The sequence below is a fragment of the Lipophrys pholis genome, assembly GCF_963383615.2.
Source record: "Lipophrys pholis genome assembly, chromosome: 10".
Lineage (NCBI taxonomy): Eukaryota > Metazoa > Chordata > Actinopteri > Blenniiformes > Blenniidae > Lipophrys > Lipophrys pholis.
Window position 1 is genome coordinate 10,258,726 of NC_137640.1, and position 288,358 is coordinate 10,547,083.

At 41.0% G+C, this 288,358-nt stretch overlaps 14 protein-coding genes and 1 long non-coding RNA gene across 19 annotated transcripts; 10 read left to right on the top strand and 5 right to left on the bottom strand.

Moving 5' to 3' along the window:
• Positions 1-3,928: 3,928 nt before the first annotated feature.
• On the top strand, positions 3,929-7,090 carry nr2c2ap (nuclear receptor 2C2-associated protein; the record flags this gene model as incomplete). Its single annotated transcript, XM_080473758.1, has 5 exons — positions 3,929-3,975; positions 4,059-4,149; positions 6,257-6,362; positions 6,479-6,546; positions 6,968-7,090. The coding sequence occupies exons 1-5, from the start codon at positions 3,938-3,940 to the stop codon at positions 7,088-7,090; spliced, it is 426 nt and encodes a 141-aa protein (XP_080329884.1). The 5' UTR covers positions 3,929-3,937.
• Positions 7,040-10,615, bottom strand: rfxank (regulatory factor X-associated ankyrin-containing protein). The gene is made up of 9 exons (XM_080473755.1): positions 10,361-10,615; positions 10,169-10,249; positions 9,917-10,018; positions 9,765-9,830; positions 9,559-9,659; positions 8,998-9,123; positions 8,798-8,864; positions 8,622-8,702; positions 7,040-7,723 (listed from the first exon to the last, which is right to left on the bottom strand). The coding sequence occupies exons 2-9, from the start codon at positions 10,242-10,244 to the stop codon at positions 7,671-7,673; spliced, it is 672 nt and encodes a 223-aa protein (XP_080329881.1). The 5' UTR covers positions 10,245-10,249; positions 10,361-10,615; the 3' UTR covers positions 7,040-7,670.
• Positions 10,616-10,626: 11 nt separating this feature from the next.
• Positions 10,627-16,371, top strand: borcs8 (BLOC-1 related complex subunit 8). 2 transcript variants are annotated; one of them, XM_080473760.1, is made up of 6 exons: positions 10,627-10,745; positions 10,959-11,071; positions 12,575-12,639; positions 12,722-12,829; positions 13,444-13,506; positions 14,761-16,371. In XM_080473760.1, the coding sequence occupies exons 1-5, from the start codon at positions 10,709-10,711 to the stop codon at positions 13,484-13,486; spliced, it is 366 nt and encodes a 121-aa protein (XP_080329886.1). In that variant the 5' UTR covers positions 10,627-10,708; the 3' UTR covers positions 13,487-13,506; positions 14,761-16,371. The 2 variants fall into 2 exon arrangements, with proteins under 2 accessions (XP_080329886.1, XP_080329885.1); XM_080473759.1 differs by lacking the exon at positions 13,444-13,506 and having other exon boundaries at positions 10,629-10,745.
• On the bottom strand, positions 12,431-18,454 carry tmem221 (transmembrane protein 221). The gene is made up of 3 exons (XM_080473754.1): positions 17,684-18,454; positions 16,508-16,593; positions 12,431-14,560 (listed from the first exon to the last, which is right to left on the bottom strand). The coding sequence occupies exons 1-3, from the start codon at positions 18,361-18,363 to the stop codon at positions 14,013-14,015; spliced, it is 1,314 nt and encodes a 437-aa protein (XP_080329880.1). The 5' UTR covers positions 18,364-18,454; the 3' UTR covers positions 12,431-14,012.
• A 6,954-nt stretch (positions 18,455-25,408) lies between these two features.
• mef2b (myocyte enhancer factor 2b) lies at positions 25,409-38,451 on the top strand. Of its 3 annotated transcripts, none has more exons than XM_080472752.1 (9): positions 25,409-25,606; positions 29,814-29,888; positions 32,531-32,734; positions 32,960-33,088; positions 33,216-33,384; positions 34,356-34,504; positions 34,937-35,054; positions 37,008-37,119; positions 37,479-38,451. In XM_080472752.1, the coding sequence occupies exons 2-9, from the start codon at positions 29,835-29,837 to the stop codon at positions 37,789-37,791; spliced, it is 1,248 nt and encodes a 415-aa protein (XP_080328878.1). In that variant the 5' UTR covers positions 25,409-25,606; positions 29,814-29,834; the 3' UTR covers positions 37,792-38,451. The 3 variants fall into 3 exon arrangements, with proteins under 3 accessions (XP_080328878.1, XP_080328879.1, XP_080328880.1); XM_080472753.1 differs by having other exon boundaries at positions 25,440-25,606; positions 34,940-35,054; positions 37,479-38,450; XM_080472754.1 differs by lacking the exon at positions 25,409-25,606 and adding an exon at positions 29,664-29,739 and having other exon boundaries at positions 34,940-35,054; positions 37,479-38,450.
• Positions 38,452-42,310: 3,859 nt separating this feature from the next.
• Positions 42,311-51,025, bottom strand: tmem161a (transmembrane protein 161A). The gene is made up of 11 exons (XM_080473120.1): positions 50,894-51,025; positions 50,307-50,410; positions 49,340-49,423; positions 49,026-49,117; positions 48,759-48,915; positions 48,220-48,435; positions 47,935-48,078; positions 47,724-47,837; positions 47,231-47,405; positions 47,004-47,100; positions 42,311-44,970 (listed from the first exon to the last, which is right to left on the bottom strand). The coding sequence occupies exons 1-11, from the start codon at positions 50,894-50,896 to the stop codon at positions 44,666-44,668; spliced, it is 1,491 nt and encodes a 496-aa protein (XP_080329246.1). The 5' UTR covers positions 50,897-51,025; the 3' UTR covers positions 42,311-44,665.
• Positions 51,026-61,795: 10,770 nt separating this feature from the next.
• On the top strand, positions 61,796-99,564 carry LOC308115348. Its single transcript, XR_013935684.1, has 4 exons — positions 61,796-62,952; positions 72,840-72,997; positions 85,153-86,697; positions 98,947-99,564. It is a non-coding gene; the product is annotated as an uncharacterized lncRNA (long non-coding RNA).
• An 8,308-nt stretch (positions 99,565-107,872) lies between these two features.
• LOC308115894 (mitochondrial coenzyme A transporter SLC25A42-like) lies at positions 107,873-113,621 on the bottom strand. The gene is made up of 8 exons (XM_080473750.1): positions 113,276-113,621; positions 112,715-112,869; positions 111,619-111,730; positions 111,373-111,398; positions 110,973-111,139; positions 110,762-110,878; positions 109,204-109,355; positions 107,873-109,094 (listed from the first exon to the last, which is right to left on the bottom strand). Exons 2-8 carry the CDS (start codon positions 112,799-112,801, stop codon positions 108,769-108,771), a joined length of 987 nt encoding a protein of 328 aa, XP_080329876.1. The 5' UTR covers positions 112,802-112,869; positions 113,276-113,621; the 3' UTR covers positions 107,873-108,768.
• Positions 112,995-126,163, top strand: mau2 (MAU2 sister chromatid cohesion factor). The gene is made up of 19 exons (XM_080473749.1): positions 112,995-113,005; positions 114,698-114,931; positions 115,226-115,309; positions 117,972-118,067; positions 118,308-118,402; positions 119,056-119,083; positions 120,478-120,633; positions 120,748-120,894; positions 121,599-121,689; positions 121,802-121,905; positions 122,080-122,157; positions 122,729-122,794; positions 122,899-122,982; positions 123,398-123,447; positions 123,563-123,640; positions 123,728-123,839; positions 124,538-124,628; positions 124,790-124,917; positions 125,028-126,163. Exons 2-19 carry the CDS (start codon positions 114,698-114,700, stop codon positions 125,100-125,102), a joined length of 1,797 nt encoding a protein of 598 aa, XP_080329875.1. The 5' UTR covers positions 112,995-113,005; the 3' UTR covers positions 125,103-126,163.
• A 5,923-nt stretch (positions 126,164-132,086) lies between these two features.
• gatad2ab (GATA zinc finger domain containing 2Ab) lies at positions 132,087-156,117 on the top strand (the record flags this gene model as incomplete). Its single annotated transcript, XM_080473898.1, is given in 14 exon segments — positions 132,087-132,107; positions 132,110-132,222; positions 132,224-132,237; positions 132,240-132,246; positions 148,285-148,593; positions 152,174-152,300; positions 152,405-152,536; positions 152,665-152,736; positions 153,416-153,532; positions 153,715-153,915; positions 154,051-154,300; positions 154,390-154,769; positions 154,884-155,103; positions 155,354-156,117. Coding segments are annotated over 14 exon segments (2,097 nt in total). The 3' UTR covers positions 155,488-156,117.
• A 956-nt stretch (positions 156,118-157,073) lies between these two features.
• On the top strand, positions 157,074-214,875 carry yjefn3 (YjeF N-terminal domain containing 3). The gene is made up of 7 exons (XM_080473899.1): positions 157,074-157,222; positions 162,130-162,216; positions 198,167-198,275; positions 207,282-207,392; positions 211,496-211,609; positions 213,412-213,562; positions 213,821-214,875. The coding sequence occupies exons 2-7, from the start codon at positions 162,149-162,151 to the stop codon at positions 214,015-214,017; spliced, it is 750 nt and encodes a 249-aa protein (XP_080330025.1). The 5' UTR covers positions 157,074-157,222; positions 162,130-162,148; the 3' UTR covers positions 214,018-214,875.
• Positions 214,876-218,283: 3,408 nt separating this feature from the next.
• cilp2 (cartilage intermediate layer protein 2) lies at positions 218,284-235,686 on the top strand. Its single transcript, XM_080473004.1, has 10 exons — positions 218,284-218,538; positions 224,665-224,730; positions 225,586-225,855; positions 226,077-226,259; positions 227,101-227,256; positions 227,342-227,659; positions 228,061-228,169; positions 228,876-229,033; positions 230,727-233,156; positions 233,250-235,686. The coding sequence occupies exons 1-9, from the start codon at positions 218,475-218,477 to the stop codon at positions 233,141-233,143; spliced, it is 3,741 nt and encodes a 1,246-aa protein (XP_080329130.1). The 5' UTR covers positions 218,284-218,474; the 3' UTR covers positions 233,144-233,156; positions 233,250-235,686.
• A 1,329-nt stretch (positions 235,687-237,015) lies between these two features.
• LOC308115465 (Rieske domain-containing protein) lies at positions 237,016-241,874 on the bottom strand. Its single transcript, XM_080473005.1, has 3 exons — positions 241,479-241,874; positions 240,974-241,089; positions 237,016-239,434 (listed from the first exon to the last, which is right to left on the bottom strand). Exons 1-3 carry the CDS (start codon positions 241,666-241,668, stop codon positions 239,336-239,338), a joined length of 405 nt encoding a protein of 134 aa, XP_080329131.1. The 5' UTR covers positions 241,669-241,874; the 3' UTR covers positions 237,016-239,335.
• Positions 241,875-264,841: 22,967 nt separating this feature from the next.
• LOC308115466 (granzyme B-like) lies at positions 264,842-266,612 on the top strand. The gene is made up of 5 exons (XM_080473006.1): positions 264,842-265,024; positions 265,184-265,346; positions 265,520-265,655; positions 265,907-266,131; positions 266,215-266,612. The coding sequence occupies exons 1-5, from the start codon at positions 264,970-264,972 to the stop codon at positions 266,377-266,379; spliced, it is 744 nt and encodes a 247-aa protein (XP_080329132.1). The 5' UTR covers positions 264,842-264,969; the 3' UTR covers positions 266,380-266,612.
• Positions 266,613-271,129: 4,517 nt separating this feature from the next.
• On the top strand, positions 271,130-273,696 carry LOC308115467 (duodenase-1-like). 2 transcript variants are annotated; one of them, XM_080473007.1, is made up of 5 exons: positions 271,130-271,808; positions 271,879-272,038; positions 272,235-272,367; positions 272,537-272,752; positions 272,841-273,696. In XM_080473007.1, exons 1-5 carry the CDS (start codon positions 271,745-271,747, stop codon positions 272,991-272,993), a joined length of 726 nt encoding a protein of 241 aa, XP_080329133.1. In that variant the 5' UTR covers positions 271,130-271,744; the 3' UTR covers positions 272,994-273,696. The 2 variants fall into 2 exon arrangements, with proteins under 2 accessions (XP_080329133.1, XP_080329134.1); XM_080473008.1 differs by having other exon boundaries at positions 271,574-271,699; positions 272,841-273,447.
• The last annotated feature ends 14,662 nt before the right edge of the window (positions 273,697-288,358 follow it).

Sequence of the window (288,358 nt, forward strand, 5' to 3'; positions counted from 1 at the left end):
TTTTTATGTCTTAAAATAGACTACAAAGACATAACCTAACGAAATGGCATTTAGGACGGGGGTGGGGGGGGGGGGGGGGGGGTTGTTGTCTGCAGTTTAATGTAATGGAGCTGGTGTGAGATAATCAGTAACTTTAACAGATGCTATACTAAAAGTAAAAACATCCTAAAATTGCCCATTTATTAAAAGGGATTTGTTGTCTGAATATTGCCTGTAGGCAACACTGTACCACTGTGGAATAACCCACGATTGTCCCAAGAATCTACATTTAACTCTTCTAACTTTAAATTGTGTTAATTTATTGTCACAGAAAATATCAGATGCATTTGCTGAATCCGTCACGTACGGAATAACAATCAGGGCCCAGCATAAGTTGGTGTAATTTCCCAGCAGACACAAGAATTGAAAATATTTAATTGGGGATGACAAACATAATGAAAATTGCGAAACTGTTGCAAATATGTAAGGTTGCAATGTAAAATACATTGATTTAGAAGTAATAGCTTTGCACCAAAGTTGGAAATTAAGTCCTACAACACATAAGTAAATGTAACTGCAGCTCTGTTTTTAATTAATATACAGCTTAAGTACTTTACTGGCAAAGCATCTGCCAGTAAAGGCACAGACGAAACTGACTTCAGTTTTATCGGAAACACAAAGAGTTACAACACACAGCCATGAATAAGCAGTGTGCCCATGTTTGACTGAAAGGTCTCAGAATAGCACAGTCCCCATTTGTGAGTGTTGATGTGTGAGGACTCAAGACTTTTATATACTTGGATCTGATAGCCTGCAGGTTAGGAGCACTGCAAAAGTTACCATGGTGATATGCACAGAGTGAGAAGTGACTCGCTGTGCTGGGACCACACAGCCAGCCAGGGTTAAGCCCAAAGTTAGTTTGTTAACCACTAATCCTGCCTCGTGGGGCATAACCCAGAAACAGAGGGGACAAAAACTCGGCGAGCGACAGCCACTGTGGAGAAGGAGCGGCAAAGATGGCCGGGGGAGGTAACGGAGGGTCTTAAGTCTTATCAGTGACAAGAGGTGAAGATAATCCTCCAACAACCTGAGCATGCAACAAAGGCCAGATATGTTTTATTATGTCGGGGGTGCCGGGTACCAGAAAAACTCAGAAAGAAAATGTAAACCCAGGGTGATTTTAAACAGAATAAGAAAAGTAACTACAGGCATTTTCAGAGATAATCACAACCTCAAATACGCCAACAAAAGGTCCACATTTTTGTCCAAAGTCTGAAAAGCGCCAGTGAGGAAAAAGATGAAATGCTTTGATGAAGGAGATTGATATCACTCCCATTAAATATGAATACAACCTGCAGCCACCTAGTTTAGCTGAACATAATGAAAACATGGAAGCGGGTTTGTTTGGTGGTTTCAAGAGGTTAAGACAAACACAACTACCAGCAGTTCTCTCGCTCACAAAAGCTTTTTCTTGTTACTTTAATCCGGACAATATTTGAGGCGTAAAAATGACAAGTTGTGTTTTCGTGCGAGTTAAACGCTCTGGGAGCACCAGCTTCATGTGTCCTGGCAGGTTGCCTGGCAACTTCACAGTCTGTATGTATTCCTTTAACGGACACCAAAAAAAAAAAAAAAAAAAAAAAAAGAGATTCTATGTTTTTTTTTTAGGACAATTGGCCCATTTGCAGCCCACCTTGGCATTATCAACAGCCCACATGGGCTCCCGTTTTTGGGTCCAGATGCCAGCTCACCACTCACCCATGAGAGGCCCTTCTGGGACAGTTGTCCAGGTGGATGTCCAAAACCGCTGCAGGCCAGAAAATTTGTTCTGACATGCAAATATAGGAGCATCTGGCAAATTAATTTTTGAGGCACGACTTCTGATTATAAACTTTAAAAAAAAACTCCTGAGACATGCTTCACAGTTACAATGGTTCTTTGAAGAATATAATAATGCATGGTTTTTTTTATAGCACTTTTCTGGACACTCAAAGTCGCTTTACATTGCATTATTCATTCAGTCCATACTCGGTGGTGGTGGTGGTAAACCATGTATGTAGCCACAGCTGCCCTGGGGCAGACTGACGGAAGCGAGGCTGTCAGACTGCGCCATCGGCTCCTCCGACCACCACCAACCACTCACTCTGACACTACATTCACACAGGTAGTTTGGGCTTCAGTGTCTTGCCCAAGGACACTTCGGCATGTAGGCAGGCAGAGATGGGAATTGAACCTGCAACATTCCGATTGTGAGACGAGCAACTGAGCCATGGCGCCCAGAATATGTCCCTTTGAAACGTGCTTGTCGGTGTTTGAGGTTTTTTTGCAGAAATTAAAAATAGAAAGAAATTAAAACCTGCACTAAAAGTTAAATAAAGCATTAGGACTTCAAAAATACATGGAAACAACAGTCTGAGTGAAGACCTAGATTAAGACACAAAAACTGTTAATGACCGCCTGTCTTGGGGTCCATGGAACAAGGTTGGAAACTACTGAGTGTATGAGTATCCACATATGAGAAACACTGACACAGAGCACAGCAGGAATGAAAATAAGCTGTTGAGGTCTGGGTCATTTATTAAAACTGAGCAGACTTCTCTTAACTGACCATTTCTCGAGTGACTTTGAATTTTATATAAATAATATCTTGTTAATGTAATAACTTGAGGTTTCATATAGTGACCTCCAGGATGTGCTGCAGTTTAATGTGAATATATAGAGCTCTAAAGTTGGAAACATTTCCTTTTATAAACGATATCAAGCCATATCTTGACATCAGTTTTATGAAGTGAAGAAATTTGCTCATTTCAAATAGCCCATTAGACATTTTAAGATCTTGTGTCAATAGTTAAAAAGTAAGTATTTGATGGACATGGACAGCACTCATATTTTAGGGCCATATTTAATTCCATAACTCAAACTGCAAAGAGCCAGGCTTGAGCTGGTCTTTGGGACAATACTGATAAAGGAAATCTAAAACAAATCTATCATGCTCTGGGTGAATATTGTTTCTCATGTGCCTCAGATGGCATGAAATGACTAAACTCAGCAACCTATAGCAGAATCAATGTATCGGTTTATATTTCTTTCTAAAATGCATTAGGTATGGTCCTATTTAACACACACTAGATATCACGTTACAAAATTACCCACTTCAAAAGTACCCCACTTGTGAGTTTTGAAGCTTTATGCGTTTTTAAAAGGATGCTCGCTGACATGTCATGACACTGCATGAATCAGGCCACATTTACCATCTCATCCTGTTTATGCTCTCAAACTATTGTTTAGAGAATTGTCCATCTTATCCACGACTTTACAGTATTTTCAAGATCAAGTTATAACAATAGTAACACACTTTTGGAAAGGTGTAGCTATTAGAGGAGTAGCTGTGGTGACTCAGTCACAAAACCTTAGCAAGGGTTCTCCATCTGCAACGAACCATGTGCCAAATACACACACACACACACACACACACACACTCATACTCCTGTGGTGTCAGTTCTCAGATTATGAAACACAAACGCTGGGATATGCTGCCAAATCTTATTATACGCATGCTGCTTGTGTCTTTTTTTGTTTATATCGTGTGTGTGCTTCACCTGTGGTTTGTAATAGCTCTGCTGGTTGATCCCCCCCCCCTCTAAATGATCGTGGTCCAATCTTCCTAATCGACCCCTGACCTTTCAGGCTGAGGAGCCACAGTGAGACTTCCTGGAACAAATTATTGAGTCACTGTCCACGTGCAGGAGGACTCCCCTCGTTTCAGGATCTCAGTCTTTAATCATGAGCTTTGGGGTTCTGGGGATGAAGGGGGAGAAACAGCGTTTGTATCCCCCTAAAGAATTGTGGGCTTCTCTTTAAATCTCCAGCAGGCCGCGACCGCCACCTAGTGGCCGCGTGGGCGCACAACGACGTCACCCACGTAAAGGAGCGTCACGTGACCGCAGCATTGTACAGCATGGCGTCCTCGTTGATTTGTAGTGAGACACAGAGCAGGTAAATTAGTAAACTATAGCGTTAAACGAGTGGACTCTGTGTGCGAAGACACGTGTGACTAACAGACGCGAGTGTGTTTTCAGGGTGAGCTCGGTCCTGAACCGAGACGTCAAGCAGTTTGGGAAGAAATTCATGTTCGACAGTAACGAAGAGACCTGCTGGAACTCAGACCAGGTCAGAACGGCATTGTTGTGTTTTGTTTTTTTTAACTTATTTATTCATTAAAAATTCATTGCAGGCCTTTTACACGTGTGGCCAAAGTTTTAGTTGGGAGGCTTATCGATTCTCAGAAGATGCATAAACAGCGATTTTTTTTTCTCCCACAACAGCCATAAGAGAGAGATCATCTATTATATATTCTATTAAAATAAGTTTTCCTCTCTCTGTACCATGGGTGGACGTGATTTCTTCTTAGCGTGCCTAAGGTAGAAATACGATTATAATCGATCTTTGAGCCATAAGGTCTGCTCAAACTGATATAGAATTGTGTAATAACAGCAGGTGACCAGGTCAATCATCAAATTCCATTTCTGCAAGGAAAATAATGTACTAGTAGGTGTATTAGAGTCATAGAAAAACCAACAAACCCAACAATCGTGATGTGCACGCTCTGCACTCTGAATTTAATTAAAAGATGTATGTTCCATATAAAGTAGTGTGGAGCTCAGTTAGTCAGGTCATTCATTGTGTGAGAAAGCAGGTATCGATCAGGTGGCCCTTGTTTACAGATGAAGCCAGCAATTATTGTCTGTGTATTTCTTTCTGAAAACCTCAGAAATGTGTCATTCCAGATATTGTTGACAAGGCAGTATGTTACATGGTTTTGATACGTTACTGCTCTGCATCAGTCAGGCTGACTAGTGATTCTCTTTGCGTTATTTCAATGACAAAACAAAAAACCCAGCTGCAATGGTGCCATTTTCTAAACGGTTCTAATACACACTTTAGATTGAATTTTCATTTGATTCATAACTTCTTGTTGACCCTTCTTGTAGGCCGTTCAGAGACAAACAAAGGCCTGAATGTGGTCCACTGGCCATATAATCTCCAGGTATTAAGTAGACCATCTTTGGGATTTGAGTAAATTCATTGAAATATATGACAACAGTGTAATAGTGTGAGATTACACCGATATCTTTCTGATCTAAAACCATCGCCAGACGATACCGAAATCAATTCCAATACCTGTGTGTAGTAAATCTTACCTCATGCTGCAAGGGAAATTGTGCATTTTCTGTCATATCATAGCCATTAAAAAGACTCCAATACAATCAGTGAAGTTCCTTATTCTCTAGCTCAGCTCCTAAAATGACTGTTTGTGGTCATCCTTCATCTGCAAATTATATTGAGCTCCAGCTTGTGTGGCACATTTATACAGCTGCATCGGCATCACTAATCACAGGGGAACGAGGTGGATGGAATCATGCCAACCAGAAGGAAACTTAAATATTGCAATAGCTTTTAAGCTTTAATGAGAAAACACATGTCTCTCTAAAGATAGTAACTGTAACGGGGGTCCTCGGTTCTGGGCCCCGAGGGCCGGTGTCCACGTTTTAGCTCCTTCCCAGCTTCAGCACATTTCAATCGAAGGTTGATGTCATCATCAAGCTTGTAGAAAAGCCTAATAACGAGCCTCTTATTGCATTCAGGTGTGTTGCAACTGGGGGAGACCTAAAACATGCAGGGCAACAGAAATTGAAATTGTAATGTAAATTTCAATATGTTTACGTTAGAATCAGTTCAAAAACAGACACCATTGGTATCAGAGTCGAATGGGGCACTTTGTTTTTTTTTAATTTTTCCGTTCACTATTTCAGCAACTGGGAACATAAGCGGCCGTGGATCAACTCACATAATGACTACTACTGTAAAACATTCCCAGGAAAATTGTAGGCATATTGCATGAACATTTTAAAAGAAATCATGTCAAAAGAAAAATAATAATTCTAATGGTCAGTCAGGACATGTTTGGAAAATCTGACTCTGCATGGATGAGCATTTAGGGATCGATGATCAGTTTGTCAAAGAAAGCCCGGATGGTTTGGGGGGAAAAAAAAAAAAAAAGAGGCTCAAAACAACTCTTTTATATCTGGCTTTGATTTAATTAAAATGGTATTTTCTTAATTTCACCAATGACGATTTACTGCTACTATTTTTTATAAAACTGAATGTCTGTGAAGGAAGGGAGGTGGCTTCTGTTTTTAAAATGTCTTTTTTTAGCAAAAGTCACACCCTGTGTATACTATCATGTTAATCTGGATCTAAACTGTGCATTTGGCAGGGCGAGTGCCAATGGGTGTCCTTGGATTTCCCCAAGTCGGTCCGAGTGTCTGAGTTCCAGGTCCAATTCCAGGGAGGGTTCTCAGCTAAAACCTGCAGAATAGAAGGTAAAGCTCACGGGATGGTTCATTTTTGAAATTGTTGACTGCCTCCCACTTTTAGTGTTTGTTGTTTCAGTGGCTACAAGTAAAGGTAAAATCATTTCCACTTGTGCTTTATGCAGGCTGTCCAAAGGATGGAGACTTGACAGTGCTCAGCAAGTTTTACCCAGAAGACAACAACTCACTCCAGATATCCTTCACGCTCAGTGTGTAATTAACAGGTAGAGGTTTAGGGGAATTCTTTACTATACCGAGGCAAAATTAATGATGGTTAAAAATGCATCTGCAGTTATGGAAGTTATTTTTCTGAACAATAAGGGTGTTTGTTTGTTTTTATCAAATCCTAATTCCTACAATTAGTGCTTGCTTATACATGTTACATTGCTTTATTATGTTAAATGGAATAATGATTTACATTTTTATTATATTGAATGCGCTTTTAAAGGTTTCCAGCCGACCAGTAATTTTACATTTGCTCAAGTGGTCCCTGTCCCCACTTGAATACGTGTTTCTTATTACTGTGCAACATGGTTCATAATAAGTATCAGACAATATTTTCCTAGGCATGCTGTACATTACCACGCTTATCTTGTTCTTAACTCCACACCCACAGCTTTCCCATCCAGGAGGCCCCTGCTGTGGACAAAATTAAAATAATGTTTGAGAATAGTGCTGACTTTTTTGGGAGAATTATTGTTTATTCCTTGGACATCCTGGGGGAAACAGCCTCATGACTCTCGTTTTTATTCTCTCATGGGGGGGCGGGTGACCACTGAGTGAAATACAGGATGCATGATGTTGTGGTGGCACTTGGGAAACTTCATCTGCAACGCCACCTCGCGAACTGATGTGAACATGGCCTTTTTTGGTCAAACTGCGCACGGGGTTCTGCCAGACAACCTTCATTATCCAGACACAAGGTGCAAGTTTTTATTGTAAATTTATTTGGCTTGCTCTGATTGCAACAGCACTTGGAAAAACCAATCATCCTTACAGGTATTGTGCCTTTTGGGACGAAGTGCCATTCCAGTAGAAAAATACAATTTCATTACAACTCGTATACTCTCATTTCTTTGCTGCTCTTCAGCCAAGCTGCTGCACAACTGTCACATTTTACTCTCTGTACTTTTTTTTTTTTTTACACATTGCAATGTATGTAAATGAAATAAAAGGAACTATGCAGTCTACACTGGGAATGTCTCCATGTGGTCATATCAGTTGTGAAAGATGTATCCATCATCTCGCAGGATAACAGGTCATGGATTTTTAGACCAGTCAACATCAAAATGTCCTTTGTCGTCACTTTGACTACTGTCATGTTGGTCGCTTGTAGAGTTTCAGGATATGATCCTCCAAGACTTTCTGAACTACAAAGAAAGAACAAGAAAATGTTAAATAAGCAAAACTGTACAGCCTTTCATAAAAAAAAAACTAGAGATTATTCTGTGACATGAGCATCAGATATAGAGGGTGCAAAATGTGTGGCTGCTTTAGTTTCTGAGGTATGGTCGCCTTAAATCACTGTTGATCTGCAGAAATGATAGGATGCTTGGAATTTTAAAGATTTGTATTAAATAGTAAATGTCTACAACCATGAACAATTGGCATATCCATACTAACATTTATGAGCTGACCAATTTGAATAAATCCAGTTGCGTTAAAAGGTTGCATAGAGATTCCAACGTGGCATTTTCTCAGCGGCCACTCCTAGTCTAAGGAAAATATTTTCCACAAACAAATGGATCCTCCAACAAAATCACAATAGATGTTTGACATTTTTATATGTGACACTTCTGGTATTGGATTTTAAGAGCTATTGGAGTGTGTCTGACAGAATGAAATATGATTCAATACAAATCAGGGAGAGACTCCGGCTTTAGAGAAGCCAGTTCAGGTGGTTCAGACACCTTAAGGTATCACCTTGTGTGAGTGTAAGAAGCAGGAGCACCAAGGACCTGCTGAAGAGATTGTATGTCTCAATTGGTTTCAGTTCATCTTAGTGGGGTTTCCCCCACCGGCGCTGGAGGAAGCTGTGTTGGGCTGTGATGTCTGGGCTTTTGCCTGTTTGACTAATAAGATGCATAGCATTTTGGTGCAGCCCATTTCCCTTTTAGACCAAGGCCAACTGTTTAAGCATCCATATCTCAGGAACCAAAACAAGCTTTTGCACAAATCTAGGCTGGCCAGTTGAAATTTCTTTTTTAAATCTACCCATTTGGCGTGAGATGACAATGGGAACATTTGAAATAAAAGAAAAACGCATACTTTTTTTGTGGCCCAGAGCTACAGCTAAGGCCATTGGACTGTATCCAGAATCAGACTCAATAGTCATGTCTGCTCCTTTGGCTAAAAGAAAGCACAGTAAAAGAGATTTTTTTTTTTTTTTAGAATTCATTCAGATTTTGACTGAATTCATCATGATTTCTATACATGCAATGTACCAAGTAGTGCCTCTACGCATTTGATATGGTTCCCTCGCACTGCATAGAGAAGAGGAGTACCCCCATTCTGAAAAAATAAAAGACAGTGTACGGATTAATCACAGAACACAAATGCATTTTAGAAAAATGCAAATATATCTCTAATTTGAGATATTTTAGATTTTTTAAGAGTTATGGTAAGTTATAAAAGACTATTGTACCCAGTCATAAGTGTTAATGTCCACCCCATGTTTCAGCAGTGACACCACAATGTCCACGTAACCTCCGGAGCTGGCCAGTGTCAGAGCGCTCTCTCGTCCCCGTGCAATAGTGTTGGGGTCTGCACCCTAGAATACAGTAAGCAACAACGACACTTTGCCAATTTCTTTTGATGATGTATATGGCGCATGCATAACTATAGGACAGTCGTCTTGGTTTTGCATGTGGTGGGTATGAACTTGGTACTTTGACTGGAGATCACATAGATATATGCATGCCTGAAAAATAAACAGGTGAAACACAGAGATGGTGGGGAGAAAACTAGGATGCCTAGGCTTGCGGTCGATCCTCACCAGGGTGTCATGTGACATACCATCAGTGTTGTGAGGTGCCGACTTTGCAACCCTGGCAAAACATTTGTCTAATTTGCTTTTTTGTGTTGTTTTTTTGTTTTGTGTAAGGTAATGTCATACTAAAGAATTGGCGGTTATTGCATTAAAGTATGTATGTTGTCGTTTGAGTGGATGAGGCCAATGTCAAAGTTCCATTTCGTGTGGCTTCACCTTCTCCAATAGAAAGTCCACCACTGCTTTCTCTCCAAATGCTGCTGCCCACATCAGAGGACTAAACCCTCTTTCGTCCTGTCTACTGAGGAGTGAACCGTCTGCAAGGTAAATGTGATTACAGTCCAATAGAAGACATTACAAACAGTTATATTGGTATATAAAAAAAAAACATGCTTGCTGTTATTGTGAATGTTTTCACTAACCTTTACTCAGATGTGCAGCCACTTGTGAAACCTCGCCTTGAGCTGCCAGCTGGTGTATGGACAGAGCTATTGGCGAAAGTCTAAAATAACTTCACATGGTCAAGATATTTAAAACGTGTGTACAATATCACAGCATGTTTGCTAGGTCTTACAGTCCAGTGTTGCTGGGCGAACTGTAAGCTCATTCCCTCGCTGCTTGTTGGTCAGAGTGGTGGAGTGTTTGAACAAATCATCTTCACCCAGGTCTATGTTCTCTGGAAGCAGCAGAAATCAGACAGCCAGATATAAGGGAGCAGGACAGATGTGCTTTGGTTGTTTTTAAATGATCTGTTTTGTGAGTTCAGAACTTTAATTGCCACAGTATCACGGGTAGATCCTAAATAAAATGCCTTGGGATCTCTCACCTCTTGACTCGGAGGGACACACAATGGCACTAACATGCTGGCCATCGGCAACCTCACTATCACCCCCGCTCTCCATGATCACTGCAAAGACAAAAACACACCAAAACTCAAAACTGACTAGGCTTATGGCATCAACACAAAGTTTCGAAATCATGTCCGTTTTTTTAAAACGCCAATTGCATTTGCACTCACCACATTTAGCCTCAACGTGAACCGCGCTCACTTCCTTTTGTGAAAATTGAAAGTAAATTTTCTCGGACGATACGGTGGCTCTTACTGATCTTCGAATTGCGCAGAGAGTACTTTAAATGCCGCTCATACGTCTAGGAAATATGTTCACCAAACAGGATACAATATGTTTGAATCAAGGCGTATTCTTGCATCTAGGACTCTTTGAGGGAAGAACTATAGTTTTCCACAATCTACATTTCCGCCCGGAGTTTATTCTGGTTGCACACAACAACAATAATACGGAAGCGGCTGCTGCAGTCCAGTGATCCCCCGCACAGCGACTTAGCGTCTCACGGTAAAACTTCGACTATGGATGACCAGGAGATGCAACTTAAAGTCAGACGAGGTGAGCATGAACCACACAAAGGAGTCATAAACGTACCTCATTTAAATCGCAAAGTCCTCGGTTACGTTAGCCTGGCCGCGGTGTGCTAAAGCTAACTGGTATGAAGTCTTGTTATGATATGTGTCCATGTCCCGAGTTGTTGTTTGGAACCAGCGTCCTTTCTTCCTCTGTTCCCTGCAAACTGCAAGTGAGACTTTATTGATCTCTTCACAGTGACTGACAAATTCACGGAGAGCATGTACGTCCTGGCCAACGAACCGTCGGTGGCCCTTTACAGGCTGCAGGAGCACGTCAGGAGGTCTCTGCCGGAGCTGGTCCAACACAAGGTACTCTTCACGAGACACCCTGAGGGAGAGTTTTATTTTTTATTAATTTATTTGTTTTGTTAAATAAAACACTCTTCAATTTCCTTATATTTCAATGCATGTCGACAGAGATCTTTGCATTGTGCTGATTAGATCATTTCTAAGTGCAGCTCTTAGGCTGTTCACACAGAAATGAAAATAAATAAACGGTATAGTTTCAGTGTTTATTCACATTTCTAGCACCAATATGAAAAGTGTGGTTGACACAGATAAACGATGTTCATATTGCTGGTATGGACACTAATCGATATTTACACATATAGTCAAATCTTGATGAGAAAAAGCATCTCCTATAGTTAGCTTTTATAGACAGTGGGAAATAGACATAAGCCATGAACCTGAACAATGTTTCTGTGTGTAATACAGTGCAATACATTTTTTTATACAGTTCACATGTATGAAATATATATATTTAAATATTTGTTGACTATATCAATGTCTCATTTAACAAACTAGAGACTATGTTAAAATCATTTACATCATATTAAAAAGGCACTTAAGATAAATGAAAACCATAAAACAACAATAGTCTATCAGACTGAAAAGAACACTTCAGGTTACACTCATAAAGAAGGCCAATCAAAAATATCCGAAATATGTTCTAACTATACCATAGCACCATTTAAAAAAGACACTGTGATCGTGCATATTTGCCCAAATTGAAATTGTCCCCACAGAAAGTACTTAAGCTGTTAATTCATTTTTCAACACATTTAATTGCACTTTTAACATCAACATTCCTAAATTACAATGTGGCATCTTGCCAGTTGGCTTTAAAATGTACATGTATCCCCTTGTGGTAAGGCCATAAATAATAAGTTAGACTGGTCACATTTGTTCTGTCTGTGGCTTCTACTGGGATTAACTCACAGAATCATCAAGCCCAGTTTAAGTAAAGTAGCATGACGTCTGTAATCCAATTCAATAGGCTGTTTAACAGAAGTAGGTATTTTGTTTTTTGTTATTTTTTTTCCCTAAGGAAAAACATTGCATAAGTTTTTGAGTCAATGATGCAATCAAAGTGACTGTTGGCATGTGGATGGTTAGATAGATAGATAGATAGATAATTTCTAATTCATGTTATATGTTCAATTGGGACTTGATGCTTTGATGTAAGAATAAGTATGTCAGCATTTGCAGTTTCACAAAAGAGGCTGCAAAGTATTTGCATGTGGGCAAAAATAAATCCTATATTCTGCATTCCTGCTTTGGGCCATGGAGTAATTACAAACATTTCATCTGGCGAGAGTGTTTGAAGTCACAAAGCTGTAAATCCCATGAACTCTAGGCGGTTCATGATGAATTTAGTAGAATGCGTTTCGTCCTTTCATTTCCAATTTTATTTTATTTATACAACACCCAATACAAGTCATTTCAAGGCACTTTTACAGAGAAAAACCCAGCATTATGGGACACAGTGTTCCTGTTCAAAGCTGTTTTTCTTGTGTTTTGTTTCTTTCACAGACAGATATGCAGAGCTGGGAAGAACAAAGTCAAGGAGCCATTTACACCGTAGAATATGCATGCAGGTGAGTTGATGCAGACTTAAAATCTTAATGAAAGTGAGCGTTCCCTGACTTGACACTCAAATTGATCTGTTGGTTTTCGCAGTGCCGTGAAGAGCATGTCAAACAGCAGCCTGTATTTTAAAAACATCGACGGTCTTCTCCGTCAAGCCATCAGCATGAAGGAGCAGATCAGTAGCTCTCAAGGTCGCAGGTGGGAGGCATTAGTGAATATTCACCGAGACATACTGAACTTGAAGCATGGTGTTGGGAGAAATGAGAGATGGTCTAACATGCTACATTACTCTACTTTCTTTAGGATGACATTGCAGCTTTTGAAATGTTTCATATATACTAAATCCATCTCTGCTTTGGAGAAAATATGTTCATCACAAGTGTTTTTTTTATTGTTATCTTTCCAAATTGAAACGCTTAATTGAAACAAACACCGTAATTGCTGAAAGTACCCAGACTATTACGGGATTATATGTTTTGTAATTATAACCAATCGAACGCAAGGTTGAGCAATACACCGTCAAGTCTTTGGGCTTTCACCTTATAGCTTTTCATCCTCTTTATCTATTTTTTACTCCACATTAGGCCTCGGTTCCTGATCAACTTTTATTTCTGTTTGTTGTATTTTTCATTTGTTTTCTCTTGTGTCAATTCATGTTTTACCTTGCCTCTCAGTTTACGTCTCTCCTGAGCTTTTGGTTGTTAAGCTAATTTAATGTTTCCCCATTGTATTCTTCTATAGTTTGCATATGTTTTGTTTTGTTTTCCACTGACCCCTGCATGGAGCTCACATGATGTGACTCTTTCTCCTAGCCCCCTTGTTTCCGCTCCACATGCCCCATCCACTTCCTCATGACCTCTGCACAGGTGCCAAAGGTTAGTAGTTTCCTGACATGGCACATCAATAACGAGAAATCTCTACAAAGACAGGAGTAAAACTAATCTTTTGTTTGTTTGTTTCTGCAACAGCTTAAATTTTATTAATTTATTCAAAGTTTATGTGAAATTTTGAATGACATGGCAAAACACATCTGCACTTTGTGTGTACATATTTGGCAAAAAGCTACTATATACAAGAGAATATAGTATTTACATGAAGATGATGAAAGCTATAAACTCGTCAGGTCGATACTTGTGTGGCACTGGTATGTATCGGATTCAAATCAAGTTCATCCATACGAATAAGGTCCAAGACTTTTGTAGTGAATTTACCACCAAGAGAACGTCCACAAAGATACTTGATCATATGAATGGGAGAAGTGTTGACGTAGCTCAAAACTGACAGTCCTGTGGTTTGTACAAACTAACAAGTTATACCACGGCACTGTCGTCGGCGTCTGCAGCGCATGAAGGGTATCGGCCTTCTGAAGCCGCAGCGTAGTTCACACAAGAGTTGAGTCCTTTGCAGAGATCCCTGACTTGCGCGCGAGGACACTCCTCATCTCATTATTGACCCCATTCCAGGGTTTGACCTGGGCCTGTAACAAACCAGACTCGGTAGACAGGGTCCGGTGCATTCGAGGAAAGCTCCCGCCACTGCTGTAGCCGTCTCTCTCACTCGAGTGGCCCTGTGACCCTTCAGTAGGGGAATACTGCGGCTGCTGATAGTGTTCTCGCTGCCTGGGATTGCCGCACTGTGGGTAGGACAGCTGCGGCGGAAGGTGAGACTGGCTGCGGTGAATTCGTGGCTTGTCCACGCCGATCTTCAGCTCGCAGGGCCGGGAGACAGGCGCGTTGATTCTACTGCCACCGTGGTCATTCTGAAAGAGGGTGTTGAGGTGGTCGCTGTGGTAGTGCTTGGCACTGCGGGAGGCTTTGACCAGAGAGTGTATCACAACAACCAACACAATTAGGATCCCAGAGGCGAGGACACAAGCGCTGGCGATGCCGGTCTCTATCTCAAATATTAGGAGCATGAAGATTGACATAGCTGCAAAGAAAGAAAGGAAATAGATTGTGAAATTCTGATTTTATTAAGGCAGAACTATAGATTAAATTAGATCAATCTTTAGTAGTCCCACAAGTGAGCATATGTTACAATCAAACTATGTTTTACTGTAAGGGAGCACACGAATAAAAACAAAACGCATTGAAAGATTCTGAAACAAGTTGTTCTATATTTGTCCGCAGGAAAAGGACCGTGGACTCAGGCATGCAGAAAGAGGGGGCAGAAAAGCACAGCTCTGGGATGTGACGCGACTTCCTGAATCCACGGTGTTGCCGGGGGAAATTCTCGCTCGGCTACCTATTGATAGCAGCTGAAGTCGGGGCATGAGGGCGACACCACCTCATCACAATGGAGTGACTGCTTCCAGTGACCCTCAGTACAAGCCACCCCGTGGAACAGAGCACAGCAGCGCTGCCAGGTTCAGCATTAAAAACACTTAAGTCATGGCTGCTCAAAGAATGCATTGTACTCTGGAACTCACTGGACGGATCAGAGCAGTGGGACCAGCAGTGCGGTTTTGCCTGCGCCGTTGAAAATCTTTATCTTAGAATTTTCAGCAACAGTTCCAAGGCCCCAAATATTTTAGAAAAAGAATTAGGCTATAAAATGGACTATTTTTGGTGGGAGAAAACCAATGTGATGGATACTTTCCAGTCTGCTTTTCATAAATTACACTTAAGAGAAATTGCTACTGTCAAATCACAGTATGAAATGCAGAGTAGAAACCCATTAGAACCAGAACTTTATACTCTCCCGAATCTGCTACTATCAAATGATTACCAGGCATAAGGACTTGTTTGGGATTAGTCATGTTGTTGTTTAATGGATTATGTTCTATCTGAGGGATCTCTTAGTGTTTATATAAAGGTTTCATACTGCCTTCCTGCTCTGCGGGGTACCCCAGGGATTGGTTCTGGGTCCGATTCCATTTTTGCTATACATAATCCTTTTTGGCCAAATAATGCTTTACCATATCATCTCTATGCTGACAATATCCAGAGACATTGTTCTTTTAAAGCTTTTGAATTTTTTCGATTGGCCAGTTGAAGAAATTGCCCAACAGAACTCAAGCAATGGTTAAAACAACAATTTTCCTACAGTTGAGCGATGAGAAAGCTGAAACTTTGATCATAGCGCCAGACAAGCTGATCCAGAAAGCACACTGGCTTTTTAGGTTCTTCAGATAAATAAATCCTGTCTTTAAAATGTGGCTGTCCACTTTGATAGTTTGATGTTTGTTTTAGCATCACTCCAAACAGCTGCTTAGGAATTCTTTTTACTGTTTGAGAAATATCTTACAACTCAGACTCCTGGTGACAAAAGCTGAACTTAATGATTATCCACCTTTTTATCTGTTCTCATTTGGATTATTGTCACAGTGCTTTGGACCGTCTTCCGACTTCCCAAATGCAGCAGCAGGACTTTTCAACTGGCACCAAAAGAACGTCTGGCTTTCCTCCAGTCTTGGCTTCTCTTCAGTAAATTTTTGAATTTGTGTTCAAACTTTAGTCTTAACTTTTAGGGCCCTACATGGTCAACCTGAACAATAAACCACTGACCTGCCGAAAGCTTATTGTTCTTCCCGTGCTCTGAGGTCAACAGGTGAGAAGTTGCTGTTGGTCCCACGCACTCTGTTTTAAACTTGTGGAGTTTGAGCGTTTCAGGCACCCAAACTGTGGAATTCTCTCCGGGTTGTCTCTCCGCAGCGGAGACTGCATTGCCTCTTTCAAAAAAGCTGTTGTTTCATTTTTATCTGTGAAAAGTACTATATGAATAAATAATTTTCTTTCGGACATTGATATCTGGATTTTTGTTGCCTATTCGTAAACCATTAAATGTCTAACAAGTTGCCTCTATGACAGATTGGGTTGGGTACATTTGCACACTTTTCAAAGTTTTAAAAAGTTTTGTTTTATCCAATTTTCTCACCTGCCAAATACACTGAAACCCCCATGCAGAAGAGCCCGATGGCCACATGTCGCACAGCCCTGCTGTCCAAAAGGAACCAGTCAGCTCTGTTGAAACAAAATGTCTTTATTAATATAAAAGGGACGCACACTTACAGAAAACAGTAGACTAGTTTCTTGTTTGTTCATAACTCTACTACAAAGTGTGGTCGTTTGATGTCTGTTTTCCTCTCTCACTGTGGTCTTCCTCGTCCCTCTGTAGGTTGCACACCTGACTTCAGTTTGTTTTCGGATAAAGAGACACAGAGGGAATGGGGGTATTAAGTTATGGTTCATTGTTGTATAGCATCCCATATTTGGGCCATGAAGTTTCTGATGCCGCAACATTTTGAGTTCCTATAATATTATTATTATTTTTTTTTTATTGTTTTGACCGAAGGGCTTTTCTTGTGACGCGGCTCATTATTCACTTTTCCCTTGGAATGTCCCCTCTGTCAGCCGGTAGGTCCTGGGGTATGCTGCTGGATTTTCTAAACCGACGTGGGAAAGGGCCAGCCAGAGGCCGTGTGTTGGGTGCATAATGAGAGGAGGGCCATTGTTTAGATAGGATTTGTAAGGGTTGAGAGGTGGGGGTCGACCAACAGCATTGCAGTGCGGGCCTCTGCACTCTGACACGGGAGCTGGCGTATTTCAAGCTCCAGAAGCTGTGTTCTCTTTTCAGGAGACCCAATTGTTGAATTCATTATCTGGGGTGAACCTGCAGTTTAGGAATTAGCTATTAAAGAAGATTGTGTGGGCACGAGGAGCTCACACACATACTGAAGGGATGAATGGTGTGTGACCACAACATAGGAAATCCATGTAAGAGCTGCAACACCTGATTGTTCACACAACATGCAATCTTACTCATGTTATTGTTATGATTTAGGAGCTATATGCGTGGTAGAGAGTAATAACAGGATTATAAATAGCAATAACAGTAACTAATAGCTTCAACGGATTATCCATTTTAAGATGGACTAGGATTAAAATTTAAAAAAAGAAACTTCCAGGTTTATTGTATTCCATACAGTTATTTTAATTAGTACCTGCCAGAAAGTTTCTAAATGTGACGTATGTCGTATAAACAGCAGTATAAAAATTAAACAAAACAAAAGACCGTGGCAGCGGCAGGTGTTGACCAACAGGTGGGGAATACCTGTCGGTGTCCTGCTCGCCCCTGCAGACCTCCGTGGAGAAGTAGCTGTGCAGCAGGCAGACCACCACCGAGCTGAGGTTGAGGGTGAGGGACAGCGCGGAGAGCACCGTGGACACCGGCAGCAGCACGGCCCAGACGTGCGGGGGGATGAGCGCGGAGGTGGACGGGGGGGACTCCCGCACCGCTGTCTGCTGCGACAGCAGCTGGAAGATCAGAATGACCGACAGAACGGACATGATGGCGGATAAGATCCCCAGCAGAGAGAGGACGATCAGCGACCGCTGGCTGTACTTCTGCGTCATGTTTGTCCCAGATATCCTGCGGTCGGGATGACAGAAAGTTTCCCTTCTGTGTGGAAAAAAAAGAAGAAGAAAAAGAAAAAGAAGCTCCGCGCGCGGTCCTAAAGTCCCGCAAAGTGCGCCTGCATGGCGGAGAGCGCAGGAAATGCTCCGCGTCCTGTGTGGAGGAAAAGGGCTTGTCCTCGGTGTGGACTGGAGCCTGTTGTGGTCAGAGCGCCCCGCAGCCCCGTCTGACCATGTGATGGGCTCCAAATCCCCCAGATTAAAAAGTTCGCCACAACAATGGACTTTTTCTCTCGGATGGTCGGAAACAAAACCTCGACCTGCTCGCAGACTCAACAGCGTGACCGAACAAAGGCCATCAGACGCTTGTCGACCCATGATTATCAGACAATTAGAGAAAAGAAACGCACACTGATTAAAGTTTGGACCAAGAGATTCACCCAAAATGTAAATATTTCAACACATAAACCTCGTTAAAAATCTGCTGATATTTGGCTGTACCCTCTCAGGTTGCTGGTTCGAGTCCATGTTGAACTGTACCTGTTATTCAAATATTTAACATGGTACACAATAAATTATAAAAAGCTATACATTAGACATCCGTTTTGCACCATGTATCAATAGCAATACAATACAATCAAAATCAATACAATAAATGCATGATAAAACAGATTAGGGCAACAGGCCAGTTCAAAAAGATGAGGAAGTGAGGAAACAAAATGCTCAATTGCCACAGGCTGTTTTTTTTTTTTGTTTTTTTTAAGTAAGACAGTGCCATACCCTTCAAACAATTACTCTCAGTTGTTTAAAGGAGCATATATTATGGCCGGATGGAGTGTGTTGACAATAGCCCTGGGTCCTCTTATGAGCCTGCTTCCTAAGCTGTAATGAAGACTGCTATCCTCATGAAGTGATTAAGAGATTATTGCAGCTCACTTTTCAACAGACCATGTGATAGTCTGAATAACAGGGTTGCACTCTATAAAGGAAATACAAACGTATCGGACTAATATAAACAAACAACAATACTTTAACAGTAATAACTTGCACCCAAACAGCCTGAAATTGCTCTCGCGCACAATGAGACCAAGTGTACATGGCGGTAAACTTCAGGAATGTGCAGCAGAGCAGCTACCTCAACTGACCCTCTGTGGAGTATCTCTTTCATCCAGGCTCCTCCAGTTCTCCGATTCTCATTGCATTTGTGCTTTGTTACCTTGGAAACGTGCGCAGTTTAATGGGGATGCAATTTTGGCTCTAAATCATCTGCACCAACTTTTAGGTCTTGGCCTTGGGTGTGGGGGGGCATGAATCCCAGTTGAGGGAGGGAGGGAGGGAGAGTGTGAGAGAGAGAGAGAGTGTGAGAGTGTGAGAGTGAGAGAGAGAGAGAGAGAGAGATTACATATAATCGAATAGACATTAGTATTATCATAGCATCCTCTGAGGGGCGCCAGAGAGCTTTTTTTTTTTCCTTTTCAAGGGAGCCTATTCCCACCATAATTTATTACATTTTGGAGAAGGAATCGTGATGAAAAAAGTAAATGAAAGTTTAAAAAAAATTGTTCCTTTTTTAAAGCAAGCCTGTCTAGAAGCATATTAATTATAATGGTTAAAAATGCCTCATAAAAATGATGAATGTATTACAAGCTCACCTCCATCATCCCCGATTATTCCGTTTCTATTGATCAGCAGTGCGAAGTCTGCTGACTTATTGCTGGGTAGTCCATCCAGCTGCAGTGCGAAGGACACGGTGAACCTGATGACAGTGAACTTGGTGAAGGCAGCAGGCTACGTCATAAAAAAGCCCATTACCCCTGGAGTTGACTGACTGGCCTCAAAAAAAAAAATAAAGCTGTTTTTTTAAAGGGCACTGCCTCTCCACTCTGGACAACACTTGCGTTCCCCATTTCTTTTTTGCAAATTGATATTGACAGGAATACAGATATTTCGGACTGAAAGTCTCCAATAGCATGAGAGGCCAGCAGCCATGGTCGCATGTGCATTACATGTATGCAAAGTGAAAACCAGAGGAAAAGTATGCAATCATCTACAAATTACTATTGAGATTTAGACAAAGTGTGTGCAGTTTGAGAAAACTGGGGGAAATGTAGTTCCAGCTCTGTGCATTGGTGTGTGTGTGTGTGTGTGTGTGTGTGTGTGTGTGTGTGTGTGTGTGTGTGTGTGTGTGTGTGTGTGTGTGTGTGTGTGTGTGTGTGTGTGTGTGTCTGGATACGTGTTGGGAGGGGCTCATCCTCCCACATTATGAAAACCCTTTGCTTGAGGTTATGCTTGATAAAGACAATTAGCAACTTTCTAAATATGTGAGTCTGTCTGGATCTACCTGATTCATCTGGATTCATAGGAACTATTCTTCATGTAGTTACCTTTTATCCAGTGTATGCTGCTAGAACACCCTGACATACTTAAAGATTGAGTTACAGAGGCTTAATTGTTCTGGGTCTGGTGTTTGGTGGGAAGGTAAAGGTGAAACCCTCATTCTGTTGAGACATAGATAAGACTGTAGCTATAAAGGTACTCAATGTGAACAATTGCTCTCACACATGTACACTGACCATGGAGGCTATTTCTGAATTCGACAGCCTCACCACATGCTCTAAAAGAGTCATGGCTGATCTTGTCGAAAGCAGAAGTGAGAAGTTTCAGGAAAATGAAAAAAAAAAAAAAAAAAGAAATTTGACTTCTTGCAGAAAGTTCTCAAAGGCACCTTTGTCTCTCTTCAGCTTCTCATTTATGACTCCTGCCTGGTGTCATTTATTCATCAGGGATATAATGCAGCTATATTTCTGTGATCCTGCTTTCAGCCTGTGCATAAAGGCAGCTGCCAGGTGTCAGAAAATCAATGAAGAATACACCTTATAGGTTATTAACATATTGTGTTTACAGCTGGAGACGCACACTATATATTCTCTATCGGATGTATGTGACCCAAGCAGATAAATCCAGGAGGTACAGTCTGTGGCAGTCCTCAGGGATGTTGCTAAGTATTGCATCAGACGCACGGTTCAAGCTTCCTTCTGGGATCTGGCAGTGTGTCTGTTTGTGTATGTGCAGTTCAATGTATCTATGTCTGCATGGTATGTTTTTCTCTCTTAGTCCGTGTGTGTGTGTGTGTGTGTGTGTGGAGGGAGAAAAATAGCGTTATTGTCCACACTTATTCAGACGGTGTGTGCTAATAATTTGCCACCATATTTTTAGGCGTACATTGCATCACACCCCGAAAATAGTCCATAATGCAGCGCATGCCATGATTCACTTATTACCCCAAAATATATCTATTATCTGTTTTCCATCAGCACATTTCCTTTGCTGTGCAAGTGAGTGAAAATCTCAGTTTCAGGATAAATCAAAAAGCTGTCTCAGTTGTACTTTTTTAAAATGTTGTTAACAAACTGGAGAATCAAATGACAATGGATCCTAATAGAAACATGCAAGCAAACCAACAACTACAGGATTTTTTTTAAATTATTTTTTTTACAGCTGTGAATGACAATTACTTAACATTTGCAATGGATGTTTTTCCAACTCTATACACACTCTAAACAATGCTCAGTCTATTGTTGCTCCAAGAAGAAGAAATATGCTTCACTGCTTGAAAACAACAAATCTAGTAACAACATCAGAGCTGCTGTAAGCAGAGTTGATAAAATACAGATGCATGTCACAAATAAGAATATCACTGAAATGTTGGTTCGCACTTATTGCTACACTCCTAAAATATAAACTAAGATGTTTCAAGCATTTTTGAAAATCAAATTTGTGATAAGTGTGACCTTCGCTAAAAACAAATCTGGTCTTGTAAAATATTCTAACATCTTGAGATGCTGTATTCTGATCACATTAACTATAAACTTAAAAAGATTTAAATATTTCACTTGATAGATGTAAAAAATGTAAAATATATGGATTTCATAGTTTGAATTACACTAATATATATGATATAATATGATGAACTTCCAATTTTGGTTAAATGATTTTAATACGTATAGAAACTTGCTGTATATTTGAAACATTTTTATTTTATTGCTTTAGTTCTATTAATCACATCAGGTTAGCAGTGATGCATGATTAATGTTTACCTACAGTCTATATTGTTTGTCATTTGCATCAACTGATTAAAATATTGTTGCTTGGCGATCTATCTTCTCCTGTCTGTGTGGCTGGGCCAACACAAAGATTTGCGGCTGCAACAATAATAAATGATCCCTAAAGTACAAATCATCCGGCCTGTTTGTTACTATACAATTGAAATGCTTAGCGTCCTGGTTTCAATATGCACCCTGTGTATTTTTAGACAGTACAGTGGTGTGGTGCAGTTCAGCTGGACCCTTCTGTGAGGCGTTTGCATGCCCTCCTTGTGAATGTATGTATATTTTCCAAATACTCTATTTTCCTCCCAAAGTTCAAAAACATATTTTCGGGGCTGACTGGTGACTTTTGAAATTCCCTCGGTTCTTGGCCGTTCTCTCTGTGTTTTTACCAGGTGATGGACGGGGGGGGGTCAAACATGTCCAGGGTGTGTCCTGCCTCTCCCTTACTCAGCTGGGATTGACTATAAATTTCATTCATCAAAGTTTTACCGAAGCTCTTTTGACAGCGATAGTTGTGTGGATTTTGCTCCATGGCCGGAATTCGATCCATCGCCATGCAAAAACAGAAAACATCTCATTGAGACACAGTGAGAATTCTATTACTGTTCGCCGCACAAACACAACAAACAATTAAATGACTTGGAGGTTTTAGGTGTTCTGTTTGCAGATGGACCGACTGAAAGTTTTAGATAGAGTACTTGAGAAACCCGAGTATTTTTCACACAGTTGAATCTGTTCAGGATCAACTTGAATAAACAAACAACAGATCATGACAGCAAGGCTGATCGGCCTATGGTGCCTTAAGAACACACACACACACACACACACACACACACACACACACACACACACACACACACACACACACACACACACACACACACACACACACACACACACACACACACACACACACACACACACACACACACACACACACACACACACACACACACACACACACACACACACACACACACACACACACACACACACACACACACACACACACACGATTTATTCTGGTTTCGTTCAAACTGAAGTCTTTCTTTCACTGGGCTGAAATCCTGTTGATTCAATATGTCCTTTTGTTTTAAAGGCACCTCGTTTACTTTTCAAGATACGTTTGTTCAGTGGTTAAACTTACCTTTTCAAATGCACTCAGCAGACTTCAAAAAATGTTGAGAAATGTAAAATCTCAAGGCACTTTTTTATTATGTTATACTACATCTCGATTTATTGGTGAATGTCCATAGCCCGAGGTCTGTTGTCCACTACATCCCTTTGGGTGTGTTTGCTAATATATCCTTCACATCTGTACAGCGGAAGACAAAGTCAAAGATATTGATTGCAGTTAGGTGTCACTGTGAGATTGTTTTCTACTGGTTAAATTAATTAGACTTGTACAACATGTCATAACTTCTTAATAGACTATACTTACGACAAATAACCCTGGTGTGTTTTCATTGAGATGTATAATGACATGATCAAGAATTATAAGGATCAGCTAGAAGTTTTTTTAAGTTTCACGCCTGCCCTCTACTTGTTATCTCCACAACTGCCTGACAGAGAGTTTTGATACAAGCGTCCACTCTCAGTGTGATTTCAACTCCACGGTTTAAACAACACGCAGAGTGCTTGAGTTGTTCCTTGCTGACAGCAGGAAAGAGCAGGGTCTTCTGGGGGTCACCAAACCATCACAAGGCTAACACATAAACACATAAGCACAGTCATTCACACCGCAATCATTAACTTATAACACATGATTCAGGATAAGAAAGAAAAATCCCATTATTTGTCATAATGATACACAGTGAGATGTTATCATCTGCTTTCCAAAGGAGCAGGACGCAGACGTCATTCGGCACCAGGACACAAATCGTCTCCATGTCCATGACTCAAAATCCATGCACTTACTTAACATTGCAAACTCTGGACAGACAGGCCGGCCAAGCATGGAATTGAACCCAGGGACAGTCACACTGTGAGGTGGAGAAGATAACCACTTCACCCAACTACTATTATGCGGCCGTACATGTGAGAGGTGTTCTATGAAGTAATTTGCTTCTGTTATCTCAACCCTGATATCTTCAGTTTTGTGGATGTTTGATTCATTAAAATGAACTTTTTGAATTGTGAAAATGTCTCAGATCAGTGTGAAGATGTTCTAAAATCATGCTGCACTGCCTTAGCCAAAGGTACACGAGCACAGATATGTCTTTATGAAAGTAAATGGGGCCACAATATGATTACTGAAACCCCCCCCCCTTTGCCACGTGCTGCTGCTTCTGCTGCAGTGAATCACATTGATTAACAAGAGCAATCAGAGATTTGTGACCTCCGCCAGATTGGCCTGCACTCAGGAAAAAACAACAACTTATTTCCGGATCACCTCCAAAGTTGAATGGAATCATCTATGACCTAATATCTATCTGTGGTGAAATTTAAAAAAAAAACAACCTGTACAGTAGTTTTGGCTTAATCTTGCCAACAGCCTGTTATTGGTCTGTTGTTTTTATGTCTGTTAGTAACAGACATACAAACAAACAAATGATTTTATCACATCCTTAGAGTGGATTGATAGCTTGAAATCCTCTTGTGATATTTAGTGGCCTCACCAGCAGGCTAAAAATGAAATCACAATGCGACATAAAATATATAAACATTTCCATTAGACCAGGAATGTGTAGGCCACATCCAGGCATGTTTTAAAGTTTAAAGTTTTGTTTTTCCTATTTGTGACAACACAAGCTTAAAAAGTAAGCATCAATTAGGTTCCATAACACAGCTTTTTGTTACTCGTATAAAAAACATATCGCAAGAGGAAAAACAGGGAATGTAGTGCAATCTATCAAATATTCAAACTGCCACATGTTTAGACTACAAGGAGGCTGAGCCTCGATACTTTCCTCTTTCTTTCTTTTTTAACAGTAGACATTTTACACCCAAAAAAATCTGTATGAATTCCTTTCAAAACGACGGTTTTCAGTAACTCTATCAAAATATATTGCGTGCCTCAAAGTTGCCCATCGCCTTGAGGCACCCAGAATGTCTAGAAGCGCCTCTGAAGGTGAGCAGTGTTTTTAATCAGCTCCAAAATTTTACAATTTATTTATCCATTTTTGCCAAATTTAGCCATTGTTTTATATTTTCACGCAGACACACGGAGACTATTGAGAGGCGCGTGAGATTGAAGAACATTATTTCTAAAGCTCACCACATCCAGAGCGCTGGGGAGGCGGACTGGCGCGTCCAATGGCGGCGCGCCGGAGGCGGCGTGCGGGCAGAGGGAGGCGGGGCCGCGGCAGCCAGCTGTTGTAAAGCAGCGCGCCTCAACCCATCAGCAGCTCCCGAACCCAGGTGAAGGTCTTGTACATCAGCGAAGGACCAGTCGCCCGCTGCTCATTTACTCCGTTTCTTAGCTGCAGCTTCCACCCCGTAGTTTGATCTGACTCCGTCGAGCAGGTGAAGCGCCGAAGTAAACAAGAGACAAGAAGAAGATCGAGGAACAGGTGAGACCCCAATGCGCTATTTGGGGTTTGGTTCCTCTCTCTCTTTTTAATTTTCGGTTTGAGCAAACTTTCCTGGGGTTTCCTGTGCCGGGGGTGGGGGGGTGGGTGGGGGGGGTTTCGTGACACAGTTGTCAGTAAAGTACCTGTTGCTGTGCGGCTGCTGAGCGCGCGCTGCCTATAGATGAGGTTAAATTAAACAGGGGTGCTTGGCAACTCGGGCACAGACATGCTATTCTTAAACGGACTATTTTGACTGACGTCAGCAATTTATTAGAGCTAATTATCACAAACTTTTTTATTTTTTTTTGAGCTATGTATTTTTACATTTTCTCTTTATTTTTAGCACCGAGTTGTGCGCGCTCTTTGGAGACAGACACATCCCACGTGAGTCCTTTCAGCGTGATGAGCTGGCTCGACTTTAAGATGCATCAATTTGTTCCCGATTTAATCTCTGCCATAGTCCAAGCAGAGGGGATTTCCTCCCTCTGTGCCATAACTACTACTTTATTAGGACCTGAAATTGAGCAACACCTCCATCACTCATCCAGATAGATAGATAGATAGATAGATCTAACCAGTTACAAGCTTGAGAGATGCAGTGTTTTTAATAGTTGTATCACATTTCGAATCAACCTTTAATCTGTCTCTTTGTAGCCAATATTGTTATTCTTTCAGCAGAGAATATCCAGCTCTTTACAAAACAATTGTATGTAAATGTACTGTGAGTCTATATATATATATATATATACCTTTTTGTTTGTACCAGAAATGTGACTAGAACACTGATGTTGCAAAGGCTCCATCCAAAGGTTGATAAGTAATTACAACTTGAGTAATTTGTATATATATTGTGATGCGTACAAATATATTCACTACCACCGCCATGACGCAAAGGTTTTCTAAACGCGATATCGTCTGTTCTGTTATGGAGGAAATTGTGCTTTAATCAGAGTACAGCTCAAAAAGTTATTTTTTCTGTATGTATGGCTCCGTCGACACAGGTTCTTTCAGATCAGCTGATGTCAAGCAACTTTATACAATCATTCCCCCAAAACCTTTTCATATTCATGGAGACAGCAAATGTGCAGCTCACACCTTGCGTGTACAATTGCTTCTTTGGCACAATCAAAAATATCAAGGCAATTCAATTATCTCCTGTTAAAATTAGACCAAAAATTCCTCACCATTGCCCCGTAAAGGCCCAGTGAGCACATGAACTGTCTGACCCAGAGGATGACATACACACACACACACACGCACGCACACGTACACAAATTCTGTGACCTGCTGAGTAGAATAACTCATGCTTTAGGTTGAGATGCTCGCGAGACTGCAAAGTGCGATGAATTCACACCTCCTAAAATACGTTTGTTTTGATTTGGATGAGCGATGCAGAGCCACGCACCTTTCAAAAATACAAATTTGGCCTTCACCTCATTTAACTTAGACCTGTGGGAATGTTTGGGCATTTATTTGTCTGTTTGCTAATGGAGTCATGACTGTCAGAAAAGATGGGTTTGGGGGTGATTTGGGGGCTTAAAGATCTGACTAAACCAGTGAGAAGTAACAATGCGTTCAGTTATTAAACCATTTCAGCGAACAAACTTCAATGAATTCAGTATTTTGAATGAGGTTTAGGACTTTTGTGCTAGAAAATAGTTGAATCGTTGTTAAGATAAACATTCATTGACTTATCCATACTTTTAAATCACCTGATCTGCATAGAAATTAACGATCCCACCATGCTCTCAATGAGTCACAGGAGAGAAAGCCGTTGAAGCAGAACCCCCCCTCCCCACAGTTTTTTACCAATGCACAACTTTCCCCCTCCTCACTCATGCAAACAGTTCCTGCAGCAAGAAAAAAAAAAACATTCCCTGATCTATGCAGTATTACTCTACATAAATAAATAAAAAATAATATCCTAAATTATTTCCTGAATGTTAATCATGGCCACACATAACATCGTGATAAAAAAAAACACAACATATGTAACTTTTACCTCTTCACATTACTTTTTGCATTATTGTTTTAACAGAAAAAAAACCACAAGCTTGTTAAAGACAAGCAGTAGTGCGAGGATGTAACGACAAAAAAAAACATCTAAAACATAAACCTCTATATGTTGAGCCTACATACGATCGTGCATGTACGTTGTTGTCCCAGTGACGTCCCCAGTGATCAGCCAGAAGATCCCAGGGTACGCGAAAGAGAGCGGAGCTGTTGGTGGCCTGCTATGTGTCTGTGTGCTCACTGTTTTCCATCCTCTCGCCTCTGGGAAGGCGTCTGACAAAGGTTGTGTTCTTCCCTGAAGAAGCACGAGAGCCCGGGGGAAGTGTTCATGCGTGCAATTATTGCGTGGTCATTGGACAGACTGTGATTCTGGATTGCGTTCGTGTGTTATATTGAAGCCTCTGGGACCCTTTGTTGGCAATGAAGGGGGGGAAAAAAGAACTTGTGTTTCCTTGATATGAAGCTAAAAGGTCACAGAGGAGGTAGATGCTACTTGGCTGGTTCAAACTTCGAATGGCAGTTGTGTGTGGTAAAACATCTTGAATTAGCTGTGAGACACAGCCGGGCTTTTCCTGCTCATCGGGCAATTGAGGCCTTCAACAAACCTACAAAACCACACAGGGTGGTACAGCTAATGCCACAATGTGAAGGGGGGGTCTATATTTATCCCGGCAGACATGTGTTTTAACTAGGCAGTTTGATAGTTGTCATTTTTTCGAAGAGGATAGGATTCGTCTGCAAAAACGCCGAGATAAAGATCTGTCTGCCGAGAACACACCTCTCACTTCCCCCTCGTCTCTGTGCATTAACACGCATTGATAAATAAGAGAAAAATGCTTCACTTATGGCCTAAGTGATAAAAGAAGGTGGACGAGTTCAATACTTTGTACATACGGCTATGCAGAAATGGTTGTTTGTTTCATGTAGTCTCATTTGTCGCTGTGCTCTGCCTTTGACCAGTGATGGTGACGAGCTCATCCTCAGCTGTCACTGTCGAGGTGTGTCTTGTCTCTGCAGCATGCTCAGCCCCGCAGACATCGCAGGGCTTTATAAGGTAATCATGACAGCAAAGAGGTGGATTCTTCCAAAAATGCCCGAGATGCCTGTGTGCCAAGCTTACTTTGAGGAACAGCGGGCACTTTAGGGGTCGTGGGAACACGGGCGCCATATCCGCTCAGGAGGGCCTGGCAACTAAATATAGAGAAGTCCAATACATATCCAGTATTAAGGGGGAAAACCAGTAAGAACTCCTCTGGGCTTTGGAGTAGGACTGTATAGTCAGGTCATAGGAGTCAGACCACCACTTCGCAAAGTTGTTTTACTGATAGGGGGGGGGGGGGGGGGGGGGGGGGGGGGTAATATGGGGAAAACTCGCACACAGAGAAAGTGGATTTGATTTTGGACTGTGTGGCTTTGAAGCCAATAAATGTGTTTGTTTTCTACGATGTCAGGAGCATACGTTAAGTACTCCTTTTAATTGTTTCTGTGTAGTGGTTGCTTCTATTGGGGCTTTGTGATGCAAGAACAGCAGCAGGCCTTCTAAGTGGGGGAAAAAAAACAAAAAACTCTGAAAAACAACAGGTCCGAGTTCTAAAAAATGGCCATTCTCAAGCCAAAGATGCAATCCATCCATGTCTTCGCCTTCTTCCCCTCTAATCCCAACTTTTTTTTTATTTATTTTTTTTCCTGACCTGACTGTGCATGAGAGAGGAGTGGGTGGCTTTTAGTGTCAGCCATCTTTCAAAAACACACCGTTTTCCTTCTTCTGTTTGCTTTCAGCTATTGCCTGCTGAACCTTTAAAAGGAGCCGTGGACTGTATTTTTAACCCCGTCTCTTGGGGCTGTGCGGTGCAGTCGTGCACTGTGCTCTTGGGCCTGGGGTAACCCAGACTGCGAGGGTGTCAGTCTGTGTGGACTGCTGGCCCGGCAAGAGTCACTCTAACTTTAGACCGCATCGCCTCATGGTGGTAAAAATAAACACCCAACCCCTACCGAGGGGACGGGACTTGAGTCACTTAAACCAAACAGATGACATTTTCCCACCAGAATTGAATGAGTGTAAGAAATATGATTGAACATTTGTTCTGTTGAGAGAATAGAAGACTCAGCTTAAGTATAATGTATGCCACGGTTCGCACTGATGGTGTAAATGGAAATGTTTGTTTTATTATTTTATTTCTTCTTCTTTTTTCAGAGGTACGAATAAGAAGAAAGAATGGGAAGAAAGAAGATTCAAATTTCTCGGATTCTTGACCAGAGAAACAGACAGGTGGGCTTCTAAAAAAATTATTAAATTCTATGTCAACAATTTGTTAAGGCCTATAATTTATTGTAGCTACCAGCGTGTGAATAAATTATAAGACTGAACAAATTGTTCGATGTGAACAATTTGTTCAGTCTTATAATTTATTTACATGTTGGTGGCAGGAATATTGCAATAATTAATGAATTATTTTTGGCTACAAATCTCAAATATTACCTGGTTTTGGTCTCTGCATTTTGTGAACCCATTTATTTTGACATACTTTGTTTTATTTATTTAAAAAAATGAGCCGTTAATGGCACTGAGCTCTGCACCCTGCTGCTTTTCAACCTATCTGTAGCAAAACCATGTAGCTTTTACATTGTAATGTTTAGCTAAAGAGGGGTTTTTTTTTTATTATATATTTTATTGAGAGATTTGTGGCGCAACAATATTTAAAAAAAAATAAAAAAAGATACTTTATATATATCACATTTGAGTTTTTTGGAAAGTGATTAATATTAATTTTACTCTGGCATTTCAATTAATTCTCTATGTTTCTCTGAAAGTCTAAACTAACATACAACGCAACAAGAGTTCGACGCAATGTTCATAGACTAATTCTGTCTCACTGAACATGATACCACTGTCTTTTTTTAATTTGGCGAGAAATCAGCAACACATAAATACATCGGCAGTATTTCATTGTAGTTCTTCAATTGCATACAACCAATGTGAACTTTTTAACTTTACATATTTTGTCACCCCGGACACGGTTTCTAGTTGCGAAGGTTGCAGGAGCCTGATCTAACTTTGAAAGAAGCGAGTTGGCTTTAAAAGAAAAATACTTTTTCTCATTTTTCAGTCTCAGGTTGTAACAGTAGCGACACCCCACAAGCCTTAACTTGCAGCAGGTTGAGTAAATATATCAGTTCATGCACACAATGTACTTGCTCGATGAAGCCATCCATCACAGGCAATTTGTTTGCTTCGTCAGAGCTGATGTGATTGGGACGTGAAGCCCATATAAATATAATCATGTTTTGTGATTGTCTGCTGATAAATCCACTGCGTTTCCTTTTCTCAATACAAATTCAAAATATCTATTGGCAAGTTGTCCATGCTGCGACAGTGAACTATTGCTTAACTTCATTTTTCAAATTCCAAAAATAGCATCCGGGACATTTTGAATGAGGATATATTCATGCACATTCAGAGCATTAGTGTGCCTTTAAACTCTAAGAAAGGGGAAATATAGTTGAAACCCAAATCAAAGGTGTTGCTGACAGCAGAGGAAGGTTTTAGTCTGATGGTGGTTCAATCTGATAACACACTTTAATCTTTACATCACACTGCTGCACAGAAGTTAGGGATAATGTGATTTTCTCATACGCCACAGATTGAGATAGTATGGCCACAATACTACCATGTGAGAGAAACGTTTGGATTGCTTATACAGCCTAATAAAATCTTTCTACGTTCACAAGTTACAGACCAATACGTTTAGGCATGGAGACGAAAGGGCACAAATATTATTCTGTGAGCATTTTGAAAACGCCAATCAGTCGCACAGTAGAAATTAGTTTAGACAACTTACAAAAAATGTATTCGAATGTTTTCAAAGTGTAGTTATACGCAATTTATTTCTCTTATCTGATCTCCTAGGCTGGATGTCTTGTGGCGATAAGGATTGTTTTTGTGAGACTTTCCTTATCTGTATTAAGTGTCTGAGAATAAACAGAGTTGTGAAGCCTTCTGGGATGAAATGGTGTTTAAAAGCAATAAACATAACTTTTTTGTTACGATTGGGAAGTGATTAGTTTGGATCTCTGGCTTCTGTCTTTCATAGGAAAACACAGTTGTTTTCTTAAATAGTAAAAAAAAAAAAAATCATTGTTTTAAATGTATTTGTTTTAAATGATTGTCCACTAAAAGTGTTTTGAGTCATGCTTTGATTCATGACACTGTAACTGTGTGGAACATCTCAATCATCAGTAATCGGCATCGGTGGAAGCAACCATTTTAAGTACTGTAAACTCACAGTAAAGTAGTAAAGTTGTATTTTAAGGACCTTTATAAAATTTATTTTCAAGTATGCATTCTTAGTCATAGGTAAGTTGCTACTGAGTAGGTACACGATAACCATTCATATTTAAACCTTTTTTATTTTAGCAAACATGTTTATTGAAAACTCCTGATTTATATCTACATTTTTTCACTAAGAAAATCACTATAGTATATTTTTTTTATACTCCTTTTATACTTTTTTTGCTTGTATACGAAGTGTTTAAATGTAAATATTTTGTACAGGCAAATTGATTCCAATGCCAGTTATTTACTGTGTAATTAAATATGACTACAAAGTAATTAATCTTTAGGACTTTTTAACCATATTCCTTCTTATACATAATCACTGTTTGTGCGGTATGAGGGGATCTATATAGACTGTAGCTGTAAGGTAATGGAGACATTTCTATATTTTAATAAACATTGTATATGATTAAGTTTATATAATGTAACTGTGGGGGTGGGGGGGTGGGGGGTGGGATACATGTCTGAAAGAAATTCTTTGTACTTCTACTTTGAGTAAATTGAGTGTAATGTAACCGTCATTTTTCCAGATGATAATCAGCTGAGTTTGATGTTACGCTGCAACTTTTCTGCTGTAGGTGACTTTCACTAAACGGAAGTTTGGTCTGATGAAGAAGGCTTACGAGTTGAGTGTGCTCTGTGACTGCGAGATCGCCCTCATCATCTTCAACAGCACCAACCGACTCTTCCAGTACGCCAGCACGGACATGGATAAAGTACTGCTGAAGTACACCGAGTACAACGAGCCGCATGAGAGCCGCACCAACACTGACATCCTGGAGGTACTGAAGAACCCAGTAATGAGATGGCTATTCATGCACATTCTCTGATGCATAAATAAAGTCAGTGTTGAAGTGATAACCCATCCTTATGCAATATTTTTATCGAAACCAATTACACAGCGTTGCTGTTTGAAGGAACTCGCCTCACCTGGCGTTCTTGTGGTGTCAAACCGTCGTTCTAGCAATGTGGGTAATTTTCTGTGTGCACTTTCTGTTCTGCATCAGACTCTGAGGAGGAAAGGCCTCGGCCTCGACAACTCCGAGCTCGACAGCGAGGAGAGCATGCAGGTGGTAGCCGACCAGTGTCCTCTCAGCGAGGGCATGGATCTCTCTGTGGCTCGCCAGCGCCTCTACGTTAGTGCTTCCACTTCTGCCCTCGCACGTTCAACGAAAACGCACACGCATAAAGGAAGAAAATCAAGCAAATACTACATTCTGCACCTTTTGTCCCACTATTGATAAAGCAAGTTGTATCCCTCAGGGTCCGTCTCTGCTGGCGTCAGAGGCACAGCTCCTGATGTCTGCAGGCTGTGAGAACGGTTTCTCCAACTCATCTGGATCCAATATGGTCTCCAACAGACCCCCAAACTTTAAACCTCTGAGCTCCAGACCTGGATCTGCCAGCCCTGCATTCATGTCTCCACACTCAGGTGAGCTGAATGAAACACCAATCGGAGCCATTTGTGTTAAATTAGCCTGTGTTGGTGCATGAGTGCACGCTTGTTTAGGTATTAGGTATTTGTACGTATATCCATATACATAGGACTGGTACTTTTGAGCTGTTAGAGAGCAGACATTCTCATGTGTTTATCAGTCACAAACACACAAGCTTCAATCTCACTTTTTTCTATTTGGTTACTTATTGTCATCGTGTTGACGACAGATAATATAACGGATTACTCGTCAGGTCACTCAAACAAAATATCGTGCAGGAAGCAGTGTGCTAAATAGAACCAGGTGGATGCAGCTGAAATAGTTGTGCATGTTTAAAATAAAGTAACTAAACGCAGTAACCTTTGGAAGCACTAAAATACTGCACCAAAGCAACACTGTGTCTTGCAAAAATAAATGCAAAAGTACATAAAGCCATGGACTCCCCTTGCAGCAATACTATCTTGGTATAAAACCTCCCATGTATGCTGCCAGCCACCTGTGAACTTACAGGAAGTGTGTGTTAATTCACACACCTGCAGTTGGCCTGTTTTGTGAAACCGGCCCTCCACCACTGTCAAAGCGGTCATGACCAATTCTTTGGTGTTTACACAGAAAGTATCACACCTGCTAATCATGTCAGCCACTGTGGATAGTGTTTAACTTTTAGAGTTCATTTTGATATCATTACACATTGTTTATTTATGTTGGTAGTTCTTCTAAATGCAACATTGTGAGGGTTGGGTTTTTTTGGGGGGGGGGGGTTTTGCAGATTTCATATTATTAATTACCGGTTGTTTTGTAAAGATCAAACCTTTTTCAAAACATTACACTAAAAGTTTGTTCTGATCTCACATGTAGACTGCGATGAAAAAGAGGTGAAGAGTGTATCACAGAGGATGAATAATTCCTCTGTGGGTGAAACAAGCCGGTCTCTTTTCACTTCCTGCTCCTTTCTTTCACTGGTTAGGTATCGGCTACTCTGTGTTCTCCCACAGCAACCTGAACCGTGCTCTGGACATTAAAAGCCCTCCTCTCAACCTGGGCAGTGACGGCCTGCGGGCAGAGGCTGTTAATCATGGCATGGCCGCCACACGTGTCACCAACCACAACTCTGCCGTACGTAGCTGTTATTATCTAGTTTAACCGGCACCAACATGTTTATGGGAACGTTACACATGCTGGTATTTCTTGTTTGTGTGTACCACACACCCACAACCTTCTGCTGAAGCTAGAAAAATTCAGATGACAATTTGTTCTTGACGTAGTCCAGATCAACCTGAAAAATCAACTTATAGTCAATCCTCTCTTTTGATCTCAAACAAAACGGCTGGATTTATGGCCGAGCTGTTTGCCTCTGTAACCAGCGTGTGTTTGGATTAAGTTGTTCTGTTCAAGTTTCACAATTGTTTTTAAATTCTTTTGGAAAAAGCCACTCACACTTTTTTTTTTTAAATCACAGCACTTACACAGTTCAATACATTGTGTGAACTTTTCCACTGTATTGCTGCAAACTCAATATGTTCTCTTGCTTTTGATCCTGCTGATCAGCAGAGGGGCCTCCTGTTCCAGGGTCTGCACAGCAGCAGCTCCATGGTAGCCATGGGAAAGGCAGGCCTGTTGAGTCACAGTTTGGGAGGCTACGGTCTTCCCTCTCCTGGGAATTCTGGTATGTCTGCTCTGCTTTATGTAGTATGCAAGAACATGTAAACCTGGTAAATATCTGTAGAAATCTTGCTGTAAGTTAATAGGGGCAGAAAAAAAAAAGAAAGAAAAAAAAAAGCTGAAGTGCCAGCCACACAACCATGCTTTACAGTGTTTCAGAAAAATGTGAACAGATGAATAAGTGTACATCATGCATTGCGACTTTACAGCACCTAAATTCTAAAAAAATAAAATAAAATTGACATTGTTTATTTGCTGCAAGAAGACACTGCTTCCAGCGTATGTCCCATCCTGCAAGGCCGACCTGAGATTGGTGTGAGGTGCACATGCTTACAATAATGCTAAATCACACACAGAGACACAGATTTATTATGTAGCCTGTTTAGTACCACTCTAGTCTGCTGAGTGAAGACTGGTAGTCTATCATGGAAAACGTTCAGGAAGAAACAAAGTAGAAGAAACGAGTTAAGGTGTGTGAGAGAACTTTTCAGACACAAGAAGGAATATCGTGGGATATTTTTAAAGACATCCAAATTGGACCACAAAGTGGTCCAATTTGGATGTCTTCAATGAAACACACAGGTTTAAGAGTGAATGTCTTACGTGACTACTTAGTCAAGTGACTCTATCAAGACTAGGGATGGGAATCGAAAACCGGTTCTGACTGAGAACCGGTTCCAATTGATCAATTCCACCGGAATCGTGCACCTTAAACGTGTTCTATTATTCTTAACGATTCATTTCCCAGCACGACGTCAAGTCGCAAGTTGCATGACGTCACACTCTGCGACGCAGAGCTCCTTCAACCAGGAGAAAACATGGAGAGGAAGAAGGTCTGAAGTGGGAGACGATAAACGACTAATTAATAGGATACAGTAATACATGTTCCACTCACCACGTCCTGAATCCACAGAGTCCACAGCCTCTCGCCTCACAGCCACAAGGTCCCAGTTTAAAAAAAAAAAGGTCTCGGTTCAAATCCCGGCAGGAGCCTTTCTGTGTGGAGTTTTCATGTTCTCTCCGTGTGCGGGTTCTCCTCCGGTACTCCAGGTTAACTCCGTTAGTCAAAACAACCTGCACCATGACTCCCTGAGCTCCACCCCCGGCCTCCATCACCTCCCCAGGGCGCTGCGCTGTGTGGCTGCTGAAGACGGTCCGTTTGGTGAAGAAATGTCCTGTCTGAGGACTAATGAGGGACTTTTAATAAATTAACTCTGCCGTCAATCTGTCCGGTGTCGTGAACGTCTGCTCCCACGAGCCGACAGCGTAGACATATGCTAGTAGAACTTCACTATCTGTGTGAGCCTCTAGTATGTCACTTCCACATTCCTCTCCAGTCTCCGACCTCCCAGAGAGGGTTAACTTGTCAACAGCGCAAAATTTGAAAAATTGTAAATTCCAGGGGGCCTCCAATGAAGGCAAATATACATTTGACTGTTCTTTTTTAAGGGAAAAATTCAAATTCAAGTTTCATGTTTAGAAAAAATAAAATTGTTCGTTTTGGTGCAGGAGACTATGTAAAACAATATTTTCCCCTCAAAAAAATACTCAGGAATCGTTAGGAGAATTTATAAAATCTTTATAAAATCTTATAAATTCTCACCCCTTGCAATCTACCTGTTAATTCTTTTTTTTTTTTTTTTTTAATTATTAAAAAAATATTTTTTTTTTAAATCGATAAGAGAATCGGTAAAGAATCGAATCGTAAAACAGAATTGAAAATGGAATCGGAAAAATCGTATCAATTCCCATCCCTAATCAAGACTAACTTAAATGATATTGTAATTTTTCTATGGGAAATCACATTTACTTAATCGACATGAGCAGTGAGAATACCACATTTGTTTTGTAGTAAATCTAATCTTTTTGTAATGTCGGCTGTATTATTATAAATCTGTATTTATGTCATATTTTTCATAGTTTTTGATTAATGTACTGCACATTGCTTTCCTTGCAGAGTATAGCCAGCCTGGTTTTTATCACTCTGTTAGTTTACAACGAGGATCAATGAACCCCTGGCAAGCAGCACAGACGCCCCAGGAACCCCACGGGCATCATAACAGTGCAGGGTAAGTATATTTTATATAAGGGTAGATATGTTCACTGTTGATAAAGAACAGAATCATTAATCGGAAACTTGTACAATTTGAAACTGTAAACTGGGTCAGTGGGTTTTTTTTTGTTTACCTAATACAACCCCCAAACTCTATAAATATCTAAGTTACATATATTGAAATGGAGGTGACAGGAAGCCGAAGACTACATTGTTGCCTACCAACGCAATAAAGTCACCAACTTCACAATGATGCATTCATAATATCCTGTTTTCAGTGTTGTGAACGTTGTCAGTTCTAATAAATTGTGCCAGAGTTGCTTCTGAAGTCCTTTTCGACTGACCTGATGTTTTCTTGCTTGTTGCTGTTTCAAGGATGTCCAGTGGAGGGTGCTCTTTCCCCTCTCAGTCTTGCTCTTCAAGCTCTCCACATCTGCCCCCCCTCACCCTCAGCATCAAATCAGAGCAAAGCTCTCCCGAACATATGCCCTCACCCACCTCCCCACCGCTGCACCACCTCAGGCGACATTCCCCAATGAGCAACCCGGATTCGACTCGCCATACCCCTCCGGAAACCCGCCAGGCCAATGGGAGGAAGGAGTTTCCCAAAGCTGGGTACCCACAAGACGAAGAGGAGGGAGGGCAGCCTCTCAGGCAGTTGGAGATTAGTGACGGCTGGCAGAGATAGCCGCCTGCGGCAGTCTGCCGCCATCTCCTGTTTGGCAGCGATTTGCCAACAGAACCAGACGGGCTCGTTCTGTCCCTGTCATCCCGGAGAGGAAGGCCTCTCTTTGTTGCCTTGTACAGAGCTGGTCTCTCCTGGGCAGTGGAGGATTCTTCACAGCATCATTTGCTTGACCTCATAAGGAGAATATGCCTACACACATGTGCTTTTCGTTTGCTTAGGTTTAGTTTTCTGTGTTCAGGTCTTTTTAAAGAAAAACGTGTCCCATTTTCTTTGCCCCCTTTGTTGAAGTTTGCTTCACCAGCACAGCGGGACCAGCCGAATCGCTCCAGTCTCCCCAAACCCCGTCCACATATGTAACGGCTCTAACAGCAGGAAACCTTCTGATTGGTGGTTCAATGTTTGTGCAACTTGAATAGATTTTTTTTTTTTTAGTCAAACTAATGAAAGTCTGGCTTTTTTATAATTTTTTTTCCAAAAAGGAAATGTCCCTGTGAACCAGACACTTTTTAAATTTTCACACTTTTTCAAGTTCCCTGTTATTTTTAAATGGATTCAGTTTTATTTCTTTACAGCGATATATATATATATAATATATCCCCATTCTGGCACTTTGTATTCAACTTTTGAAAAACGTAGCCACTTAAAAACAGCTGCAACATAAGATGTGTTTGTCATTTTTAATGGAATATTACTTTTTGCCTCAACACAACTCCCAGGCTTTGTTGAGCGTTTTGTCCAGTCGAGAACAGTCTTCACTTTAATTTGATCAACTATCTTCCAAATATGGCAATTGTTCAATATACTAAAGGTTTCATATCTTCTCGAATTGGAGAAATGAAAGATTCTGCAACTTCTAAAATAAAGTAGTTGACCCACTCGTGCATATCAGACAATGAATAGCTTTATGAAAAAAATGTAAAAAGAACATATTTCATTCTTTGGATTTCTAAAAATTACAATAGCTCATTTAAACATAGCAAGTCATGAAAAACAAAGTGTAATCAGAATTTTTGAAGCTATAAGGCTACGCAAAAGACCAAGAATCACTGCAGATTCATTTTTAATTATGCATTTTGCTCGTGTATGACAACTCATAGATTGAAAACAACATTTCCATTGAAACAACATCGAATTCAGGTGGTCCGATCACTTCTATGGCCACAGGTGTATAAAATCAAGCACCTCGACATGCAGACATGGGGTTTGTGGTGGACTAGTTATTCAGGACTTGAACTTGGCCCCTCAGTTCCGGAGAGAGAAACTCTCCCAAACATTCGGACAATTCCATGCTCCCAGTTTTTGTGGGAACGGCTTGGAGACGGTCCCTTCCTGTTCCAACATGGCTGCACACCAGCGCACAGAGCAAGGCCCGTACAAACGAGGATGATCGAGTGACCTCAACGCGTCAGAACACCTTTGGGATGATTCAGAGCGGAGACTGCGAGCCAGGCCTTCTCCTCCCACATCAGTCTGAGAATTAGCCATGAACACACTCTTAAACCTTGTGGAAAGCCTTCCTCGGAGAGTTGAAGCTGTCATCGCTGGAAAAGGGTGGAACCAACATCATATTATCTTCTGTGGTTAAAAAAGCCCGATGTCGTTCAAGTTCACGTGCGTGTGAAGGCAGGTGAGCGAATACTTTTGGCGATCTAGCATACATTAAATAGAACATGAAAACTGGGTTTTTTTACCTTTTTGAAATGCAAAAATGTATTATGTACACAAAGAGTTCTAGAATATGCACATGTGGGTCAACAGTTTTAGATGTTATTTGCCCGTCAGTTAGTCAGCAACAATCTCTGAACTTTACGTTTTATAGTCCTGACATTTCATAAAGTCGAGCAGCTAAACTCTTGGTGTTTCGTACAATTATGGAAATCTGCAATATTATTTCTCACATCTGCCCATTTGGCCTGTGGTTATCCCCACGTGTTCTTTTCAGAGTAACATCAGGAGGATATTGGTGAATAAAGTATCTTTACAGGTGACATTTGACATGGCCAAAGCCACCGGTTTGTCTTCATCCACTGTTATGGACGATGATCAGAGTCTGCACTCTTATCTATGTTAAGTGACGATCACTTCGGGAACCAACAAAATACAAAAAAAAAAATTGTTTATTTGAAAATACTTTGATTCTTTTTCAGTTGATTGTAGAAATATGTTCTATCTGGTTTTATTCCGTTGTATTGTTCCTCCAAATCATAGCAAATTTATATTTTTTGCATCATTAGGAAAACCTATTGTAGCCTAATTCAAAAAAAAGACCAAAGTGTTTGAAGTAATCCCTCCATGCATTGCAATAGAATACAACAGCCAAAGAGACATGTATCTGTCAAACTAAAAAAATATATTTTCGGTCAAATAACAATATAACTTTTTTTGATTGGGCTTCATTTATTCAGCGAATATTGTGGATATTACAGAGCTTATATGTATTTTTAATATGCGAGAAGTGTGTGAAAAATGGATCTACTGTTTGAATGTGTCATTGAATAGACACTTTTATGTGGTTTTCATTAAATCTGCTTGTGATTTTGTATTCTGGACGTTTGCGTGTGTATTTTAGTATCAACCAGTTGGATACTGCTCTGCGGATGACTGCAATTTCAGTCAAATTCAGGTTATTTCTTCAAATTGTCCACCAGGGGTCGTTTGATCTTGTCTCACACCAACACCAGTAATGGAGATTGTAGAAAGTGCAGAGCAGCAGCTTTTACTATCAGAGGGTTTGTCTGGGTGTCCATGTCGAGGCACATGTTTAGCGGTTCAGTGGGATGATGGTTAGATAATCCCTGTGGAGAGTTAGTGAAACTAGTGGATGTATTTATGTATCTATTCTAAACTCCACTTTTTGTTTTATTCTGTTATTAAATGTTACGGTTGATAAGTTTTCAGTATTCTGAAGTTTTAGATTTATATTTCTTTGCACGCAAAAATACTTTTTCTTTGACATTTGTTGCGATGCCTTTTAATAAAAACTGTTTAATTTGTATGTTCGTTCCAGCTGTTTGTTTGTTTGTTTGTTTTTCCAACGGAGAAGCATTCAATTCATTTATTTATCAATTTTAACTTTACTCCAATGTGATTCTGAGGCTGCGGTTTTTTTTATCAGGTACGCTCGGTGTGAAAGCAGATGAAATACTCGTGCGACGTGTAGCTTTCATGTATCCATTTATTTTGTCTCATTCAACTACGTTTCATCTTTTGAACGCTCACACACACGCGCACACACACACACACACACACACACACACACACCTTCATTATCATGTCAGGTTCCTGTCAGGCAGCCACCAAATGAGAGGAAGGGGAATGGGCCGTTCAAACGCCTGACATGAAAACAAAGAGAGGGAAAAGAGTGCAAAGAGGCTCATTTCCACAGCTGGTTGTCTTATGTTAACTGTGCCAAAGCTTCTTCTTGAGCCCCCCCACCCCCCCATAGGGAGTGTTTGACTTCCCTTCCATTTCAACTAAAATCCAAAAGGGTGGAAGGCGGAGCCGCCGCGTTTGGGTCCATCTCTGTCATTTCTCCTCCCTAAATGAAAAGAGACTCTCGCAGGGGTCATGTCTGGTCTCTTCCCTGGAGACCTGACTGGGCCCCGTCTGCAGGGCATGTCTGGGTCCTCTCACTCACACACACACACACGTTTTAGTCTCTATAGTAACCACAGCCAGCAATGGCTGCCTTGGTTTGCAGCAAAAAGGGCCCGGAGGCCTCCTGCACCCAAGTAATGTGATTACATAAATATGGTGGACGAGTTGTCCTCCAATCATAAATACGTCAGCTCAGTCGCCTCTCGGTTTGTTAACTTTGACTCACTCATAAACGGCCAGCAGGAAACCAAGACTGATCCATTTTCCACATTTTGCTAACTTCTCTGTGGCTTTGTGATTGTTGATATCCTCCAATTAACTATTTAATAGTACACACATTAAAAAAAAAAAAAAAAAAGAGTGGCTGCCTCTCTAAACGGATATACTAGAGACCTGTTGTGAGCTTTGAATGGACACGCAATTGAAACGATATCACCAATAAATCCTGCCCGCTTTCAGACTCAGTCTGGTAAAATATTATTTTCCTTAACTTGCATATATCAACAAATGATAGTAAATTAAAAAAATTACACTGATGAGAGTAACTTTGGAAAATTCAATCAGAATTTTGGGCAATAACACTACGTACTGTCCAGTGTGCAGGACGTGGTGCAGTTTTACAGCCACGTCAAGCAGCTGCCCGTGTCTTCTCAGACTCCGACAGTGCATCGGGTTCATAGTAATTATCAGTGATTAAATCATGATCTTCTCATGAGGCTGAGGTCAGAGATCAGGACCCCGCTCAGCAGCTAGACACCCCATTGTCATGCATGGAGTCTTTTGTCAACCGGAGCACAAGTGCTTAAAAGGAAATGTTTTATCTGCGATACCTCCCATGCTGCTCAAATTAGGGCAGAGTTAAATAAAAGCACTAAAATGATGCACGAATAGTAAATGTTTTACATTCCTTTTTTTTTTTATTAAGTTTCACACTCACAAAAAGCATATTCAAGTTACAGGCACAAAAAAACAAACAAAAAAAAACCATGCATTCAGAAAAATCTCAAAAAGCAATATTTTCATATGGACTTCAATTTTAATCTATCGAAAAAACTATAAAAAAAAAAAAACATGCCTCAACAAAACAAAAAATTCAGAGCTACAGAATCGTATTATGGCTAAATAAATTTCATCTGAGGCACAAAGAATAAATAAATTTAAAAAAAACAACTGACAAAGACAACTTTGATTATTCTCACATATAAAATGCTGATTGGCTATAAAACAGCAGAGACGGTGGACTGATGGCGCTAATTAAGACAGATTAAACGTTGCCGTGTATAAAACAACAGATAAAATCAGAAATGTGCCTGGAGTGTTACTTCAAACGTCTTAACTATCTATCTACTCGTTCTAAATATGCGAGAGCCGCGAGCAGGGAGACTCAAATGTCTCCAAAACCCCCGAGTTCCCAGGCACTTCGGATAAAAAGCAAAAAAAAAAAAAAAACACCATCAGTGTTTGGTTCAGACTCGATACGACGCAACCCAGAAAGAGTGTGGACTCGACACTCCATCAACTCCGACACACTTGGCGGGCCGCATCTGAACTTTTACATCATCGAAGAAAAACAGCAGAAAAAGACCACAAACAACACACATTTAGCACTCGTGAATCGGTTCTTTGAGGGGAAACTAGAAAGTCCCTCCTCACAAAAATAAATCTTACTTCTCAGGGTATCCAGTACTCACACCGGCCCCGGTACCATTAAATATCTTTAAATGCAGCATTTATTAGTGTTCTACTGAGAACAACTCGGGTAACACTGGCATAAATACAAGTGAAAAGTTGCAGAATGAAACGTTCTGCCGAAAGCAGCTGGAAGGTGACAGATGGAGGGCCTGAATCACAAAGACATACCGGTGAGTTTTATAGCTGCTCTACAGTTTACCCCCGACACCGGCTCAACTTCTTTCAACATTAGCCGAGTGGCTGACCTGCGTCAAACAGCTCAAAACATACCAGGCAGTTAAATGGGATATTGAACTTTATCTGTGTCACAGTTTTTTTTTGGAGTCTGAGATGAAGACTTTTTTTTTTTTAAGAAACATCTGGACTCGGAGAAGAACAAATCGGTGAAAAACCAGAAAATAAATTTGAACACTGAAGGAAGGGCCGGTTCTGCTGCAAGTAACAAGAGGCCACTGCTGTGAGCATTGATTATGATACTGTTAAAAAAAAATTTATAAAATAAAATCCTAATTTGAGCAAAATTTTATTAGCTTTGCAACTACTGCCGAGGGTGAAAATCTTTCGTACGCATTTGCAATCTTTCGACATTAAGTGCATTACTGCTGCAGACTGGAGGTTAATTCCACATTATTTATTTGACATGTCGTCTCATTCGGCCTGATCGGATTCGTCTCACAAAATGCTCATATTTTAGAGAGAAATAACAACAGACCACACAAATTCGTTCCTTGATTCTTTTTTGAAGACTATCTTATGATGCAGCATTGCAGTGGCACATAAGCAGAAGTCCTGTGTGGACCGAGACCGGGTCAGAGGGAACATTATCTGTTGCTCCATCTGAGGACAAAGTTATGACGGCTGCTGTTATCTTTCCACAGATTTAGCCTCAATGATCCAATTTCAAAATAACAGTAAAGAAGAGTGTGTTATGATTTATGTATTACGCAGTGTCACTTTTATAATATTGGTAACATAAGACAATATGAAACGGGCCTCAGTAGATAATGCAGCAGCCCAACACACTCGCTATTTGATATGTCGCATTTGTTATTTTATTGTATCGAGGTAATTATTTTAAGACGGTTAAACATCCCACCTACTGGTGCACCAGCACTTCTTGACAGGTTGTTCTTAAAATGTATGGATGATTCTGTGTGTAGCTGCCTATTTCTATTTGGTGATTAGGTTTGTTTGTGATCGCAATATCTTTTTTGATGTACTTCATATCAAATTCTCCAGTCACGGTTGATCAGATGTTAATTGGTAACAGGAATATGCTTTGATCAATATTAATGACAGCCGGGTGATCACAAGCTTTATGATGCAGTGGAGATCTACATGCTTCTTTGTGATAAAGGCCCCAGGTTTTTCTCTGTATAGTTAAGCAAATGTTTTCAATAGCCTGCTGCTCCTAAAAAGCTGCAGAGACAGCGACACCGCAACAGATAAGTGTTCAATCTCCACCTGAAAATCTGTCGCAGCCAAAAAGCAGGATGCTTCTTTATATATCCTTTTCTTGCCAGCAGCGATCCCTCTGCAGCATTAGCCGAGGTCTGAATTGTTTGTACAAATGCTCGGCGCTCCGTCAGTTCTGCATGAGATACTGGTGGAAGTAGATGCCGAACAGAGAGCTGATGACCTGGCAGGCAGCCACCCACCAGGTGAGGAAGGCAAAGAAGCCTCGGAAGAAGAGTGGCGTGAGAACGGAGCGTAGCGCCGTGAAGGCCTCCGTCAGGCGAGCCACCGTGGCCTGGATGTCTTCCTCCATGTCCTCCATCCCATCCTCGTCCTCATCCATCTCCCCGGGCAGGACGGGTGCTGCTGTGGGCATTACCAGAGCCGGCGTCACTCCGGGAGCCTCTTCAACGCCGATGCACCAGGAGAAGTTGCCTGCAAGGAAACAAAACTTGTCCCATCACACACTCCGTTTTACCCTCTACGACTTTCACGTTGGCAATAGTATCAAGCATATCTGAAACTTATAAAGAATTCCCTATAAAAGTGTTTATTATGAATATAAATCCACAGACAGTTGACAGCTTCACGTGTATAAACTATTAGTGGACAGAATTGTGCAGAACACCATTTCGGTTTTATAGAGTGGGTCCTGATAAAAAATAAGATCTGGTCTATGGCTGCTAAAAAAATAAAGACATTCTATAAACTCTGGTAGGAACATCAAATAAAGAACAACTTCCTTTTACAGGCTCAACATTTACAGTCAGTACCAACTAAAGGCTTTGTTACACTGACCTGCAAATGTTCTTACTTGCTGTGTGCAAGGTTAGGGTAAATGTGCTTAATCAGCATGAGGAGCGAGGTCTGCCTGCCCGTCGGTCTTACAGGGTGGGACTCTACTGCACATGCTGCTGATGAACATGTTGAGGTTCAATCACGTCGTCAAAACCTTGTCACTGTGATGCATGTAGTGAATAGAAACATGGCCAATACTCAGGATCAAGTAGATTGTGCTGGAAGTCAGGACGACGCTATATTTAACATGTGACAATGTTGAATATAGTCATATTGATGGGAATGTGAATTGTAGAAATAAACACTTGCTTTGTATGATGTGGGTGGATGTGTTAGTGTTGTTACTTTCTTACTACATGAGCATTTCAGAAGCAAAATAGATTCAGATTTTTTTTTTTTGCCTTTATGACCAGGTATGAAATAATGTTCAAATAATGAAAATGAAATATGATGCATTGCCTACACAATGGAATGCATTAGGGCACAATCACATTGGACAACTATATTCACATGCAAAGCATGAATGCACAGTGCATGGAGATGTTAGTTGGTTTGTTTTTGTTTTTAAAATATGTTTATTGTGAATGTTGACATTAAGAATCAGCAAAGTGGTGATGAACGTAAAAGACGCCGATATGAAGCAGTTTCTGCTGATCAGAGGGAGAGCAGAACATTTGTCTGCAAGTTACATGGAATGGAGGAATGAAATCAGCTCACCTCTCGTGATTAGAACTAAATCTGCTGATGCGTCAAACAAGTTTCAAAAATCTGCTGAGCAGGTCAGTATGAGTGAAGATTGTAAAAAAACTGTTAGTGACCCTGTAACTACACAGACTATAGCAGCAATACATGGGTAATATAAGTTATATATTATTTTCTTTCTGCTTTGTATTGTCAAATATTTTTGAAAAAACTAATTTCTATATATATACACAGATAGACACACAGACACTAAAATCACCTGTGTTTTTGTAAAAAAAACTTTCACAAACGAGATGAACCTTTCTCCCTCCACACACTAAATCATTATTTTTGGCTCATTACCATCGTGACTGTATACACACGTTTGAAGAAAGTACCACCGAAGGGGACTAAGTAAATGATGTCAATCAGCAAAAAAACATGGCACATCTTCTGTTGATCACCTCATCTTTCATTTGCAACTTCAAGTAGTGAAACTTGATATATTAGAGGAGTGCAGCATATGCAGTTTTTCATCAACTAAAGCTCATCAAAAATCCAAAGCCAGATGTTTGATTTAGTTTAGTGTCTATAGCATACCATTATTGCAAATGTTAGAGACAGGTGGTAGCGTTTAAAACTGAAATCAAATGAAAGAAAAATGCTTCTGAGGCACAAATCCTTCATTTCATTTGTGCTAAAACATCAAGTTGCAGTTTTATGTCGATGTCTGCACTTCCTGCATTTTTGATCTGTACTGGTAGTTGCGTTACCCTTTTCAGACATTGCACTACTCCAGGCTGTCCTCTCTATGGAGCTTCATATTTAACTGACATGACAGCGGTATCAATCGTGGCCTCGAAGTCAAGGTGAGAAGGTGAATCAGCTGAATTCCTACAATGTCAAAATACTCCTTTAAGTCTAGATTTGGAGGTCTAAGGGGAAAAGGTCAAGTGTGTTTGGCAGCTGAGTCGCATTATTTTACTCACCAAGTGCTTTGAGTGACAGCGTGGAGAAAAGGATGAGCAGAATGGGAATCAGGTACTGAAGTGTAACCACCGACAGGTAACAAAACACACGTGTAACCTGAAACAGAGCCAAATCGCTTCATTCGTATCACAGTCACACATTTTAAAACCAACAGAAGTGGAGTTGTGAAATATGAAAGGAATGACAGAGGAAATCACAGGACAGAAATCTAAGAAACATGTCCCACCTTCCTCTGAATGTCAACAGCAGCAATACGTCCGGCCTCCTTCTTCATCTGTTCCACCCACTTCTGGGCCAGGTTGAGGTAAGCCTGCAGGTGGTAGCGGGTCAGTCCCAGCCGCAGTACGCACAACGCCACAACGATCCACAGACGAACGCTGTCGAAGGCTGCGCTGGGTATGCTGAAAAAAGACAATGGCAAACACACGTCAGGTTTGTTTTTGTATAGCGAGCTATAAACTCAGTTTTTCCCTTAAATATTACATTTCACATAGGGTAGTAGTTCTCCTGGAGGGCTACTAGTAGCCACGTTTTAGATGTTACTCCGCTTCAACACATACGATGGTAATGATCAGTTTGCTACCAGGCTTTCTGCAGAGATGAAAGACGACACTTCGTACGGTTCCAGCAATGTCGGAGCAAGTAGGCGCCTCAAATTTGCAGGAGATGTAATGCAGAAATAGTCGCATCAAAAGGAGAAAATATTTGCGTTCACTCACATTGTCACAGACGTCTTTCCCATTGGTGCACTGGCGAGGAAGTCTCTTGCAATGGGTTTCACCCAGAGGACCACCACAATAACAGGAGACATAAAACTCATGTGCAGCAAAATCCTGTTAAAAACATTACAAACCGAGTCAGGAAAGTCAGCTCCTGCGCCGTTAACATAACAAATAAAATATATTTATTCATTCGTGCAGCAATCCCTACTGAATGAGTGGGCGGTCCGAGTTCATCTGCACAGCATCGAGATGAGTCTGTGCCAGCCGCAGTCCAGGGAAGGCCAGCAGAGCGCCGATGTAAGCGCAGAGAGCAGCTAAACCAAACTTCACGGTGAGCTTGGTCACAGGGATTCTCAGATCAGAACGACAAACAGTAATCAACATGGCTGCAAAGGAACTGGTTTCCTTATATACTGCACTAAACAAGAGCATGAACCACGCAACAAATCAAGAGTTGTAGCTTTGCGTCGTCTTCATGTGGACCGATACTTACGACCACTCAGCGTAGCCTTGTTGTCTGGCAAAGACTTCCAAATTGTCAAACAGGTTGGAAAATCCCGACTCCAGGCCAAACTCCAGGTAGTCCTCTCTGACCACCAGTACCAGCATGGCCACCAGCAGAGACAGAAAGCCAAAGGAGAGACACACTGACCGTTCGCCACCCTCCTCAGAGCGGAAGTAGTGGCTCATCAGTGTGTGAAGCGTCTTTCTGAAGGTTTTAGGTTAAATGAAAGCAAGCGAGAGATAAAAGTGGTCTCCTTTAACCCCGTTTGTAGTTCACTGTGTATACCTTTTGGGCTTATTACATAGATCAACTAGTTTTAAATACAAGATATGATTACATATAAATACGCATAAATATTACAAAAATAATTATCTTAAAGTACAAGATATTTCAATGTTGTAAAACATGATTAAGAGCTAAATGTTGATTGCCGTCTTTCAAGGACATATTTAGGTTTTGTGAAGTCGCTCGGTTATTAGACATTCAAATTATATTTTTTGTAGTTTCCATCTAAAATCAAAGGATACAGACTGAAGAGAACTGTGAGGACACACCAGATGGCTCCAATGTTGACCTCTTTGCTGGCGTCTACGATACTGTAGTAACACTCAGTGAACAGGAAGATGCCTGCTGAGTAGACTGCGAAGTCTACGAGCCACTGGTACTCCAGGAAGAACCGCAGCACTGAGATGGGACACACAAGAAAAGAATGAACCTGTAAGCTCATCTTTGTGGACTCTTTGCACATGAATGTTGTCACTGTAATGCAGAGAGAGAGGAGTGTATCGTTTTACCAAGAGCATCCATCACATTCACTGGAGCTTTTTCCAGGTGAAGGTCGATGTCTTTGGGCACAGTGAGAGGCTTGCTCTCTCCATTCTGTCTCCTACAAACAAATACAGGGCAAGGAAAACAAATAATTTAGCTGCAAGACTTCTTTTTTTTTTTTTTTTTTAATGATTAAGAGTAAACCACACTCAAACTCTGTCTCTGGTTCACATTTTGCTCACAAACAAATCTGCACAGAAAAGGCAACATACAACATCACAAGACTCATGAACTTAAAACCATAACAAGCACAAGCATCACGATCTCTCACGACTCCTACCTGTCTCTTTTGGTTTGTTTGGGAATTTGCTTTCCAGCCAATGCACACAGTTCTCCTTCCGAAGGGTGTTTGAATCTGTTCAAGCTGAAAAACATAAAAGAGAGACAACCTTTTTAACCTAACTTTTAAAATACAGGCCCTGGGAGATGGATGATGTAGATCAAGAGTTCAAACCTTAAAATAATCAAGGCAGAGTTTATGAATGATTAGCATTGCATCAACACTATACAGGTCTGCTTTTTTATTCATTCCTTTAGAATCTCTCTCAGTCAAGGTGACAATTCTCCCTGAGATTAAGTACAATTATTACACGGTGCTCATAGAAGGCAAACAAAACAGATGGCATAACTGACTAGTGCAGTGATATTTAATTCAAATTATTTTCTTTCTTTTGCCAACATATTTTACACCAAACCTTCTACAGCCACCTAACAGGGAGTTAATCCAAAACATCCTGCAGCATCAGACATAATGTCTTTGTGCAATCAATGTGAGACCTGATTTCCAGTGTTGTATGAAGTGGAAAATGAAACTGTTCTGCACAGTGCATTGGTTCTAGGTCAAGATAGTGTAGGATTTAAGCAGGAAGCATGTGTTGTACCCTTAGTTTCTACCAATATCAAGAAAGGCTTCACCCACAGATTAATTGGTGAATCTAACAGAGGTGCTAAATCCTCATTATGAAAAGCCAAATTCCAACATGATAGTACTTGATTGTAATGATTGGATATTGTAGGTTCTGCAGAGTTGGAGCAGACACTGAACACATGCAGGACCTCCAGGACCAGGGGAGCCCACGTTTGCTGTCAAAAACGTTAAGTATGATGGACATGTGGGTGGATCTCTGTTTTTATGTGATGACCTTGTGATGGAAAAGTGTGCATCCTACTCTTTGCCCCATGCTGCCCCAGCTCTAATGGTGACAAGAGCCTAGATCCTATAGAGGATGGATCTAAATATAAAATACCTGCCACTGCATAGGAGCCAGCGTGCAAATGAACAGTGGGGGGCCATCCTCTGCATGATGCTGGCAGCCAGCAGGCTGACCACCAGCTGGATCCCCATCAGCGCCTGTCAGAAGAGAGTTTAGTTTAGTTATGGGGGCTGCAGCTTTCACATGCAGCACAAAGCAGACATCTTTTATACAAACCACCAGAACACCATTTAGAGGAAGGCTCCACGTGCAGGACACAACCTTAAAGCAAACTGCAAAACTCGTTGGACCAAAGGTTAAGCTTGCCAAAAAACAAACACAAGACTGTAGCGGTAGCCACGTCGCGAAACGTACAGACAAAAAGAAAACGTAACACCAGCAAGAAAGTACAGCTGCACGACCTCAAACACGTGTGGCTGTGGAAGCTAAATGAATGAGACTTAGCAAAATGCTGCTCTGCTAAATTTAGCTGGACTCCTGCAGCACCTGTCAGCCTGCAGCGAGCACGTTAGCATTAGCACGCTCAGCTGCCAGAGCCCGGCGCGCGCGACGATACGCGCGGCCGACAGTTCGCGACAGGTAAATTATAAGCTTCTCTGCCGGAGTGTGACCAAAGTTACCATCGCGTCTCCCCAGAGGTGTAGTTAAAGGCAGAGACGCCGCTTGGAGCTTCTTCCCGGACTGACAGCAGAACCACGGAGGAGGAACATGTGAAAGTGCCTCAAGTCCCGGATGTTGTCGTCAAGTCTCGTGACGCCTTCAGGTGCTCCTCTGAAGCTCGGGAAATTCTAACATCAACGGCAGCTGAAACCACATCTGAGTTTGGGTAATTTAAGATTTTACAGCGTTGGTATGTGACAAATCCTCCCCTCAATCTGGGTTTGATTCTAATTTGCTTACTCTCCAATTTGTGGGAAAGCCAAATTATTTAAAAATATATGTTTGTTTTGTTTTTAACACTGAAAACGCAGTGTTAAATAGTGGGAAGTTGTGAAACAATGAAAAAAATGGCAAAAATGTTGTTCTACTTTAATCAACTACAGAAAAGTATTTTAATTGTAAAACTGTGAAATTGCCTTACTCCTCTGTGCCTTCCACACTTAATTCTTTCTTCTCACATCACGTGCACACTGTTTTTGACAGACATCTGCAAGGTTTTTGTTCGAAAAGTCTTAGCGAATGGACCACAGACCTGCATATAGCTATCCATACATCCATCTTTTATACTACTTAATCCTGAGCAGGATCCTGGGACAATGGAGCAAATCCCATATAACTATAGACAATGGCAGACTACACCACCTCACCAGCCCATCACAGGGCAAACACACAGAGACAGACAACCACACACACTCACATTCACAATTAATCTCACAGGCACGTTTATGGACTGTCGGAGGAAACGCACACCTCCAGAATTTGTGGGTCTCCACACAGAAAGGAAGAACCTGTATTGGAACCAAGAAATTCTCACTTCGCGGCGAGAGTACGAACCACTGCACCACCTTGCAGTCTGGATGGAGCTCCACTGTAATGGAATCCTTCTGCCTCTGTATGGGCCACATTATCACTACCTGGACCGGCTTTTTTTGCTCAAGAAAGAATGTTAAGCCTATCAGAGGAATTTATGAATTTCATCACACGCTTATTGACACCTGCCTATGGTTTTAAGTAGTACGTTTTTCCAATTAGAAAAACTAGCAGGATTGATATACAACCCAAGTTTCATACCAGTCCTGTACTTCAGCTAATCCCTTATTTTCTGTCACGATTGCATTCAGAAATCTCACATGTTATTCTTTGGATCATATTGCAATCATTTTTAATTGAAAAACAAAAACAAATAAAAAACAATAATGCAACTGTTGGAAAGTGGCCAGAGCTCAACAACCTTTCTGAAATTATTCAAAAAGGAATGCGTTACATCAAGCAAAGCTTACATGCAAGTCAAAACTCCAATCAGTCAATAATACAACTTTAACCATTTTAAAAATGCGCACAGAACTGCTTGAAAATTGAACAATTAAACCTGTTATTGTGGAATATTTTAGGTTACTTTTTAAAGTCACTGAAAATAAAAGCAATTAGATGTCATTTGCATGTAATTAAAAAGTTGAATGAAATCAAAATGAGTTTTATTATATTATATATAAAAAAAAACAAGTTCCTAAATGGAAAACATTCTCTTTAAGGTAATACATCATTGAGTGCTCAGCATGAGCATTTATAACTAGAACAGGCATTCAGTGGCGTGGATACCTTCGCCAGCGCCACATTTGTTTGGGGAACCGAGTTAACATCGCGAGCATGATAGCCGTTAGCTCATATCGATGCTACGAGCTAGATCAGGAAGCTACATCACTGTGGGAAACGTAACTTGTACTTACAGAAAAAGCTTGGCAACCAGGTTACAGAGAGGCTGCAAGGCGTTCTGGGAGATGTATTCGTGCTCTTAGTACTAGAGGATTTCTAAGGAAATTTAGTGTGATGAGCTGAAAGGAGATGAATAGGACATTTTTTCACAGTTTCGCAGTTTTTCGGGATTCATTCGGAGATTATTTGTTATAAATGTCCCAAAATCTACTCAGTTGGTCCTTGAATGATGACAAATCACCCCAGAAAATTTCATGCAATTTGGGTGAGTAGTTTTTGAGAAAAGTTGGTAACATACATACATACATACATACATACATACATACATACATACATACATACATACATACATACATACATACATACATACTTATTGGCCATATAATGGCACCAGTTTTATTTCTCTCAACACATAACATAAAATATTTTATCAAAAAAAGTTATTTATGTTATTATTAGAATTGTGAAGAAGAATTCTCATACTTGTTTATTATTGTCAACAAAATTATGAAAACCACACAAGCTCCATTTATCTCAAAATCCAGGACCATTTAGATTTATGTAGGAATGTTAGTTTTACAGTTATGAGGAAATGTGGAAGTTACAAAGTTACAAGTTGTTGTTTTTTTTACCATAGTGTACCACAGCTGAGAGGTAGAGATGATGCTACCAAACTGACTGAAGTTGAAGGTTTTCTGCAATAAATACTGACTCAAACCTTGCTCTACTAGCTGTCTGTGCCATACTGGGTAATAGGTTTAATGTTTGTATTTGCAGAGTGTGTATTATCAAGAAACTGAAAACAATAAAACACATGTTCACAATATGTTGAAAATGAATCTACAAATTTTAGATAAAAAAAACCCAAACAAACTTGGCAGACATGTATATGTACCACGGAGCTGTCTTGTTATATGTGAAGCATGGAAATAATTATAGAAATTAAACCTGTGAAGCATTTTTGATTTGCCAAATTGCTCCCACTCTTCTAATTAAAATGTAAAATGTTATATCCATCTTAGTTCCTCGTTCATCCTCAGTACCCGCGAGTGCTTCTGTTGATCCTCTAAATGATAATCTCCAGGTTTCATGCTCCCTCCACCATGTTTCTTAACATTTCATTGGAAGAAAACAAGCATTATGCAAATTGTGGCGCTTAAAGTCTCAGATGTGCTGTTCCTGCTCTTTGCTTTGGCATTAAACCAGCCAACGCTAGGGAGGGGTAAAGAAACAAGAGTGCACATATTTGACTGTAATCATGTATTAAAGCATTACTTTTCCATTTAGGGGGATAAAAACAAGGAACAGTGTATAACAGCAGCGTGGCTGTCTTCACACCCATAGACAAAGTTTATAACTTTGTAATTTCTTAATGTGTTAATGCGATTGCTGCGCCTTGGATTAGAGTGAGCCATGAGGTGGTTGGGGAATGATGCAGTCCGAGGACGGCAGCTCCGCGTGCAGCGATGCATCCTTCATGAGTGGCATGCTTGGTTACTCAGCGCGTGAGTCATTGTCCACACACACACACACACACACACACACACACACACACACACACACACACACACACACACACACACACACACACACACACACACACACACACACACACACACACACACACACACACACACACACACACACACACACGCACACACACACACCCTGTGGCGGCCTGTACATGCATTATAATGTCAGCTCATCTCGGTGAGGCAGAGGCCTCTGCGCCTCCAGCAGTGCTTCCAGCAGCACGCCTGCGAACAGATCTTTCACCAAAACCTTTCACCGCATTCAAATCTGTCTTTAGCATGTGTGTGCATGTTATTTGGGTGGTCTTCTGAAGTTGGCTGAATTCCTGTTTTCTTGCTAATTGGTGGCTCCCCTTCTGCTGCAGATGTGTCTGATCCTTTGCCCGGTGAATCTGAGCACAAGAGCATGCATGACCTCTCAATGAGAGCGTCAAACTAAGCTTTGTGTAAGCAGCATCTGTGGTGGACACCATGTGAAAGCATATGTAAAAATGAATCACATGCAATCAGTTGTATAGCTTGATATATAAGTCAACGCATTTGATCTCTGTGAGGCCGTTATCTATAGCCACCCTTGTCCTTATTTTGTGTGATGGAGCACTTATGCTATATTTTTAACATTTGCATGTCAACTATTAGGAATTATAGGTATGGCCATGTGTTGGTGCTGTTAGATAAAGAATGGCGGCACAATATGTTGGCGCTCGCAAATCAAAGTGGACCATTAAACCACCACCGTCACAGTCAGAGATATAACATTATCCTATTCTTGTGTAACGTGTCTTTTTTATAATTCCAGCATTTGCCACACACAAAAGCATCCTGGAATGACGTAAAGAGTCTTTTCCCAACATTTCAGACATTAGAATGTCAGTCACACTGAGAGAAGAAATGTCTCTGTCTGGGTGGAAAAACACTTCCATCATTATCATCTTTGACACAAATGCTAATCCCTCTGCCATGTTAGCCATCTGTGGTTGAAGTGCCGGGGCAGAAATTACCGAGAAAAATGGACACAAATAAAATGCTAATTCACGTGGGGCTACAAGTGGCTTCCTTCCCTCTGCTCAGCACGGGGGGCCTCTTGGTTCCCACACCACATCCCTGTATTTCTCCCAGGGAGCTGCTGGGATACCGACGGCTGCTTCTGAGCCCGCAGCGGGGACGCTGCCCTCCCATTGGCTTGTCTTTTTGTTCACTCCTCCTCTCCCCGTGAGCACTATTCATTGTCAGATTTGAATATATGCAAATGTTGCAATAGTGCCCTATGAAAGGAAAATCCCCACCACCTTCCCCGCTTGTCTCCCTTCGCTTTGCCCGCTCTTTTCTATTTTGTCTCGTTACTAACTGCTGCGCTCTGGGAACCAAGGATGGATGGCCCGATCTGCTTTGTCACAGGGATTCATCTAAAAGAGGAGTGAGACTGTTAATGAAGGTGATTCAAAAGTTAGGAATTACCTTTTCATCAGATCCCTGATAATTGTTCATTATAATCACATGCCTTTCTTCCCAAACAGAAAAACAGGCTATTTTTTTTTTATCATGCACCAGTTGCTGATCACGTTTCACAAATAACATGTTAACAAGTTTCTTCTTTAAAAAGGCCAGACTTGCAATATCAACAGTCATTCTTTTACCTCACACCGCGTCTAACAGTATCCTCAATTATGTGCAATTCTGTTATCTTTTATTCACATTAATCACAACACACACTTGGACTTGTCAACATGGTGAAGCATGGCCCCTTTTCTCATTCTGCCCAATGCCAGGACCCTGCAACTGGAGCAGCTCCAGTTGATTTAGCCATTATTCAACCTGTAATTCCCACCTGCGGCATGTCAGGGTGTGTTTTATGAAAGAGGCAGAATAGAGCCGACAAACAGAAGGATAAAATAGTTACTCTTTCAAAAAAACAAAGACCCAACCATTTAAAGAGCACATTTAATTTGACTTGATAAAATAAAAAAAATAAAAAAAGTCTACCTCTGTAGATTCACACATTTTTCTGTGGGACGAGAACACTCGTGTACTATATTTCTGCCATTTGGTAGTTGATAATGCACACATCTACACTGTCTGGCTGACAAATGAAGCCTTTAAATTCAGATCAAGTGGCCTCATCTGTGCACTGACTGGATCTGCTCGTTTCACATTTAGAGAGACTAACACAAGAGATTTAGCACATCCTGAATCTGTTGTGATGGGTTAAGCTCTTACTCCAGCCCGTCCTCACACACTTTGTGGATTTGGATGACATGAATGATCGCACTCTTAGAGTGTAATTACGCAAATGTACAGTGTTAATTCTGCCTCCCTAAGTGTGTGTGTGTGTGTGTGTGTGTGTGTGTGTGTGTGTGTGTGTGTGTGTGTGGGGTGTGTGTGTGTGTGTGTGTGTGTGTGTGTGTGTGTGTGTGTGTGTGTGTGTGTGTGTGTGTGTGTGTGTGTGTGTGTGTGTGTGTGTGTGTGTGTGTGTGTGTTCCTGGTGGCTGGATGAGTCACACTGTGTGTTTCAGAGGATGTTTCACACTGCCACCTTTGACCTATCTGGGCCCAAGGGCAGAAATTCAATGACATTGTTAGGGGGACATGCAATGAAGACTGCTGGAGACCTGATCCCCATAATTTCACATTATAGTCATTAATGTATTTTTTTGAGGGAGTGCTATCCAGACCCCTCTGCCTCCTTCCATCAATGCCATGATGTTTTCCCATGTCAGTGCCAATAATGGCATAAAATGTAATAAATGAAATTAGACTTCCTTCTTGAACTGGTTTGCAGACTTGCTTATTTGAGGTTTCGTGATTCATCTCAGGTCCTCAATCCCGTCTGCTTCATTTTCAGATGGCTTATAAAGGGAAAGAAAACTGAACTTGCCTCATCTTCATAAAGCACATCACCCCCATCCTGAAACCCTTTCACCGGCTCCCTGTCCCACTCACAATTAAGTACGATGGTCTCCCTCCGCATCCACGGTCATACTCCCCCTTAGCTTCAGGAACTTTTCACGCCCCAGAACCCTGCCCGTACCCTCCAAGACCCCAGAACCAGCCACCTCTCAATGTGTGTTGGGGCCTTCTCATCTGATCACCTGAGGGCCCCACAGGCCATTAATGCTTTTAAAAGAAACCTGAAAACTTTCCTTTTTTCAAAAAACATTTCCTTGAATGTCTTTTTATGGTTTCCCTTTTTGAACTTTTTTTTTTTTTACTCTTTTTTTTTTACATTTTTTTTACATTTTACTTGTTTTATGTAGCACTTTAAGATTGTTCAAATGTATAAAATATTTACAAATTAAAAACTATTATTGTTATTGTTATATTGTAATAAACACTACAGGTGGGAAATGCAAAACTGTATCTTATATCTTTCCACATCAATCTTAATAGAATATTGTGATTGTTAATGTCATTATGGGTACACACACACACACACACACACACACACACACACACACACACACACAGATATTTGAATGATAATCGCCACAGACTTGAACTTGACCGAAGGAATTGCCTGGGAAAGGAGGCGCGACTTTGGCCCTTTGCTCCCCTCCTTTATGGAGTGGAGGCTGCTGGGACTGATGTCAGCGCTCATTAGCATACATTTCAGTCTGTTCCCAATTAAACCGGGGAAGCAGGAGAGACCGACTCTCTGTTTTCACCTGGCAGGGAATGAATCAACATCTCCCGATCAAGTCTGCAGGCCGAAGGAAGCTGCTGCAAAAGTAAGTGGACGGACTTTTAAAAAAAAAAAGCATTTTGTGTCTTTGTGATTGAAACTCCATTGTGTAGACAAAGCTCGGGGTTTGGTGGTTTTCTATTTTTTTTTCCTGAATATGTCATGTTCATGTATGAATGAGGCTTGTTGATGAGATACTGTTGACAGAGACATAACATCTGCAGGGTGCCTCTGAGCACATGCTCTGAATGATCTGTTAGGAATTCTCTTCATTGATTTACAGGTGTTTGCTTTTTTATCTAGATTTGCTTATTGAAACATAGATTTTCTATTCCATTGACAGACTTTGCATTGCATCCTTTCCTCATGATATCTGAAGTTCACTCACAGTGCATGAACATGTGAACAACTGGATACTGCACGAGTCTCCTGCCTGAATGCTCACCTCTGATTTCCAGTATCTTCCAGGCAATTTGTATATTGTAATCCGTAAAATATTTCTTACTAGCATCACAAACTTTTCAAAAGATGGCATGTCAATGACAAAGACGATTTGGCAAGACATAGAAATGAAAGATCATTCAGACGCTTTATTTTGTGTTTTGACTATTAGGTTTAGGCTTTAGACTTCTACATTGAACTGTATTTAATGCATTTTGTTGTCCTGCAAAATAGTGTACAATAATCACTAAATAATAAGAAATACAAAACCGTCTATTGACTGAATATGTAAGGTACATAAGTTCAATCTCAGTTACATAAAACCAACATAATAGAGACTGGATGTGTTTAAAATCTTCATGCTCCCTTCAAAATCAAGGGAATGTCTGTGATATTGAATCTTACCAGCAACTAAGCCACATGTTGTCTGTTGGTGAGACTGTGTGCAATGATTTGATAATAAAAATTAACTGAACTGTCTTATTAACATATTAACAAATGTGCCAAGCAGGAGGAAATTGCATCATTTCCCTCCCATTCAGGGAGTTGCAGCAGAACCTGAAGCTTTTGTTCTTGCTCTGCAAATTGTACATGTGGTTATTTAGGAAATAACTGATGTTGAACATTAGGCAGAAAAGCATTGGTATAATAAACTAAGCTACAAAGGCCAACTTAATCCACAGTCTCAATTGAGGTATTGGTTTTAAAATTCTGTTGGGTTTTTTTCCTCTCTTTTTTTCTTGTGGGGTGAAACATTTTTGTTTAAGTATATGATTATATCACACCCAGTGTTTTAGGATTAACTCGGTGCTAATTTGGGGCATGACGGGCTGAAGGACAAACACTGGCTATTGGTGTCGATGTGTGATCTTTGACACGTTTATGTCTTTGTGTCAGACCTATGCTCTTTGAACAGCAGACATTACAATTCCCAGAAGTGGCTACTTGAATTGGTCAGTTACTGACAATTGAACGTGACAGGAGTCAGTGTGGTCATTGAAGAGGACACAAGAGCCACGCAAATCAGAACAGGAATACATTATGGTCTAGGGAGATGCTGGGAGGTGCCTTTTGATTCAGGCGCGGTGAGATTTACCTTTTTGGTTATGTTAGAGTGTTAATCTGTGTACACACGGATTATGTGTGAGGAGAAAAAAAAGCTTTATCATAGGGTATTTTCAATGAGCACATGCTATAAATTGTTTTCAGCAATTTAGGAGAAACCTAAAAAAAATGACTGTACAGTAAATTCATTGAGAAAACATTTTAAGTGTCTTTGAATTCACTCACCAACACGAATTCTTTTGGAGATATTTAATCCTTCGTTCATGTTTAAATGTGAATGGATGCGGAAGGAATTTTGTTAACTTTGCCATTTAAAGCAAAATCCAAATGACTCAATTAAAAAACGTTTTTAATCGACAGAGTTGCGCGTGTTTTAGTTTTTTTAACAGACAATTGCAATTATGACACGATTTTCCTTGAAATCTGTACATTTCATTGTTACTACAGACCAACACATTCTAAACCTTCTGATAAGTTTTGTATTAGAGAATACCTCTTAAATAGCTGTCGTTTCACTGAACGTTTTGCCGAACTTTCAAAATGATCAGAAAGCTCGTTAAATTTCATTGTTATGCTAAATAAATGATAACACCGTTGCAGTGCAAATCTAGCTTTGCCAAGCAAAGACAGTGTTGTAAATTGTCTAAACGTGGAAGATAATAATATAGAATATAGGAGGAGTAAAACCACGAGAAATTACAATAATGAAAAGAGGGTATTTGAGGAACAATATAATATTCCAGGTCATATCATCGAAGTGTCCATCGTAAAATATAATAATAATAAAAAAAAAATGAAATCTAAAATCCTCTGATACGTTTGATTTCAGGCTTATGAACATAAAATGAAACATTCAAAGTCCTGGGGAATAATGGTCTGTTTCTGAGTTATTGTCACATTCGCCCCCGCAATAATAAAATGCAGAAACACAGATGCAACGTACAACAGGTCTTATTATTCTATAGATATATTTTTTATTTATTTAATTATCTGAGACCTGTAAGCTCCATGAAGATTCATGTTGTCATCGTCACAACTCAAATAGGATAATCTATGACTTTAAAGGTGGGTTAAAGATTGTGTTGATTAAAACCACAGCGTGTTGCTAAAAGATTACACTGAGCAGTATTATATATATATATATATATATATATATATATATATATATATATATATATATATATATATATATATATATATATATATATATATATATATATATATATGAAGGCAAAGCTTGTTTTATTTTATCCAAAGCAAAGAAACTGTATCAACGGTAATACCACTTTAATAAACAAATCAACGAACGTGACTATTTATGCCATAATACCTCATCCATAGTGATGCACCTGTATTACTGTCTATGACTTTTCACATGTTATACTGCTTTTATTGACATGTATATTGATAATATCGTTTTTGGGAGGGTTGTCTTTTTCGTTAGCAACGCGCTCAGGATTTAGGCCGTACAGGCCGAAGAGGCAGTGGCGCTTTCCTGCCGATGGATGGCGCTGCTTAGCTCAGTTGAGCTTCCTCTCAGTGTGGTCAGGACCGAGGCCTTGTCGAGGCCCGCTGTCTGATGCAAATGATGCTCTATAGTGAATGAAAATACAGCAACACTTTGTCAATGTCGTCACACCTCAACACAGGAGGCATTTATTGTTGATTCAAACACATAACACATAAATAAAAATCACAATTACTGATTTATGATCACTTTATATCACTGTGTTTTTCAAGTTGGCTTTATTTCTAATTCAGATTTCACACACATAGTTCATGTTTTTGCCTTATTTCTATAAGAAAATGTGTGCTTTTACAGCTTCACACCACTTGCTACAACTTGCTTCCATGGCAGCTCTGTGTTTTAAGTATATAAAGAATATGTTATCATCGTGTTCACTGTTCTCAAATCATCCTTGGTATATGTTGAATCTGAAAACACTGACAGGTTTTATACACACTATAACCTCTTTTTCTTAGGACATCGGAGATGAATTAGAATTCATTCACATAACATATGTGAGTATTTTATGCATTAAATGCAGACAGAAATAATTCATTTTTTGTGTAACACAACAACTTCTGCTTTAGCCGAGCTAGAGATGGTGGTTTTTTTTTCCTTACAGACCAGTGTGAATCTCTTGAACAGACTTGTCTTGGTTCCAACATTTGGAACAATATGCCCACGTCTGACGTCAGCACGCAAACATTCACGTTTGTATCAATGGCTCCTTTTCGGCCAGGTCTACTCTCCCCTATGAAGCATCGACACACACTGCACTGCTGCTTTTGAGAGCTGAATCCAGTCGGTTGCATTTTGGCTGCTTCAAAGTGAACGTTTTGGCACATTAGTATCCTCGGTGCGCTCCGTTACGCAGTGCGAGGAAGGAGACGTCGAAGCACGTAATGCAACGGGGGGAGGGGGGGTGGGGGGATGGGGGTGGTGGGTCCGTTTCTCCTCCTGGCACTGCTGAGGCTGCGGCAACACCTCCACACTCCGCTGCTGCGTGCTTCTGCGCCTCCTGCTCATCGTCTCTGCCTCCTGCAAACCAGGTCGGCTCAAAGCGTTTCGCCCGGACTCGACTCACACCACGCGTAAAAACAGAATTTCCATCTGTAGCCGCTTCTGCAGGTTCACGGTCCCGGTGTGGCTCGTTTTTTTCCTTCTTCTTCTTTTTTCCCCCGCAAGATAATGTCACAGGTGCTTCAGTCCAGCACGGTGCAGGTGTGGAGATCACTGCACCCATCGTGGTACATTTGCCGGCTTCACAAGCCCAATGGTTTTCTGTCCACTGCCATCGGGGCATCTCTCCGCTGCGGACTATGCGGGAAACACGGGACGACCGGGGTAAGAGAGGGACACCGAGGGGAGTGTTGGCATCGTTTATGCCTTCACATCTCTCAGCTAAGCAGGAGGGTGTCATAATTTTTTTTTCCGTGCAGGGCAACGTGCCCCCCGCCCAGTAAACCAAAGTTTTGGGTCCGCTGCGTCCGTGGATCATGCGTCGTCCTCGGCGATGCGCGCTGTCCCACCACGCAGTCACAGGGCCAACTCGTGCCTCACAGCGTCTATCAAACAAACGTTGCATGCAACTAAAGAGAAAGGAGAGAGAGCCGTCATTCATGCTGAACAATGGAGTTCACAGTGGTCACCGGAGAGTGTTTGGGTTTCTGTACACGTTGTGCAGAGCAGCCGGCGTGCAGCGTGACTGTGGGAGACAGAGGCAGAGAGAGGGGACGCAGCAGCCCCTCTCTCACTGTCATCCCAGGCTTTCGAGAAGGGGAGCTGGATCCTTCTGGCACCAGCATAACCACGGCCTCAGCTGTATCTGGTCGTTGAAGCAAAAGTAGAACCAATATTTTTGGCGTATTTTTATTTTTATTTTTTTTATTTTTTTACATCGCTTCTCGGATCAAACGCAGGTTTCCTTTAATCTCAGCCTGCCACTCACGACTTGTTCAATTTGGCTTTTTTTGTCACTGGACTCTGGAGCTTTTACAGTTTGGTTACATTTGAGAAACTTGCAGTGAAATACAGAACGGACTTGAAGCGGAGATGAAGGATTTACTCAAAACTTTATGACTTGTAAGTATTTTTATTTTTTTTTTTTTTGCATGATTTTTGTCAGATGAGCTGATTTGTGACTTTGTGACTTGAGGAAAGGGTATATTTAACAACGATTCTCACAACTGCACGAAGCAACAACAGCAATAATAATAATAATAATATTAATAATAATAATGAGAATAATAATAGTAATAGTAATAATAGAAAGTGAATAAAAACTGTTACATTAATTAAGAAAAATAAAGTGCAGTTTTATATGGAGCTGGCTTATTGGTAGAAGTGAAACACAAACAATTAGCACTGTCAATTATGTGGAGGCCAAACGTGCTGAGTGGCAGCCGGCTGGAGCAGGGGCGGTGATGAGGCGGGCCGAGTGGCCCCAGCGCTGGCGTTTATAAAGCAAACAGTTGTGTGATTGTTAGCAGAGCCTGGGAAAATGTCCCCTTGGCTGGGAGGTGGAGGGACTTGACGCCAGTGCCTCTTGTTAAGAAGACTTGTGTGCTCCCAGACAGCATTGTGATGTTAATGAGCACCAGCACGTTGTTGAACTTGATGTTGACTTTTTTTCTTTCTTTTCTTTGGGTGATCCCCCCCTCTTTTCTTTTCTTTTCTTTTCTTTTCTTTTCTTTTCTTTTCTTTTCTTTTTCTGTCCGCAGACACTTGTTTATGGGAAATTCTGCTGCGGAGCTACAATGTGAAATTAATTAATCAGGCCATTACTGTTCACTACAACAAATATTCTACTAATTAGTGGAAATTTGCCGCGTTATCTTATTCGGGTTTATTGGGAGAGAAAACAAGCTGGTCGTAAAAATGTGAACAGTGGCCACTAATATGTGTAACTTACACTTGAAAAGACAGGGTTTTAATGAGTTAAGTCAGATTACATTACATTTAACAAACAGATCATTTTGTATAGTTTAAAAAGACTCAATGGTTGTAATTGTACAAATGTCAGTATTCAACTTCAAAATAAAAAAATCACGATTATGTATATATTTATACATTTGAAAATATAGTCAGAACTTCTTTCTTTCTTTCTTTCTTTCTTTCTTTCTTTCTTTCTTTCTTTCTTTCTTTCTTTCTTTCATTGCAACAGGTGTAGACCCACTGTAAATCGCGTTCCCCCCTGAAATATCTATCGGTCCTCATTTATATATACAGTACAACACACATATATTTTACTGACACCAGTTTTTTTAATGTCACATAAAATCACACCGTTTTACCTTTTTTGATGCTATAAATCCTATGACGAGATTTATTTATTTGATACTGAATGCACAGTTTGAATATAAATATAGCATGACTGTATATTTAGACAGAATGTCATTGTATTGTATTAATAATTAACTTCAAGTATAAAATGTGTTTAATAAATTGTCAAAAAAATGTTTAGATAAAACTTTTGTGCAAAATTTTAAATACTTTTGGAAGTTCAGAGCACGTAAAAATGTCAGCGTTGTCGCATTTCTTAAAGTTCATCTCGAGGTTTTACAAAAGTTTTTTTTGGAAACTTGTTTAGTCAGAATCTGAATGCGTATTTGGTTAACTTCTGCCACTTCTCGATTGGCTCGATTCTGAAAATGATTTCCTCCCCATCTTTCCATGTATGGTGGATTTGCAATGGATAAATACTTCTGTACATTTTACTGAAGATCTCTAGGATTTAGAGACGCTTGAAGAATAAACGCAGAGCGATTCGTTTTTGGTGCGTTTCAGCACCAAGGACAGAGACCGAATGCTTGTTACACGTGCTGAGGCTGGCGCTCATTTGAATGTTCATAAATTGAGGCATTTTAATTTGTAGACATGCTGCAGCCATGGAAAGTTCCTCTTTTGTCATTTTTCTATTATAGTTAGCCGTTTTGCATGCACTGACAGAAATAAAATAAGGAGCATTTGCCCCGTCTTCTACATACATATAATTACACATGTGATCCTAAGTGAACCCACATCACCTAAAACATAAGCATGAAGTAGCAGACTGTTCAATATTCCTTTTTTTTTTAAATTTCTAATAATTGTTAAATTATGAGCCACAAAGAAAAGCATTAATCACTACCTTTATAGAGGATTGCCATGTATTCGAATAGAATACAATAGAGTTGTAATAAGATGCTTTTGTAAATGTAAGGGGCTGAGCTAGTTATCCCCCACCTTAATGTACTGTATGTTTGACAGGACGTGACGTAGGCAGGGGCGTGTTCAGGTGATCAACGTGAGGCTGCTGAGACGAGGGGCTGACAGTCACTCAGTATTAATATACAGTACCATCATTCACTCACACACACACACACACACACACACACACACACACACACACACACACACACACACACACACACACACACACACACACACACTTGCTTTTGACCTTACTCTGATTTACAAGACTGAATCCTGCATATAAATATATATATATATTTTTTTTAAAACATTTAGATTTTTTTGTTAAACTAAAACTACATTAAAATGAACGTGCTCCAACATATATTATGTTTTAAAGTCATGATTGCTCACAGAACAAGTCAACCAGTGCAAAGGCATTTTTTCATTTTTTCTGGGTTGTGACCTTCATTTGAAGTAAATGCTCTATTATGACAATATTGGAATATTGAAAAATAAAAACAATTTGTTCAATCTTTGTCTCCTAAATGTGGCTATAAGATGATCAATTTGTGTAGGACCAGATTTAAATTGTTTGAATATTTCCTAAATTGTAATAGAAATACAAGATCATTTTTCCTCTCTGAAATAACGTGTATAAAACACGGTACTCTCCATACAAAACCGTATAAAGGGGATAAGTAATATAAATTCAAATAAAAACGATTATATAACAATAACAATTCATAGTTTTGCACACATACACACAAAGAGGAATTTACGATTGTATTTGCTACCACGGTAAAAGTATGAGCCAAAAAGGTGGTTATTTTGTATGCATTTTATAGGACATCAGAGCGTGTGCATGGTATTACTGTCTCTTTCGCCTGATGTGTGAAGCCATAACTGATGAGCTGCCATAGGCGTCTGCTGAAATAGTAACTCACGGTTAATATAGGCCACGTGTTTTTATTTCTAGGTTTTTATAGTCTCGATGCATTTTGTAAATTAGAACATGGTGTGGCATTTTCTTTTTAAATGTTAATTGCCTTGTTCGGTCCGTTTTTGAAGAAATATATAAAAATAATCAGGCCTGTGAAACATAAAATGATGAATACGGGTTTCAAAGATGCAAAGATGATCGGGGTAGTTCATTTCAATATGTATAACATGCTGTGAACTCCTGATGGCTCGTTATTGTCCCTTAACAACACAAATGTGGTTACCTTAGTTCTGCACGAGTCGCTGCTTGTTTAATGTTTCCTCATAGGAACAAACTTATTGTTTGGTCATTTATTGCCCAAACAATACGTGGCTGAATGACAGATAGTTTGTTGTAAACAAATCCTGAAACATAGCCAATTGTGTGATCTGTGCAGTCAAGTAATTGTGCTCCTGTTACACACTGTTGCGCGTTCTAGCTGGAATTGAATGCAAAGCTATTGTTGATGTTGAGATTATGAATAATGTGGCCGAAGCAAAGTGCATATTACGCGACTTGATGTCTTCTTATCATCCACAGTTAATGTAATCTTTTCTCACTTGATGGCTGAGGTCTGCATTGCGTTTTAGTGATTTTGAAGCACCGTGTCAATTGTGTGTGTGTGTGTGTGTGTGTGTGTGTGTGTGTGTGTGTGTGTGTGTGTGTGTGTGTGTGTGTGTGTGTGTGTGTGTGTGCGTGTGATACAGTGGATATTGTGCGCTCTGACCCCGCTCGGCCCTCCGCCTCCTGCGCCTCATCTGACACCTCCACATCGCGCCTCTTTCTCCTCACTCATTTTCTCTTCCTCCGGGCTTTGATGCGGTGGTTTTGACAGCTCGCTGTAGACTCTATAACGTCCGTATACCTCCAGGAAAAAGGGCCGGACACGTGTACTGACAATGTCCGGGAAGCGTGCCTAAAATGGGCTTTGTCTTTGCTGTGAGCCGGTGTCCCACGTGGTTGAAGACAGACAGCGTGACCGGTGGAGAGAGCCGGGGAGAGGGGCTCCCGTCCCGGGCTGAGGATTAGAGGTCATCCCGGCATCACAGACACGGATGGATTTAAAATCATATCGCATTAACGAAATACTGTCCAATTAAGGAAATCGGGCGTAAAATATCCAGAATTTGTGAGTATGCGTTTATTCTCAACTTAAGTTCTTGTCTCCTGGACAATTGTTATCACAATGAAGTGTCATTTCAGCGATATACATATATAGATAGATAGATATTTAGCACTTTATTGAAGCACATGTGTGCTTATTAACACACTTATATTAGACACGTTCAGAAAGATATGCAATGACTTGAAATTTGATCCTGCCATCAAGGTATGTTTGTTCAGGATGTATTTTGCACGAGACATTTGTATTAAAAGGTTTGTAGCACTTTCTCGGCTCCATTGTGACAGGGGCCAGTTTGTCCTGCTGGCATGTCACTAATCCTAAGTATAGGCTGCGATGACATCCAGTGAGGCAAGGGCTTGTTCCTCTGGATCATGTTGTTGACATTTAGCTGTGAGCCCTTTTACAGTAGGTTATATGGGCCTTCAGTAGTTTGTCATGCTTTCAAACAATTCATGGATTAATACACTCAATGCGGAAACTATGGTCTATGGTCTGAAATGGGTCGATGTGAGCTGGCATTTAAAACAAACAATAAGCTGGTTGTTTGTGGGGGGGGTCTGTGGTGTTTTCTGCCGAGAAAACAGCGGAAGTAACATTGTCTCTTATCTCTGCTTATAGGAGTCGAGTTATCGCTTTGAGAGCTCAAGCTGGGCTTCATATGCTGTTATTAATAGGATAAATGCATGCTACATGAAGGTTATGAGGGGCATGGATCCCAGTTTGTCCAGTAACGGCTGTTCATGGATGACAAGTGGATGTGTCATCCTCCTCCCCCTGCAGCTGGATGACTTCACGCTGCAGATGCTCACCGGGACTTTTGGTGGGAGGAAGTTCACTCGTGTTTTGGAAAAATGGGGATGATGGATAGTGCTCAGACATGCTTGCAAGCAAAGGGATATGCTCAATTGACATAATAAAGATTCACTATATGTCGTGCTATTGCAGGAATGCCGTCGTTGGATGTGTTAAGATGATGTTTGTGTATGTGAATGTCCCCCCCCCCCCCCCCCCCCCCCCCACACACACACACACACACACACACACACTCACTCTCTCAGGTCACGTAATTCCGGTCATAGCCAAGGCATTATGATCATACGCATGTGGTATATGTGCTTTGTGCTGGTGGTGAAACAGTGTGCGTAAAGACAACCATAACATACAGTGTTACCTTGACTTCAACGTGCTTGGTGCATGCGCATGGTTAAGTGTGTATATTAGAGATAGAGAGACAGGGGGACAGGGGAAGCAAGCAGGAAGGAGAGAGAGGGCGAGAGGCGTGCGCATGCAAGCGGGATGCAATGGCTCCATGTGACCACAACACACGCAGCTCCGGCGGCGGCCCCTTTAAGAGACGTGGGTTAGTTTTTCTCTTTGGTTATCTAGCTGTATGAGTTTATGTAATATCATAAAGCTAGAGAACCGAATGTATGAACTAATCCTGATGTCGTCACGGCGGAGCGAAACGGAACCGGACCCGTGATGATGGTGGCAGCGGCGGTGATGATGAGAGGGGTGGGGGGGCCAGCTGCCGGAGCGGATGGATGGATGCAGCCTGCACGGAGGACTGTAAGCCCCCGGCAGCGTCCGTGCATCGCACGCATAAACGCCTCCTGCTTGCTTGGACGTTTGCACGGTTGAGGGACGCCGACGCAGAAAAGCGGATTCGTGGCTGTGGGTTTCGTTCAGGAGTGCTGCGTGGAGTGACAGTGGTTAGCAACCGGAGACACGCTCCATTCATAGAGTGGTGATGAAGATGAGGAGGAGGGGGGGGGGAGGAGGAGGGGGAGGAGGGAGACTCGAAAGTGATGCTTCCACTTGTATCTCTGATTAGGATAGTATTTGCATTTGAGTCCCTTCGACTGGTTGTTTAGAATGTTCTTGCATGACTTGGATACCTTTAAACCAGATAAATGAGGTGAGCTGAACACGAGCTGAGCTCCTGATTGGCGGACTACCAGGTGTGACGTGTTCCACAGTACTAGCCTCATATCTCCTATCTCCTATGTGTATCTATATGTAGTGATATGAGACATGTTTCTGTTTTATCAGTCATGGGGAGTGTACCTATACAGTTGTTGGCATCTGCTGTACAATTTGGGTTTTATTTGCAGGAGCTTTATCAGCACACTGAGATGTTTTTTGACCGAGCAGCCTGTGCCCCTGTAACCTGTGATGGCATATATTCCTACTCTCCAGGTAGTTCCCATGCAGAGCTTACGACATAGGATGCAGAGGGGTAGCAAACAGGAGCGTGTCAGGCAAGACTCCACGGTAATGTGTCACAGCTTATGAAGTGCAGAATAAGACTGTTATGATTCAGTAGCTCAGGCGTTTGTCAAAGGAGTCATTTTATATCCCTGGATTTAGCTTGATTGATGCTCTTATTAACAGCCCAAGTAAGTGAGGACTCAAAAAACTAGCTCACAGTGCCCTGGAAGAGGTTCGTGGGACGTCAGGGAATAAGTGCATGCTGTACATTTGTGTACTCGTTTGACACAAAGGTATTTGCAGCTTTTGCTGATGAGCAGTTTTCACAGGTGCAGTTTATTCTTACAGCTCACTGCAAGAAAACAAGTTGGCTGCAGTAGCTTCATAGTTTACTCTCTCAATGAAAGACACCCATAACTAGAGAACTGCCATGTCAACACACACACACACACACACACACACAAACACACACACACACACACACGACCCAAATACACAGAAGACCTCAGTCTGCTTCCATGGTGCATGTAAAGCAGCGGAGGCAGTATCAGGGGTAAAGTCAGGGTCAGTCAAGTCGTGCAGAGCTCCTCATGATTTTTCAGGCCTGTTCCATAAAGCTGTTTGTGCTGCACATCATCTGTTCTTTGCCCACTTCATCCGAGCCAGAGAGGAGCTGCTGTGAGTGAGACGTTGTAGCCCGTCGTGGAGCCTGTTGAATTTTAAACAAGCCCGTTCTGTGCTGGCTGCTAAAGCTGTAGCTGCCTGGTTAATCTGTGCTGTGCAGAGCATGTGAGCCCGGAGCTGCTGCCAGTAGGCCCTGGCTTACACTGCGTCACAGAGCGGGGCAGGTGCTAGAGACGGACCGAGCACAAAAATATCTGTGCTTCCTCAGCAAGCTGTGCCTTTGTGGTGTCATACTGCCACGACTGAGTTCAGCTGTGTGTGTGTTTGTGTGTGTGTGTGTGTGTGTGTGTGTGTGTGTGTGTGTGTGTGTGTGTGTGTGTGTGTGTGTGTGTGGGAGAGTGTACATATTTTGCCCTATTATCCATCACTTGATGTGCACAATTGTAATTTTAATAATACAGCTTATAATTGCAGGCTATTAGTAAGCCGAGTAAGGTATAATTTTTTCAAATGAATATAGCGTGACAATACACACCAAGTATTAGAATATCCATATCTTGTTTTAAATGTAACAACAACCGACGAGTGAGTTAATTTCTAATCTGTAAAGCACTCAATCAAAAAAATCTAAAATGATCCTCATATCACTGGCATTTTTAGATTTTTTTTCTTATTTCTGAAGCATCTTCCTTTAACACATATTGTGCAACATCAAACCTACGCGTTGAGAAAAAACAGTTTGATCTGTCTGCTGCATTTGTAGTATTCCAACAGCATTAAAATCTCAGCCTTTCACCCAGATATTAATGCATTGCTGAGAGGTAATAAATAGAGGATATGGGGGAGCCCTTTGAGATTGAAATGCAGTCTGGTGAGTGACTGAGAGGCAGGCTAGACGTCGATGTTCCCACATTAATATGTGTCTGTCTGGGCCCTCTCTACCATCAGGAGGAGGCCCTCCTCACCAGATGGAGCCCAGTCTTGTCGAGGTCTAGCTCATAAGCACCTGCCATAAGGCTGCATTAAACATGCTGTTTTCTCTATTTGTTTCACAACCTGAATGTATTTATTTTTATTTTTTTATATCATCAGTCGTAGTTTTTATGCTACATGTATTATGACTGCAACATGAATAAACCAGATGACACAAAGCAATGGCAGGGCTGAGGGAAATAAGACTGAAGATGAAGTAAAAACAATGAGTTGAAGAGACTAGACACTAAGATGTGTTTATACATGCACGCCGTGCATTTCTCATCAATCTGTCAGGGCTAGCCTTTCCTGCAGAAGCAAAAATATATTTCCCCCCATCACTGTGTATGTCCCTGCACCTGCCCAGTATGCAACATATTTTCATTTTTTTGGTATCGGGTGTTGCATAAGAGGCAAATTTCCTTGTTGACATGGGTGTTTGGACAAAGCAGCCATCCTATTCTTTGTCTTATACACAACAGAACCATTATTTTAGGTTTGCGGCCACGCTGCACTTCCAAGCCACCATCCTATAGATGTTATCTTGTTTGTGTCGCACACAGGATTGCAGAGCTGTGTGTATGAATGTGTGTGCACATGTTCCTCTACATTTGTACATGTGCTCGCCCGTATGTGTTTATGTGTGCTGCTGTACATTGCTACTGCACTCTCAGTGCCTCATTTTCTGCCTCTGTAGAGTTCAATAAACATGGCAAGATACTGTGGATTACAGAATAGCTGTCTTTTGCAATGTGGGACTGAACTATCAAGCTTTTACATTTTTTTCCCTCTGCTTTCAGGAGGGAGTGTGGCTTGTATGTAAAAGTGGCATCATGCTATGTTTGTATTTGTATGCAAAATCCTAGAATATTAGTTTCCTCCTAGAAAATTAGATGCGTTTCAAAGGTGTATAGTATGGTAGGCATAATTATAAAAGTTTTTTTTTTTTTTTTTTTAGATTGATATTATTATTATTATTATTATCAATAATAATAATAAGAATAATAATAATAATAATACCAATTTATATTATTGGCAGTAGTAGCATTATCATTGCACATTTTCTTTGAAATGTGAAATTTATACTGTTTCTAGTCCATTTGATTCCATATCATTGAAATCCATATTCAAGCATTGTCCATTTTCTATTATCGTTTTGAATTGCAGCGGCCTATATAAACCTTTTCTCTGAAGTTATGAATTCTGGGTTTGGTAGCCTAGCAACAGCCTCTGACCCATGCACAGGAAAGAGGAAAAAAAAAATTGAAAGGCTGACATACAGGCTTTAAACCTACGAAGGACGTCAGATTTCAGTGGATGTAATCTTTCAGTATTTTGTGTAATCGCCTGTGAATTGTGTTTGTTTGTGTGTGTGTGTTAGTGTGTGTGTGTGCGCGCGTGTGTGTGTGTGTGTGTGTGTGTGTGTGTGTGTGTGTGTGTGTGTGTGTGTGTGTGTGTGTGTGTGTGTGTGTGTGTGTGTGTGTGTGTGTGTGTGTGTGTGTGTGTGTGTGTTTTGAAGGTTTGGCATGGATTTAGCACTGACAGCTGAATGAAATAGAAACTTTAAGGAACTTTCCCAAGAAATAAAGTGAAGTGATTTAAATATATATATATATATATATATATATATTATTATTATTTTATTTTTTTTTCCCCCCTTATTGTTGTAAAGTCAAATGTCCTGAAATCATGTTTGGTGTATTTCTAACATCACTATATTTACAAAATGTATATTTTTAAAAATGTGAACATGCAGCTATAAATGTACAATTTGAAATTGAACTGATTGCTTTGTGTGTGACTGACCGCTGAGATGTCTTCTTTTCACGGGCCGTCTCTTAATTTTATTCTCTTAATTTTACTTTACATTTGTTTTTGCAGGGCACTGCTCTCCCTCACACAGACACACGCACACACACACACACACGTCCCATTTGCAAGTGGACAACGAGGCCAGAGGAGAGACACTCCACCTCCTGCTCTTGGAGCAGAGGTCAGCGGCTGGGTCACAGCGGGGCCTCGTTGATTCAGAGTCACAGGTGAGACACACAAAGCCACGCCAGTGATCCCCCTGAAAACACGCTTGAACTTGAACTCACTTCACTGCCATCAAACTTGAATTTGAAGATTGCGTTAAATTAATTCATCACTCCATCCACCTTTTGTCTTTTAACGTTTAATCCTGACTGGTTATGATATTTATTTTTTTGTTACTTTTTCTCTTCTCATTCACTCCTCTGTCACTTTGTACAATACAATGCAGTTTGTTGGATTCTTTTTATTTGGCAGGTAGCAGCAGTGGGTCATTCCTATAATCTAGATTTCAGTTCATGGTTTTCATCACTTTACAGAAGCATGGTTGCAGGGGGCCTCGGCCTGTTGTGTGTACAAGCTGAGCTCATGTGGAAAGGCTGCCAGGGTGGCTAAGTCCCTCACTTCACTAATTCCCCATTTCTAACACCCCACTCTCCCAGCTGCTCCTTAATTTCCCATCCTCTGTCTGTGACTTCTACCCAAACGCTAACACAGAAAAAAATTCCTTTTTCTTTTTTTTTTCTTTTTTTAAATTTCCACTTCTAGTTAATCTCTTGGCTTTCTTTTTCACTTTAGTGTTGAAAAAAGTTTCTAGAAGCACTTCAGTATCTTCCTCGGTGCATATGCAGTCATCCAACACACACACACACACACACACACACACACACACACACACACACACACACACACACACACAGAAAAAATCCAAACGTCTCACACACTTTAAAGGCTCACTGTTCATTTTCATCCAAATGTTTCTGAAAAGAAAAGGACATTTTATTGTTGGAAAGCAGTAAATCTCTGGTTGCTGTTTACTGTAGCACACATGCGGCAACTTATCACAGCGTGCATGCTGAGTCTCGGCTTCAGCCACCAGCTCCTCTGCAAAAGCTGTGTGTTTTTAACAACAGCGTATAATGCTGAAGATGATGGAAGGCTGAAACTAGAAGCAGGTGGCTCGCTCACTTCCCCCTCAGCTTCCTTTTCAGAGTTGAGTGACATGACTAAAGATTACCTTTACTATCCTAACAGCTGCAATAGCAGGCCATCAAGGCAGAGAACGCCGCTCGGCTCCTGCATGTTCAACCTCCTGCGGAGAACAAGGTAGACAGAGCGATGGAGGCAGTGCTGGTGAGGGGAGGTGAGAGAGACTCAGCCCCATCCGCAGAGATTGAGCGCCGTCATTGGGGAGAAACAGTAGAAGCATTTTTTTTTTTTTTTTAATTTCCCTTCAGGGTTAAAGAAGCGTTCTGTGACATTGGCCCACTTCTATATCAGCATGCACACCCCCAGAGGAGAGGTTGTGTTTGAGAATCAGACAAGAGAAGATCAGAGGAGATTTCACAGCCTGTGGCTATCCTCCTCCGTAGCGTTCGAAGACCTCTTAAACCTACTTCACTTTGCTCCAACTCAATGAGGTCTGCCGGTCTACTTAGTCAATATCATATCCACAAACTAGATAAATCGATGCAAACAAGCTTGGTGCTGGACATGGGCTTCAGAAGTGCAGGCATAGCTACAGGCGAGATTTGATGCAGACATGCATCAATCCAGAAGTGACACTCCTCACATCCACTTTGTATTCATAACAGCAATTAAGAGCTCTCACGCACAGGTTTGCATCGGTGCTGCGTTCCCCTTACAGGACCCGAGTACAGTTTGTGCATATGTTACAATTGTTTCTATAGGAACTGCAGGCTGGCGAGTGTGATTTCACACACAGTGGCGTTGCTTCCACAGCTGAGCACTCTCATGTATATGGAAAGACTCGTCGAGAGAGAACCACTAAAGCAGTAATCCGCTCATTTACAGTACCTCAGATTCAGTCTACCCCCCCCCCCCCCCCCCCTCCTACTTTTACCCTCAAACACACGAGCACGCAAACACACACACCTCAATGTACCATATCTCCTCCCTCTTCTAAGAACCCCCACCTCATGTCTTCCATCCCCATTCGGGCTCATCTCACCATCGCCTCTCCAGCTCCGCCACCCCAGAGAAACCAATTCAGACTCCGGCTCCACACCGTCATGGCATGTTGGCCAAGGGAGATGGAGTCCTTTCAGGTTCTAGGCTACAACCTCCCACACTCGCTCCCACCCTTCCTCCCCTGTTGCTGCCCCTTCGCTGCCTCTCAACATTTCCTCAACACGCTTGGTGTAGCAGCGGGGTTGCTCGACAGCACGTTAGGATTGCTCCTGTGAATCTAGTTGGAGTTATTCCACACATTATGTGACCTTTTAAAGTTCCTACAGACTTGCATGTGGGTGTGTGTTTTTGCATTTTCTTCTGAGCCCAGCATTGCATGGTTATATTCTCAGATTAGCGTGAGTTTATGAAACAAATAGAGGTAGCGTTATGTGTTTAAACAGAAAGGTTGTGAGGGTTACCAGTAATAGGTTATCTTTAATGGCAAAACCACCTACCGCCCACTCGTGGCTTCTTGAAGTTGCCAATCTGCTTTAACAGCCTGCTGTTTCCTGTTTTTTTTTTGTTTTTGTTTTTTTCTAAATGAGGCTTTCCAGATTTGTATGCATAAACTGTGCTGCTTGGCTGTTCTTAAAAGTGTATTTAAATTATACCCTCTGCATTATGCAGCTTGATAAGAAATAAATCTCTTCCAATGAATACAGAAGATGGAGCGAGGCGGTGAATGGGGCAGAGTGTGTGCATGGCTGTGTGTGTCCGTAGGCACACCGGAGCAGAGTCGTGGCGTATGTTAACATAAATTCAAGTCTATGTGCAGAGGGGCTTGGCATTTTTTAAGAGAATTTGAGATTGAGAAAAATAAACCGCAAAAGAAGTAAATACAAAAGAAAAATCCACCACAAGCTAATTCAGCTGCTGTGGTTAACCAGGATGTGAGAGAAATCAAAGATATGTTCAGATTTTAGGTGCGATATGATGAACTTTAGTGCATGTGGTCGATGTGCCACACACTGATCACCACATAGGTTACTCACTTTTATTTGTTTTTCTTTACCTCCATAAAGCAGAGAGGCCTCTGGTATCTCAATGCTTTCAGGCTGAATGGTGGCTGTATTAAAGATTGGTGGTGGCTGTGATGTGGGGTGCAGTGGGGTGACGAACAGAGCGCATGAGGGAGGGACAGGGGTCCGCTGAAAGGCAGCAGGCTGCAGCGTGAATAGGAATGGGGAAGGGAGAGGGAGGGGGCATTAGCGGTGGAGACAGGTTGGGGGTGGCGGGGCTACAGCGGGGCCTCCATTGGTTCAATGCAACGGCCAAAGCATCTGTGAAAAGGGGTCTCCCCTTTTTCCCACGCCCAGTGCGATGCAGAAACCCTGCTTCAGTCAGCCAGGGTCAAGTCACATTTCTAATATATACACCGGGCCTGTGGACTCTCACAATACATGCACACAGCTCATTTATTTTATGTATGCACACAGTCAGGCACACACTTGTATGCACCCAGCGAGTAGACAACCTCTCAGACGGAAACTTGGGGGGCTGCTGCAGAGAGCAAAGAATATTATGACACTCATTTCTGTCCCATTGGCACAATTGTTTCATCTTGGATCTTGCAAATTAACCGCCTGCACAGAAATATGCAGATTCTCCATTTCCGCTCACTGAAGTTTGTAATTTTGGTTTGTCAGTCACCAGAGATCTGCAAAATGAGGGGAAGATTGAAATATTTGGAGATTTATCTATTTTTTGTCACGTTATCTTCCTGATACTCGTTTAATACGTCAAGCTGTCATATCACATATTTATCAAAATTGATAAAGCACTATGGTCACTGGAGTCTTCACTGTACACACTCTCAACTGTGTCATTTGCCCGTCCACCGTCAAATTGCAGCCCCTTTCTTCTTCTCACACATTTATGTCTCAGCCGGCATTTACAAACTATAATCATATTCCAGGGAGGGGGATGTAAATGCTTTGTCCTGATACCCCCCCCCCCGAAAACACTATACCCCACCACCAACAACACCCCAGTGCCAGATGCCCTGCTGTATTGTGTGGGTGCTTGGGGCAGACAGGCCAGCAAGTAGACCCTCCCTCACTCTCTCTCTCTCTCTCTCTCTCTCTCTCTCTCTCTCTCTCTCTCTCTCTCTCTCTCTCTCTCTCAATGCACCATGATGTCACCCTACTTGTCTGTCTGTCAGGACCTGAACAGGGACTTAAGCGTGGGAAGGGAAAGCATTCATGATTGCAAGGGGGTGGTAGGAGAGGTTCAAGGAGAGGTTCAGGGTTGGGAGGGGATTTTTTATTTATTTTTTTGTGGAAGGTGGGTCGAGAGTTTAAGAGTTTGTCGTGTTAAGAAGACCCTGTCTGGCCTGAGGGGTCAGTGAGTGGACTTGAGCATGGACAGCGTGCGTGCGTGTGCTTGTGCGCGTGAGCGCGCGCGTGTGATTGAGGTCGAATTGGGGTGGGGTATTCTCCTCGCAACTCGAGAACGAAGTAGAATTTAGATGAGTCTGTCAGTCTGTGTGTTTCAGTAATGCAGCCTGAGGTTGAAACTCTCACAAAGAGCCTTTAAACAGTGAGGATATAAAGAAGAAGAATTCTTCCAAATCAAATCTATCAAGAACATTCGCAGCTGTGCGCAGACGTAACAAAGCCAAGGCAAAGTTACAGTTTAAGAATAGAGCATGTATTGAAATTAGTAAATGTCCAGGATATTCCACATAAGAATGGATTTCTTTGCCTTCACTGAATAAATGTCCTTGTGAAGCAATTTATTTTTTCAAACATGTGAGGACAAACACTGATTCTCACTCCTGGATGTGTTTCAGCATTACCAACATCAGTGGGCTATAACGGGAGTGAGCTCAGGCTTCAGCTACCTACCGTGCTGACCTGTCTAAACTGTAGCTTGTCATTTGCCCGGTCTCATCTGGGATTGACTCTGGCACCATGTGATTCTGCACAGGATAAAACAGCCATAGGTGATGGAAGGCTGGTGCAAAGCCAGGCCAAAATCGGGCTCGTAAAATCCAAATGATATAGATATTTTTTTAAACCATACATGCTCTATAGGAATTTGCTAATCTACCGATTGGCCTCACGCAGTTTTGAGTTTTACTCAGATGTTATATGTGCCTGAGGACGTTTCCCTCATGTTTCAGATTTCCACATCCCTCTTGTGTGTGTTCGCTTCAGTGACAAGACCAACTAACAAAACCGGGTTGTACATAGAGGCACTGAGGTTTAAGGGAAGCACAAAAGAAAATCTTTCCTCCTTCAGACTGGTTTTGAAGAGTCACACCGTGCACATACATCATCCTGCATGGTGAAGGTGAAACAGCCAAGTGAAGTCATGTCTCTGAGTGAAGCCGAACTTTAGATATTTCTACGCTGTAGTTTTATGCTGTTGTTTGTTCAGTCTAAGCAAATACTTTTAGCTCAATCACAGCAAGCAGTCATACATGCAGATGGATGTGCTTCATTTAGAATAAAATGTTGATTCTTCAATTCAACTTATTTATTTTCTAAATGTCTTTATCCAACTGAGGGTTGCGGGTGGATCCGACGCGATTACGTCCACATTTATGGTCAATTTGGAGTCGCCAATCTTCCTGAAAAACGTGTTTTTGAACTGTGGAAACCTGAGCACATGGAGAAAACCCTATACATCCATAGGTAGCCCATGTAAACTCCACACAGAAAGACCCCAAGCCAGGACTCAAATTGGAGACATTGTTGTTGTGAGCCAAGAGTGCTAACCATTGCACAGCGGTGCGGACATAAATCCTACAAATGTTACAGTGCTAGAAATGCAAAACCGTGAATACATGTCTCGGTTGACTTTATGGATGATGAGTTTTATCTGACAGCATGTAATGTGCTGTTTACAGCACCACCAGCAAACACAGACAACAGGAACCTTTTTCAACTGGTAAACATTTACTAGGGCACAGACACATGCCTTTGCCATTCACCCTCACTGTTTTTAGACTTTTGTATTTGCTTCACCCCTCTTCTCTTTCCATCTCTTGCTCTAATATGTTCTCCCCCTGTGTCCTTCTCTCTCTCTCTCTCTCTCTCTCTCTCTCTCTCTCTCTCTCTCTCTCTCTCTCTCTCTCCTCTCTCATTCTCTTTCTGGCTTTGTGAAAAGGTGATAGTATAGTGAGACAATGGGGAAGACTCACTTAATTAGCTGGACGAGAAGATGCATTGTGGCAATTACTGTGCACAAAGGGAGGGGAAGGTATGGCTCTGTAATGTGCTGCCTTGTGTATTTGCCTGGCTGTTATAGCCTGGAGTGCAGGCAGGCCTTTATAAGAGAGAGTGAAGGCAGTAACAATGGAAGACAGGATGTACTCCACATGTAGAGCCATTTCCAGTCCTTTTACAAGTCGGGACAATAGAAGCTACAGTCTTTTAAAAGCTGGAAATGTAGAAACTGTATCCCCACGGATGAATTATGGGGCTTTAAATGCACACTGGCTTTGTGAAAATTAACTTCCCAGATGTACTTTTTTTGCTTTTTGTTATCTCTTTTTAATAAGGTAGCAGCTTTTTATAGGTTTTATTTTTTTCAGTTCGTGTATTATAAATAATTTGGGAAACTGATGCTTCAAAGATAATTGGAAAAAAAAAAGCTGAGCTGACCTGATTATTTTTTGTCAAGCAATATCTGATCAGTTTATAGAAACAGTAACTTATTAGGATAAACTCTAATAAAATATAGAATGTATATATATTTTTAAAATCATCTGCTTATGGAATCTTGCCACCAAACACTCATACCAGATATCTCTGACAACCTATACTGTGCATACACTGAAGCAAAGTGCACAGATGTATGTGCCTGTATTTGTTGTGTTTTCATCTTATGTGTTTTTATGGAGCTCAATGTGCCTTTAGAAAAAATAAAGTGAATCGATTTCAAAATATTTCATGTTCACCAATTTTGAACAGTAATTTAATTAGTTTTTGGGTGTAAAACTAATTTCTTCATGGTTTCATTCAACATATAAGCCTAGTTTGTCACATTTTGCTATTTCGCCCCAGTTAATGATATCTGTTATTCATTCTGCTTCAGTTGAAAAAAAAGAAAAGAGAGAGAGAGAGAGACTGTTTACAAGCAACATGTCAACGCTGGTAAATAATATCTGACAGGGGAACTGCTTTTATTTGTGTCTCAACAAGATTTGGCAAAAATAGCTAACAACACAAATAGTTATGAATAATTTATTTAAGCTTTTGATTCGTCACTAAACATATTTTGATCATTTCTTTGCATCAGTTTTGCCAATTTGGAAAATTTGTGAAAATAATCACCCCCTAAATTAGTGAGCGAAATCAGCCATCAGGCTGCCTCACCTCATAAACAGCGATTTTATGGTTTTAATCACTGTTCGATTTAACAATGGTTTGCAATGTTTTAGAACTTTTGAGAATATTTCTTATCAAGCATTGGCAACTCTCCCGGTGTCACACAGGAATCAGGAATATGTTTGAGACTTGAAATGTTGTCATGCATTTTTATCTCTCTTTCCCAAAACGATCTCTCAAGAACACGGCAGCATTCCTTTCTCTCTCTCTCTCTCTCTCTCTCTCTCTCTCTCTCTCTCTCTCTCTCTCTCTCTCTCTCTCTCTCTCTCTCTCTCTCTCTCTCTCTCGCTCTCTTTTTAAAGGCCAATGCTTTGAGTCAAAGCTATTAAAATCAAACAAACAGTGCCTTCGAAGAACGTGGAACTGGAAAGAGCTTGTTTCAATAAGACACAATGTTGATTTAATTATGTTGTTCAATTTATTTTATTGTGAAATGAGGTGCGTACAAAACTAGACATCCTACTTTCTATTTCTGACAGCCTATGAGTCGGCCACTGCTTGGTCCCACTTTGTATGTTGCGTGTGCGTGTGTGTGCGTGTGTGTGTGTGTGTGCAGAGTTGGGTCCAGCAAAGAGCATCCTCCTCTCGTGGAGTGGCCTGAGGGGATTTCTTTCATGAAGTCAGATAACATCCAGGCGACCCCCTCTTCCCTTTTTTATAAGAGTTCTTTAACCTTGATAAATGAAGTAGAGGCGAGAAGGGAGTGAGGGAGGCTGGGAGGAAAAAGTTGTGGGCTGTGTTCGGGGATGAGACCGTGATGGAGGGAGGGAGAGAGAGAGAGAGAGAGAGAGAGAGAGAGAGAGAGAGAGAGAGAGAGAGAGAGAGAGAGAGACACCAACTCCCTGGCTGGCTTGCTCTCAGGATCAATAACGTTCGGAGAGCTGCTGAGCACTCCTGTCTGGCAGCTTTACCATAGGGGATGGAAGGAAAAGAGGGAGGGAGAGAAGGAAACCAAGAAAAGAAGCGCTGCAAAAGCCTCTCTATCTCTATCTTGTCACCCTTTTTTTTTTTTTTTTTTTTGCAAAGAGGGAGAATTGAAGTGGACGGCACTGAAAAGAATGAAAGAAACATAGACGCGAGGGTGGAGTGGTGGGAAGCTGACACCGACACACCTACCCAACAGAACCGTGCCACCCACCAGCCTGCCCGCCTGCCCGCCAGCAAATTGCACTCTCTTGCACGCACACACTCGCGCACACTCTGAGGTCTCCTTTTACGGAGCCACAAGGTTACAGAGTGTCGATACAAACGCGCACAGCCCTCCGACAAATGGGATTTGACATGTTCAATCAACAGTGCTGCCAAATCCCTGTTGTTAAGTGTTGCAGAGCCATATCTGTCTGCAGTGGGCCTGAGCTATGCTACCTGGGCCCGCTAACTGTCCCCTAAATATCCTCTATTAAAGTCCTCAGTAATAGAATTATCTCCTGCATTTGTCATTGGGCTTGCATAGGCAGTGTGTGCTGTGGCATAAATAGCGAAGTGAGTTGTCACATTGTGCACCTGTTAAAAGAAGAAACCTTCAGTGACTTCTTTACAGTGCCTCGAGGTCATGGACATGGGAGCTCTCTTCCTCTTTTCTTTTGCCCTCTTTCACTTGATTTTCTTGCTTGGAGTTTAAGTCGTGGGTTTCCCTCCTCTGGCCATCTCTCCTGGATTTTTTTCTCCCCCTTTCTTAGACCTGATCCTTTCATCTTCTCCCCCCTAATCCTGTGCTGGAGAAGCCATCTCCTCTCCCCTCCTCGACTTCCCATTGCTCTCTTTTTAACTCCATGCCTTTTCTTATTTTAGCGTGTCCCTGTATTTCTTGTGCCTTAATCTTCTTCTTCTTCTTCTTCTTCTTCTTCTTGTTCTGCTTCTTCTACTTCTTCTTTTTTCTCCTCTTCTTCCTTTTCCTCCCCTTTTTCTTCTTCTTCTTCTCCGTCTTGCTTTCGTCTGTCCTTAATAAAGTTAGTGATCAGTTGACTGCTCCTATCATTGGTAGAGAGCAGGTTGGTCCTCCCATCCCAAGAGGGGGGTACATTGTCTGTGTTGGTTGACCAGTGTAATCCCCCACAGGGACAAAGAGCAGTATCCTCACTACCTTAGTCTCCCCTGAAGGGCATTAGCCCCCTGACGAGAGCCATGCCCTGGTCTGCTTCTGCCTGCCTGACGGCCCAGCATCATACCGCTGACTCTCAGCTTATCTCAGGAAACCACGGCTCAGAATGAATGCAGATTACTTTGACAAGTGGAGCATGTGTATGAATTTATGGTCATATCTATAGTTGAGTGTTTCAAAGGCTATTTCCAAACAGTAGGCAAAGAATTTTCCTGGTCCTTCATGCATCGCACACACACACGCACGCACGCACGCACGCACACACGCACGCACATGTACGCATGCACACACAGAGGCACATCTGTTGGATTAAGATCATGGAGTCCTACTCTAAACCTCCACACAGCCCCTCATACCCCTGCCCCCCCCCCCCCCTCTCTTTGCTGTTTCACACACACATTCACACGGGGAGCGAGTTGGTAAGGTTGCTATGGGAACAGTGGTCAGAGTTTACCAGAGGGGAGACAAACAAAGTACTGTTCATGAGACCAGGTTGTTCTGTGTAGATGGAGCCATGATACCCTGAGTGTGTGCAAATGTCAACTGTTCCTCCTCTCTGGTGATTAGATACTGTATGTGTGCGCGCGTGATTTTCCTTCTTCTATCTCCATTAAATATTTTAATGACTTAATGAACGATGTGTGTCTGCAGCTTCCAAACAAATCTCAATGAGTTATAACTTTATATAAGTTGCTAAACAATTTTTTCGTGTTTAACCTTTTGTCTATCACATGGTTTTAGGGCTGCAACTGCTAATTATTTTATTGTCCATGGAATCATTTCTTGATTGTTTGTTCAATCATAAAATAGTTGAAGGTAAGCATCACAATTTTATCTGGTACACTTTCCTCCGAAATTATGACATCTTGGATGGCTTTGAACGTTGAGTAATTGATTATTAGATACTTATGAAGGTGAGACTGTAAATTTTTCTTTGACATTACAGTTGATTAAATAAAAACATCTCCTCTCCTCTCCTCTCCTCTCCTCTCCTCTCCTCTCCTCTCCTCTCCTCTCTTTGAGAAAGTAGGTCTGGAGGTAGTTTGATGTCCAGCAGCAGTTTCCAATTTTATTTCCCCTAGTTTGTCTTTCAACCTCTTGGTGTGTGAACAAAATATACCCTCATTTTAAAGCAGTATTAAAACAAATTGTACTGTTTCTCATTAAAAAGAAAAGAAACCATGCCTTTCTCTTTCCATCATCTGTGAGCCCTCCTCCTCCTCCTAATTCATCCTTATCCCTCCACTTGGCTGTTTCACTAATATTTATTGCACCCTCTCTTAGCCTCAGTCTCTCCCTCTATTTTCCCCTCTGAAACAAGTAAGTCCAACGCTGTGAGAGGAAAACACCCCCAATGCCACCACCTCTGCCGACCCTGCCCACCTCCTCCACCCTCCCTGCTCACTCTGCCCTCTCTCCTTCAGCACTGACAGATAGACAGACGTACTGTTCTCTCTTTCTTTGCCTTTCACCTCTCAAACCTCGCTCCATCCATCCTTCCTGGATGGGTACAATGCAGGCGCTCTATCCTGCGGCAGGGAGAATGCAGCCCTGAGCTAACAATATCACCAAGGCTGCCTGAATGCCGCCGAGCCCTATTGTGCTCTGTCAGAGGGGAGTTAACACCCATGTCTGAGCCCAATGAATAGTATTATTGTGTCTGAGACGTACACCGCACCCCGGGTCCCCATCCATGTCCCCCTAACTCAACTCACCCCCCTCTTACAAACTTGTGTCTCTTGTCCCAACAGTGTAAACCCCCACACCACCTCTGCCCCCCCTTCATTCCTTCCTTCTAACTTCCAAAGCCTTTTGCTGGCCCACCGACTCTAACCCTCTGCACTTTACTTCTCTATTCCCCTGGCAGTCAGCCCATGGGTTTTAGTCTGGGTTTTTTTAGGCCTGCAAAGGGGCGGACAGAGAAGGTGTTCTGTAGTGAAGCAGTGTAGTGTACTCTGGCAAGGAATATTTTGCCCGATTGTGTGGTTGGGGTATGCCGTGCTGCAAAGTGAAACGGTGGGGGTTGAATTTGGCCATGGCTCTTTCTCTGCTGAGGAGCACAATAGGACCATGAGTCCTCAAAGAAATGTCCCCCCAACTGCTATTATCATAAGAAGAGGGCTGCTGAACCCATCTGAATAATTCTAGATAATACAAAAGCTGAGATGTTTTCTTTGACAAAGTTTCTATGGAGCACAACCGGCCTGGCCAAAACATTTCCATTCCTTCACACTCGCTCTGCCACAAACAGAGATGCGTGAGCTCGAGGAAGTTTGAAGTACCCAGCCTATTTAAATGTAACTTTTGGCATTTTAGCCATTATGCTCCAGTAAACATAAAACCTTGTAGGCTTGTGCTGCTAAGGGAGAGCTGGTTAGGGTGGTTGTTGAAGAAAAACATTTCCTGGAAATATTTTAGTGTCTATTGACACAGTGGTGATTTTTATAATGGACCCACTCTCACTATATTTTGCTATCTGAGGCACATCACATTCTAATAGCTTTGAGTACCTTTGGCAGGCAGTATCTCACTGCCTGACACACTTAGCGCTCAGGCCTCCAATTGCTGCAGTTTCTGCTCTCTAAGGTTAGCAGGTTCATATTACCAGCTGAGAGAGGATGCCAGAATGTTCACCCCCGACTTCTTGCTGATCAAAGCCCAGGATTGACATTCAGAGTGGGTAAAATGCTGAAAGTTAAGATTAACTTGTTGTTTTTTCTCTCCATCTCCTTCTCTGGTTGTTTGTGTACAGGAGGAAGAAGAGGATGAGGAGGAGGCAGTGGAGAATGAGAAAGAGAAGAAGAGTGGGTGGAAGAATGGAAGAAGAGATAGATTGAAGCAGTTCGACGAGGTGGTTCGAAGCGAGTGAACCCAGAGCAGGTGAACACAGCTGTGGATTGCCATGGGCTCTCTGGCTGCCTTCCTCCTGTGGCCCCTGTGCTGCATGCAGGGGTCCCAAGGAGCCAGGAAGAGCCAGCCAAAGCTGCGGCAGAGTGGGCAGGCTGGGCCAGCCAAGCCAGGAGAGAGGCAGGTGAGGCGGGTGAGCCGAGCGCTCATTCCCGCCGGCAAGGAGCCTCCTCAGCAGAGTGGAGCAGCGCGGAGCAGCAGAAATCAATACAGAGGAGCGAAGCTAGCAGAGGTTGCCCAGCACTGCCTGCAGGCCTCAGCACCCAGGGACCAACCACCACCACTGCTCCCAGCTCCTCTCTCCATCTCTCTTTCTATCTTTCTCCAGCAGTCCCAGCACCAGCCGGGGCCACGGCCCTAACCTCTCAGGCGCCCCACACGCAGTGTGTGCGTGTGTGTCAGCAAGCGCACTTGTGTGTGTGTGTGTGTGAAACAGAGAAAAAGGTAGAGAGAAGAGAGAGACACAATCTTTGTGTGTGGTTCTGCCGGAGGGTTTTTTCTTGTGTCCAACACCACTTGATGAAACTTTGTCAGAAAGACACGGAGACAACAGGGGAGGGCCAGAAATGGTTGAAGAATGAGACAGGACGTCGAAGATGTCTTTTCTTTTCAGCTCCCTCCCTCTCATTCCACCGTAACATTTGGAATAAGGATCCATCTGTGATGGCCCACCGGACCGTTTTTATTCAGTCCCCCTCCCGTGTGAGCACATAACGCACAATATTCCTAAGATCTCATGAGCCTGGATGAAAGGACAATTTGAACTTTTTCTCTCATCTCATGTCAAATACAACCTGTCTTTTTGCCTTAGATTTTCTTACCCTCACTACAGCAGCTCCCATCAGAGGGTATGGCAGTGCAGTATTGATCTATAAGGTGGAAGAGAGGAAGGCGGGCTGGGGCTTTCATACCTCTCTTTCAGTATGTGTGAGGGAAATAGCACCTGAAGTCCACTTACTGCTGTGCAGCAAGGATCCCATGGCAGCACAAGTGAATGACTGCTAATTGAATGAGAGATGAAAAGGACAGTAGTTTTACCTGCGCCGTTCCCCACATCCCTCCTGTCTGATGACGACAAGGTTTTTTCATCTGTTTTCCTCCCATACACAAAAATCCTGCACACAAAGAGACTCATTCTTCAGATGTTTTAGCTAAAGAACTGGGCACTGAGGAGTCTTGGCATAACAATGAGGACTGAAACCACCCGGTTTCACATCAGTGTACATGTCAATAATTTCTAAAAGAACAGAAAGAAGGACAAGTGTATGACTTTTAGCATCGTTTGAACCATGCTAGTGAAACCACAGCTCTGAGAAGACTCCAGATATCAAAGATGAGGACGACAGGCTCTGAACATTCAGAGAATACCATGGGATTTTACTTTTACTTGGTGAGTACTTGGTGATACTGATGCTGAAATGAGCCAATGAAAAATGTTCCTCTCCTTGTAATGCTGTCATGATAAGATACCATCTCTGCTCAGAGACCTGTGCATGTTTTTAGACGTGTTGTCGTTGATCTCCTCCGTCAGCGCTGGGCTGTGATCGCCCTGTCGCTGACTATGTGAGGAGCTCGTTCTCCTTGCCTGTACCAGGAAGGGTATTAAAGCGCATTTCCCCCCTGCCTGCCAATCTCCTGGCACACAGGGAGACCGGCACCTCTTTACGCCTCAGCCTGGCAGCGACCCATTCTTACAAAATGGCTGCATCTTGTCTGCCAGCTGTCTCCTTCTGCCAAGATGGCGCTTGGTCTCTTTTTAGTGCCCGCCGTTTGCCATCTGCTCTTTAATTGTTAACGGCTATGCAAATATCTTGTAATTGCCTTTGCACGTGCTTGATACTTAACCCCTCCCCTTCGGTTGTAAATAATAGCACGATCTTAAAAATGAATAAAAAGAAACGTAACCCTGCGCGCTTGCTGATTGAATACACAGCAGGAACAATTAGCAAATGAACGTTGCCCGTTGTCACTGTGCTCGTCACTTCTCTTTAAGCTCACCTTGTTCTGTCTGTAAGTCACTGATACAGTGTCCTAGCTTTCAATGATAGCTGGAAAATAGAGCGGCGCCTCATCTTTCTCTCACTGGCTCATTCAGAGACGCCTGTGTGTCTTCTCATTGTGCCATATGTGACATCTGTGGTTGGCTGCCTTACCAGGGTACCCTGCCTACTCTGACAAGCAAAGCCCCACACTGTAAAGGAGAGCAGGAGCGAGGGAGAGGCATAACATAATGACCTCATTAGCATGCTCAGCACTCCCTACTATAGGCCCCGGTGCGCTGCTGCGCCGTGGGACCCACCGGTGTACGCCCTTCTCACAGCACTCAGCATGCAACATTGTGTTCTCCCCACACAATGCAGCGCTTCATACAGGCTTTATTACGCCTTGTCAAAGCACAGGGGGATCAGGGGTATCAGTGCAGAAGCAGCAGGATACGCGCTGTGTACGTGGAACAGGAGATGTATTGGTGCTTTATGGTCTTAATGTGGTTTTAGCTGTGCCGATGGATCCTCTGTTGCCGCTTTTGAGCATTGACATGTGCGTGTTTGTGTTTGTGTGTGACTTCATGCCTCACAGTTGTGTGCATTTGTGCAATTGTCCGTTTCATTGTCGGCTCCCATGGCATTCGCGCTTGTTTTCAACTGTCAGTGTTAATTAAGATTAGGAGTGATTTCGGTGAATTGTCTTGCGCTCTAGAAGTGGACCATCAACCCATCTGAAGACCTGCTGCATGACATCTGGGGTCAGTCTGCGGTGGTATAGCCTTGAACTTTACAGTGAGGACTGGAGGATGATGCAGCCACACATGGCCTCCCGCAGGAGTATGAGTACATGACAGATGATATCAAAACATGGGTTGACCTTTTTTTTTTGAAAAGATGTGGGTTTTAGTTATCACTGAAACAAAATTATATTACTTTCTTAAGCTCAAATTCATTTTTTCCTGTAAGTGGCAATCTCTCTCTCTCTCTCTCTCTCTCTCTCTCTCTCTCTCTCTCTCTCTCTCTCTCTATCTATCTCTCTCTCTCTCTTTCTCTCTGTCTCTCTCGCTCTCTTTCCATTTTTCTCCTTGTATATTATATTTCTGGGAAAGCAATTTGTGTTTATTGTGTGAGACATAAAGAGAAAATATTGAGAGCAGAAAGTACAATCCTTAACAAGTATTTAAAAGCAATTTGTAAAAAAAAAAAAAAAAACCTGAACTCCTTGCCGGTAATGACTGCACCAGCATCTTTTACTCGTTTTTTGTTTTTTCAGAACTGAGGTTATTCACAACACAAATCACACAGAAATTACAACCAGCATCTTCCCCTTGAATACTATTAGTGCTGGAAATTAGCTTTGAAGTCCTCTGTTAACCAGTGCTGTCATTTACCCATCTAGAAAGACCTGCGCTATTCCTGTTATCATCTCCTCCATCGGACTGAGGCAGTTTTAATCAAGCCACTCTGTCTAATCAGCTCCACAGTGACACTGATCAGGCTGAGGTATTCCTAGGCAGGTTAGTGTACACACTCCATACTGGTTGTAGTTAGCCCACAGGGACTGCAGCGAACTGTATTTATCCCAGGGCAAAGATGGCAGTCAAGAAGACTGGCAGTCTCAAATCAACTCTCGGTGTATGACATGCCATCAAGGAAACAGCCTTGACAGGTTTAATTTCACTTGAAAAAATAAATATATCTTGTATTGCTTTACCTCAGATAAACAGTGAGAATAACAGTAGAGAGAGAGAGAGAAAGAGAGAGAATGAAACGGTAAGATAAGAGGAAAATCAGTGGACAATATTGTAAACGTGTCATACATGTTCACTGGCATCTGATCAGAACATTGACATTGCCTATGTGTATATTAACAAATACAAAGCCGCTGCTCAGCTGAACGCACACACACACACACACACACACACACACACACACACACACACACACACACACACACACACACACACACACACACACACACACACACACACACACACACACACTTGCACATGTCCATTTCCACTTACTGGGAAAAAAGGACTCCCCAACACCATCTCCTGCAGAAAGCTTTTATGCTAATCAGGATTATGGTCATACATGTTCCAACGGTGCTGCGGTTATGCATAATTCAAAATGCAGACAACATGCTGGCCGTTACTGTAGACCTTGGTTTTGGTGAATATATATATATATATATGTATATATATATATATATATATATACATATATACTGAACTGGAACTTTATTCACATAACCTAAGTGTCGTAATAAAATAAGAACCATTCAAACATGTAAACCATTAATAAATAGGACAATGTCAATTTGGAGGAAACGTTTTAATACAATACACTTTTTAAAGTGTATTTTCTGATAACCTTCATGATCTCAATTGAATGTGGACTGTTCATTTGTGAGTGATTGTCGCCCAGTCCACTGCAGCTTTTCTCATTCTGACTGCCCACTGCTTTTTATTTGCTCAGGTATTGATTGAATGTGGTCCACCCTCTGAAGTAATAGTTACTGAAAGCATTTGCAGCCATCACTCAATTCATCCTGGCCTGTTTCACGTGTCATTTCTTTTTTCCTTCCTAGTGTGACCAAACAAATAAGTGATTGGATTTGTCGGCAAGTAGCCCATTGTTGATAATATGAATATTTGAATCTGCATGTTTTTTAATATATATAAATCAGCCTTTTCATATTGATTTAGACCTTTTATCGACTTAGTGCATTTGTAGATAGTGTAAGTGCACCTTTATTTGTAAAGTACCCTGATTGTTGGCCTTCTAGTTTAATATTACAGCAACTGTCACTATTAAAATTCAATTTGAAGAAATGTAAAATCCCACTGTTGAATGACAATTAGTTATTCTGAATATTCAAAATAGAACTTTTTGAACTTGAACATCTTTACTCACGGACTTTAATAAAAACACATTAATGTAATTTGCCAAGATGGTAGATCAAACTCGATTCATTTTGTTGATACTCAAACAAATTTCTAGTGTAAAACTACCCTTCTGAAGAAGTAATTCCTTAGTCAAGTGTTGCTCCTGCGGTTTCCTCGGAGCTGCAACACTGAGCCCCGAGCCTGATTATAGACTCAGGGAAAAACAGTTAGGCATTTATCCAAGTCACTGATTATGTCATTTCAACAGGCTGCAAACACTCAGACAGGCTAGACAGCTCTGAGGGGAGAATTATGAAGCCAGAGTGGAATGGAGGCTGTATGAAAAGGAAATGAAAATGGAGTAGTGCTGTATGTGTGATTAAACTGCCTGCTCGCCAGCAAAAGGCCACGCTGGTGTAACACAGGCCTGAGATTCGGCCATAATGAAAATGTGAAGGTGGTGGGGTTTGAACCCCCTGAATGACGTCTTTGAGCACATACACACGCGCATAGACATTCACATAGGAGCACACGCCATTGCACATACAGCCTACATTATAGAGTATGTATGTGTCCGGGCTGAATGGTTTATACGAGGCGCCATTGAGAGAGACCGCAGAAGTGATTTGAGACGTGGAACTGAGAGGAATAAAGCTGTGTTCAAACAAGAAACACGTAAACATACAATATATATTATGCATCTTGTCATAGCAATTTAACACTGGTATGGACTTCCAATTTACTACACCCCTTTTATAGAGAACTTGTGTCCAAAACACTTCGATATATTTCAAACCTATTTTGTAATGTGTGGTGTGGTGGACCTTTATATATCTATGAAAACATATCTAGTTTTGAAAGAAAAAGTTGGAGTTTTGAGTCATTTCATTTATGGTTGCGATCAGAGGCACTAAGGTTGATAAAATATCATATATCTTATGGAAGGTAGTCTGAACATATCAACGTTCAGAAAAGATACTGTGCTCAACCTACTTTAATGTGTGTTGATGCAAACGATCACACTTTAAATTTCAAGAAAACACACACATACATTTATTCGTGTCATTGTTTGGTACTTCTGTGGATGAAAACCAAAGTTACAATAAGTTTACTGTCTTAACTCATATCGACTTGAAGATGGCAAAAACGCATAATCAGAAAATAACAAATAGCAAATTACACAAAATCCAAGAAATGAGTTTGTCCAGAGAGTGAAAGAGACGGACATCACCATGCTGCCCACATACAACTGAAAATAAAATATTGAAGTGCAGAGACAGCAACCCAGTGAACAAGCGTGGGAACAGGCTAAATGATTAGGGGACGAGGGTCCATGCGTTGGGAGGGGGTTGTAGTTAGTTCACGGCCAGACACTCCAGCTGCACTGACTTCCATTCAGAAACAGGTTAAGAAGGACCTCAGGGGTCAAGGTTAGAGGGTGCTGGAGGGAAGGGGTCATCGATGCAACGTAGCGAAGCCTCTGTGTGTGCGTGCGTGCGTACGTGCACGCTTCATTCGTCCATCCGGCCAGCTGATTTGTCGGTAAGCTGCTCTGTGTTTGCTTATTTTATAAGCTGCGTCTTATTGCTTAGCTCCAGGGACAACTTGAGCTGTGAAGCAGGGGAACCCAACCCCCCCTTTGTCAGGCTCTGGCCAGTCTCCAGCCGGCCCTGAGCCAAATCGAGCCAGAAATCAGTCCTACAGCCCAGTCAACCTCCTGGTCAAACAACCCCCAGCCTAACAGATTCAAACCCAGTCAGACACTTTGACGGCCCCCCTTGTCTGTCTCAGTCGGCTGCTTCCTGTAATTTAACATGTCGGCACAGGGTTCATCAAATGTGCATGCCTCAATCAGAAATGTGTGGGGCATATTCTTATTTATTTTTTATTATTATTCTTTGGTTTACTTTGACGGAGATCATTCAAAATCCTACACATTTTAGGCAGGACATTATGCCCGTTTATGTTTGAAATAAACAGCGTAAGCCCTTTAAGAGGAGGGACTACATCACACGAGAAAAGGAGGACGAGGAAAGGGAGAGGACAGGAAGAGAGGACAGACATGGAATGGAGCGGAGGCACAAGCAAACCCACCCTGCGGTTGCCTGCTTCCATTCTTCATCAGGGACTTATGCTTCATTAGACTGTCTGAAAGAAAGACCCGCTTTCCCTCATCACCTCAATAGACTAGTCTCCCTTCTCTTCCATAGCCTGGAGGGTTCTCCTACAAAAAAAAAAAAAAATACACGCCTCCCTCACCCCCGTTTTCCTCCTCATTTCTGCCTTCGTCTCCTAATCGTCTCAACTCACGCTGAAATCAAGCTTAGTAGCAGCAGGTTTGTGAGCCCCTCTGGTCCAACGCCTCCTCCCCCTTCCCTCCACCTCCCATCATCCTCCGATCCCCACCAGTTCCCCTTTTCTGCTCATTCACTCACCTTGGTCAGACACACCACCCACCCACTGCTTAAATCCCTATCAGCATGTCAAGTAAATGTCTGCCCAGCTGGGGTTAACACACACACACACACACACACACACACACACACACACACACACACACACACACACACACACACACACACACACACACACACACACACACACACACACACACACACACACACACACACACACACACACACACACACACACACACTCATGCTGAAATATAAATGCACTACACACACAATCTTCTGCTTGCTTCTGGGGTTTAGCCTTCCTCCCTGCTGACCCTTTTCACCCCTGTTTTGCTCTCTTCCCCTTCTCACCGCGTCTCTTTCCCCCTCTGCCTCTCCTCAGGCACTGATCTGACAGGATGGTTTGGCTCGCTGACTATATCTGCAAGAGGTTTATCACAGAGCCTCAGTGCACTCCCACTGTTCCCTCCCTGTTTTTACCTTGAAAATGACTGGCTCTTTCTCCATCAAAAATCTGCTCCACACCCCGGGCCACCTCTACATCCCATCTATGTGATTAAAAGGTTAGAGGAATCCTATCCTCCAAATTTGTTACAGCAAAATCCAGTGCGTTTATCTTCTAATACAATCTGCAGCTGGAATATCTGCAGCTTGTGTTGAGAAATCTTCATGTTTGCCATATTTTAAAATCACTCTGCTATAAAATATACTATTTTTTTTTTGTATAGGAGATTAAAAACGACCAGGAATGTACATTATTTGAGCACTTTTTCTATTTTCCATTGTAGATTCTCTTTAGACTTTGCTTTGTTTTACAACACGAGCCCACGTTAAATCAACTTTAGACAAAATAGTGTTTCACAGAGATGTCATCACTGAGATTAATATGATAGGTAAAGATCGGATTTGCTGAAAGATCTTGTCTTGTTTGTACAAACCTCTGTGTTCAGATCCGTTAATTTTTCACATTAATCTATCTTGCTGTGAGCTCCTGCTGGTGGAGGTGAAAATTATTTCTGTAAATTGTGTTTATTTTCTCTTAGGGCGACATTATACCGTCATGTGTCTGTAACTAATGTGTGCTGCCGATGTCATTAACATAAAGCTACACAGTCAACACTCCAGTTCACAGCACACTTAGGCTTCCCTCTTTCTTCTTTCAACAAAGTGGCCGTTTCACATTTTAAGCTTCCACCTCTTTGTACTAGATTTCAATCATTACTCCAATATTTGGTGATACTGAGGAGCACAGCGCATTCCCAGTAGTGCCTCTGTCAACATGCCGCCATCTTTATGTAAATGTATTCAGATGCATTCTCAGCCCCGTAGACCACCACCTCTGCTTGGTGATGGCGGTGGAAAGCTGTTCAGTCACATTTCCTGCTGTAAGCAGGCGAGCAGGCTGATGATGCACGCGGTGAGGCGGACCCCTGCCAACACGCCTGAGAAACCCCTATTAAACCCTATGTTTATATCGGGGCTGTGATTTACAAATGTGCGTTTTCTTGCCTTTAGGCATGTGCACCTCCTATGTCGTTTTGCTTTTTCATCAGGCGCACAGCAGACAGCAATAGAATAGCGAGGACGGGGTCCTTGCTGCATGTGAGCGGCGAGATGGGAAGGGGAGGGGGCGCGAGAGCGAGAGATGAGGAGAGGCGTGTGCAATTTCATCATAGTGGGTGCTGTTTTCTGGAGCCTGGCGCTCTGCTCATATTGAGATATTTCCTGAGTGGGTTGACACAATTATGCACACACTCAGCGTTGTGTAGGACTGGCTCTCCTCAGCTCCGGTTCATCTCTAATGTTCTGAACTTGACTCTCAGCAAGTTTATTGTTATTCATTTCACTGTCATCCCGGGTTCCCTGAGAGACTCAGGAAGTCTCCAGCACAGGTCTTCCAACCAGGACGGTGTTTGTCACGCACGCACGCACGCACACACGCGCGCGCACACACACACACACACACACACACACACACACACACACACACACACACACACACACACACACACACACACACACACACACACACACACACACACACACACACACACACACACACACACACACCTATTGTTAAAGCAGTAGCAGGATGGCTGTGGTCCTCTGGGTAAAGGTGTATGCTGACTGTATCAGGGAACACAGCAAGACATTGCAGTTTGTCAATGACCTGGTTTTGCGGCATTCAACTGCAGCAAATTTTAGTACGATGCAACGAGAGGAGATATACAAAGTCCTCCACGTAGGATGACATTGTCTTGATCTCAACGAGACAGAAAGGCTGAGAGATTTAACTGTGATTCTAGTTTTGACTCCAAATCCGCAGTTTATTTCATGTAAAACCACATTAAAACGGTATCTTTTGGCAACCTTTTTAGGGTCATTTTTGATGTTAATTTAAAGTTAAAGCTTCTTTCTTCTTTTAATATTCTTGCCCCTACCTGCCTTGCGCTGTCTCTCTTTTTCTTCTTTTTTTTACTTTCCCCTTCTGTCACAAGAAAACCAGGGACTGCAGTTTGCTTAGCTGAGTCCATAAAGAGGCGTTTTAAAAAGCTGTGTTAACAGACCAACAAAGCTTTAAATGTGCCCCCCTCTGTGAAGGGGTGGTTCCCATAGGGATGTGGCGTGGCGGTCCATTGGTAGGCCTCTATCCAGGCCTCTCATTCAGACCAACGCTCAGTCACGGTCACTTATGGTAGGAGGGAAAATCACACAATTCAGCCTAGGCCTGATCCAATGACATGTTTTTTTAATGAGGTGGCTCTATGTCTTTGTTTGGGACCCAAATTCAAGTCCAGACCTGAGCAAGTCCATCTGAATAAGATGCAAGGCCACGGCCAGGCACAACTTGGCACACAAAAAGCACAAAGAACCCAGCTTCTGTTGAGGCAGTGAATGGCTCTCTACTTTTTCTATTGCTCTTCAGTACAACTCAGGAAAACCAAAATGCAGACAATTTTAATTTGGCATTGCTAATGACAGAATTTGCAGTTCTTGTTGTCCTCTGTCCGTTGAAGGACAACCTGAATACTCTTTATTTTATTAAGAGAATATGGGACCGCTCAAGGGCCCGCAAGCCATTCCAGGCGCCCCTCAAGTTATTTTTTCCAGGGTCATACACAGAAAGATTTGTTTCTGTTTCATTTTCACTGGCCCTGGTGTCTTTTTCAGAAAACGCCACACCATATATCACACGTATATGTGCATGTGTCATACGGGGTGTGTACATCTGTGATTGTGCCAGGTCCTCACTGGTTTGTATGTTCTGGGGTGAGGACTGTCATTAAACTGTCTGCCTGCATCACCAGACTCAACCATCACCCTGCCCCGCTGTCCATTTTGCTTCGCACTGGGTCCTCAAACACACACACACACACACACACACACACACACACACACACACACACACACACACACACACACACACACACACACACACACACACACACACACACACACATTTACACAAAGCGTACAGTGCATCGACTCAGGTCTGACATTAAAACTGATTAAAAAATAAATAAATACAAATTTAAAAAAAGCTTTCCATCTCCATACAAATGCTACTGATGACTAATACTTTACAATTTATGCAAAAAAAAAAAAAAAAACATGACTATACAGAGCCAACAAAATCATTTTCTTTCCAGAAAATGTCTTTGAAATAGTAGTTTTGATCTGATTCCTCATTTATTCAGATTATGCCCTCCATTAAGTCATGTCTGTTTGTGTGCTCTTGTATCAGGAATTTTCACTGAAAAAGGACTTGAATGACAGAGTTGATAGAAATATGTTATCCTCTCATATCCATTTATTCACTGTCTTTTTTTTTTAGAGAAATTGAAACTCTCTAGTCTTGAATGGTGGATTAATCAGTTCATAAGGCAAGGTTGCTACTTTCAGTTGCTAAATTTAGTCTTTATATTTTAATACTAATCCAAATGAATAATGTAACATACAATTGTATAGGATAGGCAGAGAAGAAATAAAATAAAAAAAAGATTTTCACTTTTGACAAAAACAATGTAAAATGAACTGGCTCTACAATAAACCATAGACTGCCCACTGGACACGTCTGCTAAAGCACTCTTAAACCCTCTCGGAGAGCCAGCCCATCAGCCGGGCTACTTGTCTCTGATTTAGTCCGACTCTGTTCTTCACTCACGTTCAAGGCTGTGGTAATGTGGAATTAGTATGCAGAGAAGCAGACAGGCAGTCCTGTGGATCTAATAGGTAGCCAGACTGGAGAGGTAGGCTGGAGTGGGGGGAAAGAGCATCTCGTTCACTTCTCCTCCTCCTCCTCCTCTCCTCCCGGCTCTCCTTCTCTCTCTTCCCATTGCTCCCTTGTTCCCCATGCCCTGTCCCAAACCCTAATGGGATGTCAGACGGGCAGCCTAGCCTGAATTGAGCAGGGAAAACAGCTTGTTGTCTCTCAGAAAAAAAAGACCCCCCCCTTCCCCTTTTCCCCTCTGCCTCCTTTTGCTTCTGCATAGCCAGCACGCAAAGCTTCTCCCCTCAGTTTCCAGGGTATTGAAGGAGTCCCAGACACCCTCCGCTCTTCAGCCCCTCAGCCCAACTGCATAAATTAGGCACGTCTCCCTGGTGCCTCAGCCGGTTGAGGCACGCCAGACCGCGGGTCTGCGCCGTCTCCCAATCTGCTGCTCCTCCCCTTGTTCTGTCACCTTCTGTCTCATCCAGAACCCCCCCCCCCCACACACACACACACACACACACACAAACCGCCCTATGCCCATCTACTGTATCTTATCTTTAATCTGGTAACCTGTCCTAGTTTTTAAATCTATCTAATCTATCTATCTATCTATCTATCTATCTATCTATCTATCTATCTATCTATCTATCTATCTATCTATCTATCTATCTATCTATCTATCTATCTATCCATCCATCCATCCATCCATCCATCCATCCATCCATCCATCCATCCATCCATCCATCGTCTCCTTTTCAGGCTGGATATTGTTTACATCTGTCTCTGTAATCACTAGCAGAGCCTCTCTAGACCTCACAGATGTTGCAATAATACGGGGGATTAGCTGGCTTAACACTCGCTCTTATTTAGGGAGTTTTCCCGATGGCCTGGTAGTGAAGCTCACCAGCTCCTCTGAATTTGACCTTTTTTTCTGTTTTCGCTCTGCTGAGATCCTGCAATCTTGCTTCCCTTTGATTTTTCTTTTTTTTTTTTAAACAAGTGTCTGGCATGTTGATGCCTTTTTATCCAGTTTGGTACTCTAGGCTCTCACGTCCTGCAGCTACATCAGTGTTTGGGTTAAATTACAGAGTTAAAGCACAGGACAGAGTGTATACAGCTTTAGCTATTCTGGCGGTTCGTTTAACTGGTGTAACATCCCTCCAATTAAAAAGAAAGAATATTCAACTGATTTGCATAATATAGTCGAGCACAGGCTAGCTGTAGCTAGCAGCGTGTTGTCATTACTCTGATGACGCCTGAACGACACCAGTCTGCCCTGCCCTCCTCTTCAACTCAGAAAGATAATTGGATGGCCTCCTCAGACTCAGCATCTCTGCAGCTTCCGTCTGCCTCATGCTGCACAGCCGAGTCCCGTTTTATGACCAAGCAGATCCAGCTTTGGTGATTCTGTGTGTGTGTGTGTGTGTGTGTGTGTGTGTGTGTGTTGTGTGTGTGTGTGTGTGTGTGTGTGTGTGTGTGTGTGTGTGTGTGTGTGTGTGTGTGTGTGTGTGTGTGTGTGTGTGTGTGTGTGTGTGTGTGTGTGTGAGGTCAATGTATGTCTGTCTGGATCCTAATCCCAACGGTGATATTAGTCTGGAAGAGGGTGACCCATCCCCCCCCCCCCCTCACATGTGTGTATGTGTGTGTTTGTGCTGCAGGCGTTGGGGTCAGCCAGGAAGCCCAGACAGGCTCTACCTTGAACTTTGACCCATGACTGTCTGCCAGCTCTGGGGTCATGCACACCATTGATGCAGACAGCTGATAGACGCTCCAACAAATGCACACACACACACACACACACACACACACACACACACACACACACACACACACACACACACACACGGACATACGTACGGACCCTTCCAGTGGCGTGAACACGTGTCGGGGGCTGATGATGACACAGGCAATGTCATCCTTGCTAAAATGCATACAGCATGTGATGCAGACAAAACCAGCGCACCTCAGCGTCAACACTCCCGATTTTCCTTGCAGTATGTTTAGTTACTTCAGCACAATGACAAATGACAACACAATCAGCATCAGAGAATATCATTATCCTTTCTGCTTAGTTTTTAAGTTCTTCTCCTAACGTTCTCTTTGTTTTTTTTGTTTTTTTTCATATCTTCACAGGTGCAGTAAAACAGAGCACTGTGGGGATGAAAAGCAGAGAGTGAACTTCCACCATCAGGCCTGATTAACCAGAGCACACATGCTGTCCGTAACCAGTTTCTCTGAACAAGTTTATACAGTACTTGGAAACAGGCTCCTGCACACCTGCAGGAACAGTCACTGAGACACACGCCATAAGTCCGACTATCAGCTGTCTCGTCTGCCCTCTTTGTGAGTGTACACAGGTAAGTCAGAGGCACTTCTTAAAGGTAAGTTTAGAGAGTAAATCAATTTATAAGCTTTCTAAAGTGTAAAATGAGGCTGCCTCGTAATATTTTCCAAATTTTCTTTCATCAGATATATGAATTACTATGTCTGAGACCAATTTTAGGTCAGAGATTGGTTGAGGCCCCAGGGGGCCTTCTTCGTTTTACTCTGTAATTTACATTGACGTTTTTGACTGTAAAATGTTTCAACAAGTTTTGTGATGATGCAATCAGTTTTCCTCTTTTCTGTTTGACATCATGTGCATTCATATTCACAATCTTTCCTGAGTGTAATGGACATATTTGAAAGATAGTGTATGAAATTACAGTACATGTTTTGATAATAACTTTGAATAAAGTTGATGGATCTGTGAAAAACAAATGTCTCAGGGTGGGTTTTTTTTATTGCACTCGTCTGGATTCTTTCTATTCTAATAATGTTTGTTTTTAATTGCTCAAGTAGGAGTTTGTGATATGAATTTACACTTTAAATAGGATTTATACTCACTATGTTCGTTTTTCAAACAAATTAGTAATGTGATCTTACTTTCCTGTATGTGCAAATGTTAACATATGCATTTTGTCCATGATCCTGCTGCTCAGTAAAATGCAATTTTGCTATAAACAATGACCTTCACAAATAGTTCAAATGGACATCGTCTTGCCAATCCCGCATGTTTTACAGTTGTGTGTTTGTTTGTAGGTGATAATTATTTGATTAAATATTATTCTTACTGCAGTGAAGTTGAGGTGTAAAGCTGTAGCTGATTAGTTTGTTGAAATAAAATCATATATTTGTGACCTTGTTCTAATAATCTGGCTCGATCTATGGGCTCATTACGCATTCGGAGTTTGACAGTACAGCCAATGGTGAAATCATTAGCACACTGTTTTGTACAAACCAAGCTTAGAGAATAAAGACTGTAACACAGAGAGTACATCAGACACAGTTATCAATACTCCTCTGTAACACTTTGTAGTTCACTCTTTAACACCGATGTTCCGTGTGTCTATCTGAATCAACAAAATGGTCTAATTTAAATTTATTCTATAAATATTTTGGATTCTGTTCCTAGACCACCTGAAGGTGATAGATATTAACATTGTTTGTTTTTTTCTGAAAATAGTTTCCTTGTGTTTGATGTTGTTAAATGGGATTTCTTAACATTCTCGAAAATACAGCAAAGTACAATTCTAGTCCTTCAGAGAGTGATGCTCTTTATACAAGTGGTGGCAGCGATGTAGGAGAAGAAGCTATAGGAGCCTGTTCACTTTAGATGTCTGATTATTCCCACACTGGCTGCAGGGTTGGAAGAAGAACAGTTAAACCTGGTGGTCTAAATCTGTAGTGTCAATTAGGTGCCTTTGTGTGCGAGCAGCAGGGGTGTTGAAACGAGTTGCTGGAGCTGAAGGAAACTCTGAACAATGAAACACATTCATAACCATACACACCCGCAAACACAGGACCTTTTTTTTTTTTTTTTGTGGGGATCACACCTCCTTTTGTTTTCCCCAACAGCCAGTAAAGGTGATGCCCCAGTGGCCCCAGTGTGCTCCAGTGCTCCGGTTGAAATGGGCTCCAAGCTTCCCTCTCGCCCCCTGCTTCCTCCATCTCACAACACCACTGCCCCTCACTCACTCCAGGCTCCCCCTGACTGGTCCTGACCTGAAATTAGGACCAGGCAAGCCTACATGGCCACGCCAGCATAAAAGAAGACGTGTGTGTGTGTGTGTGTGTGTGTGTGTGTGTGTGTGTGTGTGTGTGTGTGTGTGTGTGTGTGTGTGTGTGCGCGCACCATGGCCCTGAAAGAAAGTAGGAGATTATCCCATTCTGTGTGTCCAGTCACCAGTGCAGTATTGACCATGGTGGGCCACCCAGGGAGCGTCCAGCCAGCCGTGAGATGGCCTGATATACATGCTTACTGGCCATGCTAGATTCCCTCACTCTCACCAGGAGGAAGACCAAGCCCTACAGGCTGGACACTTTCTCGAGAGACACTGTATGCCAAGTGACCAGCCCTTTGTGCGCACACACACACACACACACACACACACACACACACACACACACACACACACACACACACACACACACACACACACACACACACACACACACACACACACACACACACACACACACCTGCATGTTTCAGCATGCCCTCTCTGTACAGTGAAAGACATTGCCATTAGGTCATTTTCTGTGTCCTGTGAGGCGAGGCGGAGGTCATTGGGAAGGTGGAAAACCTCTTTAATGGTGGGAATGATACCATAACACCTATAGATGGAGTTACGGCTCATGTCACATAAAGTCTGTATACAGTGTACAACTTTGACAGCAAGGCCCCAAAATGTGAAGACAAGCGTAAAACGAAAAAAAGCTCATGTTGAAAGAGTTATTTGTTTTTGTTTTACCGGTGACTATCATTTATTTATTTATTATACGTGCTTTGTTGTTTTATATGCACTTCCATCTCGTGCAAATTTAACTGCAGTAAATTTACTCTGGCTGTAATTTGATATTTTCAAAAGGAAAGTAATTGTCTCTTTTAGAACAAAAATGCACTAAATTCAACATTATTGGTAGGATGCTATTTGTGAATTGACCATAAGAATTATGCCACACGTAAACACTGATCGCTATTCAAATAAGTATATTTAAAGTCCTGATATGTCCAGCTGACTGATTTCTGAAGGATCCCTGACTTGTGAGTGCAGCTCTTTATTAACCATGATGAGCCCCCCGGGGGTTGGGTAATTGTCTCCTAATTGTCAGACTGTTTGTTTGTCGAAGGAGAGTCCCTGACATCCCACTCCGTTAACAGCACAAAGGCCTGTAAAGACCCAGACTGAGCTCCACAAAGCTCAGAGGCTGTAAAGAACAAATGGGTCTACTTAAAGAATCTTGTTTATTGCATAGAAATTGTGAATAAGAAGCGCTGGTGTCACGGGAAAATGGACTTGTTAATTTGTTGTTGGAATCAATGACAAATCAGCAATTATGTAAAGAGAGAAAAAAAGGTCAAATAAAAACCGACGTGCCATTTAAAATAAACAAATTGTGTGTTGTAATCGGGCTTATAAAACAAATATATGTTTGCAAATGGTTGTGTCAATTCACCCAAAAAAAATGTTTTACCATACAGGAAGATTTTGAGCATCATTTTTCCCTGTTTAAACTCATACAGTCACTGATTGGCCACACTGAGGGGAATTTCATAAACACAACTGGGAGATATAATTAATTCCAACGACGAGAAAGAAAGGGGGGAAAAAAACAATAAACAAATGAGCACATTAAATTAATAACATACATTTTTAAAAAGAAAAACTCTGCCTAGATTGCCTTTGTTTTAGTGACAATAACAAGGACCATATTTTTATGATTTGCTTGATTCGGGTTTTCATCATGTTTATTTCCTCCCAGATTTCAGAAATAATGCCATTATCCTAGTTTTACTCCACTCCATTTGAATATTGTTGCATCTTTTCATGGAACTCAAATGAACTCCAAATTAGAGGGTGATTCAATTTGACAAAATTGGCCTCAATAAATTGCATCTTTAATCATCCTTTGTACGAAAACATGACGGTGGAGTGTATTCAGGCCCCCTGGAAGTGATGGGTGTTTTACACTGAGGCCATTTCCCACAACTACAACCAGGTTTGAGCAAATTTCTGTATAACAAGAGCACGTCAAATCCCACCTTTTTAAAGTCCTATTCACATTATACAGTCCTGTTATATTTATGTTTAGCTGATGCCAACTCACAACAAAATCCATTAGTACAATAAGGTCAAATGACCGACTGACATTTCAATCAAGCAAAATGATTGCAGCCTGGGGACACAAGAAAAGAAATGCCTCAATTAAAAGAATAAATGACAAGAGTTTGTTGACTGCAGACATTACAAACATTACATGTGATATTGATTCATCCCCCCCCCCCCCCCCCCCCCCCCCCCCCCCTGTTTTATACCGGATGCAAAAGAATTCAAAAAATTTGGGTCCAGGTAGTTCAGTTTTGGCCTATTTTGGAGCCAACCCAGCAGCTCACATACAAAATTAAACTCTTATGTAAGTGCTCCGATTTCAGACTATTCTCACACTCAAGTGTAAAGGAAGGCTGACTTAGGCAATGTGTTGCTGTGATTTTAGATTGAATAGAAGAGTGAAAAAAATGAAAGAATACAAGAATCGACCTGAATTGTTATAAAACACTGAATTAATTCTTCCTGTTTTATTGTTCTGTTTGCAATTATGCTTGTTGTTTTCATTTCCATACATTTAAGATGCATAAATAATTTCAAATAAAAGCCCATGTGAGTTAATGTAAAGCGTTTTCTTATCATTAGTGTGTGTGGATGTGTGTGTAGTGTGTGCAGGGTGGTCTCACTGGCTCCCCCAAACTTTTGTATCCCTAAACCAACGGTCAGACTCCTCATCAATGTGTATTCTCGGCCTACATCGCTCAAAGAGAAACAAGTTGAGGGTAAGGCGGTTTGTCATAGAATAAGGCCAGAGATGGGTGGAGTTAATAGCTGCTGGTGAGGAGTCGGGGGAGGTTGGGGGATAAAAAGTCAGAGAACTTGGAGCTTAGTTTGTCATTCTAACTGCAGCGATGTCTTTGAATGTTGACGCAGAGAGCAGAAGGTTCACAGGACCCTGGCTATTATCATGCAAAGTCTGAGAGCGCTTCCCTTTCGTCCATCTACCCACCATCCACCCCCCCACACCCCCCCCCAACTTCTTCTCATGCAGAGAAAATACATACATGTTTATAAATGTGAACATAAAGTAACTGAGGACCCAAAAGCAGAGAAGGATGCTCCTTTTTTTTTGCACAGAATTGAAAAAAACATGCATCATTTCCAAAATTAGGATCTATAAATACACGAGAATCTATAAATAGTTGTCGTCTGGCAATGCCTTTTGTGCTTTAAAATAAAAAATTAATTTAAAAAAAGAACAGAAAGAAAGCACAGAAAATAAAGGCAGGTGCAGTTTTTTTTTGGGGGGGGGGGGGGTACGATAAATGATCTCTACATTTTCCTTTCAGCATTATGTTGCTCCGTCTGCATTCACCATCATTACCTTCCTCTGACCTTGACACTACCTTGACAGGCAGGAGCAGAAAATTGGCCTCAGTGCAAGAATGACTGTGAGAAATAATTTAGTCACAGCATGTTCCAAGGGGTGCAAACTTCTATTTAAAAATTCCTATTTTAACATCTGCACCCAATCAGCCGAGCGTCCTGCTTCTTATTTGTGCCTTCTGCTGTCGGCTGTACCTGTCTTCTATTTCACCGGATCCCGAGATTGGAAGAAGCTACAACTCATTTGGTGTTTGAATACGTTTAAATGCCAAGTGGGTGGAAATGTCAGCCGCGGTACAAGCACGGTACACCTATACATTTACTTCTTTTTAAAGGCAAACACGCCATGCAAATGAATGCGTTAACTGCCCCAAGGCTTGAAAAAGTGAGTAGAGGTAACAAGTACACTGCTTTGCTTGCGTGAATCCATTTATAAACTCAGATTTATGTGCACCACATTTTTATTGAGGGAGTTTGTGTGCACGTCTGTGGAATGTGTGTGTGTGTGTGTGTGTGTGTGTGTGTGTGTGTGTGTGTGTGTGTGTGTGTGTGTGCGTCTGCGCGGGTGTGTGTGTGCTCATGTATAAATATGTGTGTTTGCACCCCTTCATCTGCACTTGGAGCTGCTGTTTGGAGCTTGCATTTGATTGAGTGAAGGCCAACACTGCCTGAACACTCCCTCTAATGGAAGAGCGGAGCCCAGCAGCTCAGTAATGCACTGACCCCAGAGCTTTTACAACGCTGCCAGCCGATAAGTGGCAGTATGCTGGATCTTATAAAATTAACAAGACTGAGCGATGGGGAGAGGGAGCGCAGAGGGTGGCAGCAAAAGAGGATGACAACCCTAAAGGACTTGTAAATTTGAGCATGCATGCATGAAGGGAGTGTAGCTTTTCTTTACTGAGGTTTACAGACGAGGTGTTTTGATTAGCAGGTGTTTTTCATCTGAGCCTTTCCTTCTTTTTTGGGGGGGGGGGGGAGGGGGGGAGTAGTGAAAGTTTACGGGCAATCATTTACAGTCCAGTTTATGTTGGATAAAATATCCCTCAAGGCATTTTAATGCTGGTGAATTTATGAAAGCTGCCTCAGAGTGAGATGCTTGGAAAGGGAATGCAGTATGGGCCCTTCAAAGTGATGGCACCTGGATCCCAGCCAGCTTCTAAAAGGACGCCGGGAGGAGGGAACGTGAACATGCATGTTTGCATTTAACGTACACTCACTGCTAAGCCTGTGCAGTGTCATGAACAGTGTTATCTCAAAGTCACACAGCCCCTTATGTCTCTGCGCACACAGCAACTCCTGTGATTTGGAAGAAGCAGGCCCCGTCCGACCCAAGCTGTATGTTTTTAATGCATGGGGAACGATATTTCAGCCTCTACACATCCAAATCTGATTCAGCCCAGAGCTTCATTCCGGTGTGCATCCCAGTGTAACGTCCTCACCTTTTTTCACACCCAGCGAGTCCGGGTATGTGTGCACAGACGGCCCGTATTTGTAAGCATTTCTCGCCCTATGCAGTGGATTTATGTGTGTGCGTTTGTGCTCCAGCAGGGGCTTCAAAGTGAATTATTCATGCGAGATTTGAATACATGCAAATGGTTCACTCCCCTCTCTTGGCACACATCCAGGTTACCTATAGCAACGGCGCCTTCAAGAAGCCGCTTCCATGCTTCCTCCTCCTCCTCCTCCTCCTCCTCCTCCTCCTCCTTCTCATGCTTCTCTCGGGCACCCATCCTCCTCTCCGTTATCCACCCAGTCGTATTGTTTCGACTGTTGCAATGCCAGGCTGGGTTGCTGCACACTGTAGGGTAGCGGGATATCCCATAATTCACAGTCAAGGTCATATAAGCAGGAGGGATGTAAGATGGAGGGGTGGGCAGATTGACGGAGGGCAGTATCCTTCCATCCAGCTGCTCGGATAGAAAGTTCAGGAGGCAACACCAAGCCACCAGCGGAGGAAAAACAAACGATTTTTGGGTGGCGAATAATGGTGCCACACACAATTCAGATTTACTTGTGTGCTAGTGGCTTGTGTGCATTAGCCAGTAAAACAGGATGAGCTGAGCAGCTCACAATTTTCACGAAGCCTGTTTAATGTAATTCATACAAATACGTCACTAGACAATAACAAATCATGCATGAAAGAATATAAAACAAATGATAGTGAATGTGTAAGATATAAAATTGGTCATTTAAACTGTTTTATCAAAAATGCATTTATTTTGATATTGATATATGTTGAAAAATGTACTGTAGTGGTGAGCACTCTTGCGTCATCATGAGACGGTTGTAGGTTTGAGTCCAGACAAAGCCTTTCTGAGTAGAGTTTGCATGTTCTCGGTCAGGTTTGTCCAAACTCGGTCCTCGAGGGCCCCTGTCCTGCATGTTTTAGCTCATGGGACTAAATGTTTGTGTGTGTGTGTAATTGTTTGATTCTCTGAATGTACCATGTGATGGACGGGTGATCCGCCCTAAATGAAAGACAAACGTATATGTACAGAATAGCCTAATATGTTTAAAATGTTCCTGAAAATATGCTGCTTTTCAAAACTGTTGTTAGTTTATATTTATGTATTTATTGTTTATTTAGTGTGCATACGCACACACACACACACACACACACACACACACACACACACACACACACACACACACACACACACACACTTCTATAATCCTGTCATTTACACAGTAAAGTAGCAACACATAAGCATTAAAAATGCACTATAAATGATAAGAGTTTAATAATAATCACCCATTGTGTATATTTTTATAACAACGATTCAATATTTGCAGATAGACTAATTATCATTGGATGGTTATTATAGAGGGTGAATTTGCTATAAATAATTGCAACAGTACAAACAAATAAGTAGAGAAATACCTTCAGGTTGGTCTGATTGAGCAGGACAGGTCAAGTTCAGGCCATGTGGTGGTTCGAACCTAAATATCCTCCATTATGGAGCTCAGTGCTCAGAGGAGCGGCTCAATGCTGCCATCTACAGGCTGGGAGGGGTGTAGTTATTTTGATAGTTTTTAAGGGCATGGCATTGTTTCAGGTTCATTTTCCCGAATTTACTTGACTCAATCCCAACTTTAAAACCAACAGTACTGCTATTCAATAATGATTTTTTTTTTCGCTGATCAAAAAGGTGTAGAAGATGTGTGGAATCATTTCCACCTCGTTTCAGAAACTCAGCATTTCAATGTAATTTGCCAGTTGTGCAGTCAGCTTGGATCAACCATGGCACCCTATAAATTAAAGAAAGCAGGTAGGCTACGGAACATGTTTCATATGGTTCTTCTGGAAAATACTTGAATATTTTAAACACATGGAAATGTTCAGTGTTGGTCCCAAACAGTGATTCACAATGTGGGTCACTAACAGATATTTTTTGGTTCGTTAGCTGGGAGAGTAAATGTAATACTTTTATAGATAAAGTTAACAAGATAAAATATAATTACCTCTTTTTCATTGCATGACGTTAGGCTCAGATGTGGCTCAATGTAAAAATGGGCACACCATAAGACCTTCTGGGGGAGCAGCCACCCCTAGTGGACAAAATAAGTCACTACTTACTCTTGTGTTCAAACACTTTATTGCAAGGTCAGCTGTGATTCAGAAAAGAAAAAACCCAGCAAATATAAGTCTTTAGATACACTGTATATAAACACTGTAAGCTTGAAATGTTTTAAACATAAAACAAATGGATGGGTTAACAGTGCTTTGATTGGATTAGACTATGCTTTCGAAATAAAAGCATTTATGTAAACTGCACAACAATGTGAGCACAGTACAAAAGGTGCAACCGCAATAATATGCACATAAGTCAATTTGTAATATATTCTTAGATATTTGTACATAGATTTATTGATCATGTTTGATTACCATCGATGAGCATCACGACTCCACAGCTCTGTGCAGAACAAGACATTGGACGTGTGCAGTCCTGCTGACATCCCCACCATCCTCCGTTCATTCACTCCATTAATATACATTCATTCCAACATCGGCACCGTCACAGAGTGCTCGATTAAAACGACACAGCAACACTTTAGCTACAAACAATCGCCTGAGGTGTCATAGTTTCAGGATCAAAAACAATACCAAAAAAAGGAGGATTTCCTGCAAATAAACTGAATTAATTAGATCTCTGTATTTTCTTAGTCTGATAAGGTGCAAAGATTAGCATAAAAACACAAGGTTGTCCATGTGAATTGGTTTCCTCATATCCCCATTTTAGCTACGATGACAACAATTTCACAACAGAGTTTCCGTGGTGTGAACCACTTTTCATTTTTCTCCATGAGTGTCTTCCTTCGTGCGGCTAACAGATCTCCTGTCTACTCATCCACTCCTGTGCTGTCCTGCATATCTGAACCAAAACGGTGCAGGACGCCCGTCTGCCCAAAGCAGAGATTTGCCATTAAAACGCATCAAGACGACCTCCCTCTTAACTTTGCGTCGCTCCCGTGTGATTCAGTGGATGAAGAAGCTCGTCTGATGCAATCTGAACAGGAGGTTGTGTGTGATGTCAAACGTGGTCAAGCTGATTCCCACTGCAATGGGGCCTTTAACCCAGTTCATGCTCAGGCCTTTGTACAGTCCGCGTACGACTCCCTCCTGGGTTACGATCTCGCGCATGGTCCCCATGATCGTGCGGCAGGACGAGCCAGTGACGCCGGCTGTCTGCATGCGTCGCCGCACCACGTCCAGAGGATATGAAGCCGACTGTCCAATGAGCCCTGCACAAGCGCCGAAGGCGAGGCGCTCATAAGGGTAAGGCTGAGACCGCTTTGTTTTCTCTACAGGGAAATTCAAAAAAAAAAAATTTAATCAATTAAAAATGAACATTTTCAAGAAACACTTTGAATGTATTTAACTGCAGTAAATGAACATTAAAGGTAAAACTACCTGCATGTAATTTTTTCAGCGTTTCATAAGTGAAGAAGGTGATTCCTGCGTACGGGATGACCCCCAGGATAGTGGGAGTGAAGCCTCGGTAAAGCGTCTTCAGTCCTTCTTCTTGGGAGATCCGTAGAAAAACATGCATAATGTTACTGTACCTGTTGGGGAAGAGAAGAGTAGTTGAACTAAACTGTGCAGAGGCACTTAGAATTGTCTGTTGAAGAAAGGAATAAAGTGCAAATGTGCAGAGTTCTCAGGGATTAGTGTTCAACTTTAACCGTTTAGTCGTTCTGACTATGTGGTAACAAAAATGTCTGCATGTAGAACTTGCATCTTAGAAGTTTATTTTACAACCCGGTTCCAAAACAGATGGTATTGTGTTAAATGTGATTCAAAACGTAATATAATGATTTGCAAATGTCATGAATCCATCTTATAATCCCCCACACAGCACATTGAGACATGGATTTTCTCATTTCATGGAAATTTGTGAGTTTTGAAATTTACGGCTACAACCCATCTCAAAAAAGTTGAAAAAGAGGCGACAAAAAAAAATAAAAAATTTGGGCAACAGGACAGCAACATCTGCAACACAATGCACCTTAAAATGAATGCACAATTTCAGAAAGATGTTCAACAAAAAAGACGTTGAAAATCCCACTATCAGTATAATATCTGAAAACGATTATGAGAAACATTATCATTCTCTATGTATACTCCCAGAAATCAGTGTCTGTGGACACAATTCACTGTGTAATCCACTAATGAAACCGGAAACTTTCATGCAAATGAAAAGCCATACGTGAAGCAGATCCAAAACACTGAATCTTCTATGAGCCGGACTCATTGAAAAGTCCGCAAATTGGAAATCTGTTCTGAGGTCAGATGAGTCAAAACTCAATTATATATATATATATATATATATATATATATATATATATATATATATATAAAAAATTGAAAACCATGGGCATCATGTCCTACGGACTCAAGAGGAGACATGCAGCGTTCCTCATTTTAAAGAATTTCCCTCTGGGATTTATAAAGTATTTTCTAGTCTATCATTTTTCTATCTTCCACTGTATGGGGTTTCAAACGAATAATTCAGCAAGGCAGACCCATGATTGTAGAGCAGCTGGAATCCTGCATCACTCACCTCCTAGAGATTCATTGACGAGTCTTAAGAGAAGAGGGAGTGTTGCATAATGGAAAACACGGCCTTGTGTGTTTTCCTTCACCACGCTTGAGTTTAAGCCACTTGCACTGACAGACACCCCCCCCCCACCACCACCACCACCACCACCACCACATAGTCTAAAGAGGCATTTCAAGTGCCAGTGAATGTCAGTCCTCATCTATCTCTCTCTGTGTTTATGTGATGGACTGGTGACCTGTCCAGGTTGTACCCTGCCTTTAACCAAGAGTCAGCTGAAATCGGTTGCAGCTCTGCACTTACACTTGCGTCAATTACAAAATTAACCGAAACGTATGATGATTAAGCCAAACAAAGGTTGTCAGGTTGGACCATGTTGTTGTCGCAAAACAATACATCGCAGGTGCTCACATTTCTTTAGCTGTGACGGCCATCCTGGCTCTGACCATGTCCAGTGGGTAGGTGAGCATGGTGGCGGTGGTGCCCGCCAGGGACCCCGCCAACAGACGAGGGAAAGGAGGGAGCGCTCTAAAACAAAGAAGGAAACAAAAGGCCGGTTAAGTAAACAAGTCGCCATCAGCTACAAACTGCACCAAAGGAATAATGAAATACTTTTACTCACTTTCCCTGGAAGCCGTAGTAATTCCCCAACAGTTTTTTGTACTTCTCGTGTGAGCAGAACTGAATGGCAGCGTAGGGCATGACTCTCACCATAGTGGCAGAGTTGCCCCTCCAGAGGCTAAGCATCCCATCCTTCATGTAGGTGCAGTAAATGAGCCTGAAGGCCTCCTGTGGATAAAAAGGGGGGGGGGGGGGGGGGGGGGTTATATAAATATCATTTCAATTAAGCAGTTACAAATAAAAACAATCATTTCTCGGTGTAAGAACTGTTTTTACTTGAGTGAATAACTGTTGTTCATTGCCCGGCTTACAGCAGTCGCCACAAGTTATAATGTGTAACTCTAAATAATCATGAAGCAATCACTCTATGATTCATTACGGCTATAGACAGCTCAACTCACCTTGGCAGAAAATCTTTTTGAAGACACTGTGAAAGGAAAAACACAGTCAACGTCAGAGTAAAACAACAGTCTCCTGTGCAGGCTAAACACTCCTCTAAGAGGATTAACTATCAGTTATAGCAAACCAGAAAACTCTGGAACAACGGGTAAACCGTCGCATTCCGGAGGAGTGAAGTATACATAACAGGTTATGTCACAATGTTTATATGTGGAGAGAAGGTATTAATGGGCTGTTGTTGTTCTTGCCTTGAAAAATGATCTTGGTACGGTCTAAAGGTGCAATGACTGTTTTGGCCACAGCTCCAGCAAAGGCGCCGCACAGCAGGGAGTCCAGCGTGGTCCATCTGGATCTCAGGTCCTGTTTGAAAACATTCAGTCATATAATTGAAAAGTGTATCATAACTGGAAGGGGGGGGGGGGGGGGGGTTGTTATCGTTGTTTAGAACAATGTGACGCAAAAGATGGACTTTCATCAGAACAAGTGTGCAAATGGCTAATCCTCCAGGACACATAGGGCAACAGACGAGCCGAAATCTGCACGTGAAGCCAATGTGGGTCAACCGATGTGCGGAAAAGCAACAGATAACGCCAACAAATACTGCACTGAAGTCGAACTGTTTGTGTGCTCGCAAAGATAGGCATTCCCTTTAGTGGAACAGTTGAACCCAATAAACAATCCCACATAGTGATAAGAAGAGCACTTAAAGCAAACATGTCTCACCTAAACCCAAACTAGAACGCGTCGGATTTGAAGTTGGATTTCTTTCATTTGCCAATTTAAATCACTCCATAAGATTTCAGTATATGTTGTGAAAATCGATTTTTCTGACTCATTTGTGCTGCTTGTTATCAACAGCCTAAATATGAAGTGTTGTTAATGTTTGCTCTTGATGTGAAAAAAAAAAAAATCCAAAATATATGAACTTTTGAATGACAGTTGTCCTCATTGAGTATTCCTAACTGCTCTATAAACAGAGGCTATAGCTTTGGATTATCTGGCACCTCACTGCTAAATACAGCCATGTACTAGTTGAGGCATGTCCTTCGTGGCACATTTAGCTGCCACCGCATGCCACAATTACAACAACCACCATAACAATGACTGGGATACCTTGAGACAAAAGTGTGTGTGTGTGTGTGTGTGTTTAAGCAGTGTTAAATACATAGTTATTACACGTTGTTGGTTAAAGAGTTAACAGTCTAATGGCTGAGAGGCAAGACAGGGTTGGACCACATTTCCCCCAGCGGATTATTTTGTAGTTGAGATACCTGAACAAGTTTAAACAACCACCGTGAACAAAGCAGTCCAAATGAGGACTCATTTGTGTGTGGACATGTTCACCTTTGTTTGGCTGGATGGTGGCAGAGTCAACACGGTGGCCTGGGCCACGGGCAGGTGGCTCTGGTGGTCGCTGACTTGGTGGGCCATGTGTGCCCTTCACAGATCACAGACACTGTCCGTCACTTGATCACTCATTCAAGGAAAAACGACACCCTCTGTGGAAATAAGTGAGAATATGTTGTAAATCCAACCACACTCTGACTCACGTGTCTCAGTTCCTTTATATATATATATATATATATATCCTAACACGGGTGGATTGGGGAGAGGGGGGGTCCTACTGTTCCCGTGGTAAGCTTGTAAACAAGGGTATTGTATTACAGAGGCTCGATACACTGTTTGTTTTTTTTTTTTTTTGCAAAATTTTAGCAAATACGCTGTCAAATATGAACAACTATACTGCTCCTACTGTCGATTACTTATAAGTAGGGCAGGCAACTTAGCGACCACACCTCGCATCAATAGTCATACCTACATACATAAACATTGGATTAACACGCTTGTGCATAACTATTCGCGTCTATATGCAGTTGCATCGCGACTAAATGTCATATTTGTTACCTTGCTCTGCGTTTCGAGGACAGGAAATCTTCGACGCGTCGTCTCAGTCAGTGCTGCAGCTTGTTGTAAACATTAGTTTGCTGGCTGGCTGGAGGCTCGTCCGTCGACTCAACGCGCAGCGGGGCTCGTCTGCACGGTCCGCACGTCCCCTCGCTGTTGTTGTTGTTGACGTCTCTGAAGATGAGCCTAAATGACAGCTGGCGAGCCTCGGTGCAGCGTGCAGGCTGTTTATAGGCGCGGCCGACGAGGAAATCCAGCACAGGCCTGCGCGCAAGATTGTTTATCTGCGCTATCTTAAGGAAACTGGGACGAGTGTGTGTGTGCGTGTGTGTCTATTTTGGACTACAAGAACCGAGAGCTAATCCCGTTTTGATATAGCGAAAGTCTCGCGAGAGTTCAAGCGACATTGGGTTGCCAGAATCTTCAAACAATCATTTTAAGGTCTCTTTTTTTGCATGTTTACGTTGTCTTTGTTTTCAACTTAGAGTGCTTAAATGTCGGCGTGAATACATGCAACTTTGACATAAATTTTGTTTGTCCTTATTTAAGAACAATGATAAAATGTTCAGCAGTTCAAGTACGCCCAAACAGGGCAGCCTTCCACAATAAGTCAAGCTGCTTTAATTGCACTGTGGTTTATAGATGTCCATTGGTACAAACCTGTTTTATAGATATTGAGTCATTTTGGATACACCCCTCTTCAACTGAACTTATCATCCAGTGGTTCATTCATGAATATATACAGAGCAGCTAAACATGCAAACTTCCATAATAATTGAATCCTAAATTGTTTTTAATGCAGGTGATGCACAGTGGATCGACTATAGAATTCAGTGGATGGGAATGAGTACTTTGAGATGAAGCCCTGAAAATGTGTTAAATTGGCGAGATCCATTTGGGTTTCTAGAACCAAGCAGTACGTTTATTGCTGCCAGATTCCACCTTCAAGACTTTTTTTCTCTCCAATATTTGAGAAAATGAAACCATAATAATCTTCACTGACTTAAAGTCTTATGTAAGAATCACTAAAAGTGAGAGAGAAGCCTCAGTGGATGTTAAGTAGGCTTTATTAAGGATATTTTCTAATAGTACAGAGGCTGATTTTGAGCTAACTTTATGTCGAAGGGCTATTAATGAATGAATGAATTACTTAAAAATAGAAGAACAATTATTGTAAATCGATAAAGCAAAGAGGTTATAGCATGCTTGGCAAACTTGACAAAATGTGAACTTTCTTTTGTATATCTCTTCAATTAAATAGTTGTTCGCAATGTGATAAAAAAAAAAAAAAAGTCAACAAAAACAACAAGCGACAGAGTAAGAATTTGACCTCTTGGCCATGGATTGTATATGACAGACCTGGCAACCCATGAGTCCGTCCATAGTGCTCTCAGCGCTGAAAAACTTGTTGTTGTCTGAAAGATGGCGTCTAATGTGGAGGCCCCGGAGCGCTGGTACCTCGCCCTTCTCGGCTTTGCGGAACATTTCCGAACCTCCAGTCCTCCCAAAATACGACTCTGCGTGCACTGCCTCCAGGCCGTGTTCCAATTCAAGCCCCCGCAGAGGATCGAGGCTCGGACGCATCTTCAGCTGGGCTCGGTCCTCTACCACCACACCAAGAACAGCGAGCTGGCCCGCAGCCACTTGGAGAAAGCGGTGAGCGGGCGCTCGGTCGAGGAAAGAGCGGGGATGCTGCGTAGAAGCAGTCCAGTGTAGGCCGCAGCCGGAGAACGCTGAGACCTATGGGACACTTTAGATTACTCATCATTCAAGTAGCTGCAGCGTAAACCGAAACAAACATTTAAGGCTTAATCGTGTATTATTAGCGGAAGTTTTGTTACATATTCGTCCTCAGTCGGTGGCGTTCGGCTTTCTCTTGTGTTAGCTATTGTGTTGGTGTTATTGCTGCTTGTCTTGCGCTGATATTGAACATTTGTTTTTCTGTTGCAGTGGTACATTTCTCAACAAGTTCCTCAGTTTGAAGATGTCAAGTTTGAAGCTGCCAGCATTTTGTCTGAACTCTTCTGCCAACAGGTAAATCATTTTCATTAACGCCATCGATGTACAGTACAGTAGGCGAGATGTAGTGAAACGCGCGTAACGTTATTTTTCTATGAAAAACAAACTGGACAGAGTGTAACGTGTATGATTTAATATTTGTAAGTCACATTGTGATATAGGGTACATGACAGCACGATCTTTTCAACTGAAGAGGGTTTTTTATTTTTTTTTGTACCAGAGCTGGTCAAATCATCAATTGCTGTCCTGGGTAAATATAATAAGGGGAAAGAATTAAAGGCAATAATTTACATGTTGTACTTGTATGTTCCCATTTACTAAGAAGTGGGATAGTTTTACAAGGATTTTTTTATTTTATTTTATTTTTTTTAAGTTGGGGTTGTTGTAAACATTGACGGAAATAAGAAAGGTTTACCTATTTAAAGACCGAAGCCTAAACAATTACCTCTGAAATCACAATAGCAACACACTAAATAACAATTTGTGTATTTAATTGCATGCGGTTTCCTACAGGTGTGTGCAATAATTTGGTCAGAGTTAATTATAAACGTGAAAAGCATTTCAAACCAGTGAAACATTACTCTAAACTAGTCATTTCAAACATACATCTTTCATATTCCACATCAACTTCATACATATCCTGTGTCTGGTCAAGTGACTAACAAAATTAGTCAGTGGAATCAGCATGGTGGATCCGTTTTTGCTCGGTAACCTCATTTTTTTTTTCAGTTTGAGGCCTGAAATAGTCTCTGTGAATCTTCAGGCAAATGTGATAACTGAGAAAATTTATCACAGATGACGTGTGACCCAAAATTTGCTCCGTTTCCTTACTATAGCCGAGTTCACTGACTTTACTTCTGGAAAATGTGGTTGCTTTTATCAGTTTTCTCACAGTTTTCTTAACTTCCAAAGCCCTTTACTTTGTTAGTCATGTTCACCCATTCACAGACACAGTCATGCACCAGTTTTATTTGCTGCCATGCACGGTGCTCAGTCCATCCATTGGGAGCAGTTTGGGATTCCGTGTCTTGCTCAAGGACACTTCAACATCTGAGCGATCAAACTTGGAAACGTAGAGACAGCCCGCTCTATGAATCAAGCCACTGCTGCACCCAGTTGAATGTCAAGCAGTCAGAAAAATAATCTTTGCATCTCAGTCGTCACCCTCATCAAATTTATGACCTAGAAGTTGAAAGTTTTTCTTCTACGGATGATGATCTATCCTTTTTAGTTTTCCTTGTGCTGACCTGCGTTATTTATCCTGTGTGCTGACTTCTGCACTTTTCTGATACGCAACTTGCATCTTGTAAATCTTCCTCGTCCCTGCTTAATGAATGTTCCTTAGTACACATTCAGTAGGAGTGTATTCCTCATCTTCACTCAGTGACTGTAACTGCTCCATGTCACGTCACATTCTATCCATCATCATCTTCGGCATCTTTTTACGGCTCCCCGCTGAAGTTGCCGCAGTGAGCCGTCATCCGTACATTTGACAAGTTTTAAGTTGGATGCAGTTTCTAAATCAACTGTGGAAATTGTACTTGAACCTCCTAGTTGCCAGCTTGTAGAAATCATTGGACAAAAAGACGACTATCGATGAAGAACCTAGCAACACTCACCTGGATATGAATCATCATCATAGCTCATTTTGCATAAATAAAAGGTTAGAAATTATTGTACGTATTATATATTGTATGCATAATGAATGCCATGCAATATATTGACAATTTCTAGTTTTGCAAATGAATGAATGTACATACCTGATTTTTAAAGTTGTTTTTTTTTCAAAGTGGTTTTTACTATAAATTGCACTTTGAATTATTGAAAAATTTAGAATTGATTAATTCTATCAATCGTTGAAGTTGTGTTTCCGTTAGCTTCTACCTATTCTCAATAGCAAAATTTTCCTTAAAAACCACTTTTGGGTCACTGAGAGATGGCAGCTCTAACAGAAGTCTTAAGTTGTGCTGTGGTGCTGGAATTACTCTCTGGCGGTTGATCTGTACGCTACCTGTGTGGCTGCATACACCAAGCTTTGCAAGAACAAAACTATCGTCGGTCAGTCGCGTCTCAAAAACTCGTGTATCAAAAAGGATTTCATTTTTAATGTTGCTAACAGACTCCAAAGGCAAATCTGTGGTCACTAATACAATTAAACAGAATAAAATGTAGTTGTTGTCTTTGTATTTGTAGCATAGGTACAAATTGAGGTGCAACTCTTGTTGGGAATTTAGACCGCTCATGTTAGATTTAAATATTGCTTTAATTTCAGTATTAGTGTACTACTGAATTTAGTTACGCTTATTGGTATTTTCACAAAATTCTTAAAACCATTGTATAGGTTGATGAATACAGTGTGCTGTTGATATTCTCCAGATCATTTCTCGGTCCATCCATATTCTATACTGCTTCATCCAATTCAGCTTATTCCTGCTAACAATGGGACTGAGCGAGGAAATTGAAATGCTTAGAGAAAAACCACACATGCACGGGGGAGAACATGCAGACTCTACAGGAATGCCTGGCCTTGACTAAAAACTCGCCAAAAAAAAAAAAGTTTTTAAGGCAAGAGTACTAATCACTACTGTGGTGTGAAATACCACTTGGTGTTAAAGCTGAAAGTTTAGAATAAGTGAATTGATAGTTATGTATCTTTTGTTTTTTTGTCTTTTTATAGAATTTGGTGGACTCTGCAAAGCCTCTGCTGCGTAAAGCCATCCAGATCTCACAGCAAACACCATACTGGCACTGCAGATTGTTGTTCCAGTTGGCGGTATGTATTTCTTCATGTATTTTCTTTATTTGTTGTTTAAGATGCAGCTCCCCCCCAAAAAAAATTTTTTTTCATGCGAATAGATTTGACTATAAACTTTGGGTGTTAGTGTGAGTACTGCTTTCTCTCAGATTGACTTCTATTGTTTCTCTATGGTAGGTCTTATTGGATTGGAGTGTGTGTGTTTGTTCAATGACAGGCGGCGGGTGCACACTAACTTTTTCTTTCTGTGACTTTCAGCAACTTCATACACTGGAGAAAGACCTGGTGTCAGCATGTGACCTTTTGGGAGTTGGAGCCGAGTATGCCAGAGTGGTGGGCTCAGAATATACGAGGTAAAGGTCACCCTCTCCTCTGCTGCGTGCACGTTTAGAGTTTTTTGTGTGGAGGTTTCTCACACCTCAATCAACCGTGTTCATGAATCTGTAGTGTGGAAAAACAAAAAAAACACTCTGAGCTCGAACAGGAAGACTGAGTAATTAATGATAATCCGTCCAGTCTTCACACCCCAGTTAATCACTCTGCGGCGGTTTGTTTTCTGTCCTCGATTATTCCATTTCAATTAAAGGGAAGTGAATTCTGAACATCCGGACACCTACTTCTCAGTACCACCATCCTGTTACCCAAGTGTTGCGAAACACACTTGTGTTCATCAAATTATAAAACATTGATAGAAGTACAACTTTAACCTCTTGATAAAGTGACTATTTTCATGCACATGCTGCTCCCACACAGGATTAAATTATGTCCTCTAGATTAAAAGAAATAAAATCAATATGGCCCCATTGCGTTTGAGAAAAAGAAATTGTTTGTCTTTACATATTTACATGTTAACGTTGCCTTTTATAAATGCATAGAGTTCACATTTCTGAGTACAATTCTTTTTTTTTCAATATTGTCTCAACTTTGCTACAATTTTAAGCATTCACTGAGCTGGGTACAATTATTTAGAAAAACTAATTTGTTTTTTGTTTTGTTTTTTCCCCAGAGCATTGTTTCTTCTCAGTAAAGGCATGGTGAGTCTTCTGCCAACCTTTTATTTTTTTTGTGCCATATCTATTACGTTTCTGCTATGAAAAGCGTTAACATAACAGCTCCATACGCTACCAGTTAAAAGTATGGACACACCACCGGTTTAGAGTCTCACTCGAAGCATCAAAATTATGAATGAACACATTTGGAGTTTTTTAGTAAACAAAAGGTGGGAAATGACTCAGAACTTGTTTTAGATTTTCGATTTCTCAAAGTAGCCACCCTTTGCTTTGACTACTGTTCTGCACACACTTGGCATTCTCCCAATGAGCTTCACGATGTCGTCACCTGAAATGGCTTTCCAACAGTCTTGAAGGAGTTCTTAAGAGAGCCGGAGTACTTTTTGGGGGGGGGGGGGGGTTTGCTTTCACTCTGCCGTCCATCTCACCCCAAACATCTGGATTGGGTTTAAGTCAGGTGACTGTGGCGGCCAGGTCATCTGGAGCAGCACTCCATCACTCTCCTTCGTGGTCAAATAGCCCTCACACAGTCTGGGGGTGCGTTTGTGGCCATTGTCCTGTTGAAGAGTAAATGATGGTCCAACTAAACGCAAACCAGATGGGATGGCATGTCGTTGCAGGATGCTTGTTGTGCTTGTGATGTGCTTGTTGCTTTTCCTTGGTGGTGGTTTCCTAGCAGGTATTTGACCATCAAGTCTCCTCTGAATGGTTGATGTAGAGATTGTCTGGCATTGATCTGGGTTCTACTCGTGAGGTGCTGTATGACTTATGAGGCTTGTGACCCGGATGGACTTACCCTCAGCAGCAGAGGTGACTCTTGGTCTTCCTTTCCTGGAGCGGTGTGAGTTTCAGCGCAGAGCTTGATGGTTTTTGCGGCTGCACTTGGGGACGCATTAAAAGTTTTTGCTATTTTCCGGACCGTCTGACCTTCGGTTCTTTTAAAGTAATGATTGACTGCGCTTTCTCTTTACTCAGCTGATTGGTTCATGCCAATAATATGAATTCTAACAGTTGTCAATATGGCTGACGTCTGCACAACAAAACTGATGGTCCAAACCCCATTAAGAAGGCAATATAATTCCACAAATGAACCCTGACAAGGCGCGACTGTGAAGGGAAAAACCATTTCAGGTGACGACCTCGTGAAGCTCATTGAGAGGCCGAGGCTTTGCAGCGCTGTCAACAAAGTAACGGGTAGCTACTTTGAGGACTCTCAAATATAAAACATTTTGAGGTATTTTAGACATTTTTGTTTACTACATAATTCCATATGTGTTTATCTATAGTTTTGATGTCTTCATTGAGAATCAAGATGTGTCAAGGTTTTGACTGGTCGTGTATATGGCAGTGATAGTTGTGCGAGATGAAAATAAACATAAATTAATGGATTAGTATTCTTTATTTCTTTTACATTCTAGTTGCTGCTAATGGAGAGAAAGCTTGGAGAAGTGCATCCTCTTCTCACACTATGTGGGACTATAGTGGAAAACTGGCAGGGGAACCCGATCCAGAAGGAGTCCCTGCGGGTCTTTTTCCTGGTGCTGCAGGTCACACACTACCTGGATGCTGGACAGGTAGGATACGCTTGTCTCCCGGGGCGAGAATGTCGTGAGGCAGCGCGTGTATTCGATAGTGATCCTTGTGCAAAACGGAGGTTCCGACTGATTATGAACGGCTTGTTTCTTTAGGTGAAGAGCGTGAAGCCGTGTCTGAAGCAGCTGCAACAGTGCATCCAGACCATCTCCACACTCCATGATGATGAGATCCTGCCCAGCAACCCGGCCGACCTCTTCCACTGGCTGCCCAAGGAACACATGTGTGTCCTTGTATATTTGGTAATGCAGCTTCTTTCTCCCCCCCCCCCCCCCCCCCCCCCCCACTTAAAATCTCCTAAAAGTTTAAACCTCTTGAAACGGCAGTGTCGCGGTCACATCTTCGTTTCTGCCTCGCAGCAGGGGTTTTTCATCCAACCATCAACCGATATCAAAACCATTCAGTGTTTTTCCTGGGGTTGAGCAAGTTAATGTGTAGTTATTGAGTAAAGCCAACAATCGCTTGGCATTACATTATAAATGAATAATTATGTCATAAGCAACCAACCAAGTCATACAGTCGATCATTGGACTTGATGGTATGACGTTTGACCAGCTCACCCGGGTGAACTCCAATCACATGTTCCTCTCGTTTCTGAAGCCATATTACTGTTATTCAGAACTCGACACAACTCGGAGAACTGAATATTAAGACAATTTTATAGTCACCTGGTGTCCCTCTATTGTGAACCCCGCTTAGTGGGGATGTGAACAGTGGGCTCTTATGATTCTACAGTCTCAGGCAATTTTTTTCTTTTTCTTTTATGTAACAAATTACTGACCGCGGCAAACAACTTTGGTTTTATTTGTCATTTTCAATTTCAAGTTGAGATTTCTCAGAACTGTTTTAGCTGCCACTGTACAACGAAATGCGGCTGTTTAAAAGTTAGATGTGCATTTTGTGTAGAATTGTCGTGGAGTTCATCATTCTTTTCTGACTTTTGCAGGTGACGGTGATGCACTCCATGCAAGCAGGCTATCTGGAGAAAGCTCAGAAGTACACAGACAAGGCTCTGATGCAACTAGAGAAGCTAAAAAGTAAATATGAAATTCATGTTTAGCCTTTTTTTAATATACAAATGTTTTTCAAATGAAGAAAAGGAAAAACAATTTGTCATTTGTATTGTTTTTTTTCTTTTTTACATTTAAGTGTTGGACTGCAGCCCCATCCTCTCGACCTTTCAAGTCATTTTACTGGAGCACATCATCATGTGCCGACTTGTCACAGGACACAAGGCCACTGCCTTGCAAGAGGTATTCTCACTCTCCCGTTTTTCTGTTTTTTGATATCTCTTTTTTTTTGCAACACGTGCAACCATCAACGTTTAATCGTTAGACTATGTAAAACTGCCCTGAACGCTTCGTATTCTCCCATATTACAAAACCGGATGAGCGTGTGGAAGTGAACACCCTGTGTGCTATGTCCAGATCTCACAGGTGTGTCAGCTGTGCCAACAGTCCCCCAGGCTCTTCACAAACCACGCCGCTCAGCTTCACACGCTATTAGTAAGTACTTTCAATTGAAGTCCTCATTTTTTTTTAAAAAGCGAAAGAAATGTGCTTGTTTCAACATGAATGTTTGCATCGTCAAGAATTGTGCTGTTCAACTTTTTCATGCGTTTTACACTTTTGACTGTTTTATTCAAAAAAAAGGATTTATTGTTGTAGAATATCCTCGCCGACTCTAACTTGCTGTCAGTGCTATATAGAAAACCATAAATGTTGATTTATTTTATTTTGAAACAGACAACAAGAGGATCATTACATGCATCAACGGGAATGTTTTAACGTGACCAAATTAGTTTGGAAATTATGCTTTGCCTTTTTCCGGAATGCTTTGCATTCATAGGAAGACATTGTTGGGTTAAGAGTACAAGATGACATACAAACCAAGAACACATTAAAATGTATTGAAACATAAAGGTTGTGGTTAAAAAAAACCTGAATGAAACTCGTCTAATACTTGAAAATGCTTAAAGAACAGAATAGTTTGTTTTTTGTTTTTTTTAAATGTAGTCACTGAGTAAATTTACATTACATCCTCCCTTTTTTTTTTCTTGTACCTTTCATCCTGCAGGGTCTGTACTGCATCTCGGTGAACTGTATGGACAATGCAGAGGCACAGTTTACTACAGCCTTGAGGGTGAGCGCTCGACTGTACTTTCTCGGACGCAGCGACCATTCTCACTTCTCCTCTGCGTTGGCTACATTCCTCACCAACATGTCCATTTCCTGTTTCCCTTTCAGCTCACCGCACACCAGGAACTGTGGACGTACATTGTAACCAACTTGGCCAGCGTGTACATAAGGGAAGGAAACCGACACCAGGAGGTCAGTTAACTATTAATGGGTCACCTCTGTATGTCTTCACAGTGGAATGCAGAAAGCCACATCCAACGCACGTGTTTGTTTATGCTTTTTCTTTTCTTTTCTTTTTTTATGGTTGTGGTATCATTTCTGTGTCAGTAAACCCGCCGGGCCAGTGGCTTATCACATATATTGTTTTTTTTATGGGAGAAATGTTCTGTTGGCTGATACACAATATGTCCACCAGAGGTCACTAAGACGTTTACGTGGTAGACGCGAAACGTCTCACTTGGTCTTATCATGCTTATGTGTTCCTTATTTTGGGTTTGAGATCATTATCAGGACATTGAGGTTACTTTGAATGGAATCTGCTGTGAAGAAAACAAGAAAATATTCCCAGTGTTGCCTCATTTAACCTCTGTGTTCATCCTCTCCGTAGCTGTACAGCCTCCTGGAGAGAATAAACCCAGACCATAACTTCCCAGTAAGGTAAGTGGCAAAGGACTTGTACAGTTCGTACAAGGCGATATAATATGTTGCACCGAAGCAAAGCATTTTGTTGAAACTGTTAAATATCGAGCCCCTGGCTTTATTTTCGTTTCAGCTCCCACTGCCTCCGTGCGGCAGCCTTCTACATCAGGGGACTCCTGTCCTTCTTTCAAGGACGCTACAATGAGGCAAAGTATGACAAATCTTAACTGGTTTGATGGAGAACCCGCCAACTGATTTGTCCTGCCTGGGTAGATAATTACATTTCAATGTGCTGCAGACGCTTCCTGCGGGAGACCCTGAAGATGTCCAACGCCGAGGATCTGAACAGGCTGACTGCCTGCTCCCTGGTTCTGCTGGGCCACATTTTCTATGTGCTGGGCAACCACAGAGTAAGACTTGATAGTTGATTAAAGGCTGCTGCTCACACAGAAGGTTTAATTTTAAATTAAAAAAGAAAAAAGCTGACTTTTTGCTTAAATCAGGGCCTGAAGAACAAGGTCACCAGAACATTTTCTCTTGTCCATTTTGAGCGAAACAGAGACAATATAGCTTTTTTTTTTTGCTTTTTTTAATGCATCTGCCTAAAGAAGGAAGGCAGACCTGTAGACGTGCCCATGGAACTATTCACTACTATCAACCTATTATCAGGAACCAGTAGAGTAATGTCCTGTCATCCGGCCTGTTAGCTGAAGTTGAAACAAAGCACAAAGACTTAAAAGAGAAAGACAGAGAGAGAATCTATGACTATTGTAAAATACTGAATAAATGATCCAGCCCTTTGTTGGGCATCTCTACACTAAACACATTTCTAAGCTGGCTCCTCTCAGTGATCTATGATGATCCCTTAAACTTTGGTTTGTGCCTCATTTATATGAGGAAGCTAGTCTTTAGTGTTGAGGACTTTCAATTTGGGCAAATTATTTGAAGAGAAAATGATTGTGCATCTGGAAGAGCTGAATTGAATCTGTGAGACTTCCAAAAAAAAAAAACATCTTAAATGACTGTATTTAGTTTTTTGTTTTTTTCAATGAGAGGATTTTGATGGCTGTTGGCAGTGTCTTAAAATTATATATCTTTTTCTGTCCAGGAGAGTAACAACATGGTCGTACCTGCAATGCAGCTGGCCAGCAAGATCCCCGACATGTCTGTCCAGCTCTGGTCTTCAGCTCTGCTGAAAGGTACTCAATCGGCCATTTCTACTCGCCTCCATGTACAGTAGAGTAGAGGAGAAGCTGTGAGAATGAAGGGCTTTGCTTTTCCAGATTTTAGCTGCACGTTTCTCAAAATAATCAGCTATGTTTAAACCTCTCAAATCATTTTGTTTGTACTGTTCTTGCAGACCTGAACAAAGCACTTGGGAACACTATGGATGCCCACGAAGCTGCCCAGATGCATCAGAACTTCTCCCAGCAGCTCCTGCAGGATCATATCGCAGCTTGCAGCCTCCCTGAGCATAACCTCATCAGTGTATGTGAAACAACTTAGTTTGGCATTCTTTTCTTTTTTTTCGCCCTAATGTTTCAGCTCTTCGCTCGGAGAATTACTAATGTCTCAAAATGTTTGTTTTTGTCCTGCAGTGGACCGATGGCCCACCTCCTGTCCAGATCCAGGCGCAGAATGGCCCGACCACCAGCCTCGCCAGCCTGCTATGAGCAGGCTCGCGTACGACTGCAGCTGGTATTTAATCACAGGCAGCAAACGGATGCCTATTAACCCGCTATCCAGACCACTGTAGCTTGACTGGTTTTCAGCATTTGATCGTCTGGACTTTTCACCTTTTTGTATACTCAAGGTTTCTTCCTCAATAAAGATTTGTTCAATGTCATTCAACAGCAACTGCTGATGTACATGTTTCATCATCTTTGTTGGCATGGACGCTTACGGGGCACAAAGGCAGGACTTGTTTTGGTCTGCCAGGATTTATTTCCATTTGTTGGAAAATGTGGGTTAGATAAAGGGGGCAATGCAGAAAATGTAGGAGAAATTAATTTATTCTTGTCACTTTTAAACTCATGGTAAATATTTTACTTTTGGCATTTCTGGTATGAAGGGTGTCTTTCCGTGCATGGTAGTTACTGATGCAGAATCCCCACAATCGGATCCTCAACAATTTTTTTTCTTTTTCTTTTTTTGCACAGAATTTACAATAGGAAAAAAAATATATAAACCTCTTGTGATTTTTTTTTTCTTTTTTTTTTTTTTTTTTCTTTTTTCACAAAATGTCGATTTGAAATGTGTCATTTTGCAAAAGTGCAGTTATTTTGAGGCAATGCGGTGCGGAAAGTGACTCTTTTAGGTCTGCTGTTTTAAACTACATGATGTACCTGAATGATTGGTCTGATAAAGCATTTACCTGATTTATTTTTCCAAGTTCCATAATATATGAAACAATTTTGATGTGAGTTTTAGAGATATCAAAATGTTTTTTATTTTGTTATATATTGTATTGATAGTTTGACTACATGTTTTTCCTCACATTGTCGGTTTAGATTTGCCACTCATTGAACCTTTTACTGTACAATAACATTTTATAAAGTCCCTAGTAAGGTGTGATTTTATTTTAGTTATACTATGTAGGCATTTTGTTGCTTGGTATTTAAAGCACTCTGTAAGGACACAGTTGAAGCTTAAGTACTTGCCATATTCTATCTAAATCCTATGTTTTTAACTTGTATTTGCTTTTTAATAATTCTTCAATAAATATATGACTCATTTTGTGACTTGCATGATCATTTGTAAACATAGGACTTCATTGTGATTGATTTTCTAAGAAGATATATGCTGACTGGACCTAAAAATACAAAGAGGACCTGATACCGTTTAATAAGTACAGAAAGGATCAGGGTTCATACTTGGGTTACCAGTGGCAGTCGGACAGAAATACTGTATTCCAGTAAGTGAGAATTAGTTTTAAGCCAACTTGTAGTTGATGTAGGTTTCCAGTCGTACAGTATATGCATATATTTGGATGTGTAATGGTCTAAATGTGTGTCATAATCACTTTTAAACTTATTATGGGGAACTTCAGAAAGCTTGTAAATTGCGTTTATGAACCTGTAGGAAGTTCTATAAGACGTTTGAGAGTTTTTTTCTATAGGCTTATTGAAGGTGTTGCAAGTTAAAAACAACTTTAATCATGATTGTATAATATAGTGTTTCAAGCTACAGTTCTATTTCTTACTGGATTTCCATGAAGGCTTCTAGTCCTACTCTCACTACATCCACTGTCAATGATTGCATACCTTTTTGTCCTTTGTATCTTCCAGATCATCTAAAGATTGGGGGACTTCAACACTCTTCTAATTGAAAGCTATGAGTAGTGTCACTAATCCTTGAGTAGATTGTAGAAAGTGACTTATGGATTTCTTTAACATGTGCACATTGAAAGTTGACCAGCTAAGAGCAGACAAAGCTTCGCCCCCCCCAACCCCCCACTCCTGTAAAACTCCTGACGTCTAGCCAAGATGGAAGGGGACCTTGATCCCAGGTTTGAAACCGCTGCCGTGCAATATTGAGTACTGCGGTCAGACGAGGCTATTTGTTATTGATGGAGAAAGTCGGCTAAATATTACTAGACACTTTGAAAGTTACTGCTTCGTGGATTAATTTTATGTGCACCGTTAATTAAATATTTTGTGACATTTTTATATAACTTTAAATTTTGAAATAATAAAGCAATGCTATCTAAAAGCAAAATGCATTGCTATTCTTTGCTGGATTGTTTGTGTGAAATACCAGCGGCATCATGTTTTTTCAAAAGCTTCATAAAGTCTACAGACTCTGCACAGGTTTTACCTATGTCAATGTGATTAGTACAACTATTTTGCTATGTAATCTCTGACTTTCATCAACTCAACATTTCTAGCTGGTAAGGATTCTGAGGAATGTACGGAATAACGCCACTCGCCTGATAATAGGTTAAGGCTTCATGGCGATGTCGGCTAACTTTTGTGTTTACTGTAAAAAGAAACCCATGTCTATCTCTGGAAATGGGATGTCTGGATGTATAGCTGATGTCTTACCTTTTTTCACTGAGGGCACAAAAGAATAATAATATTGTTCTTTTCACAAAAGAAAACTATATGAGACAGTGGGCTCCTCACGAGAGGTGTAGTATATCACTTTACCACAAGTGAATAAATGAAGCACTATCAATCAAATGTATATAAATTATGCTTGATAGATTTTTAAATCCTGGGGACAATGAAAAATAGATCATGACCTGCAGTACCTCTGATTTATGAAGCATATGGAAGCAAATGGTCCGATTCAATGTAGATTTCAGTCATTTTAATTGGCCGTGTGATGCCTTTGAAAAGAGATTTGTAGCTCAGTAATCATTACATGGCAGATTCTTACTTGTAACTGCATTAAGAGTGTTTCTAATGTTTCATTCATTATGACTTTCAGTGTGATATACAGGTCTGTCAAATAAAAAAAAAAGCTTTAAATGAGGATACAGAGCCTGAAATGTAGTAGATTATTGAGTTGGTATGTGAGTTGCATAAAATCCACTTCTTTCAAACAAGCTGCTGGTTTCACTGTAAATGGGAATTGGATTTCACTTATATAGCGCTTTTCCACCGCGTAAGCAGTCCCCAAAGCGCTTTACATTGTTAATCACGTTCACCCATTCACACACACATTCACACACCAATGGAGGCGGCTGCCATGCAGGGCACTCACGCCATCCACTGGGAGCAGTTTGGGGTTCAGTGTCCCGCCCTGTCCCTACCTGATGAGCTTTAAATCAGCTTTTTGTGTTATCATATGTCAGGATGTAGGTGTGTGTTTCCCCCCACAAGATGTGAGTTCATTCATCCCTTGAGTGATACACATCAGCCTGGATAAGTAGTCTGATGGAACTTCTGATATCTGTTGAATTCTTGGCTGCCCAGTGCTCGGTGTTAGATTGCTGTTGTTGGTTTGTCATTCCCACGGTGACCTGGATGGTCTCCTCAGCAACAAACTATAAACAAATCCAAACTGCCTCTGAGATTAGCTATACAGGCAATAGGATAGTGAGCAATACCAGGACAGGCAATGCCACCCAGTTGGTACCACTAGGTCTTTTTCTGGGTGAAGTTTTCTAGTTCTCCCTGTGTGTGTTTGCGGGTTTCCTCCTGGTACTCCGGTTTCCTCCCACAGTCCAAAAATAATGCATGTGAGCTTAATTCGTGACCCTAAATTGCCCATAGGTGTGAATGTGAGTGTGTGTGTTTGTCTGTCCATGTGTTTGCCCTGTGATGATCTGACGACCTGTCCAGGATGTATCCTGTCCCCATCCATAGTTAGCTGGGATTGGCTCCAGCGCCCCGTGACCCTGCACAGGATGAAGTAGTACACGGAATGGATGGATAGGATTTAGAGAGGAATACCTGTGAATTTAGAAAAAAAGAAGTAGAACATGTTACTGGGACCCAGTATACAGTTATATGAAAAAGAAAAAAACATTTGCACCTGCAGAAATGATCAAACGTCGTCTCATCAATGATTTAACATAGAAAGGTGACAAAATACCAAAAGGCTTCTAGCTCTTCCTTACTGCGTGGTGCCGATCATGAAGATATGCTGGAATAGAAGTGCTTTACACACTACAGCAGTTGCAACAGATGGCCTGCACCACTATCTTCCTCTGCCAGGTTTGTCTGTGGGTGGTGACTGAAATTCAGATGTGATCATTATCAAGAGAATCAAAACAACAGAAAAACGCAATAACATGGACAATAACCCCCAGAATTCCCACAACATCACCACAAACTGTTGCAAGTGATGCGGCCTTGGTGCTTTAGCAGTGTCCCACGATGCGGGCGTCTCCGGGTGTACTTCAGGAACTGGCCGACGCATCCTACCATCAGGACAAAATGTTCCTTGGAAATATACAGAAGCTCTAAGGAGGGCAGCAGTGGTTACCTGGGGCAGCGAGGACACTGAGAGCACACAGAGAGTTTGGCTCTGGTAGTCTCCACTGATGTCTTCGCTGCTATGATAAATGGAGCCAAAATTACGAAAGGTCAATTTCTTTGCTCTGGCACAGTATGAAACTTGATACCTACTCTCTGCAAACAAGGCAAGGCAAAGCAACTTTATTTAGATAAAACATTTCAGCAACAAGACAATTCAAAGTGCTTCACATCAACAAATGTGAAAACCAAAACATATTAAAATATTTAATACATCTAATATTTCTTTTTTCTCTGAATGTATTTCTTCATGTAGATTTGCTCTCCTCTTGTATACTGTGTTAAAATGGGGAAAGAAAAACGGTGTATGGATCTTTGAATTTTTTGATGTGTGTTTTGCTCTGAACAATAAAAATAGTCATTGTTTGAAATGTTCATTTTATATTTTCGATGTGCCATACTTTCAATAAAGACATTCATTAAAAAATGGAACACAATAGTAACAGTCATTAAGAAAGACATTGTTTGTGCCATTATGAAAACGAGCATACAAAAACAAATCACTTTAGAAGATATGAAGTAGTATACAATCATACAAAAAGCTAAATGTATGGTGAATTGATTAAATAGATACCAAAGGGATCAAATGCACAGCATATAAAGCAGTTACAAACTATGTAAATACTGACAAAAATGTTAAGAAAACAAGAAGATCAGGTAATAAAATAAAGTCTTTCTGTTTGTTGCGTTGCAGTGTTAGATTAAATTCTGTAATTGGTATGGTGTAATCAACCCATATAAGGTTACTCTTGGCCCCAGGGTAATAATTCAACTCATAAATGAAAGAAATTATTGTCTTGATCTTGACCTAATATGATTATGCGACTAGGGTGAAAGACCTCGTGATCAGATCAGTATGGTTTCAGTTTCTGGAAGAAGTTGTCCTCCACAGACTTTTACAAAAAGAAGTGACTACCTTTATTTACAGATTGAAGTCAGACAGCCAATGAATTCAAAAGACACGCAGGTAATGAATAGATGGATCAAATCGCAAGAAAACAATTACATGAAAGGGTTGCATAGTCAAAGAAAAGTGTTTCCCTAAATCTCACATCGGACCTCACATGGATAAAAAACTTGAATACTGAAGAACATGTAATGTAAGCATTTCTATAAAACTCAAAACAAATAATTAGTTCACGCAACTTTACGTTGGCATCATCTAGCGAGGCGTGCATGATTGACAAATCTCACAGTTCCCTTTCTTCTACCTCTTCCCAAAAGTGAAAACGGTACACAACATGAGTCAAACAAATTGTTCCTTAAAAAAAGTTTTTATGATTCATGGACTTTTTTTTCCCACCTCAGTAGGTCTCCTGGATGCATCAAAACAGCCAATACACCTCCATCATATCAAACAACTTACAATCGCAATGTGCATTATACATGTACAATATGACCCCCAGCATATTGTCAACATCAGAGCTGTCTGTCCTCCAGTATCCAATTTTATATATTTGATTGTGGTCTTACAACTGTATGTAACATTGATGAATTATGTTTATGATGGGGCCACACGATGGAAGAGTGGACAGTGCTCCTGCCTCACAGTGAGAATGCTGTGGGTTAATTTACTGGCTGGGCCTTGCTGTGTGTCATTTGCATGTTCTCCCAGTGTGTGCATGGTTTCCTCTGGGTACTCCGGTTTCCCCCCACATGTCCAAAGACTGTGAGGTTAATTGGTGACCCTAAAACTCATAGTTAGCTGGTAATGTCTCCAGCGCTCTGCAACCCTGCACAGAATGGAACAGTATAGAAGATGGTTGTATGGATATATGTTTATAATGGAAACCAATTGTGTTAACAATGCAATGACAATCAAGGCATTTTAAATTACATTTTTGACTTAATGTTGTTAGAAAAAACTAAAGTGAAAATACAAATTACTTGTCGCTGAAACTAAAGTATTGTGTACTGTTGAACTGTTTGTATGAAACTTCTGAAGTCAAAAACAATGTATATAAAATCATATGACATGGTCATTTTTTTTGGTAAACAGGTAAGTGTAAAAGTAACGTATATTGTACTAAAGTCGGAGTAAAATACATACATGAAAAGTATCATATTCCAATTAACCTAATTGAATGTAAATGACTTCTTTCATAGCTTTTTGTTTCTTCTGTCTAAACTTTGTGCCGTACTGCTGCCATCAAGTTCAGACATACTGTACTTTACACAATAACATGTCTAACACGTCTGTGTTGCCTATAAAAACATGGGCTTATTAGAATGGCTAACATTGCATTTTCTTTTTGTTTATATTTCAGTCATTATGCTTAACAAATTTGAGTTTCACATGAAAATAAATGTAGACCTGTTTGATCTATGTCTCTGTTACTTTCTGACAGATTTTTGAGACTGACCAATGGACTCTTTAAACTTCTTTAAAACGTTGCGATTCTGTTGATGTGGTGTTTTTTTTTACATTCTCTCACCTTTTGGGGGCATTATTGTTGTAACAAAGATTATCTATCTATCTATCTATCTATCTATCTATCTATCTATCTATCTATCTATCTATCTATCTATCTATCTATCTATCTATCTATCTATCTATCTATCTATCTATCTATCTATCTATCTATCTATCTATCTATCGCGCAGACGTAAACGCATCATTTTCCGTCTATCTATTGGGAAACGTAACATTTCCGAGGTGTATGTGAACGCAGCATGACGCCGCCTGTGGTGGCTCATTACATTATCTGGCAGCCGGAGTGGCAGCGGACAGAAGAGAGGGGATCCCCGGGATTTTTACACCGAAGCCAGCGAGATACTTACGCCTAACGACTGAACATCGCGGGGGGACCCCACCAAGCTCCTCCTGAACCCTGTAAGTTCAACAAACCACTCTTTCCCGGGGCCATCGGATCACACCTAAGTGTTTTAATCCTCAATTGAAATATGACGACGACGGAAGTTTATCTGTCGGCGTCAGGTCGGCTAAGTTAGGCTAACTAGCGTAGCTCGAGCCCGGCTAATGTTGTAAGGTAACAGTTGTGTGTCCCTCCGCTTCACACGCACTCACACTCTCACACACACATCGTGTACGAGCTTCAAGCGCAATATCAGGACTACGGCGATAATCCTAAACTTACCCGGCAAAAAAAAAACAAAAAAACAAAAACTTGTATCCGCGTGCATCACCATTTGGGATAAAACGTAAGTTGTTCCTTTTATGTACTTACAACGAAGGTACAACACCCCGGGGCCGAGCGGCGATTCGTTATAAACGTGTAATGAACGCTGTATTACTAGTGAACACATTTAGCCACTGTCTTGCCCGTGACCGGGGAGTTAGCGCTAGCAGGCTAACTTAGCTCGATAGCTGCCGACTGAGACGGGGTCGGTTTCATTGTCTGTCGTGTATCGCTATTTGGAGGCGTTCAGACATCCTGGCCAAACGCGACAATGCACACAATAATCTTCATTTGAAACACTTTCCCGAAGTGTTCCCCTTCGGCCCGGCGATCTTGGTCGACGGTTACGGTCACAATGGGGACGTTAGCTGGCGTTGGGTTAGCCGCTGGGTTTGTAGCCGGACAGATGGACAGGTTGTTGTTTGCAAGCCAAGTTAACGTTAGCATGCGATAGCTTGTTGTTGTTGATGGGTGAGTTGAAATAAGGAGCAATTCTCCCAGGAAAAAAAAAAAAAAAGTTGGATGACTGAAGTTTATGAATATCACAAGATGCATCCCTGCCGGGTTTCGCTGAGCCCGGTGCCCGTCTGAGCAGCGGATGGCTCCGGTTATGGCTTTATGAGCCATTGATCCCACAACTTTGTCAGATTAGCTCAACCGTGAAAAGCCTTTTTATGGAGGCGTAATGGTGGACGGTGAGCCTTCGTCGGGGTGTGTGTCTGTGTCCACGACAGCTTAGCAGCGATCACCCACACCGCCACATCTGAACCAAGGCTTTGTCTTTGCTTCAGAATACCTGTAACTAAGACCAAATTTAATACTTATTTTAAGTGATGAGGGGTTTACTGTCAAGTCTGTGGGCACGCTGCACAATTAACCATTTATTACCTATTCAAGCAAATCCAATGAAGGCATTTTGCCTTTTAGCTGATGTTATTGCTGAGGGGTTTTCTAATAATTATTTTGCTTTATATGGACCCATCGGGTCTCAGTGTTTGAGGATTTATTTTACACTGTCACCTTGTGTGTAGTCGACTGTGAACTATGGGTCATGTTATCTGAGTGGACAATTTTTGTCTTCCCTTGACTTTGAGGTGTGTCTAGCATACCTCTGCGAAGCAGTGCCCTTGTTATAGAGCAACCAGAGAGTTGGCACCCTTGGCCAGTGATGGGGGACACATGTCGCTTTGCATTTTATGATGGACCTTGGATTTGCCTGAGGAGGGGTGCCTCTTATTTAAAAAAAAAAAAAAAACCCTCATGAGAATGATGTAACTAGACAGGCATGATAAGAGATCCTCTTTATTCTGCTGCATCAGGATGTGAAATCATTATTTCCCATCACTTTTTTTTATTTGGCCTTTGTCATTTTCAAGAATCAAGGATATGTTGATCACAATTGTCATTCCTGGGTTTATTATGATCTTCAGCGCAAATCTTTGCGCCTGGAATTTGATCTGATTGTTTTTTCCATACAATAGAGTTTGAAATTGTTCATTTCAATGCTGAGCATTTGGCATGAAAGTGAAACCTCTATAACTCCGCATACACCTTATAGATATACCTTTTTAACATTTCTGGACTTAACTTTTAAATGTGGTGTATTACATATAACCGATTTATATCACACAAATGTTTAATCTGACATCATACCCGTTTCTCACAATCTGGATTGAAAATTGGAGATTTCACATGAGACGTTGGCTAAACTGGGAGATGTGGCTCCGTCTACATCAGCATCAAATATTGTTTTATTATATATTCACTCCTGTACAAGGTGACGTTTAAGTGTCATGCAGCTGCCCGTCGCTAGTCAGAGCTACAGAGCAGTCCGACTGCAGTACACCTCATCGCAACTGCAAAGACTGCAACAACGACCTCGAAAATATATACTGTACCCCCCTTTGAATTATTTGTAGGTAATCATAATTCAAGACCAGTTATTTAATATGTTCTTTAAAAATACAGATTTATTGTTGTAACAACACATTGAAATAGCCTGTGTTAAATATATTGATCTGTTAACATCAACAGCAGTTGTATGCAATCTACAGAAAGAAATATACCTTTGTTTAGGTTCTGCTGAAAGTGTGAAGGCAAAATTATGTTTTTTGGGTGATGTGCTCAAATACCTTGTTACAATTGAAATATGAATAAAGTATTTATCGAATGGTTGAGACTATTGTTTTTGCCAAAATATTCTGTGTGGCAATGTTGCTATAGGGGGCCTATCACTAACCCATAGAGAGCAACAACGATGACTGGGTTAGCAGGAAAAGCTGGTAAAACCATTTCCTGGTGGTAAAACCAAAAATATTACCCTTGTTGTTTTTTGCCAAGAGATTTAATTGTTTATCAAATATGGTACAAAATGTTCCATTAAAGGAACATGAACTTCTTGCCCCATTGGAATAGTTTGCTTTGTGTTCTTTCTTTTGTGTATGTGTATTTTAATTTGTATTTTTTTTTAATGGATAACATGCCATGCTTGCTACAGTTAGCTTGTTTAACTTCATAATAACTGCCAAACCACTAAGTTTTCCCTGAGTAAGTAATGGGCTTCCCTGCTTCCTTGTGTTGCCTTGGTTGTCATCTTGTAGTGTTTCACCTGAGCAGATTCTTTTTTTTTTTTTTAATGAGCTAATGTTTTCACATCCTCTCAGTGCCTGGTTTCGTCAGGCGCTTGAAGAAAAACGTAGACATATTGTCCATAGGTCCCCGCATAAAGGCCTTGGGCAATACTTGAAGCATGAGTAGAGGAATCCAACACCGGTTGAACTATTTCTTGTTTACCCAGTTGGACTTCATTAAGCATGCGTGCTTACAATATGACTATCCCTTCTTTAACTGTTAAAAACAATATGTGGAATGTTATCTTTTGTGTTTTCTGTTAATCTGTCGAAACCTTGGACTGTAAATGAAATGAGTGAAATACTGCCCTCTGTTTAAGCTCATACTGATTTTGGCTTTCTTAAGTAAACGGACAAAAAAACATTAGCTATATTGGTACCCAACATTTCTACAGAATTGTGTAGGTAATAAGATTTGTCAGAAACCATTAATCTCATTTGGTTTTATTAAATGTTTTCATCCAAGATGTGGATTTTTGTGCTGAATTGCTCATCGTCTACCTTAACTTACCTTCCATTTTTACTTTCATTTGAAAGAAAACTGTCATTGATAAAATATTTTAAGATGTTACCTGGCACTGCCTGTATTAGATCTTCTTTTTCTTGGAGTGTTGGCTATAGAATAGAATCGAAGTACTTTAACCCTTGGGGGAAATTCTTAAACCAATGGGACATGGCTGCCACATTTACAGTGCGCTATCATCCACTGGTCAGCAGTTTGAGGTTCAGTGTTTTTCTCAGGGACAATTCGACATATGAATCTTGGTGATTGGGAATCGAACTCAAAACATTCTGATGAAAGGACAAACCACTCTGTTATCGGAGCTATAGCTGCCAAACCAAGCCAAAGCTATAGCTGCTATAAGCTGACCCAAAGGGTTCTCAGTAGTCGTGAGGCAGTCTGTGCAATGAGCGTAAGGAAAGCTTTCTCGATTGTTATTTCATTGTCGTTATCTTATCAATATATAAAATGTACAAGACAAAGCAAAGCTGCAGGGAGCACAAGCATCACCATGGTAGCTAGTAGTGGTGTTTTGGAAGGTATTGTGGAAGGCATTAAAATATTCAAATCCTTGCTGTGGTAAAGTATCCAGTTATGCTTTGTGTGACAATTCAGTGCTGCTCCATACAGTCATATGCATACACTGGAGCTTTGCTGCCAACAGGGCTCTGTTCATTTCTACAATTGAACCCATATCACTGGTCACTGGTTTTTGCTGCCAACGTAGATCCTAGCTTTACTGCTACATTTGGTAGCTTGATGGCCTCAAAGACCCTGAGATACATTTTCATAGCAATCCTGTGTTTCTTTGCTTTCGGTTACATTTTTTCAAGTGACATCCTGACCTTCGCTGCCTGAAGGGGTTGTCTCATCCTATATAAGTTAAGTTTCATTTGCTCTCACATTACAGGTTATTGAATACACATTTCTAATGTTGTTTTTCAATCTGCCTCCAACAAATGCGTCTACTGTGTGGCCAGTGCTGACATAGCAACTTTCTAACTCTCAGTGCAGCAAAGAGGCAGAGCAGCAACTTGGATATATGTAACATCAAGCCATGTATGCAAGAGGGGACAAAGTGTCCTGGCTGACTCTCAGCTACATGGCTTATATGTGCTAGTTGTGTATACATGCTGCATTTCATCTCTGCCCTGCCATACATAGCAGATAAGTTATTAAAAGGATTTGCTATACCTCTCAATAAGTTTGAGCTCACTTATCCCCTTAATTCTGAATTGACTTTTGATTCTTCAACTTTCTGCCATGGAAATTTTACAAGAGTAGACACAGGATGGGTTTGTCAGATTACAGCTGCCGATGAGGGATAGGAAAAGAACAGACTGAAAAATGAGCAGACAATATTTGTGACGTCTACTAATTTTGTTTGTATTATCATCGTTATAATCATGTATTCAATGATCAATACAAAAATGGTACCTAAATTCATGTTCTTTGTGGCAGAGTGCAATGAGTAAAGTGTATATCTTACCTTTTATATATCCTGTGGCTCTGAAAGAAAAATATTCCAGAATTTAACACTCTCTGAAATCTCACACACAAGCACCCTTTGAGTTTCTTCTATTACATTTTTAGACAAAATTCTAGGCCCATGTTGTAGGTCCTGTCTTTAATGTACTTGGAGAAGAAATTCAAAGTATGGGTCTAAAGTGATACTCTACTCTAAAGTATGAAAGTATGACAGGTATCTATCTGTAGACTTTTGTACATTCTTTGCTACTGCTCGAGTTTTTTAACAGTAGACTCCCAGGAAGATGACACAAATTTTTTTTTGCTCTATTGCTTCATGGTGGATAAACGAACATGCACAGTATCTGTTATAATTTCTTTAATAAAAACTTTATTAAAAATAATATTGGAGGGCAAGACAGAGGTTTCCTTGCATTGCAGTTTTTCTTGTGAAACTGCTATAAAATCTGGTATATAATGTAACAAAAAAATTTGACTAATTTGGAAAAGAGGCACAGAAAACAAAGACCTCAAACTATGACTGACTGTAAAAACACAACAAAAACATTGCAACACAAGTGTAGGATAAACTTTTTGGTTAGTATATTTTAGCATTTTAGTAAAACTTGTTAAGGTTAGACTTTGGTAAGTATGCAGTATTTGCTGCCTTCTCGTCATCTGATACCAGAAAGCTACAGGGAACATCATCAAATAAAGAAACTGGCTATAATATGATCAATTCGGCTTCAAGCTCCTTTTAAAGTGGTCAGCCCACAACTAGTGAGCTTTAGGGCTTATTAAGAGGACCCAGGTGAAACACAAAGTGCTACTATGAAACAAGAGTTATGTACTTTAGCATGAGTGGGGAGCAGCTTGTCTGGAACAGCATTAAGAAAAAAAGGAGAAGGCTGCAATTAGTTCAGAATGTTTTTTGTTCAGAGCCCTGTCACACGGAGTAGGTGTTCGATACTTCAGAGACAACGTTTTGGCTGAGTGTCATTGAAAATGGCACGTTTTATTTATCAACATGTGCATGCTGGTTTTAGGCAGAAATTAATGTTTTTGGTGCCCATCCAAAAATTATGTGTGTCCAAAATTCATTTAGTCGGTGGAAGGGGCGTCCTTTTCTCATTTCATTTTGAAAGTGAAAAATTAGATAGATCATAGGTCCATATAATTGATACCACCCATATGGATCATGCAGATATGATTCCTCAGCATCTTAGAAAGGAAAATCCTCCTCTCTGCTTTAGCGTTTGAATGCACCAAGATGAGTTATAGAATTACGACCCAATCAGAAGCCGCCTTTCAAAAGGTATCGACCACATGGTATCAATTGACCAATCACGTTGCTCATTACTGGGCGTAATACAAACCGGAAGTCAGTTGTAGTTGCGCACTCAAGCCGATAATTCGCTATATTTCGGCGAAAAAAGATCAATTCAGGCAAAATTAGACAGTGACAAATAGTGATGGGAATTATACACGTATTGTAGAGGCTTTGAGAAACACGTCCACTATTTTTTCGTCCGTGTATTCTGAAAATTGATCATCCAAATGACAGCTGGACTACCCGCTGCCTAAAACCATGATGGGAAATGAAAACAAATCTGAAATATACTGATGCAGAAGAAGATACTGAGTTTAGGGCACACATGTCAGATTAGTTAAATTTTTAGACTGTGAATGCCATGGTTCAGTATAAAATTCCATCATATCCTCATGACTAAAACACAGCGCCTCATAACAACATGGACAGCCATACCAACCTCCTCTGCCACGTTCTACTTTTCACCTCCACAAACTGATAAAGGCATAAGTAAGCAACAATCTCACCAAATATTTTGCGCCAGCATGATTTTGAAACGATATGCTTGAAGCTTGAAGGTGATAAGGGTCAGCACTGACTCATGATATAGAAGTGCTCAATAATAATTTGCTTGTTGGGTGTGGTCATGATAATTAAAACCCTTATCTTTTGATTTGAAATGCGGGTGTAACCTAGTCTTGGTCTTTCCTTGTTGTAGTTTTTTTTTTCTAGAGGCTTTAATAGCTAGACCAGGACCCAGCCAATACAGTTTTTTTTTAAAGCCGATTCTGATATTAAGGAATATAAAATTTTGATAACCGATAAATCGGCCTATCAAATTCTTTAGTGCTGACGTGACTCGTCAACGTCAATACAACAATTAGCAATGATTTCCGTTGCTGCGTCACTTCAAAGATGGCGACGTGCGGTCAATGTCGCAGCAACGATTAAAGCATGGGCAGAGAATGGGGCTAACATGTCTGTCAAGCGTGAATGACACAACGAGGCATGTCATTGCAAATGGGAAACTTAATTGAGTTTTTTTATTTCACAAACTAAAGAATTTGCTATTGAGGTAAACTGCTTGGTTCAGTTAAATATTGTGGACTCGTCAAGAGTGATGATCGTCATGTCCAATCAGCAGATGGCTGTGTCGTAGCTCCTCCTTATGGAACCCGTTCCAATGTGCGAGGTAACTCATCAGAGGGGTTACAAAAAAATGGTAACGGTTGGATACAGTACTATCTACAACTTTTGTCAGTGGAAACACACGAAAACCCGTGGCATACTGGTACATACTGCACAAACAATGGTTTTTGAATGTGTTCATGACAGCCACGAAGGAGGGCTTTATTAATAAAGAGATGACTTCTAGTTGGTTGCTAAAAAGGCTTACTTAGATTTATGTACTCACTGGTCCCTTGCATTCTTGTTTACAAAGCATCCTGAAGTATCAGGAACAAGAGACTGGCCTTCCGATCATCTCTTTTTATATCGGTTGCCCTAAATGATGCTAACAAGTTATGTTATTCCTTTCACCATGAAGGACATCTTTTTGGTGTGATTCAGTTGGGGTGGAGGTGTACAGCATAGACAAAAAAGAGCCCACTGGATTTTGAAGCAGATTTAACTCAAAGGGAGTAATTTGACAAGTTAAGCCCCTGTTTTACTGGGCTGTGACAGATTGTGAACAGGTTTTGCAAAATGTATCCCAAAATATGTGCAGCAGATCGCAATATTTCTTACATGAGTTCCAGGGCCTCACAACCATGTCACCTGTACAACATAATTGGGCAATTCTACCTGGAGTATTTGCAACAGTCATGCGGCTTTTGTGTTACATTTTCAAAGTACTAATTCATTGTAATTCCAAAGTCAAATTTGCCAATAATTTACATATTCTCTTGCAGGGAGTCACCAGTCATGATCCATAAAACGCAAAACACCAAATTGAATTCAAATCATGCAACGTCTTTATCTCACAGTCTATGCATACAGTTACCAAAAAAGTCCTGTGAGACATAAATGCATTTAAAAAAAATATTAATTCAATTTTAATTTCTTTGATTTGTAGACACAGACCCAGTAGTTTGTGCTACAAATTTACAGATTGTTGAAGATCGTAAATAAGGACTTCTAGATTGAATTTGAATGGTCTGTTTTCTCCCAGTATAATAGTTTGAAGTTGAAAATAAAGTTAATCTTCATTGGATGTCCAATAGTTGAGCAACGTCATAGGAATAATTCATAGTACTGATGTTTGGAACCAGCTAAAATGTTATTGTCACCAGTATAAATCTATCTAGTGTAAAGTTCTGGATGGACATGCTCATTCCTTATTGTTTCATTTACTTGGCTCTAATCTAATTTTACTTGAAAATTCCTGTTTGTCATCCCGTTTTATCCACATGAGACCATATTACATCCAGTTGCATTTTAAACTGTGAACAGTGATAATTTGGATAGCCTGGAGATGTGACATTTGATATGCTCAACTTTATTGCACCCTTTCAGCCCTGTTTTGCTCTCCCTCTACTGCGGTCACTTCCTGCTACTGTTCATTTCTAAGAAATGTAATGTGATAGCCGTCTGCGTGTGTCCTGGCACTCCAGTCCATATGTGGGTATGTGCTTCTGGTTTTACAGGATTATTGAGGAACCATTTGGAAGCAATTTGGGTGAAATTGGAGATTATCCCTGTTGAGTATTTTTTTTAACATTCAGCTTTTCCTTTTTATTATAGCTTGTAAACACTAGTCGTTGAGAATGTATCCAGTCATTTTATGATTAAAGGCTCAGAAATGCTACTGACGCTTGACCCAAGGTGCTGGGGTGAATGAGCTTTCACAATCTGGAAATCACTTGTGTTAGTATTAATTGGTCAAATTATTGACTCCAAGTAGATAGCACTAACATTTTTATTGTACATGTGTCTTTGTATGCTCATCGATATTCTGATAAGATTTATACTATGAGATGTGGTATTTTAATAATTCTTTTTTTATTAAACTGTATGTGATGAGGATACATTGTCAATTGTCCGTGTCCTGAACAGCCCTATGTTTAATGGAACCTAATGGAGGTGCACATTTTTGTGTGATTATGGTTAAGTCTGTTTTCACTTCTGGACTCACTACTGTTGTCGTCGTAACGTTGCCGAGGGAGAATCCAGGTGGAGACGGGCACATGCACTTTGTTTGCCTGTGGCTCACACACACACACACACACACACACACACACACACACACACACACACACACACACACACACACACACACACACACACACACACACACACACACACACACACACACACACACACACACACACACACACACGCAATCTGGCAGAATCAGGGTTAAAGGCTTCCATTTTGTTAGGTAACACCCTAATGGTCTGATCTGTCAGTGGCATTAAAATGGCAGGGGCTTAACCCTTAATGTTCGGGACGCAACCAGTATGGGAAGACACACACGCACACACACAGACAAACAGACAGACACATACTTCTTGGCTGACCACAGAACAAGTGTGCGTCTGTGTGCGTCTGCGTGCGTCTGTATGCGCGTGTGTGTGTGCGTGCGTGCGTGTGTGTGTGCGTGCGTGCGTGTGCGTGTGTGTGTGTGTGCGCGCGCGCGCATCAGGGAGGGGTAGAGGGAAGGACAGAAAGAGAGCAAGTGAGAGAAAGAAGACAAGTAAGAATATTTTTCACTTGGGTACAGTGAGATTATGGCTCAGCTAACCACATGCGCTCTGCACCCTGCACCCTCCCCCAACCATGGCACCATCTCAGCTGGATCCCTGCCCCCACTCTTAGCCTGGTGCACAGATTAATATAGGTAGTCTAATCTTTTCTTAATACTGTTAAGATGATTTATCCAAGCAAAGAAAAGTCTGCTGTGGATGTTTGTGCTGAAGCAAAATGTTTTCTAAGTTCAACACGACATTCAGCCGGCAGCAGAAGTCATTTCTTTTTGAGGGCAGCAGTAGTGAGTAATCATGTTATATTTAAGATGATCATGAGATCATCACCTGATCATGTCTGCCAGTAAAATAATTGGTGCTTTGAGTGATTAAATCAATATTACAAGGGCCAAGGCCCCTTAGCTGCACAAGACAAAGAGATGTCCCTTTATTGTATTTTATTGGGCAGTAATAATCCATACTTGTATTGCTTTTATTGGACACTATAATTGTTGTTTTCCCTGTATATTGAACCCTAAGGACACAGTTAAAAAGGCTCAGTTTTTTGAAAAAAATGGCTGTTAATGTGTTGGCTGGCTGGGTCCCATCCCAGTGGGGAGATCATTACAGTGCTAGAGATGAGAGGCTAGCATGCTACCTGAGGGGATGAGACTTTGCCATTGATCTGGTCTCTATGAACTACTGGACACAATAGGAGACAGAGTGAGAATAAAGCTTGCAGTGTCAGTCCAGGTCACAAGATTACCATTTTCTTTCAAGCATGCATATCTCATCCTGCCGCATTGAACAGCCAGATGAGAGATTTACCGTTGATCTATACAACCCCAACAAAGAAATGCGTGTTTATTAACAGTATTGATTGAAGTAAGTCTTTTTCAGTTTACTCCAAACCTTTTTATACATTATATGCGTTTTAGATTAAATTGAACTGGTAGTAGAGATATCCAGTCTCTCACAGCCCCCATCACCATAATCCTTTTCTTTTTCTGTCTTAAGATCTGCTCTGCCCTCTGGCCTTATTATTCTGGGGGAAACGAGGAAGACATGCATCTACTCCTCCTCCTCAGTCTCCTGAGAGAACCAGGCACAGATAACTAATCATTGGCGGGTCCTCTTCTTCCCTCTCTTTCTCATCCTCTCATTCTGTGTCGCTGTTGTTGGTAGATCATTGGTACATTGATGAGATGAATCCCTCTTCCTGGAATACAAAGATGGGTTTCTGTCATCAGGATTTGATCAAAATCACAACTCTAGTGATACTTAGCTGTTTTCTTATTACATTTTGTTCCTTGATTTAATTGAATTAATATGTATAACTAATATCACCCGTGCTTAATGTGCTCTACATTCAGTTATTAATTCTTAATGTGGTCATCATTCATTGTAGGAATACTTGCAAAATGATCATGCCCACTTGTTAAATGCTGTTCATTCTTCGGGATGATAACAGTTTATTAGTTAATATGTGAAATATATAAATGACCACATTGGGTCCTTTGTGAAAAGCGAGTAGGAAGAGATGCACGTAACACATGAGATATAAGAAAGCATTTTAAGTATGTCATGTATTTCAGAGCGGAAAGTTGCTGACCTTTTAGACATGTTAAAGCTACTACTGCATGAGTTTGTCTGTTGGAACTTGAACTTGTACTGTAACTCCATGAGTCTGTTCCTTCTGATAGTGAAACTTTCTTCCATGGTGTTGCATGGGTTGTACAATTGAAAACTTATAGAACTATCTTGACGCAAAACAAATAATGGAGAGCTTGTTTCAGAAGTGGGAAGTCAGGATAGGGCAGGATACACCCTGAACATGCTGCCAGTCCATCACAGGACAAACAGAGAAATAGACAACCGCACACGCAGATTCACTCCTAAGGGCAATTTAGGGCCTGTCCACACAAGAACGCTGTTTCACATAAACATACCGTTTTTGGCCGATCATCCACATGGGCGCGGCGTTTTAGGAGCCCCCAATTATTATTACTTTTAAACACGGTCCCAGAGTGGGGCAATTTTACAATCCTAAGCTTGACTGTGAGGTGTGGACGGGCAAGACGCATATCTGTGGATAACGATGATGTCATCACCCCCATCTCCCCTCACCGCGATCCACGATGTCCTCTAATAACCACAACAATCGCATCTAATCAAGTGATATGTTGAATTTCTCAAGCATCAGGAAAAGCGGGAGCATAGACCTATATAACTTGAACCGTGTTCGTGGTGACTTCTGGACAAAATTTTCTTTTAGAACACCGGCGGGAAAAAAAAGATAGTTTTGGCTCGTGTGGACAGGACTTTAGAGTCACCAGTTTACCTAACTTTCATGCATGTTTTTGGACTGTGGGAGGAAACCCATACACACATGGGGAGAACTTGCAAACTTGTCCCCTTCATCACAATGCTCAAATCCAACATCACTGACAGTCTGAGATTGATAGGGATCTATGGTTTTGATGGTTTTGAGTTGTGAAAGGCAGAACTCTTGTCTTTAGTAGGATGGCCTCGCAGGGCTTGTTATGTCCCACACATTGCTGTTTGGGGTACTGGTTCCCTCCAGGCATCTGTCAAAGCACCAGTCAGACCTGTTGGTGAGCTTTGTGTATCAGGTTAGTTTTACATGTTCAGTTGATAGTGTGAGGAGCTTTACCTCGGAAATCCTGTCACTTCATGCAGTGTTCGACACAGTTGATTACTTGACCATGAAGTTTAACAAAAATCCGGATGTTAAAGCCAAAATAATCTGAAAAGATGTTCAGTTGTATCTGGGTATACCTGGAATAAGGAAGAAGTTATTAAAACTTTTGTCTCCCTCATAACATGTTATCACTGAGGTACTGGCACCTATAATTTCTCTTGTCGAACTGCTTGAAGACATTGCTTGTTTTTTCCTGCTACTAAACAGATGTCTATTTGGCAGTGATAGAAAAACTGTTTCCTGATGGTGGTGGTAGTGATGAGATGAGGTAGGACAGACGTCGCGTGTTTGCTGACATAAATGTATCACAGTCAGCATATTTTTTCAAATTATACATTGCTCACTCTTTCAGTTAAATGATCTCATGAGGACAACATGAGTTTGATGAAATATTGGCTTTAAAATTAAATATTGTTTCATTCCAAATTAACATGTCTCATCAAATTGATCGAAACTGAACTACTCCTCACTTGACTAAATGACACAAAGGTCACAGTTGGCTTCATGTATCATGTATTCATTAAAGAAAAATACTTTTTGTTTTATAGTTGCATTTACTGCAAGGTTGACAAAACCTTGTTCATTTTCCATGGTATCAAATGAGAGGTGAACAAATAATGATGTTAGAAATAATAACAAACAGTTGTATTGCACGATATTTTAATGACTATGAAAAGATTGTGGATGTTTTTCTTGTCTAAGTCAGTCAGTGAGTGATGGTGGGAGCGAGTGTGATGCAAGTACACACATTCCTCTCAGCCAGCCTCAAGTGCATTTGGGACACATCACAAAGTATGTATGGACAACAATTTTCTTTGCCACCCCTCCGTTGCTTAGCATCAACGCATCCACTGCATTAAGCACTGGCTTCATGATGCCATCCGCATCCTCTGGGACAAAGGTAGACACGTGTCTGCAGACCTGAAACAAGAAGCCACGACGTAACTGCTCTCCGTCCCAAAGGTTTACAGTCATTTTCTACCTGACAAGCTTCACAACCACACCGTTACAGCAGGAGCAGTGCATAACCACTTTTTTTTTTTTTATAGCCTTTCTGTGAAAAACTATGTCTGACATTGATTGCGCGTGTGCGTGTAGTATACGGGCATGCACATGTAAACGCCTCCATGAAAGCTGTCATGACTGTCAAATAGATGGCCTTTGTTTCCAGGGATCATACAGAGATCATACAGGGGCACATCTGTCCTTGCTGTTTATCAGAGCAGGGAGCATTTCAGGCTCTGCATTTGCTCGTAGACCTGAATGTTAAGCTGTGTCGTTGATGCGTTGCTTATAACCAAAGCTCAGCATTTTCCCTCCGAGTGTCAAAGATTGCTGTGTGCTTACTTCACTTAAAGTCAAATAAAATGTGACTCATCAGACCAAACTGCAACAATACTGCATGTAGCAATTCACAAAAATAAAAAAATGCTGAAATGCAGCTTCACTATCTCACCTAACATTGCAGGTCTTTTCAGCGTGCTGTTTCACAGGGAAAATCGTAGCAGTATTTGTGTCTAGTGAATTATCACCTTCCAGTCTTCAAGGCCTCTTCCTTCGATCGCAGACTAAACATTTCTAGATGTTTTAGAGGTTTATAGTGTCCATTAATACATGCAAACTTTTTTGTGTTTAGAGTCATATCTGAAACGGTCACTGACAGGCATTTTGTGTTATGTGTCATATCAGTCTACCCCGTTCTTGTCTGCTCGTCGTGTTTTTGGTACGTCCAAAGACAACATTTTCTCCTCCTCCCTCCTGCCTTGCCTCCAATGTTGAACGTGACTGTGGCCTCTCTGTCTTGTTCCCCTCCCTTTGCCACTCTGACTTTCCACAGGTTAAACTGACGCCTTCTTTCAATAGCAAACCAGATTGAACTGGTTTTCAGGAAAGCCATTCTTGTGTCTCGTAAAACCTCAGGAATATGCGCGTGAGCTGAGATGCATTCACAGTCTCAATAGATCTTGAGCCAGATTCCTGAGACTGCATATAATTGCATGTAACTTTTCAGACAGTCCTGCGGTCATTTAGACTTTTGTATCACACTTTATAAGGACTTTGATGACGTGAGCAGTTCATTTGGTCACCATTGTACAAAACGTTCAAATGTTTGTATGCGTGACATATTGTCTTTTACATGAGTTATGTTACAAATATATCTCAGAGTATCACTTTATAATCGTACATGGCCTATATTAGTGCACTTGTGTAATGTGAATGTTATACAATAACTTGTTTGTTTGTTCCTTTGTTTATTTGTTTGCGTTGTGTATATATATACTGTTTAATGGGGCAGTAACAGAAGGACATGTAATGCTTGGCTGCCTTTACCCATTAAATACAACTAAAAATATCAGCTAAGCCGAGCAATATTTCACAATTTTGTCAATGTATTATTAGAATAGATAAATAAGTATTTCTTACAACATGGAGGTCAAATCTAAAAGAGTTTAGCCTTGTAAAGGTGAGGATTCCGTGTTGTCCACAGAATTCTTTGAGCGAAAGGTAAAGTACAATCTCGCTCAAGCTTTTTCTTTCCAGGAAATCCCATTACAGGGTTTTATCATTGTATTTTAGTTTATCTGAAATTCCTTTAAGGTAGTTATGTTGTTATTGGTGCTAATCAACTCAAACTGAATTGTTCAAAATATTCCGATGTTGTATGATAATAAGTATTTAATTTTTGTTTCCCAAAATGATTTTGTTTAAGATGAGATAAGACGAGATCAGATGAGGTGAGGTGAGATGCGATGCGATGCGATGCGATGCGATAAATTAAGGAACATCTGCTATATGAACTTATAATTTGGCACCTATACAATGGATTTACTTTAGTTGATTGGATTCAGTGTCTTCAGTCACTCTATTGGCACTGCTGCCTCTCAAACAAAGGCAGACTGAGGTCAGTTATCACTGTAAAGCTTAGACTTGGCACTGCTGTTTTCCAATTTCATTGTCTCACTTTTAGAGTAGCTGATTGTACCCAAGCCAACGTAACCTGACCAACGATGTTTTAGGCCTTCCTGCAGGGCTTGCACTTGCCCTTAATGGTTCCAAATCAGTTTTCAGACAATCTGCACTTGATAACATGTTAAAGTGTGTCTCATTTGCTGTGCTCAAAATCAGGTTTCGCACAGTGTTCAAATATTGTGGTTTTTTGGTTTTGGTGTACGGTTTTATTGTGATTGTATTGTGGAGAATCACTTTGAGAGTTGGTCTTGGTATATCGTTCAAGTGTAATTGGCCTGTAGAAAATAATGCTACCCTACGGTTAGAAACCATCCTGGCATTTATTTCAACAACGAAAGCTGGACCCTGAAGAAATCTTTTATTACAATCAAACTCTTCTTGCCTGTTATTGTGTTTGGTTTGTAAATACATTTAAGACTGAGTGTAATTATGTGTCCCTTCTCTCCAGGGTGAGAGCAGCCATGTCAGAGGAGGCAGTGCGTCAAACACGCAGCCAGAAGCGGGCTCTGGAGAAGGATCACACAACCAGTCCTGGTACCCCCGGGGATACGGACAGTAAAAGGGTTAAACTGGAGAAGAGTGATGCAGCTGGGAGCCCACTGCCCCTGGTGGGACATGGCGGCGATGGCGTCAAGCTGAAGAGCGAGCAGGCTGCTAAGGTGGCAGCCAGCATCCTCAAGACTGGGGAAGTAAAGGCCACCATCAAGGTTGAGGTGCAGACTGGAGATGAGCCTGTCGACATGAGCACATCCAAAAGGTGAGAATTTCATTCAAGTCATGGAAATTCTGTGTTTTGAACCTTTAAAGTAATTATAGCAGGCACTGCAATCAGACATGCGATACTGTTTGGTGGATAAGAGTCTCTTTATATGGTATTCAAAATAAAAGTGCAAAGTGCCATTAGCATCAAAGCTATACTATGGGACTGAAAATGCAAAGAAATAATTCTCCCTATAAAAGCAGAATTTTTTTGGAGGTGTCAACAATCAAGATGCTGAAATGGTCAGTGTGAATGAGCAGATTGGACAAAATTAAAGGAACAGATCAGAGAGAAAGCTTTTGGACATGCTGTTGACAAATACTGGATATATTGGACAAATCATGTTGTAGATGGAGCACCAGGCATGATACAAGAGGAAAAACACTTCAGAAAAGATTCAGGGATGTTGTGAATGGGGACATGGAGGTGCTTAGTTGACTCAATAGCTCTGCTGTGGACCCTTGAAGGGAGCAGCCGAAAGAGGAAGTGTTCATACAAAAAACTCTGGCAGATAGAATTCCTAATCTTTAAGCAAATCTGTCAAATAAAGTTCAAATAGTTTGCTGCATATTTGCATGCATTGAAAATTAATTTGACACCTCTGGTTTAGACAAAGCTATAGCCTGTGATCAATATTCAGAAATATTTAACACAACTATAATCCTCGATGAAGTTTGTCACTGGCCACCATTTTGGGGAAAAAAACCCACATAAATCATTAACAAACTTGTCTGCTTCTGAGTTTAAGATCCAGATAGCAACATTTCCTTTGTATTTGTGTTATGTGGGATGGCCACCACAGTCAAAAAGAGAACTGAAGCCCACCAACTGTCTGCATTTTTGTGTGCAAGTTTGTTATAAAATCTCTGGGGGATTATTTATGCACTGTAAGCCTCAGGGGATCAAGTGTAAATGTACAGTGCAAGAGATGAGTCTACCAGAGTTTCAGGTTTCTTTCTTTGCACCAGCTGGTGGTCTGACCGGAGTCGCACAGGAAGTTGCTGTGCGGCTCTCGACAACCTGCCCCCATTTTGGAAAGTTTTGAGGCTCTCGGGGCCTGAGCTCCGTTTTTTCCTCAGAACCACCTGAACTCTGCCTGACATGTCTCACAAAATGAAGCCTATGTGTCACAAACTGGTTCAAACTGGTCGTTGCCATGGTTTCCACATTGGAAGGAGCAGCGGCAGGAAGGAGGGGCCTTCAGGGGTGGTGGGTATGTCACATGACCATGCAGAGAAATGCCTGATGTCATGTGACCTGTGGTAGAGCGATAAACACACACACACACACACACACACACACACACACACACACACACACACACACACACACACACACACACACACTGTGATGGCAGTTAAAGTAGAACAGAGCCGTGATTCAGCTGAACGTGTGTCGGCTGCAAAATAATTACATACAAGTGTCACCTTTGGCCCAGCTTTAACCCTCAACATGTGTTTGTGGACTTACTCAGGGCACGGCTGTTCATTTACGGCTTTATGCAAAGTCCGTGGCAAATAACTTTGGAAAACTATTAATGAAACAAAATGTAGTTTGGCGTAAAGATGTGATTACAGAGATGATAGAATTCCCCCACATCTTGATAAGTAGGCCACTTGGAGTTTGCTTTGCCTGCATCATAACAATATGTCAATATTTGAGCACGTCTTTACTCAGCCTATCACCTGTATGTGCAGCTCTGCTATCTCATTAACTCAAAGAGCCTTACGTGGCTTAAAATGGCACTCGGCGGTGTTGCGTTGCATTCTGAATGGAGAATCCTCACTGCATCTCATAACCACTGATTCAGCAATCCTATAGCGGGGTCAGCGTGAAGCCATGATTGGGGGAAGCCAAGGCCTGCTGAAGCAGTGGACCTTGCATAACCAAGCTAGCGTGTTGTGATGCTTGTGTAAGCTGCTCTCAATAGTTAGCAACAAACCATCGCAGGCTAGTCCTGACATTTCATCAAGAAGGCATAGCATAGTAATTCAAAACAAGGTCATAATGAAGCTCTCAATGATGGTTTTGGGACGTTTGGGTACTTTTCATATTGTGTGTACTGAATGTAAACAGCATTGGCTGACACACTGCTGTCAGTCCAGGCTTCAGCTGAGCTTAAGGAGTGTAATCTTTCTCAGAATAGCAGTTCTGAAAGCACCAAGTTGTCTTTTTAGTTTTTAATGGAACATATCAGAAGTACTTTCCAGGGATTGTCTGTGCACTAACAGGGTCTGATTGTGTTCTCAACAGCAGCCTTGAGAAGTTTTATTATGACTCTTAATGATCGTTAGCAGTCATGTTGTGATTGCTGCTCGGTCTTTCATCTCATAATGTAGATATAAGCACCTTGGTTCATGGTCGTATGGGTGACCTTATTGAGCTGAGCATGCAGCCTGTATGTTGAGGGGAGCTGTTGAGACGTCTGTTGTGAAGAAGAGAGAGACGATAACTACGAAGTGTGTCTGGAGACAGGAGTGCACAAAGGGAAGGGAAAATGTGAAGAACTGAGTCAGTGGGTTGGAATATAAAAGATGAACAAGTAAGTGAGAGTGGGGGAGGGGTGTGTGAAGTAGTGACTGCGAGTGACTGAGTGAGAGAGGGAGAGTGTACACAATAGGTTGGCTCCTGGCCATGCATTCCCTTCCCCCCCCTCACTGTCACCACCTCCAGTGTCTCCAGCGGACCTCTGCTCTGCTCAACTTGTGACTCAGCTGGGAGGGAGGGCAGAGCCGAGGTCCAGGCTGTGCCGAAACGGCTAGGCCATAGGCCTCACCGCGGAGGTAGGGGAGGGGTGAGGCCCTGTCTGGGTGGTAAACTGGGTCTGAGTCTGAAACCCCGAAGCGCCTCGTTCGACGGCTACTGAACGATTATATAACTTCGCTGCATGTTTGCATGCATAGCTCCACAGAATGACACAAACCCCTTACATAGCGCCATAGTGTATATCACAACCTCGAGCATATTTAATCTTCCACTAGCTTTCTTTGACCGTCAGACTTTGGGGACCTCGCAGGATCCTCATTATGATAGAAACATACTTATTCCTCTGCAATGATCCATGCAGTGTATTTGCGGTACCCCCCCCCCCCCCCCCCCCCCCCCCCCACACACACACACACACACACACACAATTTCCCCCCGAGTCGTCTTTGTTCTCTTCCGTCCTCAGGAAATGCCACTTAACATTTTATTAAAAGTCTTCGGTATTCCATAGGTACATAAGAATTCAGTTAATTCGGCCTTTTGTCTGGATGGTGTTTGTGAATGATTTTTGCCATTAGAATCGAGACAGCAGGAGGTTTCATCGACGCCACCTTTTGGATGAGATAATGGGCTGCTGCGTTCTTCCCCTGCCGCCATTACTCCATTATTGATCTCTTGGTTCTTGCCTTTTTGTGTGTCCTAGCACACAGTCACACAACTCAGGTGCTAGAATTATAACTGTATGCTGCCATCTTCTGGTTGGAAGAAAAAAATACAAATCAATTGAAATTCCAGACAAAAAGAATAATTAATAAATGTTGGATTTTTGTTAAGTAATTAACCTTTTTTTTTTTTTTTTTTGTCCCCACAGTGACATCAAGAAAGAGCGGCAGCCACCATCACCATCAGATGATGTGATCGTGTTATCAGACAATGAGCCATCCAGTCCTGTCATGAATGGTCACTGCTTCACGAAGACAGACACTGATAAACTCATGGTAGTAAAACAATTTTTATTCATTTAAATTTATTTATTTTGAGTCATGTTTTCGTCAAACTGTCAGTTTCCTCTGAGCTGTCATACCTGTCATCGCGTTTACAGAAGAGTTCACCAGAGGAGCGAGAGCGCATCATCAAACAGCTGAAGGAAGAGCTGAGACTTCAGGAGGCAAAACTGGTGCTGCTTAAAAAGCTACGACAGAGTCAGATCCAGAAGGAGAGCAATGTACAGAAGGTGTGTGTTGTTGGAGCCGTCAGGTGCAAGGGCTATTTATCAGAAGAGCCTTACTTCCCTTAAACGTTTCCTTTATGAGACCGTTTTACGTACTAATGAAAAACATTTCCTCTTTTATTAATGTTCAGGCGACTGGCTCCGTGGCTACTCCTCCTCCTCTGGTGAGAGGGAGCATGACATCAAGCAAAGGACCCCTTCAGGTAGTCGCTCATCCACAAGCTTTTACTTTCTACTGTTGAGCCATAGTGGGCAAATACTAATCCTTCGGTGGTGGTCCAAGTCAAAAGATGTTAGTTCTACAAACTATTCACATTTCTTTATCTAAATTTCAATAGGTGACTAACAATTTTCTTTATCAGTTAAGTTCTTGTACTTCTTCGTGGTTATGTCTGGTAATGCTACACATAGATACTTCTTAAGTGCAGCATTTTGTTCTTCACAAAAAAAAGCTCACTGTTTTACCTTGAGCTTCAGTAAATAAGAACTTGCATGTTAACATCTTGGTAAAATGTTAAATTTTCTGTCAGTATGTTGTTGTTTTTTTTCCACTATAAGAGATGAATGGTTACAAATGTTTGCTGTGATGTCCGGCACATTTAAGACGTGTCAAAAAATGTATGTAGGAAACTATGTGCTCTCATTTAAACAAGGGCTGTAGCATTTTAAACAATAATTCCATTTGGCTGATACTACAATATTTTCATAAATCTTACATGGATGAGTCAGAAACACACACAGGTCTTACAATGCTCAGGTCTGCTATAGAGTTTAAAGTATATTAATGCTTGGACAACTCTTCTGTTTTACAGCGATGGCTCCTACCACGATCAATGTGCACATTGCCATTTGTCTTTGCTTACACTGTTGCTGTGTTTACAGGGGACTGGTCGCAGCTCAGGCACAGTGATCCCCCCTCCCTTGGTGCGGGGTGGACAACACATCCCATCCAAACACAACTCTCAGACTGTCATGCCTCCCTTGGTCAGAGGAGCCCAGGTTAGTGTGTGGGTGAGGGAAATGTAGTCATTCAATCCCAGTTGCTCTTATAAGATACTGCTTAGTTGTCTTTAGTTGAAGGACTTTGAATTTTATTTATATTCACTTTGTCTGTTTTCTGTCCTCCATCCATGTGCATTGTTGTCTTCTGTATCGGCTGTATCTGTGTGTGGGATTATCAGCCTATTGCTGTGACTCCCCAGCAGATAGCCAGTCTACGTCAGCAGCAGCAGCAGCATAGTGGTTCAGGGCCCCCTCCACTCCTTCTGGCTCCCAGGGCCTCTGTGCCCAATGTCCAGGTCCAGGGCCAGAGGATCATTCAACAGGGACTCATTCGGGTGGCTAACGTGGCAAACAGTAATGTCATGGTCAACATCCCTCAGGTGAAGTAGACATAGTCCAGTTATCGCACACTTTCTCACAAAGAAACATTTAAATTGAAGATCTTTCCCTTTGGTTTTCTCGTCTACCCTTTCCATTGCCGTCCTGCTGAACCCTGGTGTGTCTTTCGTTTTCAGGCTTCTCCAACTGGCCTCAAAGGCTCTTCAGTGTCGCCCAACTCAAGCATCAATGACTCCCCAGCCAGCCGACAGGCAGCTGCTAAACTGGCACTGCGCAAACAGCTGGAGAAGACGCTGCTGGAGATCCCTCCACCCAAACCGCCTGCTCCTGAGTTCAACTTTCTTCCTTCTGCAGCAAACAATGAGTTCATCTACTTGTTGGGTTTGGAAGAAGTGGTACAGAAACTCCTGGAGATGCATGGCAGAGGTGGGTAAACTTCTGAAGCTTGTTGAACAGTAGAGTGTAAAAATGAAAAGCCCATTATATTTACTGTGGGTTGCTCATGTGTTACATAGGTAATCTTGGCCCAGCTGCTGCGATGGCCAGCATTACTCCCAAAGAGCCGTACACCTGTGCCCAGTGCAAGACGGACTTCACCTCCCGCTGGAGAAAGGAGAAGGTTGGGACCATCCTGTGTGACCAGTGCATGTCGTCCAATCAGAAGAAGGCCCTGAAGGCCGAGCACACCAGTCGGCTTAAGGCAGCCTTTGTTAAGGCACTCCAACAGGAGCAGGAGATTGAGCAGCGTATTCTCCAGCAGGCTGCCTCCTCCATCTCTAAAAGCTCCTCGTCCTCTCCCTCACTGTCCAAAAGTGATATACTGGTGTCCCATCAGTACAAGCAGGTCAGGGCTGCCATGCAGCACAGATCTGTGGGCCATCACTCCATCAAGCAGGTTAGTGTGACAATCATTCAGGCACTGTACTTTCAAAGCTTATTATCCCACATCAGTCATTTATGATAATCATGTAAATGTAACCTTCAGTAATATCCCTCTGTCTCTCTGCAGAGTCAGCTGTCACACAGCCTCCAGTCTGTAGGAGCTCATGGCATGGCCCACTCCTTCACCTCCTCCCAGCTGCAGAATGCCGTCACAGCAGCGGCGCTGGGTGGTAGGCCAGATAAGCATGTCGCAGCACGGACGTTGCACCAGGGGGCAAAGGTCAGCGCCGGCAGCAGTAACCAGAGCAACATGGCAGCCTGGAGGAAGCAGGGTGGCGGCAACGCAGGTATGTGTTATTGAAAGTGGAGCGTGCATCAGTCATGATCTACCATTTCTCACTGACGGTCCCTGCTTAGCGTGATTCTTCTCTCCTTCGGTGGATATCTTTAGTGATGAAAGCTTTTAGTCTTTGCATCTTTCTTTGTTCCGAGTCTGTTTATCAAAATACTGCAGTTTTAGCTTAAAAATCAATGTAACATGGTTTGGTGTCAATAATAGCCCGTGAGCTGACTTCTTGTGTGTATCTCTCCTGACAGGCGTCACCATGGCCTACGTGAACCCCAGCCTGTCTGCTCATAAGAGCAGCTCTGCTGTGGAGCGTCAGCGAGAATACCTGCTGGACATGATACCCTCTCGTTCTATCTCCCAAGCAGCAAACACATGGAAATAATACAATCTTACTCCCTGCTGACACCATTACTATTATCCCTCTTAATATCAATAACAGCCATGGTCATTATTGTTCTAATCCTTTCTATGGACTCATGTTGAAATGGAAAAGAGGAGATTCAACCTCTCTTCTTGTTGGATGAACATATTCTTACATCTTTCTCCATCTTCTACTGCTACCTTTTTCCTGATCTGAATCCTTCCCAAACTGCTGTTGTGCTGAGACAGCTTTCGGGATGCAAGGATTGTGTCACATTGGATTGTGAGTTACTTTTGGGAGGGAAGGGGTCGGCACGGGGTGTGTACAATTTTGCGAATTTTTCCTGTGATGTCGCCTCTTCCTTCCTGTATATTGGTAGAGTATCCCAGTCGCAACAGGAGGAAGCTGCCACAAAATCCCCGAGCTCTCCCCTGCCTCTGGATGAGGAGAGGCATAGTAATAATCATTTATTGTATACGATAAGATATTCGCCTTATGTCCTAACCCTCTCCAGTCTGATTCATGTTGGGCTGAATTTAACCGAAGACCTTGTCACGGGGATTGTTGTCGAGCTTTGAGGACCATCCACAAATTAACTGCTTCAGCTTTGCAAAAACTATTAAAATGGAAGAAAAGAAAAAAGAACTGTTTAAAAAAAAAACAAAAAAAACAACTTAAATAAAAGTAAAAAAAAAAAAAAAAGATCTCTATCTGCACACAGACTGCCTCTTCTCTCTAACCCACAGCGTGTTCAGTAGAGAAGTTGATGTGTGTTGGATTATTTTGTATGGCTGAATGTTAGGATTTTTGTTTTTTTCTTCTGTAAGTCATATACTGTGTTTGGAATATTGTGCTCCCTGATACTTTGGAAGTGGCCTCTTATGAAGGTCTGAATTTACAGGCTAATGTTACTGTTGAGGTGGTTTTACATCTGCTGGGTTCCATGTTGTGGCCTAATATTAAATCCTTTTTTTTTTTTTTCTTTTTTTCTAAGATAAACTAGAAACTATTCTTATTGAATATTGTAAAATAAGCCTTCCAAAGAAATAGTGGAGCCCAAATGGAATCCCTTCTGCTAGAAGGTTTCTAGTTTATTTGAACCCTCTCTGGATATAAACATGTATTCATGCTAAACTGAGGGGGTGTAAGGAATGTCATATTTTTGACATGGTTTTGCTTTTAGTCATAGGTTGTGGTGCATTATTATTTTCCTTCTATAGACAAACTGTCTAAATTTATTTATAGGGTCATGTTAGTCGGGACATATCCGTATGCCCCACGTTTGAATGGATCTCCACTTTACAATTGTTTTCTCTTGTGTGTCAAGTGGCGCCCCACGCACCCCACGATTGGTCCTGAGAGAAGAAGCTGGACAGCTTTCAGAATGTAGTTATGCAAAAACCCCTATAGCAACAAAACAAACCTGAACGTGTTAGTCTTTGACATTGAGGTGTGTATGATTATTGTCCGATCATTGAATTGAACTAACCCTGCCTTTCACAAGAGCTATAGTGCATTTCGATCAGGTCGCAGCAGCACAGGATAAGCTAGTAAAGTATGTTCCCACCTCAGACCGGATTAATCCAGTTTGCTCAGCAAATTCTTTCATCTCAGTCACTGAGGTTTTACTGTTATATGTCGGCTTCTCCACTCATTTCTGTATTCTTGTAGAACTCTGTCAAATTCAAGGCAAAAACGAATTCATTACGCATGCCACTGAGAAGAAATCGACCAACCAGCAGTTTGAGCTTTTCAGGTATCGTTTCTCTCCTTTGAAATTCTTCATATTCGTTCAGAATCTATTGTTCATTTTTGTCTTCACTGATTCTTAAGTTGGCTTCTTTGTTCTCGATTATTACCTCACTCCAGATTTTATCAAAACACCCACGATTTGATTTTATACAAGACTAGTTATGTCCTGTCCGAGGGCACTCTTCAGCTCACAGAGGGACACATCAGGTTTAATGGGCAGCAGTTGTTTTTCTTTTATGCTCGGTTTGACATCGCTGTACAACCCAGGATTATGTTTATGATATTGCTTTGACACGATATGCACACTGCAGATGGAAATACAAGGTTTGAGATTGTCGTGTTTCTGTCTCCAAGTAGCATCGGAAGTGTTCCCGGTTGTCTTGTCTATGCCGAACAGGCAGAAGGGAGCAACCGGTGACTTGTTGATGCAAAATAAGCAATCTGGATTGAGCCCATCACTTTTGTGACCTGAGAGGTGTCACCCTGTGCTGTCCTGACTACTGCCTGCTGCTGCTGCTGTTGCTGCTGTATTTCTGAATACAGATTCACCATTCCGTTTGGTTGGGGGAGGGGGGGTTGATGTGTTGTTAAATGCAGGGCAGCCCAGTTGGGAGGGGGAGGGAGGGGGGGAGGGGGGGGGGGGGGGGGCGTATGAGAAATGTTTGGTTTTTTTGGGGTTTTTTCTGCTCTATCAAATAATAATAAAACTAATTTTAACCCCTCCGTCATGACTGGGTGACATTTATTCACTGTGGTTCAGCCCCGTTGAGCTGCAGGGAGATGTTTTGAAGTTTCTGAACTTTTCGCCCACTTTAACTCGGGTAATCCTGCACACAGCAAGTCAAGCATTCCTTTACCTGCCGGGGCCTTTCTGTGTGGACTTTGCATGTTCTCTCTGTGTGCTTGTGGGTTTTTTCCGGATACTCCAGCTTCTCTCAATTTAAGTTTGTGTGTTTGCTTTATGACCGACTGGTGGCGTGTCCGACGTGCACGCTGCCTGAATCGACTCCAACCCTAAACTGTACAAAGCGCCATGGAAATAACGCAGACTGAAAATGCACTATTATCACAATTAATGGCAAATCAGTTTCTCAAGCAGTATCAAAAGCAGACCCGATGCCTGTTCTTAACTTGGTATGCACATGGTCTAAAATAGCCAATTAAAGTTTGTATTCATCGTTTCCTGTTTTTATGTTCTGTTATAAAAACCAGAATCAATGAAAAAATTCTGCAAATCTCCAAATATATTCTACACAATAAAAATGCAGAAACAGTTGTGGAGTTAAACTCGACGAGGGAGAGCGGAGAAGATGGTAAAAAGATTTGTTTGAACGAGTGAAACATGTTTATACTAGAGATCTCAAATTCTGACGTGGTACCCATATTTATCTGTTATATATGACATACACTTAGACTTTGACTACACCTTTTATGTAAATGAATGTCAAATACAAAGACGTATGTTGTTACAACCTACCTCAGTACCGGGGTGAGCTGGAGCATTCCTTGATGATGGATGCAAAAATTTAATTATGCTTAAAAAAAGACCCACATTAATATGTGTGTGCATGCAGGCACTTCAGTGAGACTATAAAATAAACAAAAAAAGTATAGGTAAAATACAATAAAAGTAAATATAATAAATATAGATAACATAAAATAAAAAATAAAGTACGAACTGGTGTGTGATGTGTGTGTCTTCTCAATCAACAAACTACTGAACAGCTGCACTGAGTACTTGGTAAGTACTAAAAGGCATTTAAAAAGTTGACCTGTCTATTGAGCAATAAACAAAACACTTTTAAACTATCTTTTTAAGGTGCGGAAGTACTTAGGCAATTTGCGTAGTTACTTACTAAGGCATAAAACACGATTAATTAGATAGGTACTTGTAGCAAATGTAGTTTTTTTTTTTTTTTAAGCGTTTAGCTTCACAGCTGGCACAGATGCAACCCATCAAATAAACTCCAGAAACTACTACTTGAGGTTGTGTAAGTGACACAATTATATCTACAACACAATGTTTCGCACTATTCAAAAATAGTACGCCCCAAAAAATTGTTTTACGGGCTCCAGAACAATTTTCAACTCATTAGTGGGCAAGGACTGTATTGAGGACACGGCCACAGCTAGTTTCTGAATAGTCAATTTCGAAGAGTGTTACAACCTGATTTACAATCATCCCTGGTCTCCTCTAAAGTCTGAAACTTTGTGTATATTTGATTGAATTAAAACAACAACAAACAGGATCCGTAATGAGATTCAGGCTGACAAGGAACAATAGGAAGTGCTTCTGTTAATCCAATCAGGAGGAACTCTTACCAAGGACACTACCACCACTGGAAATAATGGATCCATCAAAAAAATAAATAAAAATGCTTGCAAAAGCTGTCAGAGATAACTCAAGAGATAAATCAAGTAAAATGATCTTTACTGAAATATTGTATGGACAAATGAAATTAAAGTAACCTGTAGTTATTTGAGAATAGTGGAAAAACAAAGTGCGTAGCTGCTTGTTTTACTGGATGAACTGGATAAAACAAAGGGACAAGTGAAACCCGAAGTCAGATGAAGAATTAAAAAAGAAAAATCAAGTCGTAGGCACACATTCAGCGGGGACAGGCCTGCTTTAAAAATACTGACTCAACGACTTTGGAATCGTGTCAGAATTTTGATGAGCAGAGAAGAACTGAGTCTAGACCACAGATGAAAAGTGGACTTCATAACAGGATAATGATGGTAGTAATGAGCACAGGCCTACCACAGAGCAGCACGAAAAAAAAACCAAAAAAAAACCGATGAATGGATAATGCAAATAGACTTTCCTTTTCCCTAAAAATGTTGCCATTAAATGTTGATGATTGGTCAACATTAACTCCTTAGGCCACGGCCAGACTTTGTCATCCAAATAGCATCTTTGATTAGATAGATAGATAGATAGATAGATAGATAGATGAAACCAGATAAACGTATTTTAGTATTTACCCTGATAGATTGTAACCAAGAGAATAAAACATTTGTTTCTCCAAATATTCTCCAACGTATGGCTGCAGGGGGTTGGAATTTATAACTGATAACTATGAGCACAACGTTGCCCGTCCGTAACACAGAAACACCAATTCACTTTATACACATGTCTTTGTTCAGTGGGACAAAATCTCAGTACAAAACTGCCGATAAAGTCACTCAAGAAAAGGTAGGAACGTATTTGCAGTGCAACGGTCACTTTTCAAACCCTTTTGAATTGCCATGGTGCTCACACTTGTTTGCAGTCAATCTTTTATAGGAATCAAGTCATACATTTGTTGAATTTTGCCTGGACTGGTGACTCCTGTGCCATTTTAGTCCATTGTGTGCAAGGCAAGCCAAGGCAAGGCAAATTTATTTCTAAAGCACCACTCAAACACAGGGCGATTCACAGTGCTTTACAAAGAAATACCGGAAAGTACAGAAATACAGAAAAGCTTTACAAAGAAATAAAAAAAAAAAAAATTAATAAAAGAAATACACTAAAACAAATAATGAAGAATCTTAGTGCTGTGCAGTTCAACAGCCTTCATTCGATATAAGCATAACAGTTTTTGTTTTATTCCACACTTTTAAAAATTAAGAATATAATTTGAAATTATAGGTTTTGGAGTCGTTTTGAATTTTTCTTTAAAGGGTTATCATATATAAGTTATACAGTTAGTTCTTGGATTAAAACGCTTGTATATGTTAGAAATGCTCAGACACAGCTTGGCCGTCAGATTATGAAGATTATGTATTTTGTGGCCCTATTCACTGTGTTTAAAGTTGCCCGTTCTTGCTGACGTCGATATTCAATTCATTACTTTCCCCAGGTCTTTGCTGCTTCTCCTGCAGTTCTATATTTCAACCCATAGGGGGCAGACGACCACAACATTCACGGCACCTGTCCGCCTTCGTTTTCTTCCATTGATAAACAAACAGTTACTCCTGAGGGCTGCTTTCATCCTGATCAGAGGACTTTCTGTGTGAGCAGAGGTGTGATGGCTTTGCCATGAAGTCAGGGCGAACTGGAGAGAGAAAAACAAAGTCATTATCTTTTAAAAACCTCACCAATGAGCTTCAGGATCTCATTATGAAAAACGCTCACAAGCGTGCGTGTACTGCATGCTTACATATTTACGTCTCTCTGAGTGTTTCTTCTTCAGTTGCCCTAAAATCCATATGACGCTCATTTGCAACCCCTTCTGGTTTTCAGGCCCTGCTCGTCACACCTTTGGGGGTCTCTGGGTTGTTATTATAGTTTTGTCATCATGTGGAAGCTGTTTGTGATTCCCTTGAGTGTTTCCTCTCTCTGCTCCTCGATCTGGATTCTACATCAAGGGATCTGTGTGTGTGTGTGTGTGTGTGTGTGTGTGTGTGTGTGTGTGTGTGTGTGTGTGTGTGTGTGTGTGTGTGTGTGTGTGTGTGTGTGTGTGTGTGCGTGTGCGTGTGTGTGCGTGCGTGCGCGCGCGCGCGCGCCCATGAGCCTGGCAGCCTGAGCCAATCAGCCTGCGAGCACCGCGCCTCCCGATTGTTAATTGGCTGGATTTCCCAGCGAGCGCAGCTGATCCACAGAGCCAGCTGGTTTTATCAGAGGAACGAGCCGGAGCCACAGTTGGGGGGGCGACAAGAGGCAGAACGGAGAGGAAAAGGAGAGGAGACAGAGGCTGTGTGAGACACAGGCGAGGTTCAGAGTGTGTAGTAGCCAGTAATTACCTTCCCTGCGCCTGAGCCAATCCGGAGCAGCAGAGGGAGCGATCCAGAGAAGAGGAGGCACATTTCTATTCTCCCGTCTTCTTTCCCAGGCAGACCGCGTGTTTACCGAGTCAGAGCCGGGCAGAAGGAAGCTCAGAGGTATTTGTTGGACTGACACAGCCTGTCCCTCTCTCACATTTTGCAAAGGTGCGCTGGGTGAAAACAGATGGAGAAGATGAACCACAGCTCGGCCGAGGCGGAGGCTGAAACCATAGAACCACTGCGTTTCCTCAGGTGAGCCCCCCTAAAGCACTCCCGTTGTGTTGTCTGCTCTCCTCTTCTGAAGTGTTCCTTCTTTGCCAGACTCCATCACAGTTGCCAGTTCTCATGGCAGCTCTAAAATCAATGTTCATGTGAGAAAGTAATAAAAAAAAAAAAGATTTAGAGTGAAAGAGCCAGAAATCTTAACAGAAACCTTCTGGTTCACATTTAGAATTTGAAATGTGAAACTTAATAATGACATCAGGGGTTTATGATGAGAGAAATCAATTATTTTAAAGACTACTAGTGATGATGATAGTGATAGTTGTGGGCTTACTGGTTACCTGCAGAAACAACTCCATCTGCCCCAGGTAACTGGCGCTCTGATGTGTCAGTCTTGAATTTCCCTCATTACTTTGTTCCACTCCACTGAAGCCTCAAATTGAATTACAAATACGGGCTATTATTGAGATTAGGCGGCCTGTGTTTAATTTGGCATTATCAGGATATATATTAGCTGAGCATCTTATGATTCAGTGTCTTTGAGGATGAGATGTCTAATCGTTTCATTATGCAGTCAAGTATTATTGTGGCTCTGGAGCCCCACTTTGACTTCCTGAGTGACACAATAATTGGAGATGGGGGGGGAAAGAGATGCGTTTATGTGTGATGTCATCTGCTTATACGTGACACGAGCACAAAACAAATATAAAGAGGTTTTCCATACCCTAAACACAAGACACTGAAATGCGCAGGTATGGATTACTGTGTGGGTGAACTTCAGATTGACAATCTTTGGGTCTTCAGGGCAAATGAGTCTTAATTTGTGTGTGTGTGTGTGTGATCAAACTTGTGACTCATGCACACACACAAAGCAAGCATCTCATATATGAACCTTCCCTCCGAGAACAACCTCTGAAGTTTAATTAGATTCGCAGATCACAACAACTTTAGTGGGAGTAAGAAACGACCTAATTTGATGTTTCAATCTTGTTAACAGCTGCATGAGGGATAGATGGCTCATTTAATACAGAAACTGCAAGTTGTATAGCTTACTATAATCAAATTACAGCTGAACCAGCTTCACAGTGAAAATTGTACTTTACAACTACACGAATAACAATAAGTTGTTCTTCATCGACTTCTCTAAGTTGAGGCTCCACAGAGTTCAACACTGTTATCTGGTTAACTGCTGAATTGTTTGCTCTTTTTACAATGTGAACACAGCGCAGCACATTTCCATATGGGCCTGATTGTGCAGCCTCGAACTGCAATCTGTGGCTAAAATTATGGGACGGCAGAGCGAGTAAATAACACACACATGCATGCCCAGTCACACATCACGGTGCATATCGGACCCCTTTGACAGACTCAAAATGGTGTTAAATTCTACAGTGCGGTGACAGGATTAGTATGTGAATGCATGAATGCTTTCTGGCCTCGCTGTATTTGTCTCTTTGCTAATCTACTATAAATGGGCCGTGTTGTTGCTCAGGAGGAAACACTTCCATGCTCAACCTCTCATTCCATGCATTTCATATAGGATTATGCGCTCAGCCGAGCCTAGACAGATGGCCTCTTCCTTTTCTCTTGATCATTCATAAATATAAATCATTTTGTGGGTCTCAGCTGGCGTGTGCACGCAGATTCAGTAGAAATGTTCATATTTTACCTCTATTGTACCTCTAACGTAATACTCACAGTCACATTCATGAACTTATCTGCACAAATCTTCTGACCATAGGTATTTTTTTCACTGTTGACGTTAAATACCAAGTTGCATTTAATAGGCCTATTCTGAGAGCCCTGTTTTGCCGTCCTAAATAACGCATGTAATTGCACTCTGCATTTGCATTCTCCTCCTTGTGTGTTGACATCCCAGCTGCTGAAGCTGGCAGATTAACTATCACCCAAGAGGCTTCATCCCAGTCGTCAACCTCTCTGATCTCTGCTGCTTGACAGAAGCTGGCTGGTTGTCAATTAAAGCTCCCATGTACTATTGTGGGAGTAACTGATTACACAGCCACTATCATAATTGGGGTGTGTATATATATTCATTGCGTACACGTACTGTACGGGTGGACTTATGTGGCCTTCATGCTTGTAATTTGACTCCCTTTCTGAATTACACCAGTGGGTCACAATTCACCCTCATTTATATCGTTACTAATCAAGTAAATAGCTGACAAGCAGCTGGTACAGCGAGTCATTAAAACAGAAGCTCGGAGAGGATTTTGTGAACAAACCGTGGTTGGATGGAGATAATTGGTATTTGGCACCGTAAGCTTCGTGACTCAGAGGCTCCCAGGACAGTCGTGTGATAGAGCTCCTCCAAGAGCTGATATAATTAAATAGAAAATTTAAGTAAGGCACTGTGCCAGAAGCAGATATGAGGCCATTAAGCCCATGCATCATATTGTCAATATGTGACTGTCCTGCTGTTTTTAGGGTAAAAATGGGTGCAACTGGCAGACGATCACAATTGACTCCGAGCGGGACTCATTTTACACACAGCTACTTTCTCAGATTTTCAAATTAAAGAAACTAAACGCATAAAGGCATTGCAGCCACATGACATGCATCACTGATTCTTAAAACGAGCTTCTCTGTTTCATTCACTTCTTGTAAAGTAACAAATGGCACCACGTTCTTGTGAATAAATGTCTCCTGACGTTAAAGCAGCGCTACCTCTTTTTGCAGTGCCGCCTGAGGCGTCTGATAACCCGCAAATGTTGGCAGTGGTTCTGAGCTTGGCGAGGTCTTGGTCTTGGATCTGGCGCAGTTGTTTGTTTGTTTGTTACCTTGTGTTCCTTCTGAAAGTTCAGACGAGTGAATGCAGAGGGCAAACATTTTCCCTCTATGTTTGTTTTATTCGGGCAGAGGGTGTCTCATGAGCAGGTATCGCAGCAAGGGTGAGAGCTGAAAATACTTTTGTACAAAAGCCTGAATGTTTCCCAAGCTACCGTGGATCTGGCTGCTGTATTAAGTGGCCATTTCTTTCTTTCTCTCTCGGTGAAAAGAGGGGTGAAAAAAAATGTCTCGGTGACGAGCAATATCGGTGTGTAAAATATCTCAATTGGCTTAATTGATTTCGTCATTACTAAGCTGACATTAATGGACTATTTTCTTCGATGTATTTATTGTCTTTCTGCCCAACCCCATCTAAAGCCTGCAGTCACACGGCAAACTGTCTGACTATCCTGAGATGCATTTCTGTCTGTTCATTCGCTTCCTCTGCCTACCTACTGTATCTTCCAGAGCTTCTGCTGGTATGTCAAGCTGTCTGAATATAACGGCTTCGTAACAATGAACATCGGGCTCATTGTCATTCCTTTGGCTTCCTTGTCAGGTTTCACTTCCCTGTCATTAATTCCCATGTTGGAGACTTCATTTGTCTGTGTGACAGCTCGGGGCATTTATCAATGGGTCAAATGTAATGATTGGATCCAGAGAGGTGAAGGGACGACGCGTTGTGTGGCGATCATCCTTCCTTGCGTTTGAGCCTGATCAGCTGTAAGAGTCCTCCATTTGACCTCCGCCTGAAAAAGCCGACATGCAGGAGGAAAAGTCGGGCTGAGAGGTGAAGTACGATCCGTGCTCGTGCACGATTTTCAGCCACTTATTAGATCCACAGTAATCTTTGCTTCGTAAGTGATGTTGCACTGGGGGAAGTGTGAGCGAAAGGAATTACAGAAGTAACCGGAGTGCTGTGAAAGTGCGTTCACCAAATGGATTTTATTGCCTTGAGCTCATAGTTTGAAGTGCAGGTTGTATTGGATTACTTTTAGGTGTGATGTGTTTATATTGAGCAAACTTTACGTATTTATTTTTTAATTAAGACAAATCTATATCTGATAATCAGGGCTAAGTCGCTGTTTTTCACAAGTGCTAATCAGTCACACAATCATAGAACTTAATTTATTGCAAACAGAACCTAGAACACCATTCGATGCTCATAAAGCATAGAGAGGTTATGATGTTATTGTGAAATCATGTCAGCCAAACCATCTCCCTTCCATCAGGGTTGTACGAGTGATCTTTATCCATGGAGCACTTTTCACAAATCGAAATGAAGAACAAAGTGCTTTACAGGTTAGAAACGCTTCCTTCTACCACCGACATGTTGCCTTGTCCCTCCACCCTTCACATTCCTCCCATCTTCTACAAATCCCTCAGTATGATTAAAGAATCATTTTCAAAAAATCTTTTACTTCAGTGATTTTCCCAGTGAGGCGGCCATCGAGCAGCCATAACGACAAGATGATAAAAAAAATGAGAATATGAGGTGATGAGAAAACTCCTGCTTGTACCTTCTGAGCTTCTTAGCTTTCCACTAATCTTTTTTGCAGGTCAGACTAGCAATCTTAGCGGCTATCAATCGACTCACTTCAAAATAGATTAAAACATGAGCTATATTTGCTTATTTAAAAAAAAATGAGGCCTGTTATGCAGTTAGTGGACTGTGCGTGTGTTTTTTAAAAAAACATTTTTTATTCAGACATGGAGAACTAAATCTTTTCTGTCTAAGGCCCCGTTTACACGACAACGAATACGAGTGTATCCGCAAAACTTTCTTCACTTTTGGGGGGTCCGTTTACACGACACGTGTGTGCAGATCCATTGTATCTGCAAAGTTTTTATACCGGCTCCCAAGGTGGAAAGATTCACGGTCTCAGTAGTTTAATCTTTGAGACTCTCCCCCGATAGCATCCGATGCGTCATCAGTCCATATGGATGTCGGATTCTCTCCATTTTCTTCACGTTCATAGTGTATTGTTCTCTGCACACGTCTGTGTGGTTTCATTTCAAAATCAAGCAACAGCGCCCCCCCCGTGGCCCGGCATACTAACTACATCCTTGTCAGTGTGTCCGCTGCTGCAGGGTAAACGCGCTCCCTTTGTTTTTAACAGATTAGGTGTTGTCAGGTGAAGCGTTGTCGAGTAAACGGGGCCTAAGCTGCGAAAACCTTACAGGAGCCTCGCACATCGGGGGACAGTGATGAGCTGAGTGGTATCGCTCATCCACACAAGCTGTGAGTCAGTGTTTGAAGGGGACTGCCGCCTCTCATAGGCAGGGGGCTTCAGGTGGAAAGAAACACTGTGAGCCATTCTGCTAAATTGAACATGGGCTGAGGCTGATGGCAGAGTTTGCAGTTTCACGTGTACTGAGCCACAAACCAATGATTTGGACAAATTGTGTAAGATGTATCATCACTTATTAGCTGTAAGAGTCAGAATATGATTCAAAACAATTTTAGGCACGTTAAAAAAAAAAAAAGTTTGAGATTTGTGTTTGTGGTAGTTTGACGTGCTCGTTTGGCCTCAGCTCAGCACACTGCAGATTCAGGTTTGAATTAGTCTCCCTGCAGCAGGCTTTTGTTAATGAACACAGGAGAGCCAAAATGGCACCCTGCTCATTATGTTCACATTGAAAATCATTTAAGGACTTCAGATGTTAAGGCATGTTGGAGAGAATTACTCTTCCCAAGGTGCTAATTTATGTTTTTATGAAACGTACTCCCTAGAAGGGTTTACATAAAAGGGAAGTATAAAATGTAATCTTGCTTCTTTCGCCATTTGATTTCAGGAGAGACGTGAGCAGAGTGAAAAGTTAAACACTTACCGCGGACCCAAATGATAGGGTGAGGGCAGTTTGCTTATCCTTACTCGGAGTGATAAGGCAAATACAATAAATTACTATGCAAACAGCAGCAGTTGCACCTGGATGCACAAACACACAAACGAGAGAGACACGGCACCCATAATTCGAAGACGGTCCATATGCAGTATATTGCTTTAAGGGTCAAACCATTTGAGCTCTATTTTAGCAAGCCTATTATCACTTTTCCTCCTTTATGTCACCAGCGTGAGTTTGACATTTTTTGCACGTGTCAATCTGTATTCTTGTGATAGGAAACGGCCTGCATGTGGGAGCACAGCAGCGTACTTTGACGTTCCACCTCAACTATAATCACTTTCCTATCTTTTCCTCACGTCTGATAACTGTATGATACAGTAAGAGGCCGAGTAGTGTGTGTGTGTGTGTGTGTGTGTGTGTGTGTGTGTGTGTGTGTGTGTGTGTGTGTGTGTGTGTGTGTGTGTGTGTGTGTGTGTGTGTGTGTGTGTGTGTGTGTGTGTGTGTGTGTGTGTGTGTGTGTGTGTGTGTGTGTGTGTGTGTGTGTGTGTGTGTGTGTGTGTGTGTGTGTGTGTGTGTGTGTGTGTGTGTGTGTGTGTGTGTGTGTGTGTGTGTGTGTGTGTGTGTGTGTGTGTGTGTGTGTGTGTGTGTGTGTGTGTGTGTGTGTGTGTGTGTGTGTGTGTGTGTGTGTGTGTGTGTGTGTGTGTGTGTGTTCGGGCGCCAGAGAGCAAATTTTAATGGTGAGCTTCTCTCCTGCTCTTTATTAAATGAGAAGCAGCTCTGAACATCTTGTCCTTCAAAATGTCCCTTCATTTGCTTGTGCCCCTCGGTTCTCCTCCTCTTCCACTCTGAAACACCGGGCCCTGATGAGAACTCACCAGAATTGGAGCTGGTTATGGAGGAGGAATGCCGTGTGGGGGTCGGTCCTTTTGAGGTGTCGCAGTCCAACAGAAACGGAGGTCATTTAATATTCTTCCTTCACTTCTCAAGGATGCTCATGCGAGTGTGTGTGATTGTGTGTTTGTGTATGTTTATTCCGGAATATGTTTTCAGATTAGTTTCACAGGATTTAGTGTCTCTTAGGTGGCAGAAAACTGTACTCGAGCGTGGCATCTGCTCTGAACTTTTTGAGATGCTGCCGGCTGGCTCACTGCTAAATTCTCATTAAAAACTTACACCTACATATGGAGACCTGAAAGAAGAAGAAACCTATTTCTGCCTGCAAGGCGAGGGAGGCATCTTTGTCCATATGTAAATAATTTACACTCTGTTAATAACAATAAGGGTTTTTTGTTTCTCTGACACATAGTCGATGTGCTGCCTATTTGTGTCTTAAAAAGGTTCTTCAATTTCTAGGCTTAGTGGAGTTTCAAATCATGGACATTCTCTTTAACGTGCTTCAAAGCATTTGTGCCAAGTGTGTGGTTACACTGAATACTAGACTAGTGACTATCACCTGAGGAATATCAGATTGAAGACATGCTAGACTTCCTTAAAAGCTCTTATAATGCTAGTTACAGGCTTTCATTTGAAATATGTAAGGGTCTGCACATCTGCAACTGTAAAGTGTCATGCCAGAGCTCATTTTAACCATTTTACTTGCATTTTTAGCACTTATTTGTTGTAAGTTGCACCAAACAAGTGATAAAAATTTACCAGCTTTAACCTCTACTTATATTGAACCTCTGTTGTCCTGATTTGGCGCCAGTGCTTACAAGTGCAGCGCTTGTTTTATCAGGCTGTAAAAAAAATAAATAAAAAATCACCCATTATTATTTTCGAGGAGGTGTGAAAACAGTGTCACAAACTCCAAAAAGATGATTGAAAAAAACAGCAATTTGCCAAATCCTATTTAGGAGATGTTTATAACTAGTTTTTTTTCTTTTTTTCCTTCAACTGACAGCGTTCATGAGATTTTGGCTGATTGGTGCAATTATAAATATTGCAATGCTGTTAATGTACGTTAGTGCCTGTTTTGTGTGTGCACACAATAACCCTATGAGACTCTAAACAGCTCCTTAATAGTGGCCAACTTTACCCCCCCCCCCCCCCCAAGACCAAATTCAAGTCTAGTATCTACTCATAGGAGTCTGATCGTTGCCTGCTAATTTCAGGCGTCTAATCAAAAACCTATTCAACAAACCCAGGGACTCCTTGATGAGGCAGCGAGGAGTGCAAAAATATTTTGGGGTTTTGTGACTCAGTCTGCAGCTTCCGTTCAATCTCCGCTCCACGTGTTACAGCTTCTAATTGGCACTGGGGTTTTCAAGAATGAGGTGAGAGGCCCACCTAAAGTATATAAATATCTCAGGATAAAGTTTGAATGTACATACAGCCTTCTAGTTTTTAGAGAATAAAACCAATAACGGAAGAGTAAGAGTAACCTTCTAACGAGATTGAACGATAGCACTTCGTTTTAAAAACCAGAACACACTCATGATTATTTCAAAAACTAACTCACTCATGTTTTTGCTCAGATTATTCAGTATTGAGGTAACAAAAGTTGACGCCACGTATCTTCAGCTGTATGTCAGTTCTAACTACAGTGGAACATGGGCCACGCGCATATTGTTGGTTTCACAATCACTGATCTCAATGTTTTATGCATATAGCTTTTCATGATTCATGGCATTTCTACAAGTTACTCTAATTTTACTCCATGTAACAGATTAACTTTTGTTTACTTTCTATCCACTTTGCCTTTCATTTGGTGTGAAAGTAGTCATGACGGCTTTTATTTGACTCGGCAAAACAAAGAACCAGGCGTCTACTCGAGGGCGACCATCATTTCATTTGACTACTCACTGTGTCTCAATTATCTGCTGTTCATCACTGTGTTCAGCTAAATCCTATCATCTTTTAGTATTTTTACCAAGCTTGCATTCAACGCGTTCCTTTTTTATGTTCCCTGCACATTTCAATTTTTGGTCTCCATGTTCAGTCCTGCGTTGACGCCTCATGTTTTGACGCCCTGTTATCAATCCGCCTGATCAGCGAAGGCTCCCGTTTCCTGCCTTTGATGCTGTTTGTTCTCCAGATCTCAACAATGCAATTAGTGAAGAAAATGTCGTGATGAACGATGGAAATCCCGGCCTTATATATATATATATATATATATATATATATAGCTTCAGATTAAAGGAGAAAAACAAAAGTTTTCCCTGGAGCGTCCCTCTAGATGCCGAACTTTTCATTTTAATATGATTACCGCACGGATCCCATTTTAATAGTGTAGACACAAACACCATCAGGTTTGAAGTCTATCTTATACACGGCAGGATTTTCGTTGCTCGGATTGCCACAGCTTTAGGTAGACTGTTGAGAAAGATAGGTGATGAATCAGAACTGTGTACGTGTGAGCTTTTAGTCAATGTGCGAGGTGAGTGTTTGTTTATATGCAGAGATGATATTCATATTGTCTTTAATGTGTGTGGACAGGGTGTATTATCATTGAGTGCGAGCTTGCGCTGAATATTTTGTTTACCAAGCTACATTTCGAGAGCTGATAGGCATGAAAGAAAAACAACAAAAGGTAAGGATTATGGGATTGTGTGTCCGTGCATATGTGTGTGTTAATGGTGGTGAAAGGTAAACACGGTTATGACAAAATGTTTTTTTTTTTCCTTTGTGTCACCGGGCTCTTCTGTTTCAATAAGGGTCGGATTTTAACGAGAACACTTGAGCTGGCTCCTCTGTTTCTGCAAGCCCTCCAAGCATTCAGGCCATATCACAGTCTCTGCTACAGGCTCATATCCAAGGTAACAAGCAGCTTTCTACTTGATTGGAAAACAAACAGATTTTTGTAAAGGGCTGCTTCAAAGAAAAGGCACACCGTATTACACACAATCTTTGTTGTCAGGTCTGAGTGATTAGTGTCCTTCATTCTGCTCTGGCTTTATGTTGCATTATTGATATCAGATGAGGAATGGTCTGAGAGCTGGATAATAAAATAGTTCCAACCTCTCAATAACTTCTGCCCAAACATTTAGATTTTAGTGGCTTCTTAATCATCCATCAAATCCATTTCGACAAAATAAAATGATTTCTGTACTATATATAATAATCCTGACTTTTTGGGGAGTCTCTGAAAGATATCATGGACACATTTTGTATTATGACTTATAGGCATCTTCAATCTTCAGCTATGTTTTTTTATTTTTATTTTATTTTTCTACACAAATTATAGCTGATGTATTGCTCCTGTTTATTTCAGAAAATAACGGGGAAAACATAATGTCCAACGTACATCTTTTGTGACGATATACTCAATTTAAACTGCTCTGTAAAATACACACGGTCAATGTGACCGGTTAGAAAACCTTGCACAGTTAGCAGTGGTCCTCTAACAAAGTGGTTCTTAACATTTTCCCTTTGGCCATCCCACATGTCTTGTGAGTTGTTTTTTTTTGTTTTTTTTTAACCATTTATTATTTTTCTACGTTTTACAAAACATTGCCGTGAAACTAAACACCAGAGGACTCATCTTCTCCCACCACTGTACAAACACAGGAGCCTTCAAAAATCTAGCAGATAGGGTCTCTAGTCTGCTTTAAATTGTCGAAAGTGTCTCATACTGATTTTCTTTGACGTCTCGTTTTGACTTCTTCAGAATGAGGGTGTCCCCCCAAGGGCCTGCCGGACTGCAGGTTGAAAGTTACTGATCTCTGCACGCACTGGAGTGCATGCAGATCTGCTTTGATAAGCTTGACATGAATCATGCATCACCATTTGGTGAAAAAGTCAATTTAAAATTTTCATTTTGCGTCGTCAGAAAAGTTAATATTTTATGGCTGTGGCACTGATTCATCAAACCTGATCAACCGAAGGATGGAAGCTTGCTTGCTGTAAATGATTGTTTATAAATGAATCAATGCGCTGAATGAGTCACAAAACAGGCAGCTAACAATGAATCCCCAAATCAAGCTTTCTTGTCCTTTATTATCATAGCAGCTATTGGAAGATAATGACTGACAATTCTCTTTCTGTCGTCGGCCTCCTTTTGCAGGCAGTGTTCGACAAGCAAAGAACTGCACAGGCTTGGAATCATATTCAAAAAGTAGAAATGGTTTTTCTCTGTGATTTGAATTCAAGCCCTGTCATCCATTACAGTGATTATTTCTCACAATATGCTATCAGAGGGTTACACATGCACTCCGAGCATCAACAATTACAAAGCATCAACCAATTGTTCTCTTGCTTACTGTCTTCAAACTGACAGGATTGTTGTGCCAAGCCAGTGCGAGGCACAGTTGTGGCTCGAGGTGTCACCATTCTTTGATTTAGAAATTCACATCCTTTTCCATATTTTCTTTTGCGTGCCGAGACAAACGCTTTTGAACTAGCAAAGCAATATAAGCTCTACTCTTGCCAGTGGTGACATTTACAGCCATGCTAATTCAAACAGAATGCGTGAAGGCTCAGTGTAAATGTTTGCATTAAAGCCGTTGCATTTGTGTTTAGACTCCAGTGGGAGACTTCCTGTTTTGACAGTAGACGGATGGTTGTCACAGGCAGAAATGGAAAAGAGCTAATCTGTGTTCTTGGTGAGGCTTTTCTTTGATGTACCACAAGATTTGCATATTTGAGAAGATATAGACATGAAAAGAAATGCTGATCATGGATAACAAAGAAAGAGTCCGATACATTGTTACATGTTTTACATCCCAAATTGTGCTGCATTTTTGAACACTTTATTAGATTTGGAGACTATTAGTAAAATAACTGCTCCCATTAATAACTATACCAAAAGACTGTCCTCGGCAAGAAAATTCCCCCTACACATTATCTATAATTTCAAGGTCAGTATTTTTCAAATTGACCTATATCCCCCCTAGAAGTTTAGTTTTCAGGGAGATTTAGACTGCTCTAGGAGGCCTGATAGTATAACACAGCTGTGAGGTTGTTGTGTACCGTTGGATAGGTCTCCTCTTGCAAACAGGTGCTGCAGTCGAAGTGGAATCCCCTCCTCTTAAACAAAGATGACGAGACGATTAAAAGCATCCAGCTTTACTGCCTCTACACCCAAGATACCGCGCAGTTTCATTTGAAGTCTTGAGGGTTACCACAATCTAGTCCTATAGATAGTGACAATCCCACTTTGTACAATTAATCATTTTGTCACCGTGTCTCCTATTATGATGAAACTTTAGCATTTTGAAGTTGAACCCCTTCAGCGGTTTCCTTTTGAACCCTGTGGGAGACACGCTGACAGAGGTCAGAGCTGCTCTGAGGAATGTGACTAGAAAGTGAAGTGTTCTCATGGTGACAGAATGGGAGCGATGCCCACTAGCAACTCGCCTTATGCTGTCTCCGCTTGGAAATCAGTGGCGGTGGGGGGGTGGGGGGTTGCAGAGAGCGGATGAGAGGGGAATAAAGGGAACGAGGGCCAAGTTTAGATGTAGATTAAATGCGAAAGGAGTATATGTGACCACCAATAAACCGATAAGATGATGCGGTGATGTATGAGCACTAACTTTTCTCTCGGTTATTACCACTTTGTCAGCGACGTTGTGCCTGTTGCCATAGAAACAAACCCCAGCGACACTTCAGGGGGAGATTGGTGTTTCCTAGTTGACTGCGGTGCTCACAGGTAATTGGCTTGTTGAAGACCGTTGCAGAGATGGAAGAGGCTAATCAAGCCAAATATGTAGATTTTCTCTTCTTTTTAAATGGCTGTTAATTGTAAAGTGGCTGTTTTTGTCTGTTCTGAAAGGTTGCTGCTACAACAATGGACGCTTGTTTTTTTTTTTTTGTTTGTTTTTTTCCTATTGTGAAATTCTAATAAGATGTGTTTTTTTCTCAACTGAATCGGTTGTGAAAGGATGGAGATGGAGGAGGCAGCATGAGAAACACCGTCGTTGATGTACTAGCTTTTTTGGTGTGCTATAAAAGCATTTGCGTTCATGGGAGTTTAAAAAAGGAACAATGTGTTTTTCTATTCTGTTTGTATTTGTCCTCAGGTACTGTGATTCAGTACTGTGCATGTCTACAATAACTGAGAGCTCGCCAGTGCTCACTGCCAGGAAGGCTATCCCAGTTTTCAGTAATTGGGTTCACTGTCTCGCTCTGCCGAGTCCTGATTGCGGCTGTGTTTTGTTTCCCATCGAAGGAACACTGTCACCTAATTCTGATTATGTAAATGGATTTTCTTTTATATAGTTCTCCGCTGTTGTTTACCACATGCTCTCCTTTCACTGGTGGATTATATGAATAGAAATTAAAGTTGGCTTTTTCAAATCAAGATAACAAACTAATGAAATCTCTAATGCGCAAATTTAATTAGCTCAACAGTTGTTTTGCTTATGTGTTTGCCTGCGTGTGGTCCACAAAAAACCCTCATGGATGTACACTGCCAGTTTATTTTCAAAGGCAAACTATCATTTAGAGCTAAAACGTCCATGAGGCTAAGGATATTGTCCAAATAGTTTTGTCCATGAGACAAATGGTAAGCCTGTGTAACGCCTGGCCCTCACCACAACCATATGGTGACTCTCACTTGGAGTGCCATTTGAGGCCGCTTGCCATGGAACAGGAAGTGCAATGCGAATAGTCTGTACATAGTTGGATTGGCCTCAAACTTGACACATTGCATTAGAGTCTGGCTTTCGTGAGACGAATGGTAATATATATTTTTTTAACTGATTTGCTGGCAGGTCTGGTCACATGGAAACTGATCTGATCCAATATTGTCTGGGAGTCACGGCAAAGATTTCCTATAAGGCGATCGGTAGAGGTGCAGCGGATTTTCTTCCTCCTGCAGGCTTTGATAGGCAGTTTCTAAGTGCAGACTCCCCAGTGACTTGAGAATCAGCAGGTTAATGGTGATTGTGGGAGAGGCCCAGAGTGAGGACGACGGCAGCCTGGAGAGCCAGACATGCAGTCAAATAATATAGGTTTATGCAGAGGGAGCAAATCAAAACCCAGGACGGATGAAGCAGGACAGGAAAGGACACAAAAAGAGCAAACATGTATAATGGACCGGAAATCTCTGTCAGACCTTCTTTAATAAGGTTTCCTTTGTGCATTTCTTATGTGTGGTCCTTCAAATATAACTGCTGCGTTTAAATTGTGTGATGATTGCTCGAACGATAATTATTTGGAAAAGGACTTAAGCAGCCAGGATTTTACAGCCTTTTTGGGATTTCTGTCTGCTCAGTGTGGGGGAGAAAACATCCACCAGAATCATGGGAGAACATGTAGGTGGCTCTAAAATTGTTATCACTAGACATGAATTGTCAAAAGGCTTTTTATGTAACACTGACAAAAAAAACCCCCACATTGTTGTACTTTATAAAAATCTATAAAGGAGGACAGAGTGAAAACAAAAGGAGACTCTCTGTCTATACAAGTATTTAATTCAGTCAGATTTGTGAAGCGATGAAGACCAGCATGGTTGATAAAATTACCATGGGCCATGTGTGGGTTTTATTCCCAAACTTGCTGCTCAGTGGTGTCATGGTTAGGGTTCTCACCCCACAGTTCAAATCCCATGTGGCGCTGCTCATATTCTCTGCCTCTACTCTGACGTCCTCCCAGACCAGAAACATGTGTTTCAGGTTAAATGGTCAAAGTGAGTTTGTTCGCCTCCCCGTCTAGTCCCCCATGATGGAGGGATGACCAGCCTTAGAAGGTGGACCGATGGACATGGTATGTAATGGCATTGAAACAATCTCATCAAACTCTAAATTAAAAATAATGGAGGAGGCTTATCTTTTATACTGATAGAAATGGAAGTTGTAGATCCACTCAGAGCCCCAAGCAATATGAGGGAGTTATGAACATGAAGGCTTGTTTGCTTGTTATTTTCTGAACATGAATAATTTTGAACTGAAGAGAATATTTTTTTTTTTCTGATGTAATTCAGTCCTCTGAGGCATACAATGGGACAAAGATGATGATAGTGTTCACTTTTGTTCGAGATCATCACACAGGGTTTATTTTAAATGTGTGTTTTTTCATAGTAACTAGTTGAATGTTGAGACATCACAGCATTACAATTTAACGGATTTAAAAAGATATCTTTATTCATAACTAACTACTTTGCTTCATGTTAATGCAGTTTACTGAACCATGAATCATTACATCTTTGAGTACCATAAATCTGTTGTGAGGCCAAATCCAATATCCACTTCAACCCTGCTCCAGTATAATCTGTGATGATTGTGTGAATAGCTAAATTCAACACTCTTATGTACAGCACAACACTATGCGAAGACGCCCCAGGTTATTGTTGTTTACTTACAATCTCGGTTTCATCACTTAGAATAACTTTAAACACTTCATTTCTGTCAGGACTTTTGTTCTGATGGAGCTTGACTCGACATTCACGATCTGGTTTTTTCTTTTGCTTTCAACGACGCTATGTTATGACTTAAGCTTTGTTCTAATATCAGTGGGGTTCGTACGTAGCCCCCCGCATTCACATGTAGACTAAATACGCCCACTCCTACGTTGATATGGCAGCCAGCAGACACACATCCCACCTGTAGGCGGTCAGTCATTGCTGCATTCTAATGAGAAATGCATTTTAGGGTGACACTTCTTTTTTTTCCGTGGTTTTCTCCATTTCTGATCATTGAAATTGTCAAGTTCATTCAGTTTTTTTTCTGTGCTCGCATTCGAATTTGTCCTGGAGTTTGGCACAAATCAATTGGAAACCGAAACAATCCAGCTGAGTTCATGAGCTGTTTTCAATATATAATACTTGGTGTTGAATCATTTTCCTTTTTCATTATAACTGGCAACCGGCTGATGTTGATAAGCACACTAAACCCTAAACAAACCAGAGCTGTCATCTAATGCTGCAGTCTGTCTTTTCCGTCACGGATCGGGGAGTCTGGGAAAATTTGTATTATGCTTTGACGATGATTTATCAACAAGCTGTTGTAAAATTAATTTTTATTCTGCTTGTTTTCATTGGTCAGGTATGCCTACAGTCCTGATGTAAAATAGACATTGTATATGTTACCTTTTGAGGATCCTGGTACTCGGCAGCAAAAGTATTAAGTGGACGGTAAATGGGGGACGAGGAGGAATAAAATGGGACCAAACTGGTTTTTAGACAAACCAAGCTGTTATGATGATATAACTTCCTTCCAGGGTACATTTAAGGTCAACATAATTTACAGTGCGGAGATTCAATCAAGATAATCTAATTAGATGTTTGGATGAATCTGAAAATTTCTGCCGTCTTGGTTGGTTGCATTAAAATGTGAACAACTGCCAAGATCACGAGTGACCACTGGCTGTTGGATAAGTGTTAAAGAACTATGCAATATTAAATTGAATTAAAAAATATGTTGCATACTGTTGAATCCATTAAGACGGTGCCTTAGTAATGGTTTTATTGACAATATACTGCAGAGCTTTTAACACTACATCGACATGTACAAAGGGCCGCGAGTGAGAATTATTGAGAAGAACCATTGTCAGTCTAATAGTGATCAACCAGACATACTGGTATAAATTGATGGAGTAACACAGAGTTGATGAATGTATTTGCGTAGGCCAGCAGTGACTGGAACCAGGCTTTGCGTGACAGCTCCTCCTCCTCCACATCACATCTTCGCGACATGCAGCTCACACATCTGCACCTCCTTCTCCTGCTGCTATTGCTCTTTCACCTCCTAATCATCTTTGAGGGAGGTGAGAGAAATTGACTGGATGCACACGCTCGCATAAGCACAATGTGTTTGTTCTAGGACTGCCACAATCTCACACGCACTCGTGCCGAAATCCCCCAGTTTGCATACACAGCCTCCTGCCAGGCTCCTCGGGCTGCACAGCTTGTGTGACATTCTGTTTCTAATGTATAGGAAATGCCACATGTGCATTCATTACACTGCTAAGTCGGTGGGAAAAGCCGGATGTAGCCTAAGGTTACAGCTGCACACGCAGACCTTTACCAGAGGAATTCACCTGTCAGTCAGAGATAGTGCCAAGGTCGAGCCTGGATCTACCGAGTATGAGCGACAGCTGGAGTTTTAACAGCATTTGATGAAATCGCTAGGTTACTACAATTGTAACAAAAGTGTGCGCCAACAATCCAACCTGGTGCCACAGGAGTGGGTCAGTGTTACTGTAAAATGCCACATGACTGAGAGAAGAGTCTCGCATTTCGGAGGTGGAATCACATTGGTCTAACGTTTTCATTAAACAGAATTCCTTTAACCTGTTTTGTCCAAGTCTGTTGTAAAACCTGGATCGTCATTTCTCAGGAATACTGTCATCATCGCTGCCCTCGGCGTAGGTCTGTTACAGCTCTCACACATTTTTTCCTACCAGCTGCCACCCTACGATTGTGTACACACACACCACACACACACACACACACACACACACACACACACACACACCTGGAAAGTAAGGTGTGAATTATTGGGTGTTTGTTGTACAAGATTGGAAAGTCCAGCATTTAACTGAAAACTGATAATGAAAAAAAAAATAAAACATTGACTGCAGCAAATAGATTAACCTTGGTTTTCATCATTCTCATTCATTATGAAATATGATGTCACACAGAAAATACTATGAGAATACGCATCGTCATATGGAAAAAAGTTCTGACACTTCATTATTCAGATTGTTTTTTTTTAATGTTGCAGGAGGAAGTTGCCTTCTTGAAAACTCTGACATTCAGAATCTACAGATCTTTTTATTCTTAGTGTGTGTCGTCAAGACAAAATCTGATCTGACAAACTTTCATCAGGAAAAAAACTTTTATTTACCATGAATCTTCTAAGATTTAATTACAAAAAGCTGTAAAACGTGCTATGTTGTCCAGGAGTGAGTGCCCCAGCAATTCTAGAGCAAAAGCTGATGGTTTGAGTCAGACAATCTACTTATTTCTGTTGTCAATGTACATGTGTCCAATAAACTGCATTGACCTATAAATGAACATTTTTGCCACCATCCATCGATCCACACACACACCCATCCACTTTTACCCCTATTTATTTCATTAGTTCTCAAAGCTGTCCAAATTGAAGTAAGACTACAATGTCTGTAGACCCCCCACCCCCCCCCATTTTTTTGCGTTTGAACTAAAGTATTTAGAGGAAACCCATTCAGACAAGAGAGAACATGCAAAACTTCACACCGAAGACCATATAGTAGAATCAATCTGGAGTCTGCTTTATGTGAAGCACTAGTGGTAACAGTTTTCTGATGTCCAGTTGATTAAGAAATAATCAAATTTCACTTTTTCTCATGAGTGTAAAAATGTATGCGCACGTGCCTCTGAAGTCGTCAAAGGTCGGCTGAATGCCAGTTCCAATTCGATGGCGCCATGATCTCTCTCATGCTTTCCCCTACTGTTGTGCTCATCAATTATAAACAGCGAGTGCATCAAGCGTGTGCATGCGCACGCTCGATGCACCGGTGTGGGGATGCACTCGCGCCACAAACAAACCATCACTTGGCGTGAAGCCTTCTGGCCAAATGGGTGGGAGACATTGAGAGACCGTGGCAGTGACGGCTTTCTCATTAATATGCTCTCTGGTGTTTCTATGCTGCGTGTATTCAGTATCTAATTGCCATTCAATTGACCCACCTTCCCTTTCGTTATGAAATGGCTTCCCAGAGTCTAACGTTGTGAATTTACCCTGTGAAGAAAATGGCTCACACATTCACGTCCTCATGGTGCACGCACGCTCGTCACAGGATGATTAGGTTGGAAGAAACTGAACAATTTACATGAAGAGAGTTCAAAGCAAGCCTTGAAGAGTTTTCAGCAGTAGCATCATTCTCATTTTCTTTTTTTTTTGTCCTCTCTTAGCTTTGCCGGGGGTATCTCTCCTTTTATTGGCAGAGCTACAAAAAAACCCAGCTATAAAAAGTGTGAGCAGGAAGGAGATTAGTCTTTTGTTAACCAGATCAAACCAGCTGAGCTGAGACGAGACCCACAGACGTCTCTTCAGGGCCTCCGAAGTCCGGGGATGGACATCAACAGTGTACATCACATTATGTAGACTGCTTTTAATACCATTTGAGCTGTTTCTCTGTTCTTCTGGAGACGACTGATATGACTGGTGCATGTCTAGGGTAGAACGTTAATTATAAAGTATTTTCAAAAGCAATTTTTCAGCTTTAGTACCAGGATACATGAAGTATCAACTATTCTGCGTTCTCAATTTAGTGTTTTGATAGTATTCATTTTACAAGTCGTGTGTGAGTGTGGGAACACTTTTTGCTCTCGTCATGCATTTCATTTGTCACTGAAGTGATGGCACATGTAAATGCACAATAAAAGTCAAAAAAGGAAACACGCAAACATTTTTGCTGAAAGGTCTCAACAGGTTTATTGGGTAAAGACTAATTACTTTAATAATCATTCATCAGTGACGAGCACTGTTAATGTGGGTCCGGAGTACAATGTGGGTCAAGTGGACATAACATGCATAGATGACACAATGCAATAAATGCTATGTCGATTAAAAAAATGAATCTAACATTTTTTTTTTTTTTTTTGTGGCTCAAGGAACATAATTACATATGTTGTAAAGTAATTGCCTTGCCCCAATCCAAAGACGAGCTTGATAGATGAATTGATGACTCTAAATTGGCTGTGTGTTTAAGTGATTGTGGATCTCTCTGTGTTTGCTTTGCGCTGGACTGGGTGTAGCTTCTCTGCAGCCTTATAGTGTCGATAAAGTGAAGATGGATGAGGGATGGATGAACGGTCCTTTAAGGGGGCACTCTGTAAAATTCAAGTCATGCTGTTGTTGATTGTCTTTTGCACTGGTCTGACGGTGTCCCGGCTTTCACGTTTTGTCATATGGAAAGTGGTGCTTAAGGCTAACTTTTCGGTTTATCTACAATAAATAAAGCTATTCTATATCTTACCTTGAGCGGAAAAAAAAAAAAAGTCTCAGGCCACACGTCAATATAGTCAAATGAGGGTCATATCTGTTTGTACAAAACATATGCAGATGTAATAAAAACTAGGGTAAATCCAGTATAAGCTTTAAGACCATTGATGCATTAGAGTACTAAAGTAGACTATTGTGATCTTCCTTAGTATATCATTACCTGTCCCGTGTCTGTTAAATTTGTAGTACTTTTATGGACCGAGCTGGCAGTAAAACGAACTGTAGTCACAGCACTGGTGTTTTATTATCTGGGAACAGTTGTTGGGTTCACCTGATGAATGCAAGACAAGTATTCACATCTTTGTTTGCTCTCCAACTGTTTCTCAGCAAGATAATAAATACTGGTAGAAGTGATAAAACTGTTGAGACGAGACATGCTTTGTATTGCTTTGATAGGTTTTTTTCTTCTTCCTTCTTTTATTTTTGCACTGTTTGAACTGAAAGCTCTTGTCGCTTCTTGTAATTGTGTCTTCAGCATTGTCCCCAACAGTGAAGGAGAGGTTCTGATAACGTGCCATCTGCTTCATGGTTTAATGGTTTAAAGGGGACATATCATGCTAAATCCACTTTTTTAGCCCTTAAATGCATTTTGTTGTATATTTAGAGTGTTTAGAAGTACAGAAAAGTTCAAAGTAGTCTCTTCAGGTGCTCCGTTGATATCTTTATATTCTGTTTTGGTCATATTTTGCGATCGGTTTCGATTTTTCTATTCTCTATTACGTTTTTTGAACAATGACGTCACAGTATTCTCAGCGGAACTGCCAAATTAGGACATCGACATTTCGAGCAATCCGCCATTTTTGTTTCTCGCTGCGATTTTGTAGTCCAACCGAAGTTACGAGAGGATAAGTCGAAATGTTCGGTTGTTGGATGTAGTAACCCACAAGCTTCGTTACACCGTCTCCCAGCATCAGAACCTTTTCGAAGTGCCTGGTTGAGTTTTATTTTTCACAGAAATGTACCCACATCTGTGGGTAAGGTCATTTTTGTGTGCGCGAAGCACTTTAAGGACGACTGCTTCAGCAACCTCCGCCAGTATAAAGAAGGATTTGCCGAAAGACTTGGTCTGATTGAGCGGTCAGTTCCTTCTATCTATGGAGACGACGAACAGAGCACTTCGGTAAGCTGTATATAACGCTAAAAAGTGTGATGATAAGACGTCCCTGTCATTGTTTTGTTAGCATTAGCAGTTGCACCGTCTTCATATGTTAGCGCTGTGTGCTCGTTTTAGATTATAATGTAACTTCTGTGTTAAATAGTCGTTGTAATACAGGCAGTATTGTAGTAGTGGGCATGGATGGAGAAGTTAGTGTAAATATAGTAACACACCATTGCGTTACATCCATATGAAGACGTTGTTCTGTAGGTGCATCATCGTCATTTTCATCTCGGGTCCGACTCTGGCTCCAACATGTATGGCTGGATGGACAAATCTTCCGTTGTTGACATTTTGTAAATAATGTGTGAATATAAAGTTTCTGCGCCGCTAGATAATTGTATCTGTTCTATCAAACTACAAAGATGGCCGAACAGGGTGACGTTGAACCGAGTGTCACCTCTGCAACCTGGAGAGGAGGCGGGGTATGAAGTGTCTCATTTGCATTTGAAGAGACCGCCCCAAAACGAGTTGCTCTCAGAAGCACATCAGAAAAGGGGTTGAAAAGGGGCCTGTGGAGCTATAATGATGAGGAATTCAGACCCAAGCATTGCAGTTCCGCGTTGTATAGACCACAACTGTATGATTTATATGTAAAAAGGAAGGATTTAAAAGCATGATATGTCTCCTTTAACATCAAAATTGGCAAGACTGAATATAATATTGATGAAATGAAGTACTTCACTCTTGAAAGCCAGAACAACTGAGGGAAAGGTGTTCAGCCCCACAAGCTCAGTCCATCTTATTATGGGATTACGCAGTTTGCCACGTTTGCGTACTTTCTCATATCGCCTCTTGTCAGTTTGGAATACGAGATTTGGTGTGAGATATTCAAGATGGAGACGCGGAGTCAGCTTGCTTCTGAACATTTACTTTAGCGTTTGTCATTCCTCCTCCCCCTGAGGCGTCCTTTTAATGCCTCCCAGCCACACTACCGTGAGAGAGGAGGGAGGTAATTAGTCCCTGATGGGACTCAGGTGGGTCGCGAAACCTCCCTCCCGAGCGCCTCCCTCGGGCCGCCTCCTCACGCTCTCCGCTGCTCCTCCGCTCATCCATCCCCTTGTCACACAATTTAATGGATCCTTTGGTTGATTTCATTACAATCAGAAATCACATTTAGAGCACATATCGCCTTACAAGTATTAAGAATAATTGTATTTTATGGCTATTTGATGTTTGTTTTCCGTGCTCTATAATGGCTCTTGACTGTCGCTGAGTCGGATATCGGGTTTTTGCCGCCATCGTTTGGGATGGATTGTTGGACTTAATGCTTCTCTGTGTTCCTTCTAAATCATCTACAGAAGTCTGATCACCATAAAACATTGTAGTAGTCAAAAATTCATTCTATTTCATCAGTCATCGATAGTATCTTAAAATCTACAAGAATTAGGCAATTGGGAAAATGACAGTAAAATACATCATATAGAAGGCAGGGCAAAGGGGTATGACAATGCAGTGATTGCAGTCACATGAAATTTCCTCTTTTTTTTCTCGTGATAAATATACATCATACTCTTCGCTAATCTTTCCCTCTTGCATATCCGTAATAAGATATAAGTAAATGTGCACACATTTTCAATTTGCACATATATTCAGCATCTATCCTCGATCTTTTCCCTCCACGTTTGTTATCGTTGCGATATTTTCCCCACTCTGCTTCTCTGTGTCCGGCAGACGCCCAGACAGAAGCCTTGTGGCACCATGCACAGTCTTATGAAACAACGAAACCACAAGTGTTTCTTCTTATGGTAGTTACAGTGGTCCGATCCACTCCCAGTTGCATTAGTCCTTGTAATGATAGATGGCTGATGCTGATTAAACACCGGCTCAAATCGCTTCAGCGAGTTATGGTGCTTGCGGTTTGCAGCCAGAGGAAAAGTGTTTATTCAGTCGCACAGAGCACAGGGGGCTGCCGAAAGATTGCCCTCTTCATGGCAGGGCTTTATTAGTCTGAGTTGTTCCTTTGTGTCTCTGTGCAGCCGGTGGCGGCCGTTCTAATTATACTGTGTCACTTTCTCTCCCTCTGTTCTCCCTGTCTGCCTCTCCCTGCCCTCACCATCTACCCATTAATTTTTGTTATATTACTATAATAGTTTAGACTTCTCACTTACAGTGGCTTTCCACATTTTATTGCAGCCCAGCATGGAGTCCTTTCTGCTCTACGCTGTGTTGTGGACATTTCGGACACGTTGTCAATATTGTGAGAGCTTATAATACAGTTATGTCTAACAAAAAATGAATAAACCTCAGCGACTGTCTCATAGTTCTGTGTTTTTGTTTCTGTAATACTGAGTTTTGCTGTATTGTGAGTTCAGCCCACAATACAACAATGAAGGAAAATCTAGCTGAATAAACTGTACGAATATTACACAAATACGAGCAGAACAATAGTCTGGTTTGAAAAGCCAGTCTTTCTCAGTATCGGGCTCTTTGCTCTAGTTAGTGGTGTTATTTGTATTTTTGCGTCCACCAGAAGTGGCAAAAAAAACATTTGAGTGCCATAATCAGCGTGGAAACTATTGCAATGATGTGTTTTTCACCATTTCAGTGATTCGTCCTTGGAAAGCAGCATTTCTCATACACTTCATCAAATCCCACAAAGGACTGTTCTAGTTTCTAAGATCCTTCCTGAGTGTACTTCACTAAGAGGCTTTTCGTTTTCAGGTGAATCCCTAGTGTCATTAAAGCATAAACAATCTCTCTGTGATAACCAGATCCTTTTAATGACGTGCACTTTTTAGTTTTAATATTAGCTGCTGACGATGGGTGAAGGCAACGTGCACCCTGGACAGGTCACCTGTCAATCACAGGGCAGAAACGGAGAGACAGACAATCACAGTCTCGCATTCATACTTATGAGCAATTCAAACTCACCCGTTAATGTCAAATTCACGTTTTTGAACTGAGAGAAGAAACCAGAGCGTGACCTGAAGAAAACCCTCACATGCACGGGGAAACATGAAAACTCCACACACAGAAAAGCCCCCAAACTGGGCCAAACCTATTATCTGTTTGTGAAGTGAGAGCATGAACCGCTACTCCCCAGTGCAAACCCTGAAATGTCGCCCCCATCAATATAATATTCAGATGATTGCTTCTATAAAATAAGGAACAATTGTAAAATTGAGGATTTTTCTTTCAGTGCATCTTCCATATATTCTTGGTTAAAACCTTCTGCAAAGTGGGTCAAATCATGTGCTCATGTGAACAGGCTGCTCTTGAAAGGAGCCTATTGTAACTGATGTTACAGTGGACTGGCACATTCGCATAAAGGATGAACTATTCCATAAAAGTAATATCAGACATATGAAGGATTGTGAAAAAATTTTTTTTCCATGTATGCGATGCTATGTATAGTTTGGCAGCGGTTGCTATGGCATTGGGACTGTGCGTTAGGGGCACACAAGGGACTGGAATTAGGTCATCTTTATATGATACGAGCTGCCATCAGTCCATGCTAGTTTTCAATGTATTGAGCTGAAAAAAAAAAAAAGAAAATCTACATTTTGGTCTTAGATATTAGTTGAGGTTTGGATCTAATACGTGCGCTGTCGAGTTCAAACTGGGTCAGAGGGAAGCACTCCTATAAGACTGCACCCAGATTGAATTCGAAGACAAGCTTAGGGCAACTGAGACAGTGGCGCTGTTAAACTTCAGGTCACTCGGCAACAGGCATAAGTCGGAGGCTGAGCCTCTCCTGACTAGCCCCCTTCTAAACGTGTTAGCCATTGTGCGCTCTTCCTCGATTACCTGGAGGACAAAACTGTGCATGATTGGAAATGAATGAGTTGTGACAACCCCATCCTCCCGATGGCTTTTGGCCTGAAAGTGATGTGGCTGGGTCCAAAGCTAAGGCAGAGGCCGTTAATGGATAATCTGGACAAAAAGGAGAATGGATTGCAAACCACTCTGAGGGCATTGGATGGTGCGACCCGTGAGCACACGGGTGTGTCAGTGCATATATACGTCTTGTGCTTTTTATGTCAAGTTGTGCCTCAGTGCATCTGTGCAGCAGGTGAATGTCTGTGAGTTCATCCTTCTAGATAACTGCCCTTCTCCCTATATGATCGCATGCTAAAATAAAATCACATCTAATTATCAACCGTTGAGTGGACAGGACACACACACACACACACACACACACATGCACGGCTTATGTTGCTGAACAGTCATACATTCATTTTCTGCAGACCATTACCTTGAAATTATTCCAGTGATATTGTTTACCATTAATCACATGGAATGATTTCCCTTATGGCCCCCAAAATGTTGGGCCCTCATGATGACATGGGTGACACACACACACACACACACACATGTGCTCACACACACTTACATGTTCTGCTCTAATACCTGACTTTAAACTACCTCTAGCTCTGATCCTTAACCTTATCCTAAGCTTAAAGCTTGTCTTCTCACAAAACCACCTTATTGTCCATATGGCTCACTTGTTTCATATTCCCATATCTTTGTATTAACTTTGACTTAAATTCCGATGTAATGTAACCTCGTGTATGACTAGAATCCTCACACTAACCACGGCATAACTCTAACTTTAGTCTGGTGTTAAAATTTATTTTTTAACCTAATAATTACAATTATTTAAAGGTAACTATGTTTACTTACAAAGATTCTTTTTTCTTTTTTTTTTTAAATGGACGACAAATCCCTATAAAGTGAATATCCAAACAGATTGCGGTCTACATAACAGTAATAAAAACACGTCCTCCCACCGACTGCTACACATCTTTAAACGTATAACACAGAAACGAGCTGTCTAACACCTGCGGCTTTAGGTAAATGTTATTTATGTTTATTGCTTTTGCCTGAAGGTCCATGGCTCCTGTTCGATGAAATGAGTCGTGAGCAAAACGCAGGAGCCACTGATTGGGATTTTTCTAAAAAAAAATGTCTGTCTCTTTGTACCGGAACATGAGCGGACAGCTAAACTGATTAGGTCTGATTTAAAAAAAAAAGAAAAAAAAAAAAAAAAAAAAGATGCGACTGGAGTTATTGTGTGCACGCGCCTCTCTCACACACGCATTACATGCAGTCCGTCCTAGATTATTGCCTGAAGGAGACGCGACATCCTGATTTGATAAAAATTGAACAGCATGTCATGCTCATGCTGAGCAGTTAGAATGGGACCATATGGAGGCACAGGGCCAGCTCCCATCTGCCAGCTGAGGCCGTTCACAAGACGCCCACACCGCCATTGCACCTGATCTCCTCACCCATCAAAATGTAAAGAGAAGCACTGACTGTGTCTGTGAGCTTGCAGCAGTCGTACGAGGGCTGTTAAAAGGCGATGACGCCTTTCACTGACTCACGCTCACTTGTGTTTTTGGCTGCTGGTGATGTTACTACAGATCTTGACAATCCTCCAAGGGATCACTTGAAGCTGACAAAAACAATTACATTTTCTCTGTTTTATATTAGATAGAAGTCAGACATTTTGATTTAGCCAATTGTCTTTATCGTAAAAACATTGACTCAGTTGATCAATCTAAGACCTCTGAAGACAATTTATTTTCAAAACGTACCGGCTTTGTAGCTCCTCTTTGTGGGACCTCTTTGCTTGCCAGGTGGTAGTTTAGTCCACTCTCTGAGTAAACTAATCCATTTGTCTCAGGTTTTGATCTGTGTCTTCTTCATTCTGTAAGTTTGTGGTGTTTCAGATCAGAGTTCAAAGAAAGCCATTCCACACACACTCTCAGGTGTTCTTAGACACTTTTAGCTTTGTGTTTGGGGTCATTTTCTAGTTGAAGAATCTATGACCTGCGAATGTATCACAGCTGCACTATGTAGTTTTTTTTTTACCAAATTCAAATGTCACTGTAAGACCTTCCATCTCTCTATTGTGGTCGTGTCTTTCCTTCCTCCCCCGTGCAGTCCTACCAGACAATACTGTACCTTTTGCATGTTGATGTTAATAATGTAATGCGTGTTTAGTTTTGCTATATTGTGTTTGTTTTATTCTTAATTAAATAAATTAGTTAAAAAAAAAAAAGATTTATCTTGCGATATCACAGCCAATCCCTTTTTTTTTTTTTTTTTTAATGTTGCTCAAGGTGCAAAAACAAGTCTGTCCAGACCATTTCATAACATGGGCGCAAATGTTTGCTATTCCAAAAATGATCTATTTTAACACTTATCATCTTCACTCTGTACGGACCCAGTAAATGCGAGACATTTTCTGAAACATTCTGTGAAGTGTGTTGTTGATAAATTAAAATTCAAAAAACACTTGTAACGTAATATATTTTGTGCTTCAGCATTAAATCACAGCATGCATTGGATTTTAAAGGTCTGCATACACAAAATAAAGTGGTTGGTTTTATTTGGACCAAATCATGACATTTTTTACTTCAAAGTCAAAAGTAGGGTAAACCATCATGTGAATTGAAAATGGACTCTCCCAGTGCAGCACATTTTCCATCCTGAGCAGTCTCAACACATGATTCCTCACATGCGCCTATTAGTTCACACTCACACAATAATGGCCATGGCTGCCATGCAAGGGGCTCAACTTGCCCACAATTAGGGGCGTGTTGCTGTTCAGTTTCTTGCCCAGAGGCACTTCAACACATTGATAGGGTGAGAGGGCGGACTGAAACACCGTCCTTCATATAGGCAGGCGACCATAAATCCAGTGACACTCTTCACTGTTGATGTTCGTATTCAGAGGTTTTAAAAAATAAAAAACAGTATCCAATTTCACACTCATATTTATGAACAAAAGTATATCTGTGTACTTAAGTTTAGGCTCTTTCAGTCTGAACCTCCCTGCACTGCTCTCCTGCCCTCCCCCCTGTCAGTTTCACCCTTTACATCATCTCTTAGCTGGATGCTGAGGGACTTCCTGGAGGCTCACTCCAGGAGGTGTTGGAGATGATGAAAGGTGTCGTGAGATGATGCGTGTTAAATCAGATACAGATTTACGCCTGGGAAAGCCCACCCACAATCTAGGTATAATTGCCATGGAGACTTTAGAAACCAAGTACGAGCTGCTTCAATGCCTAGCAGAATATGAACATGACTGCCCATCAGCACCAGAACACAATTATCACCCAAACCTTTTATCTGGAACAAGGTTGAATATCTAATGAGGTTATAGTCGGGGTAGGGATAAAAGTGAGACTTGAAATGTGTTAGAATGAATCCAAAGCTCATCCTATGCCTTTTGCTCTGAGAGCTCTTTTCTGCTCAAAAACCTGTAAATAAAAAAAAAAAACAATAAAAAAAAACAAACCACACAGTATTAATTTGACCAGGGTGCTTCCTCTCCCAAGTGCTCGCTTAGTATTTTCTCTCGTCTTTGGCTGTTACTGCCACTCGTCCATCTGCCATCACTCTGGTTCAGTGAACCTTCATCAGAGCAGCAGGGATGGAGAGAGACGGAGGCTGGTGGATTGGGAGGCTGGGAGTGGCAGAAGAAGATAATTCAGAGAAAGAAAATGAAAAACTGTAAACTGGAGTGACTGATAAGGCGAGATAAGCAACGCTGAAGATCAACGAGCAGAGCAGTGACTGAGGGAGGTGCCCCTGAGTGGCGGATGGAAGTGAAACAAAGGAAAAACACAGTGGAAAAGATTCCCGGTTTAGTGGGAACCACTAGAACAGCATACGGTTATATGAAATCTTGTTTTTCATATCTATTTTTAGATACATAGAATAGCTCAAACATGTATTAAAACAATTGACTGAAATGAAAGAGAAACCCGTATCAGCCTCCCACACAGTCCTGCAGCCTTTCCACTCACTTTGCAATTCATAGAGTATTGATTGATGTGTATAATTCAGCAGACTTAGCAGATTCATTAAGTATGATTCATCTATGCTAGATGCATTGCACATATAGATGACCAATTTTAAGAGCCTTGAAGCCTTACTGGAAGCCAAGGATTCAATATCCCTCGTGTTGGTTTGGCATTTCCATACATTATTGCCTTTGCTGAAAATGTTATACGAGGATTTTGGAATTTTCAATAACTTTGGTGCTATTAACACACTTCAATTTCATTATCAAGAAAGATGGCTGATATATAAGGTATTTTGTTGTCACACATTTTGGAAGAAATATTTACAGTTGCCCGTGTATGATATTTTGTCAGAATAATAAAAATGTAAATAAAGAAAGCAACTAAGTACAATTTTCACTTGATATTTTTGTACTTAGGTACAGAATAATGTTACAAAAAAAAACAACAACACATATATATATATATATATATATATATATATATATATGTTTCTTTGTGCTGTTGATTATTTCAAACCAGTTTCAGCTCCAGCAGAAGCACTAACATGGCGCTGACACACTCATGATGCACTTGTACTAATCTGATCTCAATAATACCTTCATGCTTACTGTCACAAGGAGAAATGTGTTGACCAAAAGAAAATGTCGGCAAGTAGACACTTTGTACACTTGAAGCTTTTGATTGTGTGCTGTTGCTTTTAAATATTTAATCTCTTCATCCCTACCTATTAGCAAGACGCAAGCTTTTTTGTATACCGAACTACGATGGCCAAATTCATACATCGACAGTTTTCCTGTGAGTAACCCATGAGAGCACCCAGATGCAAATGTTTGCCGAAAACGTCACTAAAGTATTGATAGTAATATTTTGAATATACACAATCCGATGCCCAATTTAAAAAAAGAAAAAAAAGCCAAGATAGCTGATTAAAAAAAACTAAGTCCGGTACATTAGATTGATATATTTAGGCTACACGTTTTTCTTTTCTTTTAATCCCAAGATGTGTGTTTTTAAAGGTCATGCAGAGAAAACTTTTCTGTGAGAACTTACTTGTTATTCAGAGAATACTCCACTATTTCATTTTCTTTGGTTTTTCCACCAGTTGTCGACTCCTCTTCTTCCGGAGAAACCTCGTTTGCATAACAATGAAAAGCACAAAAGCTTTTACGGTTCTCAGGTGGAATCGTCACCCTGTGCTACAACCTGTGGCAGACCATCAAGAATAGGCGTTCATTTGTATGGAAATGTCAGATTATTAATCTAAACAGGGCCGAGAGAGACATCAAAGAGTAGTGGTCTTCTTGTCAACATTTTTCATGTCGGAGCGTCACGAATGGCTGCTGAGTCGTCGATGGAGCAGGAGGCAGACAGATCATGGGCAAAAACTCGTGAGAAACACAGACTGCGAAACTAATGAACAGTCCCTTTTTATTATTTCACTTTCTCTCTGCTCTCTTCACGGCAAGAGTCTGACTAATTATTACCCATCCGGAGCCGTCCCCCCTCATGCACATGTCCTTCCACTCGCGGGTGCAGTTCAGTTGATTACACTACATTAAATGTGCAATCACTTTCATGTGGTGTCACTGCTGCTCACGAGTCAGACACAGTGTAAAAGTTGGTGACACAGCTTTTATGCACCCACAAGTATGATAATGGGGATTATTAAAAAAAATAAAAAATAGGAGGTGGTAAATTGCATCACTGGAGTATCACTACAGATGAAAGAAGTTGTAATGTAAGGGTCTTAAACTGATCTTGCCAGCCCAGTTTGATCTTAAATGGTCCACAAGAGTAAAATGATCGTAACCTGTGATTGACAAGCTCTCACATGTTTTAATCTGTTTGTGCAAAGAGGAGTACATAAAGAAAAAGTCTATATTTTATTAAATATCGACCTTCACAAAACCTGAATACGTTGAAATTTGTAAGGAAAAACATCATGTGGAGCCAGGCAGTGGTGTCGTGGTTCGCGTTCCCACCTCATAGTGAGAATGTCCCCGGTTGAAGTCCGGGTTGGGGACTTTTATATGTTTGTGTGTTGGTTTCTATGCATGTAATCTAATATCCTCCCACAGTCTGGCACACATTTGAGGCAAATAGTTCTAAATTACCCATAGACGTGAACGTGAGCGTCTCTCTCTGTGTTTGTCCTCTGACGAATTAGTGACGTGTCCTCACCCTTCACCTGAGTCAGCTGGGAATGACCAAATAAATGACTGAAGAAAGCAATATAAAAGACGGAGGGATGAACATTTTGCCTCCAGGTGCACAATACAGTGGAATGTTCCGTGTCTGCAGCCTGTAATTGTCTATATGAATTTTCCTGCGTCCAAACATGTTACGGACGACTCGACTTTGTGTTTCATCTGGCAAATCTGCACAGAGATCTGGACGTCGTTTCCCTCCAGGTTCGACCGGATCGCTGCAGTCGTTGCTCTGTACAAATTGGCCCGCCCAGCTTTTGATGCTCATGCTATAGCAAACAGATGCTTAGCTGATCTCTTGGCTCAGTGTTGTTGCGTCTTCTTCTCGTCTCGTTGAATGAATTCGAAACCGCAGTAACTCTCATTCAGAAATTGTTTTCTTTGCAATGTTTACACTTTCCAAGATTATCAGTACAGACACGATCGAAACAGTTGGTGAGTCACATGTTTGGCATCTCGGCTCCATATAGCTAATGCTCTCCGATTAAAGACTCCAGCTCTTGAGAACATTTTCTGCCAACAATTCTGTTCATTCCGCTGACTTTTTCATCAATTTTTTTTATAAGAGGAAGCCATGTTTAGGTGAATATCTTGCTCATGAATTATCCTTATGTCGGTGTCCTCTGGTTCACTCTTCAGCCATGTCGGTACTTCATCTTCACATACGTCACATTCAATAGGTGTCCACTTTTTATCTTTTCACTTCAGGTGTATCTTGAATCTCAGTTATGTCTTTTTTGAGTCTGTCTTGTGTCAAACCCACTGATAGATGCACAAAACGACTGTCAACTCTATGTGTCATGCTCTTATCAGTTTGGCCTCAAACCTTCTCGATGCTTGAAGTGTGCAATGTTATGGGGAAAAATGTATAATTTCTATCGTGTGAAGAAATCTCATACTAAAGTAAATCTGGATAAATGTAGAAACTCAAAAGTGTGGACAGATTTGTGACGTTGAAACAAGTTAAGCATCCGAAACCTACACTTTAGCTTATAAATGTAAATATTTGTTGAATATGATTTTTAACAGTGTTTTATTGTCTGAGATCTAATTTTTTAATGCGGTTTTAAGGTAGTGTGATGGTTACAGTATTATAGTGTTTGCTGTATTCTTGTTCTAACATTTACAGTAGTGTATTTAATGATTTTTACAGTTGTGTGATGCTCTCTGATATCATAGTAGTTGAGTGAGTAGTAGTTTTTTAATTTTTTTGTTGTTGTTACTGTGACCCTGCAGGAAATGTCTTTAGACGTAATTTTTTTTGTCTTCAGACCTACACCACGGTGATGAATTGTATCAATTAACTGAGCAGAACAGAGAAAAAATGACTGAAATTCAGCTCAATTTGTAACAATGAGCTTCTAACTACAGACCAGAAAAGCCCAAAGGCCCAGGAGTAGGGCAGTGTGGGTTAACGTTCATGAGGAAAAGAAAAACTCCAAACAAAATAAAACAACACCCCAAAAGCTATATTCTTATATTCCCAATTGTGCAAGTTTGATATTTTGGTGATATCAAACACACATTGTCTGTGTTCCACTTGCTTTTCCCTTCGACAGAGCGCTCTGCTCGGAGAGTAGAGAGTTGGTGCTTGTAGACTACTTTGAGTTATTTTAATCAAGCTTTTTTATCTCGCCAGCAGCTCACCCTGGAAAGGTGGAAATTAGGCAAGCTGAGAGGGAGGAGGTGGTGAAATGTGGCTATTTCAGTCCTGTGCAGCTTGAACAGAAAAGAAGCCCTTCAGAGATTAAGGAGAATATTCGTCACACAAATTACACAAAGACGCTCCGCAGCAGGAGACACGGGAGAATAATGATGTTTGATTGGCCGGTATAACCGGGTAAATTTATGATGCAGGTATGTTCTGCTTGTACTATTACTGCTGTAAAACTAAACGAGCTTGTTTTTTTTTGTTTTTTTTTAACAGTTTATTTACTTTGATTATTACTTTATCACACTTTTAAATGATTGTCTCTTGGAACAAAAAGGCATCGATATACATAGCTTTAATGTTGAGTTTTTGTATTTGCAGCACTCTTCTCAACACCAGGGTTTTTTTTGTTTCTGAGAAATCTCTCATTTCCATTGCTATTTAAATGATTACAATCAATTAATATATTAATCTACTTGGCACATGCTTTTGTGGTTTGTTGCAGCACAGTCCCAAATCCCCTACGGGGGCTATTAAAGTTTCATTTTATGTTATCTCATGTGTAAGGTAAACAGACTCATTACACAGATTTGCGATCATAGTTAAGCAGCGCTACAGTGAGGGTGCGACACAGCAGGAGAACGTCACACGCATGGGGAAATCAACTCGGTCCCTCCGGGCTGCTGGATGGCGAACCACTGTGGCTGCATGTGCAACAGAAGCTAATACTCAACAGGCAATTCGTTTTTTGTTTTCCTGTAGACACACTGCACTGTACCTCCTCCATCACACATATATTCATATTCACCTTTGTACAATTTAGAAATAACATAATCTTTTATAAAAAAAAAAAAAAAAAAAAAAGGTTTTCTGATGGATTCTTGTCATTTGAAGTAAATATATACTGTACTTGTTTCGGAATTACCGTAAGCGTGATCAATCCTGAATATTAAAAAGACTGGCAGCGTGTGGCATCCATCTGTTGGTCTTGTACGCTGTGTACCGCTCCCTCGTGGTAGAGCCTCTTGGCTCAAGCCAGCAGCTGTTGAGCTGAATACCCACAGCACTTTGTTCTGTCTGTAATGCTGAAGATCAATAGTAATTACCTGGGACCTTACCCATCCTGTGCTGAGAGTCCTGCCCCTGTTAACACCATCACCTATATTTTACACATATTAAATTATGTATTCCTTTCTGTTTTAAAGAGAAATGCATAACTTAGCCCATCCTTGTGCAGAATCAATTTGGATCAGGAAAACTGTTAAGAAGCCCCATGTTGCGGTCTGGTACAGCAGAACACAGAGAGGACCCTGTGGACTGAGGTGAACTTTCCAAAGATCAACTTGTCACAGTGACTCAGGAAACTTCCCTGAGGTGAGCCGTGGGTGACAGCTGCTGCCGCTCCACTGGCACAGGTAAATGCCAGAAACCCCACTTGGATACACTGGCTTACGGAAATACAAGTGAACACGCACACACACACTGCTGTGTCTTCTGAGAACATAAAGGTGCACAAGCAGGCCTATTATTGGCCGCACCGTGCACAGGGAACAGAGACGACAGGCACAAAATGATCTTTGTGAGTGCATTTTTCTTCATAGATACGCGAAAATCATTCAGACACAAACACAGAGAATTGATGAAAGAATAGAGATAAACAGTGATTCAGATGTTTGTATTATAATTTTTCAGCCTGAAAAAAAATCCCAAACAAAAACAAATGGAGACATCATGGAGACTTCATCTGGAATTTGCTAGAATTTTAACCCAGAAACTAGATGGGATTGAACAGTTGACAGACATGGATGATTCTTTATTATTACAATGCAGAAAAACAGTTGTTGAATATTATTGAGTATTTATATTTTCTAAAAAATCAGTGACGTCTTTTGATTTCAGCAACTCAATTTAAAGCAGATTCTTGAAAACACTAATGCATAATAAAGGATAAATATCAAAGATCTCTAGTATATAGTGGTTAATCTTACTGTAGAGCTGATGATCGTGTCACATTTTCAATTTTTTCTGCAGGTTCACCAGGTTTTTTTTTATTTAAACACACGGCGTAGCAAGACAAAATACAAACGATGGAATGCAAAGAAATGCACTCACCCACAGCAGTTGCCTCCACTCAGACGATTAGCTCCGGATCTCTTGGCAGGTATGGGTGTGAAAGTTGAGTCAGGAGACCTTGTTAAGCCACTTTTGATTAGGTAACATTTTCAGACTTCGATCCTCATGTGATTAATGGCTTGCAAGTGTTCGTAGTGAACCTTTGTAATGTGGTGAGTGACTTTGAAATGGAAAACAAATAGATTTTTTTATTATGTTGGAGTCCTACTTAAAAATACATTCTGAAATGAGGCAAAAAAAAATAATTGAGCTGTGTTTCCACCTGAGAGGGATCTTTCCATCAACTTTCTGTTTGAGCTGTAGTACTGGTGAGGACCACCAGGTGTCTGTAGAGTAAAAGGTATAGGTTCTATTTCGCAGAGCCTGATCTCACATCATGAAGGTGGACCTTAAATGTTCATGATTTCACTTGAATTGTTCCTGATCCTCGTCCTTTGAAGAATAGATGTCGGTGCTGTAGCAGCTGTGTCACTGGCAGTGTCACCTGCTCACTGCTGCGCCTTCCTCACTACATTTGACACACACACACACACACACACACACCTCTGTGCTAAAAGCGGCACCAGCAGGCTTCAATACAGCAGCATTAGTCACGTTGTCAACATGCAGCGAGCAGCCGGAGGGGAAGGCAACACAGCAATCAGTTCAGGGGGAACATGCATGAGCACGAGAAAATATTGACAAATGCATCATTGTGAGGTTGTATAAGCGTCTTCTCTGCCACCTGCCTGACCACTGCTACTTTTATCGATCTCATGTCCTTTCACAAGTTTCATGTTCATGCTTCCTGGAAGAAACCTCCCCGTTTAACACCTACAAACCTCGATGCCCGTCGTGTTCTTTCGACAGATAATTGACACCCGTTCAAGCATACCTGAAAGTAGACAACGTTCGCACTCTCCTAAAAGCCCCTCTTTGTTAGGAAATTATACGGCGCATCATTCTTTTTCAAAAACATTTGTTTCATTACGTATTGGATATTGAAAAACGGAGCAGATAGACGTGTGCTTTTTTTTTTTTTTTAATAATTTTTCTTAGATTTGAGAAAAGTGCATTATGAGGCCTGCTTCCGTTGTGGACTCTGCCTTTCTGTGTTGAGTTTGCATGTTGTCACTGCATGTGGTGTGCAGGCAGAACAATTCAAGGACATGCATGTTACGTTGAGTGATTGCTCAGAATTGCCCCAAAGCGTGAATGTGTGCGTCTGTCGGTAATTTTCTGAGCTCTGTGAATAATTGGCGACCTGTCCACAGTGTTCCCTGCCTTTCATTCAGTGTCAGCTTGGATTGGCTCCAGCTCCCTGTGACTCTAAACGGGATAAAGCAAGTATAAAGGAGTGCTGGATGAATGTTTTTGTTTTTTTTATTAACTCAAAACAGGAGAAAGAACAAACTGTAACAAGTGTAGTTGGCAGTAAAGGAGGTGAACAACATGCATTTGAAGTCAAAACGACTCCCCCACAACTCAAAACAAAACTCACCTCACATAAGTACGATCATAATGCCGTTGGGATTTGATATAAAGTCATTTAAGTATGTCACCAACACTTTGTCTTGTCTTGTGTCTGTCAGTAAAGGGGAGGCTGCAGCCATTGAGACGGAGCTACTGAGGGACTACAAGTTTGGACTACAGCAGCTGACGGAGATTTGGGGACAGGCGTGCGCTCTCGCCATCACTAAGGTTTGCACATCTTCTACCGTTCAGATCTCATGATGTCATGTGTCTGTTTTTTTATGCCCTCCAATGTTGAAGTATTTTATTTTTTTCTTGCGTACTTTCTGCACGGGGCTAACTCCATGAGTCCGTCTCCTTCCGCTGAGCGGTCCAAATTTCTATGGTCACGACCCACTTCATCAGCTTTTATTGCTATAAATAAAAGCCACTGCAAATAAACAGCATTCCAGCATGATGTTATGGCAGTTGCACTCGCTGTGCCGTTATGCTTTCAGTAGCTTGTTTCTGTGGATCGTTAAACTGGAGGCACCAGACACTGCACAGTGGTTACATTTTCTATGCTGAATATGTGAGTTGTGATTGAAGTTGTGTGTTTTCATCCATTTTCTTACAAGCCGTACTCCATAACTAGCACTGGACCCTTGTGTTAAACGAGATTAAATATAGCCATGATGCGACGAAATGCTTCCACACAAATGGGAACTGGAATATTTTCAGTCACAACATTAAGCATAGAGAAGAAAACAATTGAAATGTTTATTCACAGTGAGGGTATATAAAGCAAAACCTCACGTAGACCACCATTTATCAGTTTTATTAGACGCTCTGCACTACAAGATAAACTGATTTGCAGCCATCTTCAACCAAACACCCAACAAACATGACTGGGTTCACAATCCTCGGGAGCCGACAACTGCAATCATTATTACTGACCATGAAATTTATTTATTTCACGTCTCAGACAGACTTTTCCATGAATCATTTCATTATCTGTCAAACACGGTTTGTTTTCCACCGGCTAGAATAACACAGCTGCAAATTGTTTTTCATTTGTGGATGTTTGCTCGGACAAACCACAAAATATACACGACGCTCAGACGGTGCAATTTTCTTTCTTATGCAAGATGAAGTCATGCACACAAGTGTTTGGCACTGACGGTGTAACATTCATCCAACAAAAAGTGACAAAGAAATCTGAACTGACATGGAGTCTCTGCATTGTGCAACTGCTGAGGACCCAGTCCACACCTGTGCTTCATTGTAGACAAATAATACTGTGTTTAGTTTTTCCATCAACACCGTTGGGAGTTTTTTTGACCACAGCCTTCAGTGGTTCGGTTGTAATTCTTCTTGAACTGTCTTCGAATCGACAGGTTGTTCCGATATAATTTAAAATTTTCTTTAACTGAATGGTTAAGAGCATGAACCGATGAACTGAAATGAAAAGTGAGAAATTATTTCTCGAACTGAATTTCTGTGTTAAAATAAAATGGCGACAATATTACACAACAAAACCCGGTGTCATGAACATCCTCGCTGTATTGCTCACACTCTCCAGATTTGATTAGGTTAAGGTCACGGTGTCGTAGATTTGAATGTAAAATCGGTAGAAAGCAGGGATGACTAGGAAGGTTTCAGCATTATATTAACTTTAGAGTTACTTTTAAGCGTAAAAATAACAACCCTGAGAATATTAAGTTGGCGAACTAGTCAGTGCTGGTCCACAAAACATTTGTGATCCCTGGAGAACTATTTGATAAAATAACTTCTGTTAAATGGAATTTTTTTTTTAAAGGTTTTATTGTAACTGGTCTCATGAAAATCAACTTCTTCCGCAAAGGTTTTTGGGGCAGTGGTGGCCCCGTGGTTAAAGAAGCAGAGCTGAAATGCAGGAGTTTGCTGGTTCGAGCCACACAGTGGACGGGTCACTACTATGGCTCCTTGAGCAACATCCCCATCAACTCCCCGGGGTGCTGCAATATGGCTGCCCACTGCATTAACATATGGTCAATGTTTTCATATGAAAGAGGAAGTCATCCACGCAAGTTAATATCTGCATGGTTAGTATGCAAGGTTAATATCTGTATTAACATATTGTTAATGCAGATATGAGGACTTTTTCCAAGTATTATCATCATCATTATCATCTGTAATCAATCATGCTTAACAAATCCTGACATTTGACTCTAGGAGATAAAATCATCTTTGCGTCTGAAATGGTACTTTTTAATTTAGCTTTTATAAAGGCCAAAAGGTTCCATTAGTTATGCTGTGTGTGAATCTACACCGTTTCTATGCCACAGTACCATGTCAAAGTAAATGATCTTGTTAGTGGGAAAAGGAGCAAGGGTTTTATGGAACATGTGCACTTCCTGTTTTTTGTGGGTTTTTTCTAAAATGCATCAAATAGAGTTTTGTTCAATACCAGAAACCCTCGAAAGTCATGTCCTCAAGTAAGGTTTTCCACATCCAGGCAAAACCTGCTTCAAGAGACCAAATAGTAAAGATACAGTACACATAGTGTAAATACATCATTTGAATCTTCCCCAGGACTTTATTTTGGAATGAAAAAGTGCAGTAGAGGGTCACAGCTAAAGAACTCGATTGAAATGTCATGAGACTGTGGCCTCAACATCCCCAGCAGATATGTTTTCATAGCCTCCACCGTGTATCATTGAGCGAAGCATTTTCAAGGGTCATACATTTCCCCTCATTCCCCTCACAGCTCCGTCACATTGAGCTGTGGTAATCGCCACAAAACTCGGCAAGTTTCTGGTTCGATTGTACATGAAGGCGAGACGCTAACAGCTGCTCTTACTTACATTTTTCCTAATTTGCATCAACTTCCATACAGAATATGTGATCATTATCTGGAGGAAATGTTCTAAGTTTCACTGACATTTACTTCTAAGCCTTTGGGTGGCTGAACACCTCATCCCACTCGGTGGCAGCGATCCCTAACCAAACTGTGCCGGGCCAAAACCACAGGTCTTCCTCTCTTGTGTGGCACAAGCTTCACTGCACTGGCATCTGTACTGTGCCAGTGTGTGTTTATGTGTGTTTATGTGTGTGCGTGAGACTCGGTAGAGTCCTGTCAGGAGCACATGTGGTTCCCGTTGACCAGACCACTGGCTCAGTTTAACGCCACACTGTTTTTTCCTCTGTGGGCTCCTCAGCACGCTGTGTTGAATAAGAATATGAGCTACAAGACGGAGAAACACTTTTTGTTTCCGTCAGAAGGAGAGGAGACAAGAGGCGACAAAAAGAGACCCACCTCTGGACTTGACAGCCAAATGAGACACCTACAATATCTTCCTTAAGAAAAAAGCACTAATGAGTTGCGGTCCAAAAAGAGAGAAGTAAACACTACGACAGGCAGAGTGGCAGCATCAGTCAAAATGGAGACATTATGTTCTTCTCACAGACTGTGTGATTGAACCCACCACGTCCACTTCCTCTCTATTATCATCAGCCACTGTTGGCCGTCCTCCACCACCCTCAGCAGTGTTCCCTTACTAGACAAACACGGCATGGATGCTGTGGACCGCTGCTGCCCACAGCCGCAAGCAACACTGCACCGCTTACATTACATCACCGCTATTTAAAGAAAATTACACCAGAAGGAGATGCAGACAGTCTGATTTCATTGCTGGCCTACTGTTACTGGCCTCCAACGATGCCACACAAACAAGCATGTGCGCACACGCACACGCGTGTTGCAGTGACTTCTAGTTGTTTCCCCAGATTCACTGTAAACGTGAACATATGTCCTGGTAATGTTAATCTAAACCATTACCTAAACCTTAACAAACCTCGAATCTTACGTAGCACAGGCTATTAACATATCCTTATAACCTAGATTGTTGTTGTTTCCCACTAAAATGACAAGGCACAATAAAGTGTATCTGACTTGGGAGCTATCTTTTTAAACTTTAGCTTCCTTTTTCTGTTGACAAGATGCATCCTCGAGCCGCTTACCCCATATCCATAACATTTACACCTACATGTGTAACTGTCAGTTTTAACACCTTAAGGCCATTTAATGTGACACAGTCCTGCTTTTGGGCCCCAAATCACCATAAAACTGTGTGCTCGCAATGCCAGACATATTACAGGTTTATCTGTGAGTGCTGTAATCCATTTACTGTTCCAGCAGCAGCGGCCATAGCAACCGGGTCCAGACTGGGTATGTGTGTGCGTTTCTGTATTAGTCTGAAACTTTTCAACACCTGAGTGGAGACAGGAGACATTCTTGTGACCGCAGCAATAAATTCATCCATCGTTTACAGGAGCCCCCAGACTTTAACTCGGTCTCTTTGATACCAAATACAAAAGCCACTATTATTCTGCACATGTGAGTGTATTTGTGTTTTTAGGACGTCGATCATGTTTTCACAGGCGCAGTGTGTGTTTCAGGTTGATTAGAGGTACCTCTAATAGAACAACATTCATTTCAAAGAGGCATTCCCTCAGAGACGCAATTACAGTCAGGAAAGGTGTGTGTGTGTGTGTGTGTGTGTGTGTGTGTGTGTGTGTGTGTGTGTGTGTGTGTGTGTGTGTGTGTGTGTGTGTGTGTGTGTGTGTGTGTGTGTGTGTGTGTGTGTGTGTGTGTGTGTGTGTGTGTGTGTGTGTGTGTGTGTGTGTGTGTGTGTGTGTGTGTGTGTGTGTGTGTGTGTGTGTGTGTGTGTGTGTGTGTGTGTGTGTGTGTGTGTGTGTTTGTGGGGGTTGTAAAGTCTGAGGAGCTGTGGTTAGTCCTCTCTTCTCAGTGCAGAGTTTGGACTTGGGGGACCTTTTCTGTGCAGTTTGCATGTTGGCCCCGTACATGTGTGGGTTCTCTCTGGGTAATCTCATCTACACAATCCCCCCAAAAAACACGAGGATAATTTGGGGCTATAAATTGCTTGTAGGTGTGAAAATGAGTGTTTTTCTTTCCGTTTGCCTGTGAAACGTGACCTATATCATAAAGATTGCTTCTGACTATGGCAGACACGGGCAACTGGTTGTCCACAGCTCACAGGCGGACCCATCTCCATTATTTGTATTTGGCAAGCCAATATTAAAAAAAAAAAAAAAAGGATCATATATCAGTTTCATAAAACACTGTCCAACCCTCTTGAAGTGAGGACAGAAATTCTTGTGGCCCTCAAAGGGGTCAACGATGGCCCCAACCATCTGCATTTACTTTCATTACAGTATATTAGAAGTACAATGGAAAAAATCTGTCTGAATAAGAACAACAGTTTGTACAGTTACTATACATCGACTCACCAAGGACAGGTCGTCAGTCCATCACAGAGCCTACATTTAGCGGCAGACAGTGCACAGCTATTACCAATTTAAAAGCACCAATAACCCTTCCAAATATGTTTTTGAAGTGTGAGAACAAGTTCAAGCACCCAGAGAAAACCCATGGGCGAGAAAGAAAGGACGTAAGACTGATAATCCCATAATCAAAAGCAGTGTTTGCTGCGAGGTGAGAATGCTGACATCTACCTGCTGCTGGTCTGTTTCTGGGAGAGAATCGCTTATTTACAAGCACAACATTGATTTTGTTGATTTGGCAGTTGCAGAAAAAGTCACTCGAGAGACCTGTGTCATCTGATGGCTGCGTATTGAACATCTGCATGATGGTCCTTGGTTTTTAAATAGAGAAAGGTGTGATGTTTTTAACGGGCATCCTAAAATGTATGTGCACAGTCCTCATTAAGAAAACGGCACACAACGCGCTGTGAAGGAAACGGCATCAAATAGAAAGAAGCGACTTCGCCTCGAACCTGCAGAACAGATGCAACAAACCACCTGTCTGAGCTTGTAGAAAAGTCGTGCATATTGAAAATATCATAAATATCAGAGACACTGGAGAACATCTGAACTGAATTTATGACTTTCAAACTGACTAGTTAAATCTTGTTTTTCTTTTGAATAATGGTTGCCGAGGCAGTTTGAACTATCTGAAACAAGTGACATACTTTTGGACTAAAAAAAAAATTGCTGCCGGGTATAAATGTGTGCGATGTCCATCAGAAATGGAGAGACATTTTGGTCATGGAGGCGATGCGATTATTTAGAGGTTTGATCAATGTCCTCATCGTTTGTCATGTTTCATAAGATGAATAAATAAATAAACCGAAAAGCCCAATCCACAGCATTACCAGCTGGAATCACATCAGAAATGTTCTTTTGGACCTGTTTTGCTGATGCTTTTCACTTATTCGCCGTTCACGGTGCAAGCTTGCTTTTAGAATACAGTCTGAATAAATATGCGTGAGAATACCAAGCCTCTCTTTTTTTATTCTGTCGAGAAAGAGGGACAAAAAAAAAAAAAAAGAAGCCTCATAATGAATCTGAACTGTGAATTGATCGAGGCCTGAGCCCTTTATGGCTGCTCACCTCCAGCAGTGTGTGGCTCTAATGGTTTCTCCAGCAGCATGAAATGGCTCCAGCACTGATATCACTGATTCTCCTGATGGCCCTCGACATTCATAGAAGAGATCATAAAACCTTCTCATGTTAGTTTATGTATAAAATAAAAATAAAGGGGCGCTCCAAGAAATAAAGGAAGACATGGCGCGGCCAAGCTTATAGATGTTGGTTGCTTATGTTCCTCTTGAGTCTTTGCAGTTCGAATGTGGTTTTGAACGTGCAGGTTTGAGGAGTGGAAAGAGTACAGAAAACATATACTCGAGTACAATTACTGTCAGACTGCCTGAAGTGAAATGAATCACAATTGCAAGAAGAAGTATTGCTGCTTGAAATTCTCAAAGCAAAATACTGTTTTTGAGAACTAAAGTATTAGTTACTTTTAACTGTATTTAATGGCATTGTCAATAGCAGACACTCAATTCAATTGACCTCTTAAAAATACTCATACTTCTAAACAAAGTATATTGAAATAAAAGAACTGAAACATAATGAAAGTTAAAGGGTTTTAAAATAAATGTGGATGAAATACAAGTGAACTAATTATTATGTGTAAAGACAATAACTGCAATAATGTTGACGTAACAATACTAAGTGGGCTAAATATGACTCCATCCATCCATCCATCCATCCAGTTGTGATATTTCTAAAGAATTGAGCTTGAGGGGATCTTTTTTCCTAAGATTGAAGAAGCTCCCACTTGAATATATTTGCTCATAACCAAAATCAAACAATAAATTATAATAGCATGACAAATGGTTGGAAATGCGAGAAACTCTGTGAAAACTTTAATGTACAAATGAAAATGTACGACACTTGCTTTCTCCTGTCCATCACTACCTTGTTTCTCTTTAAATATTACCGTCCGTCCTGTGGTCCCTTAGTGGCCATAACACTCTATTCTCCATCTCATTGAGTTTGTGTGATGATTTCTCTGCTGAGCTGTTATGATTTTGATAATGGCAGCTGTCTCTTCTCTGGGATTCATCACTCCAGTTAATGGATTCTGAGTCTTGTTATATCCAATTATCCAATGTGGGGAATGGCCTCTTTCTCCGTGTGAACCTACTCCTGTGGCAAATACATTACTGAAAGTGGAGGCAAATGACTTTTATGCACAGTGGAGGAATTTCAGCTTCTTTCAAGTTCATCTTTATTATCTGAAAACCGCGGGTCCAAACTGAACGATCGCAACCAATTTGAAGAACCAGCGCGAACATTTACCATGCATTAAATGTGAATCTTTTTATTTCAGCCTGCAAAGGAAAAGGGTCATTAACGTGTGACTACAGCGTGTTTACAACTCGACTCACATGGCAGAATGACATTTATAAGTTCTTGTATTAGAGGTGCCAATTACAGCGCAAGTACTTTTCTGACAAAGACATTTTTTATGACGAAATGAAAAAGAATCGAGGAAAGACACTTATGAGCATGTCATTGATTCATTAGGATCTACAGACACTTGGTCAGACCACCACAGCTGTAATGGAGTCATTAGTAGGGAGTAATTTAGGCGAATAAACTTAAAGACCCTACATTTAATAATTGTCTGATTAACCATGACTGATTTCATTATATTTAAGAGAACATGCCTCCAGTAGAATAAAAATAGGCGCAGTGTTAATTTAGTTCCGAAAGTATCAAAGACATGGTCATTTGTCTATTTTAAGGCATTCGGGATTATTCTAATAATACATTATCCTTTGGTTTTATATGTGCACTATAATTATAAAACAACTTGAATTATCATTTGAGGGTTGAAATCTGAAGCATTTCTGTGATCTGCTGTCGCAGGCTTTTCACAGCGGTGATAAAAGTCAGCTAATTATTATAACAGCTTGTGTCCCAGCTCACATTTCTTGGCCACTAATTGGAAGGTTTTTGCCTCATGACCTTGGTCTTCATTCAATTTCCAGCCCCCCTTCTTGTTCATAAAGTTTTGCTCTGACCTTTGCAGCGATGAAAAATCAGACTCACGTTATGTAACAAGAACTAGTTAAACTCGCACAATGAACTTCCTCACTTCATCAAACACTTCATAATGCGGCAGTGACTTTGCTGCTTTGACGAAGCAGTGGAAAACCGAGTTAGACACATTTGGGGCCTTCGGTAATGATTTTGTATCCACACACACACACACACACACACACACAAGCACGCTCGCCCTCGCGCACTCACTCATGAAGCGCTTCTGTTTATTTAGGTGCTGGAGACGGGAGATTAGCCGTTCAGGATGACAGTTTTCCCTGGTAAATGCCTGAGTAGTTCAAGGAGGTGTGCAGTGATTTATGAGGGATCGTGTGGCCAGTAAACGAGGCAGATGCCAGCAGCTTTGCCAGGTCTGAGATGGAAAGTGTGTTATTTATATATATATATATATATATATATATATATATATATATATATATATGGAAGCATCCAGTAGTGAGAACAATGGTATTTTTTCCACTACTGTCCGGGTTATTTTAATGAGATTGGACCTTTCCTCAGAGACAAAGGAGACAGTAGAGCTGGTGCCGTTTCTGCCCTCGTCTGGCATCCTTGACATGCTGCAGTCGGGCACTCAGAGTATGATGGAAAGGCTCAGGTGCAGATGGAATAGCCTGCCAAATAATAAGCTTGCGGGGAACAGATGATAATACTAAATATTCCACACAATCTATCTTCCTCTTGCTCGTTCTATTGTTCTCTTTGAATATCTCTTTCTATTTCTGCATATGTAACTCATCCTTTTTGTCTTGCATCTTTTCCCTCTCTCTGTCATCATGCTCTGTTTCTAACGCTGCGCCTCCCCCTTTGCTCCGCCAGGCCTACCCGCTCAGCTCCCTATCAAAGAAGCAGCCCACGGTGCTGGTGGTCTGTGGTCCCGATCAGAACGGCTCCATCGGACTGGTGTGTGCCCGACACCTGCGCATGTTTGTAAGTAATCCTGGAAAGTACAGCAGGGCACGAGTGCCCGTTTACAACACGTTATCGACTATAAAACACAGTCTAGTGCACACAGAGTCATTTTGATGGCCTTGCAAAGTTAAACTTGCTCCAAGTGCTTTACAGGATTTTGTTTCAGCTGCTGCAAATGCCCCAGAGCAGTTATCCCATTACTTTCTCTGCAAGGGTACTCAGACAGTCATGATATCATGCTGTTGTTACTCTCGTTAAAGGCGTCTTGTGCCTTGCTGCTGTGATGTGATGTCATAACCATCATGTCTGAAGTGGCGGCTGCACAGTGGTTAAGTTTACAGTCGTCGGGGTTCGTTCTCTGTGAACATGCCATTGATCACAACTCTGTATCTTTTCACGGCAATACATGGAGCTGTGGCCTTTCCCCAGTCTATGGCTTTATTGGAAGGGAAATATTGGATATGTGTTTTTGGGATCTTTGGCTCAGAAAGGAATGCATCTATACACTTTACCATATGTGTCTGACCTACTAGATTTACGGCGCATAGATAGTTCTGATTAAAGCCACGTTAGACAGACTTTATTTAGGCAGCCGATGGGTCTTCTGTGAAGCCTCTTTTTCTTTTTCTCTTTCCTTGACTCCGACTCTGACTTTTTCCATCCGGCAGGCCTTACACAGTGTCAGAGGTCGGCTGGGCTCTGGACTTCCAGGAATAAAAACAAAAATGTCTCCAAAACTTCCCTAAAACAGCTCACTTGGGCTTTGGATGTCTTTTTAAATATATCTCAAGTGTTGTGTCCACCATTTTATGATGGTTTGATTCTGATTGTTTTACCTTTTACGCCTGCAGTTCAAGTATGACTCACCTGAAAGCACTTAGTCCAAATGTGTTACGTGAATAAAATTTGATCATCATCAATTTTAAAGCGACTGCACACCAATACAGCTGGGACCGAACTTGTCTGAGGTTCGTCTCTGACTCAAGAAACTTGAATACTTACTTTGGACTGTGAATTGCTCTCTCGGTGTAAGAAAGTGTGTTTTTCACAGTGTGATGTGATCCCTGTCAGCAGGACGACATGCAAGCAAACACGTGAGGCTCACATTAACACGCCTATACACACACACACACACACACTCACACACTCACACGGCTGTGAGGCTCTAACGCAGAGCTGTAAATGTGATTAAACCGCACGTTGAACTGAATAATCAGCAGCAGGTTAACATTGCAGTCTGTCTCTCGCTTAACTTCAAGATTTCCATGTTTTAAAAAAAAAAAAAATCATCTGTCCCTGTTGTGCACCTTCTGATTATCTCCACTGCGAGGTACAGAGAGAAAACACAATGCTGAATACCAGACAGCACAACTATTCACTGATCAAAGCTAATGTTGAATGATAATAAAAACCCAATTCCATGGTCATTAGTTCTGGTTTGCAGTTTTTATAAAAACAAGAGAACATGATGTTAGGTTTGGCTCTGCTCCGTAGCCAATCGCAGCGAGGAATCTTTATGATGTCCATCACGTCATACAGTTTTATATCGCAGCAGCTTTAATATTGTTTCTTAAAAGAAATAATGTGCATTGCAATCACTTCATTCAAGCAATAATAAATACTTTTTTTCCTAATGCTTGAAATGTTTTTCCAGTAAATGATGTGAGTATATGATTGATAACAGTTTGTTGCAGACCTCATCTTTCTGGTCCTAATGGGCTGTGTACAAAAACCCAGGAAAGGGAACTATAACCCTGTTAAATGTTAGTATTATCGAGAAAAACACCATTTTCTTACCCTTTGCCTCTTTCTGTCTCATGGCTCATTTCTGTTCATGCTCAGTGACACTGACAGTCATTTCAAGGTCTGCCGTAGTTTCACACATTTTGATTTCACAACTGCTGATAAGGTCAAGGGCGTGCATTGGCCACCGGAGAGACACACACTGTGGATTGCATTTGTCTCGCTTGCTCGAGCTTCACTCTGTGGAGCTCGTGATGGAGATGACTTTGGTGATCGGTGGCCGTGGCGATATGATTGGTTTAGCATCCTTGGGGAGGCAGCTGAACCCGACAGATCATTTCCTTTTGTACGGCGGCCTCAGCTGAGACGCATTTGGAAAAACGTGCTCTGTTTATTTATTTCTTCCTCTTCGTGATGTCTGTGACGCAGTTATTATGCTCAAGTCAGAAATCTGGTTGTAATTAGAGGTAATGGGCACCATTGGCGATTGCATCTCTTTTACAAAAGCGACAGCTGACTATTGGTTAAAAAAAAACAAACCCGAACAACACAAATTCAACAACTGCGAGTTCAAAGTCTAGTCAAAGAGTGAAAAACGTTTCATCCAACTCAAGTTTGTGGGACACCGGTGCCAATCCCAGATGACTTATAGGCACAGGTAGGGTATAAATGTGTAAATAAAGTGTACATATTGTATCACAAAATAAATGTTCTGCAGAAAAAGGGTCCCTGTTAACGACACGTTTGTCACATCCAAACCTGGTAATATGAATAAAATAGTTTAGCATTTTAGGAAATGGTAAACAGGACATTCAATTCCATTCAGTTTTATTTATGTAGTGCCAATTACAAGACAGACACATGATGGCACTTTTATAGGGAAATGTCCATGTTCATAAAAATGGAGGAAAACCATCAATTTTCAGCTGATCGTTTTAATTTTTACCTTACCATTTTACCTCAGAAGGCCGATTAACCCCCAGTATCTGATCACTCTAAGAATGATGTGTTCTGATTGGGTTATATGGGATAAATAACTCTATAAAATATGATGGATCCTGGTTGTTAAAAGTTTATGTCAAAAGAAGAATTCTAACTTAATATGCGAGAGTTCATAGAAAGACAATGAAGACAACCCAAGTATTATCTCTGCTGCTAGTTCCTGTCAGTACTTTTGTAACAGCATCTTGAATCAATTGGAGGCATTTTTTTTTTTGTTCTTGATATTTATGTAAAATAAAGCTCTATTGCAGGTTTGCCATCTTTCAATATTTAGAATGATGCATGGAGGCATAGGCATTTGAAAAATGAAAATCTGGAAAGTTTATGGGCCAATTTGTGTCCTGAAAAAAAAAAAACACACTCTGAAGTCTCTCTCAAGCTGGAAACACAGATGATTTCACCACTGAAACAACACAAGAAACAACCGAATGCGTGGCTGCAGTCGTATTGTTTGCAATCATTTGGACTCCAGTGTGACTATGAGCTGGACAAACAGCCCCGGTGAGCAAACCTGAGAATTGTGGGACACAAACAGACTTGATGATTGTCAATTTTTAAATGATCCACCTTTGTGCACATAGAAAAAATACTAAAATGGAAAAAAAAAAACCCCACCATATTCATTCGCAATTATTTATACAGAAATGAACAGAATGCATCATATAAAAGTGACTCTATAAATTTAAATACACAGCCGGTATCAACGACTCAATGTCAATCTAAACAAATGGATCCGGTCTTGGAAAATATGTTACACCATTGAATAGATGCGTTCTTACGCCATAGTGAAAATTGTTGTCAGCATACATATTTGGATGGCTACTGAAACTCAGACACGTTGAGGATTCTCGGTGTGTAGAACAGGTCTTTTAAAAGTAGCGATGTACGTCATCTCAGTAAAAACACTCACTAAAGTTCTTGAGAAAAGGAAGAAAACGTCAAACACATATTTACACCATTAAACATATACTCACACCATTGACTGCCCATCCTGTTTTTTTTTTTAGAGATTTATCTGAGTGACAGTGTAAAGGTCACGGATCACAGGTGCTTCCTGCTGAGCGCCACAGACCTTTCAGCCAGCAAGGGTCTGGATTTCTACTCTTCTCTACTTCCAGTTTATAAGGGAAGTATTCATTCAGGAAGCAGACTGTAGAAACCACTGCCTCTGATCACCAGTCAACGGTATTTTCACATGTTCTGAACTGCGGGCCAAATGTACATTGAAGAGTCATCCCCACTCAATCATGTCAGTGTTGGCTGGATGAAGTGTTGATATTGGGTAACCTTTTTACTCTGCCCCCCCCATACCACCACCCACCCACCCCTTATGTCTGCTGTTTTTTTTTCTCCCTGTGTTGCGTCATCTGATGTAGGAATACGAGCCCACCATCTACCACCCGAAACGCACCACTCACAGTCTACACCAGGATTTCACGGTTCAGTGCGAGAAGATGGACATCCCTTTCCTCTCCTATCTCCCCACAGAGGTCAGCAGCATTTTAATGGAATAACATATTTCACAAGAGTTTCAGCTCTGTGGGGATTTTCAGTGAACCTCTTTACGCATACATATACATAGAAATATAGAGTTACAAATACATTTACCACATAGTGGACCCGAACTGGAATAACTCCCCTATTTAAACACCCTACTGACTCATGGCTACAGGCAAAGGAAATAACAATCCATACCGTTCAATATATTTTACTTCTGACTTGAGAATTCAATGATTACAAAGTTATTATACATATTAAAATGAAAATGAAAAATGAAATTATATAACATAGTACCTTTAGGTAGGTTTTTGTTGTTTATTCATAGCACTTCATTATGTTTGACACAAATATAGTAAATGTTTGTGCAGTATTTGTTTTACTTGTCAGCAAATGTAGTTTAGCCAGATTGATAATACATTCATAATGTGACACAGTTTCATTAAACCAAATTGTCGTCGTGAGCATGAGGCAAAACGTAATGTGCAGTGTCAGAGAAAGTTAGGATTTCATTGTTTTCATACACATTTTAAAATACATTTATTTAATGAGTGAGCAGAGTGATAAGATAAGAAGATATGAAAATACGTTCCTTTATTTGTCCCACAGTGGGGAAATTTGCTGCAGTAGCAAGTGGACTGTAAATAGAGGAATAGCAAAAAAAAAAAGAATATGACCAACAAATAATTACGTAAAACAATAACAATAATAATAGCAAAAATATATAATCCCGAGTCAGGACAATGGCCATGGCGTTGTTTATTGTTACAAGAGTAATGAGAGAATGATTGTAAATAAGTCTAGCTGGGAATGTGGATGATGCATCAGACTGGAAAAAAAGTATATTCTCCCTCACAGTGAGGAGAGTCATTTCACCAGCAGACAAGTTTAGCAGGGCTGCCAATATTCACTCGGCAAGAGTCAAACTCGGCAAATAACTCTAAAATTGACTAAACGCTCCCAGGCTGCACATACTTAGATTTATACCTTAAGCTAAATTCTGATCGAATACTAGAAGTTCTGTGGTTTTACTTTAAAAGACATTTTAAGGTTGTTCAGTTGCATTGACGGCAAGCACCATCTGAGGCTCGCTCCTGATGTTTTTGCCTTTTATAGTAGGGGTCTTCAACTCCGAGCGTGGTGGGCCACAGTCCTGCACGTTTTAGGTCTCTCCCAGAGACTGTGCTGAAGCAGGGAGAGAGCTAAAACATGCAGGACTACAGCCCACGGTGCCCGGAGTAGAGTACCCCTGCTGTATAGCAACACCTTATATGCAGCCTTTAGTAGTTTAACTCTAACACGTATGGTTTTACACAATTTTTACTTTAAACTTGTGACGTGTCTTCATCAGACTGTGACTTTACAAAAAATTCATATGCTTTTGCTTAAAAAAAAAAGAAGAAAATAAATAGGATTTCTTCTCAGGATTTACGAGGAAGGTATACTTGGAAAGCCAATGTGTCATTGATTTAAAATAGTTACTGATAAGTGATTTCTTACTTGTTGGTTTGTGCCGCCTGTGAAGAAACAACACCCACTTAAAAGCCAATGTACGACTTTTCAGATGTTGTTAATGAAAGCTGTTCTTGACTGCTTGTCTTGTTTCAAGATGTTAGTAGTTTATTGAAATTGAGTTTTACAACTTGTTGATGTGGTTATCTGTTGTGGAGCTGTTTTTTAAAAAAAAAAAAAAAAAAAAAGGTCTGTGCTACAATTGGGGATCACCACGTCCTCCGTTATTAAATTAAACGAATAAATGTTTAATTTTTCTAATACTGAGTTATGTTGTGTTCAGGTGCAGCTCATAAATGATGCCTACAACCTAGTGATTGATGCCATGCTGGGCCCGGAGGCAGACTGTGCCAACATAAAGGAGCCGTATTCTGTTATCCTGAGTACCCTGAAGCAAGTCAAGATTCCAATTGCCAGTGTGGATGTGCCCTCCGGTGAGCTTTCGCTAAAACTGTATATATCAGACACGAGGCCCAGAAACACGACATGATAAATGATCCTGCAGGCAGCTCCTGAGGAGCCTTGGCTCATGAAGAGGAGTTTTCCAGGTCTGGCGGCACACATGGGGGATAAATCCTGTGCCACTGTCAGCTCAGTATGAGTTCATCGTTCTCCAAATGCACTACCTGCTGAAAAAGAAAAAAGGCATCACAGAGCTCCTCTCCTCAAATGCTTCTTTCTGTCTTCCTCAGGTTGGGATGTAGAAGAACCGAGTCAGGACGGGATAAGCCCGGAAGTCCTCATTTCTCTTACGGCACCAAAGAAGTGTGCCATGAGTTTCTCCGGGAAGCACTTTCTCGCTGGACGCTTCCTGCCCTATGACATCCAGAAAAAATACGAGCTGAACCTACCCGACTACCCCGGCACAGACTGTCTCATAGAATTGTAACACATGTGAACAGAAGAGGCGATGTGGCGACTTCTCATTTAAAAAAAGAAAAAAAAGAACAAAAAAGATTCAGTCAATCTATTCTCTTGTTTTGTATTTTATAGATTGTTAATGTGATTTAATGTTATTTTCTCAGCTGTGTCGATCAGGATACACACTAGCTAAATGTGCTATTGAGCTACAGTAGGAGGACGATATTTAGAAAATGTGGTTTGAGTCATGTCTTTTAGCAAACGGCATGATGAGTTTTGTGTAAGTCAACTTGTAAAAGTTGTAGTATCACACTATTTTTGATTCCTTTGCAAGATAGAGACTTTTTTGTCTGAAGTCAGGCGAGAACAGCGATTATTGTCATCTGACACCGATCAGGTAGTACTTTTATTTTGTAACCTTTAAAAATGCATTTATGTTCTTATGTTGACCTTTTTACTCTGAAATGTGCTGCTTTAACACTTTATTGTTCACGTGATTTTGGATTGATTGATCAACTTGCACTTCTGGATTTCTTTTGTTTCAGGTTACTTTAACAAAGGACCCAGACAGTTAATGTTGGCTGAAAAAAAAAAAAAAGTCATGATCAAACTCTTTCTGTTTTTCTGTTTTCATTAACTTAAAGTGATACTGCTGACTGAGATTAAAACACAAATAATCCAGTACATTTGAGATTGTTTCCTATATTCCCATTTTCCATATACCATCGATCCTATTTAGAATCATGAGAGCCTGCAGTTATTCCCAGCTGGACTATTGGCTGGGGACAATCATCTTATCGAATGGTGTCCAAGACAAAGTGACAGTAGTGTCTCAAACCCCAAGTATTGAAAGAAAATAAAAATAAAAAGCACAACTGTCTCGCTCAAAGAATGCAACGTGTGAACCTACATATTTTTTTCACCATTTTCTCTGTTTATTGGGCCCCCATGTGTGATTTCTGTGCATAACCTTTCTTTGGATTGTAATGAAAACAATACTGGGAATCACTTTACAAACATTGCTGCACCTTATTACGTCTTGACGTATGTGTGAGATGAAACTGTGGATGGATTAGAACATTTCCAGATTATGTCAGTGATGTAATAGAGCTGGTATGGTTTCTGTGTGAATGGGTTCGCAATTACGGCGGTACACACATGCACTAATGAGTTGTACAACAGTCACCTCTCCAATGAGCAAAGCTGATAGCTGTTAAAAATCAAATGTTGGTCAATTTTACTGTGAATCAAAACCAGCAGACAGATTGGGATGAATTATTGCGCTGTTAGATAATCTGTATGTGAACAGTTGTTTTGTTTCTTTCTGTAGCAGTCAGCATTTTATTTATTTTTATTACTGAAAGCCTGAAAAAACAGTAATGTGCCTTTTTACGACTTGACACAATTACTAACATTCACACTTGTACTTCTACCATGCTCACCCAACACTGGGAGCAATTTGGGACTTTTTGTCTTGCCCAAAGACACATATGAAAAGGTGACGCAGGGTTTGAAAAGTGACCTGCTCCTTGCGAGCCACAACAGTTCAGACAATTTAACTGTATGTTAGATGTACCGACAAAAACCAAGATTTACATCTCTTAGGATTTGGTTGAAATCAAACGCTGATGTTAAATGACAACATGTTTGCTGAGTCCTGGGGGAATCCAGAAAGGTGACTCTATGTCAATTCTAATATTTTGGGTCCAAGTTTCATTTTGTCTCCTGCCTCCAAAGTGGTAACAAAGCCTCTGTTATGGTGGACCTCAGAAAAAAACGTATCTCATTTCCTTTTTGGCTCTTTCTTGCGCCTCCCTACCTTCCTATGACATGAGATCTTTACATGTTGATTTTCATTTGATCATTTCTTTAAACTTCTAAAGCCGGCAGTGGAGCAAGCCGCATAGAACCCACCTCTCTTTAGGGCTCGGCTTCTGTGATGGGCACACATTGTTCTGGTCCGTTTGTTGGTTTCCAACTGGATTTGATTTGGTAATGCAAGCCATCAACAGGTGTGATCAAGCCACAATCAGCTGGAGAGGAAGGCCTCTCAAATGAGCCCAGCGCTGCCAGCTCCAATGAGAATGACCAAAACTTAAGTCGCTGTGCTGCAGATGAGGTCATGGGTAAGCACGGGAGCTTCTTCTGCATTCAAATGCACTAATGTCTTGTGCGTGTGTGTGCGTGCACAAGTGAGTGGGTGTAGAAAGTCAGTGAAAAGGAATGTTGATTCTTTTTTCACTTGGTGGTATTAAATCTGTCAGAGCAGAGCTGACAAGGGTTGGAGAAATATGTCTGAGCTCTCAGTGGTCCTGTCTTTCATGCTTGGCCAATCCCTGTCAGGAAACAATAACCTGTCACTACTTTGTCGTTCGTACTTAAAAAGAGAGCGGCTGAGTAATGAGCTTTGTAGTTGTTGGTGGCCCGGAGAATTTAATAGTCACAAGTGACGGCAACGCTTCTTTTGACATCTAGTGAGGGACAGTCCGGTATGGAAAAGAAGATTTTGCGAAAGAATGTAACGGTGAGCAAAAAAGAAGAATCATATGTGCAGCATAAGATAAGGTTACTCATTTCCACAATCTCAGTTCATTCTACACCGAAACAATACAGGCCCCATTAGTTTTTCACTATGATGAAGAGAGGGAAAGACAATTGTTTGGCTGTTTGAGGCAAAAGTCTGGTTCTATATACTGTCTGTGTTCTGCTTCATTTCAGGTCCAAGCATGACTGAGTTTGTGGCCAACCGTCATCTGAACACATCTCAGTCCTGAGCTCCAGCATGTGTGAGGCATCTATGCAGCCATATTGGCATCACCAATCACACATGGAAGAAGGTCTATGCCAACCAGCACTAAATAGAAACTGAATAGCTTGATAACTTAACTTTGATCTTTAAAAAAAGAAAGAAAAAAAAACACACACACACACAAAAAAACACGTGTTTGTAAAAATAGGAACGAGTAGCAGTTTCCACCCTCAGTCTGTAGGTCGGCTGCCCGGTGGTCTCTGAGGATGACCAGTGTTATTCAGCACATTATCTATTTTTTTTTTTTTTTAAGTAACACCACTTTCCCTCATGGATAGAACGAGAAGAATCTTGTACAGCAGGACAAAAAGCAAAGCAACAAACTTCTTGGTTAAACCACTCCACCAGCGAGCCTGCAGCGGAAAAAAAACATGAAGAAAATGTTTGCTTAGTGAACTCACAGACAATCAATTTAACATTTGAACCACAACATGGATTGACAAGCTTTATTAGTGAGGGAAAGGTGGTGGAACAGGATGTAAAGTTTGTGGAACAATGAAACTGGACTTCAACATTTTACAAGTTGGATACAGATTCCAACCTTCTATTAAAAGGTGTTATTTTACCACCTTTTAAAACATATTCAGCCCAGTGGGATTCATAAAACAGTCAAATGTAATTGGTACTTATCATTTTTACAGGGTTTTAACAAGCGCCTATGCTAAATACTAACGATTCACACTCTGGCCACAGCACATCGCACCTCCTGAGCACGTCTTGTGTCTGCATTCTGAGGACTTTTTCCTGAATGGCATGCCATATGACGCCACTTCCACTCTTTGGCAGCAAATCGCCCCGCAATCAGCGACTGTTAAAACGTTACAAAACTGAACCAGAAGTTGAACCGGAGGGAATATGGCCGCATCTGGCGCTGTCCTGGGTCTCCTGGAGAGACTTCAACAGAGCTCGAGACAGGTGGGGGACCTGTGATGGACATGACACCACAGGGGGCGATCAAAGCTGTCTGACGTCTTCTCTGACAGAGAGAAACTGTTTGTGAGGTTGTGAGTGATTCTTGTGAATTAATAATTCATGCAACTTTTCAGTATTTCCTCTGCTTCAAAAAAGCAAATGTCTTTTGAAGCAGTGTCAGGTACTCGCTCGCATTTGACAAGGCAAGAAGAGAAAACCAGGAAGGACACATGATGGAAACACGCACGCGCACACACACACACACACACACACACACACACACACACACAAACACGGTCAGCTACAAAACTAGAAAAGAAAAGACATATTTTCAGCAACTACATTCATATTTCCACAAACACACACACTCCCTCTCTCAATCTCTGTATGCATGTGTCTTTCCCACTCTACCCCCACCATACCCTCACCTTTTTTTTTTTTTCCCCTCTCTTTGGACGATGATATGGGGGACCCAGATGTTACATTTCTCCGGCCAATGACGAGAAGAGAGGGGCTGGATTGGTGTGCACTCCTGATGCCCCTTCTCTTAAAAGCGCCTGAGCTCCTGTCTCCAACTCAGCAACTCAACTCACATGAGAGGGAGAAGCACGAGAGACTCCACTCGACTCAACACCTGGAGAGCAGCGGCGGCCACGATCAGCTGTTGCAGAGCTGAAGAACCAGCTGTTTGCTCCTTCTGAAGTTTCTATCGATGCTGTAGGAGATCATAGAGCAACGCAAGCCACCTGAAAAGCATCCTCGCAATGTTGGAATTAAATAAGGTGGCACTCCTGCTGTCTTTTCTGGCCTTGGTGGCTCTGGGCCAAGGTAAGTGAAAACATTATTATGAGCTAAAAATCATAACCAAAAAAATGCAATCGCAGAAAAATGCTTTGAATGTCAAGTTGTTGACAAAATGATATCTAAAAAAAACAGCCAATTACAAGTTGAATCTTGTATTGATTATGACTATTTAGTTTCCAAATATCTGTTTCAAATTTTTTGTAATTACTCAAAAGCAGAGGGCCAGTAAGATTACTCACACATGTGCAATGCAACTGACAGTCGGCATCGAGTTTTCTGAGTTGACGCCATTTCCCTCTGGATGTCAGGACAGCGTTTCTGGAGGACTTTAGACAAATGTCAGGAGGTGAGCTCACTGATAAGACTCAAATCGCATAGCTTGATTGTGTGTCTCCACTTGAATTACTCATGTCGTCGGAGTTTACAGTTCATCTGTTCAGATGTTTGGATTGTTGTGTCCATCCCACCCCTTGATGACCAAACCAAGTCCCAACAACACAAAGTCCTTTGATTGTTTTAGATTGAAGACTTATAGGGAAAGTAAAGTGACTGTGTTGAAGTGATGGAGACTGAAGTCATGTGTAAGAGGTAGTCTAATCTGCACTGCCTAAATATCTACTTGGATAATCAGCAGCACATGGAGATTAAGGTTTGAGGGAGGTGGTGTCTTAAACTCCCTGGAGAGCAGTTTGCCACATAAAAAACCCTATTGATGGTTAAAAGTGCTGTTGGTCACAAAAAGATCCTCCGTGAAAATGACTTTGTTTCCATCACTACAAGCTGACGTTTAGTAGTTGCCATTATCAACAAAGTGAGGGCCTACCTATGGATGGGTCTATTACAAGCTCTGAGAACAATGAAACGCTACATAGAAATGGTGGTTCATATTTACTGTGACGGAAGAGAACACTCCAACCTTAAAATGGACAGTAAAATTTTTACGTTACATGGCACGCTCTTTTAGCAGGACACCCACATGTTGCTGTAAGGTGGTGTGTTTTTGTCCTGAGCTCACCTTCAAACTCGGTGCCAGCCGTCCCTGGAGACATAAAACCAGTCTCCCTTGGGCGCAAAAATGTCCAACCCCGTGGCCCATGTTTCCAACAGCTGGGTGTGCGCACGGCTAAATGAGAAACTGGAATATTCTGAGAGGAATGAAGAGCACAGGTGAAATGACTTTACCATCCTCTTTTGTTCCACCTGTCAATCTGGTGTGTCACTCTTTCCTTGTCCCGCTTCAGTGACCCCCCCCCCCCCCCCCGCCCGCTCTCTGCTACCAGAGGGATGACAGTGTATCTCCATCTGCCTGTAGTCCTCATTTGTTCTCCTCTTTTCGTTTCTGATCTGTAAGCTCCAGGTATTTCTTCACAAATATTGGAATATTTTAAACTCATTTCTCTCCCCTGTCTTTCTCTTCACTCATCAAACTCGCCCTTCTGCCAATCTCCCCCTATGCCGCTGTGCTTAAAGCTCAGTGTTATGAGCCAAGGTGACGATGAAAACTGCTGTCTGATGCCCGCTGAAATGCAAAAGGAGCACTGTGGCATTATCACCCAGTAGCATTAATCTTCTCTTCTCTTCTCTTCTCTTCTCTTCTCTTCTCTTCTCTTCTCGTGAGCAGCTGGAGGGCTGTAGTGAGTCAGACACAGGGGCGAGTTCTCCAGATGCTGACCACTGTCTGCTCCAAACCCAGAGCTGTCTGGCCAGCTGACTTTAATGACTGAGACTGGGATTACAATGGATCAAAGGAGAAGGCGCAAATTCCCATTAATGACAACATCCAAGCCATACCACATCTCTCTTTTCTGTTCTGCTCTCTCAGTATTTATGTGTATACACATAGCTCTGTGGATATGCCAAGAGATTATTTACTGAAGGACTAATCCGCTGCTTTCAGCTTGGTTATTTCCAGCTTCTGGCTCTGTACCTGTGCACAGGTGAAAAAGTTCAAATGAGGACTTCGAAATATTTGTAATGAAATACCAAACCGTCCAACTGTTTCTAATAGTGCAGGGGGGAAATGGTATATTAGACATACACTTTATTTTAAGCACACAAATCCTTTGTTATAGTTGCGTAAATCCCTAAATCATATGGTTGATTTGCGATATTAGTTAATGTCAGGAACAAACAAAATTGCCAATGTTAAAGAGGTGCAGATGTTTTAGAGTTTGGACAAATTCTTGAAAAGAAGCACACAGGGGTATGCAAAGAGAAAGAACAGATTACTCTGAAAAACACACACACACACACACACACACACACACACACACACACACACACACACACACACACACACACACACACACACACACACACACACACACACACACACACACACACACACACACACACACACACACACACACACACCTCAACTAAGAAGTGAGCCAAACATATAAAAAAGCTTCCACATGACATGGCAAACAGATAAACACACACAAAATCCCACACACATGAAGACACACACCCTCACATCACTCACCTTTCATGCCAAATAACTTTGTTTCATTTGATCTAAATTCCAGCTAATTTCAGACGAATGTTCAGGTGCACTTTGTTGATGTTTCTCATTCGTCCAGGGCTTCAGCAAATGCAATAAAACCTCAACCTCTTACGGAGCTTTGCTTTGTCCAATGCGTTATGTAACACAGGGTGGAGAGGTTTTTGTTTTCATGACTTCTCCTACTTGTAAGGATCTGGAAAATCATAAACACAATCCAGACCTTCTATTTGAGCCCAGTCGATTTGCCAACATGCATCTGGCAGCACATTACCTCCCTAATACAACTGAAAATGGTCCAGGTGGAACTTCATGAAATCCTGGAACCCCCCACCCCCACCCCAGTTCTTTTATCAGCTGCATTGTTATTAGTTTTTGGCAAAATGCAGAAAAAACTCCAACTCAGAGAGTAAAGGGGGTGAGAGAAGCAGTATTCTTGCAAAGCTACTGGTGCTTATTAATAGAAGAGTTGCCTTGGTGCATCCAGGCTGTGTGTGTATACTCATTGTATCTCAGTATGAACCAGGACCAGTGTGACATTTGGATCTAAAGCTGGTTCTCTAAAATAACACTAGTCGTCATGATAGGAAGAGACAACAATGGACGCGCCTTGGGATCAAAAGTAATCCTGTTTATTGCTCACATTGCATGGATTTCATCAAGAGCTATTTGACTATAAGTGGAACTCTCTGCAGGTCTGCTTTATTATATTGGTGCCCCTGTAACTTATGTGATTACCTTGTCCATTATTTACGAGGGTCAGAGTGAGGTTGGCACAGGATATATAGACCTCCAGAGGGCTTTGTCATTTGAATATAAACACATGTCATTTAGAAATGACTTGTGCTGTTGTTTTAAGAATAGCCTGCCATCACTTTAACCAAAACCAAACTTTTTTCCCAAACCTACACAACTGATCTAAAGTCAAACAACCCTAAAGCATCACGATGTATGTCGTAAAAGAAATTTACCTTTCAATAGGGATCTGTAATCTTTCTGGGAAGGAGTAGACAAATGTTATTTTTTCAATGAGTTTCGGAAACTTTTCGGTGTCATTTGGGAACACGGAAAAACAACATGGTTGACAGTTTGCGAGTGTTATATCAGCTGTGAGAAGTGAAAACAGTGAAAAGACTTTCATGCGTAAATCCAAAACCGAGCCCCTCAAAGATCACATGAACAAAGTTGAAGAGGATTTACTCTTTCTTGCCTTGCTCCTTTTGGCTTGGGAAAGTGTGCTACATATATTTTCATGAGGTAAATTCACTTACATACCAGCTGCATAAAGCTGTGCTCCAATAAAATCCTACAGCTTTTAAAATTCATAGTGTTAACATGCTCCTCAGCGGCACATTGACCTCTGCGAGTCTGCAACAGTCTGTGCCAGTTTATACCTGCCATATATAGATCCATACCGCAATGTTTGCCCTCTGCTGGGACTAATCTATGCTTCCTATACTACAACTGAAAAAAAAATCATTAGCCACTCTGTAAAAACTCAAAGAGCTGTTTGCTATTTCATTTTCGTTATCCAACATCTTGAATTAATAAAGTGCCCAGCGTTGTGAGGTGGATTCCTTTTGTTTTTGTGTGAAAAGGAGAAAAAAAAAATGTTATGCAACAATAGCTGAAGTTCTGGTTGAGAGTTTCCTGGATATTAAGAAATTGGAAAGTAATTGTACTACTTAGCCACAAGTCTAAGTGTTTATAATGCAAAAGAAAAGGCCTGTTAATGTCCTGTTATCTGAAGGCTTGAAATGGTATTTATGGACTATGCACTGTAAGCATACACTAATTGGCTATTGGGTGCATTGTTAGCTGAACTGCAGTAGCGGAGAAGAAAATTTGTGTTTAAACCGCTTTCAACATTTTACCAGGACAGGCACATCATTTGGGCGTAAAGAGGAGAATGTGAATCTGATTTGATTTACTCAACAAAATCTGAGGGCAGAGAAACATCTGCTTAGCAGATCAGTGTGAAAGCATTTGCTTCTGTTCATCAAGTTAGTCCAGTGAATCAGGCGGGGTAAGCCCATATAGAAATCTATCAATGGTTTTTAAAGCCCGAGGCCTAAAGAAAACAACCACTGAGTGTCTGCTGACTCTCTGTGTTAAACAAAAACCGATGGAGTACTTTTTTTGGAGAGAAGAGCTTTGTTTGGCTGAGCTGCTATCCGTCTTGTGCTAAGTCTATCAAAGAACATTAAGACCTGAAAAGAAATGTTTTGGCATGACACAAAAGAATTGAAATGAGCCGTAAAACCAGCAGGGACTTTGATCAATACTGGTCTTTTTGCCGGGAGTCGTTGGTCATAAAAGTGTTTCTGCAAGTGCTTGTGTGCGCACACACACACACACACACACACACACACACACACACACACACACACACACACACACACACACACACACACACACACACACACACACGGAGACGCTATATTTATTTTTTTCTGTCACTGACCATGACATTTTTTTTTCCTGTACAGGACAAGTGAAACCCAGAAATGAAATGTCAAGCAAACAAGTGATAAAATGTTGTCCTGCAGGAAGATGATTCAGAAAGCATGAAGGAAAATGTCCTGGTGCCTGTTGAATAAATCACACTGCCGAAAGTGTCAGAATTTTGTATTTTTTCTTTTCGATACGGCAATATTGGCTTGGCATGATACACACTTCTCTAATGTGACGTGCATGGGGAATAATTATGGTGCACAAGTAACCTAGTGGTGTGGGCATGTGATTTGTGTACAAGATGTGTACATTATAGTCATATGTCATCAAAATAAATAAATAAATTGTCATATCTGTACATCTGTGTGAGGGGGGGTGGGGGTGCGGGGGCGGGGGGTGATGGTGCAAGGTAAAGAGGTAAAGTAAAGTTCTCTGGCATGGCTGCTGTTAAACAGATGACTCTGAATGCTCTGATTTGACTCAGCTGGAGCTTGATTAGCATCCTCAACAGCGGCTGCTTGGAGATGGATCAAGAAGACAAGGGAGGACAGAGAGGGGAAAAAAAACGAGAGCTGGAGAATGAAAAGATGCATTACAGACAACAAGGAAGAGGGGAGATGAAAGATGGAGAGACGGAGTTTGAGGGAATAGGTCGCAGGCCGCTGAGTCGGAAGAGCAGTAATTAGGGAGAAGTAGATGGTAATTCAGAAGAGTGGAAACCAAGTGTGGTAGCTGCAGATGAAAGCGTACATGATTATAGAGTAGATAAAGGGAGACAAAAGTTTTCCTAACTTGCCAGTTTTTAAACGTCTATAGAACTCTGGCCAGAAGTAGGAAAAAAATGGAGGGAATAAGTAAGGCGCTGTGTAATTGGAACAGCTTAAGCTTAAAGAAATAAGGCTGTTTTATTGTGCATACGTGTGTGTGCAGGATGTATAAGGCTGTGCGTGAGTGCGCATATAAATATTTGTTACACTAAAAACCTCAACCTTAATAGCTCCATTAATAACTGAGCATTAAAATGATCCTGAATTAATTAAAAAAAAAAAAAAGTGCACTTACAAACACACACATCTATTATATTGCTGTATTTATTCTATTACTACAAAGCACAAAGCTAAATTATGGATTAAACCAAAGAACATGATAAAGAGTCACCAAATAATACAATGTTGTTTTTCCTTTGTGTGCAGAGCCTACCAAGACCAGGAGCCAATCAGAAAGAAGCAGAAGGATGCGCGCTGATGCTCACTCAACAGGTATAGAAAATTTGAGCTCCTCCAATTGTGAAAGTTCCAATTCATCAATACAATTTTAAAAACTGTGCTGATTGATTATTTCATGCTTTTTAAGCATATAGCTACATCACAAGACATGTTAATTGTTCTCCATTTTATTGACGCTGTCTGCGAAAATATGGGCAAATGTAGACTTAAAATCAAACCCTAATTTCCCCAGTGCTTTTAGGATCATCTCCGAATAGAGAATTTATTTTGTAGACATGTGTAGCTGTCACAACTTATGCAAAAAGGTTTGATCTCAAGAGAGATTGTACAAAAGTCTACCTGTTTTTAGTTTATATTCAGATATACTTTCTTCTATACAATGACTTTACTGTTTTGATTGAGCCAAAGCATTACACAGTGTATAAACCCTCTGTTGGTATGCTCTGTATGAATTTAATGTATTTTCAATGTCTCATATTTCTGTTGAGGTAATTGCTCAGGTTTCAGAACATGCCACAGACAAAAAAAACAACTAAAAAAAACCAACAACCCAGAGACAATATGCCTCATCTGTCAAGCCAGAGGGCTCAGAAAGAAAACCTGGACAATGCAGAGCTCTCAGGGGCCTGTGAAGTCAGTTTTAAATGGCTGTTGCAGACCTTCACTTGAAGTTTATAACGCATCCCTGCTGTTTTCCTCTTCGCTTTTTCTTGGTTCTGATCTATGTCCTCCCTCCATGCAACTGCAGCTTTAGCCTCCCAAAACCTTCCTCAGGATTTCTGGATCCTTAACTGCATTGTTTTGTTTCCCCTCTCACTTTTCTTTTCCATCTCAACTCTCCGTTTTCTTCATTTGTATCCGTGGCTTACCTCCACGTGCATCATTCAGGCGTGACTGAGTGGACGTCTTGGTTCAACATCGACCATCCTGGGGGAAATGGAGACTACGAGCGGCTGGAGGCCATTCGTTTCTACTACAGGGAGAGAATATGTGCTCGGCCCACTGCCATGGAGGCCCGTACCACAGACTGGGTGGCAGCGGCAGACACCGGGGAGGTGGTCCACTCCAGCCTAGAGAAAGGCTTCTGGTGCATCAACAAGGAACAGCCATACGGCCGCGTCTGTTCCAACTATCACGTCCGCTTTCAGTGTCCCCCAGGTAGTCCAAATGACAGCAGGTCAGGGCTGTACAAGCTGTCTTTTTACAGATTTGAACATTCAGTCAGACACGTTCACACGCATGTGACCACTACCCACTGTGAGGAATGTTGAATGTCACATTAGATATGATACTTTTGTTTTCCAGAACCAATGGCGCAATATGAATAAAAACTCTCAAGACAAACATGTCACACTCTTCCCTTCAATGTGTGTGTTTAGTGCAAAGCTACTGGACAAACTGGAGTGAGTGGGGTCCCTGTTCCACGACGGCTTGTGACGATGTGGGAATTCAGGTCCGACAGAGGAAATGTGTGAGCGCTCAGCCCATGCCTCTTTTGCTGGTGCCAGCATGTCAGGGGTATCATTCAGAGAGGAGGGAGTGCTCCACACCTCCATGCACAGGTGATCACACACAACTATCATCTCCTTTTTTTCTTTTTTTCATATGTTGTCTTCAAACTGCACAGAACGGAATTATTTCAGTCAATACACCAGTTTGGAAAATGGCCCATTTCATAGTTATTTTGTCTCCAGGAGGAGACATTGTTTTATCCATGAACCGCAATTCCAACTCTTGACTGGGAGCTGTCTTATTTACAATAAAATATAAATAAATTATCAAATAAATGGTCTGTACAGACAAAATATTGTCTCATGGTATTTTTGTATAAAGACACATTTGTAACTCAGTTCCACAAAAGGTTTGGATGATATTTCAGATGTAAATACATGATGCAATTGTTTGAGATTTAATAAACAACACAGTTCCAAAAACTTGGGAAGGGAGAAGCATATGATGGAAAAGTAAGTGACAACTGTTAAAAATAGCATTTGAAACCAATTTGATGAATTGGCAACAGGTCAGTAAGACAGTATTACAGAGGCAGAGTTTCTCAGAAGTAAAAATTGGCAGAGGTTCACCAATCTGTGAATAAACGGTCTAAACATTTAAAAAAAAAAATTCCTCTTCCTAAAATTGTAAAGACTTTGAAGATTCATAGTAGATAATCACAGAGAATCTGTGGAATTCTCTGTGATTGATGGACAGGACTGAAGGTCAATAGATGTTGGGAGCTGCAAATAATTGCATCCTGCTGTTGTTTGCAATTTATACGTTGTTCCAACTTTTTTAAAGCGAGGATGTGGTTGTTAAAAAAAAAAAAAAAAAAAAGACCTCCAATTACCTCATTACTTTATTTGCTGTCCAAACTGACTCGTCTATTGTGGATCCTTGTGTGCACAGCGGAGTGGAGCCAGTGGGGTCGCTGGAGTAGCTGTTCAGTGACCTGTGGTGGAGGTCGCAGGGTTAGGAGAAGGACCTGCGTGAGGACATCGGACAGAGTGCTTTGTAACGGACGGCCTGTTGAAATGCAGAAGTGTGGAAAGAGCCCGTGTCCGGGTATTCAGCGGCACACTATCAATAGCAATAATTAAACATCTCCATTTTGGTATCTCTTTCACTCAGTGTTCACTCTTTTCAACAGCCAAATGCCAGCACATGTGCACCGAAGGCCGTCCGAGTGAGGACTGCAGCCGCTGTGTGTGTGATGGCCACATCCTGCACGGAGAAGTGCACAGTGTGACCGGTGTCCCCGTTGCAGGGGCATTTGTTGCTTTTGCCAGCCATCCTCAGGTCATCCGTGCCCGTACTGATGCTAAAGGTCAGTTCAAGCTCATTGGAGTCTGCTCCTCTACATCGACCTTGATCACCATCAGGAAGGAGAAGTTTGTCCCGGTCTCTGTCTCCACCGCCAGTAACACCACCGGGCTGTCCTGGATACAAGCTGTTCTCAAATCAGCAGGTGAGTGCAGATAGATGAAAGCATGGCTGATAAAAATTACGTATTGCTCTTAAATTACATTTTTATCATAACAGAACCCTGAATTTTATGATTTTCCCCTCTCAGCGTCAGTAAATGATCTAACTCACAGACCTTTAAAAACAGGAAATTGACAACTATACAAGACAAATAGTTGTTACCATTTTAAAACCTTCTAAATTGCATGGAAACCACATAAAAACAGACCTGTGCGGCTTTTGAAGGCGTAATTCCCCCAACAATCATTTACTGTAAGCACAGAGACCAGAGTGAGAATAAAGTGGAGCGAATGACTGAGCTTTATGAGTTCTCTTTACCCCGAGGTACCATTCACAACAATCAGAGTAAAGTCTTGAGGATTTGCTGCTTTCTGCTTTCCACAGAGAAGCCGTACATTGTGAAGCACCCTGAGGACAAAGTGCGGTATGAGGGGGGACGAGTGCTCTTTTGCTGCAAAGCAACAGGATCACCAACACCTGACAAATACTACTGGTGAGATGAAAACCAGCTCAATAATAATCACGATCTTAATAACTGCTTTTCAACAGCTATTTATTTGTAAGAATTAAATTTTACTTCTGCATTTGAAGTACTTTTAGCTTACAGTGCTGGGATATGGGCTTTTTCAGTAAGATATGGGAACTTCAGGCATGTGGCATTTGAAACACATTATTCTTCATTTGTCATGGTCATGTTCATGTAATGTGAATATCTAAAACATGTGAATAACAATGTGCACCAATCTAGAAAAAACGTGCAGCAATCAGCGCTCGAAAAGAGAATCACATCAATATTTTACAGTATCACCAAGAGTGGAAATATTGCTTCGGGGTCTTGATGACTGCAATGAGGGAAATAACTCACTATAAGATGATGTGCTACTATAACATCCCGTCATCCTATATGACAGTAACTTGCTAGTTAAGTGACCATGAAGTTAATAACATTTAAGTTAGTGAAGTTTCCCTGAGCTATATTTTGTTGTCACTGTCAGTCCCGCTCGAGTATGGTAGGAAGTCAGAGTACCTGGAGAAAATCAACACAGGAGAGCAAGCAAACTTAAAGCGAATGGATTGAGACGGGGTTTACTTGCTGTGAAGGAGACCTTCCTTACGGCTACACCAAAGATGCACAATTGTTTTGTGAAAACAAACAACTGACTTTCTGTGTGTTTATGTTTCCAAAACGTTTTATGAAGGTACCACAATGGGACTCTTCTGGACAGGAAGGTGTACAAGTATGAAGAAGATCTCATCCTGCGTGATCTGAAACCTGACCAGTCGGGACAATATTATTGCAAAACAAGCAGCACTGTGGGAAGCATCAAGTCGTCTCCAGCTCTCCTTACTGTGATCGGTATGTGTTCACATACAGTAAAGTTGTGGTATACTGTAATTACGAAAAACATTACTATGATGATGGTGAACAGCACACAAGGATTATAGCTCAGAATGGCTGATATTCCAGTAAGTCTGACAGTGATGTATTTAGTCAAACTCTTCCATGGGATCAAATATAACCACTGACAAAAAGCTAACAACCACAATTCATTTTCAAGCAACTGCCTCAGAGATTAAATATGCACTTTAATAGGAATATCAGTGCTGCGCTCTAACCAAGTGATCTGTGATCATACAGACATGCATTTAGAAGAATCAGACAAAACCACAGTGTCCCACGACTAAATGAGAGGGAAAGGTCACCTAATAAACCAAGAGATATGGATCGCTCACACACACACATGCCCGCATGCCCACTCACAAGCATGAACGCATGCATTCAAGAAAATATCAGTCCAGTTACAATCTGGCTGGGCCCAAGAGGAATGTGCTTTAATTCAGTTTTCAGTTTACATTGGATGAAATTACAGCTGTCTAAATAGAGATTCTTTATCGTGTGGGATGGCTCTGGACACTGAAAAACCCCAAACCTTATTTCTCTAGAACACCCACTGTCAAGATGAAACCCAAAATTGACAATAAATCCTGTTTCTTTTTTTCTGTTGGTGTCCGACTAGGGTGTGTTTTCACTTCTGTGGAGGAAAACTTCACATTGCTTGCTAGTTAAAACACAGATCAACAAACAGAGCTTCCATGGAACAGTGTTTAAACCGTTGACCACCGAGAACTTTCACCTCTTGAAAACTACCTTAATCGTTTATCTCTATGTTTTATTTTCCAAATCCACAAACTTGTCTGACAAAAATTGTCAAGTACAGTTAACAGGTTTGCAGATCTTTTGTTATTTATCATCACATAAACTCTATAATCTATCAGAAAGGCCACCGGCAATATGGCAGTGATGCACAAATCACAGGCCTCCATGTGTCTGCAATTACTGAGTTACTGGGAAGATGGGGAGCTTAATAGGGGTACTTGACAACAAGCTTCACCGTGATATCATGCACATTAATTACCCTGCCAATGTCTGGGTGAACAATCAGCACTTTTTTCCAGCTCCTAGTTGGAAGGTTGGTAAATAAATGTTCTCTTCAACTTCATGTCCAATTACCATTTCACAGTCCAACTTGGCAACTATAGGCACCTTCAAGCCATGCAGTGTGTGTGTGTGTGTGTGTGTGTGTGTGTGTGTGTGTGTGTGTGTGTGTGTGTGTGTGTGTGTGTGTGTGTGTGTGTGTGTGTGTGTGTGTGTGTGTGTGTGTGTGTGTGTGTGTGTGTGTGTGTGTGTGTGTGTGTGTGCATGCGGTGTGAAAACAAGGGCATCAATATTTTCAACTTCCAACTCATTAACATACTCACACAATAAAAGCAATACTCTATTATTCATTTACAAGCAACAATCACTTTATAATACAATATATATCACATGTAACAGCTTATTTCAGAGAAGTCAGAACTTAACAACTCGTGTAACCCTGTGATGATTGCTAAATTATCACATGTCAAAATAAATGTCACTGCTGTTAACCCTGTACATTTGTTGGCACTGAGAACTTATATGATGTCAGTATAACTTTGACATGTGCACACCCAATTTTACATGTGCCTCATCAGTACTGCTTTAATGCAATGTCTTGTCCAATTCACAGCAAAGGGAACACCGGCCTGCAATTCCACTCCTGAAGCACACAAAGTCAGACTTCCGGTGGACTGCATTCAACCGGGGACCAACTCGAAGTACTATGACGCCGGCCGCTGTCCTCACAACAAATGCGCTGGTTCCCTTGATTTTGATTTGCGATGCAGAGATGGAGCTGGATTCTGCTGTGGAATCCAGCATATGGAAAGCCGTGTCATTGACTGTGGTCGCTATGGCCTTCCGATCAAAGCTGTGACCCAGTGCAGCTGTCAGAAATGTGTGCAGCCCGCCGTGCTGGTTCGTGGTAGAGTGGTGACAGCTGACAATGATGAGCCACTCCGATTTGGGCATGTCTACATTGGTAAAGAGAGAGTGGGTACCACAGGATACCAAGGAGGGTTTACATTACAGATCAGTCCTGATACACAGAGATTGGTTGTTAATTTTGTCGACCCTACTCAGAGGTTTCTTGACACTCCTAAAGTTTTCCTCCTTGACAAAAAAGGTGGCTCCATCTATCATAATGTAAAAGTGATGAGAAAGCAAACGCCGATTGATATTGAGGCAGGAGAGACTAATTCTATTGACCTTGGAGAAATTGAAGGGGAAGACCCCATTGGGCAGCTGGTCATCCCTGCTAATTCATTCCATAAGGAAAATGGCGAAATTTATGAAGGAACTGTGAAAGCCAGCGTCACATTTATTGACCCAAGAAACATCACTACAGCAGCAGCAACTCCTGGCGACCTCAACTTTGTGGACGATGAGGGAGACATGCTCCCGTTGAGGACATATGGCATGTTTTCTGTGGACTTCAGAGATGACACCAACAGGGAGGTTCTTGGAGCTGGAGCAGTCCAAGTCCTTCTTGACACACAACATGTCAAAATGGAAGAACACATTCCCAAGATGAAACTGTGGTCTATGAACCTTGACACAGGAGTCTGGGAAGAAGAGAGTGACTTCTCTTACAGTAAAACAACTACCGGTGGTCATGGGCGAAGCAAACGTGAGGAGCGCACATTCCTCATCGGAAACATGGAGATCAGAGAACGTCGCCTCTTCAATTTAGACGTGCCTGAAAACAGACGCTGTTATGTCAAAGTTCGTGCCTACATGAGTGACAAGTTCCTTTCTACTGAACAGTTGGAGGGTGTCGTAATTACTTTGATCAACTTGGAGCCCAAACCTGGTTATTCCGCTAATCCCAGGGCATGGGGACGGTTTGACAGCGTAATAACTGGGAACAACGGGGCCTGTTTACCAGCTTTCTGTGATGCCCTGAGACCTGACGCATACACGGCTTACGTCACTGCTATGATGGGTGGAGAGGAGCTGGAGGCGGCTCCTTCAACTCCAAAGATGAATCCAAACATTATTGGAGTGTCTCAGCCCTATCTTGAGAAGATTAATTACCAGCGTTCAGACCATGAGGATCCAGCCTTGAAGAAAACAGCTTTCAAAATCAACTTGCCCAAGCCAAACCAAAACAATCTTGATGAGACAAATGGACCTATTTATCCATACCAGAATTTATTAGATTGTGAAAATGCCCCATTGGATGCAAATCATTTCCGATTTTTTAGAGTGGAAAAGGACAAGTATGAATATAATGTAGTTCCCTTTGAGGAGAATGATTTGACAACCTGGACAGGAGACTACCTATCCTGGTGGCCTAACCCCCAAGAATTTAGAGCATGTTTCATCAAGGTCAGGATCCAGGGGCAGAAGGAAGTTATGGTCAGGTCAAGAAACTTTGGAGGAACTCACAGAGAGACAAAGGGCAAACTTTATGGCATTAGGGACATTCGCAGCACCCGGGACATGAGGGAGGCCAACACTTCAGCAGCCTGTGTGGAGTTCAAATGCAGCGGAATGTTGTTTGATCAAGCTGACGTGGACAGATCCCTCATATCTATTCTTCCTCAAGGGAACTGCCGTCGACTCACCACCAATGGCCTCCTACAAGAGTATCTCATTAAACATCCCCCAGTGGCTCAAAACAACGAGTCCCACGCGCTCACCATGCTGGCACCAGTTGATCCTTTGGGACACAATTATGGCATCTACACGGTCACCGATCAGAATCCCAAAGTTGCCAAAGAAATTGCAATTGGACGATGCTTTGATGGCACCTCTGACGGTTTCTCCAGAGAGATGAAATCCGACTCTGGAATAGCACTGACTTTTAGCTGTCCAGAGAGGAAAATTAACAGGGAAAGCCTTTTCCAGCGTCTGCAGACGAACCCAGGTCAGACATTGTCTCAAATGGCAACGGACATGAGAGAATTGGAGGGTCTGCAGGTGCAGAGATCGTCCACCCAGGTGGTGGCTTTTCCCTCTGAGCAACGGGGCAGGACCCAGGGTCGGAGAGTGAGCTCTTCAACCAGGAGAAGAGTGTCCATGCGCACACAGCAACGCCAATAAGAGCACCCAAAAAGTATGTAGAGCTAAATCTATTTGATCCATGACTGTCATACGGATTGTAATCTCAAAATGATTTATATGTTCTTTCCTATTTTTTTCCCCCTAGGTCTTCAGTTGAAGCTGATATGATGACATCAAGTCCAGACACTCAAATTTGTCTGTCCATCTTGACTATTAGAAAAAAAAAAGAAAAAAAAAATCACGAAACTGAGATAGACAATCATCAAGTATGATTGGTAGTATTCAATAGTCCGATACTTACTTGAAGGCTTTGGCAGAAGTTTTACTCTTTCCAACCTGAAAGACTAGAATCATCAATCCATGACTGTGACTGGTAGAACTTATTAGATTGTTGTTGGGGTTTTTTGTTTTCTCCAATTTGATGGTTGGGATTGTAATTCATGGGTCTAATCTGTGGCATTTTATTTTCCCCATGGTGGATGTTTTTGCTGACACTGTTTGATGCTTCAATAGGAATCAAACCCTCACAAATTCGGAATACCAGAGAAACACTCCAGAATTGGCCCCAGATTTCCTCTGAACTCTTACATTTGGTCAAGAACAAGGGAATAATAAACACAAAACAAAACAAACAAAAAAAAAGAGCATGAGGATCTTGTTGTCTGCAGCAGGTATGGAGTCTTTTTTGTACTAAATGGTAAAAGTTCCCAACCAAGAATCGACAGTCGAAAGATGCAGTTGGGTGAGGCATGCCATCCAGGGAACAGAGGATGCTTTCAGTCAAGCTTGTTAATATTTTTTCATTGGAGTGCTCCTCTGCCAACTGTGACTCAGCCAAACACTCTTCCACACCTACTTACAATGTGCAAGACCACAGTTGTTGCCAAGACAAGAGTAAATCTCACCAATTGTGGGCAGTCAATAAAGATACAATAAAATACAACACAGATATTTGAGAGCAATGCATGACCAATGTTTGTCCCCATCTCTGCATTTCAAATTATTCCATCTCCCAGGAAAATATTTCATTGTTCTAACAAGAAGCTCATTCAGGGTCTAAATTAACTTTGTTTTTGTTGTTAGTGATGTGTTTGTGAGTTGCCTTTGTATGTTGAAGTGCAATAACTAGAATTAAACTTGACAATGAGTACAATTCAGCATGTTCTTAACTGCAATTGTGGACATGAAAAGTGCTGATGGTGAGTGAAACAACTCCTGCATGACGAGTAGCAGGTAGGGTAACTAAAGTGCTTGGGATCTTTCACAGAACTTATTTTGTGTGATTTTCAGCCATTAACTCTGCTATGTAATCATTATTTAACATTTTCCTACTGCTGCATGCCTCAGATCATTTTAAAGCTTGGACATCATGAATAACTTCTCAGCTTCAGAGTGCAATCTTGTTAGTTTGGTTTCACTACTTTTAGCAAAGCTTTTTGGCATCACTGAACGCCACTTCATGACTCCTGAGAGTTAGGTAGATACAAATGTCTTTGTTTACTGGCCATATTTTTATAGATCCTGTCCAGGCAACAGTATAAGTGAGAATCAGAGTTAATGTAAACTAAACATCTTCAAATGTAAGGCAGGTGGCAGTTCTTCTGCTTGTTGTATTAACTGGAGTCAGGAATGAAGTTTACTCACCAGTAAAAGCACCACACCACACAAGCTTCTAACTTTTTTTTATTTTTTTTATCTGCAACAGAAGCTTAGAGACTCAAGGAAGAAATGTTTGAAGCTGAACTAATTCAAACTCAAGTAAGTGGCACTGTGGAACTTGGAGAAAGCTCTAGAGGCTGATAAGCAAATATAAGCCTTCTGCTAATTAGAAAATTTATTTCACGTTGTCTTGACGACTGTTGAAACACTTTGACCCTGACATTTGTAAACAGCTAAACAAGCTGATTTCTAGAAAAGTACTCCAACCTGAAGTAATTAACAACATATTGGGCCCAAAAGCATTACAGCCAGATACACTTGCTATCAAAATGACTCTTAGGTCACAGTCAAGTTGACCTCTGGGGGTGTTTGCATCTTGTTGCTCACTTCAATCAGTATGTTCTCATTTTATTTATTTTCTATTTGTTTCTTGTTTTGTTTTTGTCAGGCTAAATTCTTCCTTAACATGTTCCAAAGAGACGTTTGTTGAGAAGCTGCATGCAGCTGACCCCACTTTAGAGAGCGCCTTCCATTAAATATGACGAGAAGTACACTTCAGAGAAACACTCAACATTGAAACACAAAGATTGACAGGCAGCAATACCTTCGCCATTATCACTGACCTCTTTAATCACAGGCCTCTGGGCTTTCCACGACCGAACCCTACACATCGCCACATGAAAACAAACATCTTGCAGCAGCAGATGCAGCATCCATCCTGTAAGAAAGAGGCTGATTGGGTCCAGGTGTAGGAAGAGATAAGTCCTGAAAAAAAAATGCAATGATGTGTGTGAGGTCAGCTGAGGAGGCCCAACAGATGTAGAGCAACCAAAGGAAATGTTAGACCAAAGACATCAAGAGGCGAAGAAGCGAGATTATCTGGTGATGGATTTAATCATTTTGGGGTACAGTTCGGTTAAAGGAAAAAAAAAGAAAGAAACGAAAGGAAAATATGAGTGCTCTTTGGCCTGGCAGCCCATCACTTATAGGATCTTGAGCTTTCAAAGTGGTTGCACATGGATGTAGGTTTTCCTCAGTGAGTGCTTTGACAGGAGAATTGGCGTATTCGTGAAGAGGAGTTATCAGGGGCGTTTGAGAGAAAAGGTAACAATAACTTTCTGGGTAAACCATTACGTGAGACCATGCTCTTCAAGCAGCTCTTATTTTTCTTTGAGAAACTTCTTTTAAGTCGAATACAGGGAGTTCAAACTTGATTCATGCAGATAAAACATGTTGCTGAGACAGATTTTGTAGGTCTCATTGGAATTTTAAAGTTAATGTAAAAGGAAGGAATTATTCATTTCCAGCTTTACATAGTTTTTGTGTTATCTTGAAATGAAATGAAAACAAATTTGCCTGTTAAGAGTTTATTGTGATGCTATTTTTAATTTCTTTTTGTCTTTACTGTCTTAAACATCTAATGCTCGGCAATTCGTTACCTCTGGACCTTATCAAGCAAGTCGACTGAACTGCCTCAAATTTCAACTTTAGGGAGGAAAATCAAAACGTTTTGGAAAAATGGGAAACCGTTCCTTTCATGACTTCAGGAGACTCTTGCAGCAGTTGCAGCTGTTCTGAAATGTTGAGTGCTTGGAAACTGGAAATTCATAGGGTATTTTCATCCATTTATGCTCACGCTTATAAAACGCGTGCCGTTATGCGAGAGTTGAAATCAGGAAAGCGAATCTGCAAGGCAGACCGTGATGTTTCCCAAAGAACTTGACCTGACTTTGCCTTTCTGCCACACCTCGGAGAACTGGCACTATTTGGCCTCTGTGCAAAAAGACACATCTCGCAATTCAGCAGAAAACTCGTGACAATTTGTCGCTAACTTAAGCATGAAGAGATTCAATTTTCACTTCTGTAGGGTCCAGCTGGTCTCACTGATGTTGTAACTTATTCAGAAGGTCATTTTTGAACGTTTCCATCACTTTCTGCAACATATGGAGAAGTGTCTTTGCCACTGTGGATCACATGAAGAAAGCCTGAGTACTAAAATAAACCAATGACAGAAATGAACTCTTCCTAATACTCTGCAACGCTAACTATTGCATGGTGATTCTGATCGCTTAGTTTGTCCTTGAACTAAGTCTTTATGTGTAAATTGTGTATTGTATTGCATCTGCTATAAATGTATGAACAAAAAATTGTAAATAAATCCTTTTGTGTAGAAGTTTTGATTGACGGCGTTCTGTGATTTACATGACGTGTAATTGCACTGCAATCTGAAAAGGTTTAACAAAGAAATTGTTGTGATACAAATAATTTATTTTTGTTAAGTAATGACACAAATTAATAACATTTCAACTTTACATGAGTGCAATGAACAAATTGTGAAATTTCCAATAAATATAAAAACAACAGGTGAAACCTAAAAGGTTATTTTAGCCAGATAAAAACAGCACACAACACACACGAAGTGAATAAATCATAACAAATGCATCTTATTTAAATGAAACGTTATAATAAAAGCTTAATATGAATTTGCATTTTCATAGTGTTAAAGTGTTAAGTTTACAAAAATGTAAAAAAAAAAGTCTCCTGCGGAATGTGTGCTTTGCACTTTCCTAAAGACACAAAACAGCTTCCCCTTTACACTCCGGGTGATGAGTTATAATATAACGGGGAGACCTCTGGTGCACATAACAGACATTTTTAGGAATTATTGTTGTAATAAAGTCACACAACAGGGAACGCAGTAGGGAGGGCAAAAAAAAAAGAAAAAAAAAGAGTGCTGAGCGAAGTGTCATTAACACCTTCATGAGTGGACTCTGTACGTCTGCCAGAAAATGAAGCTGACAGAAAATACAGAGAGAGACTTCCCTGACCGCTGAGGAGGAAAGAAAACACACTTGCATCAGTGCACACTGACACACACACACACACACACACACACACACACACACACACACACACACACACACACACACACACACACACACACACACACACACACACACACACACACACACACACACACACACACACACACGGCTAAAAAGCATATTTTTCTTGAGTCAATGGTGCATTTTAGGTCATGAACCTTACCCTGGCGCCTCACTGACCATTTCTCTTAAACCCCATTGCGACAATAACAGGCAAACCTGTATTTGTAAAAAAAATCAGGAATGAGAAGAAAGGTTGATGAAGATGTCTGAGAACTTAATGTGCCACCACTTGTAGCCGGTGTCCACCTCTAAATGCTTAAACCCTTGGTTGGATTAGAATTACTTAAGAAGCCAAAAAAATATAAGAATCTTGCAGCATGTCACTGAAACAAGTATTTAAATTTAAATGGGGTCATATTATACAGCTTTTCAACACTTTCACATGGGTCTCGTTGGTCCAAAAACGTATTCAAAGTTCACTGGCCAAAATCCAGCTGTTCCCTGATTTCCATTCATTTGAATATTGGATCATAAGAAGACACACATTATTGTTGGAAAACCATTAGAAAGTGACTTTTGCATAATATGACCCCTTTAAGGAATTTCCCAACCCAGCAAGTGTCCCTATCAGTTTTGGGATTCAAATCAAACTTTGATGAGGAAGGAACAATTACCATTCAATAGTTTAGTTTGGCAATGCAATGGCAGTTAAAAGAAGAGAATATACACTACAAGTACAACACACAACATGATAGTATAATAAAGTAAGACCTGCATTGCTTATTCCGATGTTCTTGTCAACCAAGTCTCACTCAACGTTCCTATACGGCCTCCTGGGGCTGCCACATAGGATTTTGAGAGCAGTGGGACTGAAAGAAGCAGACCTCTGGTCACAACCTTGTTTCTCAACATGTAGGCCACACCAGTGTCCTTATTGTCCCCATCATCCAACTGACCAGCAATGATGAACACTGTTGCTAAATTAGAGCAGCATATTGCATAAACTACAGTGACTCCTCATCAGCATGCTTCATTTCTGATTGCATTTTGAATTTACCTTATAAGAGCAACTCTGGCTTGACTTTTTTTTTTTTTTGCTGATTTGAGCTAGAAACACTTTGGACTATTTTAAATGTTGTAATTGAAACAATTCAATTTTCTATTGCATACAAATAGTATCAAGAAGCACAATGAGGAATTGTCCACTGCACTTAGTAAGTTCCAACAAACACTACTGACCGTGCAATTTTCTTGGCCCAGATATAAAGATTTCCCAAAAAAGGAAAAATAAAACACTCTATAAAATCAACAGTAGGAAAGTTGCTTCGAAACTGCCAGGGAATTCTGTTTTTATGTTGCATATTTACTGCAGTCAAGTGTATTATCAAAGTCAGCCGCACTAAAGCTCACATCTCTCTGTGGTCATCGCCTTGGATGATTCTCTACCTGGAAGGAAAACCCAAGGAAAACAATTTCATGATGTCATGTCTTCTTCTTCACCCAATCTTCTTGATATGGTCCGGGGTTCAGAGCAATCCAAACAGAAACAGCTTGAGAACATGAAAGATAAAGCTGAGGAATGTTTTTCGGATGGCTCGAGCTTGTGGAACAAGGCTTAAAAATAGCGGCGTGGGCTCACAGGTCTCACGGAGAGCCGGAGGACGGAGCAGCTGGCGGAGGTTTTTCAGTTTCTCTGTTCTGCGGGGAAAGGTTGCAGCGAGAGAGGACTCGCATGCTTCACATAAACGTTCCCATCGTCCAGCTTGACTTCATACACTTGTTGCTGCAAAGGTAAAACAAAGCGAACAAAGACTTTACGGTTGGATGAGAGACTCAGTGTATCTCGCTGTGCCCTCGAAACTAAAACTACAATACTTGGGTTTTTGCTGCTTTGCTTAACGACTTCAAAATTACCATTACAGGACCAGGACAGCACGAGGCCAGACAAAACTCAAAACTATCAAGGTTATCCTGAACATTTAGGTGCGTGGCTATTGCTTTAAGGCTATAAGCAAAGCTAAAAGAGCAATCCAGAAGCATTTTCTCTGCATGGGGAAAAAAACTTGGTATTGAAAAAGGCAGAAAATGAGAAAATGATCCAGGATTTCACCTCATTGAGAAATTGTATAATTAATTGTTTCTGTGCAGCGTGGAGTCGCTTTTTTCATCGTGTCATTTGTTTGCTATTTGCTTCAAGAGTTTTGATGGTTGTTAGTAGCTTGTGGCAGCCGTCCCTCTATGTGGTGCAGTGAGGCGGCAGTTATGAAATCCTAAAACTGTCAATAAGGAAACTGGACTGTGGCATCAGCCGCCACGTTTCACTTTTTAACTGAAGACCAAGAGTTTTAGCCACAATCAAATGTATCATCATGATCTCTTTAGCTTCCTTCACACAGGTTTATAGCGTTATTTGACACACCGTGTGTGATGTGTGTGGATTGTAGCATATAAACTTGGGTACAGCATGTTAACTGCACGATGTCAACCTCTCTTGAGTCTGAGGCGATACATCAAGACATTTGGTGATTTTGGCAGAATAAATACGCAAGAAAAATGATGCTGCAATGTAACAATGTCATGGTCAGGCTAAGATCTGAATGATACACTGTATAATCAAAACGTGTACTTTTACAACTCTCAAAGGTTGCTCTCTTATTCAGAACTGAACAAATGTTTTCTTTTGCAGTTCACCTCCATCAGAATTTGTCTGTTTATTTGATTGTTGCAACTGCCTTCTGATTGGTCGTTAAGGCGCTGTGCACTGTTTTGAATGGGCCTTTCTGCAAGTTCTGACTTCTGGTTAGAATATTGTTGCGATCTGTCAATGGTTGCACAACTTATGACATGAAGACGTCTCATCGTACAACGCAGACCACAGCTTCTACGACTGAGTTTGTCATGATTTTCAATCTTTCTTCTAAGACAACAGAGATCGTAGAGTGTGTAGCCACCGCTAACTCTGCAATGTCCACACAGGAGATAAAATCAGTAACAGGACAGTTTTAAGTATGTAGAAATGAGTAGAGTACAGATATTTCTGCTCAAATATATGGATTAAAAGTAAGACGTCTCATCGCCTGCGCGCGCGCACACACACACATGCACGCACACACACACGCACACACACACACACACACACACACACACACACACACACACACACACACACACACACACACACACACACACACACACACACAATTCAGTTTACATCATTTTCACGTTATTCCAAGTACATAATAAAGTCTACAAGATGGCTAAAGGACACACCCCTCTAAGAAAAGAGACATTGTTATGAATTAAAGAGGAGAAATCTCATCACCTGTAAGGACGTCCCCGACTTCCCAGTTCTGAGGTCAAAATCATAGTCATGCCAGGGGCAGAAAACTTGCAGGACTCCATCAGCCTCCTCGATGTCCCCCTCACACAGAGGACCACCTGCATCCAACACAGCAAATGGTTGATAAGATTATTTTTCTCTCTCAAAACAATAGCTGCCTTCCTTTAAAAACAAAAACAAAGACAAAACAAAACATCATCATCCCTCTTGAATTAAGAAGGATGTTGATGTTTTGATATTATTTTACAAAAACAAAGGCAGCAGGGGACATGATGCAAGGCTTTATTTTGAATTATTTGAGATCATTCAGTCTCGTGGTTTGATGATAGCACCGTTTGCCACCCACTGCATTTGGATCCGGCTGTGTGTCGTGATTGTAGCAGACACACAGCTCCACACATCTTTTGACGCTCATGGCTGCATGCAGCGCTCCCTTTAAATATATGGATTGTAAGCAAGTGCGCGTTTCTACATTTTTTATTTTTACCGGAGTGCGAACAGCGAGCATCCATCGCAAAAAACTCCCCCTTCACATAGAAGAGGCAGACATCGGAGTCGCATCCGAGAGAGGAGTACATGAGGCGGCATCGCTTCTTGGAAAGCTCCGAGGCCGGGCCTATGAGTCTCCATGAGCCGCCTTCCGCGTTTCCCTCTTCATCCCCGGCGCCAGAAGCCATAAAGAAAGACGAAACGACCCGCTTTTATCATTCGCACCACTACATAGGTCTGTTTTTCCGTCCGTGCAAATGGGTTTGCCTGTTTGCTCTGTGCAAATATTCCATATTAACCAGCTGGCCGTCTGACACGCCGCTCCTCCGTGCGGCGGACTGGGCTGCTGCCTCGCGCGCTGCGGGCTGCCAGCGGCGCACCGGCGGCCGCACACAGTCAGTCACACCGCTGCATGCATGCAACCCAACGCAGGCCACAGTGGACCAATGATGCATTCATGTACCTGGGAACTCGGATAATTACCAAATATGGATGAGAGCGTTCATAGGAAATTGTGCAAATGATAATATGCGCAAGTATACAAGGGTGTGCGCGCATATAAACAATACAACAGTCTCTGTCATCAAGTTTTATCAATCGAAAAGTTGCCAAAAACACTCATATGCTTTACTTGAGGAAATGCACACACACATACAGATACTAGAAAATACAGATAAAAAGACTGGTAATATTAAAAAAGTATGGATTCAAGACATTAAAAGAAAGAAAGGAACAAGTAATTGCCAAGTACAAGTGTCAAGTGAAAACTAAAAAGGGTTGCTTTACTGTTTTGGCCACGTCATTTTTGAAAAAGATTTTTTAATTCTCGGCAAAGATTTTCTGGTAAAATAAAAAATGTAATATTGATACACAATACCATCATGAACTCTTATTTGGTGGTGGTGGTGGGGTCATAAGTCCATTTGTACCCACTATTGATTTGTAATTCTTTATGTGACAAGCCACAAATTATAATGTAATAATGACCTGGCTACATTTTAATAACACTAACATAATTTATAACTTTATAATTGTGAGGTATTTTGTTTCAAGGCAAAACAAGAGTGATGAAGATAACAGCTTTAGAAAAAGACTATAATGTAAAACAGGTAAGGCAAATATAAGCTAAAAATACAGAAATATATTGACTTCCAAAGAGAAGTCCTCTATGAGTCTCAAATATAAGATTTACAGACACAGTTTATATTAATGTATGATTTTTAAACCGGGTCATACCATCCGATTTTTAGAACTCGCTTCTCTGGTACACAATATGAGATTACACTCAAAGTTTACATTACCTCAAGAAGAGCCTGTGATGGTCACAGATATTGACTTTATTAGAAATATAAAACACTGTAGGCTGCAATATTGAAAGTGCATCAACTTCATACAAAGTCGACTATGGAACTTACTGTAGACCCCCCCACCCACCCCAAAAAAACAAGCAAAAAAAACAAACCCAGATAATTGTATGCAAATTATATAATTTTGAGTAAAAGACCCAACTTGTATGTATACACCAGTAAAGCTGTTACTATGCTAACCCTTTCTAAGTTTAAATTTCAGGAAAATAGAAAAATACAAACAGCGTAACATCTCAGGCACAGATTTTGCTGGTGCAGAACTTTAGTCATCAAAGTGACAAAATAAGTTGTCCCACTGTGATCGGCCATCTTGAAGACGTTGCTCAAGCTGCTCAGTTGGTTGTCAGAATGTGGACCTAAAGGACGTGGATCGCTTTTTACTTCACTGAAAACATTGTGATTTTACAAAGGCAGATTTAAGCAAACCTACAGAGAGGCACGTCGACTAACCTCATACTGTACATGAAAATTGCCAGTAAAGGAAAATACCAGTTGTGATGCTTCGGAGTGGGAGGTTTCCAGTAAGACAGTGTCATTTGTATTTTTCCCCGGGGAACAGCAACAAAGACCATCCATCAATCCATCCATCCATCCATCCATCCATCCATCCATCCATCCATCCATCCATCCATCCATCCATCCATCCATCCATCCATCCATCCATCCATCTTCGATACTGTTTAATCCAGTGCAGGTTCACACCAAAACACACACTTACAAATAATCTAATGGTGTTCAATCTTTCCAATTATAAAAATCCAGATTCCCCCGAGAATAAGCCCCTTTGATTTAAGCAAATGGTTTAAAGTAGAAAACACTCTCCATGTTTTGTTTCTTTTTTTCTTTTGTATGAGTAGACTCAGACACAAACCTTCTGTATTCTGATTAGTGACCAAAACATGCTCAAACCTGCATGTTTTGTTGTTCCCTTTTGACTTTATTGAGAAAACGTATAGAGCGCCTGACTTGTATCCTAACAGTGATAACTATGGAACATAACTTTTTACGTCCTGTTCAAACAGTTGAACATCGTTTCTCAATGATCATTTCACAAAGCCAGGTATTGTTCTTACACAGCAGACTCTTGCACTGAGATCCAGACAGGCACTTGGCTCATTTATTCAGGTTGGGTTTTAGTTTTCATTTTTTTTGTCTCGCGGTTCCATTTTGGTTTACTTGAATTATGTTTGACTACGATGTTATCTTTTCTTTCAGGAAAAAAGGCAATATTTTCAGCAATACTTGATCAAACTTTAGCAAAGAGAAAAGAATGGACCTTATTAACACCCTCTGCATTATTATACAGGTCAGCCATCTGTCAACGATCAAATATTAATGACTCATAATTATTATTGGTGTATAAAACAGACCTTTTCCATTAGTACTAATATAAAGCTTTCTGCCACATTCAAATTTGACCAGTTGGAAGCCTGCAAAAACAAGAACGACATGAATGATGATCTGTGTATTTTCAACTACTGTCCACATTGCTGTCATCGCTTTATTGGGCCACTAATAATGCGTCTGGCATTTAAGCCTGCTAGTATTGTGAGTTAGTGTCTAGACTGGAGTGATGTAGAGCAGAGGTCTCTCGAGATTTGTGAATTTGAGAATCTGACTCATGTGAACGTGCAGCGTTGAGCACAGAGGGGAGCAGAAGTGCAGTGAAAAAGCAACACAGGAAGAAAGTGCGCTACTGCGTCTTGTCAGATGTTGGAGCTCAACAAAAGCGCGTGTAAATGCAAATGAAAGAGAATGCCAATGTAAAGAAATTTGATCGCAGTGACTGATTGCTTTAACACATGTGCGCTAAGCAGATTGACAGAAAACATATTCTCATTAGCAGTCATTCTACACAGATTTCCAGCTGTGGACATTAAAACCTTGAGATGAAGCCATTGACTGAAAACTGATGTTCCCAACAATCGAACGATCCATCTTCTATAATTTTTTATTGGAGTCATCCAGACGAACACACAAAGGCACGGTACAGCCTGGACACTCTATAAACAGACAGCCAGCCCCATTAAGACCTAGAGCCACCATACAGTGTATATTATGCATGCTTTAAGACTGTCGGAGGAAACCGGAGTGCCCAGAGTAAACCAACGTGCACAGGGACAACATTCAATCTCCACACAGAGAGGACCGAACTTGAAACACAAAACTTTCCTCCCCCCCAAAAAAAATTTAAATGACCTGACCTGAAAATGACCTGCATTCACATCCCATCTTTAAAATGAATGTCAAACACTATTGACAGTTTTTTGCGTGGGCTGCACTGTGGTGAGATGGTAAGTCCTCTTGGCTCACAACAAGACAATGGTTTGATTCTGAGCTTAGGGTCCTTTCGGTGAAATATCCATGTTTTCTCTTTGCCTGTGTCGGTGCTCTCCAGGTGCTCAGGCTCCTTTCCACAGTTCAAAATCATGTTAGAGGTTAACTGGTGACTTTAAATTGTCAGTAGGTGTGAACGTACGTGGGTGTTGCTGTCTGTCACTTTGTATTAGAACAGTGAATGACTGGTGAGCACGCCAGGCTTTACCCTGACTATTGAGGAGATGAACGGACACGTTCATGGCACAGGGCACAAATGGAATTGAATACTTCACCAATTTGTGAAATTTTGAATCAGCCTAATGGAAGAACTATTTCAATCTAATCATGCCCAAATGAACATGGGAATTGAAATAATTCATGCGACTTGTTATTTACCCTTCAGTGTATCATCATGGAATTTCTGTGGAAGTACCCAGTGCAAAAAACCCAAATAATCATCAGGAAAACAGCTGGGAAAGTTTTGCCCTGCTGATTACAGGCCGGCTTGGATCGTGCTGCCTGCCCTCACATAGCGAGTTAGGCTGGAAAAGGACCAAAGGTGTTTATTTTCAACAGCAACTCCAGGAATTGCTTATTAGAAGGTGGAGATCCTGAGTTTATGAAACAGGCTGTAGATTTGATCCCCCCCCCCCCCCCCCCCAAAAAAAAGGATTTTGAGAAAGTGGACAGTCTGAAGCTTTGAAGTGACACTGACTAACTGACAGCCTTTATTAACGGCTCCACGGTGACAAAACACGTTGTGCACATGTAGGGAATCGAATTAAAGGAGCTCCGAGTGATTCAAGTTTTTTGAGAGAAGATAAATTATAATTACGAAACTGAAAAATTATGTATTGTGGAAAGTTTGAATCAGAGGGCTGGATGAGATTAATAAACAAAACTGCAGACAGTGAGAAACAGGCCAAAATGATCGCAGGGGCACTGCACTCTACATAAATGTCTTTGAAGAACTTTAACCACTGGACAGTGTAACTGTTTTGCACGGGGCAAACTTTGGTGTGGATGAAATCCTGGCTCACGGAGATATTAGAGTGATACTGAGGCCAAATGTCATCCATCATTAGCTTCATCTTGTCCACAACCTAGCAACCACTCTCAAAAGTCTCCTTACTCATTGGCCAGGGACGGATGGAAGAAATCCTCTCCAGCCAACGTGGTTTTCATTAGCAAAACAAAAGCGTAGGCCAAACCCAAAACACCACTCCCTGTTCACATTGCTCCTTGTTCTGTCACTCATGTGCTTCTTATTTCGTGTCAATGATATAACAGTGATTTAGGGGTCTCATATGTACTTTATATTATGGTAGCATGTCTTCGCTCGGTTTGTGATGCCCTTTATCTCAGTGGGACACAAGTAACTACACTGTCTTCATGTCACTTCAAATGGCAAAGCCGGACTTTAATGTGTTCTTTAAGTGAACGGGACACTGAAGCCACAATCGAATCCCAGGCCCGGTCCTAACATCTGCCCTCTCAGGCTTACAAACCTGGGTTTCATCAAATGCTGGACAATTCTCCAAGAGGTTTTTTGAGCTCTTTCACTCGCTGATTCTCCTCCAAGAGTCTGTTGAGTCGGAAAATGCCATGCTAACTACTGCATATTAAATATAAAACCACAGGAAAGTTAGTTTAGTACACTACAGTAATGGGAGGTCACGATATAATGTGTTAATAGGAATTTTTCAGGGCATGTGCAGTGGGGTGTGGGAGGTGGGGGTCGGGGGGGGGGGGGTACTGCTCCTCTCCGACTAAACAAAGCCTGCATTTTCTTTGTGTCTTGAGTTTGTTTGCAAAACCATCTTACCGTTACTTCATATTTATCCTACTGATATGCCAATCTCATCATGTCCCATCAATAAAGAAAATAACCTCAATTTTGTATGAAATTTCTGAAAGTTCAAAGCTCTAGGCTAAGTTTGACATTAGAACCTGGCATCCTGTTATGCAACAGGACTCCCTGCACATCCCAAAACAGAGCAAATCCTACAAGTGTGAGCTAGTGAGAGCACCTATTATTGGTAGAGACTGGGGTTCATCCTACCAAGTGCATGTTTAGAATACTTTAAAAACATGAAATGGCAACAAACAAACCAGATGACACATACTTTAAGATAACATTGCCAAATCTGTCCATAAGTCTGCAAAATATTGAATCATATGTCTAGAAATACATTTTCCATGAGAGGGCTGAGACAGAGGCACCACTGTTCTCTTTGTTTATTGTGCAGTATTGTGGTGAGAGCCTTTTGGTTTGTGGAATTTATTCTAATGTATTTTCTGTGTTGTACATCTACCTCTTTTCTGAATCCCTGCTAATGCTCTTCTTTTACCCCGCAGCTTTAACTTGAGACGGGTCACCTCCCATATTGCCTCTTTTTTTCTTCTTGCCAAATTCAGATATATTGTCACTATGGACACAATAAATGATTGTTTGCTGCTAAAAGAACTGGTATGTGGGCATTTTTTCAGCTTCACACAGCGGTCAGAGTAGTACCAAGGAGGCAAGGGACAACAGCACATCAGCCACGTCTAACTTGGGTCAAAATCACCTCAGTAGCCAGTACAAGACTGCGCTCCTTTTATCATGATAATAATGAGGGAATATTAGTTGTATCGTTAGTAAAAACCTGATCCGTAAAATCCTTTTGGTTGTGGTTGTAATATAATAACCAGGTGGTGCAATAGTAATCATGATAGTCATAATCATATTAAATACTTGGCAACAATCATTTCTGACTGAAAGAATCATTTGGCTTTTTCCGAAACGTAAAGTTGCCCGGGAGGAGCAAAACCTGGGCAATTACCAAGATTATTCATCAGGCGCCAAATTTAGCACTGAGTGTGGCCTATACCAACGAAGTGCACTGCACACCACTGCTGTGCTGCATGGACATCAAGAAAATTGTATATTGATTCTGAAGTGGGGAAACAATCAACCACCTGCTCTACATGGATGACATCAAGCTGTCTGCCCAGAATGAGAAATTGGCTCACTGATCCACACCGCCAGGGTTTACTATACTGGCATAGTACTACCATTGTAGATCAGACCCAGGGTGGAGGCTGTGCAAAGATGCCCCAGAGATTGTCAAGCACATGGGAGCAGAGTGTAAGATGCAAACAGGATCAGTGTGCATGGAGAGACATAACCAAGTGGCTGGGAGAGTGTACAGAAACATCTGTGCCCACTATGGACTTGGAGTATCCAAATTCCAGTGGGAAGTCGTCCTGAAGGGCCGCAGACCTAAAAGAGCTGCTGGCTAACCAACTGGACATTCTGGTGGTTGACAAAAATCTGAAGAGGGCAATAGTGATAAATGTGGCAGTACCAGCTGACAGTCACATCAGAAAGAGAGTACACGAGAAGGTGGATAAGTATCAAGGGGTGAAGGGAATGCTGGAACATGTGTGGAGGGTGAAGGCTGACGTGGTTTACATAGTAGTAAGAGCACTCAGGTGAATGACCCTCAAACTGGGAGAGTGGCTGCAGCAGGTCCCAGGAACAACATCTGAAGCTTTAGTCCAGAAGAGCAGTTCTAGAAACAGCTGAGATACTGTGAAGAACCCTAAAACTCCCAGGCGTCTATTAGAGGAACCAAGTTCGAGGATGATATACCACCCTACAAGGTCTTTATATGAACACAGACACACACATACCCCGTGTAGGTCTACGAAATTGTCTAACATGTGGGAGAATGAGAGATTCAGATCAATTTCCAAATGGCATCACTCACTAAAGTCACCTTATTTGACTTGCAAACATCTTAAATCTCACAATGTTTTTCTCCAGCCAGCTTGTAGAGGAAACACGTTTAACTGTACCCATGAGACAGTGAGAGGCATGACATTGAGACGCTGAGTCACTCTCTGTAGAGTGTACGCCCCCTCCAGCTCCTCAGCATACATGTCTGCAGGACAAATCAGACTATGCTACATTCCTTCCCTCATGTCTTCAGTCCTGATTATATCCAGACGTCTTATTCTTCAAGGTTCGCGGGTTAGTAGACAGACTTTAAGCGGAGGTAGCATCTGAAGAGTGAGAAGACAGCAGTTCACCATATGAAAATGTTGACATGTAGTTGCCATGAAGTCCTTTTATGACGATGACTTTATGGTGTGCCATATGGCTTATGTTGGATTGTACTCATATGTTATGATGACTGGAGGAAATAAAACTGGGCATATGATGTTGGGGAGACATTGTGTATTGTTTTCACGAAGCCTGGAATAAATCAACTTATGCTCTGTGCCAAACTGCGCACAATACACATCTAATTTTCTTTACAGCTTTGGCTGCTTTCAGCATCCATAACTTGCCTCAATTCCTTCTAGGATTTCAACTCAAAACGTAAACAACAACATTCGTGAGTTATTGACATTGATTCGAATGCCACCAAAGTAATTTGTCCCAGTTTTGTGGCAGGTCATAAAAGCACAAATGAAAATCTCTTAACATTACAAAAGTAAACAGGATTCATCCTGTGGAGAACAGAACAGTCTATACAACTTATAATTCCTCTTCTTGTTCTTGTGAGACATTTTCTCATTAAGAATTGCTGCGGTGGATCAACTGTCTCCTCTGTCCTTTCCCCTCACATCAGATGCCTGAATGTCCTCCCTCACTGTATCCATGAGCATGATTCCATAAGCCTTCTTCTCTTGCCTGGCAGCCCGATCCTCATCTCGCCCACACAGCCAAACCATAACTCACTTTCTAAAAAAACTGTCGAACATAAGCTGTCCTTCCAATGTGCTCAACCTTAATCATGCTTGTTCTGGTCACTCCCAGTGTAAACGTCAACATCTTCAGTTCTGCCTGTACAGTTCAGCCTCCTATCTTTTGTTTAGTGCCACCAGACTTTTCTATTGCAGATTATTGTTGACACTTAATTGTCTACATCCAATCCATCCCACCTACTTTCACTGTATAATAAATGTGTGCATATGTATATGTGTACACACACACACACACACACACACACACACACACACACACACACACACACACACACACACACACACACACACACACACACACACACACGCACACACGCACACACACACACACACACACACACACGCACACACACACACACACATATATATATATATAATTGACACTTGAATATTGTTTTATTCCTGCTCGACTTCATTTATATATTTTTTTAAATAAACCTCCACTTCTCCAGCTTCCCCTCAACCTGCCTCTACAATTATTACGGATCAATAAGTCATGTGTAAACATCAGAGTCCATGCAGACTCCTGTTTCCTGTCGTCATCATTTATCCAGTCTATCACCACTGTAAACAAGAAAGGGCTCAGTCAGAACTGGTCTTTAGTGTAATATTGAAAAACCACTGTCATACTGACAGCACACTTTGCTCATGTATTATATGGCTTCTCATATGATTTCGACAAATCCACAGACACAGAGCAGCACATTCACGTCTTCCTTGAAGTTTGCTATCTGCATTCTCATAATAAAACTCACATGTGTGCTGCTTATTTTTTCGGCATGAAACCAAACCGCTGATCACTGATTAGAACATTTAAACCAGACTTGTGTAATACAATGACAGGAGGCATGAATTGAGAGGAGTGAAATGGTGCACACGCTAAACACAAACGACACGGATTGTGACATTAACTTTGAAAGATTGATTAAAACTAACTTAACTAAAGGAACGGCATCTGGTATTGACTATACAATAATAAATCTTCACCATTTCACAAGAAAAACACAAATTGACTAAAAGCCCAATAACAGAGCTGGAATGAATCATGTTAGTCTGTCAGTCATGAGTCTTTGCAAACGAAGCAAATTTATTACAATTTCAAATCTAAAAGACGATAATCAAATGTAATTAAGCACAGAGAAATGATGTCTGCATCACTGAACTCAAGCATGCTAAAAAAGTAAATGACTGAAAGTGCATGTGACACATTATCTAAACACCCACACATAGACAGATAGTACACACGACAGGAAGTTCCCGACACAGGAAGTATCGACGCCGAACACTCTGATAAAAAACATGTGACCCACACCTATAAAACATGACTTACAAATATAAGCAGGCCCTCCACCACACTAGACAGGACGCAGTGTTCCCCTTCTGGACCAATAATCACTTGACCCCTCTCTCAGAATACAGATGTCCTCACACCAGGACCTCTGAAATGTATACACCTTTTTCACATGAAGTGATTATTCATGTCCATCCCTGAAGCACACAGAAGCCAACAAATTTAACAGTTCTCGTGACTGTACCAGACCAACAACCTTTAATTTGTCATGGCTTGTGAATCATGAAAGTGTATGCCAATTTATCCCCAAGTCTCTTTGGCTTTGTGTGGAAAGGCCTTGAAACATGTCAGGAAAACTCTCCTGCAGTTTTCACTCGAAATGTGTTGAAGTACCGAGAAGAGTCACCTGGCACACTGATGACTGTATGTGATATACACATTTGGATTAAAGTTTAAATAAAATATGAAAAGGCAGCTGGAGCCCCATAAGACAAAGAGAAATGGAGAGAAGAAAGAAACTATTACTGGAGCTGCTTTTAAAACTGGCCCTTTGAGACATGTTAAACCTGTTTCCGTCTCTTGCCATCAGCAGGACTGTGTCTGGCCACAGTTGCAGATTCCATCTCTAAACTCAAGACTTAAAACTCTTATTTTTTCCCTCAAGGATTCTTCAAGCATCACTGATCTGCATCTGTCCCGTAACACTGCTCATATGGGGACATACTGTACTTATTGGTCCTTTAAAATGGAGAGCATGTTTTATGAAAGTAATATTACAGTCTGGAACAAGATAGATCAGGGACTAAAAACGGACGCTAACGGCTTTCTTACAAAGTAAATAGTAATTGGATTTGTGAGTGCACGTGTGTTATTACTGGCAGATTATGAAACAATCAATCTAATGAGACCTGCTTTCCATGTTAAATCTTTGTTTATTAAAAGATCAATGTAAGCAATTTATTATGAATCTGGGCTTCAGTTGAATTAAAGCATTAATAATTGTAACGTGTTCCTCAATTTCAATCAAAGAAGATTGCATATTGGCTGGAACACACGCAAAAAAGATTAAAACAACATCAAATCGGACTTGTCTGTGAAGGGAATGTATAAGCTATTGACAATGAATGTAAGGACTGAGGAAAAGCAAGCTCAGCTCTATAAATGGCCATGTGATAGACCATGAAAGGAAATATGAAATCTGTTCGGCCTGCAGCTGCAGCTCCCAACCACATCATAGCATTTCGTCAAATATTCTGTCCAACCAGGCTGTCTCTGAGCTTGAGAGTGCACAGGACTTGTGGTGGAGACATTGATTTGAAGAAAAAAAAAAAATTAAGGACCTGTCCATCTGGGAAAGTGAAGGTTCAGACGGAGGGAGCGTGTTTTTGTAGCTTCTTTCGGGAGACTCACGTGTTGTTTGCACAAAGTGGATTACATGTGAAAATATTGTTTTTCAGACAGTGGTGACTTCATCCACAGGAGACGCTCACATTTTTGAAAATAATTCTGTTCAAATGATTTGCCATAATCATACCGGAATGATTACATCACTCCATCACCTACCTTTCAGTTAGTAACGAGCAAAAACAGGTTGTCTGTCATGCAAGTAGCTGTTCATGGAAAACATCAGTTCACCTTTCAAAGAATCCTTTTCATTCCCTTTTCTCTAAAATGTTTCTGTATTTATTTTCAACAGATCTGAGCTCATAAAGTGTTGACTAATCTAGTGCAACTCCTCAAAGTTGGGGAGTGAACACATAAATTGGTGTGTATGTTGACCATGTCCAGTATTGGCGAGAGACTTAACCTGATCTCATATAATCCATGGGGACTCTTGTCACAGTGGTTTCATCTGAAAAAAACAAACAACGTACAAACAAAAAGAACGAGCTGAAGTATGAGAGTAACATGAAAGCCCTTGTGTGTTTCAAGCTTCAGTCCGATGCTGGGTTTCTGCCTCCTCTTAACTTAGAAGTAATTCTCCTGAGCATGAATAGAACAATGTTAATGTAAAATACAGACCTCCTTGTGGTAAAGAAAGAAATAAAGCTTTATTTATTGGGTTTAGAAGTTCATTATTGACATAGGCCATGTTAGTTTTTAACTTATTTTCCATTGTGGTATTGTTATTGCACTGTTGAAATGCTCATTCATGTTTTTAACTTAATTTTACAAAATCCACCAGCCCAACTTTAAAAACAGATTGTTCTGCAACGCATGACCTCCTTACAAAACGCCTGAATAACTTGTGCACTTCCTTTGGTATCTGTCAGCTACATCGAGATGCTGTGATAATGAAATGGGGAGGTTGTTAAGTAAGCACAGCACAAAACACCACCGATGAGGGACACCAGATAACTTGTTGGTGTTCAGTTAATCTCTTAATCCTTTTTCAACAGATGATTATACAAGTATATACTTTTAGTGTATAAAATGAAATGTAATTGATGGGCTTTTCAATACTGTTTTTCTTTTGTATACCTTGTGTTCTCAAAGCAGAATTTATAACACTTAATGTTTTTTCAGGATTTGGTTCATTCAGGTCAGGTTAGTATTTAGTGAGTTTGATTCGGGAGTTAGTTCATAATTTATTCACCACTAATCCTCTTTATAGTTTCAACCGACACAAATATGAAAAATAATAAAGCTGAAGAGTAGCTGCAAAGTTTGTTTAGTTTTTTTTATCCAAGCTTACGTTCTCAGTTAATCTTTGGTTTCAGTTGTTCACCTTGTAAATCTGATATAAATACCTCTTATATGAATTAAGTGGGGAGATTATATTTGCCTTCTTCTGCCGTCTTTTCTGTGTAAGAAACTTTCTCAACTTGTGGTTACTCAGTGCACGAAAACTGCCAGTGAAACAGGGAGGAGTTGCACTTTGTGTACTCAAGATGTGGGGCAATAAATCTAAACCAACCTCAGACACCTCTTGTCTTCCACATGTTCCTACATTTTACTTCAGATCTGGAAATTATAATAAGTTGCACTTGCTAAAAAAGTAGGTCAGGTCTGGAGCCACCTTGGTGAAACAGGCTGCGTATTGCTCAGGGATTCCGCCGTGTCTTTCTAACCGAGTGTGAGCTTGAATCACGAGAGTCACTCTGGAAGACCTAATGAGGTGTCGAGCTTCTTTCCAGTCACTGTCGTGACGGATCAGAGGTCTTTTGGTTGTCCAATTCAATATGTCTATAGCAAACTGAAGTGGAAGAAAGTGTGATACTGCTGATGAGAATACAATTTCAACCTTCATAAATAGATAATGATCTGCTGTTCACAACTTGGAAATGGGTTGTGTAATAATCTCTATTATCTTTGCTGTTCCTGCTGTAATGCATTGACATTTTAATTTGCAAGATAACGTTGTTGCTGAGGTCTCAAATAGTATTCTAGCTGCTGTCCTGACATTTTGAACTGTGTTATGTCAGGAAAGAATAAGGTCTTTATGATAAATTGTATGTTGAGGCATGTGCCACCACCTCATAGATACTCATTATTGTGATGCATCTTCTAATCTACTAGATTGAGGGACTGCTTTAGTGAAGAGTATGGGTGGATGGAAAAGAAAGAAATGAGCAAAACACTGAAATGACTTCAATAAATATGGGTAATTGTGAAATTTCTACTTCCTTCAAGATAAAAATGATAAGACTGCTGCACTGCATTCTGAACTAAAGTCACATGGCTGCTTTAATCTCACTATGGATATTTTGGGATATTCTCCGCGAAACCTTTGCTTCCTCCCACACACACACACACACACACACACACACACACACACACACACACACACACACACACACACACACACACACACACACACACACACACACACACACACACAAAAACAGTTGTGTGACTCTAAATTTGTCGTAGTTGAGAATGTGAGCATGTGTCTGTTTTCCTCTGTGTGCACTTTAATATACCCTGTCGATATAGGTACGCTACAGCTCAGCGTTCAGTTGCTGCCCGTTGATATAGAGGTTTGGTACAGTCTACACAACATAGAGTCCATCCTCTAGGCAACAAAGTGGCCTAGAGGTTGGATCACATTCATCCTTGTCAGGAAAGTTATTTTTCTCACTGAGTTGACTGTAATGTGATAGCTCAGAGACCTTGAGAAGAATTCATACAGGGATTGCTGCTGGATTTGAACTGTCTGACACATAATTTATTGGGAGAAGAGAGGGGCAAATAATATAATATTTTTAAAACTATTTAGAACTAGAGAAGTTCAGAGTGAATCATTCGTGTTTCTCCTATTCATCCATCTTTGATTCCACTTCACCCTGTTCAGGGTCATCAACAAACTATCAGTCAGGCAGGATACACCCTGGACATCAGTCTGTAACAGAGAGCAGCACTGAGGAGCACACTCTCATTCATATATTTGGGCACTTAGGGATCACAAAATGATCACATGTCTTTGGACTATTGGATGAAACTGGAGTACTTGGTAGAAACGTGTGCAAGCACGTGTGAGAACATGCAAACTCCATGAAGAAAGGCCCAGTCTGGCTTTGAACCAGTGACATTGTCGCTGTGAGACGAGAGCGCCAGCAGTCATGACATGACCATGCAGTCCGCTGAAGCCAATCCCACCTGACTTTGAAGGAGAGGTGGCGCACACCCTGGACATGTCACCAGTTCACCACAGGTCAAGGTGAAATAAGTACTCTTTTTTTTTTTTTTTAGGGGCTGTTGTGCTGTTAACATGTAAACAAATATTCTACACATCGTGTATTCAAGTTAATATATGATGTATAAAACATATTTGTTGGATCTTCTTCACTATATCTACTGTCAACTAAAGGCATGTTTTTTTCCCTGTTTCCTACTTTTTTTCTCCTTTCGTTCATAAATTTCAGTTTCTCATGGGTTTGATTTATTCGAACCAAATGTGGTCAGAGGAGGGTCAGTAAACAGCAGGTGTGACACTGATATATGGCACCTATTTAAGGAGCCGAGCTGTTGATGCAATTCAACTTAGCAGCTCCATCAGGATGATAAAGGGCATGTGAGGTTTTGCACAACAAAACAAACCCCCCCCCAAAAAAGAAAAAAAAAGCTATTTTGGTGATCAGGCTACAAATAAATGAATGGCAGCAAAACTTAGATGATTTGATGTGAGTTTCAGCTGTACATTATGATGGGAATCCAACAGTGTTATCGATTTCATTCGGTTTGGTTCGAGGTAGCAGAAATCACAGCCATGTCAGATTTTATTTATTGAAGCTATATCAAATGACAAACAGAGCCTATGACCTCACAGGGATTTGTGTAATACAGGCCCAAATGCACACGAACAGAGAAAAACTCATCCCCCATGTGTCTGATCAGAGCTGTCAGGAATCGTCAGATAAGAGGTGCTCATCTGTTTTTCCTATTGAAAAACTACTTTAACGACAAACACAGACAGTCTGACTCTTCTTCCACTTCGAGGCTGGCCACTCCGAAGATACACGCTCTATTGTTTTCACTCTCATCCTCTTTATCCACCTCCCGTCTGTCCACTATTTGTCCAAATACCTGCATTTACGTCTCCCCTCTGACTGCCAAATACTCAGAATACCAGTGGCCTTTCCCATCTGGTGGGACCAATCTACTCAAGGTTTCCTGTGTAAAACTGAACTCTGGGGAATTGGACACTGGGAGGTTAGACCCTAATAAAAGGCATCCACTGTGCAGTTTTTCCTCTTTGCACAAACAGATGATAGGGGAATGTTTCCAATTAATTATGATTATCTTTATGATAATCATATGATTCACTTATTAGTATATCAGTAGTTAAGAATTATCTGTACTACAGGATTTAACAGAAAGGAAATTCATGCACACATGCAGGCACACCACAAAACACATCACCAACCTTCAAAACATACAAAACAGTGTGGGGTCCGGCATTTGGAAGGCACAAGCTCGGTTCAGCCCCACAAAAAGAGTAACTCAAGACAACCCTAAACATAACCTTATAAAATGTGTTCACATAAAAAGTTATTGTTTAGAAAATCTCAGCTTTTGTCCTTATAGTGACATGAGTCTGTCAGTCCATCCGTCTGTGTTTTATCGGGGCGATAGGATCAGGCATAATGTGAGCCCCATGCACAAAGACGTGCACTGCTATATTTGTGTCACATCGATATATTTTGTTTTCTAGCCCTTCACAACAAATAGAGCTCGATATACTCGAGGTTCGAGCTCACAAAGTCAGGCACAAAACAACACACACACTATTTAGCGCAGTGGTTCTCAGCGCTAACCTATTAGCTATGGACTTATTACTTATACACTTTTTTTGGAATATAAATTGCATATGGTTCATATTTTCTCATTATAGGTTTTGTACTTTTTTGATAATTAAAATTTTTCAAATACATTTAATAAAAAAAAGAAAAGAAAATGTATTCATGACTTGCCCCAATGTACCACTAGAGGCTACCACAGTTTGAGAATCACGACTTTAGTGCATTTACAATCACAAATATCAAATATGTAGCATGTGTTCATCATGTAAATTACTAGTAAGATTCATGCTACCAATTTTATGGAGTCCCAACTTTCTTTCTTTCTTCTTTATTAGTTTATTTGCAGAGAACAGTGCACATTAATGGACACACAGTACGTTCACTTGGTGTAAATGTGCCAGATTTAGCCATGGGCTACTCCAGCCGTTGTATCCGTGTAATATGTGTATAAAACAAGTGTGAAAGATGAATGCGATAATTGTGCAACCTTCCTTTCCCATTAATTTTAGACCACACAAAGTAGTTTGGACCCCACAAGTATAGTGTACACATGCACACACACACGCAGGGGTGGAGAGGTGATTCAAACTGACATGAAAATTCATTTTAATGGACCAATCCTTTGACCAGCTCAATTCTCCCCAGGAGTAGCGGACAGTGAAAGAGGTCATGGCTCATAAGACAAAAGTAAAGCTGAAAGTGGCTCTCTGTCATTCTGCTCCCTTATGGATCAACAATGACATTTCACTTTTTACCTTAAAAATGACAATAATTCATAGATAGAAAAAATCAAAACAGAGAGAAGGTACATGACCCTCTCGTGGGCCATCATGAAAATAGAAATATATCCAAAATCTACAGGCTATAGTGGATGACCCAGTGTGACATTGTCGGACCAAACTAGTCCTGCCTTATACATCTGGCACTTCGATTATTTCACTCAGATATATTGGGGTAACAGGAATGTCTAAATATCAACTTACCACTCCTATTAATTATAAGAAACCCTTACTTTGCTCTCAATGAAAAGGGCTGATGTATTAGTCTTGTGCTGCCTGCTTATAAACCTATTTTGCACCACAGTGAAAACCGATACCTCACCCTTTCATAAGTCTGTTTTTGTTTCCACGCTGTTCGACCGACACACTCTCCTTCCAGAGGCGCTCTTTGTGGTCTTAACACTGGATCTGTGTGCTCAGACAGACAAACTGTTGAAGAGACACTGCACACGGCAAAGATATTCAGTACATGCTTGTGCATATGTGTGCGAGAGAAAGTGGGCTTCCTTGACCCCTTGATGCAATGTCAGAATCTGTATATCGTACAAAAAAAGAAAAACACCTTATGTCTGCATCTTTGCAGCTTCGCCACAGCATTTACTGTACTTCGCATTCCCTTGTGCATGTCGCATGCTGAAAGTAATTGATCAAGCAATCCTCCTAAAAAAGGAAAATTTGAGCACAAAAGTATGAAGAATGCAGTATAATTGGAGTAAGTATGTAGATTGTTTGCGTGACTGGCTTCATTGCCTGGTATCCTGAAGGAAGAGTTGCTGCCGGTGACCGATGCACCTGTAACATTAATTAGGGTCTTGCATTTTAAGTGATCTTGATTATACTTTTACAATTAAAACCCTAGCTTGAAAAACAAAGCATTTTTTACCCTGTTCTTTTTTCTTTTTCATTTATTTGATTAGAAACTGTTTTGAAAGTACAACTATTATGTCCTTTGCATTAAAAGCACATTTGCCAAGGTCAAGGTTTTAGAATTTTCATTTTGGAAATGTTACACTGAATTGTTAATTGTGTACATTCCTTGAGATATCAATACAGAATAAAAAATATGACCAGGATAATTATGCGAATAGGGTAACAACAGTCCGGCAATGTGTTACCCTGGTGTGGATGAAGTGAGCTGGTGAGTTGGATGCATCGTTTAGCCTTATTCTGCTGTATGCAGTCATGATGTGTACATAATATATACAACGTTGTTACACAGTTCACATTTTACACTCTCAAAACATTGCAATGTCAGTCCAGTAATTTCTTTGGTTGATTAGTTGGTTAACAAACTTGTGAAATGAAAGCCTAATGTAAGTTAGTGAATATTAGTGTGTTGCCATCCGTTGCTACTTGTGAGCAGAGAGACAATCGAAACGGTTCTTCAGCTTGACAAACGTCTACTGTTCAGCTGTACGTCATATATTTTGGAGGACTCGGTCTATACACACACAGCTTTTGAAATCATCAACGGCTTCATACGTTTTCCTAATTTTTGACAGGTTCTCTACAACTCCCTGATGAATTGAACAATTTAAGTCATGCAAGTTTTCAGCTACTGGATCGTCTTTCTTATGAAAAAAATAAAAAATAAAAAATGTGGCCCAAGTGTTTTGTTGGAATTCTCATCTTCTTATTGCACTGGCTTGAATCTGATACATCTAAATATGAATCCCATGTCCAGAGTGGAGAGACAGCATATGTTTTTTGGATTGAAAGGGCTCAGGCAGAACAGAAAAACACCCATTGAGCTGACATAGTTTATGCCATTTAGGGTTCACTCAGATGCTTCGTCTCTCCTCTCTCTCCTCTTTTCTGGCAATATTACTTGATTCCAGCAAAACATTGGCTTTGTTTTGTTTAAGTGACTGACCATAAGTTCAATCACTTAATGCGTTTATCTGTACATGCATTCAACTCGATCTTTACTTTGACCACAGACATAATGGACCAACATTGATCAATTGAACAATTTATTGATTGAAACAATATTAATACCCGCCCCTGATCTGAATTGCCTGACTTAACTAAAAATTTTCAGCAAAAAAAACTAAGGTGCTACAGATTTAGTGCACGAGTTGAAAGCTGTCAAACAAACAGATGAAAGCTAAATCAGAATAAGTCCATTCAGGTTTGCTTCATAAGATCAAATATCCTGACACTTGGATCTGAGCAGTGGGATGAACAACAAGACAAAATGTGCCTCGGAGAAACTTCAGTCTGTGGTGGGAAAGTGGATTTTTCTGAATTCTTCTTTTATGTGTAATGTACTCAGCACGCACGCTTACCTTTGTTTTACGGTTTCACAACAGCAACGTTTCACGGGCACAATGAATAGCTTTTTGTTCCTAATTGCCAGTCATACTTCTCGTTCACAACATGCATATTTACTGAACATTCCAGGAAAGTTCAGTCTCATACAGAGAAGGTGATTAACGGATTTTCTTTGTGGGGGTGGAGTGAAGGGGATTCCTGCAATATTTCAAGGTATTTCTAGATCTGAACAGTTCTATGCATTAACTAATCGCAGCAGTGGAGCAGCAGTGGTAAAGAGTGAATGCGAAATTGAAACAAAAACATTGCAGCGCTTAAAAGAAATCTGTCAGTCAAGTGGAAACACATTCGCGCACAACGTGTCGGCTCATTCAAAACAGCCCCTTCATATGTCTACATACTGTTTTCACTTTATTGGATGTTTTCATTATTTAATATATGTCAAAGTTAATTGAAGCAGCCCATGTTTGAAGCCAGTTTATAATAAAAAGTCAAACCCCGACTTGAAGAGAGAGTGTTTTATACCAAACACAGATGCACCTGATGCTGCAATCTATTTTCTGTCTTCTATCACTCTTTCTAGGCATCTGCAGCCAGCTTTCTCCCTGTGTTTTTCTAACCATGACAACACTGTTCAGAAATGTGTGTCTTTAATGCTTAAGGTGTGATGTTTTTTTAAACAATTTACATGGCCTTGACTCAAACCTCTGGTAACTCAAACGTCAGTTTTTTTGAAGAGACATGAAAGATATATTGATAGATGATATTATGTGAGAGTACATTTTTAAACTTATCAAGTTCATTCTTCCTAACTATAAATGAAACTTACTGATAGAAATTGCTCAACATTTATGCAACAGCAAAAACAGTCAAATGCAAAGACATCTCTAATCCCATTATCTTAAGAACGACTTTTTTTTTTTTTACTACTGATTACATCAAAAGCTACTTGAAGCCGTGTATGTGTGTCTCATGTTTCCTGTAAGTTCCTGAAATGCAGAGCAAATGATTGTAAAGATAAAGTCTGCTAGATAAACAGATCTTGCTCATGTAGAAAAAAAAAAAAAAAAAAAGAAGTTGCAAAGCCTCTGCACGAAACAAAACAGATAACAGATAACAGATATTATTATTAATATTATTATTATTATTATTATTATTATTTGGTAACTTTCTTTACCAAGAAAGTTGACAGAAATCATCACTTCACAGAAATTCCTTTCTTATCTTACATTAAAAAGGTACAATAGTTTTAAGAATCCATCGCACTTGATTTTTTCATCCGTCACCCCTGTATGGTTCCTTGTGTTTCTGATTTCTGGTGTTTTTTTTCATCGGTTATTGATCTTGTTTTGTCACCCACGTTTTTGTCTCATGTCATGTCATGTTTTTTGTTGTTTTCTTTTTTTTGTTTGATTCTTGAGGCTTTGTTCTACCTGTATTATTATATTGACATTCGCGTCCGTGTTTGTGTTTTCACTGTATGTCTGCTGTGTTCTCTTGTGAACTCGGTCATCTTTTGTGTCTTGCGAGTCTGCCCTTATCTGCTCCGATTGCTTAATTGTTTTCACCTTAGTTTCATCAAGCCATTCCTGGCATCTGTACACCCAGTCTGTCTATGTGTCTCCGCTGGTCCACCTGCTTAACTCAGTTCAGCATCCTTGTCTCCAGTGCTAATTACCCTTTGAACTCTCCATATACTGCAGTTCTTGTTGTGCTTCCTGTACCATTGCTCTGTTCATGGCCCTGTCTGGAGGATTCCACACCATCTAATAAAAATAGCCTTCATTGTGGAACCTGGTCTGCATGTGACTCTTCTCGCCTCGCTTCTAAAAAGAATTAATGATAAATGCATTTATATCATTTGCAATACCTTAACAGGGCGGGGATAAAGAACATAAATACAAATCATAAATCATTTGCACGTCACAAAAATATTTGGTCCTATTTTCAACATGTTTAAGTCTTCAGAAACAACTAATGATCAGTCAAGTTCATAAAACTACATTCAACGTGTAGCAGCACTGGACTGGGACCAAAAAAAATAAAAAATCTCCCCAGGGATTTTTGACAAACAGCCTCAATATCTGTATATATATATATATATATATATATATATATATATATATATATATATATATATATATATACACACACACCTTTTTTTTTTTTCTTTCAATTTTTTAAAATAGTTACTGTACCGGTCATAACTGACATGTTTCATTTAAAAGCTTTTTTTTAACCTTAACAGAAAATAGCGATGTGGTATCAGGATGGTTGGTGGATGAGGTCAGTCTTACATTAGTGGGACTTTCAGCAACTTCTGTTGAAAGCCATGTGATTTCAACCACACTTTGATTTATTGTCCCTCTTCTGGGAATGTCTGTTTGTCTGTGTGTTGGTTTTATCATTGTCATTTTCTTTCCTTCTTAATAAACATGTAATTTGCAGTGTGATTGATGAACGCTATTACGTTCTTGATTTCCTTCTTGCTGTGAGCAATGGAGAAACCAGCCAGTCCCCCCAACCCCCATGGTCCTCATAAATGTGACGGTCTAACAGCAAAGGCCCTGTTCTACCAAGCTAGTTCCTCTCTGCATCTCCTCCTGCAATTCCCATTATTGCCCTGGACTCCAGGGGCTCACATTCCGAAAACCTGTTCACTCATTTCCTACACCACCCCCTCCCATTTTTTTTTTTTATATATTTTTTTATTCACATTAAAACTCCTTGGAGCATCACTCAAAACAATTACAATAACGTTTGTGACTAAGATACAAGAGGGACATACTTGAGTCTAGACTGAGGAAGTGAGGTAACAGACAGATCAGGACACTGTGGTCAGTAAGTTGCATATTTTTAGGGTTGACTACACTTTTTCAGACATTATAGCCACCACTTTTCTCAAAAATTCTCAACCTCGCAAATCTCAAAGCCTTTTTATTGCACCGTTTTACTCACATGTTTGATCCCAGGTCACAGCCCCATTTCGACTCTCATTGGTAGCTGAAATACAGGCTGATATTCCGTACAGCAGTCGGGTCCTCTCAAGTGTATTTTCCTGCGTTTTTGCCAAGCTGAAGCAAATAGGTCTGGGGAAGCCACAAGCTAAACGCAGACATAATGAATTGCTTTTGATTGATGTCACACATATATTTTTCAAATGAAGTAATTATTAAGGTTTTGGCCCTGGTTTAAAAGAAAAAGGACTAAAATATTAAATGATTATAATGCAGGTTTAGTGAAAAAGGACATCTGCTAAATATGTTTTTGTTCAATTGCAATTTCATTTCAAGTTCCACAAGCCACTTTTAAAATGAAATTTTTTTTGTTTTCTACAAGTTGTCTTGTGACGTGACAACGTCAGAATAATGGTACCTTTGGGACAGTGGCAGATGCAGCAAATCTTATGCAAAAGGCTTTCACAGAGGCCACATACAGTAAATCGGGGCTTACCACATTGGTCAGTGGTCAACTGTTCAAAGTGTCAGACCATGAAGTGAGAGGTTGGAGTCCCACCATAGTCACGACATTCTGCGGGTTGGTGAAGATTCTCAGTCATTCAGGTCACGGTACATCCGATTTCTCTCTTAAAGTGAACTGGATTTGCATGATATTATGAAGACATTTTCTCCTGTCAGCTGAAAGGATTCATAAACTAATGAAGATTGCAGGTGAGACTAACGACGGACCGCAGGAGTCGACGCCACACATAACGAGAAACCCTTCAACCACTCTCCTTTGAATGAGTCCAACATTTTTAGACACTGGAATAACAGACAAAGTCTATTAAAACTAATGAATCCTTTGAGAAAGATATTGGGGTGTCTTCAAAAGATGAGCTTCAAAGTCCAGTTGCCTTTAAGAAATGTCCTTGAGCAAGACAGTTTAACGACTTGCGCCCTGAGTGAGCAAGTGTTGTTACCTCTCTGACAATGATACTTTGTGGTGTAGTAGTGTTTTACACTTTTGCTTCACAACAAAGAGGCCTGGTTCTGTCAGTGTGGAGTCTGCATGTTCCCTTTGTGTGAAATATCAGTTGGATCTCTGCAATCTTCTCATAATCAAAATGCATATTTTATTTGGGTGAGTCAGTATTCAATATGGCACGTTTTATACTCAGTAAATTAGGCCAAAAAGTTGGATAATGTGGGTGTTTAAGGTTCTGAACATCTGGCACTTTTGTCTTAGTAAGAACTTTTCCAGTTGACAGTTTCCTGAAAAAAAAAGAAAAAAGTAGTAATTTACTCTAAGTACAAGTTCTAGTATTGAAAAGTGAAATCAGACAAACTGATCTGATTTCCTGCGAAAGCCTGCGTGGAGACATCCTCCATATCGCTGGGGCTCAAGGCCACGTCATTTGCATAGACACTCCCTGACCCTCGTTAAACATTTAAATACAATGATAAGGATGAAATGAACCACTGCTCTTTAGTGGCTGGAAAAGACTGATCTCATCACGATGATCCCTTCTAAGCTTGTAGCGGTGATACTTGTACTGGCTCTTAATCATGAAGGTAAGTTTAATGCTTTTAAGGCTTTATATTATTTCTTATTCAAGCCATTTTACATTGTGCTTCCAATTAATGATGAACCTCCTCCCGCTCCAGTTAAGAGATATGTGTATTGTACTTTGCCACATAAATAAGTGCACGTGGTTTCTTTTCTTCTTCTAGTCTACACAGAGACTGTCATTGGAGGGCGAGTAGCTGCCCCACATAGCCGGCCATACATGGCACTTGTGGAAAAAGATCACCAAAATGGTAGTAAAAAAGAATACTGCGGTGGCTTCCTGCTGAGCGAGGATTTTGTGATGACTGCAGCTCATTGCCAGGCCAAGTCAGTTCTGACACACTTACTATTTACCTACATGCACCAGGGCACCAGATACGATCTGGACTTCGTCATAAAATACCGCAATGATAGAATAATGTATAAGAACCAATGTATTGTAAATACAAACATTCACAGTATGGTATTTACTTGTTGCTTTCAATATGTTGTTATTTTAGGTTTTTCACAGTCAGACTCGGACTGCACGACGTGCATCAGCACAATGATGGCAGGCAACGTATTCGCGTGGAACAAGCATTTCCACATAAATACTACAATAAAACTTTAAAGATAAATGATGTAATGATCCTCAAGGTAAGAACATCCTCGCACAGCTGTTTTTGACATTTCGCTTTTTTTTCTGTGTCTTTAAATGTTTCATTCCAAATCGCCGATCAAATATGTTACTTCATGTTAATGAATATTAACTAGTTATCACAACGAGCAAACATGCAATGAGAACCGTTTAACTGTGTGTGTGTGTGTGTGTGTGTGTGTGTGTGTGTGTGTGTGTGTGTGTGTGTGTGTGTGTGTGCATTTTATTTTATTTTTCCTGTTTTCCCTAGTTGAAATCCAGGGCTAAATTGAACAACAATGTGCAACCTATTGCTCTTGCGGATTGGGATGACAAGTCACTACCAAAATCATGCAGTGTTTCTGGCTGGGGACGAACAAAATGGAAAGAGGGAACCATGTCTGACTACCTCATGGAACTCAATGTTACGTTGATTAACAGTGGCTGGTGTGATCAGAATTTGTACTGCTCTGAGGATAAAACCGGCCTCGGAAATGTAAGAGCCCTTTTGTAATACAGATGTTAACCGGTGGTAATATTTTTAATCTTTTAAATATAATACTTTAACTATAATTTCAGGGAGACTCCGGGGGTCCACTGGTCTGCGAAGATAAAAAGGCATTCGGTGTGGTTTCCACCTGCTACAAACATCCAGATGGACGCCTTCTGTGTAAATTCCCGAAGATTCAGAATCACAAAGACTGGATCACTTCTACCATTAAGAAAGCTCTGACGAAAGTGTGATGCTCGTGTATAATGTGGATGGTAAAACTGACATGCCACTGTGTGCTTAACAGAAATGACATCAGTGCTGATATCATTTTATTGTGACTAAAACAAGAAAAATGTCCGAGCTTTTGCTTGCTTTTTTTTGTAGATTTTGATGAAAATATAGGCCAGGTGCACTTAGAATCCATCCATGATGTAATGTTATCCTCAAATTATTTTGGCTTTGAACAATAAACTGCTGCATCCTCTCTGTGGGTTTATTGACGTTTCTGCACAGAATTTACAAAAGGGACAACACTGCCCCCTTGTGATGAATCAATGCATACTCATTTGATGGAGTAAGAATATTGTGTCTACATTGGGGTAAAACTGAAAGCACGACCAACAGATATTATTGTTCAAATAAATATATTACAATCTTTAAATCATGTTTACTATTTGAGGGAGGCAATATTCATATATTCATCTTCTGTAGGACTTTGTCCAACTTAGGTTTGCAGGGCTCTGGAGCAATTTAAAGCTGACTATGGGTCAAGGAAAGATACACCCTGGAGTTTGTATAAAAAGGCACGCTTAACTGATACATCTAATTTATAACGTGTCAAGGTAAAATAACTTTATAATTACTAGATTGTCTTTACAATTATTAGTTTAAATATACATGGTTATTGTTTTCACATTTCAATGTCCTTTCTAAGAAATATATAATAATGCTGTGCAGTGAAGAGCCATGAATACTTCTGCTTGTTCTTTAAGTAGGATTGAATGTAAAAATTAATAATGTTCTAACTCCTTTGAATCCAGCAGCAATCGATATCATAAATAATCTGACCTTTCACATGAAACACATGGATATAACTTTAATTTAAACTGATATTAGAGTGCAACCTCCTGATAACACACAAGAAATAAGTATATACAGTATATATAGTATTATTTGTTAGCACGAATAAAGAAAACCACATTGCCTCCCTGTGAAGAATGTGTATTACAGCATCGCCACTCAGTTTACTATTCCCATTCTGTCCAAGTTTTCTATATTATGAAAAAAAATATATATTTAATTTTGAATATTTAAGTCTTGCCTTTTACTTCGACCTTCAGTTTTTATATAAAGAAAAAAGGTTTCTGCTATAAACTGCTTTCATGATTGACTTGGGTAGTAACATTGAGCGATATGGCCAAACACCCAGAACACTTGCCTTTCTTAAATTGTTTTCTGGGAGGCTTTGCGTGGCTTTAGAAAAGGTCTTACACTGCCGAGAGAAGGGAGCTGACATTTAAACATGAGCTAGAGTTATCTGACAATATGCAGAGCAAAGAGGAGACATGTGAGAAAGAAAAGACTTCAAAGGTGCTTTGGTCAAACAAAATCAGCAGTCAGGTTAAACTGTTAATGAAAAAAAACTATAAACCATAGAATGGCAATGACCCTTGTGAAATAGGAGCGTAGGCAAATTATGGCCATAGAGAGGAAAACCTCCTCATTTATTTTAATTCGAAGATTTGCCTTTGGGAAAGAATATCCCAAAAGTGCTTCAGGCTTTCATTTTCAGTTGGTTTGGTTCTTAACATGCACACAATGACCTTTTTTTAATTTGAAATATGTTGCCTGTTAGTGATCACACACGTATGACAACCACTCAAGACGAAATGAAAAGGTATGAATGTGCTGTAAATATCATTTCTCGAAAAATGTATCGGATTTGTAAAATCACCAACTAGTTCAAAATGCTGCTTCCTCCACCTTCTTTTCATCACATAACCTCCGTCGTCCTTAAACTCCATTCACTTCAAGATCCTCGTGCCGACAGTCAAAGCCCTCCATAACCCCGCTCCTCCGGACCTCACTGACCTCACTGACCTCCTCCACATCTAATCACCCAGCTGCATCCTCTCTCATCCTCACTGCCCCTCCGGCACAAATGACCACCATGGGGTCCATGTCGCACCCACCTCTGGAACTCCCTCCCACGCAACATCAGAAACATTCAGTCGTGGAACAGTTTTAAAAAAATATAGTCATGCTAAACGATGTTTCTCTGCTGCAAATCCCTGAATGTTTTATTTCATTTCTATGTTTATTTCTAAAATGTACAAAATTAAATAATTAGTTCACATTAATCAGCCAAAGCTATCTCATCAAACAAACAGTGAATAAATAAAAGCAGAACAATCTGGTTACATGTATGAAGAGGAATGAGAAGAAGTTTAACTCCCACCCTTCTCCATAAATAAGATTTAAAAAAAAAAAATCGAATTATCTGTTGAAAAGATAGAAATAAATGACCTGTATTTTCATAAAATTACGTAAAAACATTGAATAATAAATCTAAGGAATGATCAATATTATAGAAGGATGTTGTTCAGAATAAGACAAAATAAGCCTCAGCTGATCCAAGACATTGCCGATGCTGCAAGGTGCACTGATTTACTTTAATGAATATGTTCGTACAACAATGTTGTTGTTTTATTTTATCTTTCTTTTAACATGTTCATTATGTACAGGGACCTTTGGTGTCTGGAAAAGTGCTGATAAATAAACTAGAATTAACTACACGAAGGTTCACCTTAACCGTGACCTACTGGCACAATACAGACTCCTAGGCTAATACTCAAATGCTCATTTTCTATAAAAGGCCCTTAATGGTTTGGCTCCAGCCCTCCCAATGATGATCACCCCTCCAAACTCAAATCAATAGGTGAAAAAATCAACACTAAAGAATTGTTAAAAATGGTAAAAGCTTGGTTATTTTGAAGCTCTCTATTTTTTTTTTCTGAATTATTACACAGTGGACATTGTAAATATTGTGGACGTGAACATTTTTAATAATTCTTTATTTATTTGTTTAGGGGCAATAAATGGAAAATCCTGACCCAGGAGAATGGCTCACATTACACCACATGCTCAGTCGCTGCACGACTTGATTAAAGCAAAAGGGAGTTTGGAGTAAATTGTACTCTCTGCATTCTTCGGTCCTACCGCATTCATTTGTCCTCATGGTCTGACGTCGATGTTCTCGGAGCACATTGGATTTCCTCGAGTTTGAACGATGCAATAAACTTGCTATGAGTTAGAAAGTCAAAAATAGTCACAGCGTGTACGTAGGTGTACTCGTTTCCTTGTCGACAGCCTAGAAAAGACTTTTCACTTTAGCCACTAGATGAGAGAAGCTTCACAATGAGGAGGAAAAAAAGTGCAGAGGTGTATCACAAAATTCCCCAGTTAACTTGACAAATGAATAAATACTGAATTCAGTCATACTTAAGTCGTAAAACTACATTAAACCTGTAGCATATTATGCACTCTCTTCTCTTTCTTTCCCTCTCTGACTGTGGAATCAGAGATATTTGCTCTGTGCATCCTCACCCCATCATGCCTATATTGTATAGATTGACCTTTTCTCTCTTACGGTCCTCTTACCCCGACCACTGCAAGCAAGAAGCCCTCATTGATTGTTCCTGGTGAGCAGGAAAAAGTTTTGCTTAAGATTTTTAACGGTATATCTTATTTTAATTCAATTTCCATGCGATCACCGTGTAGTAAATTCCCATTGGTAAAAGCATAAAAGTGCTACTCAGCAAATGCTTCGGTGAGCGTCACCATTGAGAAGCAGCCCATGCCAACATGTAAAAGACGCATAAGGACAGATTCTAGAAACAAAACACTGTGTGGTATGTAATTTGCTTGACATCATTTGCATCTTGTTTAACTGTTAAATCTGGTCACTGAACATTAACCATGGGCAATAATTACCTTTTTATTTAGCATGAACCTTGTCAATTTGAATGTTCATTTTGTGTTGTGTTATATCAACCGGGCAATGTTGAAGCACTTTGCAGCCAGAACCTTTGAGTGTAAACTACTTCACAAGTCTGAAAGAGGAAGTGGTTTATGATTGCAATCTATAACTTCCTGTTAATAAGTAAACAGGATGAATGAGGCAATATCATTTCAAACAGATGCGGTCAAAAGCACAACATGTAAACTAACTTAAAATCAAAAACTGATCGTGGTAATAATCAATGTCGTGGTTGTTTTTTATGTATGCAAAATGTGTAATGACCAAGAAGTGAGCAAACAAATGGTCATCATTGCAATTTTCTGTGGGATAAATCAGTTCGTTCTGACTGATCCCATGAAATCTAGATTTTATTTCCATGTGCTGTCATAATTATGCTATAAAGATATTAAATAAAAACAAAAATACATTTGTTTAATGGTAGTTGTATTATCAACAACAATAATAATAATAATAATAATAATAATAATAATAATAATAATAATAATAATAATCTGATGTAAAATATAGTGCTTATATAAATATAGATTGTTTAACTTTTCACTTGGGTGGGACTGAACAGGTATCACTTTACCAACACGAAGAGATTAAGAGGGTCTCACATTTTTAATTTGTGCAAACTTCAGTTGTGAATGTGATAAGGGGATAACTATTTGTATGCCATAAAATAATACACAATATTTTGAAACGCAAAAGACATTCAATTTTCCACAAAATGTTACTTATCATGCTGTGATAATGAAGAATGTCATAATACATTTTTGTTACAATAATGTTAGCAAATGCAACTTGCATAAACACTCTACAGTTTGATTTCTTGACATAAGTATGTCCATGGAAAAATAATTAGTTTCAAAATGTGTCATCTGAAGCACTAATCATCAATGACTACCTCGGAAGTCACACTATCAGTGGCCAGCATACTTATCATGGTATCACTACTAATATGTACATTCTGGATCAGAGAGCAGATAGCAGAGAGCAGAAAGGTCATGTCGGTGCAGTTAGAGCAAGTTAGAGCAAGTTAGAGCAGTCTTGAGCAATTCCTGCCTCAAACATTGTTATAACTCTTTCTTTATGGCATTGAACAAATGCTAGAAACCACACAAAGTTTTTCTCAGTATTTATCACTTCCTCGTTCCTCATATATTTTTGTGGATTTTAGAAAAATTCTAACATCATGTATGTACTGTATGTATGTGTGTCCTAATTTTTACCTCGACACTCCCTTCAGATATTAATTCAGAATGTTCCACATCCCTTAGCATGTAGCGCACTCTTCTTCCTCACTTCCATTCTAATCTTTTATTTTCAAAGTTTTCTTTAGTAATATATGATCTGTATGAACTCTGCATGGGAAACGGCAAAGTCACAGGTATATAAGTTAACCCTCAGATTTCCTCAGCCTGTGAAGGTGGTAGAGACGTCCTTATTTAGAAAGTGCCCCAAGACCACATTGTTTGCGTAGATTGCACTCTACCGAAGCACTTCCTTGTCTCTCTCATACGTGGAAGCTTTTCAATACCTAAACTGTGAGTGGTGAGTCTTCATTAGCTCAGCTGCACTGTCATGTCAACATGTTCCTCCTCTGCAAAGTTGCATCACTGACTCTCGTCGCTGTGCTGACCCTCTGTGGTGAAGGTAAGTGGCTTCATCACATGTACATCGTGCATGTTCATAACATACTATATGATCCTTTTTTGTTTTGTAGTGCCTGCAGAGAGGATCATAGGAGGCCATGAAGTTTTGAAACACAGCAGGCCCTACATGGTACTTTTGGAGCGGAAACTTGCCAACGGTGGTACGGCACACTGTGGGGGCTTCCTTGTGTCTGCGGATTTTGTGTTGACTGCAGCCCACTGCCAAGCAGAGTCAGTGACGTGCATTTTTGGTTTCAAATTAATTCTTGGAAATTCTGGGACCCTGTGAAGAGTTCCTATCGAGCACCTGGCGTATACGTTTCATAAATTGAGGATAAATCGTGATCATTTTCATGACGGTCATGATAAATACATAATAAACTTGTCGTTATATAACTTTTTGCACTCCTTTCCATCATCATTTCAGGTCTTACAAAGTCTTCTTAGGACTTCACAGCTATCATCATTTGAAAAGAGTGCAGCAGTTGTTTGTGGAAAAACAATTTCCACATGAAAACTACGATGACTGCCTTCATATAAATGACATAATGCTTCTCAAGGTAAGACCACAGATTGAATTGAGGTTTTCCATTTAAAATAAAATACAAATAAAATTGAAATCTGAAGTCTTGTTTCTCATTGGACTTTTACTTACTGAATGAGTATCCATGTCATTTTTCATTAGGCTGTTGACATTCTTTAGAATGTGTACATTCTTTTTATTCTAAGTTGAACTCCAGCGCAAACATCACAGAGAATGTGAAGCCCATCGCTCTTGCCGACAACAACAACTGTAGCGTCTGCAGCGTCTCCGGCTGGGGACGAACAAAAATCAATGGATCATTGTCTGTCATTCTTATGGAAGTCAATGTGACACTGATTGACTATCAGAAGTGTGTTGAGATGGGGATGTACTGTTCAAGTGGTGAGGCTGGACCGGCTAAAGTACGTATAATAATGTTATCTAATGTGGCCAATCTAACTTAGTGGGATTGGTCACTGAAGGTAATTCTGCTGTGTGTCTGTCCTGCAGGGAGACTCTGGTGGCCCTTTAGTCTGTGAGGATGAGAAGGTGCATGGAGTGGTGTCCCAGAACTACAAGCCAAATAAAAATGCACTGCGTATCTCCATGTACACCAAGATAGTAGACAATCGAGACTGGATCGATGCCATCATGAAAAAATAATCGAAAGCTGAAATGGTTTATGAAACATTTGATGGATGAAATCATAATATTTCTGCCTTTGTGTCAAGACGTCTGATCGCAACAATGCTATTGTTAGGACTAATTGCATGAAATGATGCTGCTTGACAAATGATTGGAATGTCACTTTTAGTGACTGAAAGTATATCAAAGTGCTTTTTAATTGGGTTAAGAAGGTGACAAATTCATTAAGGTCTTCCAATGTAAACGTGAACTTAATGCTGCTTGATGAAAGCAATAGCTACCCATATTATATACTGCATTGCTTGCTATTAAAAACATCTTACATACGCTCTTATAATCTGTCTAGATGTACACATTTAAAATTACAACTGTGTGCATGTATTTTTTTTAAATTTGGTATGATGAGTGATTATTTGCTTTGACTTGAAGTCCTAAACAATAAATTGAGGTTACCTCATTTTGTTTGCTCAGTACCTGTGCAGCGTGTTTTATTTAAATTGTGCAACATTTAACATGATAACAAGTCCACCATAAGTTGAATGAATGTCAATCCATGTCAATCAGAGTGCTCATTTCTGTGAATGTCTTTGCTGAAAATAATACTACGAAAGTTAATTAACTACAACTGAGATGACAAGGTAAATTAAAGTCTGTCAAAGCAAGTCAATTAACTGTTCACATGACACTCTTTGAATTACATGGAAATGAAAGCTTTTTACCCAAAACAACTTTTCAAGACTCAGCTTCCTTTGTTATTTTGTAGTTTTAAAGTCATTCTTAATTATAAAAAAAGAACAAATCAATATCAAACAATTTGAATATTATCCTTATTGAATATATTCCTACATTGATTACAGTGTTGTCACACTCGCGTTTTATAAGATGATGTTTTTGTGCAAAGAATTTGTGATGGACATAATTGTGTATAACGTATTTGTTTAAAGTGTTTAGTGCACTGAATTGAATATCTCCTCTTTTATTGAAATATGGTATTTTTGTTATTCTTTCGGACAAAAGGAATCTGTCCGGTTGGTTAAAAAAGAGAGGAAAAAAAAGACACGTGAACGCTAACAGGTACAGTCACTACAGATAAAGAGTCAAAGAGAATAAATAACAGGATTTCTTTCACTCATAACATGAATTTCAGAAACTAACTTATCTCACAAAGTACTCTCTTCTTTCCATGACTTTTTTTTCCCACTTCTCAATAACAACATCATTCAAAAGGCATTGAGGTAGCACACAAATTAAACTATGTTTGTATCACTTCTCTGTGCCTTGGCTGGACTGAGCTGCATGAAGTACTCAAAACTTTTAATATTTCTGGAGGTGAATTAGAACTTTGTTTCATAACAGCAGGAAAATAAACTGCCGAGAGCCTCAATTTCAAACAGAAGTAGACACGCCCCGGATGTATTCATCTTCAAATAAACATATAAAGTGCAGAGAGGATTAAATCATTTTTAGGACCGTGCTTGTCAATAAACAAATAGAAAATGCTGATATTATACCAACATGTGAAAATGACAAAAGTTTATACGTGGGCGACCTCTTCTGGTTGTGCAATTAATTGCCTGTGGATTTGACAAACTTCCCCTTAAACACAGCTGCCATTTGTATTTCAGATTTAGAGTTAACCCTACCAGAACTCTTACCATTTTCTGCAGGACATACACCGGACCTTGATGAACCCCAGCTGGGGTGTTTAGTGGTAATGGCTGAAACGCTCAATAATTCTCAGAGTTGTCCTACATTTTAGAACATTACAATACTTAAAGACCCCCAAGATAAGATAAAAGATTTAAAAAAAACAACAACCACAAGCCCTTCAAAGAAACAGACAACCGACACAGTTGTGCTGCAAATGGTTGACTCCTTATGATTGGTTTGATAATCCAAGTTGACAATACAAAAGGTAAACAACCCCCGCAAAACATATAAATAGATAAATTAATAAATATTGAATCAGTTGTATAGAATAGAGAAGAGCAGAGAAGAGTAGTGAAAGTATGCCTCAGGCCTTGAGATCTAAAATAATAAACCACTGACTCTTAATCATCTCGTAATGTATAGCGGAACATATGTCGACTTATTTCCATGTCTATTAGCATTTGTCATATTATGTAATTTCATGGGGACTTCTACAGACAGCAAGACTTCAGACTTTTTTTTACGTGAGCATAACTCTAGATTCATTGAAATACAGTGACTATTTAACCCCTTTGATTAATTCTCTTTATCAAATCTATAGAAAGAAGCATGATAAGTGCAATAAAAATGTAAAATTGATTGAAAATGCAAATATTTCAAATTTTGTAGCTTTAAAAAGTTTTTAAAATGACAGTATTTTCACTGAGTATTTGTGACATGTTACACAATGTCATTATCATGTCCTAAACATTAATGAGCTTTATTATCTTATTAAAATACTGTTCTTTAATAAGAGCGACCCTAAATTGGACTTAATAGACACATGAAGTGGACATTTTAAGATGCCATCTGCACTTAATGTATGTGTACAGCACATATTACTACATTTGGCACAATTAGGATATTTCTTCAACATTTCAGGTTACAAATTTTGATCTGGTGCAAAAACGGGAAATGATCAATAATTCACCAAATCAAAGGATCCAAAACACACAAGCTCAAGCTTTGTATGACATGTATTGTCCAAAGTCCATTTAATTATGTATTTTGAGACTGTCATCAGCTTCCAATTGTTAGTTTACTTTTGTGTAAAATGAAAAATTGCAAAATACAGGGATTTGACTGATAAAGGTTTAATGGTCGAGTTTCTGCAAATCTTGCTCTCGTTACGTCGCTGGGTAACACGACTGTCTGGCTTTGTAGTTGGTCTCAATTTCATCACTTTTTTCTAAAATGTATAAAGAAAATTGCCTGCTTTGCTTCAAATCTGATATGTTTAAAGAAAATAATAAAAATGCTCTTAAAATAGTATTTTCTCCATCATTGCAATCAAAATGTATGTGAGAACTGTAATCACTTCATCAACATCATCAGGGATATCCACCAGGTTCACAGGACTTTCCGTAACTCTGTTTTCTAAGCTCAAAGATTTTGCAGCATTTAGTATTTTTTCTTCCCCAAACAACATGTGATGGTTTCGAAAGGGCTGCTGAGCTAGTCTACAGAATCATTTCAATGCTACAACCAGTGACAGTGAATCACACAATGGTGTAATAATGACTTATTTAATTATTTTAGTTCCACCAAATTAAAAATTTGTGGAAAAGACACAAACCTGATCTTGACCGACCATGAGACCTTGCACTTGTGATAATTGAGTATTGATTGAGAACCTTGCAGTCCACATTTTGTTTGCTTCTGACCTTCTGCGGCATCAATAACCCATCAAAGTAAAACTGTTATGTATGACAGTAGAAAAATGCATTTTTTGCTTGAACAAAAATGGCAAAGTTACATTAAATCTTCAAAGCCACTGCACAAAAGTGATAATATTTTGTTACACCATTTATTCAGAAAAAGTCTTGACTTTATATATGGGGTAATGGGTTGTGGCAGATAAAAAGCACACAGTAAGAAAATGAAATAAAACAACCAAGTATATGGTGGAATATGCAATAATTTATCTTGGCGACCGGTGTGAAAAAAAAGAAGCACCTGACTGACAGTAAGATGTCAAACCACTGATGCTATTCTCCCCTAAGCCACTGAGTGGCGCTGTTTGAATCTAATACCTCTTAAAAAGGTTGAAGCTATACTGATTTGAAAAAGTTTGTATGGGTTACAGCTGAGGAACACCTTGCACAACAACATCAGTGCAGAAGAGATTATAATTAATGTAATGTTTAGCATGTTATACATAAGTGTAACATTCAAGTCATTTTAAGAAGATATTATTGCAATATCTGAGAGGCTTACTGTGAAAACAGTAACACTTTCATCAAGATAAACAAAACACATTATTGTAAGAACAGTGTCCATGTTTTAATGTTGACTACAATCAAAACTGCAGACTTATGCACAAAAATGTAAATGATGACCTGCAATGAGATATTGTGAAACTGCTTGAAGTGACTGTTAACACACTGCACTTGGTGCAGGCAATTAAGATTAGACGGTTAAGAACACAGTCAGGTTATAAATAGAACAAGATAGTGCAGCAGTAAGCACTCTAAATTCAGAACTACTTGATTTTCCGCCGCAGCACTTCCTACACAAGCACACCTCAAGCCTTCCTGTGCGACACCACAGTTAGTTTTCCATGATGAACCTGTGAACCGCCGCTGATCAGTTTGGTCGGGCCACAAACTGCAATCTGGACCTGCAGAAATGCATGAAGGGAAATGGACACAACTCTGTTGTTAACGATGATTAGAAATAAATAAAATGGTTGTTAATTTTTGAAGAAAGTCAATGAGTCCGTGAGCCAGCGAATTACTACAGTTGCACTCTATGTTTCCCACAGAGCCTCAAAGTTTTTTATTTTTTCAATTTTTTGTGGCTTTTGCTATGTCATGTAATCTTTTCTCTGGTATGGCAGAAGGGGGCACTCTAGGAAAACCTATTGCAGGCTTCTTCATGCACGCTGGAGTCTGGATCATCGCCTTCCTTTAGAGATTCATTGACTGCAGTTTACAAATGCCATGTCCTGCACTTGACTCTGTGTTTGATGATGATTGCTGTACCGCAACCTTCCAGGGGTTTAGTGTTTCGATCCCTTGATTCCTGGTTGGATGTGACTGTGATACCTGATTAGTTGGTCTTATATGATTATCGACTGATAAATACTGATTTTTCACTAATCATGACAAAGCACTGTGCATTTGAATGCCAACACCTTATATTGCAAGGATAACACTTTCATCCATATGAGATGAATGTGTGAGTTCTATTTCCTTCTTACCAACATCAGTGTTATGAGGATCACATAAATGTAGTAACACAAGCCTGAAGTGAAAGATAATGATGCAAAAAGCTGCCTGTGTGCCTTTAAGAAGCCAGATCACATTGTTATTCTGGGTTTGTCCACAAGCCGACTGTGGAGGTGGACAGATAGTGGTTCTGAAGGTGGTGTGTGGAGGAGGTAGAAGGTGTGGGAGGGGCGAGTGTAGGAGTCTCCTAATGTGAGTCTCCGGGGGCCAGTATGGATTGGAAAGAAAAAGAGGGGAGGGAGCGAGAAAGGGAGAGAGACAGACTGCAATGTGGATAAGATGTCCTTTAGATGCATCCCGTGTTTTATAGCGCATCCAAGGAGGCAGAGATTGATCCCATGTTCGTCTCTCCTTCAGAATGGTGTTGCAGGCTGAACACTCAAGGCTGAGCTGCCCATTAACGAGCCAATAATTTGTGTCATTATGTGAGGACTGCAGCTGGAGCTACTGATGCACAGCATCTTACATGTCAGCGATGAAGACTGAAAGGAGTCTTAGCGCCACTCATTATAAAGCCAGCCTCTCATCCCTGCTTCCATCCTTTGTCTCGGAAGCATGCGTGGCAAAAAGGTTTGGCCTGGATAGCTTATTTATTTCCTCCCCAGCTCCCTTTTTGAAACACAGCATGCTCAATATAAAATCAATGTATTAAGTGTTCTCAAGTATGCAGAGTGACGTGCTGCCGTTCCCACTCTGTGCCTTTGGCTGTGATTACAGCTAATTTGAATGATTGAAATGCTTCCATAGTGGAGTCGGAGTGAGTGAAGTGAAGGGCTCACACAGATGAAGGGGGAGGAGGTGAGAAAGGCTTGGCTCTACTCCAGGTGGAGGAGGTGAGTCATTCCCCACACAGATAGACAGTCTATCAGTGTGTGTGTGTGTGTGTGTGTGTGTGTGTGTGTGTGTGTGTCTGTGCGCGTGCGTGTTTTTTCCAAATTGTTCTTGAGAGAATAAAACAGTGCCGTGAGCAATAGAGTAATAAAAAATAAATGCAACTGTATATACTGTGCGCTTTTGTGTGCGTTGTTGTGATTTGTGTGCCGATTACAGTGGAGATCTCTGGTTAATCTGTATTTTTGTGCAGATGAATAGTGACTTCATCTATAGTCTTTAGGCCAAATGACTTCATTCTGCAAGGTGGGCGTAAGATTCACGTGGCTCAGCATTACAGCTGAGGACATCCAGGGGTTTTTAAGGCTAAATAATTGCTATATTTTTAAAATAATCTAACCTGGTTTAATAAGGAACCTGTATTTTACACATCCTTTGTATTTTATAAGATACTTTTTTTTTTTGTTCATGTATTGTGTTTTACATGCAGACCTTTTAACAAACCGTGTGCAGCACAGGTATAGTACATTTATCTATGATAAATCCCATCAATATCACTCCCCTTTGTTTCAGTTGCAACTGTGTTATTTTGTGGTTTCCTGATTCTGCCTCTTGAGGCGGTTATCACATTTTTTTGGCTGTGGGGTCAAAACAAAAAGAGTGGAGCAAAAAGTTCTAGTAGCATGCCCTGAGGTGCCCATGGGGATATTTTTGATATCACCAAGACAGTCTCCCATTTATGATATTCACACCTGTTATTTCATTTTGTTTAAAGTATTGGAAATATTCCAAACCTCAATCACACAGAATATCTTTTGCGTTTATTGGCACCAGTTGCCCGGAGTGATTATTTTGGCACACAGGTTTCTATCTGCTCACATCGGACCTAAATGACTGGCTTGTTTCTTGTCAAATATGGGAAATGATTTACTGTATTCATAAGGTATGGATGATTCAAAAGAAGGCTGTTGGTTGCTTGTCTTCCAACAAGGGAGGGGTGTATACAAAGAGACGTTCTTCTCCAGACAAAGCAAATAAACAGGCATACAACTCAGCTGCCTTCTTCCACCCCCGCCTGCCCATGCACCCCAGCCCACTAGCCTGTCTCTTCCTCAAAACGATGCCAGACTCTGTCGGTTTCTCTTTGTCTGCCATATCCATCCATCTGTCTGTCTGTCTGTCTGTCTGTCTGTCTGTCTGTCTGTCTGTCTGTCTGTCTGTCTGTCTGTCTGTCTGTCTACACCATTGAAGAAGCTCAAATAAAAAGTTGTTGTCATGACAACTTGCCGTGTCTTTCCTCCTCTCCCCTTATCACCCCACAGAAAACCTATACACGCACACACACGTTTTTTTTTCCAGAAACTCTCAAGTGATACAGATGACTTCGACAAGAGGCGATGACCTCTTCAGGAGACAGGCAATGTGAACTGTGGGAGAAATCTGGGCAAATAGAATTTTTTGAAAAAAATAATGCTTATCAGAAACACTGCTTTACCCTCATACCCTCATGTGAAATACTACTACCAAAGGAAATCTTATTTCAAGTTGCCATTGGATCACAGGACCAGAGCTGATGTATAAACCAACTAAATAGATTAAAAAAAAAAAGTATGAAGTGACATTATTAGAATTGGAGGGTTCGCCCACTGATCCACCACTGATCGCACTGTATCTAAAATAGCCTCTACAAAACAATACAACTTTGGAAAAGACAAGTAAAGTGAACAGCAGGACATTGACTGGTCTCGCATGTCAAGAAGCAAATAAAACAGGTTTACAAATTGATCTTGTTTGCATGCATCAGACCAGCTGGTCTCATGTGTCCTCAACTACAACCGCTTCACCTTCTTCTTTGTCTACTGTTTGTCATCACCCACTAAAACAATGAACGAGCAAAGTACTGCCACCGTGGTTGGAAATATGAATTGCGACTTTCAAATCAACGGAGAGAGAAGCAGTTGCGACTTACTGTACATGGAGTTTGCAGCAACAAACAAAACGCAAAGTGAATCTCTTTGCTCTCACGCATCAGAGAAGAAACTTTATTTGTTAAACTTAAAGCAAATGACAGTCTCCTATCACTTCTATGAAAGGCAGCAGGCAGGATGGCGATGGCGTACGCACTGCATCTATTGCTAATTTGGGGTCAATCAAATGTTGAAATTATATTTATATCTATGTATGTTGGCCTACATCAGAGGTGGGCACTCTTTGTCCTGGAGTACAGAAGTCCTGCATGATGGTGCCCGTGCTTCATTGACCTTGAATGTATTAAATATATGCCTTTAAGCAGAATGATATTAAGAATGTGTGTTATTCAAGCGAGGAGAGGAAATCACGATCATGTGCCATTTCAGAATTCTATTTAAAAAAACAATCTTAAATCAAATCAAATCAAATCAAACTTTATCTACAAAGCACTTTTCATACAATTAATTGTCGCACAAAGTGCTTCACATATTTTAAAAAGAGAAATCAAACACACGAGCATACACACACACACACACACACACACACCACCAACCCCAACTGCCTGTGTCAAAATATAAAAAACTGATGAAACAGTAGCCGAGCACTGATGATCCAGGAGAGAAAACACCATCCTAGGGCGCCAACCACCTCGAGAGGAGCCACAGGCTTACAGCTATGGGTGGCCCCACCACAGTGGTCAGGAGCCCACACCACGGTCAGTGTACCGCAGTGCTAAAACATTGGCTACATCAGAAAGATAAGAAAAATAAGAGGTATGTAAAATAATCAACTGATTAAAAACAAATAGGAGCTTATAAAATTAATTGATAAATAAAATAAAAATAAATTAAGCTAAAACATTGACTACATAAAAAAAAACAAAGAATTAAAAAAAGTAAGTAAAATAATCAACTAATTAAAAGCTAAATTAAAAAAGTGGGTTTTGAGCCTGCTTTTAAAAACATCAACAGTCTCTGCGGCCCTGAGGCCCCCCGGCAGCCTGCTCCACAAACGTGGGCCATAGTGACAGAACGAGGCCTCACCATAGGTCCTGGTCCTGACATTAGGGACCCTTAACAGGCCAGTGCCAGTGGAGATAAACGCATGCATCAGCACCTCCGTGCTGGCCAGGGAGAGAAATGGGCGAACTCTGGCTATGTTCTTCAGGCAATGAAATCCTGTTTTTGTAATATTCTTAATATGGGGAATAAAATCGAGCTCAGAGTCAAAGAGAACGCCCCGGTTTTTAACAGACTGCAAGGTTTTCAGTCCTGCAGTGATGATAAAAGCCTCTCTTTCTGGCCTTCGGGACCGATGACTAAAACCTCAGTTTTGTCCTTGTTGAGCTGGAGGAAGTTGTCTGCCATCCATGACTTTAAATCTAAAATACAATTAAAAAGGGCGTCTAATGGCCCTGAGTCATCAGGAGACACTGCAATGTACAGCTGCGTACCATCAGCATAGCTGTGAAAGCTGATGCCATGTCTCCTTATGACATCCCCAAGCGGCAACGTATAGAGATTAAAAAGTGTTGGACCTAAAATTTAACCTTGGGGAATGCCACACTTAATTGTGTGGGTTCTTGAGGAGCAAGTATCTATACTTACATAAAATCGACGATCTGAGAGATAGGAGGTGAACCAGTTAAGACCAGTGCTGGAGAGTCCTACCAGGGTTTGAAGTCTATTTAACAAAATGTGGTGATCTACTGTATCAAAGGCAGCACTAAGATCCAGTAGCACCAGGATGGAAAGCTTCTGAGCGTCTATATTACACCTGATGTCATTAATAATCTTTACTAGGGCCGTCTCGGTACTGTGGTTCATCCTAAAACCAGACTGATTTCTCTCTAAGATGTCGATTCTATTTAAAAAGTCAGTTAATTGGATTAAAAACAGTTTTTCTAAAGATTTTGCTTAAAAAATGGTAAGTTGGATACTTGACTGTAATTATCAAGAGGGTCTAAATTACTCTTCAGAAGTAACCAGAAGGATCAATCCACATTACTGACACAATTTCAACGTCTTTCTTTTGTTAGCAGGACTGATTAGAGATATGTTTCCCTCATATTTACCCATTTTTTGTACCAACAAGACTACTATAGTACTGATATATTACAATCAACACAGAAACTTTAACTACACTAGTGGCACAGATCATTATTTTTATTCCCCTTTTCATTTGGTTATGTGTTTTCTGGCCCTTGCCCCAACATTTGTCTCCCACTTTATTTACTGCCCTCTCTGGCCGACTATAAAACCCCTCATCCAACAAAATATGCATTAAGATTTACAGTGTGTGTCATTTGTGTCAATTATAGCTCACTGAGATATCATTTTAAGTAGATTTTTAACTGAGGTGCTTAAAAAAAATCAAAACAATTAAATATTAAACATACAGTTTATATCTTGTAGTTCCCACAATGTTTGCTTTTTAATTTTTTATTTTGTGTATGGCGATATGAGCTGCATTTAAGGCATGCGATAGCTGGAACAGTTGCAATGCATTTTCAAGGCTGAAATTCTCAAAGACTGAAACATTTCTATCACAAGCACAAATTAGCTTTCCTTGGTGAGCCACTGAGCAAAGTGCAGTTTTCAGATGGAGGTGCAGCTGGTCGACTGCCACTTCTGTTGTTGCTGTTGTTGATTTTGTCCCTGTGGTGACAACGTGTTTCAGAGGAAGCCAGCTTCCCTTGTCGTCTCTCCTACGAATTCAGACGTACACACATTTACACACACATGCCCATATAATCTGAGCGGCAGGTTGCCGTGGGTGTGTCCCCAGCTGCTCGTACGGCTGACGCACTTCCACTGTGCCCTCCTTACTTCCTCCCAATGGAGGCCACATGTCCCACAGGTCCCCACTTATTCAAGGTGAGATGCAGATGACATGACAAGTTGCTACCATGACAACGGTTGGTTGGGTAAAGCCATGCAGAATAAGCCTACATGTTGGCTGATAATGAACTAGCCTCTCCTTTCTTCTCATCTCAATCTTCCACTGGAATAGAGCAAAGACTTAATGTGGCAAAGCTGCTGTGTTTTTGTTGTTTTTATCATCTGCCAGGTGGTTTATTGTAATGTGTATGCTGATTTTCAATGTGTTTGGCGAAGAGCTGCATATTCTAGTCAGGTGTCTGGCTCCCCTCAATCAATATCTAATCAATTCACAAGATGTAATTGTTCAGGCGTTGATTGCTTCTCAAAGCCGTTTTACCTGAAACGTGTTTTCTACCCACGCTATTCGGAAAACTTGGGGGTTGGGTTCATTGCATTGTTGCTATCAAGATCAGACACAGCGTAATTTGAATGTTAGCATGCCAACTGATGAGCCTTCACTTCCCAACTCTGTTCTCATGAGATGTATTGACTGTGATTGGCATGTCGGGAGAAAAAATAAGCCAAAAGAAAACAGAAGAACAAAGTGTTTGTCAAATTAGTCCATCATCCCCCTAACAGCTAATGTATTTGATATGATAATTATGTTGGTGTGTTTTTTCCTCAAGCTTCTTATTACACTAATTAGATTTTAACAAGCTTGTTAGGCAGCGGTCTACACGGGGGTTTGACATTGTTGTCATGTTCATTTTGGAAGACGTTTTATATACAGTCAAAATCCCAAAAAAGGATCTTAGTAAATAAGTTTGTCCAGAGTCCGTGAATTGATTAGTATGTTTAATATTCAACAAACTGGCTGACTTGACTCTGCACAGAGCTCTTTACTACAGGACAGGCTAAATCCAGAGAAATCAATATTCGTAGTGGTATCTGCGCTCCCTCATCTGTAAATCCTTGTGTACTATAAAAGACCCCCACACGCCCTCCATTCTGGTTTATTCACCTTGCTCTAAATATTGTACTCAGATGGACTGCCATCTCAAAACCCTTGCGATAGGAAGATACATTGCCAAGGACCTTTAAAAGGAGTCACTACCTCACTAACCCCTCATCTGCCTGTCCATTGTCAGCATCCTCCATGGCCTATAATGAGAACGTGCACACCCAGGCCATTATAAATAGTCCATGTCCTTTTTAAATACAACACCTCGCTTTGGGTGCTATTTGGGCTGCATGATTCACTGTGATTCATGCCAGTGTGTTCGCTCTGTTCTCACACAGGAGCTGGATGACCGGGGGGAGGAGATAAGAACTGCAGTGGGAACATGGATCATGGGTAAATGTGTGTGTGTGTGTGTGTGTGTGTGTGTGTGTGTGTGTGTGTGTGTGTGTGTGTGTGTGTGTGTGTGTGTGTGTGTGTGTGTGTGTGTGTGTGTGTGTGTGTGTGTGTGTGTGTGAGTGTGTGTTGGCTGTGCACATTTGTAAGTGGTACATTGAAGAGAGAAAAGAAACAGAGAAAGCCATTGGGTGGGGGGTGGGTTGGGCAGGGGTGGGGGTGGGGGTTGGGTGGTTGTGGTGTGGGGGTGGGGGGCTGCACAGCTGAAGTGCCAAATTTGTCAGCCTACTTTCAGGCCCACTTTAAGAACTATCAGCCCTACTTAAAGGAGGCAGCAAAAAAATAAGAAACACAAATGGCCAATTATTTCCTTCACTGCAATATTGAACATTAAAGGTGTATCCATGACGTGTGTAGCTGTGAATGTGTGTGCATCTTACATGTGACTGTTAGTGTGCAGGGGAAAAGGAGCTACTGCTTAAAGAATGGAGAACCCTGTTATCACGCAGCTGGTATTTTCTTACTGTGCATGCATACTGTACATCACCTCCTTCTTGGCTGTGATAGACACGATGATTGAGTGATGGACACCTATTTAATTGCACCCCGCTGTCTATTGTGTATGCAGCAGCAAGGTGGGAAGGAGAAGCTGCAGCTAGTAGACTGATGGAGAGCCTGCCATGAGGGCACATACTGTTCAGTACTCTTTGCAACCCGATATGTTGCCTGCTTGTTTAGCTTAGAATTATTTACACTGATATCACTCGGCATCTGCTGCTGGGACTGTATGGGTGTTTGTTTTTGTGCATGTATGTGTGTGTCCATGTACGCTAAAGATTTCTAGTGTGCAAGTTCCCAATGGCCATGTGGGTGTGTGGTGGGTAGCATAGAGTTACATTAATAGCCAAAGGGCAGGCAGGCAGGCAAACAGGGAGGGAGGACATAGACAGGAAGGGGAAATACAGTTTGCTGGTCGCCCACCACTTCCTGTGTGTCTCCTACACTTGCAGCCCACGGACCAGAGCTGCATCTAAAATCAGTTTGCTGGCTCGGAGTGCAACAGATGTAAGAAAGCACTAAAGGTAAACAATGTAACAAAAGAGTAGAGGAATGTTGGGAACAAAACCCTGATGGGGTTATCACCGTAGGAAGGTTATGAAAATTTCAGGAAAAGACTTGCAAGCACCTTGAACCTGCCCTTATAATGATCCATTCGTCAAGTGTGTTAAGTGAGAGAGTCAAGTGTTACAGTGTCAAAAACAACAAGAGGTAACACACGTCCCGGAAACAGATGAGTGGTCTTTCATCATGTAGGAGCGACCAAAGATAAAATAAAAGAATGAATAAACAATATTCAACAGACCTTCTGTCATCAACTCAGGTTGTAGTCTACAAAGATGACACTCGTGATCTCGTGGAAGCAAAAGGCTGCAATAATGACATACATCCAGCAGAGGTCCTTGTCTCATTGACTGTTGTCAGTGTCTGTGTCCTAAAGTTTGGAACAACAGTGGAAAGGTGACGATAGGGAAGTAATACAATTCCAGTATTACAACAACACTGTAACGCAGAACAGATGCTCACATTAATCCATGCTCCAATGTTTTCTCTGTTGTAAATACTGGTAAGTTGTAATGTTTTGAATATGACTATTTGATAAAAAAAAATTACTGTTGTGGGTGTCTGGCTGGCTTTTTCACCTTCTTCTTGAACTCGGCATCGTATGGTGGGGTGATACAAGGTGGAAGGTTAGACAGATGGATGAGAAGCCCCAGCTCTTCTCACAAACTGTGCTCTGGTAGGAGGCTAACCCCCTCTCCTGCCCTTCTGGGATCCCACATTCCCATTGAACTTTCCACCCACTCACCAAGGAATGTGGAGAGAGGGAGGAGAAGGAGGGGTCCATCAGAGGCATAGAAAGGGGATGTAAAGAGAGGACAGGGGCGGCGAGGAAAAAAAAACAACCTAAAAAGATGATAAAAGACTGTTTAAAATTTTTTTTAATAAATAATAATAATAACTACCATAATGGCATATGGCCACAATGATTACACAAGTATCTTCCCATTGTTTGCATGGTCGTTAAAGAAAGGGGACATGAATGTACCTACAAAGCCAGTGATGACACATCATGTGGCTCCATGATGCCGAAGAGGGGGCCGTCAGAGGGGGAACAGCATGGTTCAAGGTTTTCCACACATGTGCAAGCACATGTGCACACTCAGTGTCCATTCATCTAAACACGAAGAAACACTTTTACATAACTTTGCAATGATGCAAGTATGTCTGTGCCCTCACTGCATTTGCTCCTTCACGTATTTGAGTGTGTTTGAAATGTTGGATTGTTGTTCCAACAGTGAAAGCCTGTTTGTGCCACATGACATTACGAGTCTTTAGACGCTTGTTCCGTTTTGTTTTTGACTCCCCAGTCTTGTCAACAAGTCGCTGATGCTTCTTGCCATCCCTACTCCCTCTTTCTTGCAGACTTTCTCAGAGGACCGGAGCCCCGATGAAAGCAGGTGCCTCGATACGCCTCTCATTGAATTAGGAATTCCACAGCGTAAAGTGGCTGCATTGTTGATGAAAGGTTAGAGCTGTTTCAAATTCTCTCCCTAAATAAAAAGGCCCTCTCTCCAGCGGTTGTACAAAAAGAGGGATGACATTTTGGTTGCATCAGCTGTATATCTAAAGTGTCTGCAGCAAAATGCCACAACGATCAAAGCCAAATAAGGAGGATAATACACACAGCGAGCACCGAGGTGCTCTTTTCTTAGCTTGTCATCCCACAAACCTTAGTCAGACTTCATAAAAAGTCATTACGCTCCTCTGTGATTATTCCATGGATACCACCCATTTCATGATAAACATTTACATGACAGTGGAAGAAATTTACCAGTTCTTTACGTTGGGGATTAGATGGCTGAATTAGTGTCTATCTGTTCAAGGGCAGAACGGAGGATTGGAGACTCAGTGGGTGGAACATGAAGAGATTTCATAAGAGGAAGCAGGTGGTGGTGACACAAGACATTAAAGCTCTATCCCTTTCTTGGTATCAATCTGGGCATCTTGCTCTTCCTGTCTTTTCTTCTTTTACCTACTTTCCAAACATCCCTTACGTGACATATCACAGATGTGAGTTTACACATTCTCTTTGAGGTGTGGGCTGGCGGATTGAAAAACCCCAAAACAAAACGTACATTCAAAGATCCCAATATGGGGAGATTGGATCCTTCACCTTCTTTGTCATTCGGCCTCATTCAGGTCAGCCGTGTGTGTGTCACCACGCCACTGCATTGTTCATTGTTCAAAGAGCAGAGGTGTTATCTGTTTACCTCACCACCCGGCTGCCATTCTGGCAATACTGGCTTTCTGTATCCTAATGTGACTCACTAGGGATCAAACGCTTCATGTTTACTCCACTTCGCAGCCAGTGACACCCTACCAAAGGGAGTCATCAGACTCAAGGTTTAGCCATATATAAGGATT

Bases quoted from the DNA above. Each gene is read 5' to 3' on its own strand.
- cilp2 (XM_080473004.1), top strand. From the start codon at position 218,475: ATGTTGGAATTAAATAAGGTGGCACTCCTGCTGTCTTTTCTGGCCTTG. The intron at 218,539-224,664 runs GTAAGTGAAAAC...CTTTGTGTGCAG, and splicing joins CTTGGTGGCTCTGGGCCAAG to AGCCTACCAAGACCAGGAGC. The intron at 225,856-226,076 runs GTAGTCCAAATG...GTGTGTGTTTAG, and splicing joins CCGCTTTCAGTGTCCCCCAG to TGCAAAGCTACTGGACAAAC.
- tmem161a (XM_080473120.1), bottom strand. The intron at 48,436-48,758 runs GTATCCTTTGAT...TAAAACCTTCAG, and splicing joins CTCACAGTTCTCTTCAGTCT to AAAGACGCTTCACACACTGA. The intron at 48,079-48,219 runs GTAAGTATCGGT...TTCTGATCTGAG, and splicing joins CAAGGCTACGCTGAGTGGTC to AATCCCTGTGACCAAGCTCA.
- LOC308115467 (XM_080473007.1), top strand. From the start codon at position 271,745: ATGTTCCTCCTCTGCAAAGTTGCATCACTGACTCTCGTCGCTGTGCTG. The intron at 271,809-271,878 runs GTAAGTGGCTTC...TTTGTTTTGTAG, and splicing joins GCTGACCCTCTGTGGTGAAG to TGCCTGCAGAGAGGATCATA. The intron at 272,039-272,234 runs GTCAGTGACGTG...TCATCATTTCAG, and splicing joins GCAGCCCACTGCCAAGCAGA to GTCTTACAAAGTCTTCTTAG.
- yjefn3 (XM_080473899.1), top strand. From the start codon at position 162,149: ATGGAGAAGATGAACCACAGCTCGGCCGAGGCGGAGGCTGAAACCATA. The intron at 207,393-211,495 runs GTAAGTAATCCT...CATCTGATGTAG, and splicing joins CCCGACACCTGCGCATGTTT to GAATACGAGCCCACCATCTA. The intron at 213,563-213,820 runs GTGAGCTTTCGC...TGTCTTCCTCAG, and splicing joins CAGTGTGGATGTGCCCTCCG to GTTGGGATGTAGAAGAACCG.
- LOC308115894 (XM_080473750.1), bottom strand. From the start codon at position 112,801: ATGGCCCACCAAGTCAGCGACCACCAGAGCCACCTGCCCGTGGCCCAG. The intron at 111,731-112,714 runs GTGAACATGTCC...GTTTTCAAACAG, and splicing joins CACCATCCAGCCAAACAAAG to GACCTGAGATCCAGATGGAC. The intron at 109,095-109,203 runs GTAGTTTTACCT...ATTTCCCTGTAG, and splicing joins GCTGAAAAAATTACATGCAG to AGAAAACAAAGCGGTCTCAG.
- tmem221 (XM_080473754.1), bottom strand. From the start codon at position 18,363: ATGGGTCGACAAGCGTCTGATGGCCTTTGTTCGGTCACGCTGTTGAGT. The intron at 16,594-17,683 runs GTATTCCCCACC...TTGTTTCAACAG, and splicing joins GGCGAGCAGGACACCGACAG to AGCTGACTGGTTCCTTTTGG. The intron at 14,561-16,507 runs GTGAGAAAATTG...CTTTCTTTGCAG, and splicing joins GGTTTCAGTGTATTTGGCAG to CTATGTCAATCTTCATGCTC.
- mau2 (XM_080473749.1), top strand. From the start codon at position 114,698: ATGGCGTCTAATGTGGAGGCCCCGGAGCGCTGGTACCTCGCCCTTCTC. The intron at 121,690-121,801 runs GTAAATATGAAA...TTTACATTTAAG, and splicing joins GCAACTAGAGAAGCTAAAAA to TGTTGGACTGCAGCCCCATC. The intron at 122,983-123,397 runs GTCAGTTAACTA...TCCTCTCCGTAG, and splicing joins AAGGAAACCGACACCAGGAG to CTGTACAGCCTCCTGGAGAG.
- LOC308115466 (XM_080473006.1), top strand. From the start codon at position 264,970: ATGATCCCTTCTAAGCTTGTAGCGGTGATACTTGTACTGGCTCTTAAT. The intron at 265,025-265,183 runs GTAAGTTTAATG...TTCTTCTTCTAG, and splicing joins ACTGGCTCTTAATCATGAAG to TCTACACAGAGACTGTCATT. The intron at 265,656-265,906 runs GTAAGAACATCC...TGTTTTCCCTAG, and splicing joins ATGATGTAATGATCCTCAAG to TTGAAATCCAGGGCTAAATT.
- mef2b (XM_080472752.1), top strand. From the start codon at position 29,835: ATGGGAAGAAAGAAGATTCAAATTTCTCGGATTCTTGACCAGAGAAAC. The intron at 32,735-32,959 runs GTACTGAAGAAC...GTTCTGCATCAG, and splicing joins CCAACACTGACATCCTGGAG to ACTCTGAGGAGGAAAGGCCT. The intron at 35,055-37,007 runs GTATGTCTGCTC...CTTTCCTTGCAG, and splicing joins TCCCTCTCCTGGGAATTCTG to AGTATAGCCAGCCTGGTTTT.
- LOC308115465 (XM_080473005.1), bottom strand. From the start codon at position 241,668: ATGGCTTCTGGCGCCGGGGATGAAGAGGGAAACGCGGAAGGCGGCTCA. The intron at 241,090-241,478 runs GTAAAAATAAAA...TGTTGGATGCAG, and splicing joins TGCTCGCTGTTCGCACTCCG to GTGGTCCTCTGTGTGAGGGG. The intron at 239,435-240,973 runs GTGATGAGATTT...TTACCTTTGCAG, and splicing joins AGTCGGGGACGTCCTTACAG to CAACAAGTGTATGAAGTCAA.
- rfxank (XM_080473755.1), bottom strand. From the start codon at position 10,244: ATGGAGAGCGGGGGTGATAGTGAGGTTGCCGATGGCCAGCATGTTAGT. The intron at 9,831-9,916 runs GTAAGACCTAGC...TTTCGCCAATAG, and splicing joins TCGCCCAGCAACACTGGACT to CTCTGTCCATACACCAGCTG. The intron at 9,124-9,558 runs GTGAAGCCACAC...ACTGTATTCTAG, and splicing joins TGGACTTTCTATTGGAGAAG to GGTGCAGACCCCAACACTAT.
- borcs8 (XM_080473759.1), top strand. From the start codon at position 10,709: ATGGATGACCAGGAGATGCAACTTAAAGTCAGACGAG. The intron at 10,746-10,958 runs GTGAGCATGAAC...ATCTCTTCACAG, and splicing joins GCAACTTAAAGTCAGACGAG to TGACTGACAAATTCACGGAG. The intron at 12,640-12,721 runs GTGAGTTGATGC...TGGTTTTCGCAG, and splicing joins ACCGTAGAATATGCATGCAG to TGCCGTGAAGAGCATGTCAA.